This window comes from Podarcis liolepis (assembly GCF_965112155.1).
Source record: "Podarcis liolepis genome assembly, chromosome: 14".
Lineage (NCBI taxonomy): Eukaryota > Metazoa > Chordata > Lepidosauria > Squamata > Lacertidae > Podarcis > Podarcis liolepis.
Genome location: NC_139569.1, coordinates 30,595,020 through 30,883,377, shown reverse-complemented (window position 1 = coordinate 30,883,377; position 288,358 = coordinate 30,595,020). Strand labels below are relative to the sequence as shown.

The 288,358-nt window shown below is 44.0% G+C and overlaps 1 protein-coding gene across 3 annotated transcripts; it reads right to left on the bottom strand.

The window, feature by feature from the left end:
* Positions 1–126,673: 126,673 nt before the first annotated feature.
* On the bottom strand, positions 126,674–244,052 carry MCTP2 (multiple C2 and transmembrane domain containing 2). Of its 3 annotated transcripts, none has more exons than XR_014519050.1 (23): positions 243,906–244,052; positions 224,972–225,488; positions 223,390–223,455; positions 218,956–219,064; positions 208,894–209,036; positions 205,601–205,677; positions 203,955–204,066; positions 202,478–202,513; positions 195,313–195,477; positions 194,184–194,314; positions 189,137–189,323; positions 187,449–187,542; positions 184,191–184,293; positions 183,412–183,514; positions 178,757–178,858; positions 178,420–178,494; positions 176,804–176,923; positions 155,264–155,386; positions 145,472–145,513; positions 137,198–137,307; positions 133,794–133,903; positions 130,712–132,775; positions 126,674–130,554 (listed from the first exon to the last, which is right to left on the bottom strand). XR_014519050.1 is itself a non-coding variant. In XM_083475037.1 (23 exons), the coding sequence occupies exons 2-23, from the start codon at positions 225,437–225,439 to the stop codon at positions 129,886–129,888; spliced, it is 2,643 nt and encodes an 880-aa protein (XP_083331163.1). In that variant the 5' UTR covers positions 225,440–225,488; positions 243,906–244,051; the 3' UTR covers positions 126,674–129,885. The 3 variants fall into 3 exon arrangements, 2 of the variants coding, with proteins under 2 accessions (XP_083331163.1, XP_083331164.1); XM_083475037.1 differs by having other exon boundaries at positions 126,674–129,954; positions 132,678–132,775; positions 243,906–244,051; XM_083475038.1 differs by lacking the exon at positions 243,906–244,052 and adding an exon at positions 227,611–227,746 and having other exon boundaries at positions 126,674–129,954; positions 132,678–132,775.
* Positions 244,053–288,358: the final 44,306 nt, after the last annotated feature.

Here is a 288,358-nt window from a genome sequence, read left to right as displayed (position 1 = left end):
GATTCTGGTTGGAATCTTCCTCTGTAACCTCCCAACGGAACTGGAAAACTGATCCCACATAGCTCAGCCTTTGACTTTTCACTGACTCCATCTGCCAGCTTTTTGAAACACTTCTTGTATAACATAGAGTAGCATAGCCGTGACTATGGCCTGTTGTCTCCCACTCGCTTTTCTGGGCTGTAACACATGACACCCTTGTTCCTCGTGTGAGAAGTATCTGCCAGCCAGTGGATGCCAGTTAGCATGCCACCCCTCCCCACTCCTGGAAGCGTGGCATCATGCCATTTGTGAGTGAGGCAATACCAAAGCAGACACTGGAGCAATTGATTCAAGCTTATCTGAGCAGTTAAAGATATAAGCCTGGATGGCTGGTCATGAAACACTGGAGCGGGGCGATTAAGGCAATCCACTCTGGTTATAGTTAATCAGATCTTTTGCCTGCAAGGAAATGATCCAAAGCAAACACAAGGATTTCCTACCACTGCCCTCCCTTCTCCCCATTCACCTCTCCACCAGGAACACATCCGTTCCATTTCACTTCACCAGAAAGCTGGAGCTGTTAAGCATGAGAAAGATCTTTGGTGAAACCAGAAGCCAGTAGAAAATTTGAAAATGTGCTTGGTTGCTGATATTAAGATTCTTTTCTATTAAGTTCATTGTTCTAGCCAAAGGCCATGGCAAACCTGCGGCAACACAGCAATATAGATCATACATACATAATGTGAGCCAACACCCAGGAACCGCCTTAAGATCTTGGGATGAAGTGGATTCTTTAAATCAGATAGATGATAGATGATAGATAGATGATAGATAGATAGATAGATAGATAGATAGATAGATAGATAGATGATAGATAGATAGATAGATAGATAGATAGTTGATAGATAGATAGATGATAGATAGATAGATAGATAGATAGATAGATAGATAGATAGATAGATAGATAGATAGATGATAGATATAGATAGATGATAGATATAGATGATAGATAGAATGAAGTAAGACAGACCAACAAACTCAAATCCAGATTGATTTCAAATTAAACCTCTGAATCACCACAACAGTTTATAGCAATTTTAACTATCTTCTTTTTCCTGTTTTTGTTTTGTTTTTTTAGCTAGTGCACAGAGGGCCATTCTCTGTGTTATTATTGTTACTCAGAAAGGGGACTATTTCTGTTGGAGTGTACCTGCTTGCTTGTGTGAACAAAGGTTTCTTGTGTCTCTAAATAAGGGCCAGGCTAACAGATGATGATGGTGGTGATGATGATTGTGATGATTTATATGCCACCTATCTGTCAGGGTTCCGCAGCTACTTTGAGTGACTTCCAACAAATTATAAAACTACAGTAAAACATCAAACATTAAAAACTTTTATATGCAGGGCTCCCTTCAGATGTCATCTAAAAGTCAGAGAGTTGTTTATTTGCTTGACATTTGGGAGGGTGTTCCACAGATGGAAATGACTAGTGAGAAGGCCCTCTGTCTGGTTCCCTGAAATCTCTCTTTTCACAATGAGAGAGCCACCAGAAGGTCCTCAGAGCTGGATCTCAGTGTGTGTACTAAATGCTGGGGGTGGAGATGCTCTTTCAGGTATACAGGGCCAGAGTCATTTAGGGCTTTAAATGCCAACACCAACACTTGGTGATGTATTCCCCCTGCCATTGGCCACAAATACAATGTCTGTCTGTGTACAGAACTTTGTTGTAGTGGCCATCTAAGCAGTCAGAGCTCAGTTCTAGAAAATAATAAGAGTCTGAAACATCTTGACAAGCTGCTTTCCAGAGTTGCTTATCGTCCAATTCCATACAGCACAGAGCAAGAAAATGCTCAATAGGCAAAGTTGCAATTTTTAAAATATACTTTAACTAAGCACAGTCTGTTCTTGCCTTAATTGTTGGCCCTTCAGATTCTATATGAAGAAGACCTGCTGAAATTCCTGATGGTAGAGAGTATAAATTCCGGGGGGGGGGGGGGAGAGATCTGTTCTGTTTCCAAAACTTGAATGGAGTTCGAAACAGAGCCGAAGATTTCAATGCCATAGAGCATTTGGGAAAGCACTTTGCTACCAGATCTTTAGGGTACTCCCAGTGTTGGGAAGAGAATCTTGGATCCCATTCTCACCGTACATTTAAAGCAGTGTTGGCCGAACTTGGGTCTCCAGCTGTTTTGGGACTACATTTCCCATCATCCCTGACCACTGGTCCTGTTAGCTAGGGATGATGGGAGTTGTAGTCCAAAAACAGCTGGCCAACACTGATTTAAAGCATTATGATGCCACTTCAATCGTGCAAGCAAATGTGTACGGTAATTCACCACAGCTGTTCTTTTAGTCTGCAAACTTTACGTAACCAATTGTGTTATTGACGGCATCATTTTCAAGGTTTCCCTTCCACTGAAATTGATTATTTTCACCCATAGCAGAAAGTGAGGTGAACAATGTCAGTTTCAGCAGAAGCCGAATTGCAGTGGAAAGGAAGCAGCACAGATAGTGACAAGCACAGAATCGGATGGATACTGATATCTCCTTACACCCCTGTGTGCAGGCCTGGAGTTCAGGAGCAGAAATTATCAGTCCTGGGTCTACATTTATATTTGTATCTCTACTGTCTACTGAGGTGCTCCAGAATGGTTCAATAAGTGCCTTTTTCCAGCTAGTTTCTCATGCAGATACTGATTAGAACCAAAACAACATAGCTGGGCATGAATCAAAATCAGGAGATTCCATTTTGATGTTCCTTCCCCCCACAAACAAGGAAGAAGTATTATTTTGAAGTATCTCTGAATGAATGGATGTATTTTTTTGTTTTGTTTTCTGGTCTTCTTGCGAATGGGGTTTTCAACAAAGGTTTGCAAAGTTGTTCCTTCTTTCATACAAAGCAGGGCACTTATTTTCAATAATTTACATAGATCCTGCCAACCTCAACAGGGTATTCTAATGAATAACTTATTGGACGTTGTCACCTAGTAACGGGTCAGCTTCCCCTTTGCGTTTCATTTTGAAGGGGGCAGAGCCAGGCTTTGATTGGATTAACAGGAACGAAACTGCAGGGATGAAATTATAAAATATCCAGCCGTTATTTCTATAACACCTCCTGCTTACAAATGGAGCTGTGATTTTTTATCACAGCAGCCTCTGTGCCTCTCCGGACTCTGAATCGGAAAAGAAAGTGTGTGTTTTTTTCTGAATTAAGAACCACCTTTCATCTTTATCTCTCCATTTATGTGCTGATTAGACCTCTGTTTTCAAGGTGGGATCATCCCTACTTGATCCCAGAAAATCTCAGAAGGCTCACTACAAAGGGAAGTGATCTGGCTTCTCCATAGGGTAGCGTTTGGGGGCCAGTTTCCCCCCTTTGTTTCCAGAGGGCCTATGCTTCAGTAGCTGAAATGATTGGAGATGACTCAAGCTCTCCGAGGCAGGCCTCCGAGCCCCTTGCTCAGCCTAACGTATGGAAGCATCATCTTGCTTGACAGGTTTTCCCTACCCCATCTGCAACTGCAAGGGAATCCATTATATTTTCCTAGTCTCTCGGGATGGAAAAGGTCTCGTGCATCATTACTCCTAGGCAAATGTAACTGACTCTACAGCATACCTTAATTTGCCTGCCATAATTATAGGTCACTCACCCTGTATATGTGCGTGAGAGGGAGCGTGTGTGTATGTACACATAATTTATTTATTTATGTTCTTTTCAGCCATACATAAGGTGAATCACACAAGATGGTGATATTTGAATCATTGTGGAAATGCTGATTGCCCTCCATCGCACTCAGCAGCAGCATCTAAGCAGGTCCAACATCCTGTTTTGCGTTGAAGGAAGAGCTCAAAGAAATTGGTTGTGTTCGTGTCCAAAAGTACTTGTGAAAGATGAAGAGTTTGCAATTAATACACACACACACACACACACACACACAGAGAGAGAGAGAGAGAGAGAGAGAGAGAGAGAGAGAGAGAGAGACTATTCCTTCCCCCACCTGCAACTAACAAGCAGGTCAAATTTATGTGTGTTCTCTCTCCATGGAACTGGGTATAGGCTGGGATTCAGCTGAGAAGCAAAAGCTCCCTTCAAGGATCTAGCAAAACTGTAAGTGAATGTCATGAAATGGAAGCCAGCCCAAGAAAAGAAATTCACACAAACACACCCAAACGCAGACCCAGCAGTAGGAGCGCAGGCATCTCCCCATTCATTTCGCTGACTGCGTTTGCAAGTTAAAGCTGTTTTATTAATTATGTTTGACATTTCCTTAATTAGTTTCATTTACAGCCCATCAGCCCCTACCAGACAACAGTCCCATACATCATTTCAGTCGAGGTCTGAGAAGCCTACCGATTTTATTATTATTATTTTTCAGAGTGAGAGAGAAAGAAAACAATAGCAAAAGGTTACTTTTGTGGACACACATTCCCTTCTCTGTCCTTTCTGTAAAACTAAACATTAAACAGTTTGCCGTCCCTGGGGCTCAAGTCACTTGGAAGTTCTCCTGTGTAAAGCATGCAGACTTTCCAAGATACGCATGAAGCTTTGTCCTCGTTTTCACAGTTACTTTGGATTTATTTTTCATGGGGAGGCTTTGCCCTGGGTGAAAAATGTGCAATGTGATAAGAGGCAGAATTCAGCTTTCCAAGAAGCTTGGCTGCTGCTGCTGCTTTGCACATTTCTAGTGATCTATTTATTTATCATTCTAAAAGCAAGTTTCTAGTCATCAACTCTTCCCAATTATTCTTAAAACAAGCCCCTGGTCATTATTTATATATTTCTAGACATGTTGTTGTTGTTCTAATGTTAAAAAGTGGGTTTCTAACCATTTCCCCCCCTAATTTAAAAAAGCAAGTTGCTAGCCATTATTAGTAATTCTTCCTTCATTTTAAAAAGCAAGATTTTAGCTGTTGTTGCTATCAGCATCATTATCAAAACCTTTAAATATGGCATGAACTTGAAGTATCCTGCAACATCCCATGTCCTTTCCAGGGGTGTCTTTAAGAAGGCTTAAACTATCTGGATCATTGCAGGGCTGGGTCTTTGCCATCAGGCTGAAAACTGCCTGGAGTACCTGCTTGCCTTGGTTTTTCCTAAGCACCCTTCATGTTTCAAGGCCTTTGCCAAGCATTCTTACTTCCAGGTCCTCCAGAACATCAAGATAAGTTTGGTTGGCCAAAGGAATGGCAGCTGAGTTCCACCAAAGCAAACATCAGGCCCTTCTGTGAAACTGTGGTTCAGGTAGAAAAGGTGGAGGGTTTCTTCAGTTTATGCTAAAATGTGGATTGGAGCACAGTTATTTTGCCCCACTTTCACTTCTCCAAACACAGTTTTTGGCTCAAAGAACATGCAAAAACATTTTAAAAAAACACTTGTAAGTAAAGAAGCAAACAAAAAAGTGCATTTCCTAGGGAAAAAATAATTTATATATATATATGGGCTTTTAGTATGTATATGTATGCACATGTGTGTCTGGGTATTTCACAATGACCAACAAAGCAGAAATTTTAAATTTATATAGCAAAACCTATCGACTTCCACAATTATCAGTTGCTCTGATAAAAATGATGCTCTTTCCAAGGTGTCTGATACAGAGTTTTGAGGGTGGAATGCCCATTAGGGGAAGGACCATATGATTCTCTTATCCTATGATCAGAGTAGGCAGTACTGAGGAAGATGGACCAATGGTTCGTATGTTCCTATGTTCCTTCGTTCACTGAAGCTACGCAATGCTGATACTATCCTCTAGAATGAAACTGTGCAGGATATGAGGATATAGGATGTAGAATGAGATGGTGCAGAATTATGAATGAACACATACAAAACTGACACAGACCAGAAACAGACTTATTCCTCCATTCCTAGCTCCAACTACTATTTGTAAGCCAAGAGAGGAATGAATCATAAAAAATGTCACTGTGTTATATTGCTTTCTAAGAAAACTTTTCTGAAACATTTCATCCCAGTTCTAGATCCCTCCCTCCCTCCCTTCCTCTCTTTTTAAGTTCAGAGTACACAAAGCCCTTAGTTCACATTTTGTGTCTATATGGAATGTTACTGGGTATTTTCATTGTTGAAGAGTAAAAGCAAGAAGGCAGAAAGTTGACCTAAAGTGTGGCACAGGTATTTCCAGGCAAAAGCCCTGAGGAGCTTCTATTCCCATAAATCTGCCTCATCTGGTGGTGTTTTGGTGATTTTTAAGAACCAGAATTCATTTTGCTCTATGACTATGGAACACTGCATGTTGATAAGGGATATGGAAGGAATTTAGTTCGGTTCACATTTTTTTATACAGAACTCCCTAATTCACACTTCCTGAAACAATACACAAACCAAAACACATCTATCCTCATCTTTCTGAATTTTGTGATGCCATTCTGCAGCCTCATTATGTGTGCACAAATGGGCATGAATTGCATCCATTGTTAGACATATTCAGAGGAGACCCACTGAAACTGAAGATCATAATTTACTTAGGGCCATTAATTTTAATTGGTCTGCTCTGGGCAGAATTTGTCGGATAAAACCCTATAGTTAGGAAATAACTTAGGAAAATGCATTGTATTAGGGAAATTTGCTTGTCAAAATGTGTATATCTGGAGAAATTCACACTAAAATACTAGATTTTAATGAGAGAGAGAGAGAAATCACAATCTAATGAGGAATTGTGGATATCTGAATTTGAGATAAGAAAAAAAAGAGAAACTGTGAGCAGCAGAAATTGACAGATTGGTCCTCTGATAGCAGGTGACAGCTACAGACAGTGAAAACATTTGGAGTTTCTACAGCTGTAACTCCAAGGCATCAGGTAAATCTAGTATTTGGTTTCAGAAAGGACATGGGAAGTGTGTAATAGAGCAAAAAAGTTGAATCTCCTGCTTTAAAAAAAAAAAAGGTTTCTGGTGGATGCCTGTTTGTTCACTGATGAATCCAAAGAGGGAGAGATAAGAAAGAATCTGAGCCCTTTGAGGTTAACATACCGTGAAACAACATCAGTAACCCAAGATGGACATTATTAAGAGTCAGCCAACCTCGCTCAAAAAGAACCAGCGTGAGAACGAAAAGTGCCTGGAACAATACCCCAGGGTCTTTTCTGGTCCAATCGGTATATGTATTTCACATCCACTCTTGATCTCTCCAAATTTTTGTCTGAATTGTTTTCTCTGCTTCGAAGGAATTAGAGAGAGAGAGAGAGAATAGAAGAAGACCAATAAGATACCCTAGTAGCAAATGGAAGCATCTTATCAACTCTTCCTTTAAAATCTCTTTGTGCCTTTTTCTCTCACATGCTGCTGTTGTCAGCAGCATCTTGGGGGAAATAGTCTGAAGCAAGATAAGGGAGAACAAATAAAGGAAGGAACAAGAGAGAAACACACAGACGCACGTGCGGGCAAACAATGGAAACTAAGCAGTTAAGTGCCGCCACTTATTTCCACCAAGAACTTGACTGGTATACAAAGTTCTATGAACAGTAAGTAATCTGTGCCTCCACCCGAGGTGGCGACATTCACTTCACAGTTTATTAACTTAGCTTTTCTTGGGGACCATGATGTCCTCTAACCCAGCCACTTTCTAACTTTCTACCTCCAGAGACTCTTGTCCAAATCAAGTGGCCCAATGGGGAAACCCCTTGTCCTGTAGACCATAGACATCCTGGGCATTGGGAAGAATTCTGGGAAATGCTCTATTGTCTTTCAACTTTGGGGCCCCAGATGTTGTTGGACTACAGCTCCCAGCATTCTCGGCCAGCTCAGCCAATGATCAAAGATGGGAGCTGTAGTCCAACAACATCTGGGAATCCAAGACTGAAGAGCACTGAGCTAAGGAGCTTTCTCCATACATTTGGGAAACCCAATTGGACCTCATAGATGTCCTGAGTGAGTGTCTCCCATTATACATCTGCACCACACCCACAAACATCCCCATAAATAAATAAATGAGAAAATTTTACAAATCACATTGTTTTTTCTAGATTTTTTCTCTAAAAGAAGGGTAGGGAACCTGTAGCCTTCCAGATGTAGTTGGACTCCAACTCTCATCAGCCCCAGCCAGCACAACAAGGATCAGGGAATTAGATTCCAGCAGTATCTGAAGGGCCATAGGTTCCCCAACATCCCCATCATACATATAAAGCACTATGTTTCCACTTTCAAAAGGCATGGCTTCCCCCAAAGTATTATGGGAGCTGTAGTTTGTTAAGGGTGATGGAGACCCCTATTCCTCTCAGAAAAATGCAATTTCCAGAGGGGTTTAACAATCAATTCCTCTTTCAAGGGAACTCTGGGAATTGTAGTGTTTTGAGGGGAATAGGGGCCTCCTAATGACTCTTGGAGGGGATGCGGGTGGCGCTGTGGGTTAAACCACAGAGCCTAGGACTTGCCGATCAGAAGGTTGGTGGTTCGAATCCCCGTGACGGGGTGAGCTCCCGTTGCTCGGTCCCTGCTCCTGCCAACCTAGCAGTTTGAAAGCATGTCAAAGTGCAAGTAGATAAATAGGTACCGCTCTGGCGGGAAGGTAAACAGCATTTCTGTGCGCTGCTCTGGTTGGCCAGAAGCGGCTTAGTCATGCTGGCCACATGACCCGGAAGCTGTATGCAGGCTCCCTCGGCCAATAAAGCGAGATGAGTGCTGCAACCCCAGAGTCGGTCACGACTGGACCTAATGGACAGGGGTCCCTTTACCTTTACCTTTAATGACTCTTGGCACCCTTAAGAAACTACAGCTCCTACAATTCTTTTGGGGAATCCATGGCTGTTTAAAGTGGGATCATAGTGCTTTAAATATATGGTATGAATGTGGCTTAATGCAAGCCTGTGCAGTCTTTGCCCCTTCCCCAAGCCTAATGCTGCCCAGTAGCCAGATGTCCTGACCTGCTAGTTGTCTATAAGTGGTTCTAGGCTGGGAAGGGTGGATAACAGAAGGTGAGAGACATGCATAAACACATTTGGCTTGGTAAGTCTCATGCGCCAAATTTGTGCAAGCCTGTTGTGATGTCATTGTGCTCGCGTTTGATGAAATAGCTTAATTTGTTTTCATATATCCTAATAAACCAGATAACGAGTGGGCGTGTTGTGGGGAAAAACAGATGGGTTTTAGGCAGTAGTTATATTCAAAAGAAAAACACTGGTTTTGCTTGGAGATTATGCACATATGAAAGCCTGTGTGTGTGTCTATGCTTGCTCTGGACAAACATTTGTCATTTTCAAATACAAAGAAATTTCTATAAATTTGGCTGTGTTTCAGGAAATTCCACCAAATGCCAATTTCCTACAAACCAACAAAATAGGAAGGGAGGAAATCAATGCATGATTTTGTTCAATCTTCATTCAAGACATTTCTATACCACTTAATTATTCACATTTCTAAGCAGTATATATAAAAACAACCCACAGAAACTGGAACAATAAAACTCAGAGTAGATCCTATAAAAACAATGTATGTATGGTCTGTTTCCTCTCCCACCCCCACCACACACACAGAAGACTAACCAAATCTGACACTCCCAAACTTGATTGCAGAGGAGAATACAACTCCCAGGAGGATTGGGGCCTGTCCACATTGTGCAATGCAACAGAAGTACATTAACAAATATATGTATTTTACTTGGGGCTGCACCCTTACTTGCTCCTCTCAACTTCACTGCTGCCATTTCCCCCCACCCCATGTAACTACTACGCTTACTTTTCTCAGCCTTTTGGGTTTTTCTTCATGCAAATCCAGCATTGTGGTGAGGTACTACAAATCCTCCACTTGGAGCTCCTTTTATGTAAGGCAATAAAAGTGCATACAAAATGCATATTGGTGAATCTTAGAATTGTACTGAAAAGTGCATATTCTATTGTAATTTGAGTGTGCATTTTACATTAAAAAGTGCATATAAAATGTGTAAAATGGATTCACATGGGATGGAACAGCACGCGATGGGTCAGAATATGATTGAGTGCCATTGAGTATGATGGGGGAAGGAAAGTGGGCTTGATTCACATTTGTACTGCTCAAAACAATGCTTTAACTAAATGCAGCTATCCTTTGAAATTCACTTCTCTCTGAATTTTGCGATGCGGTTCTGCAACCAAAGATGTATACAGTGGTACCTCAGGTTACATACACTTCAGGTTACATACGCTTCAGGTTACAGACTCCGCTAACCCAGAAATATTACCTCGGGTTAAGTACTTTGCTTCAGGATGAGAACAGAAATCGTGCTCTGGCGGTGTGGCAGCAGCAGGAGGCTCCATTAGCTAAAGTGGTGCTGCAGGTTAAGAACAGTTTCAGGTTAAGAACGGACCTCCGGAATGAATTAAGTACTTAACCTGAGGTACCACTGTATATTTTGGGGAAATTTTCAGAAAAATGCATATAATAGTGAAAATAATGTTTGAAAATGCATGGTATTAGGGGGAAAATGCTTGCTAAATGTGGATGTATCGAGAAATGCAGGTTAAAATGCTGATAAACTTTCCCGAGGAATTTTTGTTTGAGGGATGGGTGAGTTCACAAACAGATGTGGAAATGTGCTGAGCTGAACATAAGATTGGGAGAAAGAGAAATGGACAGAACCAAAACTGCAATCCATCCCTGCAAGACAGAAACTGAATGGAATTAGCTGCTCAGCCCATCCTTAAATCACTGAAGGCAAACACAGAAACATAATGACTTACAGCAGTGACAGTTAATATTGGGAATATTTCCTTGTCGGTGCAAAGTTTGAGACTTCGAGGTGGGAGCTCATGAAAGAAACAAAGAAAAAACCGAGGAGTTAGGAAGTGGTTTCGGAGAGGGGTGGGAGAGCAGAGGGACTTTGCTGAATTTAATCTCAGCAGTGTATCCATCACCAAAAACGATACAAATCAGCCATTACAGAATCATGCAAAAAGAGAAAAGAAAAAGACTCCACTACCTGTGAACCCTTCTTTTGCTTTCTAAACCTCTTTCCAGCCTGGTCTAATGAATTGTCAGAACTGTCAGGCAGCTCCGAGGAATGACAAATGCCTATGATTTGCTGGCTCTGCTGCTACTTTGCAGAGAACACCTGATGTATGCATAGCCCCGCGTGCCTCTGCCTTGTAAAAGGAGCCAGTTCAAACCACGTTTATTTTCCAAAGCTGTATATCTGAAACCTAATGAAAGGATGACATCGGGGAAACCTTGCGCTCAGAGAGGCTTCAGAATTTCACCTCAAGCCAAATGTGAAGCAGGCGTTTTGGATTTTCTCCCCCTGCTAATTAAGTTGCAAAACTCCTGCAAAACTCAGATCCTACTCAGTTCTCATTGGACTGCTTGTGTGTGGGGGGGGGGAAGTGCCCATTTAGGCTTTTAAAAATTGTACATCTGCAAACCTCAGGGTTCCCTCCTGCTTCTCAGTTGACCCATTTTGTCTATGGTGCTGTTGGCATTCATCTGCTGAGTGAGTTATTAGAATGAGTGATAAGGTGCATTCTCCCGTTGCTTTGAACTGAACAGCCAAATTTGAGCATTGCTACTTGAATGTTCTCTTACCCGCCAGCCAGATCTATGAACGAAGGCATGAAGCAGCTCTTTAATCTTTATCCCCCAGGATCCGGCATTCAGAGTGTTCTTCAGCATCTAAGCAACAGCTACTGGACTGTAAGGTTCCAGTTTACCTTTCCTGTCTTCAAGGTCCTCAGTAGATCTACCCTCCTAGGTAAAGGTAAAGGGACCCCTGACCATTAGGTCCAGTCGTGGCCGACTCTGGGGTTGCAGTGCTCATCCCGCTTTATTGGCCGAGGGAGCTGGCGTACAGCTTCCGGGTCATGTGGCCGGCATGACTAAGCTGCTTCTGGTGAACCAGAGCAGCGCACGGAAATGCCGTTTACCTTCCCGCCGAAGTGGTACCTATTTATCTACTTGGCCTTTGACGTGCTTTCAAATTGGTAGGTTGGCAGGAGCAGGGACCAAGCAACGGGAGCTCACCCCATCGCGGGGATTCAAACCGCCGACCTTCTGATCGGCAAGTCCTAGTTTAACCCACAGCGCCACCCGCATCCCTATCCTCCTAGATTCCCTCTAAAAAGGTAAAGATAAAGGACCCCTGACAGTTAAGTCCAGTCATGGACAACTCTGGGGTTGTGGCACTCTTCTCACTTTACAGGCCAAGGGAGCTGCCGTTTGTCCTCAGACAGTTTTTCCAGGTCATGTGGCCAGCATGACTAAGCCGCTTCTGGCACAATGAAACACCGAAACCAGAGGAGCGCATGGAAACGCCATTTACCTTCCCCGGTACCTATTTATCTACTTGCACTTTTTGGTGTGCTTTTGAATTGGCTAGGTTGGCAGGAGCTGGCACCGAGCAATGGGAGCTCACCCCATCACAGGGATTCGAACCACCGACCTTTTGATCGGCAAGCCCAAGAGGCTCAGTGGTTTAGACTACAGTGCCACCCGCGTCCCTCTGGTCCTCTTTAAAAGCCACCCATGCCGATAGCTATCACCACACGTTCCAGCAGTGAATTCTTCAAATTAATTAACTGTTGCATGAAGTATTTGTTTATTTCAGCAATGTATATTGGCACTTAATGCTGTCATTTCTAAGTGACGCAACGTGGTACCTCGGGATGTGAATGGGATCCGTTCTGGAGCCCCATTCGCATCCTGAACAGAACGTTAGATGCGACTGCGCATCTGCGCATGCGTGGGTCATGTTTCGCCACTTTCGCGCATGCGCGTGACGTCATCTTGACCGTCTGCGCATGCGCAAGCAGCAAATCCCGGAAGTAATGTGCTCCATTATTTCCGGGTCGCCGCTGAGCGCAACCCAAAAATACTTATCCTGAAGCGTATTTATCCTGAGGTATGACTGTACCATAGGATTCCAAAAAGGGATACAATTGGCATATCAGTTTAAATCAAGTATAAAGTCAGGGAGGGTGGGGGACTTACTTTTAAAAGTTGCTTCTATTGGTCACACCAGAAAAAAAAGGCAGATCATATGTTTAAAGTGTAAAGTTAAGGAGGGCACATTCCATCATATGTGGTGGACGTGTAAAGTAGCTAAGGCCTTCTGGGAAATGATTTATAATGAACTGAAAAAAATGTTCAAAGTAACTTTTAATAAAAAAAACCAGAGGCTTTTTTATTAGGCTTAGTAGGAGAAGAATTACTGAAAGATAAGAAAGTATTGTTTTTGTATGCGTTGACAGCGGCAAAAATATTATACGCCCAGGGATGGAAAGAATAAAGAGCCCCATTGAAAGAAGAATGGATATTGAAGATGATGGATTATGCGGAGATGGCAAGGCTAACCGGGAAGATCAGGCACCAAGAGGATAACAAATTTAGCAGAGAATGGCACAATTTTATTGAAAATATCAAAGAACACTGTAAAAATATTAGCAGGATTCACATAACACTTGTAATTTAAAATAACAAAGGATAAAAATGAAGCATAACAAATTGGGATAAATTAATTAGATGCAGTTAAAAGAGGAAGAACTTTGGAAGCCAAGGGAGGGGGGAGGCAAGTCCTGGGGTTCAAGGAACCCCATAAAGGTATGGATTTTATTATGTGTTTTTGTTTTGTTTTTTGAAAATTGTATGTGTGGGGGTAAAAAAACCTGTGTTTTATTTTTGGAACTTTAAAAATGGAAAATGGAAGATCAGTCTCATTGGATGACACTCCACCCCCAGGCGAGGCAAAATGTTATGTATTAATTTCTTGCTGTAAGGATGGGTAAGAAATTAATAAAATGTTACCCCCACCTGGGAATGAGGTGTCAAGAATGAGGCTGATAAGTTCCCAGGGTGGTTGCATTATCATGATATACAGTTACAAAAGCAAATAAAACCGTAAACTTGTTCCAGCCAGAATGGAACTGTGCATCTTCCGCATGTGGAGAAAGTTATAGTCTTTGTGACATCAGCTGCCATTGTGCAGCTCCTATCTCAGACCTATTTGTGTGTCTAGCAACTGACACACATCACCATAAGTGATGGTGGGGAACCTCAGTCCAGGAAGCTGAATTTAGGCAAACAGGCCACACCCCTCATCAGCCCTGCCATGCACTCTCCTGAAGGGCTTTTGCCTGGCAAGACTGTGTCATTGAACACTGATATTGCTTCTTGCTTGGATGGATGGGAAACAGAGGTATGGCTGGGTGTGTACATTCTAGCCTACTGTGCAAAGGCAAAATAACCAATTGTGGCTCCTCCCACTTTTGCTCCTGGCCCTGCCCACCACTGACACTTACCTCTCCCCCTCCCCAAAGGTCTCCTAGAAGGGAATGTGGCTCTGGGGCTGAAAAAGTTTCCCCACTTCTAAAACAAAGATGTGGGAGGCATCTTTGCAAGGAGGGAGTCCCCCAACTTCGGGGCAGCCATGAGAAAAAACAAACAAAATCATTCATTCCCCACACTTCTGCAGGGTTCTAAAATTCTGAAAAAGGAGGGAAAGTTCCTCCTCTTCATATTTTTTCTACGTCTGTAGTATTCAATCAATGGCTGGGTGTTGCCCCGATTTATCTCTTCCCCCCACCTTCTCTAAGCGACCTAAAACTCACTGATATATCATCACTTGTGATTGTCAAATAAATAATCATGGGAAATCAGCAGTGGAGGAAAGTCTCCCGTCGAACGCAGTTCATGCATGACATATGATATATCTGTTCAAAGGGACAGATACATCTTTCTTACAGCCAGCACGCCGCTGCCTCCTTCCCTGCGCCTTCCTCTTTTCGCCGTCCAAATCACCTGAAATGAATGTTGAGTGCTGGGGCACCCGCCGTAATTCCTTCCTTTTTAAACACATAATGGAAATGTATAACTAAGTCCTCATAAAAATTTATATCTCTATTCTTCCCTCTAATTTATAACAGACCCTCCAGGCAGTTATTATTCAAACATTAATAAAAAGGCCACGGATCCAGCAAATGCATCCATTTCCACATTCGACTCTCTCTCTCCCCTATTTGTACATATATAAAAACCAGATTAGACTTAATGCCGCTGTTATGTCAAGCAACAATTACGCCTTTAATAAGGTAGGAGCAAGTGATACATTATCTTAATCATGTAAGGAATTTGGACTGGTGAAACTAAGCTGAGATTTTTTTTATGCTCCCTCTCCCTCAAACAGCCAACATATATATATATATATATATATATATATATATATATATATATATGCACACACCTCCTTTAATATGTTTGGATATATTGCAGTTTATGCAAATATGAATGTTCTATAAATTTTAGATTCCTTTCCATTCAATACCCTGCACATTCTAATACACCGTGATTATTGTGGCCTGGTCATACAGTTATTAAAAGAGGATAAGGTGTGCTAAAAGCAGATCCCAGGCATCTCAGTTGAAGCAAAGGAAAGAAACGATATTTCAGAAGCATGGCCATGCAAACCTATAGCAGCTAGAAAACTATTAAATTTCGGAGCCAATTATTTGGGGTTTGAACTGAAATGCCTCCCCCCAGGTTTTTTTGGGCCACCCTGTTCACAGGGTGCAAAACTTGGAGGAATATTTCAGAATTTTTCAGGGGTGTGAGAAACATTGGAAAATATGGTGTTGCCTTAATCCATTGGTCCATTGAGCCCTGGGTTGCCTGCATAGCTCTCCGGGGTTTCAAACAAAAGATATTTTCCTGCACTTCCTGGAGATGCAGAGATTGAACCTGATGCTCTACTACGGGGCCGCAGCCCTAGCCAAGGGTAACCTCAACACAAAATTGAGGTTCAATCTGATGGGAGGGCGTATCTGATCAGGTGTAGCTCGGGAACAATCTGATCAGGTGTAGCTCGGGAACAACAAGAACAACATCTCTCAACGTATTTTTTTAAAAAAAAATTAGAGAAACCTTGATGTTGGGGGAAAGCTTAGAAAGTCTTCTAGGTTCACTTTGTCTCTGACAAGTCAGTATTGCACTTAAAGGGATTTTATATATGGAAGAACATTCTATATTGTAGGTTGATACAGTGGTTGATGTCACAACTGTGAACATAGGAAATGTTGTTTCAAAACCTTTCTGAATTGTGAAACTCACTTGTATTTCACATTAGTCTGCATTGGTGGAAAGTTCAGAAGGTGTCTCGTGTCAAGCCAGGCCAAAGGCCCACTTAGCTCAGTGTAGGGCAGGAGCTAACCTGTGGCCTTCTAGATGCTGCCAGGTTGCCCCCCCCCAATCGTCCTTGACCATTGGCCATGCTAGCTGGGGCTGATGGGAACTGGAGTCCAACAAGCTCTTGAAGGGCTACAGGATCCCCATCCCTGGGAACAAGGCAGAGGGCCTTCTCGGCAGTGGCGCCTGCCCTGTGGAACGCCCTCCCATCAGACATCAAGGAAATAAACAACTATCTGGCTTTTAGAAGACATCTGAAGGGAGCCCTGTTTAGGGAAGTTTTTAATGTCTGATATTTTATTGTATTTTAGATATTTTGTTGGAAGCTGCCCAGAGTGGCTGGGGAAACCCAGCCAGATGAGCGGGGTATAAATAATAAATATCATCATCATCATCATCTCCAGATAGGGCTGGGAATGTCCTCAGCCTGGAGCTCTGGAGAGCTGCTGCCAGTCTGCATAGACAATAGTGAGTTAGATGGACCAGTGAGACCTGATTTGGTATAAGGAAATTTCCTATGACCATGTGTTATGTACCCATTAAAGGTAAAGGGACCCCTGACCATTAGGTCCAGTCGTGACCGACTCTGGGGTTGCGGCGCTCATCTCGCTTTACTGGCAGAGGGAGCCGGCGTACAGCTTCCGGGTCATGTGGCCAGCATGACTAAGCCGCTTCTGGCGAACCAGAGCAGCGCACAGAAATGCCGTTTACCTTCCCGCCGGAGCGATACCTATTTATCTACTTGCACTTTGATGTGCTTTCAAACTGCTAGGTTGGCAGGAGCAGGGACCGAGCAACGGGAGCTCACCCCATCACGGGGATTCGAACCACCCACATCCTGTTATGTACCCCTTAAAGTCACTCAAACTGGGTGCAACACACGCTGATGATCAGGGGCAGTTCCTTCCACCTCAATGCGACTCCTCTCCCCTTCCATACACAGTGTGTCCACCAAACTGTGTACCAGGCTCCTGTCACTTTAAAGAAATATACACTCATCCCTGTACTCTTGCTTTGCTCACTTTACATCTTTGCAGTTCTAATTGGCTCTGTGTAAATGAAACAAGCCGCAAGCCGCTGTGGTGCCAATAAATATTAATAAGTTATTGTTTGTTTTCTTTACTTTGCTTATGAATTCATACAGAGGCAGCGCAAAGACATTAACTCCAGTCTATTAATTGCCACCTGATAATTGCCACCTGATACTTTTCTCCTGCATAATTAGGTACCCATTAGTTCTAATCAAGTAGTTACTTAATTATTGCGGTAATTAGTCTAATGGACTAGCAAATTGAAGCTTTATCACTTTTGGATACTTAATGTTCCTGACAGACTACTTTGCAAGTGTCAAGGTTCTTGATTCCGCCAACCTGCCCTCTCTGAACCTCCGTTGCCATCAGCACCCGGCCCACATCTTTGCCCCAGATGCTGTCAGAGGTAAATCTGAAGGCCCAACTCTGACACAACATAAACCTAAATCTCTCGCCCTGTCTCTTTCTCTGCCCCATTATCAGTGCTCCATTTTTCATTGCCTTTCCATCCAAGCAAAAACTTTACTGAGAAACTGAATCATTCAGCTTCAAAATCATCTGTGGCTAAGTAACAAAAGACAACTGTCTGACATTGAGTCCGGCCATTGGTCCATGCAGCTCAATGCCTATCTACACACAGACTGGAAACAACTCCATAGGAGCATCAGACAGGAGGAGCTCCCAGCCCTACCTGGAGATGGTGAGGATTGAACCCGGGACTTTCTGCATGCAAAGCAGGTGCTCTAGCACTGAGCTACTGTGCTTCTCCAAACTTCTTCGCTGTTTCACTTTAGACTAGGGGCAGAGGATAAATTTGTTTTGGTTCACATTTTAATGTGAAGCTGCCTGCTTCACCCTTCCCAAAAGAATCCTTGGACTTACTCAAACACAGCTAGTCTTCAAATTTACCCTTTCTCTGAATTTTGTGATGCAGTTTGCTGACACAATAATGCATACAGGAAAGCATGTGTTATGGGAAAATGTGCATCAAAATGCACATACTTGTTAAAATAACTTATTGAAATACATGGTGCACCTCACCTACCCAAGATTCTTGTAGCAAGGAGGAAGAATTTGTCCCACAGGAGGAGCCTTTAAATGTGTCCAAGGAGGGTGCAGGTGACCCAATTCCTCTCACCTTGGGTAATTTCCCAGATTATTTTTTATTTGCCTAATTCTGTTTATTGTTTGAATATCCTCTGTGTTGTTATATTTGAATAAATATAACCATTTCACCACTATGGAGAGACCTGGTCTGAATAGAGATATTGGATGCTTGTCTCATTACATATGCTAAAACTATTTTTGGTCATCTGCATACTATCCCTTGCTTTTTCCTGTAGGACTAATTGCAGTTGTTAACAGTCGTCAACAGGTTTACCATACCCATTGAGTCAATAACCCATCTCCTACTACCCTTCTTAGAAAACCCCCACCCCACCATCCCACTATATATAAGGGTCTGGTGACTTCTGTTTCAGTATATCTGAAGTGTGCATGCACACGAGAGCTTATACCCTGAACAAACTTATTTGGTCTCTAAGGTGCTACTGGACAATTGTTTAATTTTTTTTTCATTTATTTCGACTGTGTCAGACCAACACGGCTACCTACCTGAATCATTTCACACAGTTATGGTTTCTTCTTCAAGGGTGTGTTTCCACTGCATGGTTTTTAATCCAAATCCAAATGGAATTAATCTAAAGTAACATGCAAGACATATTTGGAGAACCAATAGAATAAAATACAGTGGTACCTTGGGTTACAAACACCTTGGGTTGCAAACACTTTGGGTTACAGACTCTGCTAACCGGAAAGTAATATCTCGGGTTAAGAACTTTACTTCTTTGCTATGAAACTGGACCTCCAACAGGGAGAATCTCCTACTTTAGCAACAAAGCACTTTCCGTCAAATCAAAACAATATCTGTTGGAAACATTTCAAGCCAAACCCCTCCAGTCTGGAGAGCCAGTGTATAGTGAGCATCATAGAACAGGCCCCATCGTCAACATTCTTCATTTCACTCCAAGCAGAAAAGGTGAACTAATGTGAATCTGAAGCTGTATAACTTTTTCTCCTTGGGTCAGAGTTAAGGGACAGTCAGGATCAGGAAAAATAATGGCCTGCATCGACTTCATTCTGGAACATTTTCGGAGGCAGGTGGTACTGTTTCATTTTAATGGATTTTTACTGTATATTGCATGAACACAAATAGAATAAATTTAAATTAATCTACTGCATTTGCATCATATGGGTTCTCCAAAGTTTTTTGTGGTCCCTAATCCTGCACATTTAACAACAGCTTGATTAGTAAACAATAGCAGATCAGTAATGCCAGGGGCGTAGGAAGGGGGGCAGTGGGGATGGCCCCCCCCCGGGTGTCATCCATGAGGGGGTGACAAAAAGGCACACCATGGGGGGCTTGCCCCACCAACTCCGTGCGCACGGCAGATGGCCCCACCACACATGGCAGATCGCTGGCAATCCCTTGACCATTTTAAGGTTTGGAACTTCTACAAAAGCATATTTATGTGGAAATGTGAAAAAAATGCTTGAAAATGCCCTCTCCGGGGGCACCACCACCCTGAACTTCTGGGGGAGCTGTAACTACCAAGAGGGCCCTCTCTGCTGATATCGACACCATGAGAATCTGGAGAGAAGGAGGTGGTCTTTCAGATATTTGGGGCTAAGTCATCGGGCTCCATGGTTTTCCCAGTAGTGATGTATGGAATTGAAAGCTGGACCATAAAGAAGGCTGATCGCCGAATAATTGATGCTTTTGAATTATGGAACTGGAGGAGACTCTTAAGAGTCCCATGGACTGCAAGAAGATCAAACCTATCCATTCTTAAGGAAATCAGCCCTGAGTGCTCACTGGAAGGACAGATTGTGAAGCTGAGGCTCCAATACTTTGGCTACTTCATGAGAAGAGAAGACTCCCTGGAAAAGACCCTGGTGTTGGGAAAGATGGAGGACACAAGGAGAAGGGGACGACAGAAGACGAGTTGGTTGGACAGTGTTCTCGAAGCTACCAGCATGAGTTTGACCAAACTGCGGGAGGCAGTGGAAGACAGGAGGGCCTGGCGTGCTCTGGTCCATGGGGTCACGAAGAGTTGGACACGACTAAACAACAACAAACATCTACACTGACTGTTGGTGGTTCACTGGGATGCCAGATAGAGCATTCCCCAGTCATACCTGGAGAAGCCATGGTTTGAACCTGAAACCATTTTCATGTGATGCCTGTGCTCTGCCCCTAAGCCAAGGTCCCTTAAAATTCACGTGAATGTTTGTTGTGAAGATCCACAAATAGGAAGAGTCCAGGATCTGAGTGATCACCGTCAGGAGAAACATGGTTATTAAATTTCTCCAGCCAAATTCCACCCCACCCCCTTCCTCGGCATCCTGATCAATTTCTGAGAGAGAGATTAAAAAGTGCAGCTGTATTTTGTATTAAATCTTGGCTTTTCCTCACACACTGATCTGAGCTGCCCCGCTTCCCTTTTCTCAAGCCTCCTCATGTCAGATTAGTATCTCAATTGATCATCTAGGCTTTTGACAAGTGTCAGCTGTCAAATATATTGTGATTCATAACATTTAGGGGCCTATTGACCTGAAAAGGAGAGAGGGGTAAAATACCTTTATCCTGTAAGTACCCAAGGAGACACTTGGTCCACTTTTGATCAGTTCTTACCATGGAAACGTTGAGGAGGGGTGGGGAAATTGCACAGAGTGTGAAATACATGGACCACATCTTCTTGTTTTTACTACAAGGTTATATAATATTTTGAATTTTCTAAAGCACAGCTGTATGGGTTATACAACCACCGCACCTCTTCCATCGAGGTGCCCACTTTGTTGATTGCTCTCCCTACCAAAATTAGGTGGCCACCTAAGAAGAACCTGCTGGATCAGGCCAAAGACCCATGTATCCCAGTATCCTCTTCTCACAGTATCCACCCAGATGCCTATGGGAAACCCTTAAGCAGAACCCAAGCGCAAGAGCACGCTGCCCACCTGCACTTTCCGGCATTGCCATGGGATCAGAGTGTAGCCACCTTGGCTAGTTTAGAGTCAGGTGCACTGGCTTGCTCCCGTGATAGAGGGGCCTGGCATGTGTGACGTGCTCATGTCACGTCATATCACGCACACTGCACGTCATTCTAATGTCACTCGCGCACACAGCACGACTTGATGATGTGTTGCACACATGCCTCATGGCTTGTGCATATGATGTGAGCATGTCACGCATGCATGCATGGCACGTGCACATCACCAAGGAATATTGAAGGGGCCTGGCCCCTTCCTTGAAAATTTCAGGAGGGTCCTCAGTCCCTCGCCGCCACCCCCCCCCAACTGGATGGCGCCCCTGTTTGGAGTGCTTTCCCTGGCAGTTAAAGACTCATCTGGTTTATCCTGTCTTTTCCTGGACCTCTAGTACCAGCGCTGGAAGCCTTGTTATTGTAATGGGGTGCCTTGTTTTGTTTTTTACTGATGTTTATAGTTTCATTGAAGTAGAATAGAACTGACAATGGATACAACCTCTTGAGTTTTTAATCTGGTCTTTTCAGACTTGCAACTTGTTTTATTGCCTATCCATCAGAACAATGTTTTATACAGATTTCGTTTTCTTTCTTTCTTTTAGTATTCTGTTTTCATATTGTGCTTTACTCCTTTCATCTTTGTGAGCCAGCCAGAGAACAGAGGGTATTGTCTGGTCACACAAATATAGTTAAGAATAAGCGAAAACATACATTTTGAAGAAGTCTATGGTAGGGTAGCCAATTTTGGTCCTACACCTCTGACTTCATAATGGCAGCCTGAAATGCAGAAATGTTGCAGATAATCAAGGACGTTACTGCCCCAGTGGTTTCCTTTTTAATCTCCATCTTACCCGAAAGGGTTCTTAATGAATCATCCCTCTATGGAATATACAGGGTGAAGCAGAACAATCGAGTGCCTTGTGATCCTCGACAGCCTCGCTCCTGTCCCTTTTAAATTTATTCTAGCACTTTGAAATGTTTTAACTTGTAATGCCAATAAGCATATTTGTATTTGTACAGATAATCATATAATCTACCATGGAAATAAAATAATGGGGACCTTTCACCTGCTTAATTTCTATGTGTCAGATTAACAGAGCAAAATGACTCATGATAGGTCAGATTAGGTAAAGGGACCCCTGACCATTAGGTCCAGTCATGACCGACTCTGGGGTTGCGGCACTCATCTTGCTTTATTAGCCGAGGGAGCCGGCGTACAGCTTCCGGGTCATGTGGCCAGCATGACTAAGCCGCTTCTGGCGAACCAGAGCAGTGCACGGAAATGCCGTTTACCTTCCCACCAGAGCGATACCAATTTATCTACTTGCACTTGATGTGCTTTCGAACTGCTAGGTTGGCAGGAGCTGGGACCGAGCAATGGGAGCTCATCCTGTCGCAGGGATTTGAACTGCCGACCTTCTGATCGGCAAGTCCTAGGCTCTGTGGCTTAACCCACAGAGCCACCCACGTCCCAGGTCAGATTACTGGTCCATCAATCCCAGCACTGCCTAGTCCAGGATTGTCAGAGAGCTGCCAGGATAAGTAGGAGCACATAGTTGAACTGTAGGATTCACACCCACACTGAGGCAGCGATAGCCACCCATTTGGATGACTTTAAAAGAAGCTTGAACAAATATACAGAGGAGAAGGTATTGTCTATGGTGACAGGCAGGAACTTGCCGGGGTTTCAGGTATGGGGCATTCCCATCCCACCTGGAGATGCTGGGAACTGAACCTGGGACCATCTATGTTCAAGGGTTATGCTCTGTCACTGAACAATAGTCCTTCCCCTAACAAAACTACTTTGATGGGTACCACCTAATATACCCCATACACCTCCCTAAAATTATTTTTCCAACTCCAAGCAAAATTTAAGGACATAAGAAGAGCCTGCTAGATCAGACAAATGTCTAATTTAGTCCAGCAACCTGTTATCACAGTTGCCACCCAGATGCCTCCATGGGAAACCTGCAAGCAGGAGCTCATCACTGGAGCAATCTTCTCCTCTTGCAGGTTTCAGCAACTGGTATTCAGAAGCGTTAATGCCTCCGGCCAGGAATCTTCCCATTTCCCCCTTCCTTCTCTCTCCCTCTCTCTCTCCTCCCCCCTTTCTCAAAACTCCTTTTCAGCTGCCTATCATTGTGGTCTGCCTTATAAACATCTAACAGAGCCATAAACAAGGGTAGGGGTGGAGGCAACTCTTCAAGGGGAGGGGATAACAACTGTTTTGCACCATTAGAAAACAAAATCATCAGCCACTATTCGCTAGATTTAGCCATTTAGAAGAGCTGTAGACAGTGCCAGAATTAGCCAGCGACAAGTGTGCTGTTTTAGAACTAAAGCAGCTTCAATCAACCCTCCTAGCTGTTGTTGTTGGGTTTTGTTTTGCTTGTTTTTTTAATTTAAAAGCATTTAAAAGCCAGTCATTTAGCAACACAGTGTTTGGGGGAGGAAAAGAGCTTTGAGAATTTAAACAGGTGCTTGAAAGAAACTTCCAGGTTTATTTCATCGTATATCTTCTTTTATGGGATTTTAGGTAAATGTAATGGTAAAAGTGCCAGATCTTAGGGCTGCCGCTTCTTACAAAATGTTTTGTATTTGGAACAGATTCCCAGGCTCATATGTACTCTGCGGTGGCTGATGCCCCCCATTGAGACTGACAGAGCAGAAGTCTAGGAGCCCAACAGTATCTGATACCTGAGCCAATGACAGGCAGAGCCAATGTATTCTGGTTTTGTCCTCCTCCTCCTTGTTGAGTTCTACAATGACAATCCTGAGATTGAGAAGCAGAAGGAATCAGACATGCCACCCCATAGGCTGGTTGGAAGAAAGAAGGCAGGTGAGTGGGGGCTGGCTGAGGGTAGACTGGTCTTCATGTAGGGTGGTGCCCTCACTTGTCCTGATGGACTGGCCTCCACCATATGTACTTAGGACCAACTCTCTTCTGCCCACTCCTGCCAGCCCTCCTCAGGCGAAGGGACACCAAGCTAAGAAAGAGATCAAGGGCTGCAGCACCACACGGAGAGGACAGCGGCCTTTTCCTGAACAACTCCCCAAATTCAATCCCTAGTATTCCAAGTGGGCGAAGACTCCTATCTGAAACCCTAAACAGTCACTGTCAGCCAATACAGTGGTACCTTGGGTTACAGACGCTTCAGATTACAGATGCTTCAGGTTACAGACTCTGCTAACCCAGAAATAGTACCTCAGGTTAAGAACTTTGCTTCAGGATGAGGACAGAAATCGTGCGGTGGCGGGGCAGCAGCAGCCCCATTAGCTAAAGTGGTACCTCAGGTTAAGAACAGTTTCAGGTTAAGAACGGACCTCCAGAATGAATTAAGTTCTTAACCCGAGGTACCACTGTATAGACAAAACTGAATTAGATGGACCCACATAATGAAATGATACAATGCACACTCTGTGTGTGGTGTTAACTTGCTTCAGGAAGGTGGGAAACCTCAGACCCAAGGATCCAACGCGGCCCTCAGAATTTCCTTTTTGGCCCTTGGGACTCCATGGCCTGGAATGTGTTCTGGAACTCTCTTAAGGACTCTGTTTGCCTGGATGGAGGAAAGACAGGGGTGTGAGTGTGTGTAAAAACTAGCCTACTTCAATCTGCTTCTTTCCTTCCCTTTGTTACATACTGTTATTGCCTCTTCTCTCCCTTCCCCTCTTTCCATTTCATTGCTGCCCATAATTTTATCTAATGCTGTTCTCATTGTTAATTCATCAAAAGATTTCTACGCTGCTTTTCATTTACAATTCAGTTCAGTTTGTTCAAATTAGATACTGCTTCACACTACATTGCTTGGCAGTAGCTCTTTGAGCTTTCAGATAGGGGATATTCCTGCAGCCCTGCTTGGGGATACCTGCAAACTTCTACATCCATGCAGAAGAGATGAAGGGCGATGGAAGAGCATCTGCCTTGCATGCAGAAGGTCCTAGGGTCAATCCCTGGTATCTGCAGAAATATCCCCTTTCTGAAACACTGGAGAGCTGCTGCCAGTTAGTGTGGGCAATACTAAGCTAGATGGACCAATGGCCTAACTCAGTACAAAGCAACTTCATGTGTTCCTGTGCATGCAAAGCAGATGTTCTACCAATGAGCTATGGTGCCGAGAACTCCAGACAGGTCTTGTTTTAGTATTAATATTTTATTGAAAAGGTTTCCAATATAAAGAAATAAAGTGATGCAAAGAGAAAAATAAAAGAAAAATACAAAGCCTCATGAATGTGTAGAAAGAAGCACTATATAAATATATACAATATATGAAAAAAATACCCTAACCCATACGTTCTTATATAAATTTGATATTAGCCTACTACATTTTGTATAAACGTATTCAAAATATTGTCATATTTATCCAAACGAAACCTACGTCTGTAAGCAGTCCGTTCATAAGCTGTGAGTGTTATCATGTAGTCAATCCATTTACAGTCAAACGCCGACTCCTGAACGGCTCTGTTTTCAAACAATTCAGTTCCCGGATGCCGAAAACCTGGAAGTAAATACTCTGGTTTTTGAACATTTTTGGGATGAGCCGAATGTCCGATGCGGCTTCTGCTGAGTGCAGGAAGCTCTTGCAACCAGCTGTGGTCTGGTTTTCGAACGTTTCGGTATCCGGATGGGCTTCCGGAACGGATTATGTTGGACAACCGAGGTTTGACTGTATTAAAGGGGATCATATCTTTATTCTTCCAGTTTATCCATATCAGTCTCTTGGCTACCATTAGGGTATAATCCATTTTCATTGTCCTGTGCTAACTTCCATACAATAGGTATATAGTTCAGAAGAATGTTCTCTGGAAGGTTCTTTGTAGCGGAGGCACACACAAAAATGGCTGACTTTGAAAATACCACAAAAGCAGAGTCTCTGATTTTGAGTGCGACGACACGGCTCCATAGGTTCAGCCGCTGACATGGGCCTGAGAGAGAAAGGGGGGGGGGGATGGCAGAAGAGAGACACCAGAGGAGGCCCTCACAGCCACAAGCCATGACAAGGCGACACTCTCCACGGCAAGAGATTGACTGATCTCGCTATAGATCAGATGGATGGTTCTAAATGACCTGTAAAGACATTTCTGGAGCCCAGGGCTGCAACATTAAGAACCGCGGCAACTACTCAGACTTCTGAAGCAGTTATTAGTGACTGAAGTAGCACTTGTCAACCGATGCTTCAGTTTCAAGTAATGGTTTAACAGCGTCAATGCGAGGAAAGGTTATATCGCTCTCTGGGCCTGGTGTGCCGCTGACACTTAAAGGAAATAATTGGTAGATTTAGAGCTGAGGTAGGTGACTGTGGTAAAACAGGAGAAAAGGTTGGCGGCTGGGAACAGAGGCATCATTGTGAAGCAAGGGGCCTTGAGGGAACCAGACCAGAAGCCCTGGAACAGAATTCCCGAACCTGCTGAAATACTGTAGAACCTGCCGCAACAACTGGATTCTTTCTGCCCCTCCAGCAGATGTCAAGGAGTTTTCTAAAGTTGCAAAGAGGATAGAAATATAAATCTATAAATTAGTGCGGGGTGGGGGTTGACTTTGCTTTTGATGGGGCATTTTTGGAGCATTCTCCAGTCGGTACCACTACCACCACCCTTCCCTTTGAGAGAGAACCACCAACAAAAGGTGTGAAAAGGTAACTTCAAAGGTGGCCTGTTTCAGATTACCTGCAGTCTGGCTGTGTGATGTTAAAACTGCCAACTGGGTGTATAAATTCGACAGCCACTCGGCTGTCAGCACTATCCAATTAGCCGTGTTTAATTTGGGTGGGTGCTGATGGATTGTGTCGGCAGGAAAGGTGAGTTTTCTGAAAAGTGTTTTGGCAGCCATGGTGAAGAAAGAAGCAGTCGTGACTGACTGGTAGGTTTTTTGTTGTGCTTTGTTTTTTTCCAGCACGACTACCTGGAAGGATGCTTTTTTTGAAGAATTAAAAAAAAAATACTCTTCATATTAGGTATTTGACTTTTTGTGGGGGTGGGGGATGCTGTATTAAGAGCTGCACTTATTATTGCTGTTACAGCATTGAAGATTTATTTATTAAATTTGTATACCGCCCTTCATACAAAGATCACAGGGCAGTTCATAATACAGTGGTACCTTGGGTTAAGAACTTAATTCGTTCTGGAGGTCCATTCTTAACCTGAAACTGTTCTTAACCTGAAGCACCACTTTAGCTCATGGGGCCTCCCGCTGCCGCCGCACCACCGCCACACCACTTCTGTTCTCATCCTGAAGCAAAGTACTATTTCTGGGTTAGCGGAATCTGTAACCTGAAGAATCTGTAACCTGAAGCGTCTGTAACCTGAGGTACCACTGTATACAAATAGAAAATGAGAACAACAAAATACATAAGAAAAACAAAAACAAACCAATAACCCCCCCCCCCCGAAATATATTTTAAAGGCCATAGATTGCTTAATCAAAATCCTGGTTATAGAGAAATGTAAGACCCTGCTGGATCAGGCCAATGGCCCAACTAATTCAGCATCCTGTTCTCACATTGGCCAATGAGACGCCTCAACAGGAAGCCCACAAGCAAGATCTGAGCACAAGAGTAATCTTCCCACCTGTGACTTCCAGCTGTGGATTTTATGCCTGTGGGTCAGTAGGAATGTGCAGGACTACCCAACCTTTGAGGACAACAGCCCTCAAGCCAGGGATGGCCAACCTGCGGCCCAGCAAAAGTTGTTGGGCTCCCACTCTCGACAGTCAATGGCCCAATGGGCAGGGATGATGGGAACTGTAGTATTGTAGCATCTGCTGAGCCACAGATTCCCCACCCTTCCCCTATGCAATGTGTGATTGGCATCTGGCTGAATGGGATGCTTCTACAGCAGCTATTTACATATATAGAGTTTCCTGGTCAATAAGGGCTCCTACCCCAGGAAGAAAATGCTACCCAGAGAGGGATGCCCCCCTTCAGAATTATACTGATCATATATAGACCAAGGGATGTAGCATTTCTGTCGACCTGAGCTGGAGGAGCCAGCTCCATGAGTCCCTGCTTAAGTTAGTGAAAATAATATACAAAATTCATTTTATTACAGGAAATGACTATGCAGAAATGTATATGTTAGGCAGAACTGAATTCAAGTGTGTACATTTGGGCAGATTTGTACTAAAACGCTGGTCTGTTTTCATGAGGACTTAAAAGAAAAGAAAAACTTATGTGGAAAGCAAAATTAACACAGCATATATCACAAGAGCATATTTTTCAAAGTGAGTCCAGCCTTACAGCCTTTCACCCACCCCAGCTCAGGTGTCTAACCCAAGCTTCCAATTGGTCAGTGCCAAACACGGAAATGGGGAGGTGGGAGACCGGTGCGATATCTCCGCTAACAAAAGTATTTCTTTCCAACAAAAGGGGCCGAGGCTTTCAAATCTTAAAAGGACTCCAGTAGCTGAGCCCCCCGGGAAATGCATTCAGTCAGAGTGCGCTCCTCTGGCACGGCTCCCAGACAGCTCTGTGTGAAGTCTAAATATGCTGTCCCCAAAGACAGTCCTCCGGGGTGATGGGGTGGGGGGGATCACAGCATCTCTAGGTTGCCCTGCAGGAAGGAGGAGATCACAGGTTATTTTCCTCCAGAGAGCAACTCTTTTAGTCAGATCATTTATCCGGGGAAAGAGAGAAGAATCTGTCTCTGTTTCAAACTCCAGCCCTTTCATTTTCTTGTAAATACCCTCATGTTGGACTTCATTTGAGCAACCCGTGCCCTCAAAACTACCTCAGGCTACTGTGTTCAAGCAGGCCTTCCGTTTACCACATAGAGCAGCTCTTGTCAGACAGAGGCAGATTTTGTTCAGCGGCAGAGGGAAGAGAAGAAAGTCTTTCTCAGAAAAGAACAAGCAGGTAGCAGTCCGTTTTTGGCAGACTCAAGTGAGCTCCACTTCCTGCTTCTTCATCAACAGTGCAGACCTCTGTGTGTTTTAACTTTAAGGCCATAAAAAAAGCCCTGCTGGATGAGGCCAAAGGCTCATCTCATCCAGAATTCTGTACTCACTGTGGGCAACCACACCTTGTTGGAGTGAATTCTGCAGTTTAGGTATGCACTGTGAGGGACTATATTCTGCACCATGAGATCGATACTGGCATGTTCTTTGCATGTGATATTGATGGCATGGAGTGGGGTTGGAACTGACCTGCATACAGCAATAGGCTGGTCTGCCTGCAAGACCAAGATCATAGGGTAGATAAGAGCAGTGGACTCGTAATCTGGTGAACTGGGTTCGATTCCCCGCTCCTCCACATGCAGCTGCTGGGTGACCTTAGGCTAGTCACACTTCTCTGATGTCTCTCGGCCTCACTCACCTCACAGAGTGTTTGTTGTGGGAGAGGAAGGGAAAGGAGATTATTAGCCAGTTTGAGACTCCTTAGGGTAGTGATAAAGCGGAATATCAAATCCAAACTCCTCCTTCTCCTCCTCCTCCTCTTCTTCTTCTTCTTCTTCTTCTTCTTCTTCTTCTTCTTCTTCTTCTTCTTCTTCTTCTTCTTTACAGAGGTTCTGCCTGCTGCTTTGCAGGTTTATTTGTTGACAGATATTTACAGATTGCTCCTATGTGCAGAACTCTTGAAGCAGCTTGCACAGAAATAATGATAAAAAATGACAACTTTAAACAACAATAAAACACAAAACTCTCCAATATAACTGTAATAACGCCCACTATTGTATGTACTTATGCAGCCCAGAAACAGAGCACAATTTTTAACAATTTAGCTCCCCACACTTCAATAATATTTGTTTATTAAACTGGTATACCACCCTTCATCTGAAGGTCCCAGGGTGATTTGCAACACAAAATCACAACATAAAAACACAAAATACATAGTAAAAATAAGAAAAACAACAAACCAATAACACTCCCCTCCCAACACATTTAAAAGGTCATCAGATATCAATCAGCCGAAGGCCTGGTTTGAAGAGGAACATTTTTGCTCGGTTCCTAAAGGTATATAATGAACCTCCCTGGGGAGAGTGTAACACAAATGGTGAGCCACTGCAGAAAATTCCTGTTCTCATGTTGCCACCCTATGGACCTTTCTTGGAGAAGGCACGCAAAGAAGAGCCTCTGAAGATAATATCAGGGTCCAGGTAGGTTCATATGGAGAGAGGCTGCGTTGCTTGCCCTGTCTCACATCTAATTACTGATTATGATGAATAAGCCACAAAGAACAAGTGGGTTTTCAAGGCTTTACTGAAAATGAAAGGGGGAGGGCCATAGTTCAGCGCTAGAGTGTCTGTTCTGCATGCAGAAGCTCCAAGGTTCAACCTCCAGCATCTCCAGGTAGGACTGAGAAAGGTCTCTTGTCTGAAACCCTAGACAACCACTGCTGGTCGGTGGGGACAATACTGAACCAGGTAGATTAGTGGTCTGGCTTGGTATAAGGCAGGTTTCAAAGTGTGGTGAGTATAATGAGGTCAGTTAGAAACAAGTTCCACATTTTTTGGCAGGGGGCCAGAACATAGGGACTCTAAAACGTCATTGATGTTGACAGCGGGTAAACTGTCATTGACCTTAACTTACAATCTTTGCTTCTGACAAATAAAAGCCTGCAAAAAAACAAAAAAACAAAAATGAACAGCCGAGTGTTTTGAAGTGGACCAAGCCCCCTTTTTTGGCCATCCTGTAACATGGGGACATTTGCAAGGCATGTCCGCCACTTGCACCCATTGAACTGGAAGACTGCAAATGAGCTGCACTGCAACATAGCAGACGACTGTGCCGCTGCGAAGCAGCAAGCTGACATTTAGATTAGCTCGGTTTGACATAACCCTGACGGTTCAGATTGCACAAAGAGAAACTGTCTTTAGCCTTCAGCTGCCGCCACCTCTTCCTCGGGGGCCTCCTCATTGTTCTTTGAAAGTGCACTTCACAGGCTAGACCTGCACAGGTAATTGTATCCCACACATATACGCACACAAAATAAAACATGGATGGCCGTTTTAATGCTTATCTGTTACATTTCTACATAGACTAGGCTTGTTGTTAAGGGCATACATGCCATGCGGGAAAGGGCTTCTGTTTGCAGCTGGTGGAAACATTACCAGCTAGATACTGTCAAAAGGACTCTTTTTTCTAACATATAGGAAAAACATACAGTGGACGCATGGGTTGTGAACGTGATCCATGCGGGAGGCACGTTCACAACCCGCAGTGTTCGCAACCCACAGTGCCGTGTCTGTGCATGCACAGGTTGCAATTCGGCGCTTCTGTGTATGCGCGACCACCGAAACCCGGAAGTAAGCTGTTCCGGGTTTCGGTGCGTCCGTAACCCAAAAAAACACAACCTGAAGTTTATGTAACCCGACGTATGACTGTATAGGACAGCAACTTCCCTATGAAGAAAGGTTGTAGCATTTGGGACTTTACTAGTTTAGAGAAAAGGTGACACAATAGACATTTGTAGAATTATGAATGGCATGGAGAAAGTTTACTGAGAACAGTTTACTCCCTTTCTCATAAAACTAGAACTCGTGGATATCCAAGGAAGCTGAATGTTGGGAGATGCAGGACAGATGTATGTCCTGAATCTTCCAACGATCCAACAGTCTTCCACAGGACTATGAAGTACCACTTCACAGTTAAACTGTGAAACTTGCTTCCACAAGAGGCAGTGATGGCCACCAACTTGGATGGCTTTAAAATAAGATTTGACAAACCCACGGAGGAGAAGGGGATCAATGGCTACTAGCCATAATGGCTCTGCTCTGCCTCCATGTTCAGATTACAGATAGGTAGCCGTGTTGGTCTGCCATAGTCAAAATAAAAAAATTCCTTCCTGTAGCACCTTAAAGACCAACTAAGTTAGTTCTTGGTATAAGCTTTCGTGTGCATGCACACTTCTTCAGATACTGTGTATCTGAAGAAGTGTCTATGTTCAGAGGCAGCAATGCTTCTGAATACCAGTTTCTGGAAGCCACGGAGGGGGAAAGTGCGCTTATGCTCAGGTCCTGCTTGAGGATTTCCCACAGGAATCTGGTTGGCCACTGGGAGAACAGGATGCTGAACCAGATGGGCCACTACCCTAATCCAATAGGCTCTTCGTATGGTATGTTATGTTTGTTAGAATCCCTGGTCCATGATAGCAGTCATAGGATTGTTGTCCTTCACATGACCGTGTATGTTTTGACTCCACAGAGTGGGAAGTGACGGAGACAGGATATTTGTGTTACTGTGTTCCATGAAGTGGGACTATTGTCCTTTGTTCTTTTTCTCTTTGCTGTCGGATGCTAGAGAGAGAGGGAGCCATGTTGCAGTGCTCCGTGTGTGTTTATAGGCAAATAAAGTAGATTAGCCAAAATGCTGAGTTACTGAGGTCTGTCACGCATGATGCGCAAACTCTGCAGATCCCTAAGTGTGCCGATGTCAGTTGGCATCAGTTGCTGAGATGTTTGGGCAGAAGAAAGCTTTTGAAGCTCCTGAATGAAAGACCAGGAGGGAGAGAGCATGCCATTTGGGCATGTGTCTCTGCCAGGTCCTACTCAAGTGTAGGCTGAACTCCTGACAACGTTATCATATTAGAGGCTGCCCACCATTGAAATGACAGGTGTATAGAGAGGGGGTGGATCTAAAGGAACATAGGAAGCTGACCTATACTCAGACCATTGGTCCATCTGACTCTGTACTGTGTACACTAATGACAGTGGTTCTTCAGGGTTTCAGGCATGGTTCTTTTCCAGTCCTACCTGGAGATGCTAGAGATTGAACCTGAAGCCATCTGAATGCAAGGCACCTCCCATTTGTGGCTCTGACAGCCAGGCTCATTCTCTGTTCTGTCTCTTCGCACCTATACCAGAGGAGGTAGCAGAAGCACAAAAATTCAGTCACACTTAGAGATGGGGGTGAAACACAATTCACTTTGCATTTAAAGGAGAATCTACCTCATTTGCACTTTCTGAAACAATATGCAAACTGGGAAGGAAAAAACCACATAAACCACCTTTGTTCCAGACTGAGGATAGCAGTCTAAATATTCGTTTAAATATGAATTTTCATGCAGATTTATTTTAAGAAAAAGGGCAAGAGATCGGCACAGAAATGGGTCAGGGTAGTTTGATGAATGCACACATTTGGATTGTATGGAGACTAGAAGCAGGCTGATCAAACCCCTTTCTATGCCACAGCCATCAGATACAGTGGTACCTCGCAAGACGAATGCCTCGCAAGACGGAAAACCTGCAAGACGAAAGGGTTTTCCGTTTGCGAGTTGCTTCGCAAGACGAATTTCCCTATGGGCTTGCTTCGCAAGAAGAAAGCCCATAGGGAAATCTCCGGGGACCTCTTTTAAATGCTGGCGGTGGGGAGCAAAGCCTCCCCTCCCCTCCGGCCTTCAGAAGAGGTCCAGGAAGGCCGGTGGGGGCCGAAAGGCTTTGCTCCCCACTGCCAGCATTTTAAAAGCAGTCCGGGATAGCAGGGAAGCGCTTCCCGCTATCCCGGATGGCTTTTGAAGGCAGGCGGGGGGCAAAAGTCTTTGCTTCCCCCCTGCCTGCCTTCCCAGAGGCTTTTAAATCGCCCCGGACAGCGGAGAAGTCCTCCGCTGTCCCGGGGTTTTTTAAAATTCTAGGGGTGGGAAGAAAAGCCCTTGTCATCCCCCCCAGCCTTCAGAAGAGGTCGGGGGACAGACTGTCCCCGGACCTGGTCTGAAGGCGGTTTCCATAGGAATGCATTGATTGATTTTCAATGCATTCCTATGGGAAACCGTGCTTCGCAAGACGAAAAACTCGCAAGAAGAAAAAACTTGCGGAACGAATTAATTTCGTCTTGCGAGGCACCACTGTACTTAGGAAATGCTGCTCAAGGCTGCCTACACACCATAAGTACATTTTCACTCCAAGGAATTCTGGGAACTGTAGTTTGTTGAAAGTTATAGGAATTGTCACTCCTTAGGGGTAAATGACAGGGGTAATTCCCAGGATTCTTTGGAGGGTGTGTGTGTTTTAACTGTACTCAGCCATGGAAACACTCCTTGATTTCATTCTGGGAACTGTAACTTTTGTATGCTTCCTGGTCAACAAATAAAATCAACTATGTTCAAAGCACCAGCAATAGTTTCTAAATTCAGGAGCATTAGAAACAGCCCCCACCCTGCCACCTGCCCTCCATATGTTTTGGACTACAACTCCCATCAGTCCCAGCCACACCTACTGTAGGTAGATTGGGAAATTTGCTTTAGAGAATGTGTCCAGCTTTCCATTAAGCTTACAGGGGTCGGGGAGCTTGTGAGCTGCTGAGCTGACTGGCTATTTTAAGTCTTTGGTCAGCAAGAAGTCAGCAAAAGAAAGGGAGAGGGGGGAAATTCACACAGAATGTGGACTGCAAAGAGCAGAAAATCTGAAGCTTTAATATCATTGACACTGAAGCACCTGCTGAGGGCATGGAAATGCTGTGTAGCTGGCTGACCCTCTTCTGAAGATCAGAAGTGTCACTTCCCGGAGCCTGAATCGGGGCAGCTGCCCAATAAACTGCCGAATCAAGTGCATGACACCAGGGTCTCCACAGCAGCTCAGCAATTCACCCAGTTGCCCACAGGGCAGAACTTCACTCTGGAGCAATCAGATAAAGAAACTAAATAGCCTATGTATAGGAGCGAGGTCTGTGCAGACTGCCTCCTGATGCACTGCCTTATTCATTTCATGGATGGATTTTCTCCTCTTCCACCCTTCTGCCACGTGAGGTAATGGCTTGCTGGATTTTGCAAAAGAGCTACTTCACTGTAGCCAGCCATGAACAATTCATTTGACCCTGGCTGGCCTACCCTTTGAATGCCCCCCCCCCCCGTTTTCTTTTTCTCAGAGCCTTCTTCAGTTAAATCCCAGCATATAAAAAAGCAGAAAGGAACCATCTTTAAGGAAGGCAGGTATGAATTTAAGGCAGGTTGGAGAATCTCCCCCCCCCCGGGGGGGGCACATTTCCTCATGAGCCACTTTGGGGTGAGGGCCGTTCCAATGGTGGGCAGGATCAGAGGAAAATGTAGGCGGAGCAAAGAATATGACATTTTCATTTCTTGAGGAGGCTACATTCCAACCACACATAAAGCAGAGGACATCCCCATGCAAATTCTTTACTCCATCCTCCATGCAGGTAAGCAAGAGACATTCTCATAATTCATCTAGGAATGACAGCTTGCTTGAAGGAGATGTGGTAGGGCTGGTGATATTTTGGTGTGGAGAGAATTTCATGACTAGTAGTGTAGTGGCAAATTCAGAAGTGCAGGGTTCTTCCACAATAGTCACAGCCATGCCCCTTCTAAGGTTACACAAGCTTCTAAGATTATACAATATGGATTATAATTAGGTAAGTGTAAAGGTAAAGGACCCCTGGATGGTAAAGTCCAGTCAAATTTGACCATGGGGTGTGGCGCTCATCTCCGCTTTCAGGCCGAGGGAGCTAGCGTTTGTCCACAGACAGCTTTTCCGGGTCATGTGGCCATGACTAAACTGCTTCTGGCACACGGAACACCGTGACTCACACTGGTATGCTTTCAAACTGCTAGATTGGCAGGAGATGGGACAAAGCAACAGGAGCTCAGTGGATTCAAACTGCCGACCTTATGATTGGCAAGCCCAAGAGGCTCAGTGGTTTAGACCACAGCGCCACAACCCCTTTTACCTTTTTACCTTATAATTCTACAATAGTTATAGAGATGTACCACATGCGTTGCCTTTCAGCTAGATCTACTGTTTTCTGTACATATACAAGGGCAAATGACTTGGAGTGGGCCAACAGCTTTTAGAGTGACTTAAGTTGTGTTTTCCTTGAAGTTTCCCTTGTACGTAACAGAATTTTCACACCATTCTCTTGAAACCTTGTCTTTTGACAGTGTTCCTAAATGCTTAGCTTTGGAGCATACAGAACAACTCCTTTCCCATGCAGCTTCTCCAGAGTGACCTTAGGAGCCAATCCCAAGTGGCTGACCCACCTCCTTTCATTCTGATTGGCTCTGATCAGCACAAAGGATGAGGTGACCTCTCAGTGGTTAAAAGGCTCCCTTTTCAAGCTGACTGGGTGCCTCTAGGATGCTGGAGAAAGGGACCCTGCTGAGACCCTGCTGCAAAAATAGTCACAAGTATTCAACCTACCCTCCAAGACCCCCAGGCCATTACATCTCTGGTCCCGGTGATCCCGCACAGAAGTGGGTGGGTCTTCGCGGGTACCCAAGAACATCAGAAGTACACATGTTGGCCCTAGCAATGCATTCTCCCTTTGTTTCCCAGTGGCTGAATCACCACTTTTTCTTTCCTCTGTTCTTGCATGCTAGAAGGGAAAGATCACAGCCTAAAGTGTTATGGCTCCAGGCCAGGAGCCTGTGTCTTTCTACAGCCCTTCCGAGGATAACTTTAGTTAAACATTGTTGCGCGACGGTAGATTGTTGCCAGAGATCCCGGCAGGCAAGCTATGGAGAATATTGGCTGGTCTGTGCACAGCGCAGCAGTGCGCTCATCTAAACTCATTTCCCATGTTCCGATCGAAGGGGGGATAACAGTTATGATAAAGCTATCACATCCTGGGGCTGCTCATGAAACCAAACCGGGAGAGGAGCTTGGGTAGCAATTTGTTATACACAGCTGTACAAATTCTAGCTGGCTGAGAGAGAGGGAGGGCAGGGAGAGAGAGAGAGAGAGAGAGAGAGAGAGAGAGAGAGAGAGAGAGAGAGAGAGATTTTTTCAGCACTGTAGATTATACCATTACAATTCTTTCCAATTCATAGAGAACCCAGCTGTCCGCAGGTCTGCAGAAGCATATGGGAGGGGCTCGTTTCAACAATTATGTCACCTTTAAGAGCAAGAGATGCAATTAACAAAACATACTAAATGGTTTGCCCTGAGAATTAAGTCGCCCCACCTTGTCAAAATGTTTTCAAGCTACCCCAGGGCATGTTATGCTGATCTACAAAGCATATATGGAGGTAGGGTAGGCGTTCTAAAAGGAGAACATTTACGGTATCTAAGGCATACATCTTCACTCTTTCTTCCCTCCTGCAGTGGGCATTAAGTGGCAGGAGCAGGCAAATCACGTTATCTCATCCACAATATAATTTCCTCTTATCAAATCTGCTTGGATCATCGGGATTCCCTTTCATGTTTAAGAGGCAGCGAGAAATAAAATCAGGAGAGTTCTGGGGATTTGCTTATATGTCAAGCCAGGTCTCAATATCTCCTGAAATGTAACATGGCCCTGTACACACTTGTTTCCTCCGCTGCCCCCCTCCCCCAAAAAACCTGCAGAAAGTCAAATGCTGAAAAGTAATCCAGAAGTTCCATTTATCATCTTGGAAATATTACAATTCCCGCATGCCCATGCCCCTCCCTGCTATTAAATGCTCTTATTTGTTGCTAACGATGCTACCGAAATTTAATAGGCTTGATATTAACAAAATAATTGCTTGCAATTATAAAATAAAATTGGAGTATTACAGAGATCATGGACATGGAATTAGTTTATACATCCATGTTTGGCATTTCATGGAAGCAGCTTCAAGCATTTGTGAATGCAGCATTCTGAAGGCCAGCCCTACCATTAGACAGGGCAGAATAAGTCAGCTGCCCCTTAATGTCCATTGCAGGAAACTGTATAGTTTAGACATGCCTGCATGCAAGACAGGTGCTCTCCCTCCCCACTTTCCCTCCAGAATATCTTGTACAGCCTTCCTCTTTTCCAGGTGAACTTGCATAAAATGTGCACTTTTCCTTCTCTGCCAAGCTAGCAATAGCCACCGACATTGACAGAGCAGAAAAATGCACATTGGGATGGCCTTGGGATGAACAGTGTATTGAGCAAGATGTTGTAGGTGGGGAGGAGGATGTTTCAAAGGATCACGCAGCTCTGCCTTCTTTGTTACAGAGATTTCCTCACCTGCTCAACAGTTGCCAGCTAAAAGTAAAACATGCAAAATAATTTCCTTATTCTTTGAAAAGACTGATTAAGACTATAACTCTGTTGTTGTTGTTGTTGTTTAGTTGTTTAATCGTGTCCGACTCTTCATGACCCCATGGACCAGAGCACACCAGGCACTCCTGTCTTCCACTGCCTCCCGCAGTTTGGTCAAGAACACTGTCCCACCATCTCGTCCTCTGTTGTCCCCTTCTCCTTGTGCCCTCCATCTTTCCCAACATCAGGGTCTTTTCCAGGGAGTCTTCTCTTCTCATGAGGTGGCCAAAATATTGGAGCCTCAGCTTCAGGATCTGTCCTTTCAGTGAGCACTCAGGGGTGATTTCCTTCAGAATGGATAAGTTTGATCTTCTTGCAGTCCATGGGGCTCTCAAGAGTCTCCTCCAGCACCATAATTCAAAAGCATCAATTCTTCAGCGATCAGCCTTCTTTATGGTCCAGCTCTCACTTCCATGGAGGCTCCTAATTCTGTCCAGGATTGCCTTCAGTGCAATCCATGTTCAATCCAACATTTCCTTGGGATTGGACAGAGCCTCACTGCCTCCTCCCACCCCAAGCCCAATGTCAAAGGCTTTTTTCTAGGTCAACCAGATATAGTTCTGCTCTCTGCTACACACTCATACCCCGCTCACACACACTTCACACACATATAAATCCACAATTCTTTTCTTCAAAAGCAACTGTCCTGTCACCCATTTGTTTCCAAAAGGGCATAATTACTAGACATGTAAGAAGGGATGCTTGGCATTCCACTCTGTATTCAGCACATGCAGCACTGCTTCCATTTCACTGCAGTTCGCCTTCCACTGAAAGCTACATTATTCGTTTTGCTGTTCACCTGCGGCAAAATTACGTAACTTATGCAAGCAATTATGTAATTTATGTTGCCATCACGTTATTCCATCCCACTCATTTCAATGTGAAGGAAACACAACGCAAATGGGAAAAGAAAAAGAAAAATCCATTATGTATCATTTGCAGATAGAAAGCAAAAAACGAAAATGCTTGTTTGATTTCTGTTCCGCAAATGGGGCAAATAAGTGAGCACCAGCAATTTCCACTGCTATTTCTGTTTTTGTTGGAATACTCCTACATCCCTGATAATCATGAATCCCCCCAAAATAGGTTAATACATTCAGAGGCATCTAAGTAAGTATGAAGGAATGTTAGCTAGCATTTAAAAAATCAGCACATATATATTTTACTAGTATGTTTAACTCAGGAAAAACAATAGAATGAGACAATAGCCTCTCCTTTACCGAAGATTTAATATGAGGTAATTTGCCAGAAGGAAGAGCAGGTTACTAGGTGTATTATTATTATTATTATTATTATTATTATTATTATTATTATTATTCTGCAAAACAAACATAGTGCTTTTAAAATAAAAAAAGGTCTGAGTAGTTATATTTCTTAAATGCACATTAATTGTAGATTGAATTGTCTTTGCGAAAACAGTTGCATCTGGGTTGGGGGCTGAGGCAATGGATTTTGGCCAGGAGTGGGGGCGGTCACGTATAAATCATCTCCCAAGGACTCTGGTGAAATTTCCATAGCATTCCCCATATGACACTGATGTGTGAAAATTGACATGAAGATCTGAAAATTGGGACAGGGGGAGCCCAAGCATAAAATAACTTCAATTTTGCGCTCTCTTTACCTCTCAGAGGAATAGCGCAGCGGACTGACCAACACAACACAAACAAGTGAAGGCAAGAGAGAGAGGGCGAGGGGAGAGGGAGAGAGAAAAAAACCTCACGGAGAAGGATAGGAGTTATTAAACAGAAAACACACTCCTCACTCACAGAGAGAAAGGATGATCAATGGATTTAGTCACCGAGAAATTCAAGCAGAAAATTGCTGCTGTTTTTTATCTGAGAGGCAGAAAGTTTAACCAAAGAAGAATTTTCTTTTCGGCTTTTCTCAAAAGCAAACAAAACAGAAGAGGGAAAAGGCTTATTTTTTTTCTCCCTAGAAGCCTAAGGGAAAGGGAAAAAATGAGATGTGTATAGACTAATAACTTAGGCATACCAAAGGCTAAAGACCTAAAGAATTTTGCACCATGTAATTTTTGTGAGTGGGGGGAGAGAGAATAAGCACAGAACACATGAGTATATCATTTATATAAAGGTGTGCTGTGTCTATGAAGTGGAACCATGCCCACTAGTCATGCTCCTTCGCCACCACGGTGCCCACAGGTCACTCCCACCCACACACCCACACCAAATTTCTCTTCTATTTTTCCCAACCATTCTCCATCAATTAATGAGAAAAGAAATAAAATCACAGTTGGAAGAGACTATGAGGCTCACCTAGTTCAACCCCATGCAATGCACGAATCTTTTGTCCAATGTGGGGCTCGAACTCACAATCCAGTAGATCTCAGTGAGGGAGTGCTCTGCTATGTACAAAACTCGGACCCAAAATCAGGTCATCTCTGAATGATTTGGCACTGGGCTCCCCACAAACATGTGATACACTACAGGCGAGAGACAGCCTCTTTCTGGCTTCCCTCTGCTCCCAAGACAGACAGCTCTCTTGGTTGTTGTCCTCTGAGTATGCATTCCAGCTTCTCAATATCCTTCTTAAATGGTGCTGCCCAGCACTGCACAAACCACTATAGGTGGGGTCTGACCAGGGCAGAATAGAGTAGTACTATTACTTCCCATGATCTGGACACCAGGCTTCTGTTGATGCAACCTAGAATGCCATTAGGGTTCTTTGCTGTCACACTGTTGACTCATGTTAAGTTGGTGGTCTACTAAGACCCCCTAGATCTTTTTTACATGGACTGCTGTGAAGCCAGGTGTCCCCCATCCTATATTTATGGATCTGATTTTTCCTTCCTAAGTATACAACCTTACATTTGTCCCTATTGAAATTCATTGTGTTAGTTTTATTCCAGTTCTCCAATCCGTTAAGGTCAACTTGAATCCTGGTGCTGTCTTCTGCAGCATTAGTTACCCCTCCCCCTTCATTTGCAAATTTGATGAGCATCCCCTCAATTCTTTCATCCAAGTCATTTATAAAGATGTTGAACAACACTGGACCCAGGACAGAACTCTGCGGCACCCCACTTGGCAATTTTCCAGGTGAGCACTCTTTGGGTTCAGTTAGTCAACCAGCTACAAATCTGTGAACAAATGCCAGCTCCCTCAGCCTGAAAAGCAGATGAGCACTGCACCCCATAGTCACCTTTGACTGGACTTAACCATCCAGGGGTCCTTTACCTACAAATGACTTGTTTTTGATAAGTAATCTTAGTAATCACAGGTTCCTTTTCTAAGTGCTCACATACTGCATGTCTAATTATCTGTTTTAGGACCTCTCCTGGTATCAAGGTCAAGCATACTGGTCAGCAGCTAGCTGAGTTCTCCCCCACCCTTTCAAGATGGGGAGAACATTTGCCAGCCTCCAGAACAGGGACTTCACCTGTTCTCAAAAAATTCTCAGTATCATGCAGAGAGGTTTTGAGATTACACCTGCAAGTTCCTTTAGTACCTGTGGGTGCAATTCATCAGGCCCTGGAGATTTAAATTCAATCAAAGTACCTAGGTTTTTATTTACCACCTCCGTTCCTCTCTTGTGCTTCAGCTCCCTCTCTGCATCATTTATTCTATTATCACCAGGCTGGGCACTGTTTTCCTTTGGAGTGAAGACAAAGTAGGTGTAGAGCAATTCTGCCTTCTCTCCATCACTCGATAGCTTTTTGCTGTCTTCTTCATGCAGAGGACCTACTACTTCCTTGTTTCTTGTGCCAAGGCCCTGTGCTCTGGGGTTGACACAGCCAAGGTTGGCACAAGGGTGGGTCAATTGCCCCTGAGCTGGATCACAGCCAAGGCCCAGATGCCCGGCCGCAACGCTGCCCACTGCGAAAGGTGGTCTCATCATTTGTAAACCTGTATTGCAAATGTGAGCTCATTCTGAGCTTTAGCCTGCCTGCCTGACCTCTCTGCAAGTGTTGGCTATTCATTTATATTCTTCCTTTGAAAAGCTTTAAAAGTTTGTGACGTGGGGGATGGGAAGCACATGTTGTTAACACACACACACACGTGTGTGTGTGTGTGTGTGTGTGTGTGTGTGTGTGTGTGTTTCCGTCAGCCTATATCTCCTTGAATAGATCCAATGCCAGGCTTACCTTGCCCTACTAAAATCCCTTCTCCCTACCTTCCTCCACTGAGATAGCTCTTCTAGCATCAAGTGCTGGGCAATTGAGTGAGGCATACACATGTGTGAATCAGCAGCCACCCCCAAAAAGATCCACAACGTGAGGTTTTAGTACAGAATTCCTTCGGTGCTCAGTGCTCTCCATCTGGAAGTTCAAATCATTTCTGGTGTAAGAAGTAAACAAAAGCCTGTCTCATTGTAGAAAGAAAGAAAGAAAGAAAGAAAGAAAGAAAGAAAGAAAGAAAGAAAGAAAGAAAGATCCCTGCCTTTTTCATTCTCTTAAGAACTGCTCAACACTCTTGTTTCCCCCTAATCCCCGCACTCATCTCCCTTCTGCTTGAACCAATTCATGCCTGATATCCCCCACCCGCTTTTCTTCTGGGTGATTGCCTGGCCCATTTTTGCCCATTCGACGTTGTCACCGGGATGTTGTCGAGATCTCTCCTGTTGCCTTTGTCATTGTGCTCTCTCTCTCTCTCTCCCCCACCCCCTTTTAATTTCAGCCCAAGGTGAGATGAACTGAGCGACGGCGATGATGAAGCTTTCAGGATGTTAGAAAGTAAACTGTTGGAAGAGGTCAGCCGGAGCAGAAGCCAATAAAACACAAGGAGGAAGTCGGAGATGGAGGAACAAAGCAATTGGTAATGATGTGAAATGGCCGGGTCAAACGAGGGCTGTGCGCCAATGAAAAGATTCACCTCCAAAACACCTGGAAAGTTTACTGGACCCAGTCAACACTGGGAAGGGCTCACTTCTTACCACAAACTGTGACTGACAGCTTTACACCCACAATCCATTTGTACACGTTTGAAAAACAGGTTTAGGCATTGACTCCTACAAAATTGAGGGATCTTTCGCTATCTATGCTCCGTGTCCCTTTGTTTATAGTACTTAGGTCACCTATGATTAGGGAAAGGGGAGAAAATCAATTCACTTCACATCGGCAGGCAGATCTAACAAATTAGCACTTTCTGGAGCAATAAGCGACCCAAAACACAGCCTTTATACAAAATTCACACTTATCCGAATTTTGTGATCCAGTTCTTCAATCAACCAGTGTGTTCAAAAATGTATATATTAGTGAAAACAGCACACCAAAACGCAGTGTAATAGATTGTTTGCAGAAATGTGACCATTGGGTAAAACTCATACAAAAATGTGTTTATTATAAGAAATCTGAACTGATAGCTGGTGAAGTTTTGTGAGGATTTACAAATATATACATATAAATGGCTGCAGGAAAAGAAGTGAATTGAAGATTGGAGAAATGAGAAATGGAAAGAACCAAAATTGACAGAGCCTGCCATCTGTACCTGCAGGGGTGAACATAAAGTTGAACAGGATCTATCTGCATATATCTGAATGATTTGCAATAGATCGGGAATGGTTCCTGACTTCCTGTATTTAACAATAAGAACACCTCAAGGTCTTTTCTCACTCAAAGTAGGCTGCTGAAATTTTAAAAAGCTAAATGAAAGGACTATGAGCTCAGCTCAATCTTGGTGAAGAAATTAAATGCCTACGCTCAGAATATGCTCAGAGGCACTCTGGTCTTTAATTCTAATGGTATTGCTTTTGCACCTGGCACTCTTTAGTAGATCTTGGGATGCTAGAGAAACACAAAACAGATCCAACATGCTTGATATCTCTCTCCTGTAACAGAGAATAGGCCTTCCTGTGGTGCCATTAAGGCTGGGTCAAAATCTCCTGCTGCCCAAAAATATTTCCCCACCCCCTATAAAACAGGGTGATTTCCTTGTGAGGGAGAGAAATTTCTCAAACATTTTCAGGGAAGTGTTGTTGCATACCTTACCTGTGACTCAGCTACATTTGTAAAGAAACAGCGTTTTGAACGCATTATAAACATGCAACACCAGATGGCACCAGAGAGTAAAAAAAAATTCCATGTGATTTTCCATAGTGGTTTTTTCCCCCCTTTTGTTATAACGATTTAATTTCTGGGTTATTTATAGCTCTTTCCCCCTTGTGTGTAGATCCATCCCTGGTCTTGCCAGAAAGTGTGGTCAGTGGGAAGCAGTGTAGGGAAAGTTGTGTTGCTTCCTACTGGTCATACTACCCAGAAAGCCTGTTTGGAGTGACATGGTGTAGCATGAGTCCCAAAGAACAAAAGGGTGCAAGAAGAGCCCTAAAACTGCATCAGGCTAAAGGCACATCTGTTCCAGTATCCAGCCTATGAGAGGCCCAAAAGCAGGACATAGACACTCTCTGCACTTGCATGATTCCTAGCAACTGGCCTTTAGGGTACTGCCTCCAACAGTGGAAGTAAAACATAGCCACTGTGGCTGGCAGTCATTGATACCCTTCCCCTCCATAGAAGTATGCCAGAAATTGTGGCCATCAGCAATCTGTGAAGTCTTGTCCCCCTGCCAATGGCATCGGATTTCATTTTTCCTTAAAGTTTAAAAATCAAGAGGGGGAAATACAATACCTTTAGCCATCTCATTAGTTCTAGTAAGGTAAGTGAGAACCATAGATGGAGTTGAATTTATGGAGATTTATGAATTTCATTTGTTCTCCAATTTTAAGTGATCTGACCTAAATCCACACCTCTGAGACTAATTCACATATAGGAACAAAATTATCCTTTGGATTCTGCACTTCTCTGGATTTTGCAATGCAATTCTTGGCTCAAGAAATGTAACAAAATGCATAATTTTAGGATATGTTTAGAAATGTGCACATTGAAATACATATTTAAAAATATTGTGTCATGAAATGCATATTTTAAAAAATATAAACTTCCATGAGGTTTTTCATGTGTTTGTTTAAGCAGATTGATGTGGAAAGGTGAAGAAACAAACTGACAAATAAAAATAGGCAAAACTGTCATGGACTGGAAAGAGGTGGCACACCTGGCAAGCAGCAGACAGAAATCAGGCAAGCTGACACCAAACTGGCAGAGTATTGGCACAGAGGGTGAAATTCTGGCTTTCCTTTGTGCCACATTCACACTATACATTCAAAGCACTAAATGATGAAACCTCAACAGCCGTTGTTCCCCCACACACACTCCAAAGAACCCTGAAAACTATAGTGTGTTAAGGGTCCAAAGAACTGTTAAAAGGTAAAGGTAAAGGTACCCCTGACCATTAGGTCTAGTCGTGACTGACTCTGGGGTTGCGCGCTCATCTCACTCTATAGGCTGAGGGAGCCGGTATTTGTCTGCAGAGAGCTTCTGGGTCATGTGACCAACATGACTAAGCTGCTTCTGGCGAACCAGAGCAGCATACGGAAGCGCCGTTTACCTTCCTGCTGGAGCGGTACCTATTTATCTACTTGCACTTTGATATGCTTTCGAACTGCTAGGTGGGCAGGAGCTGGGACCAAGCAACGGGAGCTCACCCCATCACAGGGATTCGAACCGCCGACCTTCTGATCGGCAAGTCCTAGGCTCTGTGGTTTAACCCACAGCGCCACCTGTGTCCCAAAGAACTGTTAGGAGACCTCTATTCACCTCATGGAACTACAATTCGCAAAATTTACTAGGAATAGAGATTGAGTGTTAAACCACCCTGAGAATTGAGCTCTGTGAGGAGAATAGGGGTCCCTTAGAACTTTTAACAAATTACAGATCTCAGGATTATTTGGGAGAAACTATGGTTGCTTAAGGTGGCATAACAATACTTTAAATGTATAGTACAGATGTATCTGGATAGTTTAGTTGTGACAGTGGTACCCGATTGACTCTCTAGTGTTACCTGACTCCTGAAGGCAAGAGAATCCTGAGATGGTTGTGTGAGCATCTCAGCTTGAACCAACTTCAGGTCCTTCCTATGCCTAGCAGTTCTGGTGGCGCGCAGAGCAAGGAATCAGGGCCTCATCCCAAGACAAGCCATACACACTACAGCACATAGTGCAACATCTGCTCGATGTGGAAAAGCCTGAGAATAGAGGCAAAACCTTTTCCCCTGATGGAAGAACAGGGCTAAGAAGGACATGACAATCTTGTTCCAAGAGTGGTTATTTCCTCGGAAGTCCCATTGTGTGTCCATTAGAGGCTGGCACCCTGCGCCAAGGCAAAGAAACACATGCAGGACAAGAGATGCAGAATGGACTCCTAAGCAAGCCCCGTCCATTTCCTGCATCCTGTTATAAATCGTAATCTGCACTGCGCGTCTACCATATACATGTCATTAATCTTTCCTATAACATCTTGGGCATTTGGGCCTGATTGCATTTAAATGCTTTCGAAAGTAATTACTGGATCCTGCCTAGCAGGGGTTTTTTTGTTTTTGTTTTTTAAGAAAGAGTAAAAATAATTAATGTCCCGACTAGGTAGTTGCCTCCCTCACTCGGGATTTGCAAGTGGCAGCATGGAGATCCCTTTCTACTGACATCACATTTTCTTGGCATCTCCAAAAGTCCAGCTGAATTTCCATCCTTGCTCCACCACCAAACCCAAGCCTTTGCTAAGGATACGATTTTGAAAACAGTCATTCTTACTTATCCCAACCTGGAACATAATGATTTATTTCCAGATATCTGCCCTGTGTCACTCATAAAAATCAAGCCAAAACACAAACACGCGGCCTGTCCCATAATAATAATAAATGTGTTCATTTTCTTAAATGTTGCATTCTCTTTAGTTTAACTTTTCATTTTTCATATACAATAATAGCATGTAAGAAAAATACAGTGGTACCTCGGGTTAAGTACTTAATTTGTTCCGGAGATCTGTACTTAACCTGAAACTGTTCTTAACCTGAAGCGCCACTTTAGCTAATGGGGCCTCCTGCTGCCGCCGCGCCGCCACAGCACGATTTCTGTTCTCATCCTGAAGCAAAGTTCTTAACCTGAGGTACTATTTCTGGGTTAGCAGAGTCTGTAACCTGAAGCATATGTAACCTAAAGCGTATGTAACCTGAGGTACCACTGTAAATCACAATACATAGAAGTCATATCTGGTTTTGTTTCGTATACCATACCACGTTTGAGTCATCATTCTGATCTTCGTAATACATAGGGAGAATGTGAGGAGCGATGCCCTGCTTTATCTCAGCCTATCAAGTCTCTCCAAGAAAGTTCTTGTGAAGCTGGTATTGAAGTTACATTTTCACTTGTTCTTGACCAAAGAATGAACTTGTTCCACTGTCTTTCATGTTGGTTTGTCTCCCTGGTTGCACTAGTTTTCTCATTCTTTCCACTAAGGCATATTGCCATATGAAAATTTTCCGTTCCTCCCCCTTCAGTTTCTCAATTTCTTGCTATTACCTGTCTGAAAAAAAGCCTACAGATAATACTAAAAAGGAGCCCACCAGGCATTTTTGAGTCCTGCCAGATGCTTGTTATATTGAGTGGTCCCAGGCAAGCAGCATAAAGCAGGGTTAGTACCCTCTTATGACCTGCAGGTGGGCTTCCCACAGGCATGTGACTTATCACTGGCCTGATCCAGTAGGGAGGCACTTCTTACATTCTTATCCAGGCTTAAGCGGCTGTCGTTTAAATAAATACGTAATGCAAACCACCACCCCTCTCAACCCACACCTACCCATGCATATATTGTATTGTTATTTTGAGAGGTGCAAAAAATGATTTTTAAAAATGTAGGAGCCACCAAGACCTAGAAGCCTGCATGGAAGGAGTAAAAGGTGGAGAATGATCTGGTGAAAACGGGAGCTCCTGTTCCGGCTGTTCTAGAATTTCTCTGATCCCTCTTTCTTCCAGGATGCTGGACTAGATGGGTCTTAGGCCTGCTGCAGCAGGGCTCTTCTTATGATCTTATGAACTAAACAGCTCCTATGGGGAGGACCACAGGCGATCAGGATCCTGGACCATATGGTCCTTCCAACTCAGGGTTTCCCAAACTTAGGTCTCCAGCTGTTTTTGGACTACAACTTCCATCACCCCAAGCTAGCAGGACCAGTGGTCAGGGATGATGGGAACTGTAGTCCAAAAACAGCTGAAGACCCAAGTTTGGGAAACCCTGTTCCATCTGATCCAACAGAGCTCACCTTATGTTCTCTTGTTAAGCCACCATACACAATATGCATGGGCCGTGTTGGTTTAGAGCAGGCACCCCCAAACTCAGCCCTCCAGATGTTTTGGGACTACAGTTCCCATCATCCCTGACCACTGGTCCTGTTAGCTAGGGATGGTGGGAGTTGTAGTCCGAAAACATCTGGAGGGCCAAGTTTGGGGGTGCCTGGTTTAGAGGATCACAACCTCCAAACGTGTGGCCAGGCTGGCACAACTTGAGACTCAACAGGGCCCCTCTGAGGCCTGTAAGAAATTGCTGGGATGCAATGTGGATTTGAGAACAAAGCAAGCTTGAATCCTTTTTAGCTGAGTGTCTAGTATTAATTTTGTGTACTTTTTTAGAGCAGAATTTTCCGATTTGTATGATTTGGCTCTCTTTGACATGGAACATGCAAGAAAGAAAGAAAGAAAGAAAGAAAGAAAGAAAGAAAGAAAGAAAGAAAGAAAGAAAGAAAGAAAGAAAGAAAGAAAACCAACAAACCTTTCTCCTAAAATGGAACAAGCCGCAATCACATTAGAACTCTGCCTTGTCAAGAAGTTCCTTGAAATCTCTCGCACTGAAAGGGTGAGAGATCCTAACCAGCCCTTGAAGCCAAAGAAGTGCAGAAGAAGATGTCAACATTTGGAGGGGGGTGTTCAGAGGCAGTCATCAGCATTCTTCTTTCCATAGACAGGAGCCGAGTTGGACACTCAAAAAAAAGGAGGGGGACAAGGCAGCTTTAATAATAAGGAGGGGGGTGGATGAAAGAAGAAAAAAAGAAAAGAAAGGTGTCTCAGTTGTCTCAGCAGCTGATCAACAAAGGAGCAGTCGCGAGCTGTAACCTCTCGAAGCTGCAGTCTGGAACATGACACATGTCAGGCTATGATAAATGGTGCGGTACGTGTGCAATTTCAAGCGCAATGCCCTTGAGATGCGCGGGACCCCAATCGCAAATGTTATTGTTAAATTAAACCTTAAAGGAAGAATTGGAAAGAGGAGGCCTGGCATAGATATATAAAGAAATGCACAAAAGGCTGGGGAGAGGCAGCAGCGGGAGGGAGGCAGGGAGGGAGGAGGCAGACTAAAATGGAAGGTGAAGAGCAAATATTTTGGAGGGTTTCTTCTCACCCAACCGTAATTAAATTGAGAATCCCCAAAGTTCCTGAAGAACTCAGATGAAGGTTTCATCTACTGGCATTTAGAAAGAATAATAATGCTTTGCACCGGAGTTGGGGAACCTTTTCCAGACAGACGGACACATTCCCTTCTGGGCAACTTTCTGAGGGCCACAAGCAAGCGATGGGCAGGGGTAGGGTAACAAATGTGAATGTTACCTTTCTACAATAGGCAAGCTTCTATGGCAGGCATAGGCAAACTCCAGCCCTCCAGATATTTAGGACTACAATTCCAATAATAATAATAATAATAATAATAATAATAATAATAATAATAATAATAATAATAATAATAATATCTTTATTGTCATTGCCCCCTTCGGGGACAACGAAATTACTTGACTGCTCCATAAAAACACTAATTAAACAATACAGTATAATACAGCAAGGGAGATTAGTTGACTTTCAAAGTCCGGGCTTCCCATTCAGGGCCGAGATCGGCCCTGAATTACCTCTGACCACTGGTCCTGGGCACCCCTCTCAATCCTTCATCCAGGCAAGCAAGAGAATAAGGACATGGTCCTGCCAGGAAAGAAAACACAAAAAGAAGGTGTGGATCGAGGCTCGTGAGAGATGTGGCTCAGGAGACCGTGGCCTAGGAAGAGTCTCCAACACCAGAAACAGAGTCTGGAGGGCTGTATTTGTCCCCCTAAATCTGAAGTTTGGTCAGAGGCAGTAATACTTCTGAATGCCACCTAGTGAAACACAGCGGGTGCTGCGGCGTGAATGGAACATTACAGAATGGGACAGAAGCACCAATGTTATAATCAGGATAATTGACACAATATTCCCCATGTCTGAATGCCCCCAGCAGACTTTCTTCCACCCTCCACCTAGGCAAGGAAGAGGCATTGTCACAGCTCAAGGGCATCTTCCAGCCAGGAGGAGTGTGTGGCACAGGACCAAGAAAGAGTGTGGCCTGATGATCAGAGGTGTGACCTGAGGGGCAGAGGGAGAGTCTGAAAGCCCCCCATTCGTTACATCCTTGGTGCCCTAAGCAATGGGTTAGGCTGGTTTTGCAATGTCCTGTGAAAAACTAAGAAAAGCAGGAAAGGAAGAGAGAGAAAGTGAGACAAGTCCATCACCCTCTGTCTTAGTCGTACATTACAGAAGTGGCATATCGATCTAAACAATCCCTTTTCCCATAATGCATTATTTTCTTTTTTTTTCCCCCAAAGTGAAAAGCAAATGAAATTTTGGTTTCTTCCCCAATGCTCCTAGTACATGGAGATAATCAAGCAAAAACGGACTGCTCTGCATAAAGCCCACCCCAAAAGGAAATTGTTAAAAAATTGGATTAGAAATGCATTTATTCCTACTTAGGCATAGTTTAGAACCAATTTCTGATTCACTTACCCCATCAAAGGGATGGAAAGGGAGGGGTTGGAAATCAAGCGGATATCTGAACAATAATATGAACAAGGGGAGAAAAATAAGAAACCAGGAAGTTGCAGAAAGGAGACTTGGATGGAAACAGCTCTAAGTCCGATTAGCTTCAAATCTTCTTATGGAACGTGGAAAGCTCTCACCACCAAAGGCGAATCATTTCATTAGCTTGATGCTTCATAGTCAAAGCTCAGTCAGACAACTTAATGCAATAATCTTTTGGTTAGGAGGAGAGGCTTGCCTTGATCTATAAGAAAGACGTTAAATGTGAATTAGACATAAAGAGTAAATTTGTGTGTGTGCATGCGCAGGCAGAGTAGTGCCATGTTGCATAGAAAATGTGTTAAAAGAGTCGGAATTGCCTGAACATCAACTCTGTACCCAGAGCTGGATTTACTGATTTATATTGCCTTTCATTATTATCAAAATAAGTTTTCGACTCTCTGATCCAAAAGGTGACGATAGGAAAGGTGGATAGAAACATAGATAGTGGACAAACCTCAAAGAAATGCAATTGGGTACCTTCAAGGATGACACTAAATTGGGAGTGGGAGGCCTTTTGACACCCATATGTTGCTGAACTACAACTCCCATCATCTCTAGCCATTGGCTGTTCTTGCTTGGACCAGTGAGAGTTGTAGTTCAGCAATATCTGGAGGGCCAACCCCCCCTCCCAATCTGCACTAAATGGAGCTCCCATGAACAGAAGGAGTGCACCTGTGAATCTAAGAGGATGGGGGTATTATCCCAGAATCCCTGACCAAAGTTGGGTGCATTAAAGTATCATGGAATTTGGCTCAGTGTTGCACTGTTCCTTATGTCCTACTCAGTGTCCAAGGCTAGATGACTAGAACGTCATGTTCTGATGTGGTTTGTTTGTTTGTTTGTTTTGAAACAGCAACAACCACTATTTGTAATACCTCCACCATTTGTTATACCTGTCAGATGAAGCAGGCCTCCAGATACCCCATTTGCAGGTAGGGCTAGTACTGTGACATTCAGTTCCTTCTTTCCATGGGCATTTGGTTGTCCACTAGGATGCTAGACAAGATGGGCCTGATCCAACAGGCTCTTCTTATTTAATGCTCTTTAGGCCACCAACCTAAGGGACGCAGGTGGCGCTGTGGGTTAAACCACAGAGCCTAGGACTTGACGATCAGAAGGTCGGCGGTTTGAATCCCCACAACGGGGTGAGCTCCCGTTGCTCGGTCCCTGCTCCTGCCAACCTAGCAGTTTGAAAGCACGTCAAAGTGCAAGTAGATAAATAGGTACTGCTCCGGCGGGAAGGTAAACGGCATTTCCGTGTGCTGCTCTGGTTTGCCAGAAGAGGCTTAGTCATGCTGGCCACATGACCTGCAAGCTGTACGCCGGCTCCCTCAGCCAACAAAGTGAGATGAGAACCGCAACCCCAGAGTCGTCCGTGACTGGACCTAATGGTCAGGGGTCCCTTTACCTTTACCTTTACTAGGTCACCAACCTGGATGGCTTTAAAAAAAAGATTAGACAAAGCCACTTCTGCCTTCAGAGGAGGTGGGATTGTGGGCTGCACACCCCCACAGCATCCTCGTGATTGAGGGAATCCCCGGCTGCGTCATCCCCTGGACAGCCAATCGGCTGGCTCAGGGTGTGTGGCCTGCCCAATTTAATGTAGGGGCAGCTGTGGATCTCCCTCTTTTAGACAAATTCATGTGGGATCAGGCTATTCATAGCTACTCGGCACAATGGCTACAGAGTTTGCCTCTGAATACCAGCTGGGAATTTATTTTTTTAAATGATATTTATTAGAAGTTTAAAGATTACAGAAAAAAGAAAAAAGAAAACAATAGAAAATTTAACAGAACATACCTTACAATACATAAAAAGAAAAACATAAAAACAATACAATAAGACAACAAAAAGAAACAAAAACATTAAAACATCCAATATTCCATATCTTTACCTTTCATTACTTGTTTCATCGACCTCCTCACACCTCCCTTCTTTGTATTCTAGTTCAATTAGCTATTTCAGCAAATTCTTTCCATCTTTCTCAATTTTTGTTCTATATGAATACCAGCTGGAAATTGATGGCAGGGTGAGTGATGTTGTGCTCATGTCTTGCTTGCGGGTTTCCCACAGGTACCTGGTTGGCCACTGTGAGATCAAAATGCTGATGGGTCCTTGACCTGATCTGGCAGGACTCCTCTTATGTTCTTATATACTCTCCTCCCATATGCCAGGAAGATTTTGGGCATCACATGGCAGGGCAGATGTGCTCGCCCAAGCCCACATTCCCAGCATGTTCACACTCCTGTCTCAGTGATGTCTACATTGCTTTGGTCATGTCCACAGAATGGAAGATGGCAGGATCTCCAAGGACATGCTCTGCAGGGAGCTGGCTTCAGGCACCAGGCCCATTGGCCGACTGCATTACAGAGATGTCTCCAAATGTGACATGAAAACTGGCAGCATTAATAACCCTGCCATGTGGGAATCCACCTGTGGGAATTGCCTGACCACGGCATTTGGAGACAGTGTTCTAGTTCACGTATTGTTTCCAAAAGAGCAAATGAGGTTGGTTTGCCTTTAAATGCAAACGGAACCAAACTTCTCACCCATCCCTAGCCTCAATCATATATTCTCTGGCTTAAAATAACATTTCAAGCAGCTCTGAGAGCAGTGCTTACCTTCCTTTCATGCCCTAATTTGGTAGAAAATGACACCTCAGCAGAAATCTCTACCTCCAGAATCATCATATCAAAAAGGATTTCAGGGTTTGTAGCATTTCAGAATGTGCTGGTGAGAGGTGTTTCCATGCTCCAGGTTGCTCCTATGTGTCAAATACTCCACCTATGGAAAACTTGTGCCTCGGACAGAAGGCTAAGGAAAGCCCATAGCTCCTGAGATGCTTGCTTCATAGACAGGGAGTTTGGGGGCTCTCTGAGAACAGGATGTTGGATTCGATGAGAATGCATCCATCTCAAAGGAACCTTGGTTTGTTCTATTTAAGCCTCCAGTCCTCTTAGTTCAGTTTCTGGGTTCTAGGACCACAGCAGCCCTCTCCATCCTGTTTCACCTCCTCTGGTTTCAGCTCCTTCTAATTTCTCCAGCGTTGCCCCACCTCTAACTAGCTTAGAGTGCAGCCTAAACTCCATTTGTGGCAGGGATGGTGGTGATGGACTGGGCACCCAGAGTAATGCCAGTGTCACCCTGCCAGCATGGAGCACCCTGTTCTGCCTACCAAATATGTGATCAGGTGGAAGTGGGACTCCCATTAGCAGCAGCCAGCAGAAAGTCCTGAAATGGGGGGTTCTGGGGGCAGGGAGGGAAGACACCAGTCTGGGATCTCTTAGATTCTGAGCAAGTTCCATTGCTGTCATACAATAGTACTGGGCTGTGCCAGGCAGTGGCTAAAGTTTTGATGGCACTCTTCCTCTGTTTGCAACCTTTCTTTACTATACACATTATTTCTGCTCTCCCTTCCAGCCTCTTTGCTATTCAGAAGGGTAGTAGATTCCTGCTTCCGTTTCTCTTTCTGATGATTTCTTTTATAGTTCTTCTCCTCTTCCCGCTCCCCCCGTCCAACCCCAACATAAGTTTCAGCTTCCTGGACTTATCTTTTAATCCTTCTCTGACCTTTTGAACCACCTGCTGGTCAGAACAGTTTTCTCAAACAGAAAGTGTCCATTCCCCCTCCTCCTTTTCGCAACCCTAAAACTTAAAGCATAAACTGGGCCAAAACAGTTTCATTCCTTCACAGAGGACAAATAAGGACGAACTAAATATGCAAACTATTTGATTTCTTTTCTTCTTCTTCTTCTTCTTTAAAATAATAAATTAAAAAAAAACATTCAAAAGAGAAAGGAGTGGAGTTTTGGTGCTGCTAAATATGATCATGAAAAAAGAGTGTGGTGTTTTAGCTGAAATCTACTATAAACATCTAAATACGGGTGTGTAAAACCATTCCCATTGTACAGTATATATAGGTAGTCCCTCCTGGACCATTTGCCTTTCCCTTTTTATTTGGTTTCTCCATATAATGGCCTCTAGAAAGTAAGAGGGGGCAAGCTTCCCTTCTGCCGCTGCTCTCCTCCTCCTAGTCTGGGAACCTCTATTGTCTTTTCCTCCATAATAAATGATAATAATTAAAGGCAAATACACAATAATTAGTCACACTAGGGTTACCCATCTGGCTTACCTGTATCACATCGCTGTGTCTTTGAAACAGATGACAAGCACCATATTGCAAAACATCCTACTAATGGATGTGGATGGAGAGCAGGAAAAAGCAAAGTGGATATCATTATACCCCACACACGTGCAACAACCCCACAAAACCCCTAAACAATCAAAGAGAGAACGAGAACATCACACACATTCTTTTTTTAAAAAAAAATGGAAAAGGCAATCAGGTTTTTATATCACTCCACAGCAGATGTGTTTCTAATCAGTCATTATGAGACAATGAGAAAGTACAGGATCCCGCTGACCTTGTGGTTACCTCGTCCATTGTTCTCTCAGCTCATAATACTAATACTTAGCATTCATATAGTGCTCTGGAGTGTTCAGAGCCCCTGAACAAACATTATTCCAGTCATTCTAGCAATGACCCTGCAAGGTGTGCCAATATTATTTGCCCACATGGCACGATGGCAGCTGAGTGGCACTCTGGGAAAATCAAAATGGTGGGTGGCTTCCCAACTACTCTTGCTGCAGCCGTTAAGCCTCACAGTCAAGTAACCAATGGGCTCAAAAAACAGCACCAAGGGGCCCCTGCTGGGGTGCCAGCTGCCTATGGGTGCTGGCTGCTGCCACCAACACTGGTGTAGATGTGCTCCTAGCCAGTACATCATGCCAGCTGCAATTAACTTTTTGAATGTAAGAATTTAACAAGAGCATTGCTGGATCAGGCCAATGGCCTAACTAGTCCAGCATGCTGTTCTTACAGGGTGGGACATGGTATATTTGAAGGTGTCATTCATACTTTGATAACTTTCTAAGAACAGCAGGTCACACTCTTCATAGTTCCTCCACCCTCAGAAGCTCAGAAGGTGAGGGGAATGTGGCCCAGGAGAAGGCATTACCTGCAGCAGTCCCTAAATTGTGGAATTCGTTCCCCAAAGGGATGTGTCTGGCACCTTCACGGGACAGTTTTTGTTGTATCCTGAAGACACACCTCTTTACCTTGGCCTTTGACATGCAATATGTATATTTTTAGGACTCACCCTATCATTGTAGTTACAATTTGTTTTAAGCTGTTTATAATGCTGTATTTTCAGTAGTGGTGCTCAGTGACTTTAGGCAGTGGCGTTGCAAGGGGGCAGGGGGTGCTGCGCCCCAGGTGCCATGTCTGCAGGGTACTTGGCCCGCCGCCCCCGGGCACAGTGGCGTGAGCAACCATTATGCCGCCACCGCATGTGGAGGATCCTCCGTTTGCGGCCGCAGCCACAAGCAGAGGATCCTGCCACCATACATACAGCACTCGAGGGGGGCGGATGGCAAGCCACTACGTACAATGCATGCGTGGTGTTGCACGCATGCACTGTACGTAGTGACACTGCACATGCGCTGTATATAGCGGTTTGCCACCAGCGCCGTTCGAGCGCAGTACGGATGGCGGTGGGATCCCGCCACTACAGCTGCAAGTGGAGAATCTCTCCACTGCCGCTGCAACCATGAGCAGAGGATCCTGCCACCGTCCGTACAGTGCTCAAGCGGTGCTGGCGGCAAACCACTATGTACACCATATGTGTGGCATCGCTATGTACAGTGCATGTGTCATACATAGTGACGCCACAGATGTGCCCTATGTAGCAACGCCGTGCATGCATCATACGTAGCTGCACCATGCATGCGCAGCTGGTGGTTTGCCCCACCCCGGGTGCCGGTTAGCCTTCGTTCGCCCCTGACCTTAGGTTGAAAGGCTGGTAACGAATAAAAATGACAACCACCACCACTTATCCAGTGGCATATTATCTCTGAATCAGTCCATTCTATAAGTTCTAGATTTGAAATCTGGGGGAGGGAAGGTATGGAATCTAGAAGAGTAGGTTCCAGTTTGGAAATGGTACTTTCACTTTGCAAAAGGCACCTATTGCACTAATAATTGCTTTTGCATTATTGACACTCATTTGCAAAGAGATTTTTTTAAAGGGGAAAACAAACATTTTCCCCACATTGTTGATTTTCCTTGTTTGCTTCCCTCTTCCAGCACAAAGTCTCCAGTGATGACATTTTCTAGGCCTCCTGAAAGCTGTTCATTGTTCTTCAGAGACCATAACTAAAGGGCACATCCGTGTGCAATTAGAAGTATTTAATCTTCTTGGTAATTATTACACACGGACTGTGATGAACCATATCCTAGCCTGTACACATGCATCCTCTCTCTCTCTCTCTCTCTCTCTCTCACACACACACACACACACAGACACACACACACACAAGTTCCTTAAAAGGAAACTTAACACTCACTCTCTCTTTTAATTTACTCAAGTGATGTGTTTGCCCTCTAACCTGTGGACAATAACATTAGACTTCATATCCCAGCCTATTCCATGAGGAAAGGTAATGCTATGGAAATCTAAAAAATAAAAATGCAACATTGTCTAGTCACTGGTTAAGGACAATAAGTGTGGCATAGTGGTTAGAGTGAAGAACCTGGGAAACCAAGTCTCAGGTCCCCACTTAGCCATGAAGCTCACTGGACACATCACTGCATCTTAGCCTAACCTACCTCACAGGGTTGTGGTGAAGATAAAATGGGAAGGGAGAGAACCATTTACTCCACCTTGAGTTCCTCAAAGGAAAGGTATATTTTTCCTGTATACATAAAAATACAAGACTGTTGTCCTGCTCTGCAGTTGGCATGGCTGCCATGCCAACTGCAATGTGAGGAACTGCAGACAAGCACTCATCAATAATAATTTTAAATAATAGCCTTATACTCCATTATAATTTATCTGATCCTCTTTTAAAGCTGTTCAAGCTTTTGACAATTGCAACATCTTTGGGGGGCAAATTTCACGGTTTCACTATGTCTTGTGTAAACTTCCATTTGTTCTGAATCTTCCAAAATTCAGCTCCCATGAATGGTCTGGGTTCTAGGTTCAGGGAGAATAACTTCTCTTTAACCACTTTTTTTGCACCATGCAAAATTGTATAAACCTCTGTCATATCTCCTCTTACCTTTTGTCTGAATGAAGAATCCACAGAATTGTAACTTTTCCTCATAGGAGGGTTTTCTGCACTTTTTCTAGGTTTACAATATTTGCCACTGAGTGATATATGTTGTTTAACACTCCTGGGCCCAGGGAAGGGGTGCACCACTGCCCCCTTCATGACAAATGGTACCTCCACCTTTTCCCATGGTGTCAGACACATAGCTGTCAAGTGTCCCTTATTTGAAGGGACAGTCCCTTATTCCAGCGCCATGTCCTGCTGCTGTCCCTTATTGATAGATGTCCCTTAAATGTCCCTTAAATGATGTCCCTTAAATTTCAAAGGAAGCAGCTCCTCTCCCTCCCTCCCTGCCGGCCAGGGAGGAGGGAGGCTCCAACTGTGTTGCTTGGCTGTGTTGCTCACCCAATAAGTAGTCTAAGAACGACTGGGGGGTGGAGCTTGCATGCCTTGTGTGTGGCTAGTTAATGCAAGCTGAGGGGGGGTTTGAATGCTGGACGTCATTTTGTTGCATGTGCTGCTGCAAACTTTGCAGTGCAAAGCCAGGCCGGGGAGCCATCTTAAGTTGAGGCTCCATAGGCCTTGTGGTGCATGTGATTCAGATTCTATTCAGTTGAACCTCTGGTTACAAAGTTGGTTGGACAGTATTCTTGAAGCTACCTGCATGAGTTTGACCAGACTGCAGGAGGACAGGAAGACTGGAGTGTCTGGAGCAGGTGAGGCTGCAGGTCCCTTATTTTGGCTGCTGGTCCCTTATTTTGGCTGCTGGTCCGTTATTTTCAAGGCTGCTGGTCGCTTATTTTCAAATCTGTAAGTTGACAGCTATGGTCAGACAATACATTTTTCACCCACATGGATTGAGTTCAAACTTTGCAGGCAAAGACACAGAGCCTGCAAAGACCAAATGATCTGCTCATTGCCTTTTGAAGTGATGACTGTCAAGACTTGTGGAGCACTTTCCAAGTTGCTTTGCAAAAGCCCCTTTGCACAGGGCTTTGCCAGAAAACCCCATTTTGGCTAGAACCTGTTGCATATATGATGTCAGGTGTAAGGCAGGTAGAGTGGCTTGGTTGAAATGGTATAGTGGGTCAAGTACAGAAGTCTGATCACATCCATGGGCCAGAGGTTCCTGACTGCCCATGCATTGCATCTGGCCCAAATGTACTGTATCCTGAAGAGACGAGATGTGGGGCATTCTCAAGAAATTACAGATAATATCGAAAGAATTCTAAGTGAAAAGTTAAAAATAATGCAATCGGGTTGCCAAATATTCTGGCAAGATCAGAAGCGCTTGGTGTATAGCATGAGATCGACAATAAGGAAACCAACAGCACAAGCCATGCAAAGGGAAGAAACTTCAGCTCCAGTATCACCCTCCTTCATCTGCTGAAAGACTGTCGCTGCTGAGGTTGCCATGACAACACATGTTTGACCTCTCACTTTTTACTCTTCCAGGAGCAAAAAAAGGTAAGGGGAGAGAAGAAGCGGAGGAGGCCGGTCTTGCTGTGCATGGAAAATTAACTCCCTTCCCTCATAAGATGCTGAATTGGTCCATAGTAAAGAGTAATTGATTATGGTAATGAACATAGGAAGCAGCCTTATTCTGAGCTAGATCACTGGTCCATTTAGCTCAGTATTGTCTCCACTCACTGCAGGTTGCCAGAAGGAGGTCTTTCTTATCCTAGAATAAGATGCCAAGGACTGAACTTGAGACCCCTTCCGTATGCAGAGCTGGTGCTCTACTACCAAGCTATGGTTGTCCATATAATATTTAGTAACGTATTAAGAAATCCCTGGTCCTGTTCACAGTAAGTGAATGGATATGACTAACTTAGATTCATTCATTCAAATGAATACACAGGAACCACCTTATATGGATCAGACCCTTGGTACATTTGATTTGATTTGATATGATAGCCATCTTCAGTATCTGATGGGCTGCCACACAGAAGATGGAGCAAGCTTGTTTTCTGCTGCTCCTGAGCGTAGGACCTGAACCAATGGATTCAAATCACAAGAAAGCAGATTCCGACCACAGATCAGGGAGAACTTCCTGACAGAAAGAGCTGTTTGACAGTGGAACTGGCTACTTTGGAAGGCGGTGGACTCTCCTTCAATGGAGGATTTGAAACATAGGTTGGATGGCCATCTGCCAGGGACTCTTTCGTTGTGATTTCTGCACTGCAGGGGTGGACTAGATGACTCTTTGGGTCCTTCCAACTCTACAGTTCTCCAGTTCTATTGTCTAGCTCAGTATTGTGTGCAGTGACAGGCAGTTACTCACCAAGGAGTCAGGAAAGGGATCTTACCAACCCTTCTTGGATACAGTGGGGATTGAACTTGGGCCCTTTTGTGTGCAATGGAGAACATAGAGATCTTAGTATTGTAGAGTTGGAAGGGATCCTGAGGATCATCCAGTCTAACGCCCTGTCCCATACAGGTATCAAACCTGAAACCTTGGCATTATCAGCACCATGTTCTAACCAACTGAGCTATATAGACTGACATCCTTCCCTAAATGCATGTGCATCTCATTGTACCCCTGCAAATTGTCCTGTGGCTGTCAAGCAACCTAGGCAGGAGAACCTAGGCAGCATCCAGGCTATGTGCCAAAGGGTCTCTCTTCGCTGTGTTGTGATCTGCTCCCTGCCTCCATATAAAAAGAGGCAAAAACAAAACCCTGAAGGTGTGTATGTGTTTGAATATGTGCGGGAGAGGCTGTGTGCATGTAGTGTCTCTTGAGTGACACTATATTGTTGTATCCACTTATGGCACACATCTGCACAAACATGTTGAGGATGGCTAGGGTGCAGGAGAGTGTCCCATCATTTCCACTCAGTTCTTCAGTTCACCTCCCTTGTACCTCCGATATTTAAAGGAAGCCCATGGAACAATTCAGATAGCCTCTGCTTTTCTGAGCTCTATCTGTGTATAAAAGCATAAGAACACAAGAAGAGCCTTGCTGGGTGAGGCCAATGGCCCATCTAGTCCAGCATCCTGTTCTCAAAGTGGCCAGCCAGATGTCCGTGGGACAAGCAGGACCTGAGCACAAGAGCCCTCTCCCATCCTGTGGTTTCCAGCAACTGGTGTTCAGAAGCATTGCTGCCTCCAGAGGCAGAGCAGAGCCATCATGGCTAGTAGCCTCTGATAGCCCAAGCCTTCTTTAATTTGCCTAAGCCATTCATTCATTCATTCATTCATTCATTCATTCATTCATTCATTCATTCATATCTATCTAATCTCATAGTCAAGATTATTATACATCAAGCATGTTTACTTATCGGGGGGGGGGGAGAACAATTGAACTAAAAAGGGAGATTTTAAAAGAAATAGAAAAATATAAAGGAGGAAAGGAGCAACATAGCAAAAAATAAAACTCTAAGGTGCAGTGAAAGTTTGAAGGGGAAATCATTTACATTGTCCTTTCAAAAATGTGAAAACAAAGCCCACTTCTCAATAAATTTGTTTTCTTGGTTATTATGTATTGTGTTTCTTTCATATATTGATTTTTATGTATTGCATGTCTCTCATATGTAAGTTTTATCAGTAAGACAATTTGCCAGGTTTCCCTTAACCGATCAGTTAGTCAGGGGGTCTTTATTTTTCTTTTTGTGTGTGCAATAAACTGTTTTGCTGTTGTTAGCAGCGTAGTAATCAGCTGTAAATCAGTATTAATGATTTCAGAATAAAGTATCAAAAGAAGAGTTATTTTAGGGTTTCTTAGAAGATTGTAACCTGTACTTTATATAATATTCAGTACGTCTATGCAGAAAGGTGTTATTTTTTTACAACTCCAAAATTAAAATTATTAGATCAACATTAATTCTGTTAAGCCTCCAACAATACATGCTTAGGCCAAAAAATTACTACTTCCGTGTGGAGTTAAGTACTATTGGAAAATTGTCTTATGATAGTTTTCTTTCAGGTTCACACTAATAAATGTTTTTGGAATACTATTTCATGCCCATGTCCATTCTGCTTTGAAGATTGTTAACCCAATATTTGCTAAGCCATTTCCTTTTATATGAAGGACGAAGGGTTTGTTTTGCATATATTGAGAGTATGAAATAGATCTGTGTTATTACTTCAGTTTTATCATTTTGCTTAAGAAAACTTTCAAATGAGGTTCTTTCACATGGCGACCCATATATGGCTTTGAGTTGTTCTACTATATGTCTCAGTTGGAAAAAAACTGGAATAATGGGGGCATCTCTGATTGAGCATCATTGCTGCCTGTTCATATGAAATAATTTGATCCCGCACAAACCAGCTGCTATGGTTTAAGAAATCTTTCCAAATTCTTAAAGCTACAAATTGTCAAAATTGAGTGTCTGTGAAACTGTTTCTTAAAACAGGTCATTGGAGAAAATGTGGGAAATACTCTTTTTTGAATAATGGCACCAGACTGCTATTCACTACCTTCTGTGGGAGCAAGTACTGTAGCTTAACTGTGTATTGCATACCGTCCAAGTGTCTCTATTTTCCAGGGACAGTCCCGCATCTACAGAAGCCATTCCAGTTTCTGATTTGATACTGGAATGTCCTGCTTTTCCTTAGGCTATCCCTATTTTCATTGGAGAAATGTTGGAGGGTGTGCTAAGATGTCCTAATTTTCATTGGAGGGTATGGAATTATGTGACCCCAATAGCCAAGGAGATAAGTAACCATACAACCTTTAGAAGACATCTGAAGGCAGCCCTGTATAGGGAAGAATAGGACGTCCCTATTTTCTTCAGAGAAATGTTGGAGGGTATGGTATTGCGTGAAGAAGTGCTTTGTTTTACCTGTCCTGAATCAGCTTCATTCAGTGTATGAGTTTCTTGTTAGTTTCCTCTGAAAAATCTGCAACACAAACTGATACACATGGCGGTGGTCAGCTCACGCATGCCTGTTGGTTGCATTCATTGTGCATGGGATTCTGCATCAGAATCAGCATCCCACTCAGAGTTATGCAGTGTTGCCCAACATCCAAGACTCAAGCAACAAAGGAATCCACATCCAGCTTATTTTTCAGCTTTCTTTAGCTTGTGTCAGAGTTTACAGATCTCGCTGCTTCTGCTGCTCACAATGACGATGATTCTGATATAAAATAAATCAAGACACGAGTTAAGATGTGGAAAGGGCTCTAGTTCACTGAGGGATCACATGCTTTGCATGCAGAAAGCCTCAGGATCGATCCCTGGCCTTCCTAATATAGACCGGATCAGGCAACAAAAGATGTGGAAGATCCTTCTCTGCCTGAAACTCTGGAGGGCTGCTTACAGCTAGAGTTGACAATACTGAGCTGGCTGGGGAAAATATTCTGACCTGAAATAATGCAATTTGGGAGGAAGTACCATAGCTCAGAGGGGACACCGGGGACGCTGTGGTCTAAACCACAAAGCCTAGGGCTTGCCGATTGGAAGGTCGGCGGTTCGACGTCAAAGTGCAAGTAGATAAGTAGGTACCGCTCTGGCGGGAAGGTAAACGGCGTTTCCATGCACCGCTCTGGTTTGCCAAGAGTGGCTTAGTCATGCTGGCTACATGACCCAGAAGCTGTCTGCAGACAAACGCCGGCTTCCTCAGCCTTTAGAGCGAGATGAGCGCGCAACCCCAGAGTGGTCTGCGACTAGACCTAATGGTCAGGGGTACCTTTACCTTTACCATAGCTCAGTGGCAGGGCATTTGCTTTGCATGCAAAAATCCTCAGATCCAATCCCCAGCATCTCCAGGCAGGGTTATAAAAGTTCCTGTCTAAGGAGGTGCTGCCAGTCAGTATTGGAAATACTGAACTAGACTAGTCAAAGAAAGTGAAGCTTTGAAGGCAGCTATAAGTCAGCTTCCTGTGTCCTCCTCCCTTCCAGTATATTTCATTCTTTCAATCTTCTGATCGTTTTGTTTTTATGGTGCTTTCTTTGCAGAGAAACTGTAATGCACACAAACCATTGAAATTGAGAGTGGGGGTTGGGAGACTTTCTCAAAAGGAGCGCAGCTGAACTTTCTCAAGGTAATAAGATAAATCTTGGGAAGTGTGATTTGCATAGAAAACAGAATGTTCTGGAGTTGTTCTGTGCTGCCAAAGTCATACTTTTCCTTTTTAAGTTCCCATGAAAACATTTTCTTTTCTTAAAAAAAGAAAGAAAGAAAAACATTACTTTAACGTCAGTAAAAACAAAGCCTCTTAGAAGCTGTGATCATTCTGCTGTTCCTTGAAATCTTCAGGAAATTTCAGCAAATACCTTCTCTTTCTCTTTTTCTCCTCACAACTAAAGGAACAGATGATTTGAGCAACTGAATGCCTTAAGGAGACACTCCGTTCAAGGGGGAAAGCCGTGTAACCTAACTGCCCTCTACTGGAAATCCGAGTCAAAGGCAGCTGCCTGGGGTGAATTATTAAAACAAGGATTTGTGGGGATCCTCTGCTTATTATTAAATCTATTGGGACTAGGGAAGGGAGGGACTTTGGAAAGTGGGAGGAATTCGGTTCAGTTTGCATTTAAATATGAATCTACGTAATTTGCACTTTCTGGAAAAATATGGGCACAAAACGCAGTCAACCTGTGAAATTTGTACCTCAAATTTCGCAATGCATTTCCTTAGCCAGTAGCCCATCTAATCCAGCATTTGTTCTCATGGTGGCCACCCAAATGCTGCTGAGAAGCCTGAAAGCAGGACTTGGGTGCAAAAGTCCTTTCTTTTGACTATCCTGAAACTTACAACATTCAGCCTCATAGGCTAGCCCTGAGTTCCATTATTATGAGAGAGGAAGAAAAGTTTTCTCTATCCACTTTCTCTACACTATACATAATTTTACAAACTTCTATCATGTCTTCCCTTACTTGCCTTCCTCTAAACTAAAAAGCCCTCCCAAAGCTGTAACCTTTCCTGCTCCCACTTTCTGAATCTTTTCAAACTCTTCAGTATCACACTGGGTCTACTTTCCACTACAACCCCGAGGTCCCATCCTTGGTAAGTCACTGCCAGTCCAGATACCCTAAGCATGTTTGTGAAATTAAGGGTTGCTTTACAATGGTTTAAACAGAATTGCATTTGTGACTTTACCACCCATTTGCTCAGTTCAGAGAGGACTTTCAAAGCTCTTCACAATCCCTTTTTGTTTTAACAACCCCGAACAGTTTAGCATTATCAGCAAACTTAGCGACCTTAACCCCAGACTACATATGAATGAGTTTATTGCGGGAGAACTTTGCACTAAAATGATGGCGAATTTCTATCAGGACTTTTTTAAAAAAAGGGTTGAGAACTGAGATTGGAAAAATGAGAAATGGAGAGAAACTAAAATTGAACTATTCACCCATCCCTAAATGGAACTGGTGTGTCTGTTGTAATAGTATCCTTTAGGTATGTTTGAATAGCTAATTGGCACAGTTGTCTTCTCTAACAAAGCAGTCCTAACACTTCCTGGATCCCTTGAAACATAATGTTTCTCTGGCTAGCCACTAGTCTATATTTAACAGCATTTAGGAGAGCAGGACTATTGCCAGCCAAACGAGAAATATATTACTTTGAGAGTAATCAGTTTTATGGTGGCATTTAGATGCTGAAGGCAGCTGAGCTTTCTTTGCAAACAAATGGCCAATCAACGGCACCCTTTAATGTGCAATTTCTTGGAAATTCAACAACAGAAGGTATTTGCTTCCATGTGTGAGGTTCTTTTGCTGTTGTTCTTGTTTTAAAAGAAGGGCTGAAATAATCTTAGCTGAAGCAGCAGAGCAGATAAAAGTCTGACACAAGAAGCAGTGTCAGCAACTAAAGTTCCCTGGGGCAAATCTTGCCCCAAGGAGTACCACCTGGTTTCTCTTGTCTCCCACCAAGAGCTGAGAAAGTGGTGTTTATGACAACAAAAATTGCGAACAGGCAATTCAGGGGTAGGTGCTGAGGTACTGATCCATCTCCATTCATTCCGCAATCCAAGGAAACTTACTGACCAAGGCAATGTGTCCTGTTACCCAAAATTATGGATCAGTCCTGCACAACATCTTCTTCTTCCTTCTTTGGCGATCATTCATAGCCAAGTAAGATTGTATTCCATTAACACAGTCTTAACAGTGAGTCCGTAAGTGACTGTGGATGCCAATTCTGGATCCACATGTCCTCCCACAGTGGGAACATAGGTTTCTGGGAGGGAGTTGATCACAGTGAGGCTTTGCCAGACATGCCTTCCTCTTAGCTTGTTTCTCCCTTTCGTCCTGAGTTCGTGCTTCTTCAAAGTCCATGATACTTTTGGTAAAGGCTGTTCTCCAATTGGAGCACTCACAGGCCAGTGTTTCCCAATTTTCATTGCTTATACTGCAAATTTTTAAAGATTTGTCTTGAGAGTGTCTTTAGATCTCTTTTGTTGTCCACTGGTATTTTGCTTTCCATTCTTAAGTTGGGAGTAGAGTAGTTGCTTTGGAAGATGATAATCAGGCATCTGAACCACATGCACAACATATAAACACATCAAGCAAAACAAATCTGTTTCTTGTGACTGGTCAAGAGCTTAGCCACACCCCTGTTTTGTTATGTTTTGTTTTCAGTCAGATGGCAAAACCAGGAAGCTTGCTATATCTCTGGCAAGCTACCATAAGATCACTAGAAGAGACCTGCTGGATTAGGCCAGAGACCTATAGCTGAGGTGCCACTACCCAAAATGTCTGCTTCTTCATTGCTACCCACCTCACTTTGCCCAGTTGAGGCACCCAGACCCGCTTCGTCCTCCAAGATTGCCACAGCAACCCACCACAATGCACTGACCTTCACAATATTGTCTTCAGTAGTCATGGCACCCCCAGATGGGTGCCATATAAGCGACATTCAGCTCAGGTTTGCCAAATTTCCAGACGAAAGAGGCACCCCCCCCCCTTCTGTAGAGGCAATTAACAAAAGCATAAAAGGGAAACAAAACAAATACGCCCACATTCAATTTCCTGCTTATTTTTGTTAAAAGTACAACAAACATGAACTGAATGTGGGTGCACTGGTTTGGTTTTGTCTTCCATTCATTTTTGGAAAAAATGAATGCATACTCCTACTTCTCAGGATACGAGCCCAAGAAGAACTAGCAACTGTATTTGCTAACAAATTAGCACTACCATTGAAAAAGTTTTAGGAAACATGGGGATTCAAAGATACCAGCTCCCAACGTACATGAGTGGGTGTTTTGGGGGGTGGTTATATGGTTTACCTCACCAATATATAAGGGTGTCTGTGTGGCCATTTTTAATCTATAATTAAAAACCTGGGTTGATTAATAGTTTACAGTCTTATTCCTTTATTTCCTCCTAAGTAGGCTTGCCGAGTCTGCAAAGAAATAAACAGCAAATAGAGAACAGAAACAAATAAACAAACAAACAAAGGATGCATTCAGACATGGGGTTTATTGTGTTAGTTTTACTGGTTATAATGCTAGCGCTTCTGTCCTGTTTTCTAATGTTCCTCTTACACCGCAATATGTTGTGTTATGAAACTGTGGATTTCTGATCGATATAATGCCATGTCAAACTAAATTTTAAATGGCAAGAAATAACTATATGCCAGGATACCACATCAGATTGTGTCAATGCAAATCTCCCTTAATATTTCTTTTCTAGGAGCAGCACAGAAATGAGTGCTAGACTTCCATTAGATTCCACTAGATTTCCAGAATTGTTTTCACATCACACTGAAAATCACATAAAATGTGAAAATGAACAGGTAAGGAAACACTGTGAATATGGGGGAAAGAGCGATCTGAATAAAGGCAAAGAGAGTCTTTGGAAGTCTGATCTGTCATTATAGAATAGCTACTTACACATCACGAAAAACAGCAGTGAAAAGGAGGACACAAATTGGTGTAAAATCTATATTCTAATGTATATGTGTAGATGCATATTTAGAAATTCTGAAAAATTAAATACAAATACAATACATCTCACTGCAGTGGGGAGGGAGTGTAGAACTGACCAAGTAAATACCAAGTAACTTGTGTGCCAGTCCTGTTCAGTCTGTTATTGCTAACAGTTAATGGGTGACTTCAATTTCCTTAAAATCTCCCCCCCTTACACTGATTTATCTTTAAACCACACTTGGATCAGACCACCCCTTCAAATAAAGGACTAATTCAAACACAGAACTATCCTTTGATAAGTTGGAGAGAAAGCCAATAAACCCCTTTCTGAATTCAAACTCAATACAATAAATGCCTGCTTGATATTTTTAAGAATCATTAAGATGCAATAGGACATCACTCTGCTTCTCAGCAAAATCATCAAGAAAGAAAGATACTTTCTGCTGAATGTGGTGTGGTCTGGACACTGGCTCATCCAACCTCTCTTGAATGCCATTGCTAATTCAATTTCTAATGACATTTTAAAAAGTTTTTTATTTTATTTGGTGGAGCCATAAACCATATCAAAATTACTTTAAAAGAAAAAATGTATGCAGAAAACAACAGATGAAACAGTGCAGGCAAATCACTCTATGAAACATTAATAGTTTGATTTGGAGCCCTCAGTGTGGGCATCAAAATAATTTTGTTGCACTTCTCAGCTGCCAAACAAAAATTGGCTATTTTTCAGTCATCTCATTTTTTTGAAAAAAGTTATTTGTACGTAAATGCTATTTTTGCCTGTAACGGATACAAAAATGCACACCCAACAGGGATAAGTCATGCCTTTGAGGTCAAGAGGCGCATTTAGCCTTGCCTAACTCTCTGGGGGCTGCCTGCCATCGGGTGTACCCACCTCACATTCTCCCATCCACACAGTCACATACAGATCACACACAACCTCCCTCCTCCGCAGATCCATACAGATCAGCCAAGGTAGGGTTGCCATATTTTGAAGAGCAAAAAAGATGACGCTCTGACGACTCTCATTTTAAATACCCCAACTACATGTAGTTTAGAAGCTGTGATATATTGCTGAGGAGGGCAGGAGAAGAGAATAGGAAAGCAAGTCTTCACCCACCAGTTATGTCTATGTCTCATCCAGAAAGAAAATCAGAGACATTTTGGCAAATTTAAAAAAATCCACCTGGACAGAAATTTTATTCCTGAGAAAGAGGACGTGTCCTGGAGAAAGAGGACACATGGCAACCCTAGTAAGGAGTGGGGGTGTTATCACCCCCCCTAATCAAATGACGACTCTAATGACCAAGGGAGGGGCAAGTTGATTTCCTCCCCATACCCCGCAAGGGGGGGGGGAAGAAAATTGCAGGGGAGATCAGGTCCATGAACTGTTTAACATCGTCAGTAATGCTGGAACTGAATTCTGGTGAGTTCCAGCTGAAAAAAAAGCTCTGCTTCCAGCTTTTCTCTAACTGCAGCCAGCCAGGTGCTTCTGGGAAAGTTCTGTGAAACTCACAAACTCTTTGTCGCCACTTATTCAAGGATACACTGCTCCTGAAGGGAGAAACTCCATTCAAAAGTTCAATCTATGTGTTGGTTAGGGTCTCTAAAGCCATAAGCAGTTATTTGAATTAGTGCTTGTGCCTGTACCAGCTTGTCTGCATTTCAAAAACAGTGGTGGAGACTGAATGGATGTCCCAACCGCCACATTCTGTCTGATGCTGAATCCTTGAAGATGACATCCTTCTATCTATTTCAATAATTTCTGTGTTACTTCGTTCCGACTGTCTCTGAACGGCATACAATGTAACTAAGGATACAGATTGGTTAAAACTATAAAATGCCTCCTGAAAAATAAAAGTATTCCCTAAGTGCTTGAAGTTCAGGAAAGATGGGGCCTGCCAGATGTCAACTGCAATGGAGTTCCATACAATGGGGTCCATGAGACTTGGAGGTTACGAGTGTGGCGTTTGCCCTCCTAGGTGTGTGACATCATACTAGGTCATAAGGAAAGGGTTAACTAAGTGTAAAATGATTAACCAATAGGAACCCAAGGGGAGGAGTTAGAGTTAGAGTTGTTAAGAAGTGAGTCTGGAGTTAGATAAGGGAGAGGGAGGATAAGTCTGTGGGTTGGGCTAGTTTGATGTGAGAGAATCGGTTAAGAGGAGTCAGTTAAACAGTTGGGAAAATCAGTTAGAAGGTATTAGTAAGGTATAGGCCGGTAAAGAAACTAAGGTTAAGAAACTGACAAGAAAAATTATCTGAAACCATAAATTTGTTAATGCTTATAAAATAAACTTGTTTATTTGGTTTAATGTTAGCAACTGTCTGGACTCAGTGTGTACCCAAGAGAAATGGGTTGGTGGCAGCGGGGAAGCGATCACAGTGGTGGCACAGGGATCAATAGACCGTCAAACGTCCGGGGACCCTGTGTGATCGCCACAACGAGCCTTGCCTCTGAGCCATGGGGAAACTCCAGCAGCACTTCCCTCAAAACTCCCTATAGCTGTATACAGAGTCAGGAGGTCCTTAAGGAATCTTGGACCCCACCTCTTTGGAATTCTCTCATCCCCTCCATGACATCACCACAGGGTTCATGACAGAAATGGAAGCCAAAGCCAAGTGTGATCCACAATGCTATGCTTTCTGTTACTCTTTGCTCCCCACTTCTGCTGTTGAAACTGTTGTGCTGTGGCTCGTGTCGCAAACGTACAAAATGCCATTAGAAAATAAGCCATCCTTCACCTTCCTCACAAGCCACTATGCTATTTCTAACATGAACTATTATTATCATTTTTCCAACTGCGCGCCACATCCCTAAATAGCTGTGTCATGATTAGTGTGTGCATACACACACACACTATTCAGTGTTGGAAAACAGCCCTGAGTTCTTGGACAAATGCACCAAATATTACCCAGTTCTATGTATTTATCAAATCTAATTTCTCTGACTCTCCCATTTGGCACCTCCTCCCTGTGTTATGCTCCCTGCTATTATAAATCTGCATTTTTGCAAGCCTATTCAGTCAGACATCCTTCTGTTAGATAGTGAGTCTTCTGGATAAAGTCCAGAGAACCATATGACTTTTCCCACATGCCTAGGCCGGCTAAGTGGGTGGCTAATACCAATGTATATGGGCTCAGAGTGGGTTGCAGAAATGCATATTTTCAATGGGTATTTCCATCTCAAATGGGTTCTGGATCTAAGTAATTCAGGGGCTTGAAGGAAATGGTGATGATGTTCATGAGGATAGTACTAATAACACGAATAAAAATGTTCCTTTCACTCACCACCATCATAGCAAGAAGGTATTGTCAACAGCATTCCACCTTGTTAAATACTCCACTGGCCCAGGGCATTTTTCAGCCGGAACTTACTGGAACTCAGTTCTGGCACCTCTCAGGTGGGCACCATTGCCATTATAAGAAGACAAGGGAGGCATTCTAGAATAGAAAAATAGCCCTGCACTGTCCTATTACTGAAGATGTTAGATAGTTCATGGGCCTGATCTCCCCTCTTTTTCTGGAAAAAATGGCTGGAACTGATGAAGCACTGGGGTCTTATGTGAAATTGCAAGCAGATACACAGCTATCTAAAATCTGTTCGCATAGAATGTTTCAAAGAAATCTCCCTTGTTGGTTTCAGGAACATTCAAGAAGGGCAATAGCTGAGAGGTAGAGCACCTGCAGGTTCAATCCCCAACAGCATCCCAAGGTAGGGCTGGGAATGTCCCCTGCCTGAAACCCTGGAAAGCCGCTGTCAGTATACAGCAGCTTTCTATGACTGCAGCAATAGAGTTCCTGTGTTGTGAATATGTAAGTGAGGCAACAGAAAGTGAATGCAATCACATGGCAATGCTTGTTGTTTGACAATAGGTAAAAAGAACCTCCATCACGTGTGTGTGTGTGTGCGCGCAAACACACACACACACTCATTCATTCTTCCATATTATGTATAATGCCCTTGTGCTAATTGCAAAGGACAAAAAATTAGGCAACAAATTATTAATGGGGGCTGAAGGGATGTTAACAAGCCCACTCAGCTCAAAAGCCCCACAAACAATAGCCACATTATTCAATAACATTTATCATTTGGTATGTAATTTATGAAGCATTACATATGGCTGCCCCACAATGCCTGCTGACGTAAGAGGCAATAAATCTGGAATAAGCAAATATCTGTCCTGTATTTGTCTCTTGATGGGAGAATGTGGACCATAAATTGAAGAAATAAATCACAAGAGAAAGAGAGAAAGGAAGAAGGAAGAAAGGCAAATTCTTAAAGCTGGTCCAATACATTCTGCTGCTGGGGGGTGGGAAATGTGCTTCCCCCAACCATTCCATGTACAGCAGCCAACATTAATGATAGAGCTTGTAATTTGTTCGCCCTCCCTAAACGTTAAAGACTTGGCAATTTAAGGACTTGCCTTGGAGTCACATGACCTGGGTCGTTTCTTAGGCCTTGAGTTTCATTTCTACCAGAGGCTCCTCTGAATAAAGCTTCTTTTATAATATCACTCCTCATCCTTGGTCCCTGTCGTTGGCCCCTGAAACATTGCGCCAGCTCAGTGATAGCCAAACTTGGCCCTCCAGCTGTTTTGGGACTACAACTCCCATCATCCCTAGCTAATAGGACCAGTGGTCAGGGATGATGGGAATTGTAGTCCCAAAACAACTGGAGACCCAAGTTTGGCCATCATTGCACCAGTTGAACTGGTAGCTGCAACAGCCCTGCTATCTGGAGCCCTAGAGTCAGAAAAGTACACAACTCTGTGCTGCCAGGGTTGGACCTTTAAGCACTGCACTTCTCACAAAGGCAGTGGAGCCTAGGGTCACATTCACACCATGCATTTAAAGCACTATGATGCCACTTTAAACAGGGGGGAGATGTACGTGTCAACCCTCTGATTCTTCAGCTGTTTGCTTGTTTGCTTGCTTTTATGTTAGTAATATTTATTTTGGTGCTCTGCTCAGTTTTATTGATAGTGCACAGCTTTAGTGTGTTTTATTTAGCTTTTTAAAAGCCTTGTTTGAACGTTGTATTCTTTTGCAAAATTATATCCATTGTGTTTCTTGCCAAATATATCATATGTAAATCATTTCTTTTTATATTAAGTAGCAAATAAATGTTGTAGACAACAAAATACAACACAGTTAAAACTGTAAATCCTGCAAATAACAATTGTGTGGGTTGTTTCTTTTTTTAATGGCCAACGAATAAAGCAGTGATTTAATAAGGTCCTAGGACCTTGGTCAGTTTAATCAAATTTCACCAAGACCTGCATGGATATGTGTTAACTTTGTAATAGTAATAACAGGAATAAATTGCTTCCTGTTCTTGCATGCTTGAAACGTGGAAGAATATGTGAACTGAAACACAGTCAACCTTTAGGAGTTTCGCTTCTTTGACCATTGTGATGCAGTTCTCCAGCCAAGCAATGCTAAGGGAAATTCCTTGCGGAAATGTGTATATTAGTCAAATCTGCATTTAAAAATGTGAAAACTAGGAGAAATTGCTGGTGAATTTATGTGGGGATTAAAAAAAAATTCAGACAACTGAATTTAAGTTCAGAAAGATGAAAAACAGGGAGGACAAAAATTGACTGATTTGCCCATTCTGGATGTACAGTGGTACCTCAGGTTAAGTACTTTGTTCTGGAGGTCTGTACTTAATCTGAAACTGTTCTTAACCTGAAGCACCACTTTAGATAATGGGGCCTCCTGTTGCCGCCATGCCGCCGAAGCACGATTTCTGTTCTTATCCTGAAGCAAAGTTCTTAACCTGAAGCACTATTTCTGGCTTAGTGGAGTGTGTAACCTGAAGCATATGTAACCCGAGGTACCACTGTATCCCATCACTCAGCCTATTTTCCCAGTCACTTTTGCATCTATTATTCCACCAGGCTGCAAAAGGCAACAGTAATTTATTTCTTCTGGATTAAAGTTCCCCCGTATTGTTGAAGGTACATAAGCAGCATCAGATGCATTTGTCATGTGATCAGTTGTTCTCCTAAATCCTCTGTGGGCAATGGGACTTGCAGGCTTGTACAGTCTCTGCCTCGCGGCTTCTGATGACTAGGCCTGGCTCCAAACTAGGGCAAAGGGCTCCAAGGAGATGGCATGAAATAGAGCTCCAAATGGAATGTCTCAGAACACCAGATCGTTTGATTCATTGAGCAGGCCCAGGCTGCTGCTGCTGCAGCTGCTGCAGAAAGGATGCCTGAATCTCCTGGAGAGGCAGCCCTGGCCTGCTCCAACAGCCTTCCACCAGCCGGTCAAAGGGCAAGAGATATGTAGAGTGAAAGCTTGCCTCTTTCCTGTCTTTGCCGGAGCAAAGCTACTGAGTTGTGACAGCTGGAAGCGGAGAAATCAATAAGTTGTAAAAGGTGATTCTTCTTTCTTTTCGTTTCTAACAACTGTAACCATCATTCCTGCTTCTTCCAGGGAATGACGTCAGAGTTCTCTTTATATATATGCAGTGCTCCCAACACTTTCTCTTCCTAAATCCCTCCTTAAAAGTTTTGCATGATTTCTCACCTCCACTCTTAACCCCTTGGTGAAAATGAAATCTAAGAATTTATGATTTCATCTGCTCAAGTTTGGGGACAAAGGAGAATGAACGTACCCGATTTGCACTTTCTGGACTAATATGATTAATAGGGGTGAGTGAGTCTGCCAATTTCTATTTCTATTTCTCCCCCCCCCCCCAATCTCATGTTCAGTTTTCCACATTTCCACTTCAGTTTGTGGGATCAACCCGCCCCCCTTGAAAAAGCTCTCATGAAAATTCATCTGCTTTTCATGTAGATTTCTCCTAATATACACGTTTGTATGATATTTAGCCAAATATAATGCATTTGCGTATGCCATTTCCCTAATACGTGATTTTCTATGCATACCTTACCCCAGGATATGTATTCTTGTATACGTTATTTGCTAAATTTGGAGAAGTGTGAATTTCATAGGATAACTTTGCTTCAATTTGTGTATTGTTTCGGAAAGTGTGGACTAGTGTGAATCAAATTTTTCTCCATTCCTAATGGAAACTGAAACACAGGTATCCTACGCAACTCACACTTCCTCAAATTCCATGAGGCGGTTCTCCAACTAAAAGATGCAAACAAACATGTATATTAATGAAAATAATGTTGAAAGATGCATTATTGGATGGGAAAGCGCCTGCAAAAATCAATCAATTAAAAGAAATGAGCATGAAAATGTGTATAAATTTTCATGCTCCCTGTGATTTCTTAAATTGCTAACTTCTGTAGAAATCAGAATGAACTGATCTCAACAGATTCATCTATCACTGCACTTGTCTTTTGTCAATCTTCTTCTGTCCACTCCCTGTTTCCTCCCTCATCCTATTCTGCATATGGATGGTGCTAAATTGATTAATAAACTTTTTTTAAAACCCCAATAAAATGACTGTAATACCCCATTACCTTCCTATTGGAACCAAATAAGAGCCAGAAGAGGCAGACTTTACATGCCAGGCTTTATACACCTTCAACTGGGTCCAATAGTCAGCTCAGCTCAGCTCTTTCAGGACTGGTGAGACATAATCCCATAGAGCTGTCCCACCTATTAGCCTAGCAATTGCATTCTGCACTAGCTGGAGCCTCCAGATCATCTCCAAGAGCAGCCCACACACAGCCCATTACAGTAGTTCAGGTGGATATACAGTTTTTTTCATAGAATCATACAATTGGAAGGGACCACAAGAGTCATCTAGTCCAACCCCCTGCGATGCAGGAATCTTTTGCCCAACCTGGGGCTCAAACCCACAACCCTGAGATTAAGAGTCTCCTGCTCTACCAACTGAGCCATCAGGAATACATGGGTATTCCCATCCCACCAGTAACAATGGTTGGCAGGGCCAAGCCATGAGACAAGGTGAGGCACGTGTCTCAGGCAGCAGGATTGCCATGGGCAGCAGATCCCAATTGTAGAGTTGGGAGGGACCACAAGTGTCACCTAGTCCAACCCTCTGCAATGCAGGAATCTTTTGCCCAACATGGGACTTGAACCTACGACCTTGAGATTAAGTGCCTCATGCTTTACTGACTGAGCTATCCCAAGTGAATGTTACCCCCTTTTTCCTGATGCAGATCTTCACTCAAGCCTTCTTCCCTTGCTGGGAGGGTGCCATTTGGGGGTTTGCCTCAAGTACCAAAATGTCTCGGGCTGGCCCTGATGTATGTATGCAGCTGATTTCAAATATTAAGTCCTCAGGTTCCACAGCTTGATATTAGCGTCTGGAAACAGACACTGGTGCTGCTGAAATGCCAGGCAGCAGTGAAGCACCGAAGCTGGTTAGATTAAGCTGCCCCTGTTGACAATGAAATCCTGTTCTGTATTCCTTGAACAGGAGGTGTAGCAGTGTGCAAGAGAAGGCAGGAGCACAAAATGTAAGATTCACGTAAAGCAAGAAATATATCAGCATCCCATTTGAAATGTTTCAGAGCTCAGTGCCGGCTTCGCATCCAGATTCCAAGGCTGAGTCAAGGCCAGTAGCTCTTCAAATTAAGGTCCACAATGGATTACATTCCCTGTAAGGTTTGAGTCCATCAGCCTTTTTGTACTGCGGCGAAGACATAAACTATGAACAAAATCCCCAGGATATAACAAAAGTGGTGCAAGGCAGCTTCCTTGCGAAAGTGGGCCGTACTGGTAGAATAGTCTATGAAACAAATGAGAAATTGGGGAGTTATAAGACACTGATGTAGAGGAAAAATAAAATGGAAGGCATAACTCAGTCTGTGAATACCTTCTTGGGACCATGCCTTGTGAAATCCTTGTGATTCTCAAGAGCACAAGAGCCCTCGTCCATGTCCAATCTGTCTTATACAAGAAAATAAGCAATAACAGTCAGGTAAGCTACTCATCACAAGAGCTCTTTGCCCTGTTCAAGAAGATGACTTGATTGGAAAAGATCAGACTGTCCTTACACACAGCGTAGGTGGAGAGAATTAAAATGGCGTAGCTGCTTTTTAGGCCAGACCTGCAAACAAGATCACCAGCACCACTAGTCATTGGTACAGGAACCGAGGAAACTGCATTATACTGAGTCAGATCCTTGGTCCATCTTGCTCAGTAGGGTCCAAATCCTCCAATGCGGGCTACTTTAATATTTATATTAAATATTAAAGCCCTGAGATCTCCAGATGAAGGGAGGGGTGTGTGTGTGTGTACATACATACAGTGGTACCTCAGGTTAAGTACTTAATTCATTCCGGAGGTCCGTACTTAACCTGAAACTGTTCTTAATCTGAAGCACCACTTTAGCTAAAGGGGCCTCCTGCTGCTGACGCACCGCCGGAGCACGATTTCTGTTCTCATCCTGAAGCAAAGTTCTTAACCTGAAGCACTATTTCTGGGTTAGTGGAGTCTGTAACCTGAAGTGTATGTAACCTGAAGCGTATGTAACCTGAGGTACCACTGTATAGGTTTGTGTGTGTGTGTTTGTGTGTGTGTGTGTGTGTGTGTGTGTGTGTATATATATATATATATATATATATATATATATATATATATACCGTATTTTTCAAGTTTTTTGGGGGGGGGAATAAAGGGAAAAAAATATTTCCCCCCCAGGCGCTTGTGGGGCCGGCAGCGGGGAGAAGCACTCTTCTCCCCGCCGCCCACCTTGAGATCAGGTCCGGGGACAGCGGGGAGACGCGCTGCGCCTCCCAGCTGTCCCCGGAGCTTGCAAGGCCGGCAGCGGGGAGAAGCGCTCTTCTCCCCGCTGCCTGCCTTCAGATCAGGTCCGGGGACAGTGGGGAGGCGCGCACTGTCCCCGGAGCTTGCAGGGCTGGCGGCAGGGTCTCCCCGCCGTCAGCCTCCAAACCACTTTGGGAGATAGGGGATGGCGGCGTTCTGCCTCCCTCTGTCCCCCGACCTTGTGGGGCTGGCGCTGGGGCTCTCCTGAAGCCTGGAGAGTGAGAGGGGTCGGTGCGCACCGACCCCTCTCGCTCTCGAGGCTTCAGCGAAAGCCTGCATTTGCCCCATAGGACGCACACACATTTCCCCTTCATTTTTGGAGGGGGAAAAGTGTGTCCTATAGGGCGAAAAATACGGTATATATCAGGATCACATGGTTGAAAACAGACAAGATGGCTTTTGTGTCAGGTACTTTCATTTCTATGATTCATCATTTTTTAGTTATTCAGGTAATATTTTAAATATCCTTGAACAACTCATTGCCCCCCATAAAATATTTGAAGGTGCCGGGGGGAAGTTGATGAGCATTGCCATTTAAATGGTTGGGTGCACCACATCTTGTGACTGATTATGGAGGGCGGGGCTTATCTACCCCCCCCCCAATATATTATTCAAGTTGACACCCTCACCCTCAATATCCTTATCTATGCCTGCTCTGCCCCCAGCATGTCTACATTGAGAGGGAAGCTCTGAAGCAGATTTCAAAAGTGCATTCAACTGATACACCCTTCCGATCCCCTCTCTCAACATATGGGGAAGGCCCACATGCGGGTGTTTGGGGGCAGGGCTGGAGCCTACATCATTACAAGCCTTTCTCTCCCACAAATTTTTTAAACACAGAACAGCACCTGCCTCCAGCTTTTGTGAGCATTTATCAAGGAAATGCACCAATGTTGGGGCACAGACTCCCTCAAAAGGTACCTCTCCAATGCTGTTTAAAAACGCTTTGTATAACATCATGGAAAGAGTCTCCTTCATGAAGCGTCCAACTCTTGCTGCTCTCCAGATTAAAAGATACTTTACTGCTTTGTAGAAGATGATTTTGCTTTGCCATTCTGGGGAAAGGCTTTCGCTCGGTAGTGAAGCATCTGAGAAGGTCACGGGTTCAGACCGTGTGAGCAGTCCTGAGCAAGATGGACCAAGGATCTGACTCAGCTTCTTACCCTAGGAGTTTGCAGCATGCTGAAGAAAACAGAATAAAATTAAGATGGCACCTTTAAAATCTGACAGAAGGAGAAAATCTCAGCCTCCTTTTGCTTTAAAATGAATGACCCTCCGGCTCTGAGCAATTGGTTACAAGATCAAAAATTGCATGCCAGATGAGCTTCAGATAATAGATGTTCCCTCTTCCAGAGCTATTCACTGTTTCCCCTATTGTTACATCACCTGAACATGCTGGCTTTGTCCCATTATACAATCAATAAGTGTATCTGTCAACATGAGGCGTCCAACCATGGAAATCGGCTGGCTTTAGTGCTATATTATTTAACACTGCATAAGTAGAAGTGCTTTGACTGACTTGTAATCTCTAACCATTGAGGATAAAATAGAGGCTATGAGATGCAAAATGAGGTGATCATGAGATGCAGTTATTTCACCTCCTTCCCTATGCTAGATGTCTTCGCATATTTAACTGCACACTCACAGTCTCAGTCAAACTATTGAGACTAGCACCACAAATCAAGTCAGGTAGAAGGGAAGGGGGCAGCCTGGCTAGGCCCCCTGATTCCTGTGTAAACAGGTGAATATTGCTATCAACAATAATCAGATCAGGACGCCCAGCAATCTGTTGGAGTCAGGAAGGTAGTCACATTTGTGGACAGTCCCTCATCCAGCCAGGGATTCATGTGCAGAATCCGCTCTGTTTTATGCTCATGTCTGAGCACAGCTGATCATAAATGAATCTTTCATACGGAATCTTTCAGCTCAAAGGCCAATTTCCTCCACCAACCCCCCAGGAGCCACATGTCAGTGGTGGGTGGAACCAGGAGCAAAAGTGGGTGGAGCAATGCATGTAAAGTATACCTTTGTACAGTAGCCTAGTTTCTACACACTCGGCATGCTCTTTTATTCCAAAGAAAATACAATTAAATTCTTACACACAGATTATCACCATATCAGGGAGAAGGTTAAGTGAGAACATAAGTAGGCAACCAGTAGGCCCCGACCTCATTTCGTGTGGCCCCTGTTGCCTGAAGCTCCCCACTTACCTGTTCCCATCAGAGTTCCTTCCTCTGTTTCCACTTTCATTTTCCTGGCTGTTAATAAAGTTTTCCCTGTCCTCTTTCTTTGTAGTCTCAGATCGATTTGAAAGGGCTGTATTTGTTTTTCCGGAACTGTTTTCCTAAACAGTAGCCATACTGTTTTGCTATATACTTATTTGAAGGTAAACCCATCAAACCCAGTGGAGCTTATAATTGAGCAGACCTGGCTGGACCGGGAATTCCAGTTAAAGGTAGCAACAGTGAAAATTGAAGCTTTATTCTGGATTAGTTAATCCAGAACACTTCAGTCTTTGGCTCCATCCATCATCAGCTCTGGCTCTGCCCATCATCATCATCATCATTTTATTTGTATACTGCCTTTTCATAGTTGAAACTATGCTCAAGGCGGCTTACAATATGACAAGATTTACATAATTACAAACATCACCAAAGTCATAAAGAATAAATAAAACACATCAAAAAGTACACAATCCATGTAAATCATAAGATCTAAAACTAAAAATACAACAATAATATCAATAACAGCAACAGCTCTCTCAAACCCCCATAAACAATACCCCAGCCCAAGAATCTGCTCAAGAAGCTTCAGCTTTTGTAGCTGGAGTCAGTCATCACTCCACTCTCCTAGGCCAGATGGGAAAGGGCCAGCAAGGCAGGGTGCGGGTCTTCCAGGGCTCACAGCCAAGATAATTAATAATAATAATAATAATAATAATAATAATAATAATAATAATAATAATATATTAAAATACAGTAGTCCGTCAAACTTTAAAAGCTTCCCTAAACAGGGCTGCCTTCAGATGTCTTCTAAAAGTCTGGTAGTTGTTGTTGTTCTCTTTGACATCTGATGGTCTCATTTAAAACAACACAGATAAAAATTCTAAACAATTTAAAAGCAGCTGCAGTCCTTGTGAAGCCTGTCAAGTCCCACCCCAAGCGAGGTGGAAAGAGGCAAGGGCAGGCAGTGGCGTAGTGTGGGGGGTGCAGGGGGGGGCCCGGCCGCACCGGGTGCAACATCTGGGGGTTAGGGTTAGGGTTAGGGGGCGCAAATTCACGGGTTAGGGGGCACAAATTACTTGCCTTGCCCTGGGTGCTGACAACCCACGCTACGCCACTGAGGGCAGGGTCCTTCAGGCAGTTCTACTCCCGCCCTCCAGCAGCATGTTCCATCCTCCCAGAAGATCACCCCAAGGACATGCGACACACATACACCCCAAACAGGAAAAGGTTGCCTGCTCCAGGCCAGAACTTCCCCCGCAGTTTGATGCCATACGGTCCAGGAACAGATTGTCCATCTCATCTGTTGATTGTGAAAAGTAGGCCATAGAGTCTCTTAACACAGGGAGAGAAGCAGAGAGCTTTGTAGTCTTTCGTGACACTTGTCATCTGCCCACGCACAACATTTTAATAACATTCCTGCTAATGTGAAAGAGATATTCAAGGCTTTTCTCACACGGACGTCGGCGCCACCAAGGGCTTAATTATATAATACAACATATTCCCACATTAGATCACTGATGCTTAGTGTGTGAGAGGAGGGGGGGGAGACGGGGGCTGGAAAGCATTACCTAGCAACCATCTCTAACAAATTGCAAGCAAAAAAAAAATAAAGAGATTATATGCTACATCACTCTACAGAGTCAAAATTGATAGCAAATTGTGTTTGCCCTTTCATCTCATGTGGAAAATCTATTGTGCACAGGCATAGGGCAGAGAGATGCCGTTCTGAAAGAAATGGCCTTGTGATCTCTTCCTCATTCCCCACCACCACCACCCTCATTCTTTTTCTTATTTTAAGCCTACAGAAGAATAAGCCAATTTTTTGAGGGTTGGGGGGATATAATGGAAAACACACAGATTTCTGGAGAATACCAAGGAGAAAAGAAGAAAAGTACAGTTATGGTCAGCAAAAATGGCACCCTCTCTGGAAAAAACCTGAACAGCTCCAAGGGTGATATCATAGACATTTACTTTAATAGTCTTTCAGATTGGTTTGGGACAGGAAAGGGAGGATTCTGTTCTGGTTTGTCGCTTGAGGTTACAGCTCTAGTGAGTCCATAGCTCAGTGGAAAAGCCCTTGTTTTGCACAAAGAAGACCCCATTTTCAGTCCCAAAGAACAGACTGAGGAGAATCCCCGTCTGAGACCCTAGGACGGTGGTGGGGAAACTTTGTCAGCTGAAGGTCCACATTCCCTTCTGGGGGCCACATGCCAGTGGTGAGTGGGGCCAGAGGCAAAAGTTGATGGAGCAATGAATGCAAATCTTAATACTCAAGCAATGCTCAGCTTCCGAGAAAGAAGAGCTCTGGCTTGGTGGCAGAGTATCAGCTTTTGTTGTCAAAGGAGCTAGGTTCAATGTCTGGCATCTCCATTTTTTGCACATGCCCACTACCAGCACCAGCCTACAACTCATGCAGGATTGTCCAAGGTTAAATGCAATCCATGAACTAAAACTAAAAGGCTACCCATTCGTGCTTTAAATCAAAGGATGCATGGGAAAGGTAGATGTTGAGGTTGGAGCTGGAAGAAGAGTGACTGGGAGAATGAGATAAGTATCATGAGTGCCTAGGTCCAGTAATGTGTGGAGTTGTTGTCATATAACTATACATAACTATAGTTTCTCCTAAGTTCTTGCTGCAAATATTAGATCAGCTCTTCCCCAACCTGGTGACCTCCAGACGTTGTTGGACTTGAATTCCCATCAGCTCTACCTAGCATGGCCAACAATCAGTGATGATGGGAGTCGGAGTCTTAGCAACATTCAGAGCAGATCAGGATGGAGAAGACTGTTAGATAGTGAGAAGGTGGAGGAAGAACGTAAGAAAAGCCTTACCTCCCCTTGTTAAGAACATTGGAAGATCCTTGGTGGATCGGACCAAAGGTCCATCTAGTTCAGCATCTTGTTCTCACAGTGGCCAACCACATGCCCTAATGAGAAGCATGCAAGCAGGACCTGAGTATGACAGCAAATATCCTACTTGTGACTCCTAGCAGCTGGTATTCAGAGGCAATTCTGAGTTAGGTGGTCTTGCTCATCATTTCCTAAGTCAGCCTTCCCCATGGGACTTGTTATAGTCCTTTGATGTAAGAAGAGTCCTGCTGGATCAGGCCAGTGGTGCATGTAGTCCATATTTGTGTTCTTTCAGGGGTCAGGCACGTGCCTATGGGAAGCCCACATGCAGGACAAGAATGCAACTCTCTCCAGTTGTGATTCCAAGCCACTGGCATTCAGAGGCATACTGCCTCCAACAGTGAAGGAAGGACATGGTCATCATGGTTTGCAGTCAGTGGTGGCTTTATCCTCCATAAATTTCTCTAAGCCATCCTAGTTGGTGGTCACCACTATCCCATCCTTTACCTACCGTAGACACAAGGGGTTCCTATGACCATCTTTTTTTTCTTTCTGACTCCCTCTGTCAGGAACTCACTCTCCATCCTTTGAGATAGGAGGCCACAAGCCGTCCTCCACAGCAGCTATCATTTTCTGATGACGCTACTGGGCCTGCCACTGGTGAGTTTTGTAGGAAACCTCATACAATAGGATTATTATAATTGCGGCGGAAAGTTTTCCACAGATACAGTATATATATTGTGTCCGCTGCAAATGTGTCTGGGTTGGTGAACAAAAGGGAACAAGAGAATGTCCTTTATCGGAGGGGTTAGAGGAATGTGCCCATTCAGAGATACGAAGGGGTACAGAGGGACGTTTTTGTTCACGTTTATTGGTAGGGCTTTTAGAGAAGAATTAGCAGTTTGAAAGTCTAAGATATTGAAGGGGAATGTAGATGAATTCTATGAAGGGTATCTTCACTGCACTTGAAAGTCAGGCATGGAATGGACCAGAAGAGCAGGGCTGGAAATTACAGCTATTTTCTAGGCTCTTTTGCAGAGGGCTGCAGTACAGTACCAGCTTGCTAAGACAGTGGTGAAAATGCCAAACTCATGAGTGGCAGTTCACAGGTAGGTAGGTAGACGGGGAGTTTTATGCTGTAGCCCAACAGCTATAGTCCCTGGTAGGCAACCCTCTAGGGACTTTGCGCAATACGATAGCTTTCAGCCAGACAAAAGTTAGATCTCCAAGTCAAAAGGCAAGAGGTGTTATCACAGTTCAGGGCACTCAAGGAGGGCACAGAGTGGGGCCAATGAAGGGTTGGCCAAAAGGAGGGTGTGTGGCCTATGGACAGGGGTTACAACTTTAATAAAATATTGGGGGGCAGGTACGTCCTGCTCCACATAATCAATTACATGATGTGGCAAACACACACCATTGAATGCAAATGGCCACTAACTTGGGGGGGCATGGCCCCTCAAATATTTTATTGGTGGGCGAAGGGACCTCGGCCCCTATGAATTGGCTCCTATGCTTGGGGAGGAGGTGTGGGTTAGGGGGAGCCCTGAAAGTCCAGTAAACAGAGGCCTAGTGGGCTGAATTTGGAGCCCTATCCTTGATTGACAGCAATATGAGATGATGGTCACATCCACACCATACATTTAAAGCATCTCTGGAACTGTTAAGGGTGATGGGAATTGTAGCTCTGTGAGGGGTAAGCTATGGCTTCCAGAAGTCTTTGAGGAAAGTTGTGTGCTTTAAATATTTGGGTTTGTAGTCAACAAAAACTTGCATGGTGTAAACTCATTGAAAGTAATTAGCCTAAGTTAGTCTTGTTCATTAACTTCAATGGGTTTAATGTGAATAGGACTTGCACTGGATAACACCCATGGCATGGATGTGACTTAGGCTCCAAGCGGTTGTCTCTTAAGGAACCCCTCTGGTGGTGAGCCAGTATCTAATCTATACTGTTTAGGCGAGGCATTCCCAACCTTCAGCCCTCCAGATGTTTTGGACTACAATTCCCATCATCCCTGACCACTGGTCCTGTTAGCTAGGGATCATGGGAGTTGTAGGCCAAAACATCTGGAGGGCCACAAGTTGGGGGTGCCTGGTTTAGGCCAAGGGTAGATAATTTGCGGTTCTCTCCATCAGTTGCTGGACGGATGGGACCTAGAATCTAACGACATCTCGAGCACAACAGGTTCCCCATACTTGGCATAAGCTATTCATCCTGGTCTACCTTTCAGTGGGCATTACAAGACGTACTGCAATAATCCATGTGAAGAATTATGAACCTAGAAAAAGTGCTGTATAAAATGTAAACAACAAGCCATAATCAGCCATACCCTTCTGCTGTCCTTATTTTAATGGAATTATGGAAGCCATCTTGGCTTCTGAATTGATCCTAGTATGTCCCAGGAATGAGACGGCAGTGGTGCAATTCTCTCATGTCCCGAATTTCCTCAGGGGAGCATTGGAGGGTATGTGGCATAGTTTTCATTGAGATGGTAAACCAGAGCAGGGGCATATGAGACCAGTTTCAGTTTATAGTCTTTTTCTGACCAGTGCCTAGAACCATGGGTCAATGACTCCTCAAGCTCCCAGCCAACCCTTGTTCTCATTCCCACAGGGCCATCCTCAGACTTGGCTCAACCTTGCCTGTCTATCTTAGATAAGAAAATGCCAATACCCTGGGAAACATGGTGTCAGGATACCACCAGTTCGTACATTAAATCTTGAAACAGATTGCAATCTGAAAAGGCAAATATTTGCCACGTAAGCACTGCACTCGAATGCCAGGAAATATATATATATATATATATATATATATATATATATATATATATGCTGTTCTCCGCACTTGTCAAAATTTATCTCCCCTCCTCCTTCCCCCACACCTCAAGCACATGTTAATAATAATAAGGAAGCAGTTCTGATGTGGCTCGCTCACCTTGCAAAGCATATGTTTATCGCAAGTTACAGCCGCCCCAAATAGTTTTGACCCGAGGTTACAATGTGGGCCTTGAAAGATGTGAAGCAGGTTAAGTGGATGATAAGCAAACATATCATTATGGCCCCCTCAGCTTGTTGGGAAGACACTCAAATCCCCCGGAAAGAATTTTCAGCATATCTTTTTGCTGAATGGCTTCGGGTTGGAGCCTCAAAGGTTCATTCAATCAGAGCCCAGCCGTCACTTGAGCTAAAATCTTAGCCTTACATCATCATTCTGTTGAGGCTTTGGGCAACCAGCTGTCTGGCTTGGATATTTATTGTATTTACATGTTTAACTCCATCCATCCTGAACCGCCAGAATCCAATGTATGGATCAGCCTTGGTTCACCTAGTCCTGTTGTGGGGAACCTTTTTCAAGGGCCAAGGACCACAATCCCTTCTGGGGAATAACTTTTCAGGGGCCACATACAAGTTGTAGTTGGTGCCAGAGACAAAAGTGAAAATAAATTTCAACTTGGTACAGAAGGCTAGTTTCTATACACATGTACATACATAACCCCTATCCGACAAGCAACAGAGGTGTTTTTAGGGTAGCGTGACTGGTAAAGCCACACTGGGTGCTGGCACCACAGGGGGTGGAAGAAGAAGAAGAGTTTGGATTTGATATCCCGCTTTATCACTACCCTAATGAGTCTCAAAGCAGCTAACAACCTCCTTTCCCTTCCTCCCCCACAACAAACACTCTGTGAGGCTGAGAGACGTCAGAGAAGTGTGACTGGCCCAAGGTCACTCAGCAGCTGCATGTGGAGGAGCGGGGATTCAAACCCAGTTCACCAGATTACGAGTCCACTGCTCTTAACCACTACACCACACTGGCCCTTACACTGCTAGCAGAACATTGATGTCAAATGGGGGGTGAGAGGCCAGGGGTGTCAAATTATAGCATCGCACAGGGTGCCACTGAAATTTGAGAGCCCCAAGTCCACCACTGCAAGCAAAAGCTATTTACAGAGTTTTCAAGGACACATTTCAGCCAAGCAAAAACAGTCACGGCAGGGCTGGGTGAGTGGTGTAGCATGAGGAAAGGGGAGGTGGCTGGGGGAGGGATGTGGCTAAAAACAGACTGGCGAAGGCCATGCTGTAAGATCTGTACTCCCTCCATTTAGACTGGAGGTGTAAATATGGGGATAAATCATATTTCTTAAAGCTAAGAAAGCTTCTGCTGTGTCTCAAATCCACAAAGGGAACACAGGCCCTCATTGAAGATTGCTGGAATCCTGTGCACAGCTTGGCAAGGATTGGGGTGGCCTGTAACTTACTTTCTTTTTCTTTTTAAACACCCTGCAAGGGTCTACAGGGTAGACCAAGATACATACTTTGGGCATGACATTGCAATGGCTTGTGGTAAATGGGAATGGGGGTGGGGAGTACTCTCTGCTTTCAGAGCTCCCCCTGCCCCCAAACTTGAAGAGATTCACAGAAGCTTAAGTCTGGCAGATCAATCTGTGTTGCTTGGCTTGTCGATGAAAATAAATATAATACTTTAAAAGAAAAATCCATAAGGCAAGCTCATGGCGAACAAATGGAGTGGGCTCTCGGGGGAGCCAGTAGAAGGCTCATCGCTGGAGTTAGTCTAAAGTCGACTGGACAACGCATTCATGGATGTGAATATTCAGCAAAGGAACAAACCTATATTGGCAAGAGACATTCTGGATGACCTGAGAGGCCTCTCCACCCCCCTCCCTTTTCTATGATTCCAAAGAGCAGAAGTAGAATTACTTTCTGCCTGCAGGAAATCTGATTTTAAATGGTTCTGAAGTTGGTTTGCTCGGTGCTATATTCTCTCTCCCCGCCCCACTTAAAAATAGAACTATCAACTTCTAATGGCTTTTTTAGAAGTAGAAGAAAATCACTATTGCTTCACATTCTTTTTCAGATGGTTGGAAACGACAATGAAATGTTCTTTGCCTTCCATTGGAGCAAACATTTTTCACTCTTCTCATTTACCCATGATTTCCAGAAAAGCTTTTTTTTTTAATGGGATGAGAGATTTTAAGGATTGGGAAAGCATCCAAAACATTGTCATCAAGTCCAGGCACTTTCACCAGGCTTCCAAAGTAGGTGCTGAGGATGGTACAATAGACAAAATAGAAGAGGGTGGGATTTTGCTATCAAAAGCAATATTTAACCAATGCTTGTGGTTTAAAACAGGTTAAAATAAATTAAAACTCAATTTAGATCTGCGGAGCTCCAGAGCTGCCTATGTGACCTGTCGCCATCTTAACTGGAAGAGTCAACTAATACTTGTGATGATCTGAGCAGTTTTGTTGGTCAACTGCATATCAGACACAGGTGGGAAATTGTGAAATTGCACATATTGCAAAATTGGACTTTAGGATATGATGGGATAAGAGGTCTGTTCCCACTTACACTGAATAAAGGTCCAAGCTATATCTGCACATATGTAACTGTTTGTGAGAAAGACTGTATGCTCAGCTCAGCTGTTGTTTACACTGGTGTACAGACTCTACACTTATTAAATGTTACATGTGAAGAACTGTATGAGTGCAGAGCTTATTTATTTGTGTGTACAGAGACACAGATTATACACTCGTGGAATGTAATCTGTGAGGACCCCTTACAATATTGCAGAATGGGAGTCTTGCTGTATCTATCACAATTGCATTTAAATAATAAAAGATCCAAGGTCCCACTTCTCCAAGGCTTCCTTGATTAGGCTGTGGAAAACTTTTTCAGCATTTTCTCCTGGGAAGACTTCTGGGAGCTGCATGGCTGTCTTGGCTCTGACCCAAAATCCACAGACAGAGGCTCTTGTAAGGAGGAAAGAGTTCTTTATTTGGGGAAGTAATGGCATAGGCTCAGTGCTCAGAAGACACAGTACAGTGGTACCTCGGGTTACAGACGCTTCAGGTTACAGACTCCACTAACCCAGAAATAGTACCTCAGGCTAAGAACTTTGCTTCAGGATGAGAACATAAATTGTGTGGCAGCAGTGGGAGGCCCCATTAGCTAAAGTGGCACCTCAGGTTAAGAACAGTTTCAGGTTAAGAATGGATCTCCAGAATGAATTAAGTTTGTAACCAGAGGTACCACAGTACTCAGGAGTTCAGGAGCAGGAGAAAATGTTCAGAACTGGAGAGAAGCACCAAAGATGTCCCAAGAAATTTCCCTGCATCTTCCTCCATGCTTTTAAAGAGGTACAACTCACACCTTGCAAACACACACCCCACTGCGGTGGGGGGTCTGCTACTACCTGCAAAGGGGACACTTGGTTCTAAGTGACAAGGCTGCATTCTGTCCTGTTCAGGCTTCAGTTCAGTATCTGCCGCCTCCTGCTCAGCTTCCCTGCTCAGCTGATCCAGAGTCCTCCCCAGCCTTCACTGAGGCTCTCCACTTTGCAGGAAGGTCAGAAGGGTGGGACAGCATCCCTGTGTCCCCTTCCAAAGTTGCTGGCATTCAGGTGGAAAGGGAAGTTTCCCCTCTTCCATCCCAGGTTCCCACTATTCCGCTTCCCCCCATTTCTTCCTCTTTTCAATCAGATCCTGTCAATCCAAACCCAATCCTGACAGTGTGTGGGTCCCAGTTTTACAGAAGCAGTCCCAGTTTCTGTTTTGATCTTGGAATGTCCCACTTTTCCTTAGGACGTCTCTGTTTCCATCAGAGAATGTTGGAGGGTATGGTAAAAAGGTAAAGGTACCCCTGACCGTTAAGTCCAGTCATGGACGACTCTGGGGTTGTGTGCTCATCTCGCTCTATAGACCGAGGGAGCCGGCGTTTGTCTGCAGACAGCTTCCGGGTCATGTGGCCAACATGACTAAGACACTTCTGGCGAAGCAGAGCAGTGCACGGAAATGCAGTTTACCTTCCCACCAGAGCAGTACCTATTTATCTACTTGTGCTTGACATGCTTATGAACTGCTAGGTGGGCAGGAGCTGGGACCGAACAATGGGAGCTCACCCCGTCGCAGGGATTTGAACTGCCGACCTTCCGATTGGCAAGCCCTAGGCTCTGTCGTTTAGACCACTGTGCCACCCACATCCCTTGAGGGTATGATAGGAGAAACGTTGGAGAGTATGAATTAAGGGCAGCACATTAAAAACCCTGCTATACACAAACACCAGTGATAATTTCACCTGAATTTTCACCTCTTTGATCATTCATAATGTACTTTCTTTTCTCATCAAATTGGTGGAGAATTCTTTGGAGGGGGGAGTGGATGAAACATTTTCAGCACAGGACTTTAGTTGTATCTTCTTAGAGTGGAGGGTTTCTCACAACTTCTAATAAGCCTGGGGTATTTACAAATCAGACAGAGGAGCTGGTAGGCTGAGGAACTTCGATTACTACAAATTATAAAACATCTGCTTCCATTTGCCTGTACTTTAAATGCAAACTTAAGAGAACTGCACAGCTGCAGTGTCTGCAGGAAATATATCCAAGGTTTACACAAAAGATGCTCGGGAGGTCTGGCCACAAAGCAAATGAACATATCAAAGAAAGAAGAGCCAAGTGTATTATGTAGGTCATTATTTGTCATAAAAATGAATTAAGTTGTGGCAGTTTAGACATGCAACATGAAATGGGAAAAGAAAACTACAAGCCCCAAAGGTAACAGATCAAATAACTTTCCTTTCCCCTTTTTCCTTTTTGCTTTAAGCATCATGTAATCTATCATGTCAGCAGAGTTTTGCAAAGTTGTCTCCTCCTCCTCCGTATCCTAAAATTAATCTCCAGTTTTCCCAATATAAAGACTCTCGTGTTTTCATCAGTTCTCCTCTCTGCCTTAAGAGGGGCCTGTGGATTTCCTTCTGGTGCCAGAGGCAGATGTTGCCAGACCACTGTTTTTATACTTCCAGGAGGAGATACTGGGTTTGCATTTCCTGTCCCATTTTGCCTCTGTGGAACCAGAGACCTTTGGTGGAAGGTATCCTTAAAATTCCATGTTTTATTGTGGTTTTTTATATGTTGGAAGCCGCCCAGAGTGGCTGAGGAAACCCAGCCAGGTGGGTGGAGTATAAATAATAAAAGTATTATTATTATTATTATTATTATTATTATTATTATTATTATTATTACTACTACTACTACTACTACTACCAATGCTGATAATATTTTCAGATCAAAACTGGAGATGGAGCTTAACACAATACCTGCTATGGAGGGGGCGATCTCCCTCTCCATCCATCCCAGTCCATATTTTGTTTTTATTGTATTGTATTGTGTTTTATTTTATTTGCATCTAGCTTAAGGAAGAGCCCTGTGCAACTCAGAAGCTCGCACCTTGCCTACTGAATACCTGTCTTCCATAAAACATGTGTTTACACTCCTGTGCTCCTGTCGACCTAGACATATCAGAATAGCTAAAACCAGCTTCAAAAATAAAAAAAACCAACCAGCACAAAACAGGAGAGGCAGTTACTTAAAATGACAGAAGGTATTAAAAAGTTGCCAAAAAAATAAATAAAGCTACTTGAAGACCTGAGAGAATTACAGAAAGAAGGGGAAAAAATAATCATTGACTGGCAATTAAAGGACATTAATGTGGGCATCATACAACCCTATCTAAGGAGAGCATTCCTTTTGTTTTGTTTTGTTTTTCCTCACAGGAGCCCAAGATGGTGCTCCCACCCCCCATTTTATCTTCACAACAGCCCTGTGAGGTAGGTTAGGGTGAGAGACAGTGACTAGCCCAAAGTCACTCAGTGAGTTTCAGTGGCTGAGCAGGGGATTCAAATCCTGGACTCTTAGATCCAAGGCCAGCACACCCCAATGGGTCCCATAATTGGAAAAGCTGCTAGATTTGTACTTCCTGAAATGATTCACAAACTGAAATGCAGCTAGTCTTCAAGATTCTGAATTTTGTGATGTCGTTCCTCAACTGAACAATATATCCAAATTTGCATATCTTATGGGAACCTGCATAAAAATGCATTACGTTAGTGTAAACATCATGCAACTTAGAATGCCCTTCCAGCTGAGGTCTGGCAGCCGCCTCCCTGCTGAACTTCCAGTGCCTAGTGGAAAATTCTTTCTTTTTATCTGTCATCATTTTAACTGATGTTTGATTTTATAGTTTTAATGAATTTTCATTTTTATTTTCCTATTGAATCTTTCTAAACTGCTCTGAGACTATGGTAGCTGAGCAGCATATAGATTGTTTAAACAAATAAATATTCATGACTTATGGGGAAATCACTTGCAAAAAAAAATGTATATATTAAGCAAAATTGCAGGTGTAAATTAAAAACATGCCCTAAAATAGTGGCAGGCTTTCACAGATACTTTTTTTTAAAAAAAAAATCACACTGATGCAGGGATGGGCAAAGCGAGCTTAATGGGTAAAAGATGAGAAATGGAAAGAGACCAAAAATGACATATTCATTCATTCCATCCAGTACTGTGCCTGCCCTACCTGTGGGTGTCGGGAATTGAACCTAGGGAGAAGAAGAAGAGTTTGGATTTGATATCCTGCTTTATCACTACCCTAAGGAGCCTCAAAGCGGCTAACAATCTCCTTTCCCTTCCTCCCCCACAACAAACACTCTGTGAGGTGAGTGAGGCTGAGAGACTTCAGAGAAGTGTGACTGGCCCAAGGTCACCCAGCAGCTGCATGTGGAGGAGCGGGGAAGCGAACTCGGTTCACCAGATTATGAGTCCACTGCTCTTAACCACTACACTACACTGGGACCTTCTGCAAGCCCAGATCATTGGTCCTTCTGCCTTTGCATTGACTGTAGCAGTGTTCTTTGGCCTTTGGTCCCTAGATGTTATTGGACTCCCAACTCCCATGATCCACAGAAAGGGATGGTGGGAGTTGTAGTCCAGCAACATCTGGGGACTCAAAGTTGAAGAACTCTGACCTCCGCTGCCTGGCAGTGACTCTCCAGGGTTGCAGATGAGAGACATATCAAGCCTTAGCTGGTTGGAGAACTGGATTCATTTGGGAGGGGGGAGTGTCTTTGTTTTTAAAAACCTGATGAGGCATGAGATTTCCAGGGAAGAAAAACTATTCCTTTTCCTAACGAGGCACAGTACTAACAACTACGGTAATTGCAGAAACTCGGTACCGTCAACCATATAGTTGCAGCTGCAGCTGCAGCTAGGAATTAAATAGGAAACATCTGTGTGGCTGTTAGAGAAACAGAGGAAAACTTTCAGGAAGGAAGGAGGTTACAAGGATATCCAGGCAGGGGAGTATTCCATCCCTATCTCATTCTTTCCTTCCACCTTGTTCTATATATTAAAAGTATTGTATATTCTTGGCCTATGCCTTAGCTGAATCTTCCCCTAACTAGTGTCCTCCAGTTATTATGTGGACTACAACTCCCAGTATTCCTAGCCAGTCCAGCTTTATTTTACCAGGTGAACCTCTAAGGAGGTCATTTATAGAAAACAAATGCTAGTGTGTATGTGTGTGTTTAATATATTGTATTTATATTGTAAATCAGAAGCTGAACCAATTAGAAACATGACCCCCCCTCCCTTTTTGGCCATCAGGACAGATTTTTAATCACCCACCTCCACCCCTACAGGGCCACCTGTCAATCATGATGACATCAGGTGCTAGATGGGTGAGACTGCTTCTCAAAGTAGAGCCATGGGGTGGTGGATGGCGCCTGTTTTGCCAGCACATTCCAAACAGGGAACATCTTGGTGAAGCAGCACCCAGCAGGATTGAACTCTATGCTGTTGGACAGGTGGCCATGGTTTGGGGGAAATGACATTGAGGGGCACCTTGCATGCACTAGTGCAGGCATAGGCAAACTCGGCCCTCCAGATGCTTTGGGACTACAACTCCCATCATCCCTACCTAACAGGACCAGTGGATGATGGGAGTTGTAGTCCCTAAACATCTGAAGGGCCGCGTTTGCCTATGCTTGCCCATGGGCAGGAGGTTCCACACCCCTGATTTATAGGATGAGACTGCAATCCTGTTATTATTTACCAAAGTCTTATTAAACTCAATTGGGCTACAATAGATAGATAGATAGATAGATAGATAGATAGATAGATAGATAGATAGATGATAGATAGATAGATAGATAGATAGATAGATAGATAGATAGATAGATAGAGTTGGCTAGGTCCAGTGCTTTCCTTCTAGAAAAAAGGTGCCAGTACTCACCAGGAAGTTGCTACGGTAAGTGCCACACTTGAAACTCGTGCTTTTCTTCTAGGAAAAACAAATGTGCTGGTACTACGTACCCTTGAGTACCCCCAGAAAAAAAGAACTGGTTAGGTCCTTTCCCAATCAACTTTACAACTGATAGCACAATTTTAGACAAGTTACGGTACATAGTTCTCATTGAACACAATGAGTGATCAACCTACCTAAATTACTGGACAGACAACAGTCAGGGGACCCATTGTGCACAATGCACTTACCCTCTATAATTCCCTCCCTTTGAATAATAGACAAGTACCATCTCTGTTGTCTTTTTCAGCACCTACTGAAGACCTTCCTCTTCCAACAAGCCTTCTCAGCTGAGATCTTCCCCAGTCTGCATCTGCACTCGAATTTCTCATAGATTTTTAAATAGAATTGTAGGGTTGGAAGGGACCTTGAGGATCAATCAGGTACTCCAACCACCCCCAATGCAATAATATGCAGCTGTTCCTTATGGGGATCGAACCCGAACCCTTGGCATTGTCAGCACCGTACTCAAACGAACTGATGGTATTTAAGATGTTTTCCTGCTATTTGTTTTCTAGCCTGGGATCGTTTGGGATTTTATTTTATTTTATTTTGCAAAATAAGTCCATATCCCCACCCCCCAAAATTTGGGGACTATAACTCCTGCCCAAAAGCAATTGAAAACTCTTCCCAGTTTTATGGGGGTGGGACCGGGAGCAGCAAGGAGGGGAACAATTCATGAAAATGGAGAGTTAATCCCAGCCCACCATTATAATATATGCTGAGATATTACACACACACACACAAATGCAAACAAAATACATTGCTTAGAAATAAGTCTAACTTCAGTGGAAAAGAGACTTCTGTTTAAGTGTCTTGTCTTAAAAAGCAGCTCACCTAAATCCCCTCCCCCATGTAGTTGTTTGTATGAAGACCACCCTCCCCTCCCCTCCGCCACCTTGCCTTCCAGCTTTCATGCACTCCTGCTCCTTTGGCAGAACATCAGCCACAATACAAGCCAGGTCAGAAAGAGATTAGAGAGCTGGCTGCATTAGCAATCCTTCCATATCTCCTCCATTCCCAACCCCCAAGTCCCTTTGAACTCTCCAGTGCAGTAAGTAAAAGTGAGGACGAAAGGAGTGGGAAGGGGATGTGTGTGTGATGTGATGAAAAAAAGTGGGGGGGGGAGTGAAAGCAAAGAAGGGGGGAGCTGTGGGCAGGAAAGAAGGAGAGCCGAGAAGGGAATATGAATCAATCAATAGGAGGGGGGCAGGAGAGAAATGGTCCAGCAACCCACATAGACACACACACTCCATCTTTACTAATCGGACTGTGATGTGTTTGACTGTAATGCACACAGCCAGTGCCTCTGCCCTGCCTGGCATAGATGTCACGTCCTTTTAACATCAGCAGCTGCTGGCCTGATTCCTAGCCTCTGAAAACAGGCTCCCAAGTAGTATCACCCATTAAAAAAAAACAAAAACTGGGGAGGAGAGAGTGTGTAAATGTGTGGGAGGAGGAGAGAAAACCTAGCTGCTGAAATTGCAAAAGGAAAAGGGGGGAGTGTGTTGATGAAGAATCCACCAAGACAGTTCTTGATCATCCCTTGGCCCCTCAATTTGTTTTTATTCTGGGTTGACTTTTTTCAGAAAAACAAATGATTGTAGGGTATATTCACAGACGATCTGCAGGAAGCGTGAAACAAAAGGACAGATTCAGACTGGAATTTGCCCTTAATCTCCCTCATTGCTCCCTTTTCATCCTTTTAGTAGATTTTCAAGCTCATTTGTTTCCTCCCAAACACTCCCCCCCCCCAACAATCTGTCAGATTTGGTTGCTGTGAAAACTTTGCTTGTGTTTCCAAATTAAGAATGAATGGAATTCTTTTTGGGGCGTTTCAAAAGAGAATAAGTCAGAAGAAATCAAAAGTAACAGGAAACAGCAATGTCAAGAAATGAAAATGAGATCATGACTATTTAATCCTGATTTTTAAAAGATTTACACAGCATTTTAAAGTTTGCACTTATCTTGTTCTCCATCAAAGCTACATCAGTGAGTGGGTGGGTTTTGTTGCCATAAGTCTCATTTTACAGAGGGAGGGTGTGTGTGTGTGTGTGTGTGTGTGTGTGTGTGTGTGCATTGCCTAAAGCTCCTCAATGATCTCAGCATCCAATGGATAATTCTACATATTCCTGGGAAAGCAACCACATATCAAATAATATACTGGATAGGGGCAATACTGGATAGGTACATTAGCAGTTCCACCCATGTGGCACCATTACTTCCATCTATGCCAGCAGCCATCAATATGGTGCCCTCTGGGTGCTGCTGCACTACAATTCCCATCATCCCTGCCCATCAGCCTTACTGACATATTGATAGGAGTTGGACGTCAGCAATATCTGGAGGGCAGCATGTTAGCTACCTTGGACAGTGCCTGTGCTCCCCCTCCCCTTTACCTTGACTCAGGTAGGAGCTCAAAAAGTTCTGCTCACCTGTAGACTTTGACCAAAGCAACCCCTTGAGGTTTTGCCACAGCATTACAAAGTTACTGTTTTCAACAGCATCCGTTTCCCTCTAATGAGGTACCTTACAGGAGACATAATCTCCCTTCAGGCATTCTACTCATCTGTGAAAGCAACGTACAGTACAAGGAGGAATGAGTGTGCTGAGCTCTGCCTTCCAGTGCTGTGGCACTCCATGAATTAAAGCTGAAACATTCTGTTGCCACAGTCGCCAACCAGATGCCCGTTATGGGAATCCTGCAAGCAGAAGCTGCGGGGAACAGAACTCTCCCCACATGTAATCCCCGCCAACTGGTATTCAGAGGTATATCGGCTCAGACAGTGGTAGAACACAGCCATTGTGGCTAGCCTTATCCTCCACAAATTTGTCCAATACTTCTTTAAAGGCAACCAATTTAGTGGTCAGCATCACATCTTGTAGGGGTGAATTCCATAGTTTAATGATTCACTGGGTGAGGAAGTACCTGCTTTTGACTGTCCGGAAGCTTTTTGCAGAGATTCCCTGCACAGTTCAGAATGACCGCTCCCCACATTAAAGGGGGGGCGCCCTTTGCATGGTTGTGCGCAGCCCCTGGACTCTATGCAGCACCATTAGCACAGGCTTGGCTTCACCTTCCCCCCAGGTGGGATACTTGGAGGTCTCTGCCTACCTCAGTCAGTTACCCAATCCCACCTGGGCAAGTGTTGCCAAGGTGATCAGGTCAGGTAGGGGGAGGAACCACCTGCCCACACAATAGAGGGAAGATCTTACCTGGGAATCGTCAGTTGGCTCCAGAGCTTCTCCCACCCTACCCACCCTCAGTAAATACTTCTTTTGCAGGTTAACCTTTTCTCCACAGGTATGCAGGCGCTGCTACGTCAGAGTCACTGTTGAAGGGCCAGAAAGGAATTCTCCTGCATTGGCAGGTTTGCCTTTCCCGTAGCAAAACGTCACAAATTTGGCGGTATTAGGACTTGGGCAGAATCCTTTAGTCTATCTTCCCTGAATGGGGGGGGGGTGCAGCGGTGACCCTCAACCCCTCCTCTTCATGGCAGCGATACCAGGGTTCCCCGTTAAAGGGGTTGTTTGAGGGGAGACTTTGGCCATACGCCTAGAGGTCGTCATTGCTCTCCCCTGCGACGGCGGCATAATGGGGGCGGGCTCTGTCTGCTTGAACATATGTTCTCCAGAGCCAGCCCATCCCCCCCCCACACACACTGGATAACCCTGATGTCTCCCAGATCCCCAAATGGGGACTGGGAGGGATAAACGCCCAATGCCTGAGCCAAGGTCTACCCACATCTGAAACATAAGAAAGTTGTGGCCAATTTTAATGCCATAGCACGTTGTCTTGAGTCATTATTCCACACGGGGGCTGCCCAGGGTTTGGGGGACTCTGCCTGTCCATGCAAACAAGATTATATAGGGTTCTAAATCACACTGGGGATCCCCCACAAGTACAGCAGGCTCCCCGCTTCACACATTCACCCTCTAACTCATGGGGGACAAAGGGGAGAATGAAGATTAACTTGGTCATCTCCACTCACATGTTGGTTTTCCCAGACAAACCTGTGTTCCTCTCTAGATTGTCCTCTGCTCCATATAACATGTGAACACAGGAGTCTGACTTTACTGTAGGTCATTCCTGTGTTCAAGTCAATGTTATGTTAAACCATATAAGTTGTGAACAAGATGAGGACTTTATGACTTTGATGTAAATTAGTCCTGTGTGCCATATCCCATATGAACAAGTCTATGAGTTGCTGTCACTTGCATGGGCATTGTAGAGCAAAAAGAGAGAGGGGGGGAAGGTTTACCTTCCTGAACCTATGGGGGCAGCCATGTCCCTCAGATCTCCTGTACAGAAAACAGGAGCAAATGTGATAAATTTCCATTCATAAAAATCAAGACAATCAAACTGCAAACAGTAGCTTTGAGCAGTAACTGCAACACACGAGCCTGTAAGGTTGTTGTGAACTAGCATATAACTTGTGAAATACATGTGCCTAGCAATTAGCAAAGCTCTTGCATGCTGCAGGGTAGTATATAAATAGTACAGACTATAATTGCTGAATATTATTGAGGTGTGAAGGCCACCACCAGCTTCATGATGACTTTTTATTGTCTGTTTCTCTGTATGGTTTATTTTTGTATAGACCTCTTAGAAACGCTGATGATCAAGCAGCATATAAATGTCTTCAATAAACAAATCATTAGGAAATGTTTCTGAAAATTCATTTTTGAGCTCCAATCTCCCCCCACATCAAGAAAGAACTGATATAGGTGTTAAAAACAACTGTGGCAAGGTGTGTTTTCACCAACATGCCACCTGAGCCCAAATGAAAGCATAGAAATTCTGGATTAGAATCCTCATCTACTGAGGGTGTAATGATGATTAACATGATTGATTGATTGATTGATTGATTGACTAAGTCTCAGAACCAAAGCACTGGATACAAGTACATCATGTGGAACATGGTGATGTTCTGTATGTCTAGGTTTTTGGTGTTGGTATTCTTCCTTGTATTTAGTTAAATCTAATTATGCTATTTAATTCATTTTGTCCTGTGCAATGATATTTAGTTTAAGCTGTTAAATTGGGTTATCTTAATTGTATTGTTATACAGTGTTGTATGGACTGATTTTTTTGTAGTTAATTAATATTATGATTGTTTCTAATATATTTTTGAAATGTGAATAAGAATCTTGGTTGGTAACTATATTAGATACGAAATTATTTTTATACATGCAATTGTTTTAACTGTTTTCATGCATGTACAGTTGCTTTGTATATGGTATACATCATGTGTAGGCAAACTAAGGCCCAGGGGCCAGATCCAACCCAATCACCTTCTAAATCCTGTCCGCGGATGGCCCGGGAAACTGTGTGTTTTTACATGAGTAGAATGTGTGTGCTTTTATTTAAAATGCATCTCTGGTCTATTTGTGGGGCCTTCCTGGTGTTTTTTACATGAGTAGAATGTGTGCTTCTATTTAAAATGCATCTCTAGATTATTTGTGGGGCATAGGAATTTGTGCGTTTTTTTTTTCAAAATATAGTCTGGGACTATATAGAGGGACAGTGGACCGGCCCCCAGCTAAAAAAGATTGCTGACCTCTGGTATACATGGTTCTACTCTCCACTGGATGCAGAGCAAACTGGAGCACATGCTTACTACCTGAGCCTTTGCTGAAACAACATCTTCCCAGATTCAACTTGGAGGGCCCAGTGGGAGCTGGCCAGGGTCCTGATTTGCCTTGCCTTGCCTTGCCTTGCCTTGAGCAGACCCAGACCGGATGCCACTCAGTTACTAATCACTCCTGTGGACCACAAGCCACAGCTGAACAGGACATGGGCTACCTTGGGAGATAAAGAAAGTAATGGCATCACAGGACAGATTACAGAAGACATTACCAGGAAGAAGCGGAAAGGAGTTGATGGCTTGGCATAAGCCACTCATCTTTTCTATCATCTTGTTAGGCCTCTATTGTCAATTTAGGCCTTAGGCTGTCACCAGCGCAAAGCCTCTCTGCGGGGACTTGTTTGTAGCGCCAAATTCAGCACTTGTCAGCTAGCCTTGTGTTCTCCAAGTACACCTCAGGTGGTATTATTAGCTTCTGCAGGTTCACCTCATCTTGAATCTGCTTATTTTAAAGGCCTTCATTTCCCAAGACGACTGCAGGGTATGTCTTCAAGGAGTCTGCTTTCTTTATTTATATTTTTATGCATGTAGCTCTCTGATGAAATATCTCTGCTTCATTCTTTTCTCTCTTTATTTTTCTTTTCTTTACGTTCCCCTATCAAACTGGAATGACCCACCGTCTCTTGGGACCAGGCTGGTTTCCAATCCAATCCAGAAGTGCAAGAGCAGAGAATCAAAGTTTTACACAGCAGATCCCTTCTAAATAGACACTTTATGTAACGCCTTGGCTAGGAGTGGCCAACCAGTAGAGCTTCTTTTTCTCAGCACATCTTGCTTGTATGAAACAGCCAGCCCACACAGCTACTACCACCGACATGGAGGCACCCTTCTGAAAGACGTTCTGCACATTTTTATGCCAAATGTCAGCTTGGCTCCAGGAGTTCCCAGAAGTAGGCACACAAAATGCTATCCAGCCATCTTCAGAAGTCCACTCCGGATTTGTGTAGGCTTTACTCCTGACCCTTTCGTCTCCCAAATATGTCGCACAAAGCAGCGGGTGGAGATTTTTCCTCGGGGTTTACTCCTGAAGCCGTTCTCACAAATGAGCATAGCCAAAAGGCCTAGTCTACGTGTGGGGCTTATGATACCATCAGCCCAAATCAGCATATGAGGTCTAGCATTAATCCTCATTGGAACTGAAAGGGCATATTTCCATTAAAGAGAAAGGAAAGACAATGACAGGGAAAGTCATTTCAGACAATGGCAGGGAAAGTTTGGTTCCAATTGATTGTGGCTCTTTGAGACAGGTCTGGACATTAAGGGATGCAAATGGTGGAGGGTGCCAAGGGAAAATGGAAAATTGGGAACTTTCCCCCCAATTTACAAGTGATACCGCAATAATTTCCCTTTCTGAAAAAGCCTGTGCAGCTTTGAAAGCCATTTCTGATCATAAAATAGTTGCAAAGCAGGAAAAAAATGAGTAGAATTGTGGGCTATTACCCAAATTCCCTTCTTTTGAAGATTTTCTCATCCAAACATCACTACATTCCCTCTCTCTCTCTCTCTCTTTTTAATCATTTCCCCTTCTACGTTCCACCATTCATCCTAAAGACAGTCAGGGATCTAAATATATATTAATTAGAACTCTGGAGGCTGGCAACACGGAGATACAATTATCCCAAACTGATGCTATTACAGGCTCTGATAGCTTCATTTAAATTCCTGAATAAAACATGAAATATCTTTAATGAGAAATGACTATAGTTGTCAGAAGGGAGTAGTTGCAATAGTGTTACTAGCTGGAGATTGGAGTGATGAAGATGTAATATGAATACCTTCGATTTGATATAAAAATGACGGCTGTTAAGCAAGGATGTATCCCCCTTTTGAGACTTGTTTTTGGGCTCCTGCTCAAACAGCAGGTGAAAGAGAAGTGGAAATCTGAGGCAAAGAAATTTGTGGGCATTTGGAAGTTAACTTTGGGCAGACACTTGGCTGGAGGCACAGGGCCTCCTGACATCACCTTTTCAAGTTCCCTCCCTCCTTACTCATACCCTTTAACAGAGCAGTAGCTCACCTTTTTCAGCCGAGGGCCAGATTCTCTTCTGGACAGACTTCCAGGGGCTTCTGGTGGTGGGCAGAACCTGAGACAAAAGTGGGTGCAGCAGATGTGCTAACTTGGGCCCCAAATTGTAGGCACCCAGATGCATGCACATGTTTGTGTGACGTGATGTCATGGCATCACTCGCGCCATCACATTGGCGCCTGCTTCAGCCCTGGTGTGTGCTTCTGGAAATGGGGCCCTGTGGGGTGGGGGGGAGACCATGTTCACCTACATTTAAAAGGTGAGAGCATTCAGAGAAAATTATGCAGAGTAGCCATATTTTGCTAATGGGGTGATTTTGTGAGGGGGAAGAGAAGCTGGGAAATTTCAGCTCCGCATTCATCAGAGTCAATTACTCTTATTCTAACCCCACCCCTAAGTGGGCAGGGCATCAAATAGGCTTGGAAGTTGAGGCCAAAATGCAGCTCCATTCAACACAGCACAATGATAGGCCTCCTGGAAGAAATGGGATTTATTCTGCTCTTGCTTGAAAGCAAGATCTAGGCCGTCTGTTCCTTTTTCTTTCTTTCTTTTTAAAAAAGGCATCTGTTTACAGCATGATGGTATAAATGCTTTTAATGGATTGCACACATATTCTTTCTGCGGGGTGCCTACCTAACTATTATTTTAATGACAGCATTGCTTGGTTTTTCACCTGCTAGGCATTATCATTACTCCTATTGAAAGTGCTTTGCAAACATTAACAATCTGAGCTTTCCCCACATGACCTCAGGAATTGGGTAAGCAAGAATTTGCATCAGCCAACAGACGGCTGCGGGTACACAAGCCTCCCCCTGCATCCTGCATCCTTTTTGTAAAGAGGAACCAGGGGCATCCTTGCCATTGGGCAGAGTGAGGCCATTGCCTCAGGCGGCAGACATTGGAGGAGGTGGGAAGTGAGGGTGAGGTGCTGTGAGACAGAGTTCTCAGACCCTCCAAGTGTTCCTATTTTCCAGGGACAGTCCCAGATTTACAGAAGCCATCCCAGTTTCTGATTTGATCCCAGAATGTACCCAGTTTTCCTTAGGACATCCCTATTTTCATTGGAGAAATGTTGGGAAAGCACCCACATCAAGAATACATAGGAAGCCACCTTTTGTGGAATTTGACCATAGGTTCATCTAGCTCAGTGCTGTCTACATTGAATGCCAGTGGCTCTCCAGGCCTTCAGACAGAGAGTCTTCTCCAGCCCTGCTCAGGAATGCCTGTAGTGGAGGCGGGTCCTGCTGTGATGTCAAAAAAACAAGCAAACATGGCAGCTGAGTGGGCCAAGGGGAATGCCAAGGGGAAAGCCCTTTTCCTTCCCAAAGAGAGCACAGTGGGAAACAGCTGTGGCATTCAGCAGTAGGTAGTCTTCTTCTGCAGGGGGGTCAACTGGCAAACTGAAGGAGGTTGCTGTGGAGTGTGGAGAAAGCACCTTTGCTTGCTGAGTGGGATTGCAAGGCAGCTGATATCCATAGCTGGCAGCTGGCTGATGCTTGCCAAAGGACCTGGCAGGTGTCGGTGGGCAGGAGCCAGTGGAGTTTGTATTTGGAAGCTAGTTGATGCTGCGAGACTCAATTAGACTGTTATAAGCTAGTTGAAATTCCACATTTGGAAGCCTGTTGACAGAAGCTGTGTGGATATGTGAATGAATGGGGAGTAGCTGATGAGTGAATGGGTCTGTGTTTGTGAATGGGAGGTTTCAAATGTGGTCGATATGAAGGTTGTGTGTCAGGGGTGATGTAGGTCATCCTCCAGATGCAACATGCATGGGAATTACGCATTCTGGGGTGGCAGAAATTGCCCTCCAGGTGCAGCCTGAGTGGATGAACTAATGACTATTCATGGGTGGAAGCCAGTGGAAATTGGCATGCTGGAGTCAGGGATGAAGTTGCCACACCTGTAGATGTGCCTGGATGATGCTGTCAGATGGGAGCCAGTCCCCTCACTGTATTTGTGTTTGTGTTTCAGGGATATTGGAAGCTGGTGAGGTTTTCCCCAAGACCACCATGTGAAAGTAGAGAAGAGAACCACAGGTCTTAAGCAAAGCACCTTCCTTTTCTAAATAAGTAACTTTCTAAATACATCTAAGGAGTGTTCGTTACATCTCCCAACCATCCAAGATGGATAATGGGAGGCTGTGCCGACACTTCCAACTGCTACCTACTGGCTACAGACTCCCTGTGTCACAAATGGACATGGTGGCTGATGGGAATAGAGACTGTCGTTTGTGGGAGCTGGTGGAGGGAGGGAACAGCCCCATCAAAAGGAGGAGGCAGCTGTGGAGAAGTTGGGGCACATAAGGGGAACCTGGGTCGACTCCCTTCTATTTGAGTTGCCAACATTTTGCTCTTTCTCATAGCTGCTCCCTCTCCAAAAAAGCGCAAGGGGTTCTGCCTCCAGTGGGCAGAAAAGAGTCTTTTACACACACACACACACACACACACACACACACACACACCACTGTTCTAATAAGGAAGAACTTCTAGAAGTGCAGTCCTTTGGATTGTAGTCGCTTGGAGGCTTATTGTAATTTCCTCATATTTGTGCTTCCCTAAAAAACATGAGAAGGGAATTGTTGTTGTTGTCCTGCCCTTATGCAGAGTGCAAATTGGCTAACAAAATATAAGAGCACAACACCGAGACATGTCACCATAATCTTACGGGCTGTTTGGTCAAGGTTGATCTTCATTCAGGTCAACATACCCTGAAAGCCCTACTCACAAGAATTTGACAGGGAACCCAGAGAAGTAAGCCATGGAAGCTGGTCCATTTGGGTGAATGGACCCACTAACCTCAGGCTGCCATCAGCCTGGCCCCACCAGCCTGACTTCTTGTATCCAGTCCAGGGGCAGCCTGTTCATTGACTTCTTAGTCTCAGTGCTGCCCATGTAGAACTGAGCAGGAGGATGAGGACAAAATCAGAACGACTTGGCTTTGCCTGCCATTGGCTCTGGCTCTTTGTGCTATCAGTCCCAATGGGCAATCCTGAGACCAAAGGAGCCAATTCCTAAGGGCTGAGGTCCCTTTGCCCCCCACTCCATTAAAATATTTGAGTGGGCCAGGTCCCCCTTAAAGTTGATGGGCATTGCCATTCAAATGGTGTGTGTGTGCCATGTCATCTGATCAATTATGCTGGGTGGGGCTAACCTGCTCCCCCATATTTTATTCAGACTGGCAGCCCTGCCTGAGACCACCTCCCCACCATACCAAAAAGAGCCCCGCCTGAGCGCCATTTCTCTGCAACACCGTTTGCAGTCACGGCCCAGACGACGAGTCCATGCACGAGGCTACGCTGCTTGCATCTGCGTCTATCCAAATGACAGCTTCCGTCTGGCAGGGCCACCGTGGAGACCAGAAGAGAGAGAGGCATTAAAAATTAAAGGAGAGCGCTCGAGGTTGGCTCCCATTCTTAGGTTTATAGGCAGCAAAACTCTTGACAGGTGGCTGCTACGCGGCCTCCGAGACACATTCCTCTGGATTTTATTTTTTAATTAACTTTTTTACTCCCAGCATTTCATCCGTTCCTCTACCTTTAACTTTTTTCAAAATACGACTTTTGGGGGGCAGAGGAAATATATTTGGGTCCTTCTCACATCGTCGTCATAAGAGAGAGAGAGAGAGAGAGAGAGAGAGAGAGAGAGAGAGAGAGAGATCAAATCTGTCTGGGCAGAGAGGAATCTGGGCACGTAAATAAATAGGCATTATTATTACAGTACTATTATTATTATTATTATTTTGCATTTGGATAGATAGCCATTTTCCAAAGTGGTCAAACCACTTCACAGACATCACTGCAGAAATATTTACAGCAAACCTAGGAACATATAGAAAGCTGCCTTATACTGAGTCAGCCCTCTGGTCCATCCAGCTCAGAAGTGTCCACACTGACTGGCAGAGGCTTTCCAGGGTCTCATGCTGCATACACAGAATACAGAATGTGTTCTACATGGGGCTACCTTCGAAGGTGACCCGGAAGCTGCAACTAATCCAGAATGTGGTAGCTAGACTGGTTACTGGGAGTGGCCGCCGGGACCACAGAACACCAGTCCTGAGAGATCTGCATAGGCTCCCAGTACGTTTCCGAGCACAATTCAAAGTGTTGGTGCTGACCTTTAAAGCCCTAAATTGCCTCGGTCCTGTATACCTGAAGGAGCGTCTCCACCCCCATCGTTCAGTCTGGATACTGAGATCCAGCGCCGAGGGCCTTCTGGCAGTTCCCTCATTGAGAGAAGTGAGGTTACAGGGAACCAGACAGAGGGCCTTCTCAGTAGTGGCACCCGCCCTGTGGAACGCCCTCCCTTCAGATGTGAAGGAAATAAGCAGCTATCCTATCTTTAAAAGACATCTGAAGGCAGCCCTGTTTAGGGAAGTTTTTAATATTTAATGCTGTATTGTTTTTAACGGGGTATAAATAATAAATTATTATGATGATGATTTAAATCACAGCCCTCACCCCACCCCCAAAAAGAATATTGGGAACTGTAGTTTGTTAATAGTGCTGGGAATTCCAACTCTGTGAGGGCTAAACTACAGTTCCCAGGATATTTAGGGGCTGCTTTAAATGTATGGTATGTCTGCAGTTTCAGGAGGAGATCCCCCCCTCTCCCAGCACTGCTTGGAGATGTCGTAAAATGAACCTGGGGCCCACTGCATGCAATTGTCTACCGCTGAGCTATGACCCTTCCCCAAGATAGAATAGACAAACAGGGCAGGACCTGGGAACATGCCTGGATGTAGAAGCCCCACCTCTTATAAGACAGCTACATCCCATTATTCAGCGTGGTGTTTTGATTTGTTTTTGAAAATTATTATTATTATTTATATCCTGTCTTTTTTCCCATAAAGGTAAAGGTAAAGGTAAAGGGACCCCTGACCATTAGGTCCAGTCGTAGATGACTCTGGGGTTGTGGCGCTCATCTTGCTTTATTGGCTGAGGGAGCCGGCGTTTGTCCGCAGACAGCTTCCGGGTCATGTGGCCAGCATGACTAAGCCACTTCTGGCGAACCAGAGCAGCACACAGAAACACCATTTACCTTCCCACTGGAGCGGTACCTATTTATCTACTTGCACTTTGTGCTTTCAAACTGCTAGGTTGGCAGGAGCAGGGACCGAGCAACAGGAGCTCACCCCGTCGCGGGGATTCGAACCGCCAACCTTCTGATCGGCAAGTCCTAGGCTCTATGCTTTAACCCACAGTGCCACCCGCATCCCTTTTTTTCCATACCTGGATTCAATGAGGCTTACAGATACAAATACAATGATCCCAAGTTTTTAGAGATATGTAAGCTTTCAGAGAACAGCTTTGATTCTGCATGTGAGTTTATCAAAGAAGCTGCAAGTAACCTCAAAGGTCATGTGGTCCAACCCCCGTCTGACGCAAGGCATCCCCTGCTGCAACATCCCTGATAGATGACCAACCAGCCCAGGCTCAAAACTTCTAATGAGAGTCCACACACTTCCAAGGCAATCTGTCCCACCATCGAAGAGCTTGTATCATCAGAAACAACTTCCTAGCCTTTAGTCAAAATCTCATTTCTCTTCTCATTTAGACTACAGGCCCATCACCTGTGTGTCTTCAGATACCGGAACACGGAGATACAGACTACAGCCTCAGAATGGTCTCTGCTCCAGGGTAAACATACCCAGCTGCTTCAAGCTTTCCTCACAGGCTAAGGGGCTTTATCTAAGTTAAAAGTTGCTTGGTGACATATTTGTTCTTCCAGTGATATGTTTTGCACCAGCAGAAGATTCTTGTGCAAGAGAAAGTGTAAGCAGGTGGCTGATAACTATGTCGCACAATAGATCACACAATCTGTTGCACAATGACTTTCTGCTAGCACAACTGCTAGCCTGGATTGTGAAGCATTTTGAGGGCTTTGAAAAAGCTGAAAAGACACTGGAAACGTAACAAAGCAAATATGCCACTTTCCTCCTTTCCATTTGTATTTTTCTAGTACCATTTAAACACCTTTTGTCACACACAGAACAAATATACAAAAGACAGGCGAGACCAGGCCTTCACAATTACTGATAGCAGAGAAGATTTCATTGTTTGCTAGAATAATACTCCCTTATCTATTAGGGATGAGGGAGAAAACTGATTTTGTTCCTATTTTAATGAGAAACTACTTAATTCACACTTCTCAAAAGAACATGCAGACTGAAAAGTGGCTTTCTTTCACAATTCAGATTGATCCAAATTTCGAGGTGCGTTTCTCCAGCCCAATGGTGTTTGCAAAAATGCACGTATTAGAGGAAAGCGTGCATAAGAGGCATGGCTGGCATTGGTTGGCATCCGTCTGTCTCAGGAGATGGTGGAAGAGCGCAGCTTCGGGGTTGAAGTCAAGCCATTGGAGAATTACAGCGCCTGCTGTGACTGCAGAGGCTGATGTGGGAGAGACATGTTTTGTTGCAGCCAGGGAAGATGAAGGCATCCAGCTGTGCTGAGGCAGATTACCATGTGCTCCTCCAAGTGGTCATTCCTCCTCTGGTCACTGCTGTGGATAAACAACATGACTGATTGTCTCCAGCTGCTATATGGTTGTCTGAAATGGATTCTCATATGGTGGGGCTAATGTTGCCAGCCTTCAAGTCACATTTGCAGACATCTTTTTAACACAGGAGTAGTTTGCCAACAGGTCTGGTACCCGAAGCCAGCTCCCCATAAAGCACATCCCTGGGGATTCTGCCATCTTCCATTCTGTCAACATGACCAAGTGAGCACAGATGTCCCTGAGGCAGGAACATGGGCTTGGGGAAGCACACATGAGTTTTAGATTCTCCTGCTGTGTGGTGCCCAAAATCTTCCTAACACAGCACATCTGGCATCGCTCCTGGTGGGTGTAAGTTGCTCATGTCACGCTACCATAAAGTAGTCTGCTCAGTACACAAGACTGGTAGACATTTATCTCAGTGTTGTCATTAGCATCACATTCTCCCATGACCTATTGGAGAAGGCAGCCATAGCTGCCTTGCCAATGCAGGGGTACCTCGGGTTAAATACTTAATTCGTTCCGGAGGTCTGTACTTAACCTGAAACTGTTCTTAACCTGAAGCACCACTTTAGCTAATGGGGCCTCCTGCTGCTGATGCACCACTGAAGCACAATTTCTGTTCTCATCCTGAAGTAAAGTTCTTAACCTGAAGCACTCTTTCTGGGTTAGCGGAGTCTGTAACCTGAAGCGTATGTAACCTGAAGCGTATGTAACCCGAGGTACCACTGTACACTTGTCCAAAGCAACATTAAGAGGTTGCTGGTTATGGTGGAGCCCAAGTAGACAAAATCGTCTACCACCAGCATGTGTGTGGTCACAAATGCTGATGCCTGGAGTGCTGGCTATGTCCTGACCCAGGATGTTGGTCTTTGTCAGGCTGATGGTAAGGCAAAAGGCCATGTAGACTTGGGCAAAATGGTCACTAAGACTCTGTAGAGCTTCCTCATAGTGTGCTGTCAAGGCTGCACCATCTGTAAGCAACAATCCATTTGCAAATAAGTATAATACATTAGTGAAAAATAACATACCAAAAAAAAAAAAAATAGTGGAAATTGCTTGCAAAGAAATTGTATACCTTGCGAAAAATTCACACTAAAATTCTGGTGAATTTTCAGGAAGATTGAAAACAAATCACTTGCTGTAGAGATGTGGGCAAGTTAATTTAAGATTGGAGAAATGGTGAGAACCAAAACTAGCAGCTCGGACCATCCCACGTATCAACATTCTTTTTACGGTAAAACAGTTTTCAGCCATATATATATATATTTTTAAAGAAAACCTTCTCTGCCACCATACATTCCTCCCAAACTCTTGGCTTCCTGGCCTCCTCTAAATCCAACACATTCCAAAGAGAACATTTAGCCTTCCATGGGATGTTTTCATCCCCCGCTTTTCATTCCATTAAGAGGAGATGAAAGCAAGCAAAGGATGTCCTTTTGCGTGGGCACCATCACTGTCAGCAGACACACACACACCCGGCGCTCTTCCTCTCCCCTTCCTGCAAAAAAGATAAACATACAGACTTCAGAGATAATTAAATAAAAGCATAAAGCTGTTGGGATGAGACAGCCATCCTTTAGGCAGGGATTAAGCAGTATGCTTGAAACACAGTGAAGTGATAAGGCATTTTGCTGCCTGAGACAAAGGACAAGACAATGTCCCTCCTCCCCTCAAAAAAAAACCCATATGCAGAATCGGATACTTGACTGTGTGCTGGGCCTGGGGGTAACCCATGAAACATGGTCCAGGACCGGTCCAGAATCTGAAGGTTCCGCTGAGAGTCAGTCCGACAGGACCAAGGCAGGGCATGAGGCAGGAAACCAGGCAAGGACAGGTACAGGATCTCAGGCAGGATCTAGCATACAGCAATGTTGCTCCCACAACCTGGGGTGGGGTCCAACAGCCTTTTATCTTTGTCAGGGTAGTGGCCAGTCCTGATCCCCCGGCGACTCACCTCCCTGTTTCACCTGAAGGCGAGCACTCCTCCTACAAGTACTCCGCTCTCTCCTTCTCTCAGACCTTAGTCTCCCCGCAGCTCGGGAGACGTTGGTGGGTTACTAGACCCAGGGGCCGCCTCAGTCTCCCCTGACCAAACTGGTAGTGGAGCAGCTTTAAGTGATGGCCCAGCTGACGGCAATTACCCAGCTGATGAGGTAATCCCCACATCTGGAGCCAGGGCAGGCTTAGGCCCCTGACTCGGCCCAGCTGGTGTTTGTTGCAGGGGAACCTGTGCAGACTGGGACTCTTCAGGATCAGGCCCCAGACTTGGTTCAGATGATGCCTGAGGCAAAGGATCTGGTGCAGACAGAGACTCCTCTGGTTCCGAGTCTGAGCCCGAGTCCCAGGCCATCACAGACTGCCTCAATTGCACTTGAACATAGCAGGCTAGTGTAGTGGGTGCAGCGAAGGCTGTGTGGTTTTCCCTGCCTCCAAATAACTGCCTCCTGAGGCAGTTGCCTGACTCTGCCCAAGAGCAGAGCTGGCCCTGAACGCAGGACTGAGGGGGCCAATTGCAGTTTAATTGTTTGCCCACTGGGACTGGTGGAATGCAAACCAGAGTGGCCAACGGTTGGTGGAACCAGAGCCAATGATAAACAGAGCCAACTAAGGTCTAAACCACTGAGCCTCATGGGCTTGCCGATCAGAAGGTCAGCAGTTTGAGTCCGTGCAACAGTTGCTCTATCCCAGCTCCTGCCAACCTAGAAGTTCAAGAGCACACTAACATGAGGCCGCCGAGACCACATAACACCGGTCTTGAAAGACCTACATTGGCTCCCAGTACGTTTCCAAGCACAATTCAAAGTGCTGGTGTTGACCTTTAAAGCCCTAAACGGCTTCGGCCCAGTATACCTGAAGGAGCGTCTCCACCCCCATCGTTCTGCCCGGATGCTGAGGTCCAGTGCCGAGGGCCTTCTGGCGGTTCCCTCATTGCGAGAAGCAAAGCTACAGGGAACCAGGCAGAGGGCCTTTTCGGTAGTGGCGCCCGCCCTGTGGAACGCCCTCCTATCAGATGTCAAAACGATAAACAACTACCTGACATTCAGAAGACATCTTAAGGCAGCCCTGTTCAGGGAAGTTTTTAATGTATGATATTTTAGTGTTTTTTGGTTTCTATGGAAGCCACCCAGAGTGGCTGGGGAAACCCAGCCAGATGGGCGGGGTACAAATAAGAAATTATTATTATTATTATTATTATTATTATTATTATTATTATTATTATAGATAAATAGGTACCACTCCGACGGGAAGATAAACAGCATTTCTGTGTGCTCTGGCTTCCATCATGGTGTCCCGTTGCACCAGAAGCTGTTTAGTCCTGCTGGCCACATGACCCGGAAAGCTGTCTGTGGACAAACGCTGGCTCTCTCTTTTTTTTTTTTTATAAAATTTTTATTGATTTTACAACATTTTTAAGAAAAACAAACAAACACTAAAAATGACAAACATACACGTATAGTTTCAAACCTATTTTCATAAACCTCTTTTCTTGGACTTCCCCATACCCCCCCTCTCTGCATCCCAATATCCATAATTCAACTAGCAACTCCCAATTGTTACTTTCCAATCTCTATCATCTTAGTCCTCTTTTATAGTCTAGCCTTGTATCCCTGTACCCTTTTGCTTCTGGAAACCACAACATTTTAGCATTCATTAAGTTTATAGTAGTCCTTAAGATAGCTTTTAAATTTTTTCCACTCTTCTTCCACCGTCTCTTTTCGTTGGTCACGGATTCTGCCTGTCATCTCGGCCAGTGTCATATAGTCCATCACTTTCATCTGCCATTCTTCCACAGTGGGTAAATCTTGTGTCTTCCAATACTTTGCGATGAGTATTCTTGCTGCTGTTGTGGCATACATGAAAAAAGTTCTATCTTTCTTTGTCACCAATTGGCCGACAATGCCCAAGAGAAAGGCCTCTGGTTTTTTAGGAAAGGTACATTTAAGTACCTTTTTCATTTCATTGTAGATCATTTCCCAGAAGGCCTTAATCTTCGGGCATGTCCACCAAAGGTGATAAAAGGTACCTTCAGTCTCTTTACACTTCCAACATTTATTATCGGGCAAATGATAGATTTTTGCCAGCTTGACTGGGGTCATGTACCACCTGTATACCATTTTCATGATGTTTTCCTTTAAGGCATTACATGCCGTAAATTTAATACCGGTGTTCCATAACCATTCCCAGTCAGCTGACATAATGTTATGTCCAACATCCTGAGCCCACTTAATCATAGCCGATTTAACTGTTTCATCCTGTGTGTTCCATTTCAACAGCAAGTTGTACATTCTAGATAAATTCTTAGTATTGGGTTCTAACAGTTCGGTCAAACGCTGGCTCTCTCAGCCTGAAGTGAGATGAGAGCCGCAACCCTATAGTCGCCCTTGACTGAACTTAACCATCCAGCGGTTCTTTACCTTTACCTTTTTACCTTCCCTTTTTGCATGCAGCTTTGATTAACATACACGTTGGTAAGTATGCTATTTTCAATAATGTGTGCATGTTTCCTCTAATATATGCAAGATGAGCACTGCATCCCAGAGTCAAGTTTGACTGGACTTACCCGCCCAGGGTGCTTTACCTCCCACCAACAGGGGATAACTGAGGCTAAGCAGAAGGAATCTGACAGCCAGTCCGATCCCTAGGCTGGTTTTCAATAAAGTCAGGCAGGCGTGGGCTGGTCAGGGCTGTGGGCAACCTGAGATAGGGGGAAATGGGGCATTGCCTCACCAAATTGACCGTTCTCCCCTCCAGCCCAGGTCTGAAGAGGTCAGGCAGAACTTCTGATTTTATTTATTTTTTGTTAGGTTCAATTCACATGATTTTAGCTAATCAAAAGGATTCAAAGCAGCAGGTTTAGGATCATTTATGGTATCTTCTTGAACTGTTCCCAAGAGATAATAGAGAAACACGGCCAATTCTGGAATGTATTTCTGGCATTTTGTTGTTAGCTATGTCAGAAGGCCTGTGTGGCCGAATGTCAGGGATGACAGAAGTTGTAGCCCATAACATCAGGAGGGTAAATCTGGTTAGAACATTGTGGGAGGATTAGGGAGACCTGGGTGTGAATCCTCATTAAGGCATGAAGCTCACTGGGTGATGGTGGGGCAGACATTATCCCTCAGTCTAAAGTATCTCTCAGGATTGTTGTGGGGGGGACCATTTATGTTGCCTTGAGAAAGTGGGATATAAAATAAACAACAATATTATTTTGCCTTTTAAATCAGTGGAAGACAATCTATTATCCCCTTTCTATTCCTACAGAAGAGGAGGAGGCAGTGGCGTAGCGTGGGTTGTCAGCATCCGGGGCAAGGCAAGTAATTTGTGCCCCCTAACCCGTGGATTTGCGCCCCCTAACCCGTGGATTTGCGCCCCCTAACCCTAACCCCCAGATGTTGCGCCCGGTGCGGCCAGCCCCCTGCACCCCCCACGCTACGCCACTGGGAGGAGGAGGAAGGATGATAAACTCTTTGAGAGCGTGCAGTTGTGAGGATTATGGTCCCCGATCTGAAAATGGGGGTGTTACAGGTGTGTCTCCCTTTCCATTGCAAAATGTTGGACTGGTCTTGTGTGTGTGTGATTCCCTGCTGGTGTTTCCTCAGAGGAAGTCTCTTCCAAACTTGGCCAGGAATTAAATCTTGCAACGCCGCTATTGCCTTGCTAATGAGGAAAGAGGGCCGACACCCTATCCAAAGCTTTTGGAACGATTTTTCCTTAACTGCTTTCCGCAAGAATTCAGCAGCCCTTTAAATTTTAAACAGCCCATTCTCCCAGCTGCGCTAAGTGGCACACCCGGGAAGAAAAGTGGTTTTAAATTTGCTGGTACGCGCGGCCCCGTGGCGTTAATGTCATTTATCAGCAGAATAGGGGCTTCCAGCAAAAGGCTCACAGATGGGGGGTTTAATTACAAAAAATTAATTTTCAGCTGTGCATTTCGCCGCGTACCTGACAATAACAGCTTCTTTTCTCTCCGCTTTGAGTGCCTTCTAAATGCTGCACTGAGGAGAACGTGGCAAACTTCCGCTTGCAGCAACCTCTCAGTGATATCCTAAACTAAATTCAGTATATTGACACACATACTTGACTGGAACGAATCTGCTTCTCCTGGCATGCTTTGGTGTGCGAAAACCTCACCGAAGATGGTCTTTTCCTCAGTGGATTTGTCTGTCAGAAAACTTAGTCACACTTAAGTGGAACCTCCAAGTTCAGTAGCTGTATATCTCTGAATTCCAGATGCTGGGGGAATGCAGTAGGAGTTGGATATCAGCATCATGTCCCGCTTGTGGGCTTTTCACTTGTAGGGATAATCATCCCAATCACTCATCAGTCTGTACCACTCCATTTCTACACTATTTCTGGGTTTGTTTGTTTGTTTTAAAGAATTGTATCAAAAGTCATATTTAAATAGACATTTTATCTCTATGTGCTGGTTTCTAAATTTATTCTACCCTAAATTATGTATTGGGACACGGGTGGCGCTGTGGGTTAAACTTCAGAGCCTAGGACTTGCTGATCAGGAGGTCGGCGGTTCGAATCCCCGCAACGGGGTGAGCTCCCGTTGTTCGGTCCCAGCTCCTGCCAACCTAGCAGTTTGAAAGCACGTCAAAGTGCAAGTAGATAAATAGGTACCGCTCCGGTGGGAAGGTAAACGGCATTTCCGTGCACTGCTCTGGTTCGCCAGAAGCGGCTTAGTCATGCTGGCCACATGACCCGGAAGCTGTAAGCCGGCTCCCTTGGCCAATAAAGTGAGATGAGCGCCGCAACCCCAGAGTCGGTCACAACTGGACCTAATGGTCAGGGGTCCCTTTACCTTTACCTTTAAATTATGTATTTGTTTACCTTGCATCTCCTTCCCCACCTCTCAAACAAAACTGGTGGGGCAGGGTACCTCCCCTCCACCCAGGATGGCACCCTCTGCTCAACAGCTGATTTGGTCTTGGCCAAATCTAGTGCACAGCCCTAGTAAATGCTCACTCTAATGGAATGAGTTACTTAGTGCTACACAATGGATACAACCCATCCTGTATAACCATTGTGGCAGGTACCATTTTCAAAACTCCATTTGAATTCCTTTGATCAGCCTTAATTGTTGCTAAGACACTATTCTGGAGATATATATGCAATAAAAGCTGAGCTTTCTGTGGATTGCAAAAAAGACAGAAGAATCACAGGGCAAATGGTGAATGACACTGATTGTGTGGATGCCCCATGAAAAATGAGTAAACAAAGCATGGCAATTCCACAATAAACTCCCATTGTGGAACCATCCTGGGACTGTTTTCAGGATTATGTAGATTTGTTTCTGTGAATTGCTTTGAATATTTGAAGCTCACTAGAAAGTCTAAATATTTAGTACAAGTGGATGCTGCAACAAAATGTTGCAGTGCATCCTCCTAGTAGGAGTGTGGGGAAACTGTTGGTCCTCCCAGGCATGTTGGTGCTGATGGGATTTGTAGTGCAGCAAAATCGGGAAGGCCAAAGGTTCTTCCCACCTGCTCTTCTCCAGGGTTCCAACTATGGAACCAGCCAGCCAGTCATGTCCAGCTACGCAATACTCCTTCCCATCCTCTCCCCCTGCCCCATTTTTCTTTCATGGTTACTGAGCATAGTCATTAAGCACATTTAAAGCACTTGGCTTCCCCCAAAGCGTCTTGAGAACTGTAGTTGACCTCTCAAAGAAGTACAATTCCCAACACACTTAACGAACTATAGTTACCAAGATTCTTTGAGGGGAGCCGTGTGCTTTAAAAGTATGATATGGATGTGACCTTTGTTTTTAACAGTTCACACCATACTCCTTGGGACAGAGTGCCCTGTAAATCAAACAGATATTGTTTTGTGGCATCGAGGGACACCAGAAAGCTGCCGAGAGGTCCCTTCTAAAGGCAGATGGGTTTATTTTTAGTGGGTGCTGGTAGTGGAAATATTAATATGATAATCATCTTCCAGATGAGGTCGTTCCAAACAAGGATACACTTATTCCTATTGTCAAACAGGGAGGGGGGGGGGGAATTAACCTTCGTATTAACCTTCCAAGAAAGAAATCAAATAAAAAATAAGAACAATTCCTCCTTTCAACCAGCCAGCAGCTTTAGAGCTGTGGCATGTTTTCCACAGGGGGAAAAAAAGAGAGATTTCTCCAAAAGATCTGTATGAAACTGACTTTTGGAAAGTACGAATGTGGTTTATCTTCCTTTCTCCCTCTGTATCTCCATCTATTCCTCCTTTCTCTCCCCATCCCGCTTCACACCAGGGAAACAGGGACCCCTCTGATAAATTGTTATGGATCACTATGGTTACGGTTCAAAGAGGAGTCAAAAAGCAATTTTGATGGGATGCATCAGAGAAGGTTGGGAAGAAATGCCCCTCTTTGTCAGGATTTCAGGACAGCTGTAACAACATTTCAGAATCCACGCAAGTGTGAAATAACAGTGATATTGTAGAGCACTAAATGCTAGCATGCGCAGCACACCCTCCCCTGATTTTAATGTCACATTATATAAGAGAGCAGGAAGTGTTTGCTACCTGTTGTGCTTCCTGTCTTTTAATTAAAGAGCATTAGGGTGAATCAGGAGACAAAGTGGGAAAGGAAAAAGAATAAGGGTGGCCAACAAACCCAATAAATCCATTCATGGTCCCTTAGGTCATCTGAGGAAATTTTACTCACTGGTAACTAGGGATGGGCAAATCTGACAATTGTGGATCCCTTCTTATTCTTATCTTTCCACTTTTAAGTTCAATTCCACACACACACACCTGAAAATTCATCTGCATTTTAGTGTGTATTTTTCCTAATTTACACATTTAGTATGCATTTTTGCCTAATCTATACACTTTTGCAAACTACCAGCCATTTTGTATTACCTTCACTAATTCACACTTTTCCTGTCGTACCTTGGTTCTCGAATGTAATCCGTTCCGGAAGTCTGTTTGACTTCTGAAACGTTCAAAAACCAAGACACAGCTTCCAATTGGCTGAAGGAGCTTCCTGCAATCAAGTGGAAACTGCGTCGGACGTCAGGCTTCTGAAAAACGTTCGAAAACCGGAACACTTACTTCCAGGTTTTCAGCATCTGGGAGCCAAAACCTACGAGTACCAAGGCATTCAAGAACAAAAGTACAACTGTATGTACACGTTAGTTTGCTGGAGAACTGCAGTGCAAAATTCGGAGGAGTGCGCATTTTGAATAAATGCTTTTGTTTCATTTCACATACTGTTTCATAATGTACAAGTTAGATAAATCTGCCTTTAAACTGAATTTCTCCTCCACTCCTGTTGGCAATGGACCCTGCAAACTTCCATAGGGCGGTGACCTGGAAATGGCAGGTATGATGTATATTCAAAATCTGGAAAATGTATAAATTTAAATAAAAAGGAAAAAAAATATTGTTTCATAAAGTTCAAGTTAGATAAATTCACCTTTAAATTGAATTTCTCTTCCACTCCTGCTGGCAATGGATGCTACAGACATCCATAGGGAAATGGCAGGTATCAAACCTGCGACCTTCTGCATGTAAAGCATGTGTTCTGCCACTGAGCTACAGGCCTTCTTCAGTGAAAACTGGATGATTATTTGTATTAGATAACATTTAAACACTTTAATGCCTTTCCCCCATTTTCTCCTTTTTATACACATTAAAAAGACCCAACATTCAGAGATTTGTTTGGTATAATTTCATTGCAAACCTGTTAGACAAATCCAAATCTATTGTGGGGGACTCTGGAAGGGAAAAGATTGCAATCTAAGAAGTCAGTCTCCAGTTCATATTGCAGAGCCTCTCTCCTGGAAGATGCTGGGAAAATGCCCACCTAATTTGGCAAGATTCTTGAATCCCAGCTGGACAGCAGCTCAGTCGTGACCCTTGATGCTTGAACTACAGTATTGATGCGCGAAGAAGCCTCTTGTTATTTTCTGAGAACAGGAAAAAAAGAATGCTGGGCACTCAAAGCAACAAATCAAGCTTTTGCCAAGAAGGTGAGAGCACATGAGAGGGGTTAGATCTCATATAACCCCTGTTCTAAAACAGCTCATTGGCTGCCATTTTGTTTCCAGGCAAAGCCCAGGGGACCCTATTGGTACTTCCACCATTCTCAGAAACTCAGGGGTGGCATGGGAGAAGGTAGGGCCGGATTTAGGTTTCACGAGGCCCTAAGCTACTGAAGGTAATGGGGCCCTTTATATGTCCAGCTGTCCTTTGTCAACAACAAATTGCTGCTATTTTTTGTGTTGAATATATGCTGTATGTTAATTTATGGACCTAATAGGTATCTAAAGCCATTTGCACATTATGACATGCAACCAGTCCATGCAGAATGTAGGCACCCTATATATAGAAATGAGCAAATAAGTGATATTTTAGGGAGCAGGCTAGCAGGCGGGACCCATTACTTACATCACAGGAGCCTACACAACACTAAACAATGTTGCCGTATGTAGGTTTTATTTTATTGTTTTTATCTTATATTTTGGAAATGTACATCCAGGTTTCTTTCCTTTAATTTTTTTTTGGGGGGCCAAGAGTGTGGGACCCTAAGCTATAGCTTGCTTAGCTTTTACGTAAATCCAGCACTGGGAGAGGGTATTCTCTGTGGCAGCTCCTAAGCTAAGGAATTCACTCCCCACAGAGGTGAATCTAGCATCTTCACTATATAGTGTCTGTTGAATGCTGGAGATGCCCTTCTTTACTTTCGCTTTCGAAAGTAAAGGTGTATCCCCATTCTTGTGATTGTAATTGGCTTTTAGTGTTGTATTTTAAATGGCTGTGACCTATCCTAGGACCTCGGGGTGAGTGGCAACTTAACAATAACATTAGGAGCAAACAACATGAAAGCCCACCTGTGGGAGATGCTGTAGCTTTAGATCTCTAGGTCCTGTTCTGAAATCTGCCTAATGATTTCTGTTCTCCCTTTGGAGTGGGGACGCCATATTTCTGCTTTATTCTCAGAGCCCTTGTGAATTTCTTTAGAATTTCATTGGATGTGGCATTTTGAGTTTACCTTATCCTTGCAAGGTGACCAAGGTTGGTATGTGTGTGCTTTTGCTTTCCAGTAAATCGTGTCCTCCATCATGGTGGGCACGTGTTGTGGTGAGATCACTTAAACTGCTCCTTGTTGTTGGGGCGGGACCTTTTGGATAGTCACAACACCCCATTGGTTGCCCCTCAGTTGCTGGGGTAGAAATTTGGCCTATTGGGTCATCTATTGGCTACCGAGGGGCTATTTAAGCTGCTGCACATTGCTGGGAGCTTTCTCTTTCTTACAATGTGCATCGGATCACCCGCCTTCCCTCCCTATATTTAGGGCTGTTCTTTGGCCTTGCTATGCCTGTCTAGGGGTTATCTGTTTTTGGAGCAGGGGCCTGTTAGGAATTTTGGCATTTGGCTGATTGGCTGTTGCCATTTGGTTTTTGCCTACTGTGTAGCAATTCGTCACAACTTTTTAAGGTTGGCTGTTAGGCATTGTTTTGCAGAGGGGAAGTGGTTGGCTGTGCTTGCCCCTCCATTGCTGCTGCTAGAGAATTTCATTAAAGGAATCCGGGGGCTTGCCTTGCTTTTGTCCGAACCCTGTCAAGGGGCTAGGGCCATGTCAGAGCCCCTGGGAGCATCTGGGGTGAGCTGAGAGACTGAAACTAGCTTTGTGCTCCCCCAGGATGCTTTGCCTCACTGACCTCTGGTGGTGCCCAGTGTCAGTCCTGTTCCTGCCACTGTGCAGGTTCAGGTAGTCTGGAACCAATGCCTAAGCAACCACTCACATGCTGTAATCAATAAAGCTGTGGCCAAAATTAATGCCAAAAACCTTAAACTAAATTCTGTGTCTATTGTGTCTTTATTTTGGGGGTGGTTTGGGGGGTCTTCACACGCAGACATTTCCCAGCACTCTGCAGCTCCCCTCAACTGCCCATGCTTCCTGATCTGAAAGCCCGGGTATCCATGTTAGGGAATCATTCTGCAAAGAGACAAGTAGAAGTTTCTGAAAGGTTCCAGGGTTTTCCTTTATGTATGGGAGTGGCACTCTGAGCTTAACTGGCATCAGCTGGAAGGGCCAATAAGAAGAAGACCACTTGGCTTCATTTTTGCAGACACCTGATGTCTGACGGAAGAGCCTGTGAATTCTGTTGAAGGGCTGTTGCTGTGATTTACAACGTGCTGTTGATAAGACTTCTGTTTGAAAGTATACTGTTAATTGTTGTTAATGTCAACAGTTGAAACCATTTCTTTTGCAACCATAATGCTTGTACCCTGTCTGGGAAGAAAATCTCTTGACTGAGACTTTAGTTTAGTGAGTTATCTTTAAAACATCTTTATTATTGTTCACTACTTCCATGCGAGAAAGAAGCTAAACTCTGCTAAAGCAGTTTAAAAGAGGTTTTACCTACAAACAGTATCTGCACAGCGAAAGTGTGTGTGGATGGTAACCTCTAATAATCCATGAAGGCTGAGTACTTCAAACCAGTAGGGAGGTGATTTGTTAAACGAATGAAAAGGCAATCATGAACAGTCCCCAGCTGCTTCAACATTAATGTGAGGCAAAAATCCTGTACCTCACCCGTGATAATTTCACTGAATTTTTGTCTCCTCTTACAAAATTTCTTTTCTCTGTATATATATTTATGGGATACGTTTTCAGTGCAGTATTGTAGAAAGCAAATCTGTGGCTGTATCTTGGTTCAGCACACAACCACTGAACACAGTATGCCTACATCATGCTAGTCCAGATCTTTTGGAGTCTGCTTGGGGGGAAAACTTTTGATTCTGATTTGCCGTAGTATCTTCAGCTGCTATAAAAATCCATTAGATTCCCGCCTGACACCATTGCCTCACAGCCTCTGCTACCCTAGAGGCCTTTGACAAAGTTAATTCGAAATTACTGTAAAGGTAGAGCCTATTTTATGCCTTTGAAAGTTAAAATAGCCAGAGTCTGGTGTATCTCTAGAGAGGAAAAAAAGGGAAGGTGTCAGAACTCAGCTGGTAAATAAGATGTTACCGTGTGAAGCATGGGAGAAACAGAGTTCTTTTCCTTCTTTGTAAAGGCTCTACCTGTGTAACATGAAGGGGAGAATCGGTGACAGACACATTAAAACACCATTAAACTGTGAAATGGAACACAGTGTGAAAATAGATTTAACCTTCACAGCGTATCGATCTCTACCCTGTGCCGTGCCTAAGTTCTTGGACAACTGTTTTATAATAGGTTTTACTCATTTTCCTGTTGCTATTCCGACTTCCTCAGAGGAGTGTGTTATTTCTAAAAGATCCTGACAGCTAAGGCTGGGGAGGGAGAGAGAAAGAGGGAGAAAGCGAAGTTATTTTTTCAGCTACCCCTTTGCTTGGGAAGGTTGCAACCAAAAGTCATCCTTGCAAAAAGAAAGTACTCTGCCAAGACAGAATCGGCAAGGTTTCATAACTGAGCAGCTCCAGTCCGTATTGTTTCCTCTATCTTGACCCACTATGGAGAAAAAAATTCAGGGATTCCAGTTCCGCACCAAGATGACTTTGCGTTGTGTAACACAATTCACTCAATGTAAAGTGTGAGAAAAGTGGGCATTTATTGGCCAGTCACTAACACTCCTTTTCTGGGCAAGGTGATTGAGAGACTAGTGTGGTGGAACTAGAGATGTTCTTGGAAAATACCAATATTCTTGACCCATTTCAGTTTGGCTTCAGGTCCTAATTGGCATTGGTCACCTTTATTATGCTAGGGATGGGGGATTGCAACCATGTTGCTGTAACTTGATTTCTCAGTGGCTTTTTATACCACCAACCATGGACTGCTGCTGCGTGACGGGAATTGATGGCACTGTGCTCCAGGGCTTCCACTCCTACCAGCAGGGGCACTATCTAGAGGGGGGCCGAGGGCCCAGAGGGCCCCCCATATTTTCATGAAGGAGGCTGGGTCCCTCCCCCCAAGTTCTGTGGCAATCCTCTAAAGGATTTGCCAGGACGAAGCGTCTTTGCCTTCCTGCATCACTCTGACAATCCCCAGAGCGATTCCCCGGAAGCCATGCTGGTGATCTCTGCTGGAGATGCGCAGGGTGAAGCATCTTCGCCCCGCATGTCCCTTTCACAAGGTAAGCCGATGGCAGTGGGTGGGTGGGGGATGGTGGGCCAAGTAGGCCTGGCTGGACTGGGGGGTGTGTGTCATGTGTGTGACATCATGCATGTGCAATGCGCCCCCCCCAAATGTTGGGTGCAACTCAGTGTGCCTACCAGCAAGACCATTCACAGGGAGTAGCATTGGGTGCCTACCTGCTAGATTTCTGACATTTGCACTCTGGAGTCCCTCTGGTACCATCTCTGCCCCCAAGCCCACATTCCTCGCCTGTTTGCGCTCCTGTCTCAGTGATGTCTATGCTGGCATGACCATGTCCACAGAATGGAAGATGGTAGGATCCCCAAGGTCATGCTCTACAGGGAAATGGCTTCAAAAACCAGACCTACTGACAGACCAACTCTACATGATAAAAGATGTCTGCAATCGTGACAGGAGGGCTGGCAACATCTGGAGCAGATCAATAAGCAAACAGTCTGTGAGCACCTAGAAAGGAATGCTGTGATCACCAATAGTCAGCATGGATTTCTGAAAAATAAGTCATGTCAGACTAACCTGACATGAATTTTTGACAGAATTACAAGCCTGGTAGATGAAGGGAACACAGTGGATGTAGCCTACCTTGATTTTAGCAAGGCATTCGACAAGGTGCTCCATGATATTCTTGTAAAGAAGCTGGTAAAATGCGGTCTTGACTATGCTACCACTCAGTGGATTTGTAACTGGCTGACTGACCGAACCCAAAGGGTGCTCATCAATGGTTCCTCTTCATCCTGGAGAAGAGTGACTAGTGGGGTGCCACAGGGTTCTGTCTTGGGCCCGGTCTTATTCAACATCTTTATCAACGACTTGGATGATGGACTCAAGGGCATTCTGATCAAATTTGCAGATGACACCAAACTGGGAGGGGTGGCTAACACCCCAGAGGACAGGATCACACTTCAAAACGACCTTGACAGATTAGAGAACTGGGCCAAAACAAACAAGATGAACTTTAACAGGGAGAAATGTAAAGTATTGCACTTGGGCAAAAAAAATGAGAGGCACAAATACAAGATGGGGGACACCTGGCTTGAGAGCAGTACATGTGAAAAGGATCTAGGAGTCTTGGTTGACCACAAACTTGACATGAGCCAACAGTGTGACGCGGCAGCTAAAAAAGCCAATGCAATTCTGGGCTGCATCAATAGGAGTATAGCATCTAGATCAAGGGAAGTAATAGTGCCACTGTATTCTGCTCTGGTCAGACCTCACCTGGAGTACTGTGTCCAGTTCTGGGCACCACAGTTCAAGAAGGACACTGACAAACTGGAACGTGTCCAGAGGAGGGCAACTAAAATGGTCAAAGGCCTGGAAATGATGCCTTATGAGGAACGGCTAAGGGAGCTGGGCATGTTTAGCCTGGAGAAGAGGAGGTTAAGGGGTGATATGATAGCCATGTTCAAATATATAAAAGGATGTCATATAGAGGAGGGAGAAAGGTTGTTTTCTGCTGCTCCAGAGAAGCGGACACGGAGCAATGGATCCAAACTACAAGAAAGAAGATTCCACCTAAACATTAGGAAGAACTTCCTGACAGTAAGAGCTGTTCGACAGTGGAATTTGCTGCCAAGGAGTGTGGTGGGGTCTCCTACTTTGGAGGTCTTTAAGCAGAGGCTTGACAACCATATGTCAGGAGTGCTCTGATGGTGTTTCCTGCTTGGCAGGGGGTTGGACTCGATGGCCCTTGTGGTCTATTCCAACTCTATGATTCTATGATCAACCATACTGTGTGGGAATCCCTTGCAGAGAACCACAGTGCCTGAATAATAATAATAAAAAGATAAAGGACCCCTGGGCGGCTAAGTCCAGTCAAAGGCGACTATGGGGTTACAGCGCTCATCTCACTTTCAGGCTGAGGGAGCTGGCGTTTGTCCACAGACAGCTTTCCGGGTCATATGGCCAGCTTCTGGTGCAACGGGACACCATGATGGAAATCAGAGTGCATGGAAATGCCATTTACCTTCCCACCACAGCGGTACCTATTTATCTACTTGCACTGGTGCGCTTTCAAACTGCTAAGTTGGCAGGAGTTGGGACAGAGTAACGGGAGCTCACCTTGTTGCGGGGATTTGAACCACCGACCTTCTGATTGGCAAGCCCAAAGAGACTCAGTGGTTTAGACCACAGTGCCACCAGCATCCCTTACTTGGCCCAGTAGCAGATTGGCAGCCACTGCAAATCAAAAGGCGACTCTGGGGTGCGGTGCTCATCTTGCTTTCAGGCCAAGGGAGCGTTTGTCCACAGACAGAATTCTGGGTCCTGTGGCCAGCAGGACTAAACTGCTTCTGGTGCAACAGAATAATGTGATGGAAACCAGAGTGCACAGAAATGCCATTTACCTTCTCGCCGTAGCTGTACCTATTTATCTACTTGCACTGGTGTGCTTTTGAACTGCTAGGTTGGCAGGAGCTGAGATAACCTCCCCCAACACATTTTAAATGGGCATTAGATGTCAATCAGCTAAAGGCCTGGTTAAAGAGGAACATTTTTGCCTGGCGCCTAAAAATGTATAATGAAGGTGCCTGGCGAACCTCCCTGCTGAGAACATTCCACAAACAGGGAGCCACTACAGAAAAGGCCTGTTCTGCAGATATGGTAGATGGGACTGTAAGCAAGGCTGATTAGAGGAGCTTCCGAGGGGAGGCTGGGACAAAGGAAGGAGGAGGAGCTTTGAATGACTGGGGCTGTGGTAGGCATGGCTTGGCAGAGTTGGAATTATGGCATCTTCAATTTTAGGAGACAGCAGCCACCACTGTTGACTTTATAATCTACTCATATCTTTTTCACTGGACTGCACTTCGCCCCATCCTGGGCAAGAAAATGCTCATGGCCTAGGATATCATAGGCAAAAAAGCGCTACCAAGAACTAAAGGAGAGGATTTCCCCCCCCCCAAAGGACCATTGAAAATGGATAAACAATTAAAAATGTATTGAAAGTAGAAAGTGGGGGGGAAGAAAAAGAGAAATAATTTCTAATTAATTCTAGTGCCCTGCGCAACCCCAGTCTATTTGTAATCCTACAGGGAACATCTTTATTGATCTGGGGGACGTTGCTGCAGACTTCTGATGCTTATCTCAGCATAAAAATAGGCTCTCGTGATGAGCAGTGATTTAATTACATGACAATCACCGTTAACAGTGCATGGCGAAGACCCCCCTTCCCCCCCAAAAAAAAATATGCAGAGGAAGACTGGCAGTGATAAATGTGAGCCGATGGCTTTGACTTTCAGTAAAGTCATCCACTGCCAGGAATGGTAGGAAACAAAACCCCCTCCCTTCTTCCTTTTCCACCTCACTCACCCCGCCCCACAGTCTTTTCTGTTTCTTAGAAAGCAGCTTGCTCTGTTTGAGATGTGCCCAAGGGATCTTAAGACATATTGGTGGGTGGGATAAGAGAGAGAAAGTGGAAGAAGGGGAGAGGATTATGATCAAAGCAAGGCTTAAACCATATGACAGTTGAACTTGCCACCGTCTGATGCCTCTGAGGACATCGCTGTTTCGTTGCACAGGTGCTCTTTGGGAAAATTTGCTGAAAAAAATGTTTCCCGCAGTTCAGCACATTTTAAAAGTGTGCTTGGAGAGTAGACCAAATTTAGGCTTCTCAAAATTTGTCACTTGGGATGTCACCATCATACTTCTCACAGCATAGCCTTCCAAACCATGATAAGCAAATTTAGCAGTAGCCATTCAAATTTCAGCTGAACTCCATAGATATTTCTTTCTGCTTTTTCAAATTTTCACTGCTTCTGTTTCAGTACCTTTCCTTCAATGTTGTCAGTTGCATGTTATGTGAGAGCACAATTCATCATGGGATTTGTAGTCCCGGTTGTTGCCATTCTGGTGATGTTTATCACGGGTTGCATAGTTGTACAAATGTATCCGTAGTATGGCATGGCGCTTGCAGTATTTATCTCTGCACAACATTATGGAATTTGAAGAGATGCCAAAATACCAACATTTTTACATCAAAGCTTTGCAAGGACACAGATATCGCAAGAATGTATGATCGTCACAAAAAGAAGAAGAAAAAACCATTGTGTTGCAGGTGGAACACTCCACAGATTTGTCCAAAAAAATTGGCAGACTTTGAATATGGATGCCACAGTTTTTGAGCAGGATTCAGAAGTACTGAACTGCAGTAGAAATCCACAAAAATTGCCAATGGCAATTCTTTCAAATACGTGAAGAATTATCACCATGGCTGGGTCTTCCCTTGTTGGATGTTTCTGTGCAACTCATCTTTTATAAGAAGGGTATGCATGATTGAAGACTGATAAGAGTTAGGGACCTCCACATTCTTGTACTATCCCCGTCCATTTAACTCACCAGATTACTTCTCTCTCCTTGATGTTTAGACTGACATGTCTTAAGTTACATCCTGTTTGCAACTCCCTCATCCTCATGCTGCTTTGGGATTTTTCAAAATGAATTTTCTTTTCTTGAAAAACAAATAAACACTGCCCTTCAATTTATGCCCCCAGTCTGACAAAGCCCATATTTCCCCATACATATTCTCTCTATGAGGATTATTACATTTGTTTTACCATCACATTACATTTCAGTAGCCTTCTCCATTCACTTCAGTCGAATACAAATGGAGAACGGTCCTCTACTGAAGTCAGTGGGTAAGCCATACATATTCTGCTTCTCCCCCATAAGGCACTACTGGATCAGATTGCAAATGAACACAGATATAGAGGCAAACACACAAATACACACATCTTGGCTGGATTTGGATGAAATAAAACCCTTAACTCATGCAAAAAGAAGAAGAAGAAGATGACCCTTTACTTTGAAATAAAATATATTCCACGTTGATATTTATTGTGCCATCAAAATGTTTTCTGTATATAAAAAAAAGGAATCTCCATAAACCAAACCCACAGAAAGCTGCTCAGAGTAACTGGATACATCTGATGGAAAGCAAGTGGATCCAACATCAGGTGATCTGGTATGAATTTTCATGGCATGCATTATGCATGTGGGTCTAGGAATAACAAGTGGATATCAAGACTCAGGATATTTCTATCCAAGGCAAAAATGTTCTCAGATATGGATTTGGAGACCTGCTGTCTTTGTAACACGCCCCCCAGCTTTCAGTGAACCAGTCTTGGATCAACTGAAAAAATTCAATCATCCTCTGCTAAGAAACTTTCCAGAGTTGTCCTCATCCCAGTGCCATGTTCCTTCACCTGCTTCACTCCGATGCTTCACAGGAACTTAAGGATGGAATAATTGGCTTGCAGGATCAGAGAAAGACCCATTTAGACCAGTATTCCAAAGCTAGTCAAGGAGAAACCCACATTGGAATCTCACATATTGGGCATAAAGGATATTACATTCCACACTTGCTATCTCATGTAAAGGTAAAGGGACCCCTGACCGTTAGGTCCAGTCGAGGATGACTCTGGGGTTGCGGTGCTCATCTCGCTTTACTGGCCGTGGGAGCTGGCATACAGCTTCTGGGTCATGTGGCCAGCATGAATAAACCGCTTCTGGCAAACCAGAGCAACACACGGAAACGCCGTTTACCTTCCCGCCAGAGCAGTACCTATTTATCTACTTGCACTTCATGCTTTTGAACTGCTAGGTTGGCAGGAGCAGGGACCGAGCAACTGGAGCTCACCCTGTCATGGGGATTCGAACCGCCGACCTTCTGATCGGCAAGCCCTAGGCTCAGTGGTTTAACCCACAGTGCCACCCGCATCCCGCCATCTCATGTAGGAATGCCTAAATCTGTCAATCCTGGTTTTCTTGCTTTAACCATCTTATATTCTGATTCCAACTTTCAGCAGCAATTTGCAATTTTTAAAAAAACCTTATTCACCAGTGTTTCTCCTAATATATACACATACACATTTTTCTATGCAGCTTTGACAAATATACACATGTTCCCAAACAATTTCCCCCAGTATAAGGCATTTTTGTATATTATTTTCATTAATATATGCACTCATGTGCCCACCTTTCCCTAATATATGCATTTTTGTATTCAGAGAAATGCAGATTCTGAAAGCTGCCTGTGTTTCAGTATGCGTATTGTTTTAGAAAGTGCACATTAGGTAGGTTCACCTTTAATGGCAAACAGAATCCATTTCCCCCCATCCCCACCAGAGTTCTTTGTTTTTTAAAAAATAACTTTTTAAAAAGTTATGTTCCCTCTTGCCTTTCCTCTTGAAGGATAAGGCTTGCCTGGGAACTGAATCATTATAGCCTTTTCATATACAACGCAAGAACTATGCCTCTAGATTTGCCTTCCTCAACCACAGTCCTCAATTACTGAACTACAACTCCCATTGTCCCTGGGCAACTCTAGCAGGGGTTGTAGTCTAACAACACCTGGGACCCATCCTAGAGTGGAAAAGGCTGCTCTTGGGAACCAGCAATTGGGAACCTTCAGCCTATGAGCAGGGCGTCCTAATTCACCCACAATGCTTTTTTCTCAACTATGGTCACCTGTCTTATGATCAGGTTTTGGTCAGGTAAAGATTTTGCTCCCTACCAAAAAAAAGGGCTTGGAAGCACTGCTGATCCACTGACTGCCAGTGGTTGCAAAGTCCTGTGCCTTTACCCACATGATTTGAAGACAAACTACATGGGCAAAGGAAGTAGAGTTTGCAGTCTAATCAGTGGTCCTTACAGAGCTCTGCCAATCAGCTGGTCATCAGTGCCTTTGCCCATGCAGCTTGACAATGGAAGCACTTCACCCAACATCATGGTGACTGGCAGGTTCTGCAGCCATGCCCACCTGTCAAAATGATCTGTGGGTGTCGAGTGACCTGAGAATCCAGCTCACTAGCTGGAAAAGTTTCACCGTCTCCACTCTTGACCAATGCGTGGCATCAAAGGAATAACTAAAATACGTTCAGGGGATTTGATGAACACACACAACTCTGGTTTCCACAACCATGTTCTCTTCTCTTCTGCTTTTCAGGCATAATTTCCCCTGTTTGCAAGACAGACTAGAACTCGAAAGTCACTTCAGTCCTCTAAATGCAACTAGCAATGTATAATGCAACACAACCACCATCCAGATTGCACATTTTTAAAATAGCTCATTTAAAAAAAAAAAATCACAGGCATTTTTTTATAGCATTTCCTTTGGCATGATGCAAATCAATGCATATAAGGTTATAAAAAATACTTTGCATATGTAGTGTTGGCAAGTCTTTAGATTAAGGTGTGGCGGGAAGGGACAAAGTGTTCGATAAGATGGAATTTTAGAAGGTAAAATCAGAAATCCATAGGGTCCAGAGAAGATTTGGTTCTGGTATTCCTGTTGAGTGGCTGATTGAAGGAAGTCTGTTGCCAGCAAAAGACTCCTCCCAAGAACAGCAGCAGGTACAAACAGTTTATAATGAATAAACACCAGCAGCAACTGCTTGGTGAGAAAAAATTGAGACTGCTACAGCACTAAGCAATTTCTCGTCATTATGATAGAACAATTTTTCAAACTGTACATTGCTTAAAGCCGAAGTTGGGCATCAAAGACTCACTAATTGAGAGTTGAATATCATCTACACACTGTCATTTGGCCTAACAATGACTCTTTTCTTCTGTCTCGATGCCAATCTGCTGGATATGTTTTAAAAAGTAAAGTAACCCGGAACATTTCATATCAGCTTCGTTGATCTGCTGTGCAAAGCAAAAAGAGAGAGATTTGTTTTTCTATGATACAAAAATCAGAGGAAGTCCCTTGTATGGTTTTGACTCCAAAATCCACACTGAAAGCCATTCCAGCTTCTCCAGTTTTCATTTGGTTCTTACAGGGGCATATCAATGTGCTTGGAAAAAGCGTCAGATACACAAGATATATCTATATATGTTGATGCATGTCTTGCAGATGAAACATCTTGGACACAAGACAGGGACCACAGCGCTGGACTGATCAGGAGAGGGCAGGGGAGATCCTGCGTGTACATTTGCAACAGAGTGTGTCTATGTGTGTGTGCACGCGCACAACGCATTCCAAGCTTCATATCCTACAGAGCGCTCCGTTTCTTCCTAATGGGACTAGAGCCACTGTATGGTTTCAATTCAGCACGTTGCACCTGTAAAAACAAACAGACGTCACGTTTGCAACAAGGTAACCCAAGCTCACTACGCTGTGCATTAATGGCTCCCCAAGGAAAAGCCGAGGGAAAAACTAAGGAAGGTTCAAAAGTAATGAATCATTTTCTAAACACAGTAACATGGGGGATTAATTGCAGGAAGGATTTGAGAAGTCATGCATCATTTCTTGAAAACCAAAATATTAAAACCAGATTTTTTTTTCCTAATGAGATGCAACTGAGCGGGAGGCGGGGAGAGGGGTCTTCCACCTGACTTTGGCATTTGGCAGAAAAGGCCTCATTCCATTTTATTTTTAGTTCTCTTTCATGGAGTTTGATAAAGGAATGGGACCCCCTCCCACCATGTCATGCGGTAAGTGTGTAGTTCTTTCAGAATTTGGAGCACATAGTGTCTACATTTGTTTACAATACTCAACATAGTGTCTACAATTATCATTTCTTATTTGCTTCCATCCATTATGGAGAAACAGCTGTATTCAGAGCAGTGCTAAGGGAAGTGTTCCATCAGCACAAGGAATTATTGCTGTGCAATGGAACTTTCTTCCCTTCTCCTTCCCCTGTAGGCCCCCTAAATCTGTTCTGGGGTTCCCCCAGTGGCGTAGCGTGGGGGGTGCAGGGGGGGCCGGCCGCACCGGGCGCAACATCTGGGGGTTAGGGTTAGGGGGCGCAAATCCACAGGTTAGGGGGCGCAAATTACTTGCCTTGCCCCGGGTGCTGACAACCCACGCTACGCCACTGGGTTCCCCCAACCCCCAGAGCAGATTTGGGAATGGTGCAGGGCAGACATGTGGGGGTGCAAAGTGGGATACATTAGTGCTAGTGATAATCTTTGCACCCGCACAATGATTTGGTTGAATATCACTCTCAGGCATATTCAACAATAACATACTCAACAATAACAATAAAGGAAACCCAAAGCAAGATGTCTGAACAAAACCTTATTTCATTAAATGCAAGCCACAAGGTCACTAATACAAGTTAGTTTTGGTTTGACACAGTAAAGCCAAACTTTATCTAAACGTGGATGTTCCTGGTCCTGTTGACCCTTTGTGACTGGACTTTGTTCACTCTGACAGATTGACTTGTGTACAGAATCTCTCTTTCAAAGCATACAACCACTCTCTTTAAATTTCATATTTAATTAAGCAAATTAATTAATATACCACCCTATACCTGGAGGTCTCACCTTGCAAAACAGTTGTTCCCAAACCCAGTTGGACCTGAGTCTATGCATATTTAGCTTCATGAATTTCATGAAGTGGTCCTCTGTGTACAAAACCACCTCCAAAAATAAGCTTATTGGCATTTAAATTAAAGTGTCATGAGACTCTCTGTCTTATGCTTCAGCGACAGACTTACACAGCTACTCATCTAGAATTTATCCAGGTCAAAACACAATAATGACATCTTCCTCTCTCCAGCTCCACACTTTTAAAAAACCAACAAATCGAAAACAGAACCACCACCGAATGTTGTCTTTTTGGAAGGATTAGGAAATGTATGCAACAATTCTAGGTAACAACAATAATATGTCACTCATCTGGCTGGGTTTCTCCAGCCACTCTGGGTGGCTCCCAACAGCGTATTAAAAACACGATTAAGACTCAAACATTAAAAACTTTCCTAAACAGGGCTGCCTTCAGATGTCTTCTAAGAGGTAGGCAATGGTAAACTGTCTGCCTCTGTTAGGGTGCTTCCAGATGACCTGTTTATTGAATATTCATTTTGATTTGTTGGTAGGGAGTTTAGATGTTGCTGCATCAGGGCAAAAGTTATCACACACTTGCCAGTGAATTTCCCCATCCTAATTGCAAGAAGTCCAAGCTTTGGGGAAAATGGGTAGATAAAAGGGCCTGGAGGGCCACATTTGTCCCCCAGGTCTGAGGTTCACTGCCCCTGCTCAAAGGCCACCAAGGATAAGGGAAACCACTCAAGCAAAATTCATAAATGCAAAACCTGAAATGCAACCTAAACAGAAAAACAGGAAAGCAACTTATTTCTGTATATAAATATTAATGCATGCCGCCAGTACAAATCCTGCATCTTCTACAAGAAAGAATTGGTGCAGACAGCGAGAGCAGAAAATACACTTAAGCTTAATGACTTTGTAGACTGGGCAGAAGCAAACAAAGATAAACTGGGATTCTGTCTGCCCAGAGGGTTTTCTCTAATGACTAGCCTGTTGGACCTTGATGCTTCTGGTCAAGAGCTGTTCGTCAAATGGCATAAAAGGATGTCAAGTTCACATGCCTTTTAAAACAAACCGGGAGCCAGAGATGTTTTGCTGCTTAAAGCAGAACTTAAACAGCGTCTAAGGGTCAATACTGTTGTAAAGTCTTGCTGAACCATTCAGACACCAGTTCAGGGCTGCCCTGCCCATGACACAGAGTGAGGCAGGCGCTTCGAGTGTGGGAAGCCCAAATGAAATAATGTTAAAATCAGAGCGAAGGTGGCTGGGAGAAGTGGGTCTGTGAGCGTTTTAGAAAGAGAGCGCTTTGGGGGATACAATTCCTTTCCATTCGGGTTTTCATCCCTCCCTTTTCCTGTGTCCGCCTCCTCCTTTCCCTTCCCACCCTGGTTTATGGTTTCTTCAGATGCCTTATCTCCTCTAGCCCAAATGCCCCTTCCGTGTGTCCCTCCAGCGCTGCACCTGTGGCTCTTTGGGCTGGTGTCTCTGTTGGACGCAGCCATTCATTACTTACCCTTTGAACATCAGATGGCACCCTGGAGAGGAAGTCGAGCAACTCATTATTGTCAATGGCATAAGGGTTTCTAAGCTTCTTAGTAAATTTATTTATGCCTGCGAATGAAAACACCAACATAAAACATGGTTTTGTTTTTGTTTTTTTAAAAAAGGCGGTGATAAAACAGACACATCACACTATATAAAAGGCCTTACTTGCTCAGGCAGGAAAGGGAGGAGGAGTTTAACAAGAAAAAATTAGTGCGAAAATACAGACAAGCCAGACACGTGTTGCTGTCATGTGGAATCATTCACAAACATCTTTCCTTAAAGGAAGTGGTGGGAGGTTTATTACAAAGCAAGCCGGCTTGTCTCTGCAATGAAAAGTCCCATTGTTCAAAAAAAAGGGGGGGAGCAGAGAAGCAAGAACAGCCATCACTCAGAACTTAAGGGTGGCATTTCTGGCTACATTTTGGCCTTGGGGAGGGGATGACCCATTGCAAAATATACCAAGTTGTGAGTGTCCCCTTCCATTCTGCGCATTCTCATTAGGGAGAATGACAATTTAAATTCATGGGCCATTCATAATTGACAAGGCTAGGGATGGGGGCAGGAATTCAGTGTGATTTACATTTTTAATGCAGACCTACCTAATTTGCAATGTCCAAAGCCATATACGAATTGAAATACAGTTGTCCTTCAATATTCACATATCTCTGAATTTGTGATGGGGTTTTCTAGCCCAAATAAGGCATACAAAACCACATATATACAAGGGGAAAGTGCACAAAACTGCATATTTCAGTGACAACATACAGAGCTACAATTTTCAGAGTGGTTTAACAAGCAGTCCCTCTTTCCATGGAACTCTGGGAAGAGTAGATCTGTGAGGGGAATAAGGGCCTCCTACCAACTCACAGCACCCTTACAAACTACAGCTCCCAGAGCTGAAGGGGGAGGCTATCATTCTTCAGAGTGGTACCATAGTGCTTTATTTTTTTATCATAATTTTTATTGAGTTTTCCATATTTCATTTCAGTTCAATACACATATTCACAACTTATATTATTTGCTCAAAATGAGCTTTGACTTCCTTCCATACCATAGTGCTTTAAATGTATGATGACCAACTTACCCCAGATTAAAACGATGTACCTTAGTGGTATGTAATACAGGGTGATCATGACTACTGCAAGGACTAAACAGGCCAGGCTAGAGAGGAAAGGAACCGTCCAGTTGAATGTGCTGTGGAAAAACAGGAAAAATCAAGAAGAGAGAAGTTTGTTGTTTAGTGTTCACAGATATTTCACATTTTGCAAATGCAACCATGACTCGAATGGTATTCCATTCAACAAGAGAATGCCACTGGAATGCAAAAGTGAAGGCTACATGTTCTGACTTTCATTTCCTTGGAAACCAATGAGATATACAGCTGAATCGCACATGTTAGAGCTTTGCTCAATGACGTGCAGATGTGAAAAGGCCATCACAGATAACAGCACCACATGCAGACTCAAACACAAGGCCAGTTCACACATTTGGGTTAAATCTAGTTGTTATAGCTGCCGCTAAGGCAAGTCCCTACCAGCTCCAGGTATGGCCTAGTAAACAAGCATGAAGTAACACCTTCACTTTCCTAGGAAAAGTGGCATCTTCATGTGCACCTCCAATGTTATCTCTCCCCACCCCAAGCAGTCTAATTGTGTACTCATCAAAGCATGAGCACTTTTGTATTCACACAACTCTGATGGAGATGACTTCTCCATTGGTCCATTTCTGCAGGGACCAATCTACTACCGGTAGTGATAACTGCTGCTAGGAGGGCAAACCCATCCCTTACAATGAATTTTCTTAGAGGAAGTGACCCTTTGTTTCCACCCCACAATAGCAGCTAAGCAAATAGCCCTGCTGGAAATTGAAGGAGACCCTGCTTCTATCAGTTTCCATGAGAGTTGCTTTGATGTGTGGCACTTGGTCTGGGGGTACAAGCACAATCAAGGCTTTATAAGGGGGGACAGATAAATTTATGGAGCCATGATAGGAATATGCTAGCTTTAGTGTCATGGGACGAGGCTGCCTCTGAATACCAGTGGCTGGGAATTGCAAGAGGGGAGCTCTTGAGCTCAGGTTCTGTTTGTGAGCTTCGCACTGGGGCATCTGGTAGGCCACTGTGAGAACAGGATGCTGGACTATATGGGTTATTGGCCTGACCCAGTAGCCCTCCAGATACAGTTGGGGTCCCCTTAGCCCCAGCCAGTATGGCCAACTGTCAGTGATGATGGGAGTTGTAATTCAGCAACAGCTGGAGGGTCAAAGGTTCCCTGCTCCTGGTGTAGGGAGAGCCTGGTGAGAGGTGTATCTTGGTAAGGGGGAATCTCCTAGGGAGAGTCCCAAGAGCCAGACAGGGATGCAATGTAAACATCTTCAAAGCCTGATGTTGGTGCAATCAGATGTGCTGAAATGGAGGAGCACCAATTGAGTCATGAAGAACACTTTGATTTATTGATTTCTTTTTTTGTTTAAGGAAATATGGTGGGGGCCTGAGAGGAAATAATGCCTCTCTCAGCTTCAATGAAGGCCTTACAATTTGAATTAAAGCAGGGGGTAAAGCGTACTTGCCCACAAACACATGGAAAATATTTTTAAGTCTGCCAACCCCAACAGAACAGAGCTATTTAAAGATCCCTTTGATAGGAAGGGTTATGCAGATGGAAGCGCTTATCCAAACCGTCATGACACTCGCTAAAACCACACTGGTGGACTTCTCCCCCTTCCCTCTCAGTCCCTAGCAACTTTAATATTGAGTTACAATGGGATTCCTGGAGGATTAGAGATGGCAGCCATATTAATGCCCCAGTGAGTTCTTTGGGATCATTGTAATCAAAATGAATATGGGTCACCCGGCGTCCCAAGCCTTCCTGCCATCCAGCTGCAAGGAGAACACAGCCCTCTGTTCACAGGCAAGGCCATCCCTTGGCCATTTCCCGCACAGCTGGGACAGATGTTGCAGAATAACAACACACATGGATCTGTTGCATTTTTAGACCCCACACGGCTGTTCTTTTAAAGAGCGGAACTGTTGACAAGCCTCAATTTGTGTGTTTCAAAGAGGAAGGTCACACAGTTGTGCCAGTGCATGAGAGAGAGAGAAGATGTAATCACTCTTTGCTTCTTGAGGGATAAGACATGCCAGAGAGTGGCCCAGTGTATATTACACAGTTTTGCCACTGAAGCTAAGCAGGACTGGAAGCTGTAAATTGGAAGGATGACAGACTGAGTGGGAACCATACGTTCTGAGATCCTTGGGAAAAATGTGGGATGGTACATATGTAAAGAATTAAAACGGGGTGGACAACCTGTAGCCCTCCAAATATGGTTGGAGTCTAACTCCCATCAGCCCCATCGAGTAAGTCAGGGATGATGGGAGTTGTAGTCCAGCAACATCTGAAGACCCCAGGTTCCTCATCCCTGGATTAAAGCAAATTAGTAGGTGTAACTAAAACGCAACCAAAGTCGCTTGCTTTTCACTCTTCCTCCCAACTTGATGGTCACCAACTTAGAGGGCTTTAAAAGAAGATAAGACAAATTCATGGAGGATAAGGCTATGCATAGCTACCAGGCAGGATTGCTATGATCTGCCTCTGCTGTTGGAGGAAGCATGCCTCTGATTACAAGTTGCTGGTTGGAAATCACAAGTGGAGAGAGCATGCTGTTGCACTTAAGTCCCGCTTGTGGGTTTCCCAGAGACATATGGTTTGTCACTATGCAAACAGAATGCTGGACTTGATAGGCTGGGCGTTTGGCTCGAGTCAGCAAGACTCTTCTTCTGTTTCCCATTTCCAGTAGGGCTCAGTAGTTTAATAGTAACACAGAAACACAAGGGAAGGTCAGAGGGGTGTCACTGTTAGGAACCAGGCCTGTGCAGGCGTGAGATAGCATTTCAGAAGTGCAAGACAATAATTTGGTCTCAGTTCATCTGAACTATCCTGAAATCAGTCTAAGGGACTCCGCCTTGTCTTAGTTTCCCAAATAAAGCCTTTAGTTGCTTCTGGAACAGGGTATTTTTTACAGAGGATGAGATTTGCAGAGCTAAGGTAGTGCCAGTGAACACACACAACATACTTACACAGATCAGCTGCCCCTATTGATAATGATGGGGCAAGGAAGGCAATGTTGGAGCTTACTGCTATATCATTTTGTGCTCCTCTGCTGAAGGCAAGAGAGAGACAGGTAGTTTTGGAAAATCCATGAGCACAGGTCTCAAAACAATTTCTAGAGAGGCTGGAAACAATGTCCAGAGATAAACCAAAGCATGCTTTTTCAGAAGCTTCCATGCATAATTTGCATGAAAGAGACCGAAAGAGAAATGAATGAATTGTTACAACGATGGGTGTCGTCACCAGTGAACTGAAAACACAGTGTAATAAATGATCTTTCTGCCATTTGAGATTTGCTTCCAGCACTTCCCAGTTCAATCTTTTGTTTTCAGTCATGGCATTCAGAAACATTTCAGAGCATGGGAGCAACATTTTTACTTACTTCTTTATCCTCTCTGCAAAAGATGCGATTTCCTCCAAAAGTGTTTGGACTGTTATAACAATGTCTTGAACCATGTGGATTCTTTCTATCAAGCCTTTTTTATCAGATTCCTGGGAGGATTAAGGAAAAACGGCAAGGGGGTGGGGGAGAAAAGAAAAACACAAATGCATAAGATTTGTATGTCCTAAAATTGTCCCAGACAATGTGGGTTGTAGGAAGATTATTGTAAGATGTTTGGTAATATCTTTCAGCACAGCAAAGTTTGAAATTCAGGCGCTCAAACCGCCTGGAGAGGTAACCTGGAAACCTATGGTATTCATTATGAATATTCTATTTCAAGACTTAAAACAACAGAAACCTACACTTCTGCTTTTAGCACTTGGGTGGAAGGTTCCTTCAGGTCACTTGAAAGTTCTTGGAACTGCAAAGCTGCTTATAAGAGAGGCAAAATATAGCACAGAAAGAGACGTTTTCAGAAATTCATATCCTTTGCAGTGGCGTAGCGTGGGTTGTCAGCACCCGGGGCAAGGCAAGTAATTTGCACCCCCTAACCCGTGGATTTGCGCCCCCTAACCTGTGGATTTGTGCCCCCTAACCCCCAGATGTTGCACCCGGTGCGGCCGGCCCCCCCTGCACCCCCCACGCTATGCCACTGATCCTTTGAAACAGGCTCCCCCAATCTGGGGCCCCTCTAGATGTTTTGAACTACAACTTCCATCAGCAACAGTCCACACAGCCATATCACTGAGGATGGAAATAAACCAAGGATTGGCAATATGGTGTCCTCTACATATGGCAGGCCACAATTCCCATCAGCTCCAGCTAGTCAGGGACGATGGGAATTGTCACCCAGGATACCCAGGACACAACACTGGCTACCTCAAACTATACAATACAAGGCAAACACAGGCTGCTCATCCATGTGTTTTCCCCTTAAGACCATCCTAGCAGATGGATGGGGATGCTTAACCCTCCCAATCATTGTTTGTTCCCTACAAATGCTTCCCTCCCCAGATGTTATCTCTGTACACACAGTTTTGGGCACGTGTGTTTGCCAGCATGTAGCTCCATGTAGCCTTCTCCTGTCTTGGCACAGGTCACAGCACACAGCACATAGTGAGGCCTCTGCTTAAAAATCTAGCAGGGTCACCCAGTGCTTTGTCTGGCTCACTCTAACTTCTGGCCAATTCTTCATGGCAACAGAATTTAAAACACACACACACAATACCAAGATATTCCAGGGCAAGCCTGTTCTTGCAACCTGGAACTGTGAAGAATATCATCTGGCAGCTGGATATGCATCCTGCTGACTTTGTTTACACATCTTAGATTGTGCTACAAAAATGTGGTGATGACACACTTTAGCAAACACAACATTAAATCTTCTTGTTGCAGACTATCTGGACTGCCTGCAACTCAGAGATCAAGTTAAAATGAAGTTACTGATTTATGCTGAAGGACATCCTAAGAGTCATATGGGGGTCCGTATCTATATTAATAGCCATATGAATCTACATCTGTCTCTATCAATCTGTATATAACATAACAAGGGCTAAGAAATCCAGTGAACAAATGAGTAGACTGCTGGTTAATCTGGGTTAGCTTCTGGTCTAAACTATAAAGTGGTGGGAAACTACTGTATTCTTACATGACCACTCTGCTCTCCTAGTAGAGGCCTAGGGTGGAGATTTCCAAAACTGTGTGTTGTAACACATTAGTGTGTCGGCTGCAGTATGTAGGTGTGTCGCGTGAATGCTCTCCGTGCTTCTCCTGGGGCTGGAAAGGGGTTAGTTTAACCTCTGGTTTGCTAATAAACATAATTATTGTGTCAAGAAATGATGCATGTCTAAAACGTGTGTCTCCAACATGAAAAGTTCGGAAAGCTCTGGTCTAGGGCCTAGAAATAAGCTGCAAGACTGTCTCCCATACACTTTTAAAATTGGACACAAGCCTCATATTTGTACATGATTAGGCAGGGGAAAGTTTAAGCCTATGGGCTTGCCTGTCTTTTCTTGGATTACACTGCATTTTACTTATTTACCTGAGCATTTATAATTTGCACTTTCATGCAAGTATAACAAGGCAGTATACAACATAAATTATACCGTTCTTAAAAAGAAAAAGAATATTGCAAAGGCATGTCAAAACTATAGTTTTCAGAGAAGTTCTAAAAGAAGACACAGATGAATCCTGTCCAGTGGCTATGGGTAGGGACTTCTACAGGGCAGGGCCTGCCACACTTGGCTCCTAACAAAGGTTGACTGAACCTTAGGGGTGTAGGAAACCACAAGAAGTGCCTCATCAGAGGAAATCAGTGGTTGAAGTGGAGCATAAGGAATTATGCGTTCCTTAAGATACTTTGGGTCCAACTTGTTTAGAGCTTTGTGAATTAACACAAGAACCTTGAACCAGACCCAATAGCAAATCGGCAAACAGTGCAGCTGTGTCAACAGTGGAGTAGCCCATTGTCAGTACAGTAACCTGCCCCTTTGAGCAGTCTGTCTACTGCGTTCTGCACTAGTTGAAGCTTCTGGACTAGATACCAGGGCAGCTTCACACAACGTACATTTTGGTAAGAGTCCCGAGGCTGCATTGTATTGAACAATCCATTTCACCCCAGTTGTTCTGCATTCCACTTCTTTTGGTGAATATTATTATTTTGATTGCAACTTCTTTGGCAACGTGGTCCTCTTAAGCCAATTTCTAACTGGCTCACTGAAGAAACACACACAGATGGGCATCAGTGACTTGATACTCTGAGCTCAGAAGCCTTTGTTTAAAATTAAGGCGAAAATTCCCTGCCTGTATGACAAATCTGTCCTCTCAACCTTTCCTTCTCATCCTGAACTAAGCAGAGGGAGACCCCTTTTTCTTCACAGCCCCTTTCTTACTTCAACTGTTTCTCACCCGGCTGTGCTACTCGGTGTAGAATAAAGGCAGCCCTCTTCCTCTGGGAAAGCATTAAAACCATCAAAACGAATTTACAACTGAGAATTAATTACATGATCAGTGTGTTGCTTAAAATCTTCCCTGCATATTCTGAGCTAAGAAAAGACCTTGCTTCTCCATTAATTGCTTAAGCAAAACTACAAAAGAGGGTCTTGGTGAAGATTAAGCATGTCAGAGAAAAAGAACTAAGGGAGGGGTGGAGGAAAGTTGAACAGAGTCGGAATTTAAAGGCTTTTGTGTCTGAGTAATTCACCTCAGCTTGAACTTGGAAAATGAATAAGATGTGTAGCTCTTGCCCAAGGGAGGCCAAAATGTTCAACATCTAACGTTTGTCAAGCACCCATCACCCAATGGCTTACAATGAACACGCTGGGTGTTCACTCCAAGAGGCCAAGGTTTTGTGACATTGTGCAACAGTGTGTCTCACTTTCAGCACCTCTGACCCTAGAGACAGGGTTATGCACATTGCCTGCAAAGCTGTCTAAAAATATATTTAATAAATAAAATGAGCCTCTGCAGAGCTAGCCCCCTGGAGAACAGGAAGCAGAGAAAATTGGGGTTATCTGTACAGGCTCCACCAGGAAAACAGGATGGATCAAAGACTTTGGTGAGAGGGTTAATTGGGCCTATGGCTGGACTGAGAGTAGCTTCCAAACAACTCAAGTTGGAGTGTAGGGCACAATGGTAGTTTTAACAGATTTCAATATTTGGTAGTTGTTTTGGTAAAGAAAAAGTTATGCTACAGCCAGGGATCATTCAATACAGGGTGTATCTCGGTGACATCATAAACACAGTTTCTCAAGTCTCAATTAAAGAAAATTCCACTTGATTCCGCTTGATGTAGATGAAAGTTCAAGACAACCATCAGCAATGAAAGGCTAAGTTGGCCACACCCACCAAGAAAAGTATAGGTTGTATCCAGCTAAATTTTACTCAGAATAGACCCAATGAAATTAGTGGGCTAAGTGAGTTATGTCCTTCAATATCAGTGGCCTTTTGAATTTAGATCCAAAAGCTTCTGGAGCTGATTTTACAGTATCAGGTGGTTTTGTGCTCATGTCTCCTGAAGAAAGGCAAATTTAAGATCGGGAAAATGAGAAATGACACTAAAATCCAATTTGCTGCTTTATATAGGATGGACGAAAACTCAGCACTGTCCTCCAGCTGAGGGGCACTCCTATCCCCTTTTGGGAAGTCAAAGCTAAGAAGTTATTCTGGTTTTGTAAGTGAAGCTGGACTGTGGGTTGGCATTCCCTTGCCCATATCCCCAGGAAGTTTGGATGAAGCTCAAGTGAATTAGATGACAGGTTGAAAACTGATCAATGCAATCAGCTTTTTAATGTATGCTTAAATAAACTTCCCCGGCCAACATGAAAATGTTTAGGTTGCTTAATTGGTATCTGGTATGTAATATATTTGCTTTATAGTCTTCTAACATTTTCACTGTAAGCTGCCCTAGGATTCCTATTGTTCAGCTTTAGAAAAGGTAAAGGGACCCCTGACCATTAGGTCCAGTCATGACCAACTCTGGGGTTGTGGTGCTCATTTCGCTTTATTGGCTGAGGGAGCCGGCGTACAGCTTCCGGGTCTTGTGGCCAGCATGATGAAGCCGCTTCTGGCGAACCAGAGCAGCGCACGGAAACACCGTTTACTTTCCTGCCAGAGCAGTACCTATTTATCTACTTGCACTTTGACGTGCTTTTGAACTGCTAGGTGGGCAAGACCAGGGACCAAGCAACGAGAGATCACCTTGTCGCGGGGATTCGAACTGCCGACCTTCTGATTGGCAAGTCCTAGGCTCTGTGGTTTAACCCACAGTGCCACCTACATCCCTCAGCTTTACTACAAGATACTAAATATCCCCCACACACAGGGATGGATGAAAAACTTTTTCTATGGAAATGTCTAAAACAGGCCATAGGTCAGACTGCCATTGGTTGGCAGGGGACAAAATATTAATTAGCAAAGGACTGGGAGGTGCTTCTTTCAGCCTGAAGGTCACATTCTCTTCTGGGCAACTTTTGGTGGGGGAGCACAAACCAGTGGTGGGTGCAGGCAAAAATGGGCATATCAATGGCTGTAAATTTCACCTTACAAGAAGGGATGCTGTGCTATAGCACTCTCAAAATTCCAAATACGCCCACAGGCCTCAAAGCATTGGTGGCACCCTGATACAGATGGTCTAGTGCAGGGGTTGGGAACCAAGGGTTACCTCCTCCCCCCCCCCGAATGTTTTCCAAGAGCCTCACACCAATGGTAGGTAGAAACAAAGGCTGAAGTGGGTTGGGGGCTGTGAGTTGGGGGCTGTGCCTTTCCCCTTCTAGAGTGATAATTCCCAGAGTGGTTTAACCATCAGTCCCTCTTCCTAGGGAGCTCGGCAAACTGTAGTTCCAAGAGGGGAATTGGGGTCTCCTAACAACTTCCAACACCCTCAAGAAACTATACTTCCCAGGATTCTTTGGGGAGAAGCCCATGATTTTTTACAGCAGTAGCATAGTGCTTTAAATGTATGATGTGGATGTGGCCAAATGCTCTGGGCCAAATGGGGAGGGTTACCCAAAATATATTCTGCCTCATCTTCAATTTACAGAGATTATATGTTGCTGCAGGAGCTGGTGCTTAGTCAGATAAACTCAGAGATGCTCTTCCAGACCCAAGGATCAAGGCCTTATTTGAGCTATGCTATGTGAGTCGATACCTCAGGACCAGCTCAGTTCCCTCGAGCCTTTTTTAAGGCTTTCTTGGCAGGCAGCTGTGTCTGACTCAAGACCAGAGTCCAGAACTCACATGAAAAAGCTGAAAAATCAAACATTCTCTCTCACTGAACAAACACAGAGCAAACACAAAGCACTAGAGCTCATGAACACTTGGCTCCTACAAGGATATTGAATGATACAGGGACATGTTGAAACTGTATGGTCACTCAACAAGCTATGGCTCATACCTGGAAGGCCTTACAAGGACTACCCTTGGAGTTACAGTGTAAAAATATTTGGTGTTCAGCCATGGCCGAGAAAATAATTCACAACTCAAAAGTGAAAAAAGGAACAGAAAATCCAGATAAATTTTATGCAATATGGTAGCTGTTTGTTACGAAACTGGTCTTGAGGATACACTCTCCAAAGTATCTTTGCAGATACGTCTATCCTGAATGTGGGTGGCACTGTCGGTTAAACCACAGAGCCTAGGACTTGCCGATCAGAAGGTCGGCGGTTCGAATCCCTGCAATGGGGTGAGCTCCCGTTCCTCAGTCCCTGCTCCTGCCAACCTAGCAGTTTGAAAGCACCTCAAAGTGCAAGTAGATGAATACTCCGGTGGGAAGGTAAACAGCGTTTCCATGTGCTGTTCTGGTTCGCCAGAAGCGGCTTAGTCATGCTGGCCACATGACTCGGAAGCTGTACATCGGCTCCCTCAGCCAATAAAGTGAGATGAGCGCCGCAATCCCAGAGTTGGCCATGACTGGACCTAATGGTCAGGGGCCCCTTTACCTTTACTATCCTGAACAGTACAGCTCGAACAACATTCTTCCTTGGCAACAACTGTCTGTGTCAGATAAAAAACATTTTTGTACTGTCCCCAGGACATTACAGCTGGAAATTTGGATAATGTGTATGGATTCATAAGAACCATCCATGTTATATATATAAATTATCTTTTTTTAAAAAGACCCTCTGTGTGTATGCAGTCCTTGTTGTAGAAGCAGAGTTTCAGAGCTCTTACAATTTTATGTAAGAAGTTGAAATATACATTTAAAATGGCAATGCTATGGAGCAAGCATTCAAGAAAGGAAAAGTGCCCTGGGAATGAACCACTGTTATCTTCTGCTGCTGTCTCCTCTGTTGGAAAAGGCAGAGCTGGAAGCTCAGCCCTTCCATTTTTAAAGATTGATCATTCAGATGGAAGGGAGTTAATCTGCTCTTCTGTTTTTGAACTAAGTGTCTATGTGTTTCTAAGTCGTAAACAGTTAGTCTCCGAGGGTGTGTTACAATTCCCAGAAGCGAGGTCTGTTATGTCTGACATGCAACAGAATCCAAGAAAGCTCCCTCTCCCCCTCTTTTCTCTGTATACTTTTGATAAAACACGCACACGTTTGATAGAAACCATGACCTTCTGTGTCAGATCCCAGCCAACAGCTTTTCCAAGTTTTAGGAGTCATTTCATTGCGGGGTGGGATGTATTTTAGAAAGTTTACTTTTGTGTGTTTCGGTGACACAATACTAAAATGTAATAATTATCCCAATGTTTCTGTGCAACAAGCAGTATGCTTGGACCTCACCAGTACTCTTCTAAAGCACTGTCCTTGAAAATCTAAATGGCCAGCAAAGATTCAAGGGCTGAAATGATGTCGTCCATACATCTAGCAATGGTGTGAATGCTACTTTAAGAAGGTAGGGTAGGGCCTGCCCCCCTGTCAAAGTGGTTTGTGGAGGTTAGGGGGTGTTGGGATCTGGCCGGCTGGTCTGATCCAGTTCCCCAACCCAGGAATCAAAATATTGTTTCACCATCTTTTTACAGATTCCCTGCTGTCCCAATAGATCAACATGGCTGCCACTCTGTGTATGTGTGTTAGAGATACTTGAAGACGTAGTTTGGTCTTTGTTTTTAAATGGAACAACCTGATTTGTGCTTCCTGGATGGAACACAATTGTCTTGCAGTTTCGCAATTCTCTGAAATTTACGAGACAGTTCTTGGCTCCCAAAAAAAAAGTCTATGAGGCTAAAGTGTACATTTTAGGATAAAATGTGAACAAAAGTGTGTATTTTGTAGGGTGAAACACAATAAGTAATATTCAAGTCCTACTCAGAACAGACCCATTAAAATAAATGAACGTTAGTCCTGTCTACTAGCTTCAATGGGTCTACTCTGAGCAGGACAAGCATTGAATACCACCCATTGAAGTTAACAGACATTCCTAACTTAGGTCCAATAATTTTGGTGAGTCTACTTTGAGTAAAATGCAGTTGGCTATAACCCTATAATATTAATTTTGGGCTTTTTTAAAAAAGTTGATGGCTACAGAAATGGGACTGAGGTCACTTCCAGATGACCTGTTTTATGAGTATTCTTCCCAATTTGTCAGTGGAGAGATTAGACAACACGGGCTGTTTAGTGAGCATTCATTGTGGTTTGCGTGTGGGGAAATGAAATGATGTTGCATCAGGCATCATCCCACACTTTTTTGTGCATTTCCCGGCTACTTTCCTTTGCCATGTTGTGAACGAATCTCAACTGAAAACAATGACAACTTAGAAGTGCCCTGAATGGATTCAGCAATGAACACGTGGCACTTGCTTTTATCCAATCTGCTCTATATTGCATCTTACCTTGTCATCATCATCTTCATCCTCCTCTACATCAATGCAGTCCTTAAAAAAACAAAACAGAAAATTAATCCAAATTCCAAAGTGCTTAGCATAATTAATATCATTCTATTTATTTAAACATTTAAGGGGAACCCTGCTGGATCAGCCCAAAGGTGAATCAAGTCTATCATTCCACTGCGGTCAAACTGGATGTCTATGGGATCCCATAAACAATATATAAAGGCAACTAGCCCTTTCCTGCTTTTTGCTCCCTGGCAACTGAGAACATGAGAAGAGCCCACTGGATCAGGCCAAAAGCTCATCTAATCCAGCATCCTGTTCTCACAGTGGCCACCCAGAGGCCTGTGGGAAAACCTCAAGCAGGGCCAGAGCACCATGTGGTTTCCAGCAAATGGCATTCGGAAGCATTGCTGTTGCCAACCACAGAAGTAGAGCATAGCCATCATGGCTAGTAGCCATGATCATCACCAGTTGCATTTTGACTCTAGTGCTATAGGTCCAGACTAGGTAACAAGTAGCCCTCTAGATGTTGCTTAGTTACAATTCCCATCCTCCATGATTACTGGCCAGCCTGGCTGGGGCTGATGGAAGTTGGAGAGTCCAACACATTTGGAGGATCACAGGCTCCCTAACACTGCTGTCGGCATTCGCTCAACTAGGCTTGCTATTAGTGTGAAGTGTTGTATCCAATGTCAGTCCTGACCCTTGAAATCAATTAACTTGGGTTTATTACTTTCAGTAGCTCTGCTCTGAGTAAACCCCGCTTAGATAAAGCTCAATGTCTTTATAATGGTCCATCAATAATGGCTAATCAAAAATGGCTGGTAATCATCAATTCATTTGATTTCTTTCTCCACACAACATAGTGTAATTCCAGAGTCGCAATTTCCTTTTAAAAAATTAATAATTAAGACCTTGGATTATGACATTTTAAAACAATTGCTGTTTAATCCTCAAGGACTCGTCCCATCCTTTGGTCCATGTTCAGAAAACGGTAACAGAAATAACTCTCATCCATGACACACTTTTATGTTGGAACAAAGCTATCAGCAGCAGATGCAAGCCGAACCGTTCTAAAGGCAAGAAGGTTCAATTCTTGTTTTTTTCTTTTTTTAATGCTATTTTAATCCATTGCCAAGTTCTACTCTCGGTAAGCAGCTTTGTTCTTCCTCTGACAAATGAACCAGTTGGAATGTCAAGGCTGAGAATTCTTCTACACTCAGTTTATTCTATTCTCATTGCTTGTTTCAATGGCTGTTCGCTCCCTTTAGGGCCATTACCGAAACATTAGGGGGCAGAAAATACATTAGCACACACATAATCAATCTTAAGAATCAGATACAAAATTCTATACAGCATTATCACTCCACTTGCTAAGAAAAATGGGAGGGGCGGTGGGGGAAAGGTTATGATTGAAGTGTAGGGGTAACAGGCATTTCAACACAGGTTCTTTGCTAGCAACACATAAAAAAAAGATTCTCCAGGTCAGAAGGAACATTTCTTTTGAATAGGCAGATTTATTTATTTATTTTTAAATACAATAAGTGGAATGGATGAAGTGTTGAAGTGCAGAATTAAAAGTTGAGTTGGTAAATAAAATAAAATCCATTTTTGGGGCACAGGACTAAGCTCTTGAAAAGATTCAACTTGTGTTCCATTTTCCAGAAGGTGGAAGAAGCAACAATGAGATTGATGATCTTGGACCTGATCCTCACCAACAGGGAAGAACTGGTCAATAAGGTGGAAGTAGTGAGGACCTTGAGAGGAAGTGACCACGTCCCTTTGGGACGTCCTCCTATACAGAGGAAAAGGAAAGCCAAGTGTAGTCGGACATCCACTTTGGACTTCTAGAAAGCGGACATCAAAAAGCTGGGTTAGATTCCACGGTCAGAAATACTCAAAGAGAAAGGAGTCCATGGTAGATGGGGGTTTCTTAAAGGTGAGATACTGAAGGCACAATCTCAAACAATTCCAACAAGAAAGAAAAGTGGGATGCATCTAAAGAAACTGGTGTGGTTGCAAAATGAGCTTACAGATGAGCTTAGAGTTAAGAAGGGCATGTATAAGAAATGGAAGAAGAGGTGTCTCATGAAGGAAGAGTATAAACAAGCAGGGAGAAGGTCTGGTAGGCTCAAGCTCAGAATGAGCTCAGACTTACAAGAGAGGTTAAAAATAATAATAAATGTTTTTTCTTGGCTATGTTCGAAGCAAGAGAAAGAACAAAAATATTGTGTTCTTTGTGTGGAGAAGATGGAGCATATTGGGTGATGGAAAGCAAGTGAAAGTGCTCAATACCTACTTTCTCTCTGCCTTCTTCCAAAAGAAAAAATAGTGCCCAACCGGGTGATAATAAAATAAATGATGCAGAGAGGGAGCCCAAAACAGAAAAAAGAGGTGGTAAAGGAACAGCTGGCTACTTTGAATGGATTCAAATATCCAGTGCCTGATGAACTGCAACCAAGGGTACTAAAGGAACTTGCAAATGCAATTGTAGAGCTTCTGTCTATAATCTTAAGAGAATTCTTAGGGAATTCTATGGAGGTGGGCAAATGTTGTCCCCATCTTCAAAAGTGGGAGAAAGAGGACACAGGCAACTTCCAGCTGGTCAGCTTGATGCTAATAGCAGGAAAGGTCCAGAAACAGAAAATTAAAGAGTTGTGTGGGATCAGTTAAAAAGGGATGTCATGATTACTAAGAGCCTGCTTGGGTTTCTGAAAAGCAAGTCATTCCAGATCACTCTTTTAAAAAATTTTGATAGAGTTAAAAAGCTTGGTGGATCAGGGGAATGCTGTGGATGCAATGTATCTTGATTTAAGCAAGGCTTTGGACAAAGCCCCTCAAGATATTCTTCTGGAGAAGCTGGTGAAGGGTTGGGAATGGTGACATCTGGAATCAAAAGGAAGTCATGGGGTCATGTTATGGATGTATCAGTGCACTGACAATGCACCCAGCTGCCTGCAGGTTTGGAGGGAGTATGAAATGCCCCTAGGTGCATACAAGTGTACACAGGAATACCCCTCCTGGAACAGGCCAATGGCCCATCAAGTCCAGCATCCTCTTCTCACAGTGGCCAACCAGATGCCCATGGGAAGCCTTGAAAGCATAATTTGAGTACAACAGGACTCTCCACAGTTGTGCTCCCCAGCAAGTGGCACTCATAATCATACTGAAAGTGGAGGTAGAACATAGCCATCTTGGCTAGTAGCTATTGATAGCTTTATCTCCCATAAATCTGTCTAATTTCCCGTAAAATACATTTAGGCTGGTGGCCAAGGCTGCCTATTGTGGGAGCAAATTCCATAGTTTAACAATGCACTTTCTTTTGTCTGTTCTGAATCTTCCAAAATGCAGCTCATTGGGTGGCCTTGAATTCAAGTATCACAAGGGAGAAATGCCTTTCCCTATCCATGAATCCCATCTTCCATGAATTTGTCAAATCCTCTTTTAAAGCCATCCAGGTTAGTGGCCATCACCGGCCCTTGTGGAAGCAAATTCCATAATTTAACTATGCCCTGTGCAAAGAAATACTTTTTGTGTGTATCTATCTTGAATCCCTCAAAGTTCGGTTTCATTGGATGTCCATGAATTCTATTGTTATAAGAGAGGGAGAAAACTTTTCTCTATCCACTTTTACCACACCGTACGTAATTTTGCACACTACTATCGTGTCACTTCTTACTTGCTACTTCTCTAAACTAGAAAGCCCCAAATGTCATAGCATTTCTTTACAGGGAAGTTGCTCCTTTCCCTGGATCATTTGCCCTTTTCCAACCCTTTTCCAGCTCCACAATAGCCTTTTTGAAGTGAGGTGACGAGACCATTTACACAGTGTAAATGTCTTGCTTACATGCGCAAGACCTCCCGTATGTGAGAGGGAATCAGCCTAGGCTAATTGGGATTTCCCCTCATGTAGGTCCCTTTCACACAGTCCCTGAAAGTGGGCATGGCTAGTCAGTGTGAACCCCCACTCCAGCCCCTCACTCATGCTTTCAATGGCGTAAGAAGGTTCCTATGAACCCTCCTAAAATGAACTTTTGAAAATAGTATGTGATGGGGAACGGGAGGCTGTAAAGAAAAATAGTGTGCTCAACAAGACGAATGGCAAATCGCAACATCCATCACCCGCTTAGCATCAGTGGACAGAATCCTTGGGATTTCAGTGGGACAGCAATGTGTCGTCAGAGAATGAGTGATGGAGAGGGGTTGTTTTTAACTCTGTGTCCTCAGCCATCATCAGGTTTGCTGGATTTCACTATACCATTTTATCCCCCATAAAAACCCAATACAAGCCTATCCCCTTTGCATTCGATAATGACTTGTTTGTCCCAAATTCCACCTAGAGAGTAAAACTTCAATTTTCCAGATGTAATAAAAGCCATGTTAAATGTTTTTACGGCTCCATCTGTAGGGATTAGGACTTCACTCTGATTACTTGGCCTCTAACCATTTGTCTTCGTATTTGATGTGCCTGAAATGGCCAGCTAACTGAAAATGCCATTTGCCCCAATCTGCAACTCTTTTCTCTCAAGTGCTGGTGGGGGTGGGGCGGAGAGCAGACTCTGAACAGAACCAGAAAAGTAAAAGTAAATAAAAATAAAATGGCAGGAAGATGCTTGAATACAACTTAATTATAACCACAGTGCTATTATAATTGTTGCTGCTATTGTTCTCAACATGGCATACATGGTCTACCTCCTCCTCATTTTACCCACACAGCAACCCTGTGAGGTGGGTTAGGCTGAGTGACAGTCACTAGCCCAAGGATCAGTATGGATTTATGGATGAGGGAGGATTTGTGGCCTGGGTCTCACAGTCCAACTAACCAATACACCAAACTGATTATTGCTTCCCCCAAGGTCCTATCCAGATTAAAAGTAACATAAAGTTGCTCATAAGATTTGCTCTCTTTGAAGTTTCACAAGGTGAATCACCAGGGGCGCCCGACTTATAAAAAATATTGGGGGGGCCCATACCGGGGTCCTGCCGCTGGTTCGCTCGGGTAGCCGGGAGAACGCAGTTCGAGGTGGCGGTGTTGGGGAGAGACCCTCGCTCAGGGCGCCACTAGACTTGGCGGCCGGCGGCCTATCTGGGGGGTTCTGGAGCGTATTTCGGCGGAGCGATTGGGGAGGAGGGGGCTTGTTGCCAGATTCTTCAGCTAAGCCGGAGATCCGCTGCTGGGGGTCCCTGGGCCAAGTTGTGAGCACGGCCTGCTGAAGGGAGATCCAGCCGATTGCGCGACGGGGACGGCCGGGGCTCTCCGGCTAGGGCGCGCGGCTGGCTGGCTGGCGAGGGAGCAGGTGGGGAGGAGGCGGGGGTCCTCACTCTCTTAGGAAACGCACCCGCGCGCCCGATTGCCACGAAGTCCGAAGGGTGCGTGTGTGGAATTAAAAAGCAAAAATGAGATACGGGCAGGGCAGGCAAAGAGTTTTCTGCAAGAGGATGGAGGGCAGGTTGAAGAGAAAATCACTCAGGATGAGACAGTCAAATGAGCCATGATAAAATGGGCTCAGGATATTGGGTATAACATCATGTTTGAGGACTGGGAAAGGTTATGGACCACCGGAATGAAATTCACGGCATGTAATGCCTTGAAGGAAAATATTATGAAAATGATTTATAGGTGGTACATGACCCCAGTCAAGCTTGCAAAAATATATCACCTGTCTGATAATAAATGTTGGAAATGTAAGGAGGCTGAAGGGACATTCTTTCACCTCTGGTGGACTTGTCCAAAAGTGAAGGCCTTCTGGGAAATGATCTATAATGAGTTAAAAAAGGTATTTAAGTATACCTTTCCCAAGAAACCAGAGGCCTTCCTCTTGGGCATTGTTGGCCAGAAAGTGTTAAAGAAGGATAGAACTTTCTTTATGTATGCAACTACAGCAGCAAGAATACTTATCACAAAATATTGGAAGACACAAGATTTGCCCACACTGGAAGAGTGGCAGACGCAATTGATGGACTACATGGAACTTGCTGAAATGACGGGCAGAATCCGAGATTTGGGAGAAGAAACAACGGAATAGGACTGGAAAAAATTTAAGGACTATTTACAAAAACAATATAAGTTGTATGAATGTTAAAAATTTACATTTGGGAAACAGGAAATTATATTTTAAGTAAGAAAAGGTCAAAATCTAAGGTAATACTATGTTTAATTTAAGATATAAGTAACTGATGAAAAGTATGTTAAATTTAGAGGTATAGTATTTGAAAAGTACAAAATAAGGTACGAAACAAGGTAATAATTTGCTGATATCTTTATTATAAAGAATGCAGGGTAAGGGAGATGCGAGGAAGTCCAGTTAGTTATATAAAAAATGTGTTGAATGGTTGGTTTTCTTTTCTTCTTTTTCTTTTTTTCTTTTTCTTGTTCTTTTACTTTTTTCTTCAGTGTATGTTTCTAACTTTGTATTTGAAAACTTAATAAAATATTTATTTAAAAAAAAGAAGAGAAAATCCTTTCGCTTTTCTGGGGCGCAGGGAAGTCTCAGAGCCGGAGGTTGGGGAAGGGACCCCCTTTGCTCTGCCCTCTTCTCCCATCTTAGATTCGCATGGGGGTCCCCGCCCGAGCTTGCCTGGCCACCGGGCCACACAAGGGCCGCGCTCTACGCGGCGCACCTTGCTAGCCGTGCAGCTGTCCTCCGTGGCTGCGGAGCGGCCCTGCGCCGGTGTCCAGCCCCTCTGGGCGCCCGCTGCGCTGCCAATGACAAGCGGGCGACGTCGCGGGCGGGGAAGGCGTCGCTTTCTTTCCCGATCCTTCATCCTCCCAGTCTTCCAGCCCTTTTTTGGGTTGGAAGCTCGTCTCGTTCGCCCTTCTCCTTTCTTCACCCTGCGCGCAATTTTCCTCCCTCGTCTCCCTCCCCATTTCTCCTTCCTTCCTTCCTTCCTTCCTTCCTTCCTTCCTGACTGACGGGCTCGGGCTTTGGCTCGGGCTCGGGCTTCGGGTAGGGCTCGGGCTCAGGCTCGGGCTCGGGCAGCCACAGCGTCGGCGATGTTGGCGATCGGCGGCGCGGGGGGATGGCCCTCCCGGGGGAGCCGGCGCTGCTCAATGGGGTTGCCAAGGAGACAGGCCGGCCGCCCCCTCCCCCGGCCCGGCGCCCCCCGCCGCGCCGGTGCCCGTTATTGAGCTGGTGCGCGCCGGGCGCCCTATAAAAGCCGCGGACGCGCCCACCGCCACCCGAGATTATTGGGGGGGCTGAGCCCCCCCAAACGATTTTTTGAGGGGGCTCGAGCCCCCTCAGGCCCCATGGAGTCGGCGCCTATGTGAATCACAGAGAGTTGCATTTTGACAGACAGGTTTTAAAACAGAGCCCTGCATGTTACAAAGAAGCATCCTGTTCCTTTCTAACTCCACAGACTTTCTGAACTTTCGTTTTTTTAATGCACAGGAAAGAATTCCTCTTCAGAGCCCCCTCGCCTCATTTCGCCACCTTAGGGCTCTCATGGGAAAGGTTTTGGGCCACTTCTAAAGGGCAAGAGTACCAAGCAAAGTTACTTCAACTGAAGGTGGAAGAAGAGAAGGCAAAACCCTCAAGCAAAGTTTAAAAGCTGACCCGAATTAATCTTCAATTGATTCAAACTGATGACAAAAGCAGCTCGTTTTAAGAATATCTGTTGTGGTTTTATATAAAATGACTATAGTGATGTTAATGGAACCAGCTGGGCACAAGCAATTGTGTTCAAGATGGATGAACTTACTATGATAGATTTTCTGTGGTGTACCATATCCATCTCTCTTATCTCACAGTCATATTGGGTCAAATGGGACTGGCAGGCTTGTGAGGCATTATGCCACCTTTTCCAACCTTCCTGGCGCCCTCCAGATCTATTTTGGACTGTAACTCTTTATCAGCCCCAGTTGAGTCCTTCCCAGTCTTATCTAACCCATGGAAGTTGTAAGTCCAATACATCTGACAGGTTCCAGGTGGGATACAGCTGCACTGCAAAAAAAAAAAAATCTGCAAATCCCCCATATCTCTTGTTTTGACTTATTTTGTTGTTGTTTTATCATTTCAGGTTGCATTTTGGTTTTAATGGATATTGTTTTGCTATTGTATATAGTGTCCACGACTTAGAGATTTCAAAAATAAATAAATAAGTGGTTTAGAAACACTTTTAAATGAAATAAATAAATGAAATAAAGGCAGTGAACGGATGCATTATGGGGCAGAGTGTGCTCAACATAGGCCTGTCTCGTAACACCTCCAGCAACTATCCTAAATTGATAGATTGAATTTGTACTGAAGACTTGTCTGAACAAGCTATGTGCTGCCTGTGGGGTTTGCTTTTAAGGAAACACATATAGGGCCGTATTCAACAATAGTCCTACTCATAGGAGATGTACTGAAATTAGAGGACATGGCTAAGTTAGGTCCACACATTTCTAACCGACCTAGCTGAAAATAACCCATAGGGCTGTTATAAAGAAACTTGGCACAACAAGCAATGATAGGGCTGCCATACGTCTGGTGTTTTGTCCTGGATCAATAGGAAAAGCGCTTTTGGGGCATTTGTGTAAAAAACACTCAACAACTTTAAAGTCGCTCTTTTTGCTTTGGCAGCCAAAAAGCTAAGAAAAAAGACCTTGGACAATATAGCAGTAAACTGTAAGGGGGACACAGGGATCTAAACAGAGACCATTATTGTGGCACGACACCCCTTTTACTTTTTAACACCCCTATTTATTTTTGATTCAGATTTGTCATGGCCAGTGGCTAGTACAAGAAAGTTATTTGAATTGGAAATAAAAAAAGCTCAACAACTTTCAGAGTGTGCTGGGTTTTTTTTACTTTTTGAAATATGGCACCCTAAGCAATGAAGGCAGGGAAATAAAGTCAGAGAAACTTTGTTTTTGATTCAAGCTATGTGTGTGAATGCTAGGGGTGGAAGGCCCTATTAATTTCAGTTTTCCTGGGTTTCTGATTTTTCTAATCCTAAATTCCCCTCTTCGCATTTTTCAGCAATTTGGTTTTTTCTGCAATATAATACAGTGCTACCTCTGGATGTGAACGGGATCCGTTCTGGAGCCCCGTTTGCATCATGAGCAGAACGCAACCCACGTCTGCACATGCACGGGTCATGGGTCGCTGCATCTGCGCATGCGTGTGATGTCATTCTGAGCGTCTGCGCATGCGCGAGCAGTGAAACCCGGAAGTAACCCATTCCGTTACTTTCGGGATGCAACCCGAAAAGATTCAACCTGAAGCAAATGTAACAAGAGGTATGACTAATAATGCATTTCTTAGTGCTATCTTCACTGATATCTTCATTTTCATGCACCCTTTCCTCTAACATGTGTGTTTTTGTAGACATTGTTGGCTGGAAAACTGCACTGCAAAATTCAACTAAGTGTAAATTTTGAAGGATAGTTGTGTTTGGGTGTGCGTAGTGTACATTTGAAAGATTTGGCTTTAAATGTGTACTGAATCAAATTCCTCCTCCATCCCTAGTAAAAACCAAGAGGTTAAGCCTTAATCAAGGTAAACTAGAAGTGAGGACTCTTTTGTCTTCCAGATGCTGTTGGAATCCCAACACACATCAGCCCCAGCAAGCTGATGGTGTCAGGGATGATAGGAACTGTAGTCCATCGACACCAGGGGACCCAAGGAAGTACAACTCAAATCAGCCCCTGCTCTCATGACCAGTGGTCAAGGATCATGGGAGTTGTAGTCTATCAACATCTGGAGGGTCACAAACTCCCCATCCCTGGATTCACCTATATAACAACACACCACTGTTCCATACTAAATTACAACCAGAACCTGAAATATTAAGCACAACTTAACTTACCTGGGGGTCTTGTGCGCTGGACACTTTCTCTGGAGAGATGAGGGAGAAGTTGTAAGCAAAAAGGAGCAGTAAAGCCAAGGGCACCATGTACAAATCAAAATGCCAAACCGTGACAACGAATACCTGAATGAAACAAAGGAAGACAGAAGGGGCTATTTACATCATTTGATGAAAAGAAAAGAGGGGAAGGAAGAAAAGGGAGGTGTGAAGAACAAAGCTTCTGATTCTTCATTCCTATGTGCATCCTTGAAGCTCCGCTAACCTCTTATCTCTCCCACTTTTGCATTCATGTGAAGATAATCACCTTGGATGTTTCCATGTTCCAAGTGCACCATGTCATCCATTAGAACTGTTAGCGTTACCTTCTACTTTTGATTTTATTCTCATTGTAGGGATGTACAATTATGTAAACAAACAAGAAAAGAGAGACCTTGATGAAAGTTGAAAAAAACAAGAGAGAAAAAGAACAAGAAGGGGGGGGGAATGGAACACTCATTGAAACTGGATAGAAGAAATGCCTGTCACCTGCAGAACCACAGTAAAAAAAGAATGTCAGGAGCCAGGCTGCCATCTTGATAACACAGCACTCAAGTTGTAATTAGCTTAAAGATTTATTGCAATACAAACACTCAGCCTCGGACACCTATCTGTATGTCCATGACTTATGAATCGGTTGACCCTTCTGGGGAGTGGTTCCGGTTATGGCAGAATATCCGGACCCTATGCCCTTTCTGTTTCCAGCTTTGTTTTCTAAGACCTTTCCCATATGTCTGCTCCTTGGATGAATTAACTCCCCTTACAGTGTGGAACTGCTTTCCCTCTCGCCTTCTGACATTGCCTGTGTCACTTGAGAGAGCTAGTTGCTCTCTAGCACACTCTCTGCATTCCTGTCATTCTCAAAGTGAGGGGAGTTGATAAACTACCGTTCACAGCTGTCTGGGAAGAATGCGAACCTCTCTCTTGTTGGCTGCTTCCTGACTCCTCTTGAGCTCTTATACCTTGAGGAGAAGTGTTCATGACAAAGGATGTCTCCTATCTGGTTGCTTTCGTTAGACATGAGCCATGATGTTATAATAATAATAATTTATTATTTATACCCCACCCATCTGGCTGAGTTTCCCCAGCCACTCTGGGCAGCTCCCAATCAAGTGTTAAAAACAATACAGCATTAAATACTAAAAACTTCCCTAAGCAGGGCTGCCTTCAGATGTCTTCTAAAAGTCAGATAGTTGTTTATTTCCTTGACATCTGATGGGAGGGCATTCTACAGGGCGGGCGCCACTACCAAGAAGGCCCTCTGCCTGCTTCCCTGTAACCTCACTTCTCGCAATGAGGGAACTGTCAGAAGGCCCTCGGCGCTGGATCTCAGTGTCCAGGCTGAATGATGGGGGTGGAGACACTCCTTCAGGTATACAGGACCGAGGCTGTTTAGGGCTTTAAAGGTCAGCACCAACACTTTGAATTGTGCTCGGAAACGTACTGGGAGCCAATGCAGATCTCTCTGCATTACCCGTTCAGGGCCAATAGCATAAAAAGAACCTGCTTGGATTAGGCCCATGCCACATCTACTCTAGCATCCTGTTCTCGCAGTGATGCCCATGGGAAGCCCACAAGAGCCCTCTTCCCCTCTGTGGTTTCTAGCAACTTGTATTCAGAAGCATTACTGGCCTCTATCATGGTTAGGAGCGATTGATAGCCATGAGTTTGTCCCATTCTCTTTCAAAGCCATCCAAGCTGGTGAGCGTGAGTTCCATAGTCATGTTCATTCTGCTTCCCCAAGTAGCCAGTATTGGAGATCCATCTCCAGTTCCCAAAGTAGCCAGTATTGGAGAGCCAGTATGGGGAACCTCAGGTCTGGGGGCCACGTGGAGCTAGTCACACTTATCTGGCCCTTGGGACTCCCCCACAAGATGTACTCCTTCCTGAGTCACACCCCTCACCCTCCTCCGGTGCTTTCGCCTGTGTGCAATTTGTCCTTGAACTCCAAGAGTACTTCTTGTTGGGAGGGTAGAGAGGGGAGTATGAGTTTCTGTAGAAATTGTACAAAAGATAACAATCACGTTCAGTGTTCTTTCCACTTCTGCCTCTGGACCCAAGCACCCCATGACATATGGCCTCCAAATGGCTGCCCTGGAAGAAATGGGGCTCTCTGGCTGAAAATGGTTCTCTCCCTAACCCCCACGTTACCTGATTGCCCATCTCTTTTAATTTTTTTGCATAAAGCAGCCATGGCAGGTCCCAATTCAAATCAGGACCTGTAACACTGGTGAAAAGCATGCCCTCCAAACTTATCTAATGAAGCCAAGGATAGTTGTTTGGTTGTGAGTTTTATTGTGGGGGGTTTTCTTTGCAAGGGAGGGGAAAGCGCAAGTTTTTCTCTGGCAAAAGGAATGAAAGGAAAATAAGATACACAAGGGAAGAGACCAGGATCTAGAGAAGGGATGGCCAACACGGTGTCCTTCAGCTGTTACTGGACTCCAGTTCCCATCAGAAGTGGTTATAGGGTAGCGCAACCAGTTTTGCCACAACAGTGCTGTAAAATGGAGCGTGAGAGGCAGGGACACTGAATTTTAGCACCACACAAAGGGTATCACTGAAGTTTGAGAGCCCCAAGTCCACCACTGCAGTGATCAGGGATGGCAGGAGGTGCAGTCCAACAATGTCTTGAGGGTACCACACATTGACTGGAGTAATAAGGTTTTGTGTTGGCACAAGGGCTGGTGTAAACGTCTCCCTGTTTGGGGATTCACCCAATCTGAAGGGGTACATTGGGCAAATCTTGAAATCCTTACAATGGCAGGAAGGGGTTGAATTATTGCCATGTCTTTTTCCAAGAGGGGGAAAAAATGATGTAGGATTTGCTTTAGAAAGCTTTAGAAAGGCAAATGCATTAATTTTTTTAAAAAACCCTCCTTCCCACTGAAAGATGCCTCCCCTAAATGCAGTTGAAATGGCACCACAGAGGCAACTTCGAATTATCTACCTGTGTACAGAGGTGCATGTTGTAGGCAGTTGTTTTCATCTTCTAGGTCTTAACACAAGAAACGAATAGCATCTATGCATAGCAGAGGGTGGGAGATAGATAGAGCATAATAAGAAAAGGGGAAAGAAATCTGTTGCCATCAGCTGCCTTTGCCACCACTTGGCCCCTCCTCCCAGTCAGCAGCAGCATCAATGCAGGCAATGGGAAGTCAGCTGAAGCACCTAGAGGTGGCTATAGACAAAGCAGAAGACTGGGGGAGGGGGAAGTGTTTCTACACATGAATCATAGAGTTGGAAGGGACCACAAGGGTCATCTAGTCATCATGCAGGAATTTGCCCAATGTGTGCAGCTCAAACCCACAACCCTGAGATTAAGAGTTAAGAGAGGGCCTTCTTGGTAGTGGCACCCACCCTGTGGAATGCCCTCCCACCAGATGTCAAAGAGAACAACAACTACCAGACTTTTAGATGACATCTGAAGGCAGCCCTGTTTAGGAAAGCTTTTAATGTTTATTATTATTATTATTATTATTATTATTATTATTATTATTATTCCAACTCACAAAGGCACTCACCTTAACCCAGGCATAGGCAAACTCAGCCCTCCAGATGTTTTGGGACTACAACTCCCATCATCCCTAGCTGACAGGATCAGTGGTCAGGGATGATGGGAGTTGTAGTCCCAAAACATCTGTAGGGCCAAGTTTGCCTATGCCTGCCTTAACCTGTTCCTCTCCATACATTTCAGCCCACCGCTGCTTTTCAAGATAAAAAAAAAGGCTCCTATAGTTGTTATCTTTCAGGGATTAAACCAGATTGGCAGGTACCGTTCTGAGCAGTCAAATAGCCAGGGGAGAATGCATTAGACAGTTGCTCCCTCTGCTCTGTCTGAAACCAGCTGCTTTGCCTGGTAAGAGAGTTGTATGCAATGCCAGCTATAATGCACAGAACTGACTTAAGTTCATTAATTTCAGTGGGTGTCTCTGACAAGAACTAGAACAGGATAAACCTAGAGTGCCTGATGGCAGGAGGACAAATTCTCGGAACTATATTTTACACATAGTTTTGCATTTAGGAAGGAAGCTTCTGATTTGGGTGCATGTATAGATTTGCTGAGTTCTCTTTCACATGCACCAGTTTTAATCCTGTTGATTCTCTCATGCAGCTTTTATCATTTTTTGCTTTTGCAGTTTTATTTTAATTGCTTAATTCGTTTTGGGAATGCGATTTAAGGGCAGTATAGCACTGCTTTGAAACAAAGAAATAAATAAAACTAACATGCATGTTTCCCATTTGAATTTTCAGCAAAAAAGAAAAGAAGAGAGAGAAAGAGAGAGAGAGAGAGAGAGAGAGAGAGAGAGAGAGAGAGAGAGAGAGAGAAACGTCGCACCTACAATTTTACGAGGAACGAAGCTGAAATCCCCACGCGGCTGTTCCAAAATTTCTGAGCTGGAGAACAGATACAACTTGCAAGTTGAAAGGAAGGGCAGGCCAGAGAGTCATCCCGGGTGTTTTAGTAATTAAAGAAAAGTGCATAATGAACCATATGCCCAAAAGGGGCCTGTTTTTCATGCAGGACAGATTTTTGTTTGAATTTTTAATTTTTATATACAGATGAAACACTGGGCGGGATGAAGCAACTGTGTGAGGTAACGCACCATGCAGTAGAGGAAGAAGAGGAAACAGTCAATGTGAGGATGAGCTGAGCATCCTTCGATGATTATGTGTCTAGATTTCACTATTTTGAGACAAAGAATTTTTTTTTTAAAAAAAAGCATCCTTCTCTCCTTTGAGCAACTGTTTTAGGCATCTGTTCAAAGTCTCCATGAAAGAGATATTGACAGCTTTTTAGGCTGAACAGTCCAGGAAGAAAAGAACAGAATGCTGCCTGCCAATTTTTTTTATTTTTTATTTTAAATCAGGCTGACCCCACGGGACAAACAACAAGGATTCTTCTGCTATTTGTTGGACCCACCGCGTTGCCTCAACCACTCTGGTTTGGTGGAAAACCTGCCTTTGAAGCTCTAGCCAACACGTTGAACAACAGCAAGCCCAGCGCTTAAGCTCCGGAGTCTCTAAACTTCATTTGTTGTCATTTTCATTCCTTGGCTTCCCTGTTCCAAGGGAAGCTAGGAGTGTTTAACAAAGCTAAAAATAAAAGCCACAAACCTATCAATAAAACCAATTTACATATACACAATAAAACACCAAGTTACCCCGCATATTTTTATTATCATCATGTTTAATACAGCTAAATTCCCAGTGAAGGCTGTCCAGCTTTGCCCACATGCACACTGCATATTTGAACCACTATGATAACACTTTAAACATTCATAGCTCCCCCCCAAAAAATAATTTTGGGATCTGTAGTTAGTTAAGGGTGCTGAGAGTTTTGGGGAGAGCTCCTCCCAAAGCTATAGGTCCCAGAGTTCCCTGTGAAGAGGGATTTATAGCTCTGTGATGGGAATAGGGGTCTCCTAACAACTCTCAGAACCCTTAACAAACTACACTTCCCAGAATTCTTTGGGGGAAGCCATGTCTGCTTAATGTGTTATCACGGTTTTCTGAAATTATGGTGCAAACATGGCTCTAGATAAGGTGATGTGGCTTCCTTTGAGATTTAAGATTTGGGGGTTTTTGTATGTTTTATTTACTGTATCGGTCAAGTTTTTATTTGTATGTATAATTCTTATGCATATGTTTTAAGTTGCCCACAACCTGACCTTGGTTGCCATATGATTACTGATTTATCAGCTTCCCTATATGTCCTGAGGTGACACAAAAATATTAAAAAAGCATGATGGACGCATATAGAATTAGGTATGATGTAGAGAAGGTGGATAAAGAACAGCTTTTTCTCTCTAATAACACTGGAACTCGGGGACATCCAATGAAGATTCAGGATACTGGAAGATTCAGGACATTCAAAAGGAAGTCCTGCACACAGAACATTGTTAAACTATAAAATTTGCTCTCCCCAGTTGCGATGGCCTTCAAAAAAAGGGATTAGAAAAAGTCATAGGGAGTGGGATTCAAAGAAAGATAGGAGTTTTTTCTCCTTCCTAATACCAGAACATTGGCCCTTGTGACTCTCCATAGGCAACTCCCTTCTACTGCCACATAAACTTTCCCCAAGCCGTATCTGTATCCATCACCAGCCAGTGTGTAGAAACTATCCTGTTCTGAAAAGGGGAAAGGCATATTTGTTGCTCTGCCTCTGGACTCACCCACCTCTGGCATGTGGCCCCTGGAAGGTTGCCCAGAAGGATATGCGGCCCTCAGGCTGAAAAAGGTTCCACACTGTGTGTCTTATGGAGCTGATGGGAAGTGGAGTCCAACATCTGGAGGACATTAGGTTGGTTGACCCTGAGTTTCAAGGGTACTTAGGAGAATATTCTCCCTCTATTTCTGCAGGACAATGAAGGTGATATATGAGAGACACCCAATATGTCTCCACCTTTGGGAAGCAGTCTAGGGGACTGCTTAACACTTGAGACTTTGTGCTGACCATCAGGCAATGGCTTTTTCCACCTGCTTTGCCCCACCCCCAGCCCTAGGAGCCTTCAGAATAGAGCTTGCTGCCATGGGCATTATGTGTATGTGTCTTTTGATGAACTGAGTGGAATATTATGAATCATGGAGATGGGGAGTGTGGGTGCGCGTGAATTTCCACAGTGCTTAGTTTGTTAGTCTGTTAATTGTTAATGCTGTTAGTATTACTTTGTGGATTATGAGTGCTGCAGTGCTTTGTGAATCTCAAAATATGACTTTTGTTGTGGTTGTGTTGTTTAACTTAGTTTTTTAGTTGTTTTGTTAATGGTGTTTTATAGAAGGTGGTTGTTTTACAGATAATTTGTTCATTGTTATACATGGTTTATGTTGTAATTGTGATGTTCTATTATGGACTTGTTATTTATTGTTTGTGACTCGGGGAGTGAAAAGCGGACTAGAAATATAATAAATGAAATGTAATGAATTTACCTCCCTGCTGTTTGTCTGCTCAAAGTCGTCATCAACAGCAGCTTTTCTCATAGATACAGGGACCCTGTACCGTTTCCCTCTCCAGGTAGGAAAGCAGCTTATGAAAAGCAATTTTGAGCAGGGAAAAACTGGAAAGGAAAGGGTTGAGCAGCCCTTCTCCTACTGCTATTCCACTCCCCACTGCTGTATCTGATGCTCCATTTCATTTAAAAGAAGCCATGGAGAAAGGCAGCTCACATTCATCCTTGCTTATTGTCTAGTCTGAACCAAAGTTAACCAAGACTGAAACACTACTTAGTATTCTGATTGTATACACTTCCACAATCCTTTGCTTTGCTTGTCACATTATTTTTTTTCCTCAACGGCATCTCTCCCCTTTTTTAAATTATGCAGGTGACCAATGTGATAATGAAACACTTTGGCACTGTTTTGATCCTTCAGATATAATGACAATTAGCACTATGCAGCATCTATCCTAATGCTTGCTCCATTTAATGAAATGCTTATCGTAGTAGAAGGAGTCTCACAGTTTTGGAGGGATCTGTATATGAATGATTAAAAAGAAACTGGCCCGTTTTTGTACACACACACAGACACCACTGCTCTGTTTCCAAGACTCAAGGACACTTGACAACAGTTCTGCACTGTACAGGTGGATCTGTGCACATTAAAGGGATAACACTGGGAAGAAGACATCATTGACTGGCATCAGAACATATGAAGCTGTCTCATACTGAGAAAGACCACTGGCTACTGGTCCACAAATAATGAACTAAAACCAAGGAATTTCACAATTCACTCACTAGAAGTAGCTTGAATCCAATGGCCAATGATGGGCAACCCAACAGTTATGGTTGGACTACAGCTCCTACCATCTCTGACCATTGACCATACTGGGTGGGTCTGATGGAAGTTTGACTCCAACCATCTCTGGAGGGCTACAGATTGCCCACACCTCCTTTAATTAATTGTGTTTATACCATTTGACACATCTTCCAAGGAACTCAGGGCATCCAACTCACCACTTCCAGGCCTGCCTGGGCAAACTTGTTATCATATAGTTTAATCCAGGAATGGAGAATCTGTGACCCTTCATATGTTGCTAGATGACAACTCCCAGACCATCAGCCATGACGGCTGGGGCTGATGAGCACTGGAATTCAACAGCACCCAAAGAGTACCCTCTTGTCCACTATGGCATTTTAGAGGGTTGGGTCTAAATGTACAAAGCTACCCCAGCTACGGAATCATCTCCTCTGTAATACTTGTCTGGAACCAACTTTGTTAACTTTTAGGCTCCATTAAGGGTTTTGGGTTGTTTTTTGTTTTTGTTTTTTGCCTATAATTTTATTTATTAATATTGAGGATTTTGCTGCTGTTTCTATGAGTTTGATGGGGTTTTTTCTCTTTTATGTTGCACACTGCTATTTTATCATTTGTTGCTTAATTTTACTTTTCAAATCATATTTATATTGGGTTTTGTTTTCTCCATTCAATTGTAAACTGTCTTGGCAGGTTCTCAAAAGTTTGTCAGCATTTTAGTGCCGGTTATTTCATTCATACATACATACACACACACACACACACACACACAGAGGCATGCAATTTTGCCTAGTGTACATATTTTAAAATTATTATTATAAGCATTCTTGTGTACATTTATCTGTATTAGATACATTTTGGAGCGTATTGCCTGGTTGGAGAATTGCATTGCAAAATTCAGGGAAGTGAGAATTTTGAAGGATGGCTGCATGGCAGTTCACGTATTGTTTCAGGAAGTGCGAATTAGGTAGAGTCACAATATAAATGTGAGCTGAACCAAAATTCCCCACCCCACAATCCCACTTACAGGCTGAGCTCTCGGCATAATATCAGTCTGAAGAAGTACGCACAGTCCTTCCGGATAAGGTCTTGCTTAACCAGAGGTGCAGCGGCCAAGGGTTAAAGACTTGTTCCTATTTCTGCAAAAGGGTTCCTGTCTTCAGCATCCTAGGGTTGGCCAATCAGCATGAAAGGTGGAGCCTTTTAGCCACTGAGAAGAAGCCTTCTCACCTTTTGTGCTGGTTGGAACCAAACACAATGAAAAGAGGTGAGTCAGCCAGTGAGGATTGGCTCCTTGGGTCAATCTGGAGAAGGCAACCAGGAATGCTGGTATGCTCCAGAGCTAAGCATTCGGTTTTCAGAGAATAGTGTGGCAAGTTATGTTAAGTACAATGGAACTTCAAAGCAAAAGCAACTGACGTTGCTTCAAAAGAAGATATTTGAGCACTCCAAATCATTTGCCCAGAAAATAGTAGATCTAGCTGAAAGTCAACCTGTGGAGAGCTGCAAGGGTTGTTGCAACACACCCATAAGTACAATTATTGTCTAATTATAAGATTGTTGTATAATCTTAAAAGGTTGTATAATGGTATGGCCATGAAAGCACTCAGCTGTGACAATTTCTGAATTTACCACTACACTACTTTGACTTGACTTAAAAGGGCCCAACTTCCTCGCCTATTGCGAAAGAGCAGAGTGGCCTCTTATCTTTCTGGGTCTTTTGCAGTTGAGTCCTCCAGGGAAGTTAGGGCCACATCCTGGCTCCCCAGGCTCATCTGATAGTAGGATTTCTGTGTACCCTTCTCCTTCAGGTTATATGTATTATTTATTCACTACACTCACCTCCTTTACCTGATGAAGAGAACTCCTGGTCCCTGACAAAACCCTTGTCAAGCCTGCTCGCTTTTTGTTTGTTTTGATGCTTTGCTGATCGGTTGGCAAACCCACGCAGCCCCCCGTCTATCAGAATTTCAGTAGTTGTGTGTTAACACAGCTCAAATAGCCTCACAGCTGAAGACGAAACGTGCATCCAGTTATCAAGATTTTGTACAAGTTGTACTGCAGATCAAGGCTGAAGCAACAGATAAGCCAACGGGGCTAGAAAATAACTTGGGGGGTGGGGGAGAGAGCAATTCTGCCAGAATGAACCGAAGCAATAACAACAAAGGGTGAAAGGGATATAATATTTTGGACTTTCCCCCCATTTGTGATTGTATATCGCCACCTACAGGAATTTCCCACCTCTCCCCTCCTTGGAAACTGTATAAAGATTCTGGCTGATGCTTCTAGACTATTTCACAAAGTTATTTAACAGGGAACTCAATTGGAAGTGTGTGTGTGTGTGTGTGTAAGGGCCAGGATTTCCCACCAGACATAGAATGAAGCATTTTGACTAGGCCAGTTGTAATAAATGAACACTTCTTAGCATTGACTCAAGATTCATTTCAAGTGTTCAGAGCCTTTCATGTGAATACCCTCAAAAATGTGCTCACAACTAGCCCCAAATTGCGGTAGCAAATTATGTGGGAATGGGGTGCAAGATGTTTATTTAACTTCATTAAATTAAAAAAATTAAAACATTTTTAAAAAATGAATTAAATTTATTAGTCTCTTATCACCCAAAAGGTTTCCAAGTGACTTGCACTGGAAAAAAATACATTTTTTTTTCCTGTCATCAACATAGCAATATGTAGTTAACTGAGCTACATGGAACTTTTCCATCAGTTCTGTAGAATTAAGAAACATAGGCCATAGTCCCGTTAAAGTGTACAGAAATTATTATGGACATTACTTTCTTGCAGAAGCCAGAATGGATAGTTCTCAGCATTCTTGACTTTGCCAAGTTGGTGTCCCTCACCTGTTTGGAACTGCAGACTCCCATCAGCCCTGTCAGAGGTGTCAAGTTGCCCCCAAGACTGAGGGGGCACACACATGACATCACGTTGTCTGGAGGAGGATGAGAGATCTGGAGGAGCGGGCCACTGAAGCCATGCCTCGCTCAGCTCTGTGCCCGGCCTACTCTAGAGGACACTATGTTGACAAAGAAACAGAATCTGGCCTGTGTGAGCAGGTGGTGGGCTAACCCTTACTCGCAGGGTCTCCATAATGGGCTACACTCCTCCAAGTCTCCCTCTTACTCTCTGTAAGTTTCCATGTGCATGCACACATACCACTTATAAGAACATAACAACAGCCTCCTGGATCAGTGGCCCATCTAGTCCAACATTCTGTTCTCAACATGGTCTGTGGGAAACCCATAAGCAGGAGCCAAGCACAACAGCACTCTCACCCCCTGCAAGCTAGACCTGAGCACAACAGCAGCACTCTGCTCACCTGCGATTCCTAGCCACTGGCATTCAAAGGCAAAATGCCTCTGTTGCAGCTAGTAGCCACTGATAGGGTTCTCCTCCATGAATCTGCCTAATCCTCTTTTAAAGCCATCCAAGATGATGACCATTTCTGCCTCCTGTGGGAATGAATCCCATGGTTTCATCTTCCAACATTCAGCATCATTGGATGTCCATGAGGACAAGTGTTACGAGGAAGAAAAACCTTTTTCTATCCATTTTCTCGATGCCATGCATACTTATATAAACTTCTATCAAGTCACCTCTAACTCAGCTTCTCTCTAAACTTGTTGTTTAGTCGTTTAGTTGTGTCCGACTCTTTGTGACCCCATGGACCAGAGCACGCCAGACACTCCTGTCTTCCACTGCCTCCCACAGTTTGGTCAAACTCATGCTGGTAGCTTCAAGAACACTGTCCAACCATCTTGTCCTCTGGCGTCCCCTTCTCCTTGTGCCCTCCATCTTTCCCAACATCAGGGTCTTTTCCAGGGAGTCTTCTCTTCTCATGAGGTGGCCAAAGTATTGGAGCCTCAGCTTCAGGATCTGTCCTTCCAGTGAGCACTCAGGGCTGATTTCCTTAAGAATGGATAGGTTTGATCTTCTTGCAGTCCATGGGACTCTCAAGAGTCTCCTCCAGCACCATAATTCAAAAGCATCAATTCTTCGGTGATCAGCCTTCTTTATGGTCCAGCTCTCACTTCCATACATCACTACTAGGAAAACCATAGCTTTAACTATACGAAGCTTTGTCGGCAAGGTGATGTCTCTGCTTTTTAAGATGCTGTCTAGGTTTGTCATTGCTCTCTCTAAACTAGAAGGTCCCAAATGCTGCAACCTTTCCTCATAGGGTGGACCCTCCATCCCCCTTATCATTTTGGTTGCCCTTTTCTGAACCCTTTCCAACTCTATTGTATTCTTTTTGATATGTGGCAACCAGAACTGTACACAGCATAATGAGGGACATGCTGATAGTTTATACAGAGAAGCCAACAAAATATTTGGTACTGGTAACAAAATATTGGAATATCAGTATCAGAAACATTCCTCCTCCTATGATAGCAGCCATTCTCATTGGCTAGGCTTGTAAGGGCTGATGGAAGTTGTAGTTCAACAATACCTGGAGGGACAATGATTGTGCACACCTGTCATAGAGCACTCTATTTCCCCCCCCTCCCATAGGGCATCGACAGTTTGCTTGCCTAATGCAGCCACATCACCACTTGGAAGTTCTGCCTTAGCTTTAAGGTTTTAATAAAGAGAGAGGGAAAGAAAGAGGGAGACCCTGGCTACCTCGTCAAATATTAAAAACCCTCACCTAAGAGTGCTGGGACTTTCATGCACCCACAAAGATTTCCTCACAACCACTCCCACACTGCAGCCCCAAATATTATGAAAATGGGTGAGCCCAATGTTTCACCCCAAGTGATTATCAAGAAACAAATGCAATGATTTCCCATGATGGAAAATGAACCACCACATAATGTTGTGTTGGAGGAAAATGGGTTGTCAGCCCTAACATCTGGTGGCCTGGACCCAATGACAGGGAGGGAGCCAAAATGCATCTCCTGATGCAAAGCACAGGAAGATCATAACCCTGGCAGATCATAAGAACATATCCACAGCCTCCTGGATCAGGCTAGTGCCCCATCTAGTCCAGCATCCTTGGCCTCACAGTGGCCAACCAGATGTCTGTGGGGAGCCTGCAAGGAGGACCTAAGTGCAACAGCACTCTCTCCACTCATGATTCCTGGCAAGTGGGATTCAGAGGCAGTCCTGAGATAGATGGTCTGACTTGGCACACAGCTGTTTCCCATGTCCTAAATCAGCCTCTCCCATGGGAGATGCAATAGTCCATAAGAACACAGGAAGAGCAATGCTGGACCAGGCCCAATTAGTGCAACATCCTGTTCTCACAGTGGCCAACCAGACGCCTCTGGGATGCCTGCAAGCAAGACCTGAGTCCTCTCCATGCCTGTTATTCTCAGAAAGTAATACTCAGGGGCCTACAGCTGCCAATGGTGGAGGTAAAACATAGCCATCATGGCTAGTATTCCACATCCATTCTTGTAATATAGAAGCTCTCCCCACCGCCACCACAAACATCAATAGGCATTTTATGGGTATTAAAATAAAGAGATGCAGTACATAAAAATAAATTCTGGCAACTATCGTGAGTAAAAAACAAACAAACACACAATTCAAGGCAAGTGAAAAACAGCCCACAGACAGCACTGAGCAACAGAGGTGGGTGAAGGGACCACGATGGGGGGTTTCTCTCTCCAGAAAACATCGGATCAGGCAGCTAAAATTATTGCTGCCGTTCTCTTGTAACTGTCACCTGTGGTGGGTATAATTACAGGTTACTGCCGCCAGCACGCCCACCTCATATGGCAGTAAAAAGGGCCCACTGCTTGCCAAGCCCAGGCGCACAATGGAGAAGACGCACCATCTAACTGAGTCCAAAAAAGAGAACAGCCAGGGAGACTAATAAAAATGACAGCTTAGAAACAAAAGTGATAAAGCTCTGAAGCTTCGGAAACCAACCAGCACACACACACACAAGCTAGCTAGCTGGCAATGTAAGTACTGAGCTCAGTTCTCTGACAGTTCAGGGCAATGCAAGCAGTTTGAATTGTCTCCTTGTTTCCTTTCTGCTGGGTTTGGGTTTTTTAGTTCTTCCTTCCTGCCGTAAAATGCTTGCACAAGTTATTAAGGGCCAGGAGGGTGGACCAAATCAGCAAAATGAAACGAAAGGCATGACTAGCAAGCCACGAAGAGTATTCAAAATGGAACAAAGGTTAGCTTCAGAAAGGCTGTATCTCAGTGGTAGATCATCTGCTTTGCATGAAGAAGGTTCAGTCTCTGACATCTCCATGTTCTTTGCATGAAACCTTGGAAAGCCACTGCCGGTCAGTGTAGACCATGGGTAGGCAAACTAAGGCCTGGGGGCCGGATCTGGCCCAATCACCTTCTAAATCCGGTCCACGGACGGTCCGGGAATCAGAGTGTTTTACATGAGTAGAATGTATGCTTTTATTTAAAATGCACCTCTGGGTTATTTGTGGGGCATATGAATTCATTCTTTTTCCAAAATATAGTCTGGCCCCCCGCAAGGTCTGAGCGACAGCGGAGCAGCCCCCTGTTGAAAAAGTTTGCTGACCCCTGCTGTAGACAATACTGAGGTAGTTGGATCAAAAGCACCCTCCATGTTTCTAAAGGCACCTTATTGCTCTCTCTTCCCGTGCACCACAGCATCAATGCACAAAAATAAAAGTATCCACCATTTGTGGCTCAGCACACTTGGAAGATCATAGGTGGCCAGTGTGGAACACTAGATAAATATGAAAAGCTTGATCCAGCAGGCTCTCCTTATGTTCTTATGGGTAAGTTGCAATGTTCAGAGCAGGAAAAATATGACATATATAGGGTCTGTACCACTTGGCCCACCCAAGCTAAAACTCTGCATGCACAGAAGATATAAATATGTTCATTGGAGGCATCACCAATTGTCATGAGAGACAGAACTAGACCTGCCTCCCCCTCCAAATCCTGTCCAGCCAGTCAGTCAAAGCAGCACCTGGAGATCATCTACCTCCCCAGACTTTGGTAATAATAATAATAATAATAATAATAATAATAATAATAATAATAATAATAATTTATTATTTATACCCCGCCCATCTGGCTGGGCCTCCCCAGCCACTCTGGGCGGCTTCCATAAAAACCAAAAATACAGTAAAATATCACATGTTAAAAACTTCCCTGAACAGGGCTGCCTTAAGATGTCTTCTGAATGTCAGGTAGTTGTTTATTGCTTTGACATCTGCTGGAAGGGCGTTCCACAGGGCGGGCGCCACTACTGAGAAGGCCCTCTGCCTGGATCCCTGTAGCTTTGCTTCTCGCAATGAGGGAACCGCCAGAAGGCCCTCTGCGCTGGACCTCAGCGTCCGGGCAGAATGATGGGGGTGGAGACGCTCCTTCAGGTATACTGGACCGAGGCCGTTTAGGGCTTTAAAGGTCAGCACCAACACTTTGAATTGTGCTTGGAAACGTACTGGGAGCCAATGTAGGTCTTTCAAGACTGGTGTTATATGGTCTCGGCAGCTGCCCCCAGTCACCAGTCTAGCTGCCGCATTCTGGATTAGTTGTAGTTTCCGAGTCACCTTCAAAGGTAGCCCCACGTAGAGTGCATTGCAGTAGTCCAAGCGGGAGATAACCAGAGCATGCACCACTCTGGCGAGACAGTCCGCAGGCAGATAGGGTCTCAGCCTACGTACCAGATGGAGCTGGTAAACAGCTGCCCTGGACACAGATTTGACCTGTGCCTCCATGGACAGCTGTGAGTCCAAAATGACTCCCAGGCTGCGCACCTGGTCCTTCAGGGGCACAGTTACCCCATTCAGGACCAGGGAATCCTCCACACCTGCCCGCCTCCTGTCCCCCCAAAACAGTACTTCTGTCTTGTCAGGATTCAACCTCAATCTGTTAGCCGCCATCCATCTTCCAACCACCTCCAGACACTCACGCAGGACCTTCACCGCCTTCACTGGTTCTGATGCTCTTTCCCCATCAGAGGGAGGAGCCAGCACTTCAGCTTCACCATAAAAGCCTGCCAAGTTTGGAAATGGTCGGACCACCACCTTCCTACTCTGCTCCTGTGTTGTAGCCTCCCTCTCCCAATCCTCTTCACCTTCCACCAGAATCTGCCCTCCTGGGTTTTACCCAAAGAGGCTGAGACACTCATGACAGCATGCAAAATAATGGGGGATGACCACTAGCCTATATGTTTGTAATGGGGAGAAGGACTATAATTTATCGAATAGGAAGAGATGTACATCAGAGGCTATTGACCATGACAGACATATAAAGCTTTTTCATATGATACCTATGTGGTTGACCTATGAAGAGCCCTGCTAAGGGTCCAGCATCCCACAATGCTGTGGTTTCCCACAATGGCCAACTAAATGCCTATGGGAATCCCACAAGCCTATGGGAAGCCCACAAGGTGATAGCAGTTGTATGGTGGGGTACTGGTTAGTGTCAGAGACTGGCTAAATGAGGAATATTGATTGGTGGGAGTTGGGTGGGCTCCAAAGACTTAGATACCAGATTCTGGTGGTGGGAGACTGAAGAGAAATCTGCAGAAGAGACAAGCTGGGAGCTGGGTTGAGTGATCAAAGGGGGGCCAAGAGAAGGAGGCCCTTCCAGGACACAGTTAGAGGCTGAGAGTCACAGCATGAGCACAGACCGTCCCAGTCCTCCTGACTCTCCTCCCCCTTTGACACCCTGTTCGAGGAGAGTCTTGCACATTTGCTGAGCAACAGATCAGGCAGGCCCAGCGGAGGAGCTCACCCCATCAATGAAGGTTTTGTCTTCTTGGGAAGGATCCAGACTGAAAGGCTAGAAGGAGAGGGTGCAGCTAGTGGTCAGCTTCAGTAACATCTCAGCTGGATTAATACAGGCCGGAGGACTCTGCTGCATTGTTATTTTCTGTTAATAAAGAGCTAATTGGATTCTGTGCCTCCCATGTGTGTGCCTGCCCTGTGGTTGACCTGGCTCGTTGATGGCTCCTTGACAGTTAAGAGTGCTGGACTAGGACCTGAGAGACCAGGGTTCAAATCCTCGCTCTGCCATGAAGCTCACTGGGTGAGCTCGGGCCAGTCACTGCCTCTCAATCGAGCTCACAGGGTTATTGTGGGAGTTAAATGAGGGAAAGAACCATGTGTGCCATATCTTGAGCCCCTTGGAGAAAAATGTGGGACATAAATGCTATAAATAAATAGTGTTCTGCCATAGGTGACCCCACTGCAGCTGGTAGTCAGTGGCATGTTGCCTCTGAACTGAGAGGTTTTATATGTGGTCAATAGTGATGGCTTTTTCCCTAAACTAAAGGTAAAGGGACCCCTGACCATTAGGTCCAGTCGTGGCCAACTCTGGGGTTGTGGCGCTCATCTCGCTTTACTGGCCGAGGGAGCCGGTGTACAGCTTCTGGGTCATGTGGCCAGCATGACTAAGCCACTTCTGGCGAACCAGAGCAGCACACGGAAACGCCGCTTACCTTCCCGCCGGAGCAGTACCTATTAATCTACTTGCACTTTGACGTGCTTTCGAACTGCTAGGTTGGCAGGAGCAGGGACCGAGCAACGGGAGCTCACCCCGTTGCAGGGATTCGAACCTCTGACCTTCTGATCCGCAAGTCCTAGGCTCTGTGGTTTAACCCACAGCACCACCCACGTCCCTCTTTCCCTAAACTAAAAAGTCCCAAATGCTGCAACTTTTCCACATAACAGAGTTACTCCATCCCCTTGAACATTGCCCTTTTCTAAACCTTTCCAATTCTACAGGGGTTTTTTTTCGAGGTGAGGTGACCAAGTCTATTTTAGCTGATGAACATGATTTTTATTTTGTTTTGTGAGAGTAGGAAATCAAGAAGTCTGCTACCAGATGGTGCCCTCTGATTTCACGTTTAGAATTCAGCTGGACTGGTAAAAAAAACCTTTGACTTAGTTCAAAACTGGTGATGGGGATATGCCCTCCATCTGAGGGCCCCACCCTCAATATCTGCTTTCTGAGGTGGCTGCCTTACTCTGCCTAATGGTAGAGCTATCACTGTAGAAAACTCACATTGGTTCTCTCTATTTACCCTCCTGTATCATCAAGGCTGGTGAGGCTGCTTAAGCCTTCATTCAAGAAAGGCATATTTCATAAGAAAAAGCCCCAGCTTGCATAGAAACTTGTCTGTACAGACTTTTGAAGGGCTGGAGGAAGGGTGGAGGAGAGACAGTCGAATACAACGTCCTTTTAATTTCCCTCATATTACAGTAATTGCATTAAGAAAACTGTAATTTCATTAAATGGCATAATTACCATTAATACTTGGCAAACTGTCAATAGAAGGGGTAATTATTCCGGAGAAAAAATTATAAGCAGAATGTGCAACGATGCATAATTCCTCACAACAGCAATTCAACGCTTAAAATTTACCTTTTAAATGTTTTTAAAATATGTATTACCCAGTGGTAGCAATTAGCTCCATGTGGCAGGCGTAACTTTCAGGACCAAAAATCTGCAGAGGGAGCTTTTCAGCAGAGATTTAGAAGGCAATTCAAAGCAACTTCCCAAACACTATTAAAAGGGGGAATCTTGGAATATGTTTCACTTTTGCATTCATTAGGAGAAGCACACACAAAAATGTGTATAAATTTTCATGCACTTTTAGGTTTTTTAAAGAAAAGTTTCCAAACTCATACAGGAATGCAACAGACTGAACTTTTTGCATTGGATCAGATTGTTATTACATATGTGATCTTTGCTGTCTATTTAGTTGTTTCTTCAGCTTGTAAACTGCCTTGGGTATAGTAATACAGAAAGGCGGCATACAAATTGAAAGTGAAATGAAAATGAGCTCATGATTGGGGAAAATGAGAAATCAAGAGAAACTGAAAATTTACAGGTTCAGCCATCCCTAGATCCTGGTCATGTACCTGCCCACCACCATACTAGCCAGCTGTTTCCATCAGAAGACAGAAAACATCCTTATAAAAACAACTAAACATTAATATATGATCGATTAAAACAAAGAGATCATGAAAACATATATGGAATTGTTGTTAATTGTTTTGTCATTGAGGCTCTTAACTGCGAGATTGCTTCAATATATTTTGTGGGGTGAGACTCCTAAATGAAATCATATAAATTAAATATATGAATTTGTGTGCTTGTGTGTGTGTGTGTGTGTGTGTGTGTGTGTGTGGATGAGAGCGGAGGATGTGGATTTGAAGTTACAATTGGAAAAAAACAACAGTGGGATTTTGGCTGCTGGGACTTGCTGATGAGACTCTTTCCTATTTTTATTTTCAACCAATATAAGCTAAAGAGTGAGAGAATGACCAAAGATGATGAGAATCAGGGCAGAATTATTTCCTGCATAATTCTGGCAAGTGGCACACCCAAGAGCTGCTAGGGTGTAACCAAACCGTTAATTTAAAGAAAACGAGGCTTTGCAGAAACTCAGAGATGGAACGGAAAAGGTCTATCAACATATCCTGACAAATCAGCCCAGAATCATATCCACCCACTAAGGGCAGGTCACAATTTAGAACCAGAACACAAACTTCTGCAAAATGAGCAAGTGACTCTAAATCAAGACTGAGAATTTATTTCAATAACACACCAAGATCATTTTATCAATGGTCAACCATATACAGTTAAGTAATATGAATAATAATTATAAAAAAGGACAGTGCTGAATTCTCTCTTGTTCTACTGCAGGGGTGAGGAACCCCATTCAGCACAGAGGGTGAGAAGTCTTCTTCTCCATGGCTAAAAAGTGCCCCTTTCAGGCTGACTGAGGGGCTCCAGGACACTGCAGAAAGGGGGCTTGCTGCAGAAATAGTAATTGGTCTGTGACTGCCAGGGCCTGGACTGAGAAGGAATGGTGAAGACCACCCACCCCTTCCTGAACCTTCCCAAGAACAGGAGGACAGTGTTGATTTAGAATAGTGTTTGCAGAAGGTCATAGAGAAGCTGCAGAGAGGAAGAGCTAGGAAATATTGGGAGAGCAGCAGGAAGAAAAAGCACCAGGGGAGAGACAGCTGACAGACTCAGTGTCTTTGGAAAGCATTCATGAACTGCTCTCCCCCCCCCCGACCCTGCGTGCATTGAGAGTAGTAGAACAGAAAGCTCAGAGGCAGAAAGCACATGTCTGCCAGCGCAGGGATGTAGTAGAATAGGAGAGACAGAGGGGTGGGACTTTACTTGGAGCTACACCATTATCTGAGAGTCCGTTTCTCTCTGTGAATTTTGAATAAAATAACATGGTAAGAACTTCTTGTTTTCCCACTGCTGGCTGCCAGCCATGAGGGAGGAAGAGCCTGACAGTGTCCCCGCTCCCCCCGCGCAACCGCAGACTGCTAAACCCCTGATTGGGACTCCCCAAGCTCACGAACCCTCTCTGACCCAGCTCTTAGACTTCCTTCTGTCATTTTACCTGGCTGGAATGTGTCCAAGTGTGGTAACACCTCTTGTTTGCCTGGGTGAAGGATGGACAGAGATGTCTGTGCCTGGTCATACTCTCTTTTCCCACACCAAGCACTGGTATGTGGTCCCCATGAGGAAATGCATCCCTTGGAATGGAAAGTGCTCCCCACTGCTGCCTTAGTACTTTATACTATACAAAGGCATATATATCAAATCTGTTGCTCATATTAGGCAACGTCCATCACTGAAACATACCCACTGCCTCAGAAGGTTACCCACAAGGGAATGTGACCTTCAGGCTGAAAAGGGTCCCATCACTGCTTCCATAACATGGTATTGGTGTCACAGCACAGTGAAGCTAATCAGATTTGGTGACATGACGACCTTGTTAAGAGCAAACAGAAGACTAGCTCTCACTGACTTGGTCAATGGCTGCTGAAGGGGCTCATAGGCAAAGCTATCACATTAGGGCCAAGTGTAGGCAAGATCTTTGTCTATGACGTGTGACTATGTGCAAAGATTTCAGTGTGTTTGTGTACATATATTATGTAACGCCACACACCAGATTCTGCATCAAAATGCAATTTTGTTGCTTGCATACAAATAAATAAGCAGATTTACCTTTTCCTGATTGTTCTGCACAACTTGGGAAAGGCCAGCTGCTATATGGATGTTGGTAGACCCATCCCCAAATATTGACAATCTACCAGACACTGCCGAAACAATTTCTAGTTCTTACGGCTGCAAATATCCATTTGGAACTTGTGGTTTTGAATATATGTTATCAGGACATTTGATTCTGCACCTAATACTAGATTTTGTGGCAGGATTTATATGCTTGCCTGGAAATGTAATGTAAACTTTACCCTAGAGTTAATGGTGACTACTCTTCCATTGCCAAGAAAGGGGACAGATTTGCAAATAATTTGCACATGCTAGTTTATATGTATATATCCCAATGTAGGGAGAATGGTTTTTATCCAACTGAGTTCGACTCACAGTAGACCAATTAAAATTAATGAGTATATCTAATTTAGGCCCCTTGATTTCAATAGGTTTACTCTAAGTAAAATGTCATTGGATGCTACCCAATTTCTGTAATTTGAACAGAGATTTTGCCACAGTGGGAAAGAATGTGACCAGGAGACCTGTTTGCTCCCTCAGTCTGCTTTCCAAATGCTGTTAACTGAGGGTGGGGGACAAATTCTAAGCCCAAGCTCTTCCTCCCTATGGTTCTTTATCTCCAAATTAGACTTAGACCTCCAAATAGAGGTGCAATTCAACTCCACATGGCTCTCTGAAATATAAATAACCCATTCTTCCAGACACATACACAACCCATCATAACAAGGAGCATTTCACAGTCATCTACTGAGAAAAGTCATTTATGAGAACACATTTAATTCTGTGAGAAGGCTTAGCCACTTACCACAAATGCTATCACACTCCTTACGGGAGATTCCCACAGAAAGCAGCTTTGGAGAAACTGTATCATGTTCCATATTGCCATAGTGATTCTTTTCACACGGTCAACGTTTCTCGACAAGATCTGGTGAGCATGAGGTGGGAGGGAAAAGAAGATTCAAAACAAGGAGGACTTTAAAAACAAAACAAAAAGGAACAGGGGCATGATAAAAATAAATAAATAAATAAATAAATAAAGCAAGCTCTTGCATATCTATCTAACCTTTCTGCATGTGGAAATGCCCTCTCTAGTTAAGTCTGTGTGCTTGGAATGTGTCAACAAATCTCTTTACTCCTCCCTGACTATTCCACCAACGCTAAAGGACAAAATGATAGGAGACAACTATTGAAGGGAGGCAGGTAGCTACAGCAGGACGATCACTGGCTGGGAGGTAGGTACCAACGTTAGCCTCCCCAGCCCTTTGCCACTGCACCGTTAGAACAGCAGCCTGGTGTAGAGGCACGTTTTGGCTACCCAGAGGCAGAGCTACCTGCTCCGGCACCCGGGGTGGTGCGGGGGTGGGGCTAGCCAGCCCATGAGCATCCCTAGCTGCCCGCCACCTCCGTGGCGAGCACCGGGGGGCGCTAGCCTCCCACTGCCCATGGTGAGTGTCCAGGGGGCGTGGCAAGCATGGGGGTGCGCCAATGTCACCCCTCCCGGGATGACACCCAGAGCGGGCCGCACCCCCTGTAACCCCCTTCCTCCGCCAGTGTGGCCACCTAGCCTGACCTGTGAAGAGTAAAAACTTTGCCACAGCTGTAGCTGATTTCAGGGGCAGAGGGCATGGTATTTATTTGGAAGCGATTGTGGGTGGTGAGTTAACACCAAATGAGCTGTTCGAGAGAGGAGGTCACAGTTTTGGGTCTCGCCTTTGGCATGTGATGAGGCTGAGGGAACTCCCCGTGGCAACTGGCTGTTGACTTGCTCCTAGGTCAGAGACTGGAGCATGCAATGCATGTAAGTGAGTTAACCCAATTTGCAAGTGAGAGGTGGATTGCTGGGGAGCCACATCTGTAAGTAAGAGCCTGAATGCAGATTCAGGACAACTGGTGAGTTTTTGATGATTTTGCTATTTTATATTGTTTTGATTGTTTTAGTGCATTTATTGCAGCTCTCTTTCGTATCAATAGGCTGTGCAACTGTCTGAGAGCCCTTAGACCAAAAGCAGTCTATGTACAGTGGTACCTCGGGCTACAGACGCTTCAAGTTACAAACACTTCAGGTTACAGACTCCGCTAACCTGGAAGTAGTACCTCGGGTTAAAAACTTTGCTTCAGGATGAGAACAAAAATCGCGCCGTGGCAGCATGGTGGCAGCGGGAGGCCCCATTAGCTAAAGTGGTACCTCAGGTTAAGAACAGTTTCAGGTTAAGAATGGACCTCCAGAACGAATTAAGTTCGTAACCAGAGGTAACACTGTATATCTGAAACAAACTAAAGAGTTCCAATTTGGAACTCTCCTTATGTTTAAAACAAAACCTTCATGTTCTGTGGCCACAAACTATTGTTCCTTATGTACAAAATTTAGTTAAAACCACAACAAAAAAGACAAAGACAATCCCAGCTGAGAGACAAACATACCTTCTTTGAAAACTTGCGGTTGTCTTCCAGAAACCGCCTTTCGCGTGGAAAAAAGGTTCTGATACTGGCTTTTACCTTTGAAAGAATATAAATAATTGCATGACTTTGGTGTTTATGTTCAGATGCTCCATCTTGGTTTGGTACTTCAGCAACCAACTCTTTTAACCCATCCAGACTTGTGAAGATTAATAGATCTCCTAGCACCAAACTCCCCTAACCATTTTATCCAGACAACAAGCCTGCGAGGTGGGCCGGCTCATTGGCAGAGTATCTGCTCTGTAAGGCAGCTCCCTATGTTCCTAGGAAAAGGGCGATTCTCTGAAGCCATTCGACTTACAGGATTAAATAGAACATCCAGCTCCAAGTAGATGACACCTTTTGAGGGAAGTTCCAGGTCTTTGTTCTTCAGTGTGTAGCAACTTTGCTCACCATTTCTAATCTGCAAATTGAAAGAAATAAAAAATAATAATGAGAAAAAGATAAGAATCTCAACTGAATATCACTGAGTGCGCTTCAGTTTTCACAGCAATGCTATAGGGTCCACGCTGGAGAGACGGTGCTTTTGTTTTATACGCAAGCAGAGCATGAGCAGAGGCAAAGAGATTCCCATAGAGCATCCTGCATGAGCATCCTTCATCCTAAGGTGCTATGCCAGCATCCAACTCATAAGCCTCTGAGTGCTGCTCATCACCACAATGGGGTGAATGCTGGCTGAGAGAAGAGGGAAAGTCCAATTCCTATTTAATAAACAGATTAAATGCCAGCTTTGGGGCTTCTGCACCTCATTCTGCTACAGGCATCAATTCAACGGCTAAAGAGTACTCTGCTTGAATTTCTCTTAAACTGGAGAGATCATGCCCTAAATGGCTAAGAAAACAAAAGCAGAGATTTAAAATATCAGGGTCCAGCTTCACATTAGGGGTATTATTCTTTACTGAAGCAAGTCTAAAACGTAACACAGAGCCAACAAGCAAAACACACTCCAGAACCCCACTAGCCAGTAGGGAATCATTTGCTCCAGTTATTTACAACTTTAAATAGTTATTTTCCTTCCAAATAGCAATAGGCTGTTTGGCCGGACAACTGATGAAGCAAAGTTACTACCAAAAAACCCATAAATTCAATGATGAATTTAGGAAAGCCACCATCTCTCAGTCTCCGAACACCCTACCTCTGCAATACTGAAACCATCCTTGCAAGATTGCTGTAGATACGGAATGTGAAGCATGTGGAATATTTAAAATGCTGAAGACCACGGTACAATACCTTCCAACTGTTTCTGATACAAAACCAGAAAATGTGTCTTCCAGGACGCACTCCCAGGCTTGTGCACCTTGCTCTGGCCCCCCAAAAGCACTTTTGGGGAGCCAGATATTATGTGGTGTCCAGAAACATGCAGTTCTGGGTGCTATGCATGATCGCAGCCCCTTTTTCGGGATGAAAACAAGGTGCGAGAGAGAGCGTGAGATTGTGATGGACAAAATGGCCGCTGAGATCTCATACGAAGAAACAGGATGTCTTATTTTCTCCCCACAGAAGTTGGAAAGTATACACTGTGTTGAGACTTCCAAGCTCCATCGAATGCCATGGCCTATGGTCCTAGAAGATATCAAATATCAGCCAACTATATGCCTGATTTCCCAAGGGAGTCTCACTTGGAGCCTACGTTACATATCTTTAGTTGCCAGGAAAGAAACAGTGAGTCTTGTTAGGAGGCTTCTATTCCCTCACAGAGCTACAATTCCCAAAGTTCCCCATGAAGAGGGATTGATAGTTCAGCTACTCTGGAAATTGTAGCTCTCTGAGGGGTGCAGGTAGGCCTTTTTTCCCCACCTGGAACTCACCACAACCTCTCAGGTGGGCGCCATTGCCATTCTAAAAGAACGAAGGAGGTATTCAGTGGTGAGAAGGGCATCATAGCCCTTTAAATGTATGGTGTGAATGTGGCCAAAGAAACTAGACGAAATAGTTTGGAATTTTCTCACATCGCAGACACACAGAGAGAGACTTCTCCTCCCCTCCCGCTGCCTCCTCTTGCCTGCCTTGTTATGCAAATCCTGAGGGACACTTGACAAATGTCTATAAAATCAAGGAGGGGGGGTGGAATCAGAATCTAACATCTTCTCTCTGTCATCTCACACAGCCGGCTGCCTCTCGCATAGACCATTTGGCAGGCGCCTGCTCTCCAGGAGACCAGCTGCTCACACCGCTCCTGTCCAGTAACATCAGGGATACGAGGACTCAGGGAGAAATTAACAGAGTCATCAAAAATTGAATAAAAGATGTTAAGGAGTTGTTCCTTCCCTGTAAACATCAAACAGCCCGTCACATGATGCAGGCCGTTAAAAAAAAAAAAAAGTCTGAGCAAGCATTGAGCAGCTATAGCCTTTACAGAACAGGCTTAATGCAGTCCCAAAGTCAAGGACATTGTGAAAGAGGGGGCGATGGTGCTGTGTTCAAGGTCGAAAGAGAAATATGAAGCTTGGAAGTGATAAAACTACCATTCTAATCTAAAAAATTAAGGCTTGCATCCAACCAAGGTACTATACGTATTGTTGAGGAAACCCCAATCTCCATACAGCAAGAGACTTCAAGGGTACCTGTGCTTACCCAGGGTTCAATTTTCCTGGAATGAAGGCCAATAGAGACTGTATCTATAGGACATATGGTTTTATTTACACATATATACAATCCGAGCATAGGATGGGGGGGCAGCATTTACACCCCGGCAGATTTTGCTTTCCCACTGGGGTGAAGCCTTAAGTCACAGCTTTGAGCATCAGCCAAAACTCTCTCACACAGACCCCCCTTAGTGTATTGTTCTCCATTCTAGGATGATGCAGCCTCCAGCCAGGTAAGGTAGGGGAAAGTCCATCCGTTTGTCTCTATGGCAACAGGACAACCTCTTCAGATATGCAAGTGATAGTACTTAACTGGCCAGCTAAGGCCATTATCTTTCAAAGCAACTAGTCTGACCAGTTCAGCATGTTTCCACTTATAGATTCTAACCTCATATACAGAGGATCACAGATTTCAAAGGGACTCAAGGGTATCAACGAGATGGACCCTCTCAAACCTATAACATTATAAGGCAGTATCATAACACTTTAAACAGTCGTGGTTTCCACCCAAAGAATCTTGGAAACTGTAGTTTGATGAGAGTGCAGAATATTGTTAAGAGACTCCTATTCCCCCAATAGAGCTACAATTCCCAGAGTTCCCTGGGAAGATGGATTTACTGTTAAAGCACTCTGGTAATGCCAAATGCCAAAGGCCCACCCCACCCCAAAAATACCCCTTGGCATCCCACCATAAGCACCATCAAAGATAGGCAAGGCTAACTGCTGACCTAGCCTTTGCGTGTTCAGACACAGAAACCTCCCCCCTAAATAAATTCAAACTTGACTCAAATTTTTGGTTTGGTTTTTGGCAGAATTTAGGCCACAACTTTTTTGATTACAGAAAATCACTGGTTGCATAGGCTCTGCTTCGACTAGCTCCCTGCCATGCAGGTAGCGCTGATCCAGGGCTCCACCATAGGTCAGCCAAGGGTGAACACCTGGATAAGCACAAAGCCGGGAATGGGCTAACTCTGCCACCCAAATGTCCCCCTGGACTCGGCATGGGCACAAGCCCCTCTCAGGGGTTGACCAAACCATCAAGTCCCTGGATTCCTTTAAAGGAATACCCTTCACATAGGGATGGTAAGAGCATTCTCCAATCCCTATCACCTGAACCACAGCCTATCCGCAAACTTACAAGTTGTGACGATTTGCTACACAGCAGGCGAAACCCAAATGGCAACAGCCAATCAGCCAAGCGGGGGAAATTACTGATGTGCCCCTGTCCCAATGACAGACAACACACGACAGCATAGCATGGTCAAGCGCAAGCCCTAAAAGTTGGGAGAGGTGGGCGGGTGTTCCAATGCATGAGCCAAAAGAGGAAGCTCTGGGTCATGTGCATGGGCATAAATAGGTCCCTCAAACCGTTTGGACTGCATCCCATTGGCCAGATTGCACCCAGCTTCGAGGGACCTACCAATCAGGTGTTGTGGCTGACCAATCGTACCTACCCACAACACATGGTGTTGGTTTTCCAGGTCTCACCGCAATACATGCCCTCTTTAAGGGAGGACCCGATTTGTGGAACTGAATGCACATCTGTCATGCAAAATGCCAGGAAAGGGAAGGTGCCTTCAGAGGCATAGCGTGGGCGGGGTGAGGGAGGGGACATTGCCCCAGACACAGTTTCTTCAAGGGCTTATTTTGCTCCTCACACTGCCCCCACCAACCCCACACTGCTTTGCGAGTCTGATTGCACACCCCAGCTTCGCAAAGCAGCATGGAGCTGGGAGGGCATCAGGAGGACACAACAGACACGCACCCTTCCAATCAGTCGAATCCAGAATGATTGGGAAATGCCTGCCTGTCCTGCTGTGTCCTCCTCATATTGCCCTCCATACCCTGCTCCCCCCTCCCCCAGCACAGCTGTGCCCACCTGCCCTGGGCACCATGAGAACATGTTCCACCACTGGGTACCCTAACAATGAAAGGGAAGAACACTCATGACTTCTCTTTAAATATTATGTCCGTTTTCACTCATAAATTGGCAACAACAGGCACCTAAGAGAGTTCTGAAACCACCTGGAGAAAAAATATGTAGCAACTCATTTGGTACTAACTCACCTGGAGTACAAAAAAAGAAAGGGAAGAAAGAAGAGATAGCATAATATTATATTCCGAAGGGAAATCAAGCTGATGAGCCAATGTTATCTCCGTTCTCTTTCTCTCAATTAATCACAGAATTTGACTGAAAGGCTACCCCACTTGCAACATAAAGGACCATCATAAATACTGACTGAAGCTTACGAATCACAAAGAATTTTTTTCTTTTCAGCACAGTTCCTACATGCAACAGGCTTAGGTAGCCATATCCCACTGAAACCATCAAGGCAGGAGCGATAACGCAGAGCCAAAGAGAAAAACTTACAGACAGTAAAGGGATCGCAACTTTGCCCAGGAAATCTGGAGGCTTATCTCCATCTTCATCAAACACCGTCACTTCTAGAACATCGTGGATGTCTTTAACGGGGCTGGTGAGATTCACAGATACAAAGGAATGACAAAAGTCAAGATCTAAACGAACGTAATGTATGTCTGTGTAAGAATTTAAAAGTTCACAAAAAAGAAGGCTATGGCAAGAGGCCAATAGGACATACAATAATAACCAAAATACCTTATGTGCTTTACAACATTGCAATTCAAATACAGTGTGCTATGTCACATAAATAATTTCTAAAACTTAAGAGGTGTATCTTTTCAGGAACCACTGTATTCCTGTAATGGTAATTTGTCTTAATTTGTTTGATATTCTGAGTTTTGAATTACTGTAGCACACCCCAAGCCCTGCTGGTTAAAGGTGGATAATAGATGAAGGAGGGTTGCAAAAGACGTATTTTGAAAAAATGCATTTCGACTTAAACATTTTGACATCAGTGGCATCTAAGCTAAATAGCATCTTTCTTTGTATGGCCTCAGATAATTAATTCTAATAATATATTGTGCTGCTGCAAATTCTAGGAAAAAAATTATGCAGAACTCCTCTGCAATACAGAAATAGGCAAGCGTCAATGACTCTTGAATCAATGCTGATCTTAAATAGTCTTGATAAGTTCTGTGAACTAGTTTTAGCCCTGCTCTATGGAATCTTTCAATGAAGGCTAGCAAATAACTACCTTAAAATAAAGTTTCAGATGCAAATCCACTTACAATGTGAAGACCTGGTTCCATTCTGGATTAAGGTTTTTGTAAACAGTGTAACTCTTAAGTCTGCCATTCCCCAGCTCCAACACACAAAAGGGGTCACTTTTTCCTGGGAAGGTAAGCCAGATATATAATTTGTTAGTGCATTATTTGACCACTGAAGAAAAACTTGCCAGTTATCTTGGTAAACTGCTTGACGACACTTTTCCTCATTTCAGAGCTTCCAATATAGCCTTTTCAGTAATGCATTTTTTTGCTTGAGTTGCAGGAATCGCATATTAGAAAACCTTTCAACTATTGAAAAGTTCTACTCAGCTAGCAGAGGGCTATGTGAGGGCAACTGGAAAATGACTCTGCTGCAGGGAAATAAGTTATTGCAAAACAAGGCAAACAGCGCTGCGCAAATGGTATCCTTTCCTTGCAAAACTCGCTCATTTACCGCCCCAGCACGTTAAAGACGCAGCATTTTCCTTACAACAGTCTGCTCAAGGTTGTGCTGTCGCTATGTGAATTATTTCTGTACTTATTGAAATGTGGGGCGTTGTCGTTGCTGAAAAATGTTTTGCAACCATATAATTTTAAAACAGGGTTTATCATGTTTAAATTGTGTGTGACTGTTTCTATAAACCGAGTGGGGATCTATGTTAGATGAAAGGCAGCTTAGAAGTTGTGCAAACCAGTAGCAGCAGCTAAAATAAGTCTTAGGAACTCACACACAGGTCTAACTTTTAGAGCACTATGGCTGTAGGTTATGAGTGGGGAATCTTTATCAGCCTTAGGGGATGCATACCAGTGGTGGGTGGAGCCAGAGGCAAATATGGGTGGAGCAACAGGTGCGACTCTACTTTGTATAGTACACTCGTAGCTTGGAAGTCAAACGGAATCCATTCCAAAAGTCTGTTCGACTTCTAAAACATTAGAAAACCAAATCACAGCTTCTGATTGGCTGCAGGAAGTCCCTGCAGCCAATCAGAAGCCACAGAAGCCCTGTCGGACACTCAGCTTCCAAAAGAATGTCTGAAAACCAGAACACTCACTTCTGGGTTTGCGGCATTTGGGAGCCAAAACGTCTGAGTTCCAGGGCGTTCGGGATCCAAGGACAACTGTAGATTGCATTCTACTGTGACCTGAACATACTATATAAAAACGAAAATCTCTTCTGCAGAGAAACTGGAGGACAAAATTCAGCACAACAATATGTTCGCTTGCTTTCGTTCTGTGTTAATGTGTATATGAATCTTACTACACATACTAAAGCCAGTCTTTCCGTGACCCGTAAGACTGGGCCCTGGTTTACTGTATGGGGACCCCCTAAATTAGCTTTATTTGTTTTTATGTTTTCATACTGTTCTATTGATTGAAACCCATATTTGTTGTTTAGATGACTTGTTAGCATCCACCTGTCTCAGGAGACCATGGAGGAGTGTGCCTTTGCGGGTGAAGTCAACCTGATGGAAGGTTGCAGTGCCTGCTGTGGCTGTAGAGGTTGATATGGGAAAGACATGTTTTGCTGCAGTTGAGGCAGGTGAAGGTGTCCAGTTGTGTTGATGCAGGCGCACCATCACATTTCTTCTCTTGTTTTTACATTGTACACTGTTTGCAAGGCTTAACAATAATAATAATAATAATTTTTTATTTATACCCCGCCCTCCCCGGCCAGAGCTGGGCTCAGGGTGGCTAACGCCAGTAAAATTACAATAAAAACATAATAGGAATAGGAAAAGAAACAATTTTAAATACAGGTTAAAATACTATTTAAAATGCAGCCTCATTTAATAGTAGCACATAGATCAAAACCATAAGGGGGGAGAAACATAAGGGTCAGACCGAGTCCAAACCAAAGGTCAGGCGGAACAGCTCTGTCTTGCAGGCCCTGTGGAAAGATGTCAAGTCCCACAGGGCCCTAGTCTCTTGTGACACAGTGTTCCACCAAGCTGGGGCCAGTACTGAAAAGGCCCTGGCCCTAGTTGAGACCAATCTAACCACCTTGCGACTTGGGACCTCCAAAGTGTTGTCATTTGTGGACCTTAAGGTCCTTCGCGGGGCATACCAGGAGAGGCAGTCCCGTAGGTACGTGGGTCCTAGGCCGCATAGGGCTTTAAAGGTCAAAACCAGCACCTTAAATCTGACTCTGTACTCCACCGGGAGCCAGTGCAGTTGGTAAAGCACTGGATGAATGTGATCCCGTGGCAAGGACCATGTAAGGAGCCTCCCTGCAGCATTCTGCACCCGCTGGAGTTTCTGGATCAGCTTCAAGGGCAGCCCCACTTAGAGCGAGTTACAATAATCAAATTAGAGATTTGAAAAATGTTAAGCAGTTTAGAAAAGTTTGAAATACAGCATGATCACATCTTACAAGGGGGTTTGGTTCCAAGAGTTCTGCATATGCATGAAAATCACCTGTACCCAAACCTTGGAGCAACTCAATGGCTAGCAGGTGAGGGGAAGAGAGAGAGAATCCTTAGTAGTTTTACAGCCAATGCACCAAGGAAACCTTGAGAGCCAGTGTGGTGTAGTGGTTAAGAGTGGTAGACTCATAATCTGGTGAACCGGGTTCGCGTCTCCGCTCCTCCACATGCAGCTGCTGGGTGACCTTGGGCTAGTCACACTTCTCCGAAGTCTCTCAGCCTCACTCACCTCACAGAGTGTTTGTTGAGGGGGAGGAAGGGAAAGGAGATTGTTAGCCGCGTTGAGACTCCTTAGGGTAGTAATAAAGCGGAATATCAAATCCAAACTCTTCTTCTTCTTGCCCAGCAAGCAAGGTGGAGAGCTTAAAATCTATTTCCATGCTAGCATAGGTGCCAACTCCCTGGGGCCCTTGGTGCCAGAACTCCTACAAAATTCCCCATGAAGGAGCCAGGCACCCACAAATTTTGGTGCCAGTGCCATGCATAATAATGCATGGCATTGACAGCCCCAGGTACCCACAGTTGTGGGGCCAAGTTGGCACTCCTGCATGCCAGGTAACCCCCAAAGGAACCCAGAGCAAAAAGAGATTTTTGGATTTAACTTGCATGATTTCAGCCAGCCTGCCTTCAACCATGTATCTTTGAAATCACACAAGTTAAACACATGTAAGATGTGATCATGCTGTATAAATAAATATGAAAGACTCATACACTTTTAAAAAATGCCACTATCATATATGTATTCTCTTTGGTATTTTCTATTTTTCATAAGATAAAAAAGGGGTCAGCACTGGGAACTTCTACTATAACATGTTGGGGGATATAATCTAAAGTCTAGATCAGCAATATTTCATACCAGAAAAATCAGCAGCCAACAGATCAGCAGCTTTTAATACTTTGACTTGTAAAAATCCAATATCCTTTATGTTATGGAAAGAGTTCCTTATGCACTGCAATGAAAACATTGTCAGAAGAAGTTAAAATATTTTTAAACATTTATTTTATTTACACATTTGTATTATGCCTTTCTTAAAGAACAAATTCTATGCAAGGCCAAATAGTGATTTAGACAACAGCTCTGTAAGTAAACTATAAGAAATCATTTAATTATGATCTGCTCAAGGCTCTTCCTTGCCCTCCCAAATTCCCTGAACAATAAACGCATGACTAATTTATTTTCTGGTGATGACAACATTGCAGTTGAATATCTATAGCTGTTTTAAAATTGCATTCCTTCTATTTGCATAAAAATAAATGCCTGAAAAGCACAATAGCACAGAACGTTTTTAAAAAGAAAGCTGCCATTTTGAACTCCTCCTTGTATTGGAAAGGAAATTTCTGGATTGTTTTGTACCCTATATTTCACAGAACTCTAAATGTTTCTGGCATTTTCCCCAGCACCACATACAAGTGCAGAGAAAAATGCACGGCTGTCCCATGCTTGCTTGAGATGTTGAAGAATGGAATCTAAATGAATCCATAAATATGTTGTGTCCCAGGATGGCATAGGGAGTCAATCCAATTTCAAGAACCAGCTGTGTTCACTCTTACAATCCAGGGCATTTTCCTGGATTGCAGCAATGCAGGGGATGGTTGGGAGTATTTCATATTTGAATGTTTCCCCTAGTTGGATGTTATGTACTGAAGTTCTCACCCTGGGCCAGCAGAGGGATACGGTAGATAGTTATGCAAATAAGGGATTGAAAGTGACGTTGACTGATTGGATAGTTTTAGAAAATTGTTAAAGGTACGTTGTACTGGAGCTCTATATAAGCAGGCTTACTGAACCCTTCAGTTCAGTTCTGTTCTGGCCTGTGAATAAACAAGAGCTGTTTGAAGAATCGCTGTGTCGTCTGATATGTTCACACACAACTTAACATTGGAAGAAAAAAAAGGAAAGGAAAACTCCCTGCATATAATGAGAAGGCTATGCTTTCTACATTTCTGCCCCTCTTTTCCCCACAAGGAGGATGTATTTAAATCTAGTGACTTACCCTACTTAAGTGGCACAGGCTGCTCCTGTTCAGTGCTCTAGTGTGACAATGAGCGTCATGTGGCGCTTCAGATATTGTCAGACTGCAACTCCCATTATTATCCCATACCATTGGCCCTGCTGGCTCCAGCTGATGGGAACTGGAGTCGAATAACATTTGGATGGGAAAGTTTCCCCATTCTCATTCTGTAATTAAATAAACTTGATCTGATAGCCAATTGTCACATCGGAAGTGCAAAACAGAGCTGAAACAAATTTGGGGAAGATGGAGAAAGATCTGTCTCTCTCTCTCTCCTGCTCTGTAATAGTAAAGGAAATTACTGTTTTGAGAACTATCAAATGCAAACCACCCATATGGCTTGGGGCTAACTGTACAGACAATTGATTAAATCACACCAGCCATAATATTTAGTGTGAGATATATTTCATTCCCCCATTAACAGACATGTGATTAGGATCTGGGCTTTGACGTCATTTTCTGGTACAATTCCCTTCTACACACGCACACACTTGATTTTTCCTTAAGGAGAAATGGAGGCCTTCGAACTCACATAGCGCTGGAAAAGTTGTTTCCTCTCACTGGGGTCTCCCAGAGGGCAAACGCACAAATCAGAGATAGAAACTCCTGAGCAGGGAATGACAGAGATCACCATCAACAGGGACCCAGGCTGTTTATCCAAGGGCAATTCCAAATGGTTGGCTTGTTTTCCAGGGAGCGCACTAACATCAACTTTACACCTAAAAACAATAGAATCAAAAGGGGTTGGAATTAATGTGCAGCAGCCGTTTCAGAAAACATGCAGACTGTCTTACTAGTGCTGTGCTGAAATCCGTCCTCCAATTTCACACACACAAGTTTCCTTCATCTGCAGAAGAGTTTACGTACCAGTAAACATTTCTCCAGCCTCCCCAGTGGCCCATGCTTCCTGATCTGGGAAGCACTATGGGAGGAGTTATTTCACAATAGCACCACCCTAAGCTCTACATCTGAAGCAAAAGCACCCAGGGAGACTGCAGGATGAAAATCATTGGTGAGACGACTTTGCAGAATGAAAGAACAGACACTCTCAAACACCCCCTGGCCACTGCATTCAATGTTAGGGTGATTGATCTAAACATAATCTTGGGAGGGCTGAATGGATACTCTGCTGGAAAGTTAATTTCAATTCTGAACGTACCCCATCAAAGGAGGATTGTCGGGAGCAATAAGACCTTGACAAGTCAGTAGGTTAGATTCATTCATTTGGCTATTCTTCAATCCTTATTGGCAGATATATTCAAGCTCCTTCATCAGCCTTCAGCTGGCTGCCATCTTGGATCTGCCCCACAATGCATGGGCCAGGCACCTTGGCAACCACAAAAGGAAGGCGAATTGGGGAGGGAAACCCTGCACTCCACATGTGAGAATTTCACCAACATTTTCTCTCCCCTTTCATAATTCCTGAATTCCTGAATTGACAATTTCTTGTCAATTGATGCAAGAATAGTCGGGGAAATCACAGGATAAAACATCAGCACAGTACTATAGATTACTATACACCGCACCCATTATACAGTGGTACCTCAGATTAAGTACTTAATTCATTCTGGAGCGCCGTTCTTAACCTGAAACTGTTCTTAACCTGAGGTACCACTTTAGCGAATGCGGCCTCCTGCTGCTGCTGTGCCGCCGGAACACAATTCCTGTTCTCATCCTGAAGCAAAGTTCTAGACCCGAGGTACTATTTCTGGGTTAGCGGAGTCTGTAACCTGAAGCGTATGTAACCCAAGGTACCACTGTACACTTCTTGCAATGTGGACAGTTGTCTTTAAAGTGAGTTAGATCAAAAAAGCTCAGATAGTTGGGGGTTCCAGAGAAGGGTCTCCAACACCTTCTTCATTACACACACAAACAATTTTTAAAGATTTATGTTAGGGTAATATTCCAGTCAACATATGCATGTCCCCAAAGACCTGTTGGAATTATGTATATTAAGCAGAAAATATGCCCAGTTCCCTCTTTATGGGCAGATGATGTGCACATTCCTTGTGAGGCCGGATAATATCAACCACTCAACTTACATTACCCCTAATGTATATGTGTCTTACACTTTTTTGAAAAAAGTGGAGGGCAACAAAAACATTTAAGTATTTTTCAAGAATTGAGAAGGGAGGGACTTGCATCCTTGTAGCTGTGAAAAATCTTGGAGTGAAAGCATTAAAATACATTTTACTCGGAAATACATCGGGCAAACTTTTCAAGAAGCTCTGTAGATGAAAGTTATTATGGAAGACGTTAAGCAAATATTTGCATCTTCCAACTGAAAGGGACTCAAAGAGGAAGAGTTGCAGTGGGATTGAATTTCCAAACACAGGCAAAGATGGGAAGATTTTGGAACAGCCTTTCGGTGCTTAAGGCCTGTCGACAGGTTTTCATTTAAACAAAAACTTGTTTAGGTGTTTTCTTAATGGCCATTTAAAAAAAATCCTCAGAGGTTCCCTCCAGTTGGGTTCCTTCTGGGTAAATGGGGCACACATTACTCCAGTTTGATCCCTTTCCAGCTGTAGAACCACAGTGGCTGCCAGCCATCTGCTCTAAATTGCAGAGTCTACTTCTAAATAGCCAGTTTTGGAGAGAAAAGGTGGGCACACAAAACCTCTCCCTCTTTCCCCCCAAAACATTCAAGCTAACATCATTCCAGGTGGAAAAGACGGTGGCGTACAATAAAGGCTAAGCAATCCACTTGCAAGTCATTTGAAGCATTTGCTTTCGGTAAGTGCTTAAACCAAGGGAATGAAGCAACTCTGGCTTATGTCTTTGCAGAAGTGGTTGCCAGTTGCACAAGAAACTGAAAGTTTGCTCTTAAAAGGCTGCACTTGAGCATACTTGGGGAAGGTGCATAGTTCAGTGGTAGAACATCTGCTTAGCATGCAGAAGGTCCCCAGCTTCAATCCACAACCTTTTCAGGTAGGACTGGGAGCAAACCCTGTCTGAAACCTTGGAGAGCCCTGGCCAGCTGGAGAAGACTAGGTGGTCTGACTTGGGCTGCTCCCTATGTTTTGTTTCATCAGCAGAGACATGAAACCAAGTCTTCTTGGGCAACTAAATACTTCTTTCAATCACAAACAACAGGTGTGGAGAACTTGTAGACCTTTGGATGCTGATAGACCCCAACTTCCATCAGGTTGAACCAGTGTACACAATGGCCAGGGCTGATGGACATTAGAATGGATGGTCAGAGATTCCCCACCCCTGGAAAACCCCTGCAGGCTTATCAGTAATGGCTGGCAAACCTCCCAGGATGCCAATTATCTCATCAATACACTTCCTTCCCAATGAATGCTTTTCAAGGTGAGAGTGACACACCTTCCTCTTTGTTAGAACTGCATATTATGCAGATTGCCTCTTAATTCTATAAGTCATCTTGCCCGTGCTAGAGACAGGCAAATCTGTCAATTTCAGTTCCTCTCCGTTTCTCATTTTCCAAATCCTAAATGCAGCTTCCACATCTTCACGTCAATTTGCAATGTTTTAAAAAAGAAGTCCTCGTGAAAAATTCATCTGCATTTTAGTGCAAATTTCTCCTAACGTGCACATTTTTTTCTATGAAATTTTGCTCAATATGCACATTTGCAAAGCCGTTTCCTCTAATGTAATGCATTTTTGTACCTTTTAAAAAGCTGATATATCTATTTTCATACACAATTTACCCCGGTATCTGCATTTTTGCACACATGACTTTGCTGGAGAACAACATTTGAAAATTCAGATGAATGCAAATAAAATTAAAGATTTGGGTTTCAAAAAGTATAAATTGGGGAGCCTTGTCTTTTAAGGCAAACTGCTTCAGATTTCTCCAGCATCCCAACGCCTGATCTGCATGGCTGACATGCCACTAGAGGAGGTCTGAGGAGATGTAACATAGGGGACAACAACTCATACAGTAAACAGTTGTAGACATTACAGCAGAGTTACGAGTCCCTCGCCTTGGGGGAGACCATTTTGGAACCATCACTGCTGGGTTCTTTGCATTCCATCTGATGCTCACACGGTGGCAGGGGGAGATGCGAACGGATTGTAGCATTGCACTGAGATAAACTGCTGTGTAAACAATTAGACACACAAGCAATTAAACAGCTGGATTGCCACATTAAAACTCAATATGCGTTCGCATTTCTTAACTGAGTCTTTTCATACCACTGGATCGCATAAAGTTTAATCACTTATTTTTTAAGCGTGCAAATGTGTTTCGAGTGGGATCTGCTGTCCCGGTGCAGGTGGGAACTCTGTTGGCAATTCCTTAGCAAAACTGTACAGTCAAGTCTGGGCTGTGGTCTGAGTGATCCCAGATGGTTTGAATAGTTAGTGGCTGTACAAAAATCTTTCAGCCTTGGAGAAAAGCAGCATTTAACCCTGCTTTACCTGATGGTTTCAATCAGCAGGAATATATCAGATGCCACCAAACCTGACATTTCATCTCTCTCTCCCTTGTTTGTTTAAACTTTCATTTAAACTATTTAGTTGTTTATTATTATTACTATTACTATTACATTTATACTTATTAATACCCTGCCTTTTTCCCAGACAGGGACTCAAGGAAGCTTACAAATAAAATAGAAACAGCTAAAAGCATAGAAAAAACAATCATTTCAAAGTAATTAAACACTGATATTTTTAAAATGAGAGAAAGGGAGGGGGAGAGTAAGATATTAAAACATACAGATAATTAGAGTTTTTATTTTAACTTGACTTTACATAAATTTATTCCATACTCTTGTCTTACTGATGCCTAGAATCTTGTAAATGCTTTATAAAAAACATTTATGCTCATTTCACTATTGATTTGATTTCACGTGTGAGTCCCATAAAATATCTCCAAGTGACTGCACAGCAAACACATGGCCTAAAAATACAACTCCATATGTAAAAACAATTCCATATATGCAAATGCAAGTGGTACAGTTCACATTTTAATATGTGACATTTTAGTGTGTTTTTCATCTTTGTTGGAAGCCGCCCAGAGTGGCTGGGGAAACCCAGCCAGATGGGCGGGGTACAAATAATTAATAATAATAATAATAATAATAATAATAATAATAATAATATTCTAGAGTGACAAAGAAGCAGACAAAGGGAGAATGGGGCTATGCAGAAGCAGGCCTTATTCCCCATGGCTGGGCTCACTACAGATATACGCCTCTAAATAAGTGTAATCCCTTGCGGACTGCATGGTTGCAGACCAGTAGTAAAGCATTTGTTTCACAAGCAGAAGGTCCCAGGTTCAATCCCTGATATCTTCAGGTAGGGTTAGGGTTCAAATCCTTACTCAGCCATGAAGCTCACTGGGTGACCTTGGCCAGTCAACGCCTCTCAGCCTAACCTACCTCACAGGGTTGTTGTGGGGGGTTAAATGAGGAAGGGGGGAACCACATATGCCACCTTGAGCTTCTTGGAGGAAAAGGTGGGATAAAAACACAACAAATAAATAAATACACTGAGAGCGCGTGAACGAGTGAGCAAGAGAGATTATTCCACATTTTGTTCCCCACATCAACTTCATTCATATTCAAGGCTTTCACAAAACACATATTTAAAGAGAGAGATGAAAAAAAACTTACATTCCCAAAACTTCTTCGTGCTTTTTGTTATCCTTTCCCCAGATCTCAATCTCCAACACATCCTTCCTGTCAGAGAAGTAGTGAAAATCAAATTGTTCCCTCCACTGTGGATTTGCACTCTTACAAAGTGTCTAGAAAACATGCAGTTACAAGGTTTACTTTTCTTTCAAAAGGTTGTTGCTTTCGTTAAAACAAACAAATAAATAAAATTCAATCTGCCGAAACAAAAGGGGGAGGGGGGAAGAGAACACAAATACAATCTAAAACAATCAATATTTAGGGCATAAAACATTGGAGCAGGAAAGGGTCGACCCCGGAGGACAAATTGAACAGGTGTGCAAATGTAAAACACACCGAGAGGTAGCCATATTGAAGCAGGTACGATCAACTGTTGTGTGGCTCCTGAGGGAAAAGAGCCATAACTCAGTGGTAGAGCATCTGCTTAGCATGCAGACTTTACTCTACTACACATATTTGTAAAGGTAAAGGACCCCTGGACGGCTAAGTCCAGTCAAAGGTGACTATGGGGCTGTGGCGCTCATCTCGCTTTCAGGCCAAGGGAGCTGGCGTTTGTCCACAGACAGCTTTCCGGGTCATGTGGCCAGCATGACTTAAACCACTTACACATCATGTGACTAGAGAACTCCACTGCAAAAGTGCAAATTTTGAAGGAAGGCTTTGGTGTTTCAGTTTGCCTATTGTGTTGCAAAGTGCAAAACAGGTGGATTTGTCATTAAATGCCAACTGAGTCAAACTTCTCTCCCCCCGCCCAATCTGAGGATGTGTTATTTTGCGTTTAATCTTGATAATGGGGTGGCAAGGGCTAAACGCCCACTCTGCTCTAAAGAAGCTGGCAGCGCCCACAATACGAACACAGACACTGAGCTGCATTTCAGTTTAAAAAAAAATTACAGTTGAACATCCATGATTAGCTATCCAGAAAATGCTTCCTTTGGCCCTTTCATAGTTAGCTTCCCTTGCTGTGTGCTTACATTTCAGAATCAAGGTGTGCTAAATATCTAGTGGAATGAGGTTATTGGAGAAGCCACACACACAACGACCGCCACCAGCACCAGACGCTTAAGAGAAACAAACATCAGTGGTTAGTCCTTTCCATTAGCATGCTTACCTTGCTCTTGTATTTTTGCTCTCCCATTTTCAACAAAACAAATATCTGTGCCATGCCCCCTGCAGGGATGTGCTTCCCTTCTATTAAGGCAATGGTCACCGTCCCATTCCACAGCTGGCTCTTCCGCCAGGAATCTGTTAGCCTTAAGGATCGAATGACACTTGCCTGAAAAAAGGTGAGACGAGCACAATTCCATAAATTCCCCATGTATACATTGGGCATACATTGTTTTCTAAAAAAATAAGTATACATATGCAAACATATATCCAGTGCTTTTTTCTGGGGGTACGCATACCCCTTAACATTTTGTGAATCTAATGGGAGAAGAAACTAAATTTTTAAAAATTTTAGTTTCTTCTCTAGCACGGTGAATCGTCAGTTCCGTTGCTACCCCCGATGGCGGCTTCCTTTCCTTTCCCAGTGTTTCCTGAGTCTCAGGCGGAAACAAGAGTACCCCTAAACATTGTTTTTAGGGAAAAAACACTGCATATATCTATATCTATACACACACACACACACACACACACACACACAGGATCAGTTGAAGGGCTAGATGAATTAAGTAATTTTAGTTTAGACCAGGCTAAAGATCTAAGAGATTTTGCAGCCTGTTCTACATTAGAGCACTTCAAGTGTTTTAATTTCTGTGGTGATTAAGCAAGTTTCTTGATCATGCTTTCTTTCCCCCCTTATTGCCTCACCAAAGCAGTGCCCTCTCTGGATGGCCTTCATTGCATCCCATTGCATGGGAACGCTAGTGTCTAGAAAATCAATCTCCTTGAAATATTGTTCTAGTGATTTAAATAGGCACTCCTTGGACACTGCATCGGAGAGCAAACTTGGATCAAAGTACAAATTTTCTGTTCTAGAAGAGAAGGCATAAAGAAGTAAATGTAAGTCACTTTGAGTTGCCTTTGGCAAGAAAAAGTGACTAATAAATTTGTTGTTGTTTTGTTGATAGACACTGGGGCATATCCAGAAAGTGTTATCAAGCCAAAATCTGTCAAACCTTACCTTTTGGTACCAGTATTAGACTGACGTGTTAAAGTGTTTTAGGTCTTTTAGAAAAGCACGGAAAATCCTGAGATGTGGGGTGTAAAGCTTGCCAAGTGTCCCCAAAGTCCCAATTTTTGAATAAGCTTGTACCGTTTCTGGAGTTCAAAGGCTTTATTCATGCAGGAACTATTTACAGAGTGAGTGCAGATCAGAGAGCGAAAGCAGCAGACATCTTGTCTGGAGAGAACAACAAAGTGGCTCAGCTTTTAGAGGTGGATTTAACTGAGACACACAGAGGCTCAAGCAGAGTCATCATGTGGTTTAAAGTAACACATGCATTAACTAGAAGCTCAAGAGAAGGAAACGTATTTGCTTTTCTCCAACATAGACTACATAGCAGTGGGTCTGACTTCTCACTTGGCAAAACATGCTGCCAGCCATGGTCCAGGGGCATAGACCAGGGAGTCAAGATGATGTTCGGAGCCATTACAGAAAATCTCTCTCTCTCTCTCTCTCTCTCTCTCTCTCTCCCACTCTCTCATACACAGTCACCCCTTGATGACTGCAGGTAACATCACACGGTGACCTGCATATCTGTGATGGCTCACTAACAGCTCCCATCAGAGACAGAACTTCTCTAATTGGCTCAAATGCAATGCCTCAGAAAATTTCCACATTAACTTGCCCAGTCATCAAGCATAGAACAAATCAAGCAATGTTTATGCATGTGTGGACCACCTCTAGATAAAACGATACCTGCAGAAAAGCTCAGAAAAGAGACTGGCCTTTTTAAACAATTGTTGCTTGACAAACCTTTATCAAAATGTCTTAATCAGGAGAATTGTGTGTGCACTCTCTCTCCCAGACACAAGCACATAGCGTGCTGAATTTTTTCTTGTAAACTAAGCATCCATGCCTTCTGCAATCCCACACACAGATCCATTTATTTCTGTACAATCACGACATTCCACTGGAAATACACATCTTGACTTTCCTTGTACCAAGCTAAGAACTCCCACTTTTTTAACAAAAGAGAGAGAGAGATTTCATAAATCCAGCTGCAGAGGGTTTTTTCCTTTTTCTTTTTAAGGTTTTGTTTCACAGGACAAAAAAACCAAAAGCCTGCCCGTTCCCATGGACATACTTCAAAGTCCCCACTGATCGTTTTCTCCCTAAAAGCAGCAAACTATTTGAAATCCCGTTTTCTTTTGCTCTAGCCTCCCCCCCCCCGCACCCTTCTACTCCCCCTTGTTAAAAGGAAATGGGGGGAAATGTCCCCAAAGGATCAAAGGGCAAGCCTACAATCTGCCAATTGCCAAAGAAAAACAGCCCCGCTTCCGTGAAATACGCTCTAAAATAATTTTGCGGCTTGGTATGTCCTAATTCCGCTCTTCCCCGCTCCCCCCTCGCAATTGGATGTTTGTCTTGGAAAGGCTTCTTTCTAACTTGTCCATAAAAACAGGCCCACTTAGGTTCTGTGAGGCCTGCGAAAACGGAATCCGAGGCTGGCCATTAAAAGGGGCTGGGAGATTGCTTCCATATGGCAGAACAGCATGAGAGAGGAGAGGCCAAGGCCCTCCAGCAGGCTGCACTTGGCTGGGACCTCCTGCTCTATCCGTGGACACTCGTTGCGTTACAGCAGAACATCTGGATTATTGCTTGCAATGTCCCTGGGAAATATCCACATCCCATCAAAGCCCTTTATCTCTCTCCACCGTACTTTGAACATTTTAGCGCAAAGCACAGCCCTGTTTGATGTGCGAAGCTCACTGTGTTTAAAATCCAAAGTGAGGCCCCCCCTCCCCTCCAAACCTAGCCTGTTTTCCCCTCACCTTTTTCTCTTCCCCTTTTTCTTTATACTTTTCTTAGGATGGGAGAGGATAGCTGAAACTCACTCCCAGAGAGGCAAAACAAACACACACACACACACACACACACACACACACACACACAATGTTGGGTCATTTCTTGAAGTAATTTCCTTGTCAGTGAAATCCAGACTCAGAGAACGGGGGGGGGGGGTGAGGGAAAAGAGGGAAGAAGGGGTTTCATTTAAAAAATAAAAAAATTGACCTCTGATTTGGAGATCATACTGAAGGAACACTGGAGTTCTTCGAGTGCAATTTCATTTTCAACTCGCTCTCCCTCCTGAACACACTCTTTTAACATATAAACATATAAAGTCATATTTGTGCATACTTGCATTTAGGCTGTGTACAGAACATGAATCTAAAGCATATTTAAATGACATTTTGCCTCCTAAGAATTCTGGGAACTGTAGCTTACTCTTCACAGAGCTATAATTCCCAAGAAGTCAGCAGCCACCAGTTCTACACAGCTGCTCTCAAGTCTATGGGAGCTCACAACAAAAAGTTGTGAACAGGGCTAGTAAACAAGGGTGTTTGAGAGAGCACTGAGCAGGAGAGTTTAAGGTTGAGGCCCAGAGTGCTGTGTTTCCACATATGTAGGATCAAGAGACAGGCACAGCAAGGCAGCAGGAGCAGCGGTGAAAAATGCCTATGCCTTGTTCATTTACCTGCTTGATGCATGAAGCTACACCGGCAGCAAGTGTAAGGTGGATGCCCTGCTGAAAGAGAAGGTACAGCAGCCAGACTAATCTTACAAGTCTGTTGGATCAGGGGAATGCTGTGGATGTAACGTATCCAGATTTTAGTATGGCTTTTTGACAAAGTCCCCCATGATTTTCTTGCAGTAAGGCTGGTAAAATGTGGGCTGGTCAATGTTACTGTTAAGTGCATTTGTAGCTGGTTGACTGACCCAACTCAAAGACTGCCCACTAATAGTTCGTTGTCATCCCTCAAAAAAAAATGACAAGTGGGGTGTCATGGAGTTCTGTTCTAGGCCTGGAGGTGCTGAATATCTTTATAAATGATTTGGATTACGGAATTGAGGGGATGCTAATAGACTTTGCAGATGACACCAAACTGGGAGGGGTAGCTAACACCTCAGAAGGTTGAATCAGGCTTCAACATAACCTTAACAAAATGAATTTCAGTAGGGACAAATGGAGGGTTCTGCACTTAGGCAGATACACAGTTATGGGATGTGGGGATACCTGACTTCATAGCAGTACATGTGAAAAGGATCTTAGTAAATCACAAGCTTGACGTGTCAATAGTGTGATGCAGCAGCAAAAAAAACAACAAAAAAAAAAAACCTAATGCTATTCTAGGATGCATCAGCAGAAGTATAATGTCCAGATCGAGGGATGTCATAGTATTGCTCTAGTCTACCTTGGTCAGACCCCACCTGGAATACTGTGATTCACGGAATAAAATAAGAATGCAAAAGTCTAATGGATGAGGCCAGCGGCCCCATCTAGTTGAGCATCCTGTTCTCACAAGGGCCAACCACATGCTTACAGGGAACCCTTAAGCAGGACCTGTGTCAAACAACACTCCTGCCTGCTGTGGTTTCCAGCAACTAGTATTCAGAAGCATTACTGCTTCTGATCTTGGAAACAGAACGTAGGCATCATGGCTACCAGCCACTGATAATCTTATCCCCCATGATTTTGTCTAATCCAAGGGTCAGCAAACCTTTCCAGCAGGGGACTGGTCCACTGTCCCTCAGACCTTGTGGGGGGGTCGGATAATATTTTTTTTGGGGGGGGAAGAAAAAAAAAAGAATGAATTCCTATGTCCCACAAATAACCCAGAGATGCTTTTAAATTAAAGCACACATTCTACTCATGTAAAAACATGCTGATTTCCAGACCATCTGCGGGCCAGATTTAGAAGGCGATTGGGTCCGGCCCCCGGGCCTTAGTTTGCCTACCCATGGTCTAATCCTTTTTTTAAAGCCATCAAAGATGCTGGCCCGTTCCATCGTTTCAGTATGCACCATGTAAACGAGTACTTTCTCTTTCCAGTCCTGAATCTTCCAACTTTCAGCTTCACTGGTCATCGCCAAGTTCTTGTGTTACGATAAAGTGAGGGAGGGAAAAAAAAATATCTCCGCTGTCTCCATACCATACATAATTTTAAATACTTCTATCATGTCGCCTCGTTCAGAAATGAAGAAAATAATATTGAGTTCTTCCTCCTTCTAATACATTGTCAGATGTCAGAAGTGTTGCAGCGGTGGAGGTGATGTGGGGGGTGGGGGTGGGGGGGAATACACCAGTGTCAAGTATATGGATCCATTAGAGTGCTTGGGTTTGTTTTTTTATTTCCTTCTGGTCTCTTAATCCAGTCCATCCTCATTTCTTCTGCCCCATCAGGCTCCTCTTGACCATACTTCCATAACCTCCCGTGCCTCCCTGAGATACCCAAATTCCCCCAGCACACAATTTTCCTTTTGTAGCCTTTATGTTCCACCATGTGCGTGCACACACACATAAAAAAAATGAAAAAGAAGAAGAAAAATGGGGGTGGGAAAGAGCCAGTAATGTTTCCACAAGCTGGCATTTCCTAACTAAAGAAAGTTATTGATGTACAAAGCCAGTTTTTTTTTAGTGTGGCAAGAAAATCAATAAACCAGGAAATATGGCTTTGTCAAGTGTTGCCCAGGTAGTCTTTCTGGGAAATCCTTTACTGCCTCTCAGACGGTCGCAGGAGTTGTTGTTTTGTCTTAAGAGCTCGCTCCAGATCCCAAACTCTGCCTTCTGTATGAAGTACTGACATTCTTCCACCCTCTAGTGACAGCAACAGAAAAAGGCAAAAGGTTTGGAGTTCCCCTCTGCTGCTTTCTCTCCTATTGTTTCTTTTTGCAAAATATTAATTTTGCCTCTGCTACACTCACTTGGTTCACCCTCTTTGGAAGCTGTTAAATTTCATTTGTGTGCGATGGCAGGAGGGAGAGAAAGATCTCGAGACTTTTCCCAGAACCTTGCAAACTAAGCAATCTATCAAAAGTTTTGTCTCAGTTATTTTTTTAAAAAAAGAAATATAGAAATAACACAAAAAAATATAGAAATAACACAAAAAACCAGCGAGAGATGGAGGGTTTTTTTTAACTAGATGGACTGTGAAGACCAGAACTTAGAAGTCTGGATTCTTTTTGAGGGATCTCCAAGGCCAAGGAAATAAAGCAAAATTGAATGCTGGATGAAGAAAGCAGAGCACTACCTTACAGGGCTGTTGCAGAGATCAAATATAGGGTTGAGATGCCAACCCTGAACTCCTTTGAGAAAGAGTGGGGGAAATCCTCAATGATACATTGGGCAATAGACATGGGAATGATTGTGGAATACAGACATAAAATTCACAGCATGCTATGCTTTAAGAGAAAACTAGATAAAAATGTTTTATCAATGGTATCTAACACCGAGAAAATAGGCAAAAATGTATAAATCAAAATCAAATAAGTGTTGGGAATGCAAAGAGAAAGAAGGTACGTTTATCATATGTGGTGGTCTTGTAGCAGGGTTAAAGCTTACTGGGAAATGATATATAATGAATTGGAAAAGATGTTTAAAATAAAATTTGTAAAAAACAAAACAAAAAAGAAGCTTTTCTTTTGGGAACTACCCAAATTGTATAGAAATTTATTCATGTATGCGACTACAGCGACAAGAATGCTATTTGCCCCAAAATGGAAAAAAGAAGTCCCAACGAAAGAAGAATGGATATAAAAACTTATGCAGAAATGGTGAAACTTACTGGAAAAATAAGAAATCAAGATAACAAACTTTTTATAAAAGAATGGAAATGGTTTATTGAATATTTACAAACTAACTGTAAACAGATAAGAACATTGGCAGGATTATTGCAATAACCTGCAGTTTTATAAGAGTAAATATTTAAAGTACATGAATAAATGAGTAAGTTAATTTAGAATCTGCAGGAAATATAAAAAATAAATTTAAGGAATTTCAGGAAGAGGGGGAAGGAAGTCGAGTTTTGAAATGTTAAAATGATTGGGAAACTATTGAAATGTATATAAATGAAAATCATAAATAAATAAAAAATGGGAAAGGATGGGAAAACACTTCGGGAAGAATATAATCTGGATTCTGAGGAATAAATGAATGGCCAAATTTTGTTAATAATGGAGAAATGAGGAACACGTGCTTTCCACTCATCCACCTCTCCAGTTATTCCACCAGTGCGCTAGTGTTACCCAAATCAGTAACTTTGGGAAGAAGACAGGAGAACAAGACTGCAAGTTCCAGATGCACATTGAGGGGAGTTAGCAGGAAACTTACCTTGGGGGTAGAACACTTTCTTCGGTTCATCCATCTCTGTTTGTCACGTCCCCAAACAGAGCATCCATGGGGCAGAGGAGGAGGGAAGCAGAAAGGGATAAAAAGGTGGAGATAGTTAGCAACTAAGCCTAGCCTTTGAGAAGAGCTCATATAGTGGTACCTCTGGTTACAAACGCTTCAGATTACGAGCTCCGCTAACCCGGAAGTAGCTGCTTCTGCTTGCAAACTTTGCCAAAGGATGCAAACGGAAATTGTGCGTCAGAGGCGCATGCGCAGTGGCAGACCCCATTAGCGAAAGCGCGCCTCAGTATAAGAACGGTTTCAGCTTAAGAATGGACCTTCAGAACAAATTAAGTTTGTAACCAGTGGTACCACTGTATCTCCTGCAGATTCTTAAGTTCTACAAATGCTTTCAGAAAGGCCCTGCATAGATAGAACATTTTAAATGTTTGTAACCTCCTTTTCAACCAAATGTCTCAAGGGAGGCCTAGAAAGACGTACTAAAAACAATACAATTTTTTAAGCTACTATATTATATTATTACATATAATGAAAATCTAATGATGCCATCATGCTGCAGTCTGCTTGGCCACAGACAGGTGGCAGTGAAAACTGGACTCTCAGTACCGCTGAGCCATTGCGGTATTGGCAGTTGGGTGGGCAGCTCAGGCAAGAAGCCCAGGTGAGCTGTGGAGTTTTGGCACAGTCTAAGAGAGGGAGGAAGTGAGAGGGAGGAAGTGAGAGCTGGACCATAAAGAAGGCTGATTGCCAAAGAATTGATGCTTTTGAATTATGGTGCTGGAGGAGACTCTTGAGAGTCCCATGGACTGCAAGAAGATCAAACCTATCCATTCTTACGAAAATCAGCCCTGACTGCTCACTGGAAGGACAGATCCAGAAGCTGAGGCTCCAATACTTTGGCCACCTCATGAGAAGAGAAGACTCCCTGGAAAAGACCCTGATGTTAGGAAAAATGGCAGGCACAAGGAGAAGGGGACAACCGAGGACGAGATGGTTGGACAGTGTTCTTGAAGCTACCAGCATGAGTTTGACCAAACTGCGGGAGGCAGTGGAAGACAGGAGTGCCTGGCGTGCTCTGGTCCATGGGGTCACGAAGAGTCGGACACAACTAAACGACTAAACAACAACAACAACAACAAGAGAGGGAGGGGTGGCTTTGTTGAGCTCTAGGGGGGTGGGGGATGCTATGGCAAGGAGTAAAGGGAGAAGCAGGTGGTTAAGTTGCCGTTTCCAAATAAGCAGTCAGGGATTGTGTCTGGAACCATCATTTGCATGCAAATCATGTGCTCTGGCACTGCGCTCTGGCACTGCACAGAGTGAGGCCCCACTGAATGCAGTGCACCTGTCCAACCTGCCTCCATGCCCTGCCAGGGACCCTTGCCCATCTTCCCACCTGTCCTGGTGCCAGTTATTTTTCCTGGGGAAGGATAATAGAACCATCTCTTGAACCACTTACATTTCTTTTAACATCTCCTTGTTTCACGGCAAGCCTCACGTCCAACAATATCACACCCATGTCATCCTCTAAGCTGTTTGGATCTTCCAGTTTTAGGGTCAACTCACTAGTCCTGAAAGCAGAAAAGAAGAGTTTATTTAGCCAAAGACTGCCTTTAAGATCACAGCAGACAGCCACCAACTATTATATGGTGCCACTAAGATGCTATTTCTGTTCTCCACAGCCTGTTACTATTAATGTGCATGATTTACATATTATTTAAATGAGCAGAGGTGGAGCAGTTTTGGCCTTCCAGGTCTTGCTGGACTACATCTCCCATCAATCCTGACCATTGGCTATGCTGCCTGAGGCTGATGGGAATTGGAGTCCAACAACATTTGGAGGACAACAGTTTTGCCAGCCTTGTTCTAGAACAGTCATTATGAAGAAAAAGGCAGGTGTCTGCATGAGAGACCAAAGGGAATGGAAAGAAGAATGGACAAAGTTTTGAGGCCAAGATGATAAATAATAATAATAATAATAATAATAATAATAATAATAATAATAATAATAATTTATTTATACCCCACCCATTTGGCTGAGTTTCCCCACTCACTCTGGGCGGCTCCCAACAAAATTAATGATGATAATAATAATAATAAAGTGATAAAACATCAGACATTTAAAACTTCCCTAAACATGGCTGCCTTCAGATGTCTTCTAAAAGTCAGATAGTTGTTTATTTCCTTGACATCTGATGGGAGGGCGTTCCACAGGGCGGGTGCCACTACCGAGAAGGCCCTCTGTTTGGTTCCCTGCAGCCTCACTTCTCGCAGGGAAGGAACCGCCAGAAGGCCCTCAGAGCTGGACCTCAGTGTCCAGGCTGAACGATGGGGGTGGAATCACAGTGACCTAGAGTTGCACCCACACTTTGTGTACCATAGAGCTTATATGAATTTAGAGACAAACATGATTAACAAAATTCTAATTTGAATTTGCTTGCAATATTTCTTTCATAAACTTGAGAAAGGGTATTGGCACAAGTAATAAAAAATTGTACACAAGGTATTGAAATAAGTATATTAAATATACAGTGGTACCTTGATTCTCAAACTTCTGAACCGTTTGACTTCTGAAACGTTCAAAAACCAAGGCTTCCAATTTGCGCAGGCGCCCTGGAAACAATAGCCAACAACCGCATCGGATGTTTCGTTTCCGAAAAATGTTCAGAAACCAGAACACTTATTTCCAGGTTTTTGGCATTCGGGAGCTGAAACGTTTGCGTACCAAGACGTTTGAGAACCAAAGTTTCACTGTATATGAATTTAGGTAACTAAGCACTTATCAATGTCCTAATTTATTTTTGTTTTTGTTTTTTTGTCGGGGGGGGTTATTATTAGTTTTCCGAATTTCCCAATTCTTCATTTAAGACTCTTAGAGGAAAAGTAATATCAAATTTCTAAATAATATCGCCTTGAAATTCAAATGCAAGCTGTAAATTTGAAGAGTTTATGCATTCCTCATGGTTTAATTTTAAAAGAAAAAGAGAGAGAAGATTCAGCAAGCTAAATTAGAATTCTGTAAGTTTTAGCATTTCGAGTCTCACAGAATGGATAACCAGCATCCCTAAGTAAATCAAATTAATGTTTAATAAGCTCTAAGCATACCTGTTCAGTTCCAGTTCACTCAGCATGACAACCGCTGAACCCATAAAGTCTGAAGAGGTTAAATCTCGATCATACACCTGATGCATATGGAAACAGGAGAAGAGGAATAAGAAATATGTATCTGGACACCTGGAAACAATTACTGCATTTCAGATAAAAGAGCTATTTGTTCTCATTTAGTTCTACTTCAGGCTCAGCAATTCATGTGAAAAGCAATTTTTGATCGCATTTTTTATTATTGTTTATGGGCCTGGTTCAAAACACTAAGCTGTGGTTTGTGTAGCTAGCATGTGGCTTGTTTGAATGCCTGAACCAAGACAAGCAGACTAACCTGGCTTGTTGTCTTGAAATAATGCAAAGCCAGGGTTGTTGGTTTACAAACCATGGCTTGCTTTAAACTCTACTTTGGCATTGGTTTGAGCCCAACTATTCTGCTCAGTCATGCTTTGTTTGGCTATCCCAGTTCATGTTATGTACGGAAGTTCTCACCCTGGGCCAGCAGAGGGATACTGTAGATAGTTTTCACTCAGGTCCACATATACAAATAAGGGATTGAAAGTGACGTTCAGTGATTGGATAGTTACAGAAAATGGTTACTGTTGCATTCTAGTGGAGCTCTATATAAGCAGGCTGGCTGAACCCTTCAGTTCAGTTCTGTTCTGGCCTGTGAATAAGCAAGAGGTGTTTGAAGAATCGCTGTGTCGTCTGATATGTTCACCCACAACAGTTCAGATATTCAACAGGCTATAGGCAAGATAACTGGAAAACAAACCCAGCTTTGGAGAAGCAAATTAGCCTGTGTTTGCTCACCTGAGAGATGGCTCGATGTTTGTTGAGCAAACCATGGTTTCATGTTACGTGTAAATAAAGCCACTGAGAAGTTTTCAGGTGTATTCATAGCACTTCTCCCCCCCCCAAAAAAAACACACCCTCAATATATTTTGTTCACTTTTGTCAACAAAACAACTCAAATTTTCCCTAAAACCAATTTGTAATTATTATTTTTTTAAATGAAGTTTGGAAGTTTCAAACAAAAACTATGAACACATTTTTTCTTTGAAGAAATACTCAAAAGAAATAAGAAAACCTGACAAGCTGTTAACTTTTAAAGTTGCTGGTGTTGTGTGTGTGTTTTTTAAGGGATAAAGCTTGCCTTTGCCACCCTCAGACAGATGGTTCCTAACATACCGATAGTTAAAACTATTCATTGAGATTGTGCCCAGAAATAGGTGTTTTTATCTATAGGCAGTGCTCACAACAGCTATTACGAAGGCTTGTTCTATGGATAAGAGACAGTTTTCAACAGAAAGTTAGGACTATAAGCTCCTTTGTACCAAAGTCAAGTTCCTTTAGCTGAGATTCCCGCATTGCAGGGGTTAGACTAGATGACCATTGGGGTCCCTTCCAACTCTACAATTCTATGATTCTCATCCATTTAGCTCAGCACTATCTTCACAGACTGGCAAGGGCTCTCCAGAGTTTCAGAAACATGTCTTTCCTAACCCAGTGTTGAAATGCTATTGAAATATATTCGGAGTAGAGTGTGGATTTCATGCCCTTTATTCAGCTGGTAGTAGTGAGGAATGGAAGTTCCCCTGAAATGTCTGCTTTATATACATTATTTACACAATGGGTCCCACATGATTGGCTAATTCTGGGACTCTCCTGTAGGCCAATCAGGTTGCGGATTCATTTCTACCTGGAGTTGGATTGGGTGGCTCCTGCGGACCAATCAGACTGCTGCATTTTAGACCCTATTCAACTCATGGAATGAACCCAAAGCCTTCTCTGCATGCAAATTGCTGACAGAAGAATACAACCCTTGCCTATTATGTACAGATTGGGGGGGGGGGGTTCCTCCTATCACCACTGGTAGTTAGGCAGGCTTTTGAAATACTATAAAAATCTAGCTCCTTCCTATTAAGAGTGGCACTCCTGAGAAAGTGCTGGTCGGCCTTGCTTTCTTTCCATCGGGAAAAGAACTACGCTGAGAATGAGAACCTATCTAGATATGCAGGAAATGGACTGGGGGTTGCTATGTAGTAAACTCTACCTATGGGTGAAGGGCTAGAATAGATTATCTATGGCCACTCTGGGTAAAAACTCACTCTGTCTACAAATATGTTAACCCAGAGAAGAAACACAGAGGGGAGTTGCAAAGTTCCGAGGCCATTCTCAAATCGAATCAACGTCAGTTGAGAACATCATCTGTTCTGCATTTTCAAGATGCCATCTGCTTGTAGACAGCACATCTCAAAGATAATTCCTCAGGTGTGAGAGGTTTCATTTGTGTATTTATTCTATCTACGAGCCACCAGTAATATGTGTCTGCGGAGCGATGAACAAATGATAAATAAGACCATTTAAAACGAGAATCTCAAATGCACACTAAAATCTAGCATAGCTATAACCAGACTCTTCTCTGAGATGGGGATTAAGATGTCAAGCCACTTTGAGAATTGTAGCTCTGTAAGTGGATTCGGGGATCGCCAAATATAACTCATCAGCACCTTCACAAACCACAGATCCCAGGATTTTTTGGGGGAGGTGCCATGCCTGTTCATAGTGGTATAACACTATGTCAGGGAACTGACATCGGAGCCAGAGGCGGAGGGAAGGCTCTCAAGTGATGCTGGAGAGGGACCCAGCAGCGAGAGAGGCAGCTCAGCTGGGGAAGGAAATCAGCGCAACACCAGGGATAAAGGGGGGCAGATGGGGGAATCGGCGAGAGGGCTCCAGGACTCTTCGCTGGACATCAGCAGGGAGAGCACGGGTCCTCCACTACCCACACCCTCCCTGCGCAGAAGACCTCCGTGCAGGGAGAGTAGGAGGAGACTTGGCGTCAAACAGCTTTTATGCTGGAAAAGGTTTAAGAAATGCCCACTGACGGATTCTGCTAGCGACTGAGGCAGCCACGAAGTGAAGGGCTGTCCAGACAGGAAAGGTTTAACAAGCCAACTTAGCCAGGAGTGGCGGTAACTTACGCACGAGCAACCCATATTCATCACACACTGCTTTAAATATGGGGCCCAAGTGAAGCTCCTAGACCACCTTCTCATACCCTCCAACATTTCTCTGATGATAACGGGGACATTCAAAGACAACCTCATATACAATGCATCACAGCAATCCAGAGAGGAGGGTTGCCAGAGCATGGATCGTCAAAGAAAAGTTATCAGCATCCAGATAGGGTTGTCAAACCTAAGGTTCTAGCTTAATGTGGTCAAAAGCCAGCCCTCCCCAGGCCATTTTAGGCAAAATTCATTCAGCGGCAGCTCCAATCAACAGCTTACCTTCACGCAGAGTCTTTGGTCAAGGACCTGTATTGGAATTATGACAGTTTCATTCCAAACAGGGTTCAGGTTCTTATAGATGACTTTGCTTTTGTAAAGCGTTTTCCCATTCAGCTGAAACTTCACATAAGGGTCACTTGTACCTGAACAAGGAAAGAACGAAAAGAATTCAGTTGATCTAGAAAACGCTATCCCGGCTATCAGGTTAAACCAGTAATTCCCAAACGGTGTATCTTGGCACTCTACAATGAGAAGAGGATTAAGTTAATTAAGGGACCTCTCCAGATGTCCTTTTTATCGTACATCCGTGGTGATTTGTGATTATGATGGTATCGGTGCTGTTAGACATGGAACTGGCATTGTTACTCGTTCCACATTTCTGAGAAATAAAACTTTTAATTTGGCACCACCCACACTTCGGAACTCCCTGCCGATTGGAATCAGGCAAGCTCCTTCGCTGTTCTCTTTTCAGCACCTGCTATAAACTTTTTTGTTTAAGCAAGCCTACCCAGAAATATAGAATGCTGACAATGTGTTTTGATCTGGCTTTCAGCTTATTGCTGGTTTTTATTATTTTTCGAGATTTTGAATTCTTGTTTTAACTGGGCTTTTTTTTGCTGAAAATTTCATTTTCAAACATGTTGTTTCAAACCACGAAACACGTTGAGGTTTGTTTTGCTTTTACAGTCAAGATATATAAATATAGTAAGGAATAATAAATACATAATGCACAACCACGCTTTCAGCACTGTTTATTTAACAAAATTTAAGTACCACTTGACTGTAAGGAAACCTGTGATTGGTTTCCAAGTTTATAAATGGATTGATTTCTTGCAAGTGCGGAATGAGTATTGTGTTCCACCTGTAACATTGCCAGCTCCTCAGATCGAAGCAGTTGAGTGGCTGAATATGGGACAAGGCTATTCTGCTCTCAATATTGTCAGTGCCTGCAACAGTTTTTTGGGGGGACATACTGCTTTGCTTCCAATCGTTGTATGTTTTCAAACATCTCTGCTCTGTCCATTCCCACCTCAGCCAGAGAAAGAGAGAGACAGAGAGATGCCACGTTCTATTCACATCATATATTTAAAGCACTATGATTCCACTTTAAATGGTCATGGCTCCTCCAAAGAATTCTGGGAGCTGTAGTTAAGGGTGCTAACTGTTGTTAGGAGACCCCTATTCCCCTTGTTGTTGTTCAGTCATTTAGTCATGTCCGACTCTTCGTGACCCCATGGACCAGAGCACTCCAGGCACTCCTGTCTTCCACTGCCTCCCGCAGTTTGGTCAGACTCATGTTTGTAGCTTCGAGAACACTGTCCAACCATCTCGTCCTCCGTCGTCCCCTTCTCCTTGTGCCCTCCATCTTTCCCAACATCAGGGTCTTTTCCAGGGAGTTTTCTCTTCTCATGAGGTGGCCAAAGTATTGGAGCCTCAGCTTCAGGATCTGTCCTTCCAGTGAGCACTCAGGGCTGATTTCCTTAAGAATGGAGAGGTTTGATCTTCTTGCAGTCCATGGGGCTCTCAAGAGTCTCCTCCAGCACCATAATTCAAAAGCATCAATTCTTCGGCAATCAGCCTTCTTTATGGCCTATTCCCCTTACAGAGCTATAATTCCCAGAGTTCCCTCTCTGGGAATTGCAGCTCGGTGAGTGGAATAGTTGCCTCCTAACAACACTCAGCACCCTTAACAAACTACAGTCCCCAGAATTCTTTGAGGGGAAACCAAAGCAGCATCATAGTGCTTTAAATGTGTGGTGTGAACGCGGCCATAAGCTTCCATGGATCAGCCAACTTAGAACTGGATATCCCTTTATTTAATGCAGGGGAAGAGAAACTACTATCATTGCACATTCACAGAAGGGCAAAGCTCCACAGATAATACCGCTGAGCGTTAAGCATTTCCAATAACCTTCCAGAGGATGTTTCAATGCTTAGAAATGAGATGAACAGAGGTGATTTGCCTTACGTTCTATTGTTAATTTCTCTTAAATATTCCGGTCCCTTCTCTCCTTTCTTAAAAATAAAATAAAGAAGGGGGGGCAAGAAGGCTCAAGAGAAGAGCCGGCCCTTATCTCCCTGATAAGCAGAGGCTGCCAGCATATTAATAATAATTAAAAAAAAGAAGAAGTCCCTCAACTATTAACTACATTAAAAAGGCTATATCTGGAGGAGGCCAGGAAAGCAACTGGTAGAATGAAAACATGAATAAGGAGATTGAAGGCAGGTTGGTCCAAACGCATTCGCTTATCTATTTCTTAAATGGAACAAGAACCGCACAACAAAGCAGTTCTTAAAAAGAAGAAAGGAAATGAACAGAGACAATATGTTTTTTCGGCTAATGCAATATTCAATCCCCAAATAACCTCTCCTCTTCGAGAAGGGGAGGAAAACATTCTCTGTGGGGATATTCTGCGTTTTTCACATCAACGTTGGAAGTTTTACGGTTGCCGGAACATCCCCACGGCTGCTACCCCACCTTCCCTTACTGTAAAACAATGCCGTTCGTGCAAAACGAAGGGTTTTTGTTGTTTCTGTTAGTTTTCTTTTTTTTAAGCATGCATCGGGGGGGGGACGGGTTGGCGGGCGGTTGAGGGGGGTGGGCGGCGGGAGGCGAACTATAATGAAAGAGCCTTTTAATTAAATGAGATTGCCTCCCTGGGATCAGGACTTCATGCTTGTCAGCTTACTCTCAAAATAAACATCTCAGAAGCAGGGCCTCGGCGGTGTCACTTACGGAGGCAAAGCACGCCGGGTAATCCCTAGGTATCTTGACAGCTACATAATGTTCAAACTGTTTCACGGGTGAACGGCAGCACTTGCGTGAAAGAAAATATTAATGTCTGGAATTAATAGGGAGAAAAAGGGGGGACGGCGCTTGACAGCACCAAAACGGGGGGTGGGGGGGTAGGGAGTGTCAAGTTAGGAGAACGTTAATTGTGAGGGGGGAAATAATTGAGAGGCGCCGGGGGGGGGGGGAGAAAGAGGAGAGGCGAGAGAAAAGCACTGAACACAGCAAGCGAGGGAGGGCCTCTCTCTCAGCGCCCACCCTGGAGAAGAAGAAGAAGAAGAAGAAGAAGAAGAAGAAGAAGAAGAAGAAGAAATTGTCTCACTGTCAAGAAAGTAACGTCTCTACTAGGCAAGCCAGCCAGGAGGAGGGGTGAGAAAGGAGTCACCGAGCGAAAGGAGGAAGGAGCCTCCGTTGCTTGAGATGGTGACGCCAAGGATGAACAAGTGATGGGCCGTCCGCGTCAGCCGACAGACAGGCTTTAACCCCAATAATCGGCAGCTTTGCAAACAACGGGCCTGAGAGGCGTTTCCGTAAGCAGAGAGCCGGCTGCCGAGATCCGAACCGGTAGCCAGGCGACTCCCCGTTTCAAAATATGTCCATTTGGCCTTCCCTCCTGAACTCTGCATGGATATTTTCTCTAACCTGTGTGCTGCCGGCACAACTATGTTTCCCATCTGTGCCGAGATCCTACACAGTAGTCCAAGAACTTAAATTTTTAAACAAATATATGTTCACTTCCCCTCCATACTTTGTAGCCCAAGAAGATCTGTTTTTAAATAAATAAATTAATATTATTATCATTATTATTTATTTATACCCCGCCCATCTGGCTGGGTTTCCCCAGCCACAAATATACAGTCGTATCTTGGAAGTCAAATGGAATCTGTTCCAGAAGTCCCTTCAACTTCCGAAACGTTCGGAAACCAAAGCACGGCTTCTGATTAGCTGCAGGATTTTGAAAATCGTTCAAAAACCGGAACACTCGCTTCTGGGTTTCACTTGTTCAGGAACCAATTTGTTTGGCAGCCAAGGTGTTCGAGATCCAAGGTACGACTGTATATGCTATACCTGGAACTGTTACATGCAACACATAATACCCATTTCCGCAATTGTAAGCAATCAATCTTTTAGTTTGGCAGCAATCAACCTTTGGAACTCCTTGCCAACTGACCACCAGACAGGCTCTTCGCTGTACCCTTTTTGGCTAAAAACGTTTTTGTTTAGGCAAGCCTGTCCAGGTACGGATATGCTGATGTGTTTCTATCTCTTTTTAGTCTACTGTTATTTTAAATATTATTTTTAAAATATTTTAAATAGTTGTTTTTAACTGTTTTTACTGCTATTTCCATTTTTTTTTTTCATTTTGCAAACAGCTTCGAGGTGGGGGGGGTTGTTGTTGTTTTACAATCAAGAGGTATGTGCATTTTAGGAAACAAATAAAATAAATAAATGTTTTTCCCTTGTAAACTTTGTGGGAGTGTTTTTTCTCTAAACTACATGCTTTCAGCATAGCTATGTTTTCCCTTCAAGCAGGCAAGCACAAGCTGAGAGGAAAACAATATGAACTATACATTTTTTTGCCCTTCAAACAACCCCCATAAATGCTGGCAAATGTTACTACCACTAAATGCTACCGTTTCATTTAAAAATAAAAATAGGGCACATTGAAAATTTATCCGGAGCTCTGCCTTTCTTCCTAGCTTGAGTGTAAATAATTTCTACATTTGTTTGTTTTGTGTTGTGCATTACCTAAAAATATTAGGCAGTATAATTTACTTAACACAGATGAATGGCATCTAATATAAGGGGCAGGACAGAGTATGAATTCTAAAACCTGAATTGTGAATTATGAGAACGATTGGTTGTTAAGCCACTCTGGAAATTATAGTCCTGTGAGAGGAATATTAAAATTATGATTATTATTACAATTAATTTATCAGTCATGGTCCAAGTCCAATGTTCTAATTGGTATGTCACCTAGGCTATCAAAAAATCAAAAATTTAAGAAATAGTAGTAGCAACAATACCCCAGTAGCATGACCTCTGCCTATGTTTCCAGTGAAATTATATGTTATTGGCATGTTTAGACCCAAGACTAATCTGAAATACAGTGGTGCCTCGCAAGACGAAATTAATTCATTCCGCGAGTTTTTTCGTCCAGCGAATTTTTTGTCTTGCGAAACACGGTGTCGGGAAAGTTTTGGAAAAGCTTAAAAAATCACCAAAGTCTTCAAAAACCTCAAAAAAGGCTACCACACCGCGTTCTATGAGTTGCTCCTCGAAGTCAAGTCGCAACTGTATTAACGGTGTTAAGAAAAAGGAAACAAACTTGCAAGACGTTTTCGTCTTGCGAAGCAAGCCCATAGGGAAATTCGTCTTGCGAAGCAGCTCAAAAAACGCAAAACCCTTTCGTCTAGCGAGTTTTTCGTCTTGCGAGGTATTCGTCTTGTGGGGCACCACTATATCCATGCACAGTTTTGCCATTCTTATAAGAAAGAAAGGTTTTGAGCCCTAGTCTCAAGTCCTGTTCCATTCTCTCTGTACGCATTTTGGGCAGATTGTTGGAAAGTTCCTTCTGCAGTGAGAACTTCCTAGCATCACAAATGCACTGCCTGTACTATCCAATTGGCATTTAACGTTTCTCATATTAGAGGCAGATATGGCGTTTTAAATGGTTACTACTGCCCTCTAGCAGTTAAAAGGAGAAGTGCCTCTGAACTTTCCCAGAGTTTCTCACTGTGTAGGTGTGTCCTGAAATCAGTGGAAATACCACAACGGGGGAAATGAAAATAAAAAAGGCAAAATTTAATAAAATCAGGACACACTAGTTTTCTTCCCTTTTTTTCAAAATACATTTGCATATTATAAAATGGAATATATAGAGAGAGAGAGAGAGCGTGCGCCAGTTTGTTTTGTGGTTAGAGTACTGGATTAAGACCAGGCTCTCAGCCTAACCTACCACACAAGATTGTTGTGGCGATTAAATGCAGGAAGAGGGGGACCATATACACTACCTTGAGCCCCTTGGAGAAAAGGGTGGAATATAAATCCAATCGATCGATTCAAATACTGGTTAAAAGAGGTAATTCACAGCGACAGACATCTATGAGAATCATAGAATCATAGAATCATAGAGTTGGAAGAGACCACAAGGGCCATTGAGTCCAACCCCCTGCCAAGCAGGAAACACCATCAAGCACTCCTGACCTATGCTTGTCAAGCCTCTGCTTAAAGACCTCCAAAGTAGGAGACTCCACCACACTCCTTGGCAGCAAATTCCACTGTTGAACAGCTCTTACTGTCAGGAAGTTCTTCCTAATGTTTAGGTGGAATCTTCTTTCTTGTAGTTTGGATCCATTGCTCCGTGTCCGCTTCTCTGGAGCAGCAGAAAACAACCTTTCTCCCTCCTCTATGTGACATCCTTTTATATATTTGAACATGGCTATCATATCACCCCTTAACCTCCTCTTCTCCAGGCTAAACATGCCCAGCTCCCTTAGCCGTTCCTCATAAGGCACCGTTTCCAGGCCTTTGACCATTTTGGTTACCCTCCTCTGGAAGCCTGCAAGCTGGACAAGGGCAACACAGCATCTAGGCCATCCAGCAACTGGCACTGAGAGGCATATTGACTCTGACAGCACAAGTAGAAAATAACCATTGTGGCTAGTTGAGAGCCAGTGTGGTGTAGTGGTTAAGAGCGGTAGTCTCATAATCTGGGGAACCGGGTTCGCGTCTCCGCTCCTCCACATGCAGCTGCTGGGTGACCTTGGGCCAGTCACACTTCTCTGAAGTCTCTCAGCCCCACTCACCTCACAGAGTGTTTGTTGTGGGGGAGGAAGGGAAAGGAGAATGTTAGCCGCTTTGAGACTCCTGAAGGGGAGTGAAAGGCGGGATATCAAATCCAAACTTTTCTAGTAGCATGGATAGCCTTGTCTTCCACGAATTTGGAAATGTGTCCATGATGCTGGGGATATGGGCTGCCTGGATCTCTGCAGAAAGGTACACAGGGAACCAGATGACCCAAACCAAGTCTAACACTGCTGCAGTGGTCGAAGGTTTGTTTGTGCATATACCACTAGTCAATGGGATGAAGAGCCATTTCACATAGCAAAAGCAGCAAGCACAAACTCATCGACAAGCCTGTCGGTGCATGGCTTTGCTTTTTCATTCTTATCTATGTATCTAAAACTATCATGTGTGAATTAGTCCTCAGGGCAAATTCTTGCCTGCTTGCCACTGTGGCAATCGCTGAAAGCCTGAGAATAAGGAACTGCCTTTCTGTTTATTTTTCTGGGTGCTTGAATTGTAAAGGTGTCTGCAAAACAACTCATCTTGATGTCCAATGAGACATGACTAGCAGGAGAGCCCATGATCCTGTCACGACTATTAGCAGTGGAAGAGGAGGAGTTAACCCTTCCCCTTCCCCTACCCCTTTGGATGCCATTTTGCATTCAACCACTGGAAGCACTCATAGGAGATTTGGGCATCTGTATGCTATATTTTCCTGGTTACATCTGAATCAGAAGAGGCCAGGGCCTGGTTGAAGGCCAATAAAATGAGGCCAAATCATGGTAAGATGGAATCTTTGTGGGTAAGGGGTTCCCAGATCGGGGAGTTCACCTGTCTCTGAAGAAACAGGTGCACAGGTTGTGGGTGCTCCTAGGTACAACTTTTGTCACTGTAGGCTTCTGAGACTTCTGTGGTGAGGAGGGGCTATTATTAGATTAGGTTGAAACACCAACCACACCTTTCCAGGACAGGGATTGGACTACTGTAATGCACTCTGTGTAGGGCTTCCCTTGAGATTGGTCCAGGAGCTGTAGCTGGTGTAGAATACTGCAACCAAGTTGTTGAGTGGAGCACCAGGACATGCAGATATTATAGCTATGCTGGGAGAACGGCGCTGCCTGCCAATCAGCTACAAAGCCATGGCTGTAGTGTGGTATAGTGGTTAAGAGTGCTGGACCTAGGAGACCAGGGTTCAAATCCCCAAGCAGCTATGAAGTTCACTGAGTGACTTTAGGTGTGTCCCTATGTCTTAGCCTAACCTACAGTACCTCATAGGGTTGTTCTGAGGATAAAATAGGAGGAGGAAGTGTGTGTGCCACCTTTGAGCTCCTAGGGGAAAAAGGTGGGATATAAATACAGTAGTAGCTGTAATAATAATAATAATAATAATGATAATAATAATAATAACTATAAAGCAAATCGAGACTGGGTTACCTAAAAGACCGCCTGCCCCTCTATAGACCTGCAAGATCACTTAGATCATCTGGGGAAATTCTACTTGTGGTGCGACACTCTATATCAGGGGTAGGCAACCTAATCACCTTCTCAATCTGGCCCACAGACACTCCGGGAATCAGTGTGTTTCTACATGAGTAGAATGTGTCCTTTTATTTAAAATGCATCTCTGGGTTATTTGTGGGGTATAGGAATTCGTTCATTATTTTTTTTTCCAAAACATAGTCCGGCCCACCACATGGTCTGAGGGACGGTGGACCAGCCCATGGCTGAAAAAGGTTGCTGACCCCTACTCTACAGAATATCACAGGGTGGTGATCAGAAAACATACATTTACTGCTGTTGCCCCATCAGTTGTGTCATACATCTTGCGAGGACTTATCCTTTTTGTCCAGGCTTTCCCTGTTTACCATAAGATTCAACCCAGATTTATATGCATGAATTCCCTAGATCTGTTTCATTTGTTTTTATGTCTTTATACTGTTTTGTTGATTTTAGGCAACACTGGATACTGGTTTGTATACTGTACATAATTTAAAAACATTAAGGGGTTTAGAAAGGCTTTAAAATAAATATATAAATACATTTTCCTGACAGAAAATGCCGCATACAGAGCACACTTTGCCAGTTTATGAAACAGCTGAAATTTTGTCACAAGAAATGTGCAGATATGTGCATATGGATGCGCAGGTGAGCAGTCTTTTCACTGCTGTCTTGCAATGTTTAAAGCATCACAAGTCTTTCCTGCAGCATGGAAGAACATCCACAAGAGGGCGCCACCAAAGCAGACACAGATTTTGTCCCAGTGTCCTGCGGATACTGTAAAATAAAAAGTATAGTAGATTTTGCAAAGCAAAAGCTTAGTATTTCCCACAAAAGTAGATCCTGCCTCAACCACAGCTGGAGGACCCCAGGTTCCCTCGATAGTTTTCAGCCATTATCCCAGCTCACTCTAAGACAACTTCATGTGACTACTCCATGAATGCAAAATTTAGTACTGGGAAGAAGCATCGAGATTTTGAGAACTGTTCCCCTTCTGTTTTGTTTTGTTTAAGCAGCAATTTTGTGGCTCTTGTTGCCGCAAAGATAGGCTCGAAACTATGAAGTCAGAAAGCAGAAAAAGTAGTTCATGGCCAGTGATTGAATACAGTGTAACTCGGGTTACATACGCTTCAGGTTACATACACTTCAGGTTACATACTCCACTAACCCAGAAATAGTGCTTCAGGTTAAGAACTTTGCTTCAGGATGAGAACAGAAATCATGCTCCGGCGGCGCAGCAGCAGCAGGAGGCCCCTTTAGCTAAAGTGGTGCTTCAGGTTAAGAACAGTTTCAGGTTAAGAACGGACCTCCAGAACGAATTAAGTGCTTAACCCGAGGTACCACTGTACAGTGGTGCCCCGCAAGACGAATGCCTCGCAAGATGGAAAACCTGCTAGACGAAAGGGTTTTCCGTTTTGGAGGTGCTTCGCAAAACGAATTTCCTATGGGCTTGCTTCGCAAGACGAAAATGTCTTGCGAGTTCCTGCGGGTTTTTTTCCCCTCCCCCCCCTTTTTCCCAAGCCGCTAAGCCGCTTATCAGCTGATCCGCTAAGCTGCTTAACAGCTGATCCGCTAAGCCGCTAAGCCGCTTATCAGCTGATCCGCTAAACCGCTTATCAGCTGATTCGCTAAGCCCGCTAAGCCGCTAATAGCGCTAATCCACTAAGCTGCTAATGGGCTTGCTTCACAAGACGAAAAAACCGCAAGACGAAGAGACTCGCGGAACGGATTCTTTTCGTCTTGCGAGGCACCACTGTAATTGATACAAAGAAAGAGTTTCCATGCAAAATCCCATCATGTGTACAAGAAATCATAACATGTGGATAAGACCCAACCCTCAGGTGCACAGCAAGTTGCAAAATTGGCTCTTGGAGCTATTACCCTCTAGAGCTCAGCTAAAGCACCACTCCATTATCTGTACATCTTTGAAGAAGAAGAGGAAGAATAATAATCAGCATTGTACATATAGCAAGAGAATGACTCACCACAGCGATCCCTGATGACCAGGTTTCTGCCTTCCTTCAGATGTATTGTTAACAGATATGCAAATGTGGTGGGCAATTTGCTCAAACCATCGCTTCCTTCCTCAAGCATCTGTGGGAATAGTTTCAAAAGTAAATGTATACATCAGTTTCACTTCTCATAAAGAGCATGTACTAAACACAGATCCACCCTATCACAATTCTAGGAATCTGAAAGCTAGGACCACATGAAAGACCACTAAAAGTAGAGACAACACATTGTGTCTTGCCTAGGCATTAAGGTCATCATCCAAGGCCCTTCATTCACTGCCATCATTTGTGTGCTCCGGCAATTTTATTTGCCATCACTCTGTCCTTTTCTGGTTCCATTGGGATCATCTTCTTATTCACAACGCTATTGCTCATGATGCTTTCATTTAATTGTAGCTTAAAGAGGGGTGGGCAAGTCTATCAATTTTGGTTTCTCGGTTTCTCTCTTTTTTCCAACCTTAAATTCAGTTTACAACGAACTCAAAAAGATATTGAAGATTACCTTTGCAAAAAAAAATAAAGAATGAAGCCTTCCTGTTAGGCATCATAAGACACTGATATACCAAATATTTCTTTATGCCACCATGGCAGCAAGAATTCTAATAGCTAGAAACTGGAATGGAGATGTGATACTGATGAAATTGGAGTGGTAATCAAAACTGTTAGAATTTGCAGAATTGGCTAAAATGACGGAAAAACTAAGAGACCGGACTGAATAAGCATTTATAAAGGAATGGGACCTGTACAGAAAGTATCTCAGGAAAGTATCTCAGGAAGCACTGCAAAAATTTGAACTCATTGGCAGGCCTGGAGTACCTTCTGTAGAAAATTAGGAAATTATAGAAATTTAAGAGAATAAAGATGTATTGGCATTGATAAAGATAAGTGTGACAATTTAAAAAGTAATAAGGTATCATGGGATGGAAAGTCGTTATGGAAGACATGTATTAGGAAATTATTGTATTTAGATGTATTGTGTTAAAGCGGGGTTTTTTTGTTGTTTGTTTGGGTTTTTTGTTGGAATTAATAAAGCAAAAATAAATAAATAAAAATCCTCATGAAATTTCATCAGCATTTTAATGTGAACTTTTCCTAAAATAGACATTTTTATATGCAATGTTGTCTGACACACACACACACTCTTGCAAAGCAATTTTCCCTAATCGAAAGCATTTTTACAGGTTTCTTTCACTAACATATGCATCTTTATGGTAGTTATGTTTACTCTAGGATACGCATTTTCATCCATATTACTTGGCTGGAGAATAGCACTGCAAAATTCAGGGAGGTGCAGATTTTGAAGAATGGCTGTTTCGTTTGCGTATTGTTCCAAAAAGTGTGAATTTGGGAGGTTTGCCTTCAAATGCAAACTGAACTCAATTTTTTCCCCCATCCTCAACTTTAAATTCATTTTGTGGTTGTTGTATATACCACTCTGGGATCTGTTTGGATGAAGGGTAGTTTAGGCATTTTAAAAGTGGGTAAAACTGGTCTCATTCTGACACTACAATCAAATTGCGGCTTGGCCATTGGGGAGATGCTTTGAGATCCTAAGCTTCCCCCTTTGTGCTCAAATTCATTACTTCTTCTCCAGGTTCACACAAACCATAGTTTCCCTCCAAATCAGAAACCATAACTTGAACTAGATTTTCAGTTCTGAGCTGGAAGTAAAAGGTAAAGGGCCCCTGACAGTTAAGTCCAGATGCAGACAACTCTGGGGTTGCGGTGCTCATCTCGCTTTACAGGCCAAGGGAGCCGATGTTTATCCGCAGACAGTTTTTACAGGTGGCCAGCATGACTAAGCCGCTTCTGGTGAACCAGAGCAGCACACGGAAACACCATTTACCTTCCCGCCAGAGCAGTACCTATTTATCTACTTGCACTTTGACGTGCTTTCAAACTGCTAGGTTGGCAGGAGCTAGGACCGAGCAGCAGGAGCTCACCCAGTCATGGGGATTCGAACCGCCAAGCTTCTGATCATCAAGCCCAAGAGGCTCAGTGGTTTAGACCACAGCGCCACCCATGATCTTGTGGTAAACCATAGTTTAAACCAAGAAGGGAAGGAGTAAATTGGAAGACATGAGTGTGAAGCCCTTTGTAATGGCCAGTTTGACTATTACATCTAATCTGGACCATTGATTTAATGATCCCTGGATTTACATTTGCAGAGGTAACATGAATACACGGATTGGGAGAGGAGCAAGTGTTGTGTAGTCATTAAAAGAGCTAGAGTAACTATATGTATATAGACAGGGCAGACAGATAGTCAAAGCTGGGGGGGAAATATGGGAGAATCGTACATTGGAAATGTTGTCTATAAGAATAAAAGAAAATTAATATAAATTAATTTGGAGATGGTATTTAACACCAGTCAGATTAAATCAAATAAACAAGGAATATTCGGTGTTATGTTTGAGGGGATGCCAGGAAACTGGGAATGATATTCACATGTGGTGGGGGTGTAAATATGTACTATTTTTCCGGCAAAGGGTGTTTAAGGAGATAACAGAAATTACTGGGTTAAAGCTGACCAAAAGTCTAGAGGCAGCATTATTATCAATTTACGATGGGGTGGAAGATTCACAGGCCACAAAGGACTTGCTCACAAATTTATTGACAGCTGCATAAATTATGATAGCTAGGAAGTGGAAGAGGCAAGCAGAATATAAAATGGAAGAATTGTATAAAGAGGTGTGGGACATAGCTATTAATGATAAATTAGCATGTGCCATTAAGGTAAGACAGGGAATATTCAGGAGAAGTGATTTTGAGGAGATATGGAGGGTGTTTGTAGAATTTGTACTGTTAAAACAGAAAGGGGTCAAACCATTGCAAGAGGTGTTGAAATTTTGGGAGGTTGGATAGTTACAATGAAGTGGTCTTAGTGGTGTGGAGCACATTTTTATTCTTATTTATGTATGATTATTACTTTGTCAAAATATAATAATAATTAATAATAATAATAATAATAATAATAATAATAATAATAATAATAATAATGAGAGAGAGCTAGAGTAGGACCTGGGAGACCAAGGTTCAAATTTCCATTCAGCCATGAAGCTCACAGGGTGATTTTGGCCCATTCACCACCTCTTAGCCCAGGCATCCCCAACCTGCAGCCCTCCAGATGTTTTGGCCTACAATTCCCATGATTCCTAGCTAATAGGACCAGTGGTCAGGGATGATGAGAATTGTAGTCCAAAACATCTGGAGGGCCAAAGGTTGGGGGTGCCTGTCTTAGCCTAACCTGGAAGATTGTATAACCGACTAAGGTAAGAGTCATGTTTATTGCTCCACCTACTTTTACCTGCCCATGTGTCTCCTCTGGAAGGACATGCAGCCCCTGGGCTGAAAAATGTTCCTCACCTTTCTTTTAGGTCACAGTGCATCCAAAGGAAATTACAGAGCTAGTCACCACACCATTGGGGACTAGTGCTGCAGACAAGGTTACTTCTGCAGGAGGCAACATGAGAGTAACACAAGAATCCAGTCTTAGGGAAGGAAGAAACCAAGGAACATACTGAGTCAAAACCCATGTAGCTTAATATTGTCTTCTCCAAGATTTCAGACAGGAGACTTTTCTAGCCCTACCTAGTGGTGCCATTATTGAATCAGATCTTCTACATGCAAGTCAAATGCTCTGGCACTGAGCCATAGCCTTTCCCATTAGGTTGAGGTGAACCCAACCCACCTCCACCTGCCTAGAGCAGTGTTTCCCAACCGGTGTGCCGCGGCACACTACTGTGCCGTGAGACACCGGCTGGTGTGCCGTGGGAGGGAGGCGGGCGAGTCGGGCGGCGAGAGGCGGCGGCGGCGAGGATCCGCGTCGAGCCGGGGGCGGCTCCGCGGTGGTGGTGCCGAGCGGCGGGGCAGCGCGCGCAAAAGGGAGGAGCGCGAGACAGCGGAGGAGGAGGAGGCCGGCATGTCCGGGCAGCAGCAGCAACAACAGCAGCAGCAACTCCCGCCGCCGCCCCCTCCTCCGCCCGCTATCGCCGCCACCACCACAACAGCCGCCGCCGCCTCAGCTGCCGCCGTCCCTCAGTCCCTCGCTCTGCTGCCTCCTCCCACCCCGGCAAGGGGAAGGGAAAAAACGTTCACTTTTGTGCGTCCCCCCCCCCCCCGCGTGACGCTGCGCGCTGATGTCACGGGGCGGGGCTTTAATGGTGGTGTGCCGCGAGATTTTTTTCCGGTAAGCAGGTGTGCCGTTGCCCAAAAACGTTTGGGAAACACTGGCCTAGAGAACTATTAACCACACCACAATTCTTCCACATTCCTTGCTGTTATGCAATGCCCACTGCTAGATTCCACAAAAGTGATTTCTATTAACACAAGCTTCAGAGGCTCTGCACCTGGTATTTGCAGCTTACAGCCTGGCATTCATTTTTTTTAAAAAAATGTATCACTCACCGACTGCTCCTCAAACAGCTGAGAAGAGCTGGAGGAGTCAAGGATGGAGCCTCCGCCATACGAACGCTATGAAAAGAATAGAACAGAGGTTGTATTGACTTTGCATTGTATTGCTGTTGCTCAATCCTTCAGTGGCGACGTTCCATTTCAGTGCAAAAAGAAAAAAGAAAGAAAAGAGAAAGGTGCAAAAAGGAAAAAAGGGCTTATCTTTGAGCAAGTTGAGGAATGTCGCCGGACAGCAGACCAAGTCACATGCTTTCCCCCATCATTCGCATGCATAATGTGTCAAGCCTGCTGCTCTGAGCCCATACACACTATGGTCCAAACCGCACAATCATGCAAGCCAGATTACTTGGTCTAGATATCTCAGTATGGTCTACACTGATTAGCAGCAGCTCTGCAGGTTTTCAGGTGAAGGACATTCCCAACCCCTCCCTGGAGATACTGAGGATTAAGCCTGAGACCCTTCTCTGTACAAACCAGATACTCTACCACTAAGCTGCGGCACTTTCCCAAGGTTCCAGTCCTCACGATTCTGAATAAAGGGTTGAAGTAAACGGGAACATTAGAGCATGCCTTATTAGACTATTGGTTCATCTGTTGTCCACCATTGACTAGCAGCGACTTTGGGGGGTTTCAAACAGGAGATAATCCCAGACCTACCTGGAGGTGCCAGGGATCTTCTGCATTTGCTGTTTTATTGTTGTTGCTGCTGTTTGTAGAATGGATGGATAACCACGCAATTGCGTATACAGGCCTATGAACTAGCTCACACTTCACATTGTGCACAAGGTAAAGGGGAAGGGCAACCAAACAATCCACCCCACAAACTGGATCACCAGCCAGCTGGCGTCAGATCTGGGCCAGTGCAGTGGTGGCACATTCTTTCCAACTAAAGGGTCCCCAAAATCCTAGGTTCAAAGAATGGCTAGATTTCCCCTACCAATATGAGGATTTGTAGGGGAAATGTCGGGGATTGGATGGGGATTGGTTGACTGTGTAATATGTAAGGATGAGTGACCATATCAGTTTCGTTTTCTAACCTTTCCATTTTTAAGATCTGTTCTCCACATTTCCGTGTCAGTTTGTGATGAGAGAGTCCTCATGAAAATTCATCGGCGTTTTTGTGCATATTTAACATATACATTTTTGCATACCATTTTCCCTAAAATAATGCCATTTTATATGTTATTTTCATCAACACATGCATTTTTGTGGAGACATTATCCCAATACCTGCATTTTTGTACACATTACTTGGTTGGCAAATTGCATTGCAAATTTCGGAAAAGGACGAATTTCAAAGGATACCGTTTTAGAAAGTGCGAATTAGATAAATTCATTTTTAAATGCAAACCGAATTGACTTTCTCCCCCACCCCTAAGTAATATGCTTGTTGTACAGTATTAACACGGATGTGTATATAGCATATAAATGTTTTGATCCCCTTTGGGGGCTCACCAACTGACCTTCCCTCCACAACCTTGAGGGAATGTGGCACAAAGGGCAAAAGGTTCCCCCCCTTCCTCTAGCATCAGGTCTAAACCAGCCCACTGACATTGGTCAACCCCCAGGCACATTACCTCAAGAACATCTTCTGCAAGGTCACTGCTAAAACTGCTTCTTTTCAACAATTCAAAGAGATCTTCACTGGATTTCCGCTTCACGTCCAACTGTGGGCCACAAGCAATGGGTTCCTCAACTCCAATTTCCAAGCGTACAGTCTCCTGCTGGTTCCACTGCCACTTCTCCCCAGTCTGTTTTGAGGAAGAGCTGCTGCTCTCCTGAAAGAACATCTCCGTTGAAGAAAAACCACTGGGGAAATAAGTGGACAGAGCCTTGGAACGTGAACAATTCATTTCTTCTTCAACAATTGTCTCCACGTCCAACATGTCCGGTACTGAGGAACTAAGACGCCGGTCTAATGGATGCCTTTTCCTGGTCTCCACTAGTTTAGAAGAGCTTTTCTTAGTCCTTCTGATGCTGAAGTTCTGTAACCTTCTTGTTTTTTGTTTGAATGATCCCCAGACAGAAGACTTATCCAGTTCCATGATTAAACTGGATTTTCCACACCAGGTCTTAAGGCCTTTCCATTGACTCCTAAGGGTGATGTGGAGAGGGACAGAACATAAGGAGAAATAAAGTGAGCTGTAGCATTACAGAGACTTGAATCGTAGGTTGGAATGTCTCAGACCTGAACAGATTCTCAGTCAAAACAGGTTGCATTACTAATTCCTCCCAGTGTAGGAACAAAATAACCTCACAGGCAATCAGGAAGGAAATAAAGGAAAGAGAGTTTTTAATCCTACATAAATCTATCATGAGGATAAAAATAACCAGGGGGTGAGCTATTTTGATTATTTCCAAGATTTGACATGATGGGAATTCTCAAATGCTATATATAAAAAAGATGCTACCAAGCATTGTGCTGTAGGAAAGGCAACTAGACTCTTTTTGGGTGTTTATTGATGAATCACCAAGAAGTATTAACTCCGAGGTGTGAGCCTTATAGTGATTATACACAGCAGTACACAGCCAAGAGCATAGGCTGAAAATGTTCCACAGGTCTGCATTTGGTCAAAACCTCAATGCAAGGCCAGCTGTGAAAGGTCATGTACACTACCACAAGTTCCACGACTGATTTACTGGCGCAGTCCCCAAACTCAGTATTGGAAATATTGGATCGCCTTACTTTCATCCAGCTTCTAGAAAGTGACCTGGGTCTAAGGAAAGGCATCAACCTCACATGGAGCAATAAAGAGGATTTTGAAAGACTCCTAGCCTTGCATCCAAGCATAACCATTGTTTGGTCCCATCTGCTGGAAAGGTGATATCGGCATGTTAGCCCTGACTTGGCAGGTATCAATAGAGCAAGAAAGAAGGCCAACCATTCAGTTGCACAAAGGTGCAACTCCTAAATGGCAACCTTTCACCAGGAGGACTTCTAACGCAAGGATGGGGTACACCTGTCTGAATTGGACAATGAAATTTGGTTAAATAACATTATGGAGTGTGTCAAGGGTTGGTTGCAGGTGTGAAGAATTTGGTGGTGAGTTGGTTTTGGCTCGACCGGTGGTTAGGTAGTAGAGGTAGTAGCCTCTGCCTGCCCCGCCCTGGTAATGGTATCCTGTTAAACAGATCCAGGGGGAGTGGCTTCTGTCTGATGCCTAGGACCATAGCACTCCTCCAATGGGGACCCCTCAGGTGGTACACCTATTTGATGTAGGCCATAGGACTCCCCCTAATGGTGGTTTACACTTAGATGAATTCCCAGCAGACCGGCTGGAGTGATATAATCTGATAAAATCTGGCTTCACCCAATGCCTATGCCAAATGCTCACATCTGTAACCAATAAAAGGTGTGGTCGATTTGAACCCAGAAAACCATCTGTTGTTGTCCTCTCTGGTTATTTAACTCTAGGGAACTGTGAGGTCATGGGTAGGGTTGCCATATGTCCAGAAATTCCCAGGCATAGACAGAATACTGTAGTCGGAAGCAGTGTCTGGGTGAAAATTGCGTAAAAAAGGTCAACAGCTTTTGAAAAATGGCAACCCTAGTCATGGGGTCTTGGCACACAAGTGTCATAATCCCTGATGACTGCCCATGAGGGCTGGGCTGGTGGGGAGCTGTAGCCCAGGAACATTTGGAGGTCCACAGTGCCCAATCCCTCATGCTAAAGGGACATCTAGAGCATCAACAGAAATATATGTCATTATAATAACCTGCAAAAACTATAAGGAAGGGAAGGCTAAAATAAAATAAAATAAAATAAAATAAAATAAAATACATCAGATGAGGGGGGCACATAATTGGATAGAAATTCTCAAACCATGCAATGGGATCTATTAACTCAATGAAAGCTTCTGTGACCCCAAACCATCATGCAGAAGGAATTTCCAGCCCTACCTGGAGATCCTGGGAGGTTGAACCTGGAACCTTTTGCACCCAAGACAGATGCTCAACCACTGAGCTATGGTCTGTCCCCAGTTCAGCTGGGCAAAATAGCAATATAGGAAACTATCTAATACCAAGCCAAGCTATCTCTAGCTCAGTACTGTATACACTGACCAGTAAGTGGCCCTCTAGATTTTCAGACAGGGGTCTGGAAACATCCGACCACACCTGGAGATGCCAGATTTTGAACATGGGAGCTTTTACATGCAAAGTGTGTGCTCTCCCACGGAGACAGAGCCTCACCATTTGAGAATATGAATGCATTACCTTTTTTCCCCCAGAAAGAAAGGAGCCTTCAACTATCAGAAGATGTTTCAAAGTTCATCACAACAGTTCCATTCCATCTTCCTAATGATCTTCACACCGTGGCCACAAATGATTTGTGAGGCTTTGCTTTCGCTCTCTAAGTAGTAATTCAAACAGGAAAGCCATTTCCTTTCAAGATCCAGTCACTGTGGAAAAACAAGTTACTCTCCTCCTGTTTAGCTAGCCTTCAGCCATGAGCTGGAAGGCGGAGGCATTTACCGCATCCTGCAGGGGGGTGGGATCCTGAGATGCCTCTGTAAGCTTAAGAATTAAAGTATATTAACACTTTCCACTCTACAAAAAAAGTGTTATTTCATGAAAAGGAAAGGAAAAACTATTTCCAGCTAATTGTGTACTGTTTTAATATTAAATATGAAATGACATGTTTGGGGGTAAATGTAAAAGTAAAGGTAAAGAACCCCTGACCGTTAAGTCGAGTCACAAACGACTCTGGGGTTGCGGCGCTCATCTCACTTTATTGGCTGAGGGAGCTGACGTTTGTCTGCAGACAGTTTTTCCGGGTCATATGGCCAGCATGACTAAGCCGCTTCTGGCAAACCAGAGCAGCGCACGGAATCACCATTTACCTTCCTGCCAGAACAGTACCTATCTATCTATTTATTGGCGGTTCGAATCCCCACGGCGAGGTGAGCTCCCATTGCTCAGTCCCAGCTCCTGCCAACCTAGCAGTTCAAAAGCACATCAAAGTGCAAGTAGATAAATAGGTACTGCTCTGGCGGGAAGGTAAACGGTGTTTCCGTGCGCTGCTCTGATTTTGCCAGAAGTGGCTTAATCATGCTGGCCACATGACCCATAAAAACTGCGGACAAATGTCAGCTCCCCTGGCCAGTAAAGTGACTGGACTTAACTGTCAGGGGTCCTTTACCTTTATATATCTGAGTTTCTAACACTGTATGAATGTCTTTCTTTCTTTCTTTCTTTCTTTCTTTCTTTCTTTCTTTCTTTCTTTCTTTCAGTACTGCACTTTCTCTTGGGAAAACCCACATCTTACTGCTGAATCAGAGCAAACAGCAATCCGAAGAAAACCATTGCAATTTGCTCTAATTCAACATTAAACATGGGTTTTCCCTGGGAAAGTGCTGGGGCAAAAAATAATAATTGCTCAGACACTGGAGCTTTAAAGCTGGGACCTGTACCCAGAAATGCAACACAAAAGAAAGTCTGGATGATCCCTAAGTCACAGAGTAGATGCTTTGCACACCAAAAGGTCAGATGTTCAATCCTTGGCATCTCTGTGTGGGCATTAACTGCTAGAATTTCACTGCCAGTCAGCGCAGACAGCACTGTGTTAGGTGGACCAAAGATCTGAATCCGTATCAGAGGGAAAGGGGTCCAAGGTTGTAAGGGGTTAAAGGCTCATTACTACCGTATTTTTTGCTCCATAAGACATACCTTTTCCTCCTAAAAAGTAAGGGGAAATGTGAGTGCATCTTATGGAGTGAAGGGCACTGCGCAGAGAGGGAGAACTGTGAAGGGCCCCTTCAGCGACGCGCCTGTCCTGTGAAGACAGAGGAGAAACAGAAGGGGCTCCTTCTGTTCCTCCTCCTGCTTCGCTTAAGGGGCGCTGTGCAGAGAGGGAAAGCTACGCAGTGCCCCTTCAGTGAAGCGCCTCTCCTGGCTTCTGCCTTAGCCCTGTGCAGCCTCTGCAGGCAGGGGGAGCCTTCATCCCGCTGCCCTGAAGAGGCTTGGTGCGGCTATCCCAGAAGCCAAATCCCTCTTGCTGTTCTGGCTTCTGGGATTCAGAATATTTTTTTTTCTTGTTTTCCTCCTCCAAAATCTAGGTGCACCTTATGGTCTGGTGCGTCTTATAGTGAAAAATGCGGTATTTCTGAAGCAGGGTCACAGCAAGGTCACTGTCTCCAGCATCCTAGAGCAACTCGATCAATATGGAAGGGGAGATTTTTAGCCACAGAAAAGATGTCTTCTCACCCTTTGTGCTGATTGCAGTCAGAATGAAAGGTGAGTCAGCCACTGAGGATTGGCTTCTAGGGTCACTCTGAGGAGTTATCTGTATGCTCCAAAGCTAATCATTTAAATACACGGGGGGGGGGGGACACGACCCAAGATGTTTCAGTTTCAAGAGAATGGTGTGAAAGTTCTGTTACTTGCAATGGAACTTCAACTTCAGTCACTCCACAATAAGACACTGGGGCACTCCAAATCGCATGTATGCGCACAGAAAATAGATCTAGCTGAAAGGCAGGCCATGGAGGGCTGCATCAATTGCTGCAATGCATCCCCAATTATTATGATTGTGGAATTATAATATAATATCATCTCAAAAGTTTGTATTACCTTAGAAGGACTGTGGCTGTGAGGGGGTTTGGCTGTGACTATCAATGAAAGGACCCTCTACTTCTGCGTTTGCCAGTGAGCTCAGTGGTATTATCAAGGAAGGGACACAGTTCCGTGGTAGAGCATCTGTTCTGAAATGCAGAAGGTCCCAGCTTCAATATGTGGCATCTCCAGGTACGGCTGAGAGAGATTCCCATCGGAAACCCTGGAGGAGCTGCTGGCAGTAAGTGTGCACAACACTGAGCTAGACAGGTCAGTGTCCTGATAAGGCGGCTTCCTATGTTCCTCAGTTCCTATGTCCCTAAGCCAGCAGAGTACTACACCAAAAATGTCTGAAAAGCAATGGCATGCCCGTCCAGGGAATCCCACTCTTTGCAGCCTGGTTCCTTGTCTGAATCAGTTGCTCAATTACTTCTGCTTGCAACCCTTGGCTGCACCCATCAACTCTCCCGATTCTGAAAGGGACAACAGCAGGCCGCCACATGCTCAGAGGTGTTTTTAAGCACAATTCAACCTTCTCCTTTTGCCAACGATCAAGATGGGGTGGGGAAATCCTGCTTCCTCTTGCTGATTCTTAATTGTTGTGGCAATTCAAAGCATTTCCAGAGCAAGCGGGCTTATGCAACCAATCCTGCCTCACGTTGCCTGCCAAGATCTCCAGGACTGGTCTAGCTGAGAAACCCATGGCCCGAAGGCAGAGGGAGTCAGCTTTCTTGGACAAAGGGAGCAGAAATTGAGGCACAATTAAAGGGCAATGGCCTTATTTGGTCTACTAAACTTCACTTTAACTCATCAGTTAGGGAGTCTAATTCACCAGTTATGAGCAGGAGGAAGGACTGTGGCTCTGTGGTAGAACACAGAAGGTCCTAGGTTCAATCTCCAGAATGTCCAGCTACAGCTGCAAACAGACCACTGGGTAAAGTAGAAGACACCTAACTGATGTAAATTGTTCACAAACCTAGTTTTTGACTGCAGTATTTACACTGCATATGCATGGAATGTTTCTTGGAGGGTATATGGGGATGGCTTGCTATAGCGTGTTCTCCAATAAATAAGAGCACGTGTTGCGGTGTGGGCCACCAGGCCAGGCCTCTTGTTGCCAGGCAGGTTAATAGTTGTTGCCTGGCATCATGATTGGGTAACCGGGTTGCTGGGGAAAATTGTATGTTGCAAATTGGGTGGGTGGGACCATAGTCTTTAACTATTGGTGCACTCTGGTTTCTCTTTCTCTTTGCAGAGTGCATCGGATCATCCGCCCGCCCGCCCTCTTTCCAGTTGACCTTGCTTTGCCTGTCATGGGGTCGTCTGCTTTGGAGCAGGGGCCTAGTAGGAATTTTGCCATTTGGTGATTGGCTGTGCCATTCGGTTTTTGCCTCCTACTCAGCAATTCGTCACAACTTGTAAGGTTGCGGTTAGGCATTGGTTATAATATGCTGGTGGTGGAGGGGTCAGGCTGGGCCTGCCCCTCCTATTGCGCTGAAGGGAATTCCGTTAAAGGAATCCTGGGGCTTGCCATGATTTCGTCCAATCCCTGTTATGGGACCAGGGCCGCCCAATCCCTGTTATGGGAATCCTTGTTATAGGACCAGGCAGGCAAGCTTTCGGGGAGCTGCTGGGGTGAGCGGCGTGGGTCCGACGCTTAGCTCAAATGACCCCCAAGTTTGACTTTCTCTTCTACTGGCTACCGATCGGACCTCGGGATGTCAGTTCTGTCCCAGGCGGGGGGACAGATAGTCATAACCAATGTCTAAACAACCACTCACTGATTTTGTATTTTAATAAAGTTGTGGCCAAAATAGTGCCCAAAAACCAAAACTAAAATTACGTGTTATGTGTGAAGTTATTTGAGGGGTGGCCTGGGGACCTACACACACAAATGTTTCAGAACCCAAACACTGAAAACCCGGAAGTAAATGTGCTCATTATTTAGATCCATTCCAACCTGGGTTCAGGCCTGGCCACAGAACTGATTCAGCCTTGGTTGCCCTGATGAGTTTGAATCCTGCCAAGATGGAGGCATTGTGGATTAGTAGCTCCTGTGTCCAAGAAAGTGGTCAGTTGCCTACCCTGGATGGGGTTGCACTCCCCCTGAAGCTTCCCAGTTTGAGGGTGCCTCTGGATACAGTTCTGTCACTGGAGGTTCAACTAACTGCAATTGGTTCGACAGCTGCAGCCATTCCTGAACCAGAAACCCTTGCCACACAACGAATTGAAGAAAATGTTTAAGATAGCTTTCAACAAAAAAAGAAGCTTTTCTTTTAGGGATAGTAGGTAGTGAGATACCAAAAGACAAAAAATAATTATTATTTATGTATGCCAGAACTGAACCTAAAATATTCCTGGTTAGGCAAGCCTACCCAGCTGCTTAGAAAGTTGAAGTAATTATAATTTGCTTTACTATTTCAACTTCTGAATGTTTTAAAGTATGGTTGTGATTTTCTCTCTCTCCATTTTATTGTTTTATCTTTTTGTAAACTGCTTTGAGGTTTTTAACAATCAAGCGGTATATAAATTTTGTGAAATAAATAAATAACTTGCGTTAAAAGTGGGCAGCAGCAAGTGGGCCGCATTCATTGGGACGCTGACACAAACCTGTCCCCTCCTACTTTTCATGCAAATGTTCACCCTTCACTTTTGTTTCTGAAACTAATTCATGGTGTGTCATTGCACCTGCACGTTTTTGCCAGTCTCGGCCAGTCTCCAAGCCACAATAGTTAAATGTGTCATTTGCAAAGTGTTGTTTGAAGCAAGCCATGGCTGACAGATACACCTGTGCATCGGCAGCGCTGCGCTGTAATTAGCTCTGAAAACAAACCAAAACAAGCACAGAGTAGGGAAATCTACATGTGCAGGTTGAACTGGGAAACAGAGCAATGCAACTAGTCTGTAGGGCACTGTCGATCCTCTCAATGTGGCTAGGGGATCAGGGAGCATTATAACCAAGCCGTGCAATCAAAGCAAAGCAAAACACACCCACAGACTGATTATTACCTCCAGATGATCAAGAGGAGGCTTAAATCAGGTAGGCTATGAAATCAACTTCCCTGGCCAAAACAAACAACCATTTGTTTAAGGTGGAACTTCCCAGCTTGTCCTTGAAATGCAAACAACATCCCACTTAACATTTAGAGACGTCAATATTGAGTTGCTTTAACTATTTGGCAGCATTCGGAGCGCAGATCTTCAGTGGGCGAGTCACTTCCAAGCTAAAGTGTTCCTCCTGCAGCCACCACCACCCACCCGTTTCTATCGGAGTTTTGTTTAAGGTTTGCATTTTCAAAGATGGTGAAAGAAACAGATCACAAGCACGGATCAACTTTACTTCCATCTTGAGCATAGCTCAGTCAGTAGAGCATGAGACTCTGAATCTCAGGGTTGTGAGTTTGAGCCCCACGCGGGGTGAAATATTCCTGCATTGCAGAGGGTTGGACTACATGATCTGTGATTCTGTTCCATATGGGGAATATCAGAGGGTGCAGCTTCTCTCCTCTTTGGAGTAAGCTGAACCTTCCAATATTCTCTCACATCTGCACTGAAGGCCAGTCATCCTTTGCTACTGGTCATTCTGAAAAGAGAAATAAAAGATAGAGAGTTTTCTTTATGGGGGGGTTACAGATTGGGTCTGGGAGGTGGGTCTGGAAGGATAAATTTGTCCATTTCTGTTCTTTCTCATTTTTCCAATCTTAAATTCAGTTCTTCACATTTCTGGGGCAACTTGTGATTTAAAAAAAAAAAAAATTATTGCGAAAACTTTATAGCATTTTTGAGCTATATTGGGATGGGGCAGGGATTTCACTCGATGTACATTGCCTACTAGGTTACCCTGCTGCTGCACACACACACCCTTGAATAAATTGTAGGATTTGTCATCAAACAATGCACAATTATTATTCTTAAAATGGGTCTATCTGGAGGCAGTGCTCTTTGTAAGAGAAGGAAACCAAAATCATCAACAAGAAACCCTGTTTGCTGATGATAGACTTCCAAACAGACACCACCAATGATACTTGGACCAGAAGACTATACATTGATTTAAAGAGCCAGATGTCCAAGCAAACAGTCATGCAATCACGATCTTCAACTTTGGACCCCCAAATGTTGTCGGACTGCAACTTCCATCAGTTCCCTGCTGGTTTAGTTAATGATAAGGGATTACAGGAGTTGTAGCCCCAAAATATCTGGGAACCCATGGCAGAAGAACACTGATATATACATGTGAACAGAGACCCAGTTTCTGCTATACAGGACAATTAATTAGTCCAAATACCGTATTTTTAAGTGTATAAGACAAGGGGTTTTTTTTACTCTAAAAAAATGTTTAAAAACATGCCTCGTCTTATACATGGATAGTGAATGGGGTGGACAGGTGATTGTCTGCAGCCGTGAGCAGGAGCTTGTCAGCGACAATTGTTGGCTGCTAGAAGGGCTGCTTTGGATTGGCTGCTGCTGCTCTAATTAGGTTGGTGATTGGTTTATGCAGCAAACACTGCTGTTTATTGGCTGCCACTGCTGTGATTGGTGGCTGCTGTTTTGGGACACATGCAATTGTGATTGTCAGCGGACAGCTTTTCTCAGGTGGGTTAGAGATTTTCTGCTGGGGAAGGGTCTGTTGGCAATTTGCTGTCACTGTGTCAAGTGGGCGTTCACCGTCGGTGCTGCAGGTGAGCGATTTTCGGCAATTCTCCCTCCCCCCAAAAAAGCTGTAAAACTCTGGGCAATCCTGGGCAATCCTCCACAAAAGAAGCTCAACAACTCTGAGCCATTTCCCCCCTATTTTCTTAAATTTGAGTCCACAAAAATAGGGAGCATCTTATGCATGGGGGCGTCTTATAGACGAAAATGTACGGTAGCTTGGAGATATAACAAGGGCTGCAATCCTAACCGCACTTACTTGGAGTAAGCCCCGCTGAATTCAGTTGGTCTCACTTCTAAGTACATCATCTAAGTACAATCATCAACTTGTGGATGAAAACAGATTTAATACTAAGAACTTATTCATTGCAAAGTTTTGTGTTGTCCATGTGACATTCCCTCTCTCTCAATCACTCATTCCCACACTTGGGACTAAACATTTCAACAGCGGCGTAGCGTGAGTTGTCAGCACCCGGGGCAAGGCAAGTAATTTGCGCCCCCCCAACCCCTAACCTGCCGATCTGAGGCGAGTTGCCGCTGGCGCTGCCGCCCAAACGATGCTGCTTGCCTGGAGGAGGAGGGGGCAGAGAGGCGAGGAAAATGCAACATGGCCCAGCAGCTGCAGCAGCGGAGGCGGGGCTGTGAGGAGGGGCTGCCTGACGCGCGCGGACCGCGGCGAGCGCTGAGAGCCGCTGCCTGCCGGACACCTTCAGCCCGGGCGCGCGCACAGCTCGTCGGTTCCACGAGACATGGGGCTCTGCTACAGCCTGCGCCCGAGGCTCTTCGGCGACTCTGGAGGCAGCGAGCGCGCCCCCCCAGATGTTGCGCCCGGTGCGGCCGGCCCCCCTTGCACCCCCCACGCTACGCCACTGCATTTCAAATTCCTGTATGCCAAAGATAGATCACAGGTAGGTCACCTATGTGTGTTTTTCCTAAACCTACTAGTCACCATGTTTATGTTTTTCTCTTACTTTTTTTTAAAAGTTCATGCTTCTCAGAAAAGTACTCAACTTACAGGGTAGGAAGGCATCAGATCTATCAGAGTGGGTTTGCTAACACCAGTGCACAGTGAAACCTGAGCTCCCAAATTAGTTTTCTGAAGCAATGCAAATTTCCTCACCGACAAACAACCGCCTACTGCGCCCTGAGGACAGAAGTGGTGCCGCTCTATACTTGTTAAGGAGAATTTCCTTGGAAGAAGATGATTGCACCATAATGGCATAACCTTGCTCAAGCAGGCTGACTTCAAGCAAATCATGAGTTCTGCCAGCAGTTGAAAGGGAAGAGAGACAGCTCAGTGGTAGAGCACATGGCTTACAGGCAGAAAGTCCCAGGTTCAATCCCTGGCAACTACAGGTAGGGCTGTGAGAGAACTTTATCAGAAACCATGGAGAGCTACTGCCATTCAAGAGTAGACAGTACTCTGCTAGAAGGACCAAAGGTCTGATTCAGTAGAAGGCAACTTCATATGCTCCTGATAATACACTTGTAGGATGAGCTGGAAGGGGACACATGCACAAATGGTGTACACAATGGTGGTTTAAAACACAGAGAGGTCATTTCAAGTTGCATCTGCTGTACATATTGAGGCACGGTAGGGATTTCACTTGATGTACCGTACATTGCCTACTTGGGTATCCTGCTGCTGCTGCACACACATACCCCAAATTCCTGTTTATGAATCATAGAAGCTGTATTCTAAGCATGTGCTACCATTTGAGCATGGGCAACAGCTGTCTCAAATGTGCACATTTTAGCTTAACTGCAAAGTCAATGTGGCTGAAGTTTTCTATGTGGATCAAAGCTGGTTTGAGGTATCAAACAGCAGGATTTCTCAAGAAACTACAGGATAGTTCTGGATTGTGGTGTGAGTCATGTGTACACATCTTTGAACACCAGCAATGGGAGAGCACTAGAGTCAGAGTTAAGGGTAATGTGCACATAGACTGAGCTAGTTTAGAAAAACAGGAGAACCCTCAGTTCTAACACTGCACAATTCCACACCAGCCTGCTATGGTTTGACTAAGCTCCCTCACCATCACATCTAAGACATTTAGTATGTCAAACAGGCTAAGGAGATATTCTCTCCATATAGCCCTGCTCCTCAAACAGAAAAAATCCTGTAGGTTCTATAAAAACCACTGAAGTTATAAACTGTAGACCCCCAAGTCTCAAACTGAAGACTTGAATGATGCCATCCTAGAGCACATTACCAAAAAGGAGAGATGTTGTAGTCATGTGAAACTGCACCTACCCAGATATCTGCTGGAACTCAAACTCTGCTAGCCATGTTAAGCTCCAACAAATTTCTCAATTGCCTCATTGACAATTTCATTTCCCAGAAGGTGGAAGAAGCAACAAGAGGATCATCTATCTTGGACCTGGTCCTCACCATTAAGGAGGAACTGACCAATGAAGTGAAAGTACTGGAAACCTTGGGAGGAAGTGATCATATCCTCTTCAGATTCATTATACAAAGGCAAGAGAAAGCTGAGTGCAGTCAGACATGCACTCAGGACTTTATGGCCAATTTCAAAAAGCTTAAGGAACTACTGGGTCAGAAATACCCAAAGAGAAGGGAGTCGAAGATGGATGGGAGTTTTGTAAAGGTGAAATATCAAAGGCACAAATGCAGACAATTCCAACAGGAAAGAAAAGTAGGAGGCATCTAAAGAAATGAATGTGGCTGCATAAGGAACTTACAGGTGAGCTGCCATTTAAGAAGGGCATGTATAGGAAACAGAAGAAAGGGGAAATCACAAAGGAAAAGTATAAATGAATAGCCCATACTTGCAAGGAGACGGTCAGGTGGACCAAAGCTCAGGAGTTCAGGCTTGCAAGAGAGGTTAAAAACAATAAAAAGATTTATTGGGCTATGTTTGAAGCAAGAGAAAGAACAAGCAAGTTCTGCATGGAGAAGACAGAGAAATGCTATCGGGTGACGGAGAGAAGGCAGAACTGCTCAACACCTATTTTGGCTCTGTCTTCACCCCAAAGGAAAGCAGTGCCTAACCTGGTGATAACAGAATAAATGATGCAAGGAGGGAGCTGTAGCCCAAGATGGGAAAAGAGGCAGCAAGGAAACACCTAGCTGCTTTAAATGAATTCAAATCTCCAGGGCCTGATAAGCTGTACCCAAAGGTACTAAAGTAACTTGCAGGTGTAATATCAGAGCCTCTGTCTATAATCTTGGAGAACAGGTAAGGTTCCTGCAGGCTGGAGATGGGCAAATGTTGTCCCCATCTTCAAAAGGGGGAAAAAGAAGACCCAGGAAAGTACCGACCAATGATACCAGGAAATAACAGGAAAGGTCCTATAACAGATAATTCAAAAGTTGGTCTGTAAGCACTTAGAAAAGAATGCTATAATTACTAAGACCCAGCACAAATTTCTCAAAAACCAGTCATGCCAGATGAATCTCGTTTCTTTTTTCTTTTCTTATTCTTTCTTTTTTCTTTTTTTTCCTTTTTTTTCCTTTTTCTTTTTTTTTATAAAGCTACAAGGTTGATGGATCAGGGGAATGTTGTGGACATAGCTTATCTTGATTTCAGTAAGTCCCCCAGGAAATTTTTGTGCAGAAGCTGTAAAATGTGGGCTGGACAAGGTAACTGTTAAATGAAATTGTAGCTGGTTGACTGACAAAACCCGAAGAGTGCTCATCAATAGTTCCTCATCATCCTGCAAAAAAATGAAAAGTGGTATGCCACAAGGTCCTGTCCTGGTCCCATTGTTCACCATCTTTATGAATTACTTGGATGAAGAAATTAAGGAGATGCTCATCTAATTTGCAGATGACACCAAGATGGGAAGGTTAGATAGTGCCACAGAAGACAGAATCAGGATTCAAAATGACCTTAACAGTTTGGAGAACTGAGTCAAAACTAAACTAACAACATGAATTTCAATAGGAACAAATGTAAGATTCTGCACTTAAGCAGGAATAACCCGCTATACAAATATAAGATGGGGGACACCTGGCTTGCCAGTAGTACATGTGAAAAGGATTTGGGGTCTTAGTAGACTGCAAGTTTAACATGAGTCAACAGTGTGATGCAGCAGAAAAAGAAAGAAAGAAAGAAAGAAAGAAAGAAAGAAAGAAAGAAAGAAAGAAAGAAAGAAAAAGCTGATGTTCTTCTAAGTTGCATCAACAGAAGTATAGTGTCCAGATCAAGGGAAGTAATAGAACCGCTCTATTTTGCCTTGGTCAGACCATACCTTGAACGCTGTGTCCAGTTCTGGGCACCACAATCTAAGAAGGATGTTGACAAGCTGGAATGTGTCCAAAAAAAGGCAACCAAGATGTTCAAGGATCTGAAAACCAAGCCTTATGAGGAACAGTTGAGGGAGTGGGTATGTTTAGCCTAGATAAAACGAGACTGAGAGGAGTCTAGATAAAAGGAGACTCCCAGAAGATGGTAGCCATCTTATACTCAATACTCAAACACACAGGCCAATACTGAGTATCTATGAGTTGCTGCCAGGACGCAGGTGGTGCGATGGTCTAAACCACAGAGCCTAGGGCTTGCCAGTCAGAAGATTGGTGGTTCGAATCCCCGCAACAGGGTGAGCTCCCATTGCTCGGTCCCAGCTCCTGCCAACCTAGCAGTTTGAAAGCACATCAAAGTACGAGTAAATAAATAGGTACCGCTCCAATGGGAAGGTAAACGGCATTTCCGTGCGCTGCTCTGGTTCACTAGAAGCAGTTTATTCATGCTGGCCACATGACCCGGAAGCTGTCTGCGGACAAATGCCGGCTCCCTCGGACAGTAAAGCAAGATGAGCGCCGCAACACCAGAGTCATCCACGACTGGACTTAACGGTCAGGGATCCCTTTACCTTTATGAGGTACTGAGTGTTAGTTGAATAAGAAAAGCACAAAATTGCACGACGAGGTGATGGTGGAATGAAATGTTGAAAGAAAGGGCTCGGTGGTTCATTGGCTGGCTGAAACCCTGAGTTGGCGGAAGTCAAAGATGCACAGGAATTTTCCATCCCACATTCAACTTTTTCTGCCTTATTTTTCAGCAAGTATATTAACTTTCACTGTTTTGTACCCAATGAGGGCAAAGACGCTGGGTGCCTGAAGGAAGCATTTGGCACATCCTAAAAACTTTCCTTTCCTGAATGTACTACAGTACAGTGGTACCTCAGGTTACATATGCCTCAGGTTACATACGCTTCAGGTTACAGACTCCGCTAACCCAGAAATAGTACCTCAGGTTAAGAACTTTGCTTCAGGATGAGAACAGAAATCGTGCTCCGGCAGCGCGGCAGCAGCGGGAGGCCCCATAAGCTAAAGTGGTGCTCCAGGTTAAGAACAGTTTCAGGTTAAGAACAGACCTCCGAAACGAATTAAGTACTTAACCCAAGGTACCACTGTAGTTCACTTTTCTTCCAAAGTTCTGCATCACCTTGCAATGGCTGTACCCAGCAGTGGAGGCTTTGTAGCCTTCCATATCCATGTTGGACTTCAACTTCCATCATCCTTGACCATTGACCATGCTGGCTGGGGCTGATGGGAGCTGGAGTGTAGCAGCAGCTGGAGGACCAGAGGTTCCCCATTCCTGCCTCACCCCCTTCCACAAAAAGCTTTCTGGGTATAGGTAGGCTTGGGAGGAAAAACTCAGGAAGCAGCGCCCCCAACACACACATTCATACAGATTCTCAAACAATTCCATGGTCACACTAGAGGCACAGCCTGACCATATAACTCAAATCACATAATTAATATGTCATTTAAATTCTGTGCATGTGGGGAGGAGGCTTAATTTATCCAGAAGAATAAATTGCTCACAAAAACCTCTGGCTACAGTGACACACCTCTGGCCACGATGCTGCAAGTTACTTGGAGCATTAAACAACTGAAACAGAGTGGTTGAAAACACTACTTTTGTCCTTCAGCACAAGTCACCTTCCATGATCATTGAAAGAACCACAGAAACCACACCATATCTTTCCCCACCTTAAGTCACACGTTAAACTCAATATGAGTCAATGCTCCTTTGAATGAGGTTTCAGCCTGAATGAGGTGTTAGCACCAACACTTCAGAAAGTTTGATATTAGCAGGCAAGGGGCGTGGGGGGAGCAGAAACCCAGTGTCACAGCTACCCAGCGGGGTTGCCAAATGTTCAACAGCCTTCAGACAGTAGTTAAACTTGCAGCTAAGGTGGTAAGGTTTTCATGCCCTTGCATCATTTCATCTTATGGCTTCTGCCGATCATGCTGTTATTTTTTTTTAGAAAAAACTTGAGAACATGCTAGGAATTTCTTGATTGGCAACCCTACAAAAGATAATAAAAAGACCTGCCTTTAACTGCTGCCTAACAAGAAAACAAGGGATGCAGGTGGCGCTGTGGGTTAAACCACAGAGCCTAGTACTTGCCGATCAGAAGGTCAGCGGTTCGAATCCCCGTGACAGGGTGAGCTCCCGTTGCTTGGTCCCTGCTCCTGCCAACCTAGCAGTTCAAAAGCACATAAAAGTGCAAGTAGATAAATAAGTACCACTCCGGCAGGAAGGTAAATGGCGTTTATGTGCGCTGCTCTGATTCACCAGAAGCGGCTTAGTCATGCTGGCCACATGACCTGGAAGCTGTACGCCGGCTCCCTCGGCCAATAAAGTGAGATGAGTGCCGCAACCCCAGAGTCGGTCACGACTGGACCTAATGGTCAGGGGTCCCTTTACCTTCAACAAGAAAACATTCAGAAAGTGAAGCATTTTCTGGCACAGAGATAACTGGTGAAGAAAGTTCCACCTGCTGAATTTCTATGTCTTGGGTTACTATTATAAGCACAGGAGTCAAGCTGGTAAATGATGGCAACCCTATTTGTCTACCGGTTTGGGACCAACATATTGGAAGAGCTGTCTTCGCCTTCATCAACCAGCCCAGCCACCATTTTCACTGTAAAGAGCCCTTGCTTTCGATCTCACTCCCATCAGAGGTGTGGCTGTCTGGGAAGTGGCACAGGGCCTTTTCAGTTGCAGCACCCAAGCTGTGAAACTACTTCCCCAGAGAGGTTCATTCAGCTCCCTTCCTGATAGGGATAGGGAAACGTTTTTGACCAGGGGGCCACATTCTCTTCTGGGCAACCTTCCAGGGCCACATGCCGGGGATGTGCATAATCAGAGATAAAAGTGGGCAGAACAACCAATGTAAATTTTGTTTTTGAACAAGAGGCTAGTTTCTACACATACTCACATGCCCCCCCCCCCTTTATCAAGGCAAGCAAGAAGCATTTAAGATTTCAAAGGCACTGTCCAATCAGGAAGAAATTCTCAGGGTGAGAAGCAAGGCCAATGAGGTGTATGGCCTGGAGAAAGTTCCAGGGCCAGATAGAAAGGAATGGAGGGCCACATCTGGTCAGCAGGCCTGAGTTTCTCCATCTCAGCATTAGTGGCTTTTAATTAAAGGCTTTTTTATTCTATTTTGCCAAATCTTTGATTAAATTAGATATGATCTTTGTTTTATCCGACTCAGTTTGTTTTAAAGATCTGTTCTTTCATTGTTAACTTATTTTTGAGCTATCCTTGTGAGTCTCCACTTGTGAGTCTTTTTAATTAAATTAAATTAAAAACTGTTCTAAGCCTATCTGCAACGCTGGGCCATCTAATAAATGTGTGCTCTCAGAAAACGGCAGAGGCTGTGATCCCAGAAATTAGCCTCCAGCTTTCTGCTTACGTGTTCCTGCATCAATAAATCCATCAGCCCAGCTAGCCGGTTGTTTAAAGAGGGGGAAGCTAGAGGCAGCTTCTCCATGTCACACCTATCTCTGGTGCACCAACTTAAGGAGAAGGGAGAAGTCCTTGAGATGTACGGTTCTCTCCAGCAGAAGAAACAGGCCACCCACCACCAAGCCAGTGCTCAAATGATAGAGGGGGACGCATAGACTTCCACCTTCATCTCTTAACTATTGTGGCAATGCATGTGTGTTTCCATAAGGATCCACAATTTTGACTAAGGTTCTGGGGAGTCAGGGTGGGGTTTGGGGGTCTCATTGTCTCATTCCCTTCCCTGCATTGATTAGACTATGGCAGTCAGCAGCTATGCAAATCGTTAGAGTTACCATCGGACCAGAACAGCCTGGCACAATCTTTGACAGACATGATTAAAACAGATCTACAGAAATCAACACACAGTCAAAACATAATGGAGATAAGCATTTATCTGCTTATTGAGCTGTGCTTTAAAAAAGGGTGGCGGGGAGTGGAGCAGGGAGTCCGGTTCAAAAGTTTACTCAGTTCTGGGACTGCCAACTCTGCCACTGGGCAGCTGATTTTCGGCATCACAAAATGACAGCAATTTGGGAGTTGTTTACGGTAATTTATTTGTTACTTGTACTGGAGGGAGGCACTTGTGGTATTTGACAGGCCTTAAGTATTTTGTACCTTGATGTGGGGGGCATTTCCTGTACCCCCTTACCTGGATGTAAATCCCAAAGAACTCTCTGTATTTAAGTAGACTGCGAGTTCATTCTCTCTCTCTCAGTGTACCTCATTTGCTTAGAAAAGCCTCCCCCTCCAGATGTCTTTGGACTTAACCACCACCACCCCTGAAAATAGGCCATGTTAGTTGGGGCTGGAGCAACATCTGGAGGGCACCGGGCTTAGAGGAGGCGAGACCATTTCCCCAGCAATCCTAACAGTCCAATCCGAAATCATGCCTACTCAGAAGTTAAACCCCAACCAGTTTTAGAGTAGAGCTGACTCTCAGGTGAGTGGGGTAAGGAGGATGGCAGCCCAACCAAATCCCGCTGTAGGGATGCAACAGTAGACTGACTGACTTAGAATCATACCATTGCACGGCTGGAAAGGACCACGAGGGTCATTTAGTCCAACCCCTGCAATGCAGGAATCTTTGCCCGACCTGGGGCTCGAACCCACAACCCTGAGAGAAAGTATCTACCTCCCAGGAAGTGGAGATTTTGGCAGCGTGGTGAGCGATTAGCATATAAGGAGTGTTTTTCTTTCTCCTCACGGTCAACCTCCTCAGCAAGTTGAAAAGGGGCAGGAAAGGTGAGCGCATCCGCCTGTGCCCCACAACATCTCGACGGCCACATGCGCCTCTTCGCTTCTGCAGAGGCGCCTATCCTCTACTTTCCCAAGCGCTCAAATTGCGGACGGCGACCTCCAACTCCAAGCTCCCTTCCACCCACCCCGCTTTAAAAAAAAAACCCCTCTCCAAAAGTCTTTATCCCCAGCTGGTTCTTCCCTTCCAGCGAGGGGAACTGCACCATCCACCAACCCCTCCGGTACCTTCCTCTCCGTCCCCGAAAACGCACAGAAACGCGCGGCGCGCCTCTCCAACCTTACCTGCCGTCCAGCGCGCGGCTCCTCCGAGGGGAAAATCGCCTCCGCCTTCGCCGACGCAGCTGCTTCCTCCTCCGGCTGCTGCACCCTCCCTCCAGCGGTTCGCCGCCACCTCTGACACTCCAGGGGAGGAGCCGGGCCGAGACGGCTCTACCAGCGCCGGAGCGCAGCCCCAAGCAGGGGAACGGGAAGAAGAGGACGCAATCGGGAGCCTCCTCCTGTCCCCGACTCGCGCTCTCTCTCGCCTTCCTTCCCTCCCTGGACTGGGAGAGATGGGCGTCCGTCCTGGATAAGTTGCGCCTTGCCGGGAAATTAGTTGGCAATGAATGAGTTAAATGTCAAGGCTTTTTAAAAAGGGGGGGGGGACTCTTATGCAACTGGAATTGGGCTTGGAATCCCGACCCACCCACCGCAAGCCACTACTCCTGTTTAACCACGCCCCTTCTCCTTGGCCACGCCCTTTCTTTCTTTAAGTACTGTAAATAGAAACCATAAATCAAGGGAAGGCGAGCATGTGCAGAGCGCTGGTCTCTCTTCTTTTCCCCCACCCCACCCTGCAACTGCAGCCTGGCCCTAGGCCAGCGGCAGCCAACACTGTGCCCTTCCATTTGTTTACTGGATCCCCTTTGTGAATCACTACCCATAAAATATCACTGAGTTTCACATGAAAAGCATGAGCAATAGAGGGAGTCTAAAACAATTCCATTTGTAAAGGGGGGGGGAATACAATTCCATATAAGCAAGTTCCCAGGTTTTGTGGTGCTGTTAGCAATATGATGATGACACCCAGCTCTATTTCTGCTTTCCCGCTAAATGCAAGGAAGCTGTCTGGGTTCTAAACTGGTGTCTGTCATCAGTAATGGACTGGATGCAGGTGAACAAATTGAAACTTAATCCAGACAAGACAGGGGTATTCTTGGTCAGTCAGAAGGCAGAACAGGGAATAGGGATTCAGCCTGTGCTGGATGGGGGTAACACTCCCCTTGAAGACACAGGTTGACAGTTTGGGTGTCTTTCTGGACTCATCCCTGTGTCTGGATTCCCAGGTCTCTGCAGTGGCCAGGAGTGCAATTGCAGAGTTAGTGCACCAACAGCACCTGTTCCTTGAGATGGCTGATTTGGCTATGCGATACACACCTTAGTTACATCCCATTTGGTTTACTGTAATGTGCTGTATGTGGGGCTGCCTTTGAAAAATGCCGAGAAACTTCAACTGGCTCAAAGAGCTGCAGTTAGATCGCTGGTCGTGCCAGATCTGCAGATCAAAGCACTTGAGCGGACATGTATGGGCAAGGCGATATCTAATCACTACACCTTGCTGCATTATGTTCCTGTCTGGAAGCCCTCTTGTTGAATGAGAATTTCATCTCCACATGTAGGTGCAGGTGCAGGTTCCACGTCCACCTGAGTCCCTCTGCACTGCTAGCTCCAGGAACTCTTTACCCAGTAGACACACCTTTTGGCTTCATTAAGATCTGGGATCCTCTCGAAACTGGTGCCAAAGTTTTGCAGCGTTTTGCAGCAAAAACCCCATGTTTTGCAGTGCCCCACAAATGAAGAAATGAATTCAGCAAACACAGGTTCATAGTTGGTGCCCCCCAACTCAACGTGGTCCTATTCACTCCAAACCTTGGCAAAGGTTTTGCCGCACTTTGCATCAATAACCCCCACATTTTTCAGCACCCAACAAATGGAGGAACAGCCACTCAAACCCAGAAGTCAAAGGGGAACAAAAAACCCAACATTATCTGATTCATTCCAAACTGGTGCCAAACTTTGGCAAAAGTTTTGCAGGGTTTTTCACCAGCCTCCATCGCATCTCCCAACACTCCCAAGGAGGAGGAAGACTGCTCAAAGGTAGGTGGGGGAGGGGGCGAGCAGGTGGGGGAGGGTGGGGGGTGCCACTAATTGTCCTCCCAAAATTAGAGGTTGGCATTCAACTTAGTTTTACTCAGAGTAAAGCCACTGAAATTTGGCAGTCCCTCTTTGGCCATGGCACAATCCACCAGGAAATTGAAGTCTGTGTTAATGAATGGGCAAATGAATGAGCATGCAGATGGTACACAACGGCTGGAGGATGTAGCCTTGTGCCTTTTGGGGCTTATCGAAGCAATCAGTCTTTGCGAGCGCTGACTGTGCTATAAACCCAGATGCCCTACCTTCAGCAAGCACTGCTTTTGTAGGGAAATATAATTCACCCCTCTACTCAAAACACTAATCTGTGTCACTGGGGAAATTAAATCTGCCTTTCAGCTCATTTCCTGCAACTTTTCATGCGGTGGTGAGTTATGTGTGGACAAACAGTAGCTGTACAAATAGAACAAGCACCTATTGCACAGTGCCCATGACATCACCAGAACTGAAATCCCCTCTCTTCCATGAATCCCCTCTCTTCCATAGCCACAGCATTACAGAAAGTGTTTCTAGCTAATATTTTGTTTTATTAATGCAAGGCCATATCGGCCACCGCTCCGAAAAACAACAGCAAGCGGGAAAAGAACTTGAGAAGCTTTTCAAAGGAAAGGAAAGGTGGTGACAGCCAGAGTTCTGGGATTGTTTCTGCATCATAACAAAAAACTGGGGGAAAGCCAATGACATAAGCAATGGTTTTGAAGAAAAGAGAAGGAAAATGCTTCTTTTTGGGGGGATAAAGAAGAACAGAATGAGGTGGGGAGGGGAGGAGGAAGAGCACGCTGAGTTTAGGATTGGAAAAATGGAAATGTTTCCTCTTTTTTGTGCTCTTCAAAATATGGCAAACCTAGCTTGTGGCATGAACACAGCATGTGGCTGGCAGCTGGCACAGGAGATGAAAAAAAAAGGTAAAGGACCCCTGACAGTTAAGTCCAGTCACGGACGACTCTGCGTTGCGGCGCTCATCTCGTTTACAGGCCGAGGGAGCTGACGTTTGTCTGCAGACAGTTTTTCTGGGTCATGTGGCCAGCATGACTAAGCCACTTCTGGTGCAATGGAACACCGAAACCAGAGCAGTGCATGGAAATGCCGTTTACCTTCCCATTGGAGCAGTACCTATTTATCTACTTGCACTTTGACGTGCTTTCGAATTGCTAGGTTGGAAGGAGCAGGGACCGAGCAACGGGAGCTCACCCCATCACGGGGATTTGAACCGCTGACCTTCTGATCGGCAAGCCCAAGAGGCTCAGTGGATTAGAAAGGAGAGTTGAAATCCCCCCCCCCCAATCAATTCACTTCACGGCATGGACCTCACTGGGTTTGGTTATTTTGGTTGAATTATTCTGATTGTGGGATTGCCGGAGGTGCACTCTAGGAGGCTAAGACAAGCAAGGACCCACAGCCCAGGTGGGGCTCGCTAGCTCGGGGAGGAGGTGTGTGATTCCTCAGCTGGAGTAGGTTCAGGATGGGTCACATGCCTCAGCAAGCCCAGATGCTGCAGTGAATATGCAAGACAGAAAAGGAAAGCCAGGCTGGCATCCCGGCCAATCCAGATGTATGGCAGCCCTAAGTTAATGAAGCCCCACTTTTCCTTTAAGCTATGAGTACATCACAAAGACGTCACTTCCTTTTCCTCCTCCTGCCAACAGCACACAATAAATTCCTGCTACCTTTGCTTGCTTTTCTATAATACATCCTATTTTCTGGGTAGCCAAATAAACCTCCTACCTAATGCAAACATCGCTGAAGTTATAAAACTTTGTGTCTGCCGGACTTTGGGCTCACGTTTTGTCTTGGTAATATAACCCTCAGCTCAGTGTTGTATGGATTGGAAGAATGAGATTAAATATTTGCCTAGAAGGCAGATTTAATTACATATACCAGGGGTGGGGAACTCTGGGCCTAGGGCTTCAAAGGAGGCTTCCTAGGGCTCTCTAGCTGACCTCCTATCCATACTTATCTGGGAGTAAGGCCCATTGACCTGATTACATTGCATGATCCAACGAAGTTCTATACAGAGTAGATCCATTTAAGTTAATGAACCTAAGTAATCAAGGAAGCTTTTAATGTTTGATGTATTACTGTATTTTAATATTTTAATATTTTGTTGGAAGCTGCCCAGAGTGGCTGGGGAAGCCCAGCCAGATCGGTGGGGTATAAATACAGTAATAAATTTATTACTATTACTATTATTATTGTTGTTGTTGTTGTTATTGTTGTTGCGTGCCGGGGGGCAGGGAGGGGCACCTGCCCCCAAAATCAATAAAAATGCACAGCAGACTGAGGTTCTGCCCCCCTAACAAAAGACCTGCCCCTCTAACAAAAATCCTGGCCACACCCATTTCAAAGAGTCCACCCTAAATTTTAATCTCTTGTCTAAACATGCAAGATTGCAATGTTAGCTGATTTCCCAGTACAGTACAAGCAGGGAGGGTTGCTTTGAAACATGGAGATTTTGTTTAACTACTACAAAAGAAGAACACATAAAAGTTTTGCAGGAAATGTGTGCCATTGCATGACCCTCCTCTGCAAATTGCTCTGCAGGCTGTTTCTTGTCGGGGTCAGGAAAAGAGCAAGAGAAACAGTGTGCCTCCCTCAAGCCTCTTCCCATTCCCCTGGGTCTGTTCTGGGCATTGTCCCATTCATGGGCAACAAATGCCAACTGTGAGACAACATTATTCCTAACACAGTTGACTCATAATTCCTTGTATCCCATTTTAATCTCCTGTTGGAAGCTGCCCAGAGTGGCTGGGGAAACCAGCTAGATGGGTGGGGTATAAGTAATAAATTATTATTATTATTATTATTATTATTATTATTATTATTATTATTATTATTATTATTCCACCTGCTGTTTCTAGGGCTCCCTGTTTTGTAGCTTTTTAAAAAGATAAAACTCCAGTGCTGCACCAGGAAAAAATGGAATCCTGCAACCTCGTAAAGTTATGCAAATGACGGAGACTGGCGGGATTCCTCCTATTCTTTTGCATAATTCAAGTTTTGCTAATCATCAGCCATGACAAGCAGCAAAATAGGAAAGGCCTTTTATACAACTGGGAATTTTGATACAGCAATTTCTGGCTTGGGAGATTTCAGGGAGCATTGTACCCGCTCCCACACACTTACAAGTAGAGATGGATGGCTCTTAGTTGCTTTGAGTCATTTTTATGAGTAAGGCAACTAATAAATATTATCACTAATAAAAATAACAACAGTGAAAATAAATCTGTCCATGCAGAATTCTCTTAGTTTCTCATTTTTACCAATCTTGAGTTTTTGTGAAAAATTTTCTGTATTTTTGTATTTTTGCAAAGCATATTTCCCTGATAGAATGCATTTTTATGTATCACTTTCATGAATATGTGCATTTTTATGCACACTTTAGCTCTCTTTTTTTGCTTTTTTGCTTCTTTATTTTTTGAACTTACACATGCAGCACATAGAAATTTATAACAACAATCTGGGACGGGAGTGCTTGGCACTGTAAAGGATCAAATTAAGTGACACAGGTGCACACACAGGGACAGCAGAGAGCTGACTCTCAATGCCCTGTGTCCAGGGCAGCTGTCTACCAGCTCCATGTGACATGCTAACCGAGACTCTTCCTGCCCGTATACTGTCTCACCAGAGTGGTATATGCTCTGGTTATCTCCTGCTTGGACTACTGCAATGCACTCTATATGGGGGTACCTTTGAAGGTGGCTCGGAAACCACAACTAATCCAGCTAGACTGGTGACTGGGAGTGGCCGCCGAGACCATATAACACTGGTCCTGAAAGACCTACATTGGCTCCCAGTGTGTTTCCGAGCACAATTCAAAGTGTTGGTGATGACCTTTAAAGCCTTGAATGGCCTAGGCTTGAAGGAACATCTCCACCCCCATTGCTTAGCCCACACACTGAGGTCCACCTCCGAGGGTCTTTTGCTGTTCACTCACTGAGAGAAGTGAAATTACAGGGAACCAGGCAGAGGGTTTTCTTAGTGGTAGCACCCTCCCTATGGAACATCTTCCCTTCAGATGTCAAGGAGATAAAGAACTACACAATTTTTAGAAGACATCTGAAGGCTGCCCTGTATATGTCATGAACACACCAGCTCAAAGTGTAATCTCGCAGCCTGCTGCCGAATGCAGTCAGGAACAGGGAGGCTGGGCTTTCACACCGGCACAGGAGAGCCCACAGCAGCCAGGGTCGATTCCCCCTAACCTTGGACAGCCGGCTGATAAGGGAAGAATGGAGAGCAGGCTGGAGCACAGCCAAAGCTCCCGGGAAGCCCAAACAGGTGCGGAAAACCACAGAGACAGCTTTTCGGAACAGGAAGGGACTGCAGCTGATCAAATAAGTCCGAGGCATAAGCGTATAGGAAGGCTGCTAGACAGGAAGCAAAATAAGAAACATAAAGGTTGAAGGTTCAGTCTCTTCTGTTGACACAGGAAGAACTCCTCAGAAGGGTCAACTGAGTGATGGGGGCCGGAGGCTTGCTAGAGCCGTCCAAGATTATTGCTTGTTTTTCGCAATAAATCCTTCTTTTAAATTACGTACGCTTAATGTGTTATCAAGCCAGGAACCTGGACTCCTAACTGTAAAGGGAAGTTTTTAATGTTTGATATTTTATTATGTTTTTATATTTTGATGGAAACCATCCAGATAGGCGAGGTATAATAATCATCATCATCATAATAGTTGTTGTTGTTGTTGTTTCAGAATACAGCCAAAATCAACACACATTTGGATTAAGGTGCAGGAACGACCCAAAGCACTGGTTGCAAACCAGCTGCCCTTTAGCTTAGTCTATGCATTTACTTGGGTGGAAAAGTGCACTGCAAAATTCAGAGAAAATATTTTTGAAGGATGGCCATGTTTTCAGTTTGCATATCATTTCCAAAAGTGTGATAGGTTCATCTTTAAACATGCACTGAATTGAAATTCTCCCCTTACTCCCCACTTCCAAGCATATCTTAATAAGGACTAGAAACTTATTTTACAATAAGATGCCCAGGATGCTGATTCTGAACCCAGTACCCTTGGGGTTTGTTTTCTGCACACAGAGTCATGTTCCATCCTGGTCCTTGCACACAGCCCTGATGGTGCATGTGCAGGGTTAAGGTTGTGCTGGACACAAGCCAAGCCAATCTAGTCTCTGCCCTGGCAGGCCCATTCTGTTGATCTTGTGTCACCACCAGCTGCAGTTACTTGCACACCATTGATTCCCAAAGTGATGGCTTCTGCACACAGCTCGCTGGTTTGTGCTGCCCATCAGTCCTGACAATGTACAGTGTGTGCTTCTGGAACAATTCAAACAGGAAAGAGACACCATTTATGCCTGGTTGGAAATGCAATCGGACGACAGCAGTGCACAAATAGGGAAAATTTCTGCACCTGCTGAAGAAAGGCAGCTGAGACCACAGGCCTTTTCTTTTCTTTTCTTTTCTTTCTTTTCTGTGCCCCGTAAAAGTGTTTGTGTTCTCCTGTTTGCCAAAGGCAGCTTCTCCAGAAGGATATTGCAGGATGCACGTGACCGCTTCTCATAACTCCTGTTGATCAAGTCTCCAGCTAGATTAGATTACAACACAAAGTTTGGCAGTTCTGACATGAAACATTAGCCAAGGGAGAGAATCACCTGCCTGATTCAGGAGAACTACCTGCAACAAATCTCCTTCATAAGAAGCAGCCTTGATCCATACAGCTCAATATTGTCTACATTGTCTGCCAGCAGTTCTGCCAGTTGCTTCTGAATCCCAGTCAGTGGAAACCACAGCAGGGGGTGGGAGTATGTTGGGCTTGTGGGCTTCTCATTGGGGCATCTGCTCAGCCAAGATGAGTACAGAATGCTGGACTAGATCAGCCACCAGCAGATCAAACAGGGCCAGCCTAAAACATTTAGGCACCTGAAGCAGGCCCCCAAATGGCACCACCCTCCCCACTGGTGAAGAAGGGGTAAGGGAAGATCTACATCAGATACAAGGGGGCAGGGAGAAAAAGATTGACATCAGCATCTGCTGCCCCTGTGGATCCTACCACCTGTGGCAGTTGCCTCACCTTGCCTCATGGGTGGGCCGGCCCCAAATAAAGATCTACATTGGGACCTACTGCCCTGTGGATCCTGCCACCTGAGACAGTAGCCTCACCTTGCCTCATGGGTTGGACATCCCTGCCAGCAGGGCTCTTATGTTCTCCAGGGTTTCTGGCAAGGAACATCTTCAGCCCTACCTGAAGATGCTGAGGGCTGAACCTTGGACCTTCTGCATGCAAAGCAGGTGCTCTAGCACTGAGTCCCAGTCCTGCAGCAGGAAGCCCATCCATCTCAACTGTCCTGTTTTGACCACAGGCAGTTGATGTTTTCTGGTCCCTGGCCATGGCCTTTTCAGGGGCAGCTGGGAAGTCCTCATGGCATGCCGTTCAGTCTTTATTTGTTTTTTAAAGCATTTTCACCCCCATTCTAAGAGTGGCTTAGAAATGTCAGAGCTGAGATGGAAAGTAAAAACCAGGACACCCCGAAAGTTTTTGAGCTCCCCCCCCCCCACAAAAACGCCATTATTGCGGAGCATTTTTTAAACCAAAGAAGCCAAAATTAACTTGCCTAAGATCCAGGACAAAGTGCCACCTTTCTTTGAAATCCAGGGGAAATCTGGATGTATGGCAGCCCTACTGGGAAGGGGGGAGGACAAACTTCAGTTTCAATATTGCTGGCTGGTGCCAATGACAGCTATATTCCAAAAAAGGGCACCAAGCTGGCAAAGGCTGTCCTACACCATTGAAATGATGGCAATACAACAGAGCTCTGAAAATCGGCTAAGCAAATTTTACCTCTATGCTAAATTCTCTTACATATGAATAATGGAAGTTCTGGAGTAAATAATCCTGATGGTTAATAAGGAAGTGTAAATAATCATTGCAACCACAAACTACATCCTTGTTAGGGAGTTCCTCATTGTCTGCTCTCATTTCAAAACTTGGAATCCCGCAAGCAGTGTCTGAGCATAATAGCACTCTTCCTTCTGCATTCCAAGCAGGCGCCCTGCCACTAAACCACTGGCCTATCTAGTACAGTATTTCCCACACTGACGGCCAGAGGCTGTCTAGAGTTTCAGATCGATCTGACGATGCTGGGGATTGAAGCTGGCACCTTCTGCATACAAAGCAGGTGATCTGCCACTGAGCTGCGGCCTTTTGCCAGACACTTCTGGTACGGTATATTCCAAGTCAAACCACTGCCCCCTCTAGTGCAGTATTGCCTGCACTGACTGGTAGCAGCTCCCCAATATTTCCCAGAGAGCTGCCTGGAAATACTGCAAACTGAACTGGAACCATCTACAGATACCCTACGACTCAGCTACTGCCTTTCCCAGCAACAAATAAGCACACTGGGAGCCAGTGTAGATCCTTTAGGACTGGTGTTATATGGTCCCAGCGGCCGCTCCCAGTCACCAGTCTAGCTGCCACATTCTGGATTAGTTGCAGTTTCCATGTCACCTTCAAAGGTAGCCCCACATACAGCGCATTGCAGTAGTCCAAGCGGGAGATAACCAGCTGCTAGCTCCCTACACCCTGCACACTATATATATATTTTTGGTGTGTTGTTTTTTTAAAAAAAAATAATTAAAATTTCTGTTTTACAATTTCAGATACTCATTTTACATCCTTAAGATATCAATGACTTCCCTTCTTCTCTTTCCATGGTTCATTTGACATATCTTAAATCCCTGCATATTTTACAAAAACTATACCAATCAGTTTTCCATTATTGCATCCATCAAAACTTATTTACACTGTTGACTTTATCTTAATGTTGCCAGCGTTTTCAGCCGAACACAATTATTTTCCATATACAGTGGTACCTCGGGTTAAGTACTTATAATTCATTCCGGAGGTCGTTCTTAACTTGAAACTGTTCTTAACCTGAAGCACCACTTTAGCTAATGGGGCCTCCCGCTGCCGCCACGCCGCCGGAGCATGATTTCTGTTCTCATCCTGAAGCAAAGTTCTTAACCTGAGGTACTATTTCTGGGTCTGTAACCTGAAGCGTATGTAACCTGAAGCATATGTAACCCGAGGTACCACTGTATTCAGTAAATGTTTTCCAGTCTTCTTTAAATGTATGTTCTCTTCATCTATATGTTAAGTCTGCAAATTGCGCATATTCTGTCAGCTTAAGTTGCCATTCTTTTTTGGTTGGGACCTCGCTTGTTTTCCATCCTGCGTACTATATTGATTTCTTCTGCGAGGTCCTGAACTGTTCTGAAGAAAGATGTTTCGTAAGGGCTTTCTTTAAGCAAAACAAACTTAAGAATGTTTGGTAAATGTGTTACAGGCATACACCTATAGGCATTGTAGGAAACTGTCTTATACTGAGGGGAAGCTTTCATCAGAGTTATTTAACAGTCAATTTCTCTTCCCAGGAAATACTGAAAATTGTAGCTCAGGGAGGGTAACAGGAATCTCCCAGTCATTTATAAACAAGCCAGTGTCATTTCCCTGAAGCCTGCCTGTCTGTTCCAGAAGAAAACAAGTGTCACTTGGTAGTTTTCATGCAAACATGTGTACCTCTGAGTGAAGATCAAAGGCTTTCTTTTCGCACTCCATTCTCATTGTTCTCTGATATGCCTTTTGTAGTACAATTTCAAACTAATCTGCCGTTCATGTAAATCTTTTTTTTAAAAAAAAAAAATCTAAACAGTCCAGGAAATTCCGAGTTGACAAGGAAACAGTAACATAAACAGTTATTTTTAAGGCTCTGGGTTTTCTAGACCGGATCAAACCAGTGAGCCACCCAGACCTAACGTCCTGCCTGCAAGGACTTTGCAAAGTGGCTTGCCGGTTGCAAAACACAACAGTTTGTGGGAAATGATTCTTTTTGTGGTCACAGCAGGAAGCCAGTTGATGCATTCAAGCTTCAGATCAGGCCTGCACCTAACAGGACACAATTCCTCAGAAGCCATACAGTGTCCAGTAGTAGTAGGTTAGCCCCAAATTAGATTGCATCCTTAGGAGGGAGCCAATCTCTTCTTTTCCAAGGGGGATGGTTCCCACTCTGTAGACTTTCCACAGAATAATGAGTGAGTCTCCTTTCTCAGAAGAAGTTTAAGGGAATTTGTCTTGAGGAGGGATGCAAGAGAACTTCTGATGAAAACAGAAACAAGCGTGGAAATTGCTAGTGTTTCCTCATTTGTCTCATGTCCAGATTAGAAACTTATCCCGCAAACACTATTGATATTTGCTATGGTTATTGTTTTCTTTTTCTTTATCAATTTTTAAAAAATATATATTTTTAATAAATTTTACGTGACAAATTTTAAATTATCACCACCCCCTGCTTACAGAGAAAGGTTGTTCCGGCTGTAGATCAAGGGCTCTCAGACCTTTTATCCCCAGCTTGAGAGGGCGGGAAATCACTAAGGCCCACCTGTCACAGAAGGTTGAAAAAAGGGCAAAACCTGTCATGAACTAGTAGCGGGCAGAGGTGGGGTCTGGCATAATCAGCTGGCATTTGCTACCTTTGCTGAACCCCTCAACTGGGTTTCTGTAGCTGTACACTTTAGGTTTCAAATGTAGTACGTTATGGACAGTCCCCTTTTCTTGGTCCCTTGTAAATCACTGCTCCCATTTTTGCCTTGTTAAAATTTGGTTTCAGCATGTGAGATGCTAGCATGTATTTATTTGATTCCATCTCTGAATCATTCCCCATTGAATACCTCAAAGCAAAACTGGCACTGCATAATACCCGTTCCGCGTTTGTAAGAACCCGATCATTTACTGTGGCAGCAGCTACACTTTGGAATTCCCTGCCTCGTGATATCAAGCAGGCACCTTCACAGTACTCTTCACACTGGAGAACCAGTGTGGTGTAGTGGTTAAGAGCGGTAGTCTCGTAATCTGGGGAACCGGGTTCGCTTCCCCACTCCTCCACATGCAGCTGCTGGGTGACCTTGGGCCAGTCACATTTCTCTGAAGTCTCTCAGCCCCACTCACCTCACAGAGTGTTTGTTGTGGGGGAGGAAGGGAAAGGAGAATGTCAGCCGCTTTGAGACTCCTTAGGGTAGTGTTAAAGCAGGATATCAAATCCAAACTCTTCTTCTCTTCTTCTTTTCAGCACCTTCTAAAACCATTTTTTGTTTAGGCAAGCCTACCCAGATGTTTTAGAAAATTGATGCAAGTTTAAATCTGTTCTTCGCCTATTCTTATTTTAATTTTTTGAAAGTCTTAAATTATCGTTGTTGGTCATTTTATTGTTTCCTTTTTAAAAACCACTTATAGGTTTGTTTGCTTTTTACAATCATGTGGTGTCTAAAATGGCACAGAATAAATAACCGTGAAAACATCAACAATACACACAATTCCATATATGTACAAACAAACAAACCAATTCCATCTATACAGTGGTACCTCAGGTTACATACGCTTCAGGTTACATAGGCTTCATGTTACAGACTCCGCTAACCCAGAAATAGTGCTTCAGGTTAAGAACTTTGCTTCAGGATGAGAACAGAAATCATGTGGTAGCGGTGCGGCAGCAGCAGGAGGCCCCATTAGCTAAAGTGGTGCTTCAGCTAACGAACAGTTTCAAGTTAAGAACGGACCTCCGGAACGAATTAAGTACTTAACCCGAGGTACCACTGTAAAAATAATTAAAAACAAGGAATGTCTGCAATAGCCACCCAAAAGGCAATCATTGTGGATTTAAAAACAGAGAAATGCCTCCATCACTTTTAATAATCAACAACTTTCATTAAAAAGGCAACATGCTTTTATTCTTCATTTTACACAGTGATGTTCTATGAAAAAAGCGCACTTCTCAAATACAGTTTGTGATGCTAACTATAGTCAGAGCCACTGACAACTTTTTGCAACTGAGAAGGATTTTTGGCAAAAATAAATAAATCCATCCATTAAAAGGGGACATCCTGTATACCTACGTCTGCTTCTTATGGGACCAGGGATATCTTTGGAAGCGTCCATGGAGCAAGAAAATAACTCGGCAGAGAACATTGTGTTCGGATGTACGCTGGGGCTGTCATGTTTTGACTAAGATGGATCCCTCTGTGAGTCATTTTTAGCCCCACAGTCTTGTTCTTTATCTGGAGTTCATCACTCCCTTGCGATTCATGCAATATCAAAAGGAGGTGGAAGGCGCATCACATATCAACCTGGCACATGGCAAAGTTTGATGAAAAGTCCTCAAAAGAAGAGATTTACACACACACAAAACGCAGTCTTTCCACCCCAACAGAAAATACCAATTGATTTTCTTTTTAGGAAAGATAATTCATTCCATTCAGTTAAGAAGTATCATGGGTGGCATTACTCAATGTCCTACTTTGTGAACTAATTGACTCTGTGGGTACTTTATCTAATCTATCTATCTATTTATTGCAAGATGTAGATGAAAAGGCTGGTCTCCTCTCTGCAGAAAAACCATAGAAAGGAGTCACTGTGAAAAGGAATGAATTATGGAAACCCAGCCAGATGGGCAGGGTAGAAATAATAAATTGTTGTTGTTGTTGTTGTTAGGTGTGGAGCAGTGGTGGGATGCAATGAGAATGGTACAGTGTATACACTGCAGAAACATCTCTCCTTTTGGGTGTGTTCTTTTTAAAAAAAACAATCTGTAGACAGCACTGATTGGCTAGTGTCCATGCCATGCTCAATATGGCAGACCGATGTGGAAATTTGGAGAAGTGAACTTAAGATTAGAAAAATGAGAAAATGAGGACAATGAAAATGGACAGATTTACCCATGAATAGAGGTTCCTGTTATGTATTTTAGTAAGGACTTCATCTGTTGGTTCTATATGTGCTTGGATGCCTCTCAAGATATCATAACCAAACTTAGCACAAGGATTCTTGAGGAGGATGGCAGTTTTTGTTGATGCTGAGATACCATCTCCCATGACTTTGGGATGACTTTGCCAGATTTCAAACTCAGCATGAGGGTTCTGAAGGTGGCGGAAGTGGACTTCATTGACTTTTGGATGCCAGGAGCCATTTTGAATCAAGATGGTGGACTCAAACATCACTTTGGTATTACTTCGTCACTTTTTTGGCATAGGTTCGGTCACTGTTCACAGTATTGTTGCCAAACTTTGCACAGCGGTTCCCAAGGTGGGAGTCGCAATTTTCATTAATATTTGGACCAAGCACCATTTTGAATCAAGACAGCAGGCCATAATGTGACTTTACCATCATTTTGCCTATTTTTTAGAATAATGGGCCCAACCTGTACCCATCTGGATTGCTCTGAAGATATTGTTACCCAATTTGGTGGGACCAAATTGACACCAAAGTTGGTACAAGGGTTCCTAAGGTGAAGATCTTTGTCTATGTTTGGATGCCAGGTGCCATTTTGAAAAAAGGTTGTAGAACAAATTAACTCTAATTAAATATGTCTCTTCTCCCCACTAGGACCAGAGTAGGTGTTCTCCAGATCGTGACAGAGTCCTGGGTTGGTGTGTGTGTGTGTGCACAGACATGTTTGTACATCCATTTTAAAATAATATTTATTTTGATGTTGTTTCTTTGAATTCCCAGGCAGATCCAGGCACTCCCTGCTAGTATATAATATGTCTAATATTTCTACTTGGCAAGGGGGATGAAATTCTTCTGCCAGTGATCCACATATTGCTTCACCAATAACCCAGTCAGACGCCAAGTTCCTCTGAAACTGACCCTGACAAACATCTCCAGTTGATGTAAAGTCCATCTTTCATAGCCTCTCAGCTACATTACTGGAGTAAGACTCCTGCTTTGAGCCGCAAAGAAGGATGATTGTATAGATTAGGATGCAGGGACTCTTCATTTTGAGTCCAGCCTTGGACTTATACAAGAATTAATCTTGACAAGAAGTAGTCTGCTGCAGCGAGATCCTCATCCTCCTGAGCAGAGTGATTTAACAAAGGAGAAGTTAAAAATCCATCTTAGCTGATGCTATTTTTCTTCTGTGGCTAATGCCTGGGAAGGCAGTGGAAATGAAAAGCTGAAAATTGGTGTCAGGGTCCTTATCCTCCCAGTTGTCAACAATGCAGAGATAAATCTGCTTCAGTCACAATCCATCACCTCTCGCAAACCCACAAGGACCAGAATGAATAACTGTAGGAAAAGGGGTGGGTGAGAAGGAAACAGCTATGCCAGTCTGCGAGTTAGTGTAGAGTTGTGGTATTTCTGAGGGTGCAACAAAGGGATTTTTAGGGGTTGTTCAGCCCGGACACTGAGATCCAGCGCCGAGGGCCTTCTGGCGGTTCCCTCATTGCGAGAAGTGAGGTTACAGGGAACCAGGCAGAGGGCCTTCTCGGTAGTGGCACCCACCCTGTGGAACGCCCTCCCTTCAGATGTGAAGGAAATAAGAAGTAGCTATCCTATCTTCAAAAGACATCTGAAGGCAGCCATGTTCAGGGAAGTTTTTAATATTTAATGCTGTATTGTTTTTAACACTTGATTGGGAGCCACCCAGAGTGGCTGGGGAAGCTCAGCCAGATGGGCGGGGTATAAATTATTATTATTATTATTATTATTATTATTATTATTATTATTATTATTATTTTAGAGGGGTGCCAACATGCATATAGTTAGATCTATGTTTTGCCTACTGAAGGAGTCATTAGTTGGCTTTGACAGTAGGTGAAGCTGTAACTTATCACGAGGGCTTCAAACTTTCTTGCTTCCCTTTCTCTGTCTTATTTAAACAAGTCTAACTTCCTATAGGGACGCGGGTGGCGCTGTGGGTTAAACCACAGAGCCTAGGACTTGTGGGCGGTTTGAATCCCCGCTACGGGGTGAGCTCCCGTTGCTCGGTCCTTGCTCCTGCCAACCTAGCAGTTTGAAAGCACATCAGAGTGCAAGTAGATAAATAGGTACCGCTCCGGCGGGAAGGTAAACGGTGTTTCCGTGCACTACTCTGGTTCACCAGAAGCGGCTTAGTCATGCTGGCCACATGGCCCAGAAGCTCTCTGCGGAGAAACGCCAGCTCCCTCGGCCAATAAAGCGAGATGAGCGCCACCACCCCAGAGTCAGCCACGACTGGACCTAATGGTCAGGGGTCCCTTTACCTTAACCTTTTAACTTCCTATTCCTGTACATCCTCCTGTCAGGATGCTTTCAGTGGCTCCCGGCTGCTTGCCCGGGAAAGTATAAAGACAATGAAAAGTTTCTTACCGTCCTTTTTTATTTCATACTTTACAGAGAGGGGCTATAGAACCCAGCCTCTTGGATGATGGCATTGTCCCAAGTGAATCTCCACCCCCCCACCCCCCACCTGTCTCTCCTATTTCCTCATTCTTCACTTCTACGGGTGCTGCTACGTGCCCTCTGTCTTTGAGCTCTAGAGCACCCTTCCCCAACCTTTGGCCCTCCAGATGCTGGCCAAAGTTGAAGCTGGTGTCCCCCAACATCTGGAGAGCAACAAGTTATGGAAGGCAGCTCTGGAAAGTCATAAATAGGGAAGACAACCATGGTGGGGTGGCCCTATTGAAGTCTCATGGCTCTTTTAAGTGCCAAATCAACACACCCTCAACACTTATTATCTAATTCTGTTGAAGAAAGAAAGAAAGAAAGAAAGAAAGAAAGAAAGAAAGAAAGAAAGAAAGAAAGAAAGAAAGAGAGTTTTCACCAACTAAGCTCTGCTCAAGAGTAGACCCACTGGAAGTAATAGACCTACATTAATAATGTCCATTAATTTCAATGGACCTGCTGTGAAGAGGCCTATAATAGTTCCCTTGAATATGTTTCAAGTAGTCATCTGAAGTTTGCCCAGGAGATGGCAGCATTGCTTTGTGAACAGATGGTCTCTTGCTTTCTCTTAAGAAATATAATTCTGCAGAGAGACTATGGGTGTGAGCATTATGAAAAGGCCATTATGGAGAAAAGGTGGCTTGAGATCTCCTACAGCACATAGTGCCAAGTTGAACACTCCGCTCAGTTAAATAGCAGATCATAGGTTGCTTTTTTCAGTAGGCATAATGCTAAGAATGTCTAGTTACAAGTTCTTCTGGGCCAGAGATCTGGATCACCATGCGGCCCTCCATGTCTCTCTGTCTGGCCCTTGGGAGTCTTCCAAAGCCACACACCTCTCCAGGAGTTACTGGTTAACCATTTTTGCTTCCCACCCTCCTTGAGTGATTTTGCCTGACTGGAATGAGTCCTTGACATATGATAAGGCCGCTTGCTTGCTTGCTTGGATGGATGGAGGTTAGAAGGATGCATTACATAACGTAAGAACATAAGACTAGCCTGTTGGATCAGGTTAATTTTATCATCACCATCATTATTTACATTTGTATACCACCCTCTCTCCAAAGATCACTTGGGGGGTGGTCACAGCAGGTCAATGGCCAACATAGTCCTTTTCACAGCGGCTACCCAGATGTTTGTGGGAGACCCTCCATCAGGGCCTGAGCACTCATCCTTTCTGTGGTTTCCAGCAAATTGCATTCAGAAGCATTAGTGCCTCCAGCTGTGAGTAGAAACTAGACAAAGGGTAGACTTCTCATCCATTGCTCCACCTACTTTTGCCCCTGGCCCCTCTCACCACTGGCATGTGGCCCCCAGAGTGTGGTCACCCAAAAAGCAATGTGGCCCTCAAATTGAAAATAAATAAATAAATCTTCACCTCTACTCTATGCAGAGAGAACTTAAGAATTTGGCTTACACTGAACCAATCTAACTAGAAGGGTTACTGTTAATAGCACCAGTTTTCCTATAACTTGATATTGCTAGATATTTCTGATGAGCTGCAAAAGCATTTTTAGTTTGCTTTATGTCGCCACCCCAGAACTTTTCCTTATGAGTGCCATTTTGTTTTGTACAATTCCTAGCAAAACCTCCTATTTTTCCTCATGGCAAGCATCTAGTTTTGTCATTTTTGTCTGTACCTTGAAAGGCAGTTTTATTTCTAAAGCACAAGCCCCACAAAATGAGCCCTCGGCACCCTAACCCAAGGGGGTCAAGATTTCTCTGTGTCAGTTGGCGAGACTGCCCATGTGGTTCTGGTCTGTGGGGGGTTCACTCTGACAAAGTCTGCAGCAAGGACTGGGCTGGCATGGCAATGTCTGTTCACCCTTTGCGCCCCGCCCCCTGGCACGCCTGCACCCACCCCGAGTGCTGGCAAACCACGCTATGCCACTTCTTTGGGACTGCTGGGGTAAGAGGCAGAAGAAGCAGGAGTAGATGGAACCAGAGTTTATGAAAGGCAAATCCGACCCTAAGCTTGTTTTAAGTAAGAAGGCAAGCAGGAGGGGGCTGACTAAAGACAGACTGAAGTTGGTGGTGCACTGCCCCATTTGACCTAGTGGACCAGTCTCAACTGCTACTAACTAATCCTTTGGACTCCCTGTATTGGACAATTACAGTGGTACCTCGGGTTACAGATGCTTCAGGTTGCATACGCTTCAGGTTACAGACTCTGCTAACCCAGAAATCGTGCTTCAGGTTAAGAACTTTGCTTCAGAATGAGAACAGAAATCATGCTCTGCTGGCGCGGCGGCAGCAGGAGGCCCCATTAGCTAAAGTGGTGCTTCAGGTTAAGAACAGTTTCAGGTTAAGAACAGACCTCTGGAACGAATTAAGTACTTAACCCGAGGTACCACTTTATTTCTGTTTCTGTTCAGCAGCGACTAGATTTTTTTGCCTGCCGCTAGGTGGCGAAATCCAACAGAAATTCAACTAGTTGTTTCTTTCCACTGTTTTTAGAAACCTTGGCAGGCTTATAAGCATATAAGTAGTTAAAATTAAAACACAAAAAATGAGCTAGGCTACACTTAGGCGGGCCAAGTGTGAAAATGGTTGCAAGTTGCCCATCAAAAAGGAAGACAATTTAGTTTGGGGAAGCTGGGAATTGCGCTCGTAAGCGAACAAACAGCCAGAGTGTTGCACAATGACGATTTTGCTATCCAAGCATTTCATGGGTTTTGAAAACCAGAGCTGGGGTTTTTTGTTGTCAAGATGTAATCACTCCAGTGTGCTGGGTGTGTGGAACATCCAGTCATTCTGCACAAATCCCAGGCCAGGGGTGATGAGGAAATCCAAGCAGATTGGACAAAGTTGCTGCTGCGATCAGGTCCCATTGCCCCTTTATGCCTTGGAAGACTTTGATCTTAAAGCAGTTGCTTGGCTGAGATGAATCTGTACCCACCCCCCATCAGAAAAATATGTGTGTGTATGAATTTAGTGGCAATTTTTCACATGCTGTTGTGATCTTTTTACATGGTTTTAACATCTTGTGGTATTTTTATGTATTGTGCTTTCGTTATTATTATTTTTATTGATTATACAATTTAAATAATGATTCCCTCTAATTGCTGAGAGTGAATTTTCTGTTTAATTCTTACCTGCTGATATCTTAAGAGTTGATTTTATAATATACTATTATGTTCCAAGGGATTATTGAATACTGCTTTGTTTGAAATAAGTTGTTTATTTAAAGTCACGTTTTTATTATGACTTATTTGTATGGGGTCAGATTTTTGTTCATCTTTGTTGTACTTTTTTGTTGTTTGTTTCTTAAGCTTGTAAACAGCCTTTGTGAATAGCCATATGGAAAGGCAGTATACAGATTAAAAATGAAATGAAAATGAAAAATGGATGGCATTGCCAAACTGGTGTTCAGAGATGTAAATCCTTTCTTAAACTCAAGATGCCGTAAGAGGTAAATAACTACTATATAACCTTTGTTATAAAACTGTCAAATACATAGGAGCCAACTCCGAGGGGCCATGGAGGCTTCGCCCCCCCCCCACAACAAAATATTTGAGGGGGTTGGGCCCAAAGTTGATGGGCATTCCCATTCAAATGATGTGTTTGCACTGCATCATGTGATCGATTATGTGGGGCGGGGCTTACCTGGACCCCCACAATATTTTATTCAAGTTGACAACCCTGGTTATATATACTATATAACCAATATAAAACCTCAAAACCAGATGCTGGGGTCACAGACAGAAATCTCCGTTGTCCTATTTTGATTTTTCCAGGAGTTTCTGACTGGCTACAGCAAAAAACAGAATGCTGTACCTAATAAACTCTTGGCCTGATATTTTATGTATTTAACCTGCACATACTGAAGAAAATATATGACAGCAGTTTGGCCCAAAACATCCCTTTGAATAAATGTTCTGTTGTATAAGAACCAAGTCCTAGGGGCTGAGGAGGTCTTAGCCACCCCCATAAAATATTTGAGGGGGCCGCCCCCCCCAAAAAGTTGATGGGCATTGCCATTCAGATGGTGTGCATGTGTGTGTCTGTTGTGTCTGTGTGCACTTCGTCACGTGATTGATTATGTGGGCAGAGCTTACCTGGACCCCCTCAATATTTCATTCAAGTTGGCACCCCTGTTCTCTTGCTTTCCAAGAACAGAAAGAGAAATGATGTCGCTGGAAGAACTGAATATGCAATGCAAAGGATCTCCTTTAGAGGGCAGTGCAATGTCTAGTAAAAAATTAAGTTTACTGCACCAGGGTAGAAATCTGAGCAAATTTTAAGAAGGGAATCCTGAGGGAGTCCCAAATGGCACATACCGCACCTGTCTTAACGAAAACGCCGGAGTCCTGGAGATCAGTCTATGTCAGGAGTGAGTTACATGGTGGTGGAACCACTGTTGGGATTTGATGATGGTAGACTGTCTCTCTCTATATATATATATTTAAACATCTGGACTGTCTTCAACATTAGCCCTAGAGTAGACTCATTGAAGCCGATGCATACTTCTAACTTAGGTCTATTAATTTCAATAGGTCTGCTTTCACTAGAATTTAGCTGAGTGCACCCGTTTTTTAAATGTCATCTAGTGAGCTTTTGCTTTCTAAAATCACTAATTGACATGTGACTTTCCATGAAGGGAAGTTGATTATTTTATTGCATTGCATTGCATTGCATTGCATTGCATTGCATTGCATTCTTTGTCTATTTCCTTTCGACTGTGGACCGCTTCGGGGAGCAACTTTTTGTTTTGAAAAGAGATGTGTTGCAATATAGGTCTCACCTGCATTATATAGTTAAAGCAGTCATCACTCCCCTCAAAGAAATAGGCATCATAATTTGTTAAGGATGCTGAGAGTTGTTAAAACAGATCCCTATTCCACTCACAGAGCTACAGTTCTCAGAGTTCCCTTGGAAGAGGCATTGATTGTTAAACCATTCTGTCCATACATAGCAGTGTTATAAGAATTTTAAGGTCTCAAATATAGAATAAATATTCATAAATGCACACATATCTACATATATGAACCATGTGTCTGAAATAGTATGGGAGAACAATCCTGAAGCCATTTTGACTCTCCCAATGACTTCAGATATTCCTCTGGAGTAAGGGAGGCAAATGGGGAAAGACTTCCCATTGTCTTTTTGCTCACAGATCCTGTCTTAAGGGCGTCTTTGTGTATGAATAGGGTGAGCCTGTGACCTGGATTCAGGAAATAAAGTATTAACCATCACAAAAGAATGGCCAGGCTGCCACGGTAATGCAATCAGTGACCATTATCAGGTATCCTGGCAAACAGGATTTCTGCTGTAGATCGCCTCCTTCTGGGATGTATGTATGATGTTTTGGGGGGTGGCCTTGGGCTATAGGGTGGGCAATTTCAAAAGTCTATATAAGGGTTCAGGGTTCACCTCCCTCTTGCATGTGGTGAGTGGGACCCTGCTGCAACAGTTCCTTGAATAAAGATCAGGCTTACTAGCCGCTTGGTTGACCTATGTTTTCTGCTACCGATAGGGAACCCACTTAAGGATTCTATACGGGCGCCAGAATACCGCAAAAGGGAAAAGGAGCAGTTTTTCTTATAACACCAGAGAGAGAGCAAGGATATCTTTGTATGATGTACATTACCCGATTTGTTTTCCTGCACCCTCGGCCCCCCCAAACTCCTATTCATGAATCTGTCATCTGCACATTTGTAACAGCTGTCATACATGTACACACCTCAGCTTAACTGTAGCTTCTGTTTTCTAAATGGATGGAAGCTGATTTGAGGTGAAACACATCAAACAGCAGTATTTTTTAAAGAAACTACATGATATCTATGGATTGTGGCTAATGTCATGTGTAAAGGTAAAGGTAAAGGGACCCCTGACCATTAGGTCCACTTGTGGCCGACTCTGGGGTTGCGGTGCTCATCTTGCTTTATTGGCCAAGGGAGCCGGCGTACAGCTTCCGGGTCATGTGGCCAGCATGACTAAGCTGCTTCTGGCGAACCAGAGCAGCACACAGAAACGCCGTTTACCTTCCTGCCTGAGTGGTACCTATTTATCTACTTGCACTTTGACGTGCTTTCGAACTGCTAGGTTGGCAGGAGCAGGGACCAAGCAATGGGAGCTCACCCCGTCGTGGGGATTCGAACCACCAACTTTCTGATCAGCAAGTCCTAGACTCTGTGGTTTAACCCACAGCGCCACCCGCATCCCAATGTCATGTGTACTCAACTTCAAATACCAGTGGTAGAGAGTGCATTGGAGCAATGTGGGCACAGCATAAGTCACACTCAAAATAAACCCATTGAAATCAATGGACTTTTGTGGTGACTTCATTGCTTCCACTCTGAGTTAGGCAATCATCAAATAACATAAATAGACATACATTTCCATCTAATCATAATACAGTTGTACCTTGGATCCCAAACGCCTTGGTACTCGGACGTTTTGGCTCCTGAACGCCACAAACCAGGAAGTGGGTGTTGTGGTTTGCAAACGTTCTTTGGAACCCAAACATCCAATGGGACTTTCATGGCTTCCAATTGGCTGCAGGAGCTTCCTGCAGCCAATCAGAAGCCGTGTTTTGGTTTCCGAACATTTTGGAAGTCAAACGGACTTCTGAAATGAATTCCATTTGACTTCCAAGGTACGATTGTAATGTGAGTCTCACCTAATTCCCAAACTATTGTTGTGAATGAAAACACAGCTATCCTTTGAGAGTCACACTTCTCCCAATTTTGCAATGCTGGTCTCTATCCAAAAACAGGCACAGTAATGTGTATATTACAGGAAAACAATGCATAACAATGGCATATATACCACTGAAAATAATGTGCAACAATGCGGGATGTTAGGGAAGGTTGCTTCTGAAAAATGAGTATCACAGGCAAAGTTTCATCCAAATATGTGTAAATTAGCAGAAATTTGCCCTGAAATGCTGGTGAATTTTCCATGATGAAAAATTGATGTGCAAACGTAGAGAACAGAAGGGGGTGGGAATGTGAAATGGAGAGAAACCAAAACGTACTGATTTCTTCATCCTCAGCTGACTGGTGGCAGGCAACTCAAAGCCCAGGCCCTTCTCTCTTCTTAGGGGTCTTTGTATTCTGACCTGGCTTGGACCAGTGGGCAGCCCTTCAGAGAGAGGAATATGAGGCAGGGCACTAGATCACCTTGAGGAGAAAAGAGAGCAGGAGAAAAGGGGGAAAGTGGAAGCTCTTCTTTGTCTTCTTTGTCTCTTCTTGTTGTTGTTTAGTCATTTAGTTGTGTCCGACTCTTCGTGACCCCATGGACCAGAGCACGCCAGGCACTCTTGTCTTCCACTGCCTCCCGCAGTTTGGTCAAACTCATGCTGGTAGCTTCAACAACACTGTCCAGCCATCTTGTCCTCTGTTGTCCCCTTCTCCTTGTGCCCTCAAACTTTCCCAACATCAGGGTCTTTTCCAGGGAGTCTTCTCATGAGGTGTCCAAAGTATTGGAGCCTCAGCTTGAGGATCTGTCCTTCCAGTGAGCACTCAGGGCTGATTTCCTTAAGAATGGATAGGTTTGATCTTCTTGCAGTCCATGGGACTCTCTTACTTGGCCTCAACTTTTCCTCAAGCTGGCTTTGAATTTGTCTTTCACCTTCTGGATTTACTATGACATTCCTCCCCCAATTCATCTCTTGCTCCTCTTACAGAGTCCTCTCCGCCCTGTTTGAATTCATTTAGCTCCAGCCACTTTTAATTTCCTATCAGCAGAGAGAGAGAGAGAGAGAGAGAAGATGCGTTCCTTCACTTGCTTCTCTCCCCCTTCAAAGCCTCTTCTGATAAAACCAAAAGCCCACAGGCAACATTTTTCATTCATTTCATTCTCTGAATCTAATTTGAGCAAATGTGCCACGAATGACAAACTTAAGCAGCCAGGAAAAAAATAGGTTTCCAGACCTCGAGGGTAGAAGTTTTAAACGTTTAAAAAAGAAAAAAGAAAGAAAAATCCAAACACCATTGAGTTTGTTTGTTTTGGGGGTAAATTATTATTTTGGGAGATAAAAGCCAGTTTCAAAAGTCTTGCATCCCCATGTGCCTCAATCTCAAAGAAGACGGAGAATCAACAGCTAATATTTCAAATATTGGTACAACAATATGGGCAGGAATTAATTGTATGGAAAATTTTCAGCTCCCACCAAGACAGAGACAGTCATTCCAAAAGGCTCCCATTCTTTACAGCAATAGTAGAAGAAGAATGATGATGATGATGTATTATTTTATTATTTATATGCTGCTTATCAAACACCGAACATTAAAAACATCCCTATAAAGGGGTGCCTTCATGTAAATGATTCCTAAGGCATTATTCTAAAGGTACTGTATTTTTCGCTCTATAACACGCACCCGACCATAACACGCACGTAGTTTTTAGAGGAGGAAAATCCGTAGGCATGCCACCCGTAGGCATTCCCTCCATAACACGCACAAACATTTCCCCTTACTTTTTAGGAGGAAAAAGGTGAGTGTTATGGTGCAAAAAATACGGTATTTCCCTACTTTTGGGCTGCAATCCTGGATGCGGTTGCCTAAAAGCAAACCCTACTGAAATCAATGGGACTTCCTTCTGAGTAGGCGTTAAGGGACTTGCACCATCAATTATCTGGAATATCCCTCGAACTGGTTAAATATCCCCCTGAGGTGTTGTCTGATCTCAAGCTGCTGTCACTCATCTCACATCAGAGGGACAGCTCAACAGATCTCGGCAGCAAGGGAGGCTGGTGGGCTTGAGCGCACAAGACTGAAAGAACAGAAATCATAACTAGGTGTTGTTTTTTTAATGGTTTGCCTTCCCAGTTATGAGTCTCCCCTCCTTTAGCCTCCGGCAGTTTGTCTTGCACTTCACAAAACACATTCTTAAGAGATGGATGGATGGAAAGAACTATTTTTTTTAAAAAAAGAAAAGATGATGCATATTTCCCAGCTAACAAATAAAGGTTAATGATAGATTTATGGCTGCATTTAAATCAGTTTCCCTTCTGGGCAAGTAAGTAACTTGCTGATCACGAAAGGGACTGTGCTTAGGGATGCTTGCAGGTGAGAACTGCAATCGCAGAACAGTTTGGGAGCACTTTTCTCAAGACCTTTGGCTCAGCCTTTCTGCAAGAACTTGAGAAGAGCCCTGGTAGGTCAGATCAAGGGGGCAAACTGAGCCCAGTATCCTGTTTCCAACAGTGGGTGGCCAAATTCCACTGTAAAACCCACAGCCAGGCCAGTGGAGGAAGAGCCTTCATTCACTGTGTGAACCCATTGTGTGTGTGTCACTTGGAGATACTACCTTTGTAAATTCCATTTAGCTGTTATGAACAGGAGTGCGTGATATGCCTATATTGAATGTTACCAGGGTGCCCCTTGATATTAGACCTACATAGCTAAAGGGGATTAAAGCACCTGTTGTTGCTTGTTGTTAATTTATACCCCACCTTTTCCCCTGACAAGACTCAAGGCAGATAAAAATAAGAACCACTAGAAATGGGGGGGGGGGTTACCAATAATTTAAAGCATTTAAACATTGGCTGAATTTAAATCAATATACATATATAAAAATCTCTTTAACATATACCAATAAAAACAGCACCGTATCAGCTTTTTCATTAAAAGCAGTCAGTTACAAGACGCTTGAGGGGAAAATAAAATCTTCGCCTGCCAGCAGGGCAGCAAGGAGGGAGCCAGTCGAGTTTCTCTAGGGATGGAGTTCTAGAGCCTGGGAGCAGCCACCAAAAAGGACCTCTCCTGTGTCCCTACCAAGCGTACCTGTGAGGGTGGAGGGACGGATAGAAGGACCTCCCCTGATGATTTCAAAAGCCAAACAGGTTCTTATGAGGAAACACAGTCTTTCTGATAGCTTGGATCTAAGCTGTATAGGGCTTTATACAGGTCAAACCAGAACTTCGAATTGTGTCATTGTCATGCAAAAGATGCAGCACATTTGTTCTCTGTAGTAAGGCTAGAACAAATGTAAAGGAAGCAAGTTTACCATATTTTTCGCTCTATAACACGCACCCGACCATAACACGCACATAGTTTTTAGAGGAGGAAAATCCGTAGGCATGCCACCCGTAGGCATTCCCTCCATAACACGCACAGAAATTTCCCCTTACTTTCTAGGAGGAAAAAAGTGAGTGTTATGGTGCAAAAAATACGGTAACTGTATTTCTGTTTAAGACATCCTTTCTAACTTCACATCTATGCCTGCAAATTAGCACATGCCATTTTTTTGCAAATCTGCATCCACTTTTCTCTTTTTTCTGGTGATGCACAAGTGACCCACGGCAGGGCTTGCGGAGTTGAATTTTTTTTTAAAAAAAACCTAAGCATTTGACGACTTCCCCTGAATAATAATAATTTGAGACCCATCTCTGAAATGTCCATATGTGTGTAGTCAGCCATCCCTGTGACCTTTTTGCTTGGATCCGCAAAACTTTTCCTCCTCTTCCCTCCCCAGCAAAAAAAAAAGAAACCCAGCTTGGGAAGTCTACAGGAGGCCAAACCCAGTACCAGCATTTTGATCCTGTGACACTTTGCAAGTCCATTCTTGAATCAGCGTGGGTTGCGCTCTTGTTCTATCAACGTTTGGAGCATATATTTACTGAGACATTTTTCACAGCTGCGGAGCAAGATTCTTGCTTGGAAGTTGGTTCCACACAGCTTGGCTGTTTTTCGTGTTCAAGGAGCTGCTCCCCCTCCTCCCCTCCTGCTCCCCTTCCCATCGTCTCCCTCTATGCAATTGCAAAGAATCTTTTGGCTAGTGCTGCTCCATGGAAGTCACGCAGGTATGTACTTGTTGGTTAGTGCCCTCGCAGAAGACAGATGCTAATTTGTCACACCTTAGATCAAGCAGCAGATATACTGCCTTGGGACATTAGCCAGATTTCATCTTCCACTCCTTGCTGTTTAAGCTTTCTGGTAAAATAGTGTTGTCAGAGAAGTCAGCCTTTCTGGTGAGGGAGGAGTAATCATAGGCCACATTCATACCATGGTTTTAAAGCACTACGATACCACTTTAAACAATCGTACCTCCCCCCAAAGTATTCTGGGAATTGCCATTTGTTAAGGGTGCTGAGAGTAGTTAGGAGAAACGTATTTTCCCTCCCACGGCTACAAATTTTCAGAGTGGTTTAACGATCAATCCCTCTTCACAGGGAACTCGGGGTCAGGGAAGTAATGTGCGCATTAAAATGCTGTCAAATTTGTGTGAGGAGCTTTCAAGGAAAAGTTTGCAAACTGATGCATAAATCAAGAGTGGAACAGCGAGAAACTGAAATGGACAAATTTGCTCCAATGGAGATACTTAGCATTAAGGAGGAACAACTCCCTAATGCTAAGTTCATCCATTAGAGCAAATTCTTGGGACAAATGTCCCAGTTGCCCCATGGATTTTGCCTCCTTCACTGCAACTATTAAATTATATCTTCTGAGATCTCAGACTGCTTAACCATTCTTCCTGTTAGGAAGGTCTCACTTCGCTTCTTGCCTTTTCATTGTCTAAACCTTCAATTTCAAACAGTTTGCGTGTTAGAAGTTCATTGTATTGATGCTGTTGCAATGACAGCCATTTTATTCTTCCACCTCCTGCTCTTAAGAGTTCTGGTCGTAATTATGCTACCGTACTCCAGAGAAGCTTTCTAGATGCTCATCATCCGCTGCGAGGCTGCTTATTATGTCTTCCTAACACAGGTTCATTAGGATTACATTATTATTTACTTATTTTTAAAGATGGCTCTGGGGTAGAATATATGTCAGCATTAGTTGTTTCGTTGGACTTGGCATTTAATTGTAGCTGCAGGAACCAAATTGCAAGAAGTGATATTGATCTGATAAGATGGATGTCTTGCAGGAGAGATGGGTTGCTTGTTTGAGCTGTCTTGACAAGGGCTGCAAATTGAACATTCACTAGAAAAGCTATATGAAAAAGAAAGGTCATACCATATAAAGATAGTTACCCATTCCTTTGCTCGCTCCACTTGCCCACACCACGTACCCCTTTGCCCTCCCCCCACACCTGACCTAACCCCTGCCTTTACACTCCCCTGTCCTCTCACCTATTCCTATACCCCCACAATCCCTCCACAGCTCCCTCTTCCCCACCCCCACCCATATTTCATGGTGCCTGCCATTCCTCATGCTCCAGCTGATGTGGCCCCCTATTGGTGGCCACTCAAACTGCAGAGACTGACAACATCCTACATTTTGATGTATATAGGAAGAAATATACAGTGGTACCTCAGTTACAGGCACTTCAGGTTACAGACTCCGCTAACCCAGAAATAGTATCTTGGGTTAAGAACTTTGCTTCAGGATGAGAACAAAAATCGTGCTCCAGCGGCACGACAGCAGCAGAAGGCCGCATTCGCTAAAGTGGTACCTCAGGTTAAGAACAGTTTCAGGTTAAGAACGGACCTACAAAATGAATTAAGTTCTTAATCCGAGGTACCACTATACATGGGTTTTGTGGGGGGAGACCAAGAAATAAGAACTCAGACCTGATTTGAGTCAACCACTGCAGAAGTTTCTTTCCCCTCCCCGCAGGGCAGGAAGCATCAATGGGCACATTTGCAAATTGCAGAAAATGCTGTAGGCATCTTGCATATACTGCAACCAAGCAGCACACACAATCCTATTCCATTGGCTACAACAGAATGCTTCTTTGAAACCTCATTTCAGAGGGTGGAACCAAGCAGGCACCAGGCAAGTCTCTATGGGTGCACGGGCCCTGGTGGGTTCCACACCGGTGACCCCAGCCCTTGGGAATCATAGGGGCTCTAGTTCCTTCAAGGAAATTGGGAACTCTGGGAGTGAGTTCACTGCACGTTTACCAAATCACAATCTCCAGGGTTCCTTGGAGATTGCCATGAGAGATAAAGTGGTTATATAAATCAACCTCCTCCCTTTTGACTGCTTTCTAGCAACAGGGCACACCCCTTGTCTAATGAGCTGGAAGATGGGCCAATTTGCAGAATGCAATAATAGCCTGGCGTTGTGCATGGTTGTGTGATCATGAGTAGGAACTCTGACATTTTGAGACATTTGAGGACATAAGAGGAACATAAGAACAGCTTTGCAGGATCAGCCCAGTGGCCCACCGAGTCCAGCATCCTGTTCTCCCATTGGCCAACCAGATACCTGTGGGAAACCCACAAGCAGGACTTGAGCGCAACGAGATTCTCCCTACTTGCAGTTCCCAACAACTGCCATTCAGAGGGATGCTGCCTCTGACAGTGGAGAGAGAGAACATAACCAGCATGGCTAATAGCCACTGACAGCTTTAAGTAAAGGTAAAGGGACACCTGACCATTAGGTCCAGTCATGACCTACTCTGGGGTTGCGGCGCTCATCTCACTTTATTGGCCAAGGGAGCCGGCGTACACCTTCCGGGTCATGTGGCCAGCATGACTAAGCCGCTTCAGGTGAACCAGAGCAGCGCACGGAAATGCCGTTTACCTTCCCGCTGGAGCGGTACCTATTTATCTACTTGCACTTTGACGTGCTTTCGAACTGCTAGGTTGGCAGGAGCAGAGACCGAGCGACGGGAGCTCACCCCGTTGCGGGGATTCGAACCGCCGACCTTCTGATCGGCAAGTCCTAGGCTCTGTGGTTTAACCTACAGTGCCACCCTTGTCCCATACTGGTAGCTTTATCTTCCATTAATTCTTTCTGTGTCCTGATTGTGCAGAGCCACAATGTGTGAGCAAGACCTTGGGCTTTCTGGTTACACAGAAGTATGCGTGGGTGAGGAGAGAGACAGGACAAGACATTAAGGGTGAAGCTAAAACTACAGCCCCATTCCTTGCTCCACATGCTCCCGTCCTGTGCACAAGAAACACATGACTAGGGCTACTAGTAAAGTAGGGGAAGAGTGTTCTTGTGATTGGCTTTGTATGTTTCCCATATGTATCTGGTTGGCTACTGTGGAAACAGGATGCTGGTTTCGCTGGGTTGCTGGCCTAATCCAGAAGCCTCTTATGTTCTTATCAAACAAACCTGAGCCAGTGATTTTTCAGTTTTATGAGAATTAAAGTGCATGTGTTTGTTTGAAAGGGAGGCTTTTTTAGAGGGGGGGGGGAATGCCCTCCGGTTATATTATGTATTTCAAATGTTTACTGTAAAACTCTCCACTTGGTGAGAAGTATGCCATCTATTTACAGCAAGGTCTGTAAATATTGTACCAAGTCAAGATTCCTTTCACTTTCTTCACATGCTTTCTGTTTGCAGCCCTCTGATTTGAGAAGAAGCACAGCAGTCATATATAAACACTGGCAGGTCCCTATGAAATAAAAGCAGGTTAATGTAAATTCTTTTCGCCCTGGTCGTATGGGATGTTTATCCAAGTTCTGGGCATTGTTTTCATACATGCAATGCAGAATTTGAGGGTCTCCTTTAACCAGGAGGTTTGGTTTCGTTTCGTTTAGTTCAGTTTAGTTTAGTTTAGTTTAGTTTAGATGTGGGAATTGCAGAATTTCTAATAGACGCAGCATGCATGTCATTCCTACCCCATAGCTCACCAAACGCATGGTGTAGGAAGCTAGTGAGAGTCCCAGCAAAAATGGGCCTGGGTTCCTAGGAAACTTTGGGGCAAAGACATTAAAGGGTTAATATAAAGGAAGTGGCATTTTATGGCCATGCTCTGCCTCCACCATTGGAGGTAGTAATGTCTCTCAGTGCCAGTTGTTGGAAACTGGAGGAGAAGAGATTGCTGTTGGGACTGGATGGGGCACTGGCTTCATCCAGCAGAAACTCCTTAAGTTTCTATGTTCTTATCATGTGCAAGACAAGGGCTGCATTTGGAGGCGGGGGTTGTTGTTTTACTGGTTATAATGCTATTGCTTCTGTCTTAATTTGTAACATTACTTTTACTGTGCAGTACCTGCTGCATTGTGGAACTGTGGCCTTTTTTTATCTGTATAGCCCCATGTCTTGCTAAATTACTTTCAAACCAGTGGGCATGGTGTGACGCAACAACAGTCATTGGACAGGGTGCCACTCCCCAAGCCTTTCCATGCATGTGTGCTTCTGTTTCCCCATGATTCACCATGCAGTATGCTGAAATACTGCCTAATGTATCACCTTGGGGGCGGGGCATGAAAAGCACTGGAAATGTCAAATGCAACATTCCTGTAATCTTCTGGAACCTAAGGCTATGTCTATGTTAAATATTAGACAGGTGCCATCTCACTTGCCTTTTTGGTGCCTACTGAAAATCTTCTTTTCCCAACAAGCTTTTTAAGTAGAAATATTTCCCAGGCTGCCTCTGTATTGGATTTGTTTTTAGATGCTTTAATTGTTTTATTGCTTGTGTGTGTGCCCTGAATTTTACACTTGTAGTAGTACAAGCTCCCAGGCAGCCACCCATCCAAGCATAGGCACCGACTCCTAGAGGCCAAGGCAGTTTCCCCACCCTGATGTATTTTTTGAGGGAGCCAGGCCCCTTCAATTTTCAGATGGCATTTGTCTCTGCCCCCTGGCTCCATGCGATGTCAGGACATCATGCAAAGTCAAATTGGGCCCCTCAATCAGCTGGAGAAGCTGGTGCCTCTGCATCTGAGCAGTGACTGAACCTGCTTAGCTTCAGCAGGACAGGGACGGTATGAATGCTCAGTCCATATGCTGGCCTAGCTTTGTGAAACAAGCTTCACAAAGTGATAGGGATCTGAAACATGTCTCATAATAATAATAATAATAATAATAATAATAATAATAATAATTTATACCCCGCCCATCTGGCTGGGCTTCCCCAGCCCCTCTGGGCGGCTTCCAAAAGAATATTAAAATACTATAATACATCAAACATTAAAAGCTTCCCGAAACAGGGCTGCCTTCAGATGTCTTCTAAAAGCCTGGTTGTTGTTGTTCTCTTTGACATCTGGTGGGAGGGCGTTCCACAGGGAGGGCGCCACTACCGAGAAGGCCCTCTGCCTAGTTCCCTGTAACTTGGCTTCTCGCAGTGAGGGAACCGCCAGAAGGCCCTCGGTGCTGGACCTCAGTGTCCGGGTAGAACGATGGGGGTGGAGATGCTCCTTCAGATATACTGGACCAAGGCCATTTAGGGCTTTAAAGGTCAGCACCAACACTATGAATTGTGCTCGGAAACGTACTGGGAGCCAATGTAGGTCTTTCAAGACCGGTGTTATGTGGTCTCTGCGGCCGCTCCCAGTCACCAGTCTAGCTGCCGCGTTCTGAATTAGTTGTAGTTTCCGGGTCACCTTCAAAGGTAGCCCCACATAGAGCGCATTGCAGTAATCCAAGCGGGAGATAACCAGAGCATGCACCACTCTGGCGAGGCAGTCCGCAGGCAGATAGGGTCTCAGCCTGCGTACCAGATGGAGCTGGTAAACAGCTGCCCTGGACACAGATTTGAACTGTGCCTCCATGGACAGCTGTGAGTCCAAAATGACTCCCAAGTACGGCACCCGAAGCACACTTGTGCCCATGAGCTACCCCAGGGATGGAGAACCTGTGGCTCTTCAGATGTTGTTGGACAATAGCTCCCACCATCCCTGACCAACTTTGATGAGAGTTGAAGTCCAACTACATCCCGAGTACCACAGGTTCCCGATTTCTTGTGCTACACAAACATGATAATCTTATGAACTCCTCCTCTTCTTCAGATATCACCATTCCTTTCTTTCCTTCAATAGCCCACAGCTAAACTTACCAGAGAGGACAGCATTTGGGCTCATCATCTTTGATCAGAGTCCCCCACCACTGTATACATAGTCAGCCAACGCTGAAAGTTTTGACTAAAGGGTGGTAAAACCACCGCAGGGGGACTAGCAGGGACCTGCCTCAGATTTCCCATGTTGACATGGCTGCCTGTTCAAATTAAACATATTTCAACATGGCCACTGGCCAAAAACACTAACCGTGCCAAAGCTAAACACAGAATGCCTGCCTAGTTTCAAACAATCATGCCACCAACCCGGTGCTTACCATTCTGCAGGGTTTTGAAATGCAAATTTGTCTTCACTATGAGGGAAATTCACCAGAAACTATCTAAGACAGGAACAGTCCATGGGGTGCCCCTTAATAATATTGGTGGGCTCCAGTTCCCAGAAGCCCCAGCCAGAATGGCCAATTGTCAGGGTTTATGGGAGCTGAAGTCCAACAACTGGTTGGAATGACCGAGTGCAGAACAAATATTATGAGGCCCCTGTAAGTGCCAGTTCTGCAGATTGAAGTGGTCAAGTGGGCACATGTGGGGCAAAGGCTCCTGCAAGTATGAACCAACTTCCTATGTTCCTAATACAATCCAGAGACAGAGACACTGCACAGCGATGTAAGGCTCATCTGTTTCAGCAAAACATAATGTGTGTGGCAGATTGATAAGGCCAGATTTCCCTGAGTCAGTCCTCATTCAAACAGAAGTTGTCAGCCACTGTTTTGTTTTTGTTTACCCTCTGCATCTGTTCTTAATACCGAAAAGCAAAATATGGGATTTATAGTGGGAAGAGGAATGCACTGACAGACCGCTGGTATTTCATTTCAACCACAGGCATTGCTTTCTTGGGGCCATTTTGGGTCCATTCTATCCAGCACAAAGTCATGTAAATTGCTAGTCGTCTCCTGCATGCAGCTGAGACTCCGCTGTCTCCAGCAAATGCTTGTTGGATGGCCGTATACAGATGTTTCAAGCATTGCCCTGCCAAAATCTGTCTTTCAGTTTCTACAAATTTGCCTTCCTCTGCAAAAGATGATTATATTTCCTGCTCTTATTTTTCGGGGCATTTTGAGGATTTGGTTAGAATTTCTCCATTTTGTTCTTTTAAAATAAATTTTATTGACATTATCAGTGCTTTTTTTCCTGGGGGTACTCAAGAGCACACACTACCGGCACCTTTCTTTCCTAGAAGGACTGGACATTCTTAACATCTACCGCATTTTTCGCTCTATAAGATGCACCAGACCACAAGACGCACCTAGTTTTTGGAGGAGGAAAACAAGAAAAAAAATATTCTGAATCTCAGAAGCCAGAACAGCAAGAGGGCTCGCTGCGCAGTGAAAGCAGCAATCCCTCTTGCTGTTCTAGCTTCTGGGATAACTGCGCAGCCTACTTTTGCTCCATAACACACACACACATTTCCTCTTACTTTTTAGGAGGGAAAAAGTGAGTCTTATAGAGCAAAAAATATGGTACTTGACGTTATTGGCATCTATCTGTAGATGCAGGGGATTGCACTCATCCATTGCAGATTCAATTCCCAAAGGTACAGTAGAACCTCGACTTACGAACCGCTCTACTTACGTACGATTCCAGTTACGACCTTCAGTAGGTGCTTCAACTTATGAACTTTCCTCTAGATACGAACAGAGGCCTTGCCAGCAGCCCGGAGCTCACCCCGCCAGCTGCGGAGCAGTGCTGAGGCCTCTGCTGCCAGGGAGAGGGCCCCCATCCCACCCCCGAAGCTGTGGAAGAGGTGCCACCTGCAAGAGGCACAGCAGGGCACACTGTAGCCCCAAACCCCGCCGAGGAACTAACCTGAGGAAGTCCAGAGAAGAACCTGGCCTGGCAAGAAAAAAAGTGACCCTGGCCGAAGTGAATCAGCTCTTTACTGACCCTTGCCCGACCCCCAGTTGTAGCCAGGTAAACCCACCCACGCTTAGTGCACGTAAGAAAAAAAAATGTTATTTTTTTTCATCTACAATACTGTCTTCTTTATTTTATAGTACAGTACATTGATTATTGCCTTCGTTTTATGGATCTGTGGTCTCGTTAGACTGTAAATCCATGTTAAATTGCTGTTTTAGGGGGTGTTTTTCATTGTCTAGAACAGATCAATTCACTTTTCCATTACTTTCTATGGAAAAGTGCACCTCTACTTATGTACGTTTCTAGTTATGACCGGACCTCCGGAACGGATTATGGTTGTAAGTAGAGGTTTCACTGTATCTAGTTCTCCACTGTGAGAACATGGTGTGGATCTAAATGGTGCTTTGGCCTGATCCAGCAAGGCACTTCATATGGCTTCCAACAGCTGCCCCAAGGAATGCTGACAGAGGACTTAGGAAACTGCCTTTCCCCATTAGTCCATCTAGCTCAGGATTGAATACCCATGGGATAATGGGTTGAGAGCACTGTTGCATGCAGGCTCCTGCTTGGCCCACATGGGGAAAAGGTGCTCTTCTAGATGGACCTGGGACCTGTCCCAGCAGCCAGGCTCTTCATATGGGAAGAAGCAGTAACAGGGCTCCGGAGCGTTGCTCACATCCAAATCCTGGTGAGCAGAAGAGGCAAGGCAAGATGGGACTCAAAGCCAGGTAGCACATGATACATACCCTTTCGGTTACCTTGCAGCTGAAATATGTGGGGCTTCAGCTGAGCTGAGCCAGGCACACAGGGTGGGGTGGGGGAATCCCATTGTGTGCATTTAAGAGGTTTTTAAACTAGTTACTATGCCACAATAATTTTGTATGTCATCTACAGAAGATTGCCAAGGAGGCAGCTGGAACATGCTCCCTTTTCAGACACCCATCCCCCATTTTTTCGGTGTCTCTTCCCCCCCCCTCCCCTCCCCCCCCCATGCCTGCCCTGCTCTGTGTTATTAATGGGAGGCAGCTGGTTCCCATTAATGTTGGGGAAAGAGGTCTATTTTAATAATGGTTAAAATTGATGTGTGGGCTGGGAGAATTAGCCATTTGCACCTGGCCAAACTCAAGTATTTTGAAGCTGGGCTAATCATAAACAGGCCATTGTTGTTACTAAGGCTGTGCCGTATAATCTCCGTTTTCCATTTTTGGAGCAGCGCTAGCGATTTCGGTGGGGCGGGAGGGGATTTCTCCCCAACAATGGTTGCACTGTGAGAATATTCACCTCTCCCCTGTTCTGTTCAGTCCCATTGCTTCGCCAGCTGTTGCTTCTATAGCAAACCGGACCACTCTCCAGCCCCTCCAGCTGCATTTCCCTCTCCCTTCTGGGAATTGTCAGAGATCATTTTAGGGAGTTTGCGTGATCTCCTCCAGGTGTGGAAAGAAATGCAGTTATGCATTGTGGACCTACTCCTCGTCTCAGCCATGCACAGGGGAAATGCTTCCCTGATGTTCATGTGATCTGACGTCATGGGAAAGGGGTCGCTCCATGCGTGACATGTGTCCACCCTGCAAGGAGGGAGCCGCGTGGGGCCAAAGCCTGGAAGAGCACATTAGACTGTTGCATCCTTTGAGCATGTGAATGACAAGCTTCTGCTTCATACAGGGCGATACTAGCTCCTTGCAGGCTATATCAATATGTGGGCAGGAGATATCATATGAACACTCCTAAACTGAACAGGACTGCATCACAAAGCAACAGTGAGGTCTTGTAATAATGTTACTGATGGCAAGTGAAGGCAGTGGCGTAGTGTTGGTTGCTGGTGTCCGGGGCCAGTGCATGCATGCTGGGCAGGGGGGATGCCAGTCCAGCCCTCGCTGCTGATGCCACTGGAGTGACCCCACCAGAGCAAAGTGGCCCACACTGAGTCGCCTGCCCACCTGCGCAGGGGGGAGCCCAACCAGCCACATGACCCTTGGCAGCTGAAGATTAGCACCAGGCTGAGCTGCACTGGGGGCGCCTGCGTAAGGGTGCCAGGTTCATACCCTCTCAAAAATTGTGCGCCCAAGGCCATGGCCCCCTTGGCACCCCACACACTACACCCCTGAGTGAAGGCAATTTCAAGCAACAAAGTGAACGCCATCCCCCCAAGGGGTGGTTAAAAGGAAATTGCTGTGAAGACCATATAACAATTTGCTACATTACTATTTCACCTTTTTTTCATTATGGAACTACTTGTTGTTGTTGTTGATGATGATGATGATGATGATGTTGATGATGATGATGTTTCCAACTATTCACATGTTCTTCCACCTCAGGAACTGGAATGATGGAAGAATGCAGAACCTTTCCACGGTGTGGGAGGAAATCCTGAACCCAAGAGGCCCAGCAGTTAGTCTTTGACTCTGAAAAGAGCATCTAACAGGGGACAGATGTTCTGCCTTGCACTTGTGGGAACTTGCCTGAATAAATTGGGTGTTGGGAGAAAATAAAATTAAAAGAGGGGAGAAGAATAATGCCACTAAGGCAGGAGAGGGATAAATATACAATGCAGAGTGCAACATTTTTTGCTCACATTTTTCTCTCTCCTGGAAGAATTGCTGCTAGGCTAATGTGAACCCGGAGGAAAACAATTGCCCCAGCTGCAGGAGAAATGAGGCAATTTGTTAGGGAGATGACATTTTTAATGGGAAACACTTGCTGGAGGAGAACAAAAGGGCTTGTTTGGTTGGAAAGGATGCTCTCGAGTCTCCTCTCAAGTACGTGAAAAAGTCGTTTCGTTGAGGCATCAGACCCTGAGCAGCTGACTTTATGAGGCTCCAGATGTTACCCAGGCAGATGTGGAACAAATGGAATGCTCTCTCAAGCAACTGAAAGAGGGGAAGGCAGTGTCTCAGAGTATCACTACAGAAAGGGGAGCTTGAAACTGGATCAATCTTTTTGGGACTCAAGTAAATAGACTTAAATTTGTTCCAGTTAATTGGAAGGTGGGAAAATGGCAGTGGACTAGAAACCCACAGCTTTTTAAAATTTGTCACGGGGGAGCTGCTCAAATTTGCACTTCCCTCAAATATATCTGGGGTGCTATTTAAAGGATAGAGCTGATTTTAGAATGGTACCCACCTCATTAATAATAGTGATACAAAGCTGCTGCAATACAGAGTAGGACCAATGGTCCAGCTTACTCAGTACTGGCAGTGGTTCTCCAGGATTTCAGACAGGGACCTTCCCAGCCCAACCTAGTACAGTCATACCTTGCTTATTGAACGGCTTAGTTGCTGAACAAATTGGCTCCTGAACGCTGAAAACCTGGAAGTAAGTGTTCTCGGAAGCCAAATTTCTGACACGGCTTCTGCTTGAATGCAGGAAGCTCCTGCAGCCAATCGGAAGCCATGCCTTGGTTTTCAAATGGTTTCAGGAGTCAATCAGACTCTCGGAACGGATTATGTTCGAGAACTAAGGTACCACTGTAATGCCTCTGATTGAAACAGGGACCTTTGCATGCGAAGCAGGTGCTCTGTTATTAAGTTATTTACTGCTCTTCTCCCTGATGGTTTGCTCGTTTTCTGACGCACACACAAGTATTAAGGTGACTTAATAAAAGAGATGCAATTCAAATACAAAGTTTAGCTAAAACTTAAAGATACCACTAAAATAGTGCCAAACCAATGACACTTGCGCTGATCAAAAATCTGACTCCTACAATATAACTATGTTCGTTCTTAAAATTAAACAAACCAGTGAAAGGTATTAACAGACAAATGCATAGGAGAAGAAAAGAGACTTTGCTTGGTGCAAAAAGGCAATCCTTGGAGAGAGCATCCCAGGGGAATGCTAGGGAGAAAGTTATTGTGTTAACAACATTCAGAAAGCATACATCAGATACTCAGCAGCATTCTTACCATCACGCCTGCAAAGTGATGATTTGCAAGACCTGGTGCAGAACTTCCATGCTTGTTTCAGTTTAAAGCCCAGATGGTGTCACTGTTGTAGATGTCACCTTTGCCTTAACACAAACTCCCAGAGGAAACTGTAGCCAGAGAACATTGGTCCTATGGCTAGAGCCTGGGAGGTTAGTTCACTGTGACCTCAGTCAGACCTGCTAACACTGGCTAGGCAGTTGTTGTCTTATTCAACATATAATTGTTGCTTTCCATATCACCTCTGCAACTGTTTGCAGACCTAATAAATATTAGTCACATGTGCATTTTCATTCACGGGCACACTGCATCACGGCAACCCCTAAGTTTTGGAACTCCCTCCCCAAAGAGGTGCACTTAACATCTTCATTGTATAGCTATTCTTGGCCAAACCTGGATGTTCAGAACAGACAATGTTTTCATGTGAAGGTTTTGATTTATTTTGGATTTTCTGGGTCTTCCTCTCTTATCTATCTATCTATCTACCCTATCTATCTATCTATCTATCTATCTATCTATCTATCTATCATCTATCTATCTATCTATCTAGCTATCATCTATAAAATATCTATCATCTATCTATCTATCTATCTATCTATCTATCTAGCTATCTATCTATCTATCTATCTATCTATCTTTCTGTCTATCTATAAAATAGCCAGTGGGTTTTCTTCAAATTTGTCTGGCTGTTTGTTTGTTTTAATAGGTGGATACTTGCTAACAATGACTCTGACTTCTGAGGTTAACAAACATCTGTATTTAATGTTTAATTGCTTTTTATCCCTGCCATTTTCTGCCTCGTTAAGAAACCCGTTGGTTAGAGAACATCAATAAATGGACAATTGCATCTCAAGCCAAACTCACCATGAAATCCCCTGCTTGTATAATAAACATGAGTCAATGCCTGCTTTTTTGAAGACTCCTATAAATTGTTTATGGCAGCAACGCAAAGTCTCATTGACTTCTTACAGCTCATAAACACTTGCGTTACAATTACTTTTGCTAAATGCACACAAGGAAAAAATAACCCGTTATGCTTGCTTATGAGCATTATCCATCTGTTTGCAAACTAACAAGGCAAATCTGATTTATTGCTAGTTTTTTATTATTATTATTATTTAAAGTCAAGCACACGTTCACACTGTGCCCACCACAAACACCCATGAGTATTTCTGATGTGGTTAGAGTCCACCATGGAGGCTATAATCAAATCACCATTAAAAATGGTGCCTTTGGCTAGAGGGCTGGAACTGTACCCATAAGGGAGTCTCACACATTACAACCCAGCACATTAGAGGGCAGAAAACATTCAAATTAAAAAAGGGAGAGGCTACTGACAGATGCAACATCATCACTTAGGAGGCATATCAGTGTTAACCTTGATATGTGGGCCATTGGGGGGGGGACAGGAATTATTATGCAACAATGTATTGGGGATCAGGGTTTACAGATGGCATCTAGTAGCACCTCCCAGGAAGAAGGCCCCATTGCACCAACTTCTCAGTAGGCATGTGTTGGATTAGCAAGAGAGGCACTTTCAAACCTTACAAGTATCCCTTGATGTTTCAGGCAGTTATCCAGTGATGAACATGAATGAATGAATGAACATTATCATTTTTTTATCCCAATATGCCGTCATATCTAGTAAGCTGAACCTTTGAATTGTCCCACTGATTGAATGCAAAGATTCAGGATGCTAGTTTTTGACTAACCATACCATCTCTTGATCAGTCTATCTGCCAAATCTCATAGTACAGCAACAGTGGCTGGAAGGAACTACCAGTCTCTGCTCTCAGCAGGAATTTGCCGCACATGGATGGAATTGCCTTTGCAGTTTGGAAATGAGTGGCAGGTAGCTAAGAGGAAACTGCCAACACACCGTCTTATCACATGTGCTTGTAGAAAAATAAACACAGTTATTGTTAGTAAAGCTTGCAGCTTAGGTAAATTAGATTGGAATGAACACTTACAGTTTGTGGATTTCAAAGGCTTTATTCACACAGGAACTATTTACAGGATGAGTAGAGATGAGAGAGAAAATAGCAGACATCTTGGGAACAAAATGGTTCAGCTTTTAGAGGTGGTGTTAGCTTAGACAGACAAGCTGCAAAACAAGTGTTGGCAAGATTGCTAGACAAACAGTGCCTTTGTGTGGTTTAAAGTAATAGATGCATTAAGTACAAACTCAATAGAAGGAAGTGCATTTGCAGTTATGAATATAGTTCTAGTGCTTTGGGGGGACCAACTTTTGGAGCACTTTTTAAAATTAATCTGCAGATCAGGCTAGATGCTGCATGATTCATGCAATTATCTCACCATTTGTGTACACACAAACTGTGCACTTATTGAACATTTTAAGCAAATAATTGTCCAGGTGTACAGCTTTACCATTTACCACAAGTATGCTGACTGCAAATTCTTTGAATATAACGTGTGAACAATCCTCTAGTTTAGTCCTGAATGTACCTGTTTCTGAACCCACTTTATACTAAATTAGCAAATAATCTGCTAAAAAGATATGGCAGGAATGATTTGCAGGCCTGATGCATGGTTCCTCTCATCCATTCAAGGCAGAAGCTGCCACTACCCAGGCCATAAGGAATGCATTACAGAGCAATACATCAACCTCTGAAAGTCATTGAAAAAGGTTCAGCAGCTGTGAACTCCTAGATTGCAAGAGTCCATTTTAGACCAGCGTCTTGTCTCCCAAAATAAATGATGAGAAAGTGTTACATCTTTTAAAATCAATCAGTCTAATAGTGATTGTTTCAGTTGTCTGAGTTTGCAATCCTAAATGCAGTGAGGTGGCGGGAGTTAGGGACTGAAAGTGATTGATCTGCTTCAAATTCTCACTTTGCCTTGCAAAAGATACAGCAGCTCAAGAATGCAATTCCCATCGACCTCTGGGCTCTCCTTTCCCCCAAAGGTGTCTTTGAGATGGTTTCCTTCATGGTGGCCCTGGGTAAATTGCATATAGCAGAGGACTTTGTGTGGTGATCCTTATGGGCCACTGGCCAAGATAGGCCCATTTGTGGAGTCGGAGGGTCCTTATTTAGGAGGGTTGTTAGCTTTTCTCTACCTAACGTCTCAGGAGTCTCTTCTTCCCTCTCCCTCCCTCCCTTATTCTCTCTCTCCGTTATTGGCCTACCAGTGGAGTTAGCTGCCCTAGACTGCTTTTTGCTCTTTCTCTCTTCTACATTATTCCTTTTGAGGCAGCCCTGTTCCCCTTAGGGTCTGTCTTCACCGCCTCCTACCTCCCCCTTTGTCTCTCCTCCTGTTTCTTTCCTTGCTCCCATTTTCTCCTTGTCTCCTCTGAGTTCCTTCTCAAATCCTTTCCCTTTCCTCTTTCTGCTTCCCCCTCGACCAAGAACAAATACTCTGGGATTTTCAATGTGCCCAGCCACACGAAAACAGAAAATGCCAAAGGGCACACGGCTGTAACAACCATATATTGATAAGAAGAATTTACAATAGAATGGGCAAAATATTATTATGACTGCAAGGCTTACAAAGAACCATATAACACAAAAATATTATTGTTGTAAACAGCTGGTGGCAGGCTTCTGCGTGAAGGTTCTGTTTTGAGAAATCTTCAGAGGACAACTGCAGAAAACTTTCCCCGTAAGAAATGGTCAAGCATTCACGCTCCTTAGTTTTTCAGGGAGGTATCCATATGCCACCCAAACACTCACAACCTCAAACGTGTTTCAAGGCTCTGATTGGCATTGCCAGAACTGGGAGGACTTCAGGAATGTCTCTCTCTCCAAAGCCATGAGACAAACAAAACTATTGCTGCATGTCCCCTCAGCATCCTATTCACCCAGCCTTTCATCAAGGAACTTCCAATACACTTGTAAGACATACTCAGGCTTTCAAAAAACCTATTTCAAAAACTACTGCTCTATGTGGATAAACCGAGGCACACCACAATCTGTGGATAGCCTGGCTCTCTGAAGAACCATTTACTTTGGGATGCACTCAACCTGTGTAGTTTCCAGTTGATGAATAGTTCTACCAGTCATTTTAAGCAGCTGAGCTAACTGATGAAATCTCTTTAAGTGTCCAACTGCTTCATGCTGAGGAAGACATTTACATCTCCCTTAGCTCACTTTGAATTCTGCTTTCATAGAATCATATAATTGTACAGTTGGAAGCAACCCGAGGATTATCTAGTGCATCACCCTTGCAATGCAGGAATCTCAACTAAAGCATTCATTACCAGGGCTTTTTTTCAGCAGGAACCTGCAGGAACTCAATTCTACCCCCCTCTTCCTATACCTCCAAACCACCACCAACTTCAGTTTCTTTGCTGGTAGGTCCTGTCTGCAGGGCTACCGCCAGAATTCCTATCTGCACTAACCCACTAGTGTTCCAGTTATGGCATTCAAACCAGAAGCTTCCTTTTCCAACGTGTCAATTCTGCCAAAGATTCCCTCTACTGTTTGTTTTGTCAAGAGACACTGGTCACCTTTCAGTCTTTGTTGTGTCCGAGTCTGTTATGCCCAAACTGATATTACGCATTGTTGAGGTTTCGTTATATGGAGGAAGCTGAGGTTGCCTGGCAGCTCCTAACAAGTCTAGATCAATTGACGAGTTGGAGGCGCGTGTAGCAAAACCTTTCACTTAGGAGAAATTGAAGGAGAAATCAGTGGGATAGTTGGAGAGATGTCCTGGTCTGATGCACTGCATGCCTTTGTAGACTCTCACAGATGCCCCATCCACATCTGTTGCATAAATTGCCATCAAATAATATTGGGGACATAATGCTAGCGGAAATAAACCTATCCAAAAAGAAAAAGAAAGGCGTGCAACTACCATATGTGTCATGCCCCATTTCTAAATGGTAGACATCAACACATCTGGTTGCATTCTGGTAGGTGGGATTATCTGCCTTCCTATCATTCTTGGCATATTTTCATGGTTAGACTAGAAACATATCTGCGGGAGATTTAAGTTACATCCCCAGCACAAAAATAGGATACACCAGACTTGCATTTCTCATTGCTTATTGCTTCTACAGTACCTGCAAAGCTTTTCTGAAACATCTCTTTTCTCTACAGCATTTAAATACCCCGTGGTTGCTGAGAGCCAAGGAAGCACTAATCTGCATCTTTTCAAGGAATGGCTGCACACACCCCATTAATACATTCTTTATATTCAGTGAAACAGCTCTCAAAATTCGATAGTAATTTGGGAGCCTGAACATAAATGGCTGCCTGCTGTTATTTCAGTGTCACTTGAAGTTGAGTAACCATCAAGGCTAAATAGCAAAGTGCGAATTAAATTCATAGAAGACTTAAGAAATGCATCTCTTCTCAGCTGGATGTGGGTCTGCCAGTAATGACAATAACTTTAATCAATATCATTAAAGAGAGGGAAGGAGAAGGGAGAGGAAAATAACTTTATTAAAGGAGCAGCAAGTCCTTTGGGAACATTTTCTCACATGTAAGAAACTGCATGAGCTCATGTTGTGGTAAGGAAGCTACAACCATCCTTGGATGGTGCAGATTGCTTTTGCTCCAATCTGAGTTCAGGCCTGATCATGGGACTGAGTTGGCCGCTCTGATGAACAACCTTTATGGAGAACTCCTGTTCCAACGAAAAAAGAGTGGCAGTCAAAGATGATGGACTTTGCGGAACTGGCGAAGCTGACAGGAAAAATCCCAAACAAAACCAGTGTGATCAAGCATTCCAAAAAGACTGAACTAAATTCATACAATATTTGAAGGACCATTTTGAATGAGTGAAACATAAATTGGAAAATGATATAAAAGTCAGCTTGGGAAACCATGAGACGGGAGGGAGGGGAGCCGAAAGGCTCTTAAGAGCTAAAGAAGTAAAGTGGATAATGGATGATGTGTTTAAATATTATAAAATGGAAAATTAATAAAAATGAAGTTGAAAAAAA

Coding starts and splice junctions, on each gene's coding strand:
- MCTP2 (XM_083475037.1), bottom strand. CDS start 225,439: ATGGAACTGGATAAGTCTTCTGTCTGGGGATCATTCAAACAAAAAACA. Junction 194,315..195,312: donor AGCAAAAATACAAGAGCAAG/GTAAGCATGCTA, acceptor CATGTTTTCTAG/ACACTTTGTAAGAGTGCAAA. Junction 187,543..189,136: donor AACAACTTTTCCAGCGCTAT/GTGAGTTCGAAG, acceptor TTTTCATTGCAG/TGCATAAGGAACTCTTTCCA.